Genomic DNA, 255,322 nt, shown 5'->3' with positions numbered 1-255,322 from the left:
CCTGGACTCTCTTTGTAGACCTGGCTGGCCTCGAACTCACAGCGATTCCACTGCCTCTGCCTTCTGAGTGCTGGGATTAAAGGCATGCGCCACACTTGGCAATAATTTATTTTTTTGAGACAGGGTTTCTCGGTGTATCCTTGGGTGCCCCGGAACTCAATCTGTGGACCAGGCTGGCCTTGAACTCAGAGATACACTTGCTTCTGCCTCCTGAGTGCTGAGATTAAAGTTGTGTGCTACTTTGCCTGGTGCAACAAAATAATTTTATGCTTGGGTGAGGGTCACCAAAACATGAGGCACTGTGTTAAAGGGTGGTAGCATTAGGAAGGTTGAGAGCCACCGCTCCAAAAGATAGTGGAGGTTGGTAATATCATTTAAAAAATATGTATTTATTTATTTTACTTTGTGTATGTGTGTGGAGCTCAAAGAGGTCGGAAGAGGACGCTGAATCCCCTGGAACTGAGGTTACAGACAATTGTGAGCTGCCAATAGGTGTTGGAACCTGAACTTGGGTCTTCCCTAAGAGCAGCAAGTGCCCTTAACTGCTGAGCCAACTCTAGCCCCAATATAATCTTTTAAGTTTAAAAATTTAGGATTCTGCCATATGTAGTGCATGTCTTTAACCCCAACACTGGGAGGCTGAGGCAGGTGGATCTCTATGGTTTAGAGTCTAGCATGGTCTACAGAGTGAGTTCCAGGACAGCCAAGACTACCTAGGGAGTCCTTGTCTCCCATCTCCCATATATAGCGTTCTTTTCTTTCCTTCTTTTTCTTTTGTTTCTTTTTTCTTTTCTTTTTCTTTTTTTGGAGACAGGGTTTCTCTGTGTAGCCTTGGTTGGTCTAGACTCTCTTTGTAGACCAGGCTGGTCTCAAACTCACAGAGATCCCCCTACCTCTGCCTTCCGAGTGCTGGGATTAAAGGCATGCACCACCACAGCCCGGCATATATAGCATTCTTAAGGCCAGAGAGCTGGCTTGGTGGGTAAAGGGCCTTTCTGCTGAGGTTGACAACCTGCGTTCTATCCCAAGGTCCACATGATGGAAGGAGAGAACGGACTGACCCCCACTCATACACACCTCCTCACACACAAAGATGAAAAACGTAATTTAAAAGTTTAAAAAAATATGTAGTATCAGCCAGGCGTGGTGGCGCACACCTTTAATCCCAGCACTCGGGAGGCAGAGGCGGACGGATCACTGTGAGTTCGAGGCCAGCCTGGTCTACAAAGTGGGTCCAGGACAGCCAAGGCTAACACAGAGAGACCCTGTCTCAAAAAACAAAAAAACAAAACAAAAGAACAAAAAAAAAAAATGTAGTATCAGGCTGGAGAGATGGCACAGAGGTTAAGAGCACTGGCTGTTTTTCCAAAGGTCCTGAGTTCAGTTCCCATCAACCACATGGTGGCTCACAACCATCTACAATGAGATATAGTGCCCTCTTCTGGTGTGCAGGTGTATATGTGGTAGAACGTTGTATACTTAATAAATAAATAAATCTTAAAAAAAATATATCCTCGGCTCAGCCTGGAGCTCCATTGATGGAGTGTTTGCCTAGCATGCACAAGGCACTGGGTTCAATCCCCAGCATTGAATTTCCTGGGTGGCCTCTAATTCCTGCACTAGGAAGTAGAGGTGGAAGAATCAGAAGTCAGTCATCTTTGGTTACATGCCCAGTTCAGGCACAGCTTAGGCTAAATGAGAATTTGCCTCAAAAAGGAGGAGGAAGAAGAGGAGGAGGAAAGAAAAAAAAAAAAAAAAAAAAAAGACAATTGTAGCATTGTTTGTTTGACCAGATCTTTTACAGATCATCTGCCAGTTAAAGTTTAAGCCTTGTTTTATACCATTGCAACATTGTATCAAAGCTGGAGACACAAATATATTAAGTATTGCATCAGTTACTTTTCTCTTTGCCAGGAGGAAATACCTAACAAAAGTAATCTAAGGAAGAAAGGGTTTTGTTTATTGTTTGTTTGTTTTCAGCTCCTGGGTTTTGTTTGTTTGTTTGTTTGTTTTTAAAGACAGGGTGTCTCTGTGTAGCCTAGGATGTCCTGGACTCACTTTGTAGACCAGGCTGGCCTTGAACTCACAGCGGTCCACCTGCCTCTGCCTCTGGAGTGCTGGGATTAAAGGCCTGTGTGCCTTGGAGGATAAGACTTCCCTTCCCTGTTCAACACCCAAGAAGTAAGCTTTCATGGCTACTCTGAAGTTTGATTATGAAAATTAACTGCAGAGCCACTAGTGTCTTTATTGATTTGCAGCTATTATGCAAAAATGAAACTTAAAAAGCTCATGAAGTCTTTTGTTGGGGTCAGGGGTGTGGTTAAGACAGGGTCTCCCTATGTAATAATCTTGGCTGGCCTGGAACTCACTAAGTAGACCAAGCTGGCCTTGAACTCGTAGAGATTTGCCTCCCTCAGCCTCCAAAGTGCTGGGATAAAAGGTGTGTACTGCCACACTTAGAACTTCATGACTTCTTTGTTGAAACTCTAGCCCTGAAAATTGATATACCAAGGCGGTGGGTGTAGCTTAGTTGCAGAACACTTTTCTACATTCTGAGAGGCTCCGGCTTCAAGCTCGAGTATGGAAAAAGAAAGAAATGGAGGGCTGGAGGGATGGCTCAGAGGTTAAGAGCACTGTCTGTTCTTCCAGAGGTCCTGAGTTCAATTCCCAGCAACCACATGGAGGCTTACAGTCATCTATAATGAGATCTGGGTGCCTTCTTCTGACGTGCAGGTGTACATACAGGCGGAGCACTGGATACATAGTAAATAAATAAATAAATAAATCTTTAAAAAAAAAAAAAAAAAAGAAAGAAATGGAAAAGAAATTGTGACTCAATCACTGCTGCTATTTTTTAAGAGACACAAGTTTCATCTTCATGATCACAGAGGAGCTAGACAGGTCAGCTCTGGTGCCATGGCTCAAGCAGGTCAACGCACGTGGTGCACACAGCTAGCCAGGAACATGATCCTTCAGCCTGCTCCGAGTATGTCATCTGAACCCAGGCCATGGCATTTGAAAGTATGCGTCATGCAGCAAGCTACCTACTCAAGCAGGGGAGCTGCCATTTAAAAGCTAGCACTTGGTGTGTGTGTTGGGGGGTGGGGGGAGAGGAGCGGGGTGAGGCTTGAGAGATACCTTCTCCATTAGGAGCATTGGCTGTTCTTCCAGAGAATTAGGGTTCAATTCTCAGCACCCACATGGTGGCTCAGAGCCATCCGTAACTCCACAGTTCTGGGGGATCTGATGCTATAGATAGGTTTTGTCAGGATATTTTCATCACGGCAACAGAAAGGAAACTAAGATAGTGAAAGTGCTAGAAGCATCCTGGGCTGGGCTCCTTCTCAAATATGTCCATGCTTTGGCCAGAGGCATGCCTACTGCCAGAAGCTAAAGTCACCTCCTATTGGTAAAATGTTCCACCAAGGTGAACATGTGTGTTCACTCACAGCCACCGTAACTCCAGTTCCAGAGGACATGCCATCCTCCTCTGGTCCCCCAAGGGCACCGTGTGCACATGGTCCACAAACATGCCAACAAACATTCATACACATCAAATGAAAATAAATAGAAAATTGAGAGAGAGAGAGAGAGAGAGAGAGAGAGAGAGAGAGAGAGAGAGAGAGAGAGAGAAGCATCTACTGAGAGGGTATGAGAAGAAGGGACTGCTGTTAGCGTCAGCCATGGTCACAGTGAAGCCGAGGAATGGGCCCAGGTACAGGCATTGGGGGGTAGGATGGGGCATGTGTGTGCTTGTGTGTTCTGCTGTATAACAAAGGTAAGAGGGCTGCCCGCTAAGCCTGATGGCCTGAGTTCTATCCCGAGACCCTTACAGAGGAGAGAACCGACTCCTACAGTTGCCCTTCACGTTCAAAGACAGCAGCGTTAAGATGGTACATACCTGTAATCCCAGCATTTGGGTGGTGGAGATAGGAAGATCAAGAGTTCAAGGTTGCTGGGTCGTGGCGGATGCCTTTAATCCCAGCACTCGGGAGGCAGAGGCAGGTGGATCGGATGGCTGTGAGTTCGAGGCCAGCCTAGTCTACAAAGCGAGTCCAGGACAGTCAAGACTATACAGAGAAACCCTATCTCAAAACTGCCCCCCCCCCAAAAAAAGGAGTTCAAGGTCATCCTTGGCTACATAGCAAGTATGAGAGCAAATTGAGTTATGTCAGATCCTGTCTCTAAACAAACAAACAACAAAGCAAAAACAACAAAAATGCAGATAGTGGTGAAATACTTTCTGTAGTCACCACCTCTCGACCTCTCAATGATAGGTACAGCTATGTTTACACTGGACCAACCCAAATAGTCCCTGTCTCTTTTTGTTGTTTTGTTTTCTTTTTTGAGACACACAGAGGGTCTCTCTGTGTTAGCCTTGGCTGTTCTAGACTCACTTTGTAGACCAGGCTGGCCTCAGAACTCACAGTGATCCACCTGCCTCTGCCTCCCAAGTGCTGGGATTAAAGGCGTGCGCCACCACACCCTGAGATAGTCCCTATATAGGGATCCTGAAAAGTAACATGGTCATAGGATGCTCCAGATTCTTTTAGGGGGAGGGACACTCATTAGCCAGCCCCTCCCCCACTGTTCACATAGACTCTTTCACTCCATCTTCTCTCAACCTGGCCCTGGCTTTGTCCCTCCTTTGTCTTAGGTGGCTTACCTGGCTTCCTGTTTCACAAACAAAGTAACAGAAACAAAAAGGAATGCCTGGAGCCAGTAACCCTCTGTCCCCCAATGCCAGCACCTGGGCCCGTTTCCTTGACTTCACTGTGAGCCTGGCTGATAGCGGTTCCTTATTCCTAGACACTCTCAGTAAATGCATCTCTCTCTCATTTTCTGTGTACGAATGTTTGCCTGCATGTCTGTGGACCATGTGCACACAGTGCCCTTGGAGACCAGAAGAGGGTGGCATATCCCCTGGAGCTAGAGTTACAGAAGGCTGTGAGGCACCATAAGGGTGTGCTGGGCTTTGCACTTGAGTCCTCGGCATGAGCAGCCCCTCCTCTTACCTGTTGAGCCATTCCGTCAGCTGGTGGCATCTCTCTTAAGCCAGACATATTGATTTGATGCCTCTGCCTTCCTACCTTCAGCATCACGTCTCCCTGTCTACTCATGGACACAATGACCTTTTTGTCCCCTTTGCATAAGAACACCCCATCTCTCACCAGAAAAATAGGAAACAACAGTAGTTGGGATATGTGGAGAGAGTGAAAGCCTGCGCCCTGTGGGTGGGCCGTGAGATGGTGCAGCTGCAGGCGCAGATGGTGTAGAAGTCCCTCAGAAAGCTAAACATGTGTAACAAACCCTGGATTCTGCCTAAGGCCCTGAAAATAAACCAAACACAGATCAATCACATGACTCAGAAATTGCCCTTCCTGGTATCCACCCAATAGCACTGCAATTACACACCTGAATTGAACACTGCTTCTTACTGCAGCACTGGCCACAAGAATCTAGAGATGGAAGCAAGGGGAATATACCAGTGACAGATAAAGGCAAAATGTGGACCACACGTGCAATGGGAGTATTCTCCCTTAACAAGGAAAATGGCATCCTGCTCTTGGAGAGAACCCTAGTTCAATTCCCAGAATCCCCATGATCAATCACACCAGATGGATCACAGCCGTCTATTCCTACATCCCAGCTCCAGGGGATGCAACACCTCTAGTCGCCATGGGTACCTGCATTCACATGCACATAACCATATACTTAACTTAAAATAATACAAATTGCTAGCCGGTGGTGGCGCACTTGGGAGGCAGAGGCAGGCGGATCTCTGTGAGTTCGAGGCCAGCCTGGTCTATAGAGTGAGTTCCAGGACAGCCAAGGCTACATGGAGAAGCCCTGTTTTGAAACAAACAAACAAACAAACAAATAATAATAATAATAAAAATCAGACCCAGGCATGGTGGCATATGCCTTTGATGTCAACACTTGAGAGGCAGGGGTAGAGTTTGAGGCCAGCTTGGTCTATGCAGTGAGTTCAAGGCCAGACAGAATTACATGGTGGGATCTTGTCTCAAAAAAGAAATATACTTTAATACCAGCACTCAGGGGGCAGAGGCAGGCGAATCGCTGTGAGTTCAAGGCCAGCTTGCTCTACAAAGTGAGTCTAAGACAACCAAGGCTACACAGAGAAACCTTGCCTCAAAAAACCAAACCAAACCAAAAACAAAAAACAAAAAACAAAAACAAAAACAAAAAAGAAATACAAAGCCAGGCACAGTAGCACACACCTGTAATCCCAGCACTCAGGGAAGCAGAGGCAGGCGGAGCTCTGTGAGTTGGAGGCCAGCCTGGTCTACAAAGCGAGTCCAGGACAGCCAAGGGTACACAAAGAAATCCTATCTCTAAAAAACAAAACAAAACCAACAAATAAACAAAGCCACAGTGAGATCTTGTCTCAAAAAAAGAGAAGGAAATGTATATTTGTGTGTATGTTAGAATAAAATCTCAAAAAAAAAAAAAATAGAGAAAGTGATAGAGAAAGGCAGGTGATGTCAAACCCTGCCTTCCACATACACATGAGCATGTACACACACACACACACACACACACACACACACTGCACAGCCACCTACCAACATCTTATACACACACTTAAATAAAAATACAAAATAGGGGGCTGGAGAGATGGCTCAGGGGTTAAGGGAAGTGGCTTGTATTCTCTCCTCCTTATGTACCCTCTGGTAGCTTCCGGCTGTCAATAACAGGCATAGGGGCTACCTTCCCCATGTGTGTTTGACAAAAGCCTACACACATACCTGGATCCTGACTCACACCAAAGGAAATAATTTCCGGGATGGCTAGATGGCTCAGCAGGGAAAGGTGCTTGTCACCAAGCCTCACAACTTGAATTTGCTCCTTAGAACTCTTCTGGCTCCCTACCATATGCGAACTACCATAAGTTGTTCTCTGCACACCTTTAATCCCAGTACTCAGGAGGCACAGGTAGGTAGATCGCTGTGAGTTCAAGGTCAGCCTGGTCTACAAAGTGAGTCCAGGACAGCCAAGAGTACACAGAGAGACCCTGTCTCAAAAAACCAAAAAAAAAAAAGAGTACTTGCAGAAGATCCAAGTTCAGTTACCAGCACCCACATCGGGAAGCTTACAACCACTTGTAACTCCGGTGTCAGGGGATTCAATACCTTCTACACACACACACACACACACACACACACACACACACACACACACACACATAAATGTCTTTATTAAAAAAAAGAATTTCAGAATGAGTTAGTAATAAACAAAATTGGGATTTATTTCTTTTATTAGGTTTCTGATCCTCCTGCCTGCAGCTCTGGAGTGTAGGATTACAGGTATGTACCACCATGTTAGATTTATACTGGGGAATCAAATCCAGGGCTTTCATGCTAGAAAAGTGTCCTCCCAGCTGAGATACACCCCTGCAAAGACAGAGTTTCACTCCGTAGCTCAGGCTGAACTAGGACTCACTGTATAGCCCAGGCTGACCCCTACCTCCACCTCCTTAGTCCAGTGATTGCAGCCAGGGACTGGCACATGTGTTCCCCCCCCCCCCCCTTTTGGTTTTTCAAGACAGGTTTTCTCTGTATAGCTTTGGCTATCCTGGACTCACTTTGTAGACCAGGTTGGCCTCAAACTCACAGTGATCCGCCTGCCTCTGCCTCCCTAGTGCTGGGATTAAAGGCGTGTGCCACCACTGCCGGCTATGTGTTGTTTTTAAATTACATTTTACCTATTCATGGGGGTGGTACAAACATGCCACAGGATGAATGTGGATTGTTATGGGACAAATTTAGGGACCTGGTTCTCTCCTTTCACCATTGAACTCAGGGGTCAGGCTAGGTGGTGGCCTCCTTTGCTTGCTGAGCTGCCTGTCCAGGCCCAGATTGAGGAGTCTATTAAGCATATACTCTAAAGAGGTAAATCCAAAGCCAGGTGTGGTGGCGCACGCCTTTAATCCCAGCACTCGGGAGGCAGAGGCAGGTGGATTGCTGTGAGTTCGAGGCCAGCCTGGTCTACAAAGTGAGTCTAGGACAGCCAAGGTTACACAGAGAAACACTGTCTCGAAAAACCAAAAAAAAAAAAAAAAAAAAAAAAAAAACAAGAGGCAAATCCAGAGCACAGGAGTTCTGAAAGAGTTGCCCTTAATTGCCATAGCAATATGTGTGTGTGTGTGTGTGTGTGTGTGTTGTATGTGTGTGTGTGAATGTGTGTGAGTGTGTGGTGTGTGTGTGTGTGTGGTGTGCGTGTGTGTGTGCGTGTGTGTGCATGTGTGCGTGTGTGTGCATATGTGTGTGTGTGATTTTGGCATTTCCGAAGTCACATTGTTCATATTGTTCAAAGGATATAATTTCTAGTCAGATTCAAAGACTAAGCAGGGTGTGAAAATTCAGTTGAAACGTAAGAGCTGCCTTACTTACATCTCTTATTGTGTAGAGTTTCTTTGAGTTACAGGATGGTTATGAGGCTTGGTGCTGCAGTTTAAGGGTGAGAGAGGAGTACCGATAAGGTTAAACTCAAAGGTCACACACATTTTGGCTCGCAGTATAGATCGTAAAGTGTTTGCACACCCTTGTCAAGATAGTACAGGTGGTCCTCATAGGGTGTGTGTGTGTGTGTGTGTGCGCGCGCGCATGCGCGCATGCAGTACAGAGGCCAGAGGAAGATACTGGGCTCCCTGCTCTCTCACTTCCCTTACTCTCCACTTTGAGACAGAGTCCGTCTCCTGGAGGCAGGCTGGCAGCCAGCAAGCCAGCAAGTCTCATGTCATTGTTCCCCTCCCTGGCGGCACTAGGGTTACAAGCGTGAAAGTGGCCCCATCGGACTTTTTACATGGATTCTGGGGATTTGAACTTGCGTCTTCATGTTCACACAGCAAGTTCTACTGAGCCATCTCTCAATACCCTCTAGGGGGTATTGACCGCTGCATTGAAATCCTTGATTCTCAGCGGGTAAGAAATGCAAACCAGATCCTCGGGTGAGGGCCTCCGTCCAGTCCCGTTTCCACACTTCTTTAGTTTTTCATCCTGCTACTTCCCTTACAGTGGTGGTTCTCACCCTTCCTAACACTGCGACCCTTTAATACAGTTCCTCGTGTCGTGGTGACCAACAACCATGCAGTTATTTCTTTTTTCTTTTTTTTTTTTCTTTTTTTGGTTTTTCGAGACAGGGTCTCTCTGTGTTAGCCTTGGCTGTCCTGGACTCACTTTGTAGACCAGGCTGGCCTCGAACTCACAGCGATCTGCCTGCCTCTGCCTCCCGAGTGCTGGGATTAAAGGCGTGCGCCACCACCGCCCGGCCCATGCAGTTATTTCATTGCTGTTTCATAGCTTTAATTTGGCTACTGTTATTTATAAATCATAACATAACCCCCAAAGGGGTCTCGACCCACAGGTTGAGAACCGCTGCTTTATACCTACAGCTACCAACCCTGCTCAGCCTCTGCCTCTCCCTCGACTCTAATGACTTCCATCTGGCTTACGGTTTTCTGGGTATGGATGGTTAGTTAGCTCTGTGGTCTCTCCTTGATGGACTGTCCTCAGCAAAGACCACTCATGGCCCCAGGGTTCCCACGCTGTCGGTTTCCGGGTGGCCTCGACGGCAAACCACTCATCGCACACCTCCTAAATAGCCACCTGAGATTCTGGGGTCATGTGTGTTGTATGACACCATTCCTAGGGAGATGTGAATGACTGTCTACTCATGCCATGTAGTGAAGGTAAGGGTGCTATCTTTCCAGCTTGGGGAACCAATGTAGTTATTGGGGGGGTTACGGGAGTGTGGGTGAGAGGGTCTTATAGGAGCAGAGATGACTCAAAGGCAGCTGTCTCTCCCAGGCAGCTCAGCACTCCGTGTGTCGCTCAGCAGGCCTTACTGCTTATAACAACACGGAGTGTGGTACTGTGACTGAGGAATGTCTCCCATAGGCTGAGGTATTTGATCACTTGGTTTCTGGTTGGGGGAGCTCTTAGGGGAGGGTGTAGAAGCTGTAGGAGGCGGAGCCTTACTGGAGGAATTACATCATTGGGAGAGGTTTCTGAGAGGCCATAGCCTTGCCCTACTTGCAGTTTGCTCTCTGCTTCCCGTGTGCAGTTAGTTGAAGATGTGATTGCTTAGCTTCTCCTTAGGCTCTCTGTGGCCATGGCCTCCCACATCATTACCGAGCCTCCTTCTGGAAACATAAGCCCAAATAAACTCTTTCTTCTCTAAGTTGCTTTTGGTCATGACCTTTGATTACAGTATCAGAAAGCAACTAATACAGGAAGGGAGGGAGGGACTAGTGCATCCAGTCAGTCTCAGGGACTTCCTGAAGCTTCTGAGTTGTTTACCTTCTGAGTTTTAGCTAGCTTCAAAGGGCATTGCTAGACAACAGCCCTGTTCTAATTTTTGAACCTCTGTAGAAAGGGCTTAATACCATCCCTGGCCCCCTTGATACACACTGATGTGTAAAGAAATGAGCTTAGAGTTGAGGACGTGGTGAAGTTCATGGACCGCTTCAAGCCTGGGTCTGATCCCTAGAACCACATAACCAGGCGTGGTGCACCCCTGTGATCCTAGCACGGGGGAGAGCAGACATTCAAGGTCATTCTTGGCTACATAGTGAGTTTGAGGGCAGCCTGGGGTACTTGAGACACAGAGCGAGAGAGCAAGAGAGCTAGAGAGCGAGAGCAAGAGCGAGAGAGTGAGAGAGCAAGAGAGAGAGAGAACCAAGTAGCTTCTTTCACTACTGGGCATTGAACATAAGACTATGGATGGAGCCTCAAGGGCCTAGCTATGACTCACACCATCAAAGCGATGCTTGAAGCATTGGATAATTATTGGATAATTAAGTACAAGAAGGTACAAATTTGGAGCAACTGAGGCAGCCACCTGACCAAAGCCACCAGCGCAGAGCAGGTGCATCCCCTGGTTGATTGCTTTCTTCACAGCAGAGCAAGCAGTCTGACTAAGGCGGAGAGGGAGTGTCTGCTTGCTCTTCGGTTTTTGTAGTTCATCCCATTGCTTCTTGGGACATGCCTGATGCAGCAGCAGCTGCCAGAACCTGTGTCCTCGAAGCCGACCTTCCATGGAGTGCTTCTTGGCAATTCCACTTACTTCCTGTCTGTGCCACTATCTCAGGCAGTGATACCGGGTCTCACTTTCCAGAAAATGGAATTAAGAAAGTACCTCTCGGGCCAAATCCCAGCTCTTGGGTGACAGAGGCCAGCCTGGTCTACAAAGTGAGCCTAGGACAGGCAAGGCTACACAGAGAAACCCTGTCTCGAGAAACTAAAAAAAAAAAAAAAGAAAAAGAACGAAAAAGAAAAGAGAAAAAAAAGAAAAAAAAAAAAAAGAAAAAAGAAATACCTCCCTCAGAGGGATGGCTTCAATTCCTACCTGTAGAATGCTTAAGACAGTACCTGGCCCACAGTAAGTGCTTAGTTTAGACCGGAAAAGCAACTGAGGACAGCGTGGTCTCTTCCAAGAGAGCTATGGTCAAAAACACACGGGGCGAGGGGGAGGGGCGGGGGGAGGAGCGGGGGGGCGGAGAAACACAAAATGAGGCAAAGTGAGTGGCCAAGGGCACTGGGTGAAGGTGGGTGGGACACCTGAGGGTTGGTGCTTTAGTGAGGCGACCTAGCTCTGAAAGTGGAGGGGGCAGGAGTGGGGGTGGGGCGGCGCGATTTAGACAGAGCTGAAGTTGGGGAGGGTGGCCTTGGAAGCTCCGAACAGGAAGTCAAGTTTTACTTTCAGATGACACGGGAGCGTGGGAACCATTCTAAGCATGGCCTGATCTTAGAGTTGGGAAATCAGGCTTGCGTAACTTCGTCTGGAAGACTGTTCAGAGGAGGACCGGGAGGTCTGGCTGGTGGGGCTGGTCAGGCCTGGCGCTTATCTCAGCGTGGGCGGGGTGCTTGTAGCAGGCTGGGATTGTAGCCGATAGCTTTTCTAGAATTGCATAAGGAAGCCAGTGAAGCCTGGGGTGCCAAGGCTTCACCCTAGGGCCTTGACTTCGTGGTGGTCAGAAATCAGCACCAGAGGTGCATTCAGAAAGCGGGGAAGCCAGGCTGAGCCTAAAGAGGGTCTAAACTAAAGGTGGCTGTGCCCCAGAGCCACCGTGACTTGTCCTGACAAGGTGGAATGGCCCGTGCTCTCCAGGACTCAGAACCTTCCTCTGACCCCAAGGGCTATTCTCTGCCATTTGTCTCTTTCCATGTCCCTGGGGTGACAGTGACACCCCTCCTTGGGCTGGCTACGTTTTCTCTGTAGGCTCTGGCCCCGGGCTTCTAAATACCATAACTGGCAAGCACAGATGCATCTGAGCATCAGAAATGGGTCCAACCTGAGACTGTAAACTAAGAGGCAGTTTGAGAATCTGTATATGGAGGACACAGTTCTCCAGGCACGAGCGTATGCGACGCGATCACGTGTACATCCCGGGTCAGTTTTATGCTACTTACAGGTCGGAATTATGTTTTGGCTGAATTGGAGGCCAATACAAATTTTAACATGAATTTCATGTGTTTCATTCTGATTTGGCTACTTGGCAATTTAAAACCATCCCTGCAGCTTGAGACCCTGTCTCTTTGACAGCGACAGCATTGTTTCAGAAGGTTAAAAAGCATTCAAGATGCTAGGAGGTACACATGCCTTTAATCCTAGCACTCTGGAGGCAGAGGCGAGCGGATCTGTGAGTTCAAGGCCAACCTGGTCTAGATGGAGTTCTGGGAGAGGCAGAGCTACATAATTCTCTCTCTCTCTCTCTCTCTCTCTCTCTCTCTCTCTCTCTCTCTCTCTTACACACACACACATACCCACCACCACCACCACCACCACACAGACACACACACAAATTTATAGGGGCAAGGACTGAGGGCACAAAGACTTTTTAAAATCCATGTTACATTGTGCATGACAAGTCTTGCCTGCATGGACGTATGTGCGTCATGTGTGCTTGCCTGGTGGCCTCAGAGATCAGAAGAGGGCATCAGCTCCCCCTGGAGCCAGAGTTACAATGTTTATTTATTTCCTTTAATGGGCACATGCTAATCAAGAACTCTCCCAGTGAGCCCCTACCGGAGTCCCCACAGCTGCATTTATATGAATGTTCCCCAGAGAGAGCCACATCCGTGCTGATGGACCTAGCCTTTGAGGCTGAAGAGCTCCCTCCCTTCTGTATTCCAGCTGAAGAATCCCAGCTTCTCTTCCCACATCTTGCCTGCTGAGAGGGACCAGGCTTTGAGATGCTAAGAGGGGCATCTTACCTCCCTGGGAACCCAGGCCTCACTTAGAAGTGACTCGGCTTTCAGTCACCTGCATCAGGGCAGCATTACAAGGCTGGATAATTACTAAGGAGAACGTGTTGCTACAGCCTTGCAGTTCACCTTCCTGTGTCTTCCCGTGACTGTTTGTAAGCCTTAGATGCCACTCTTGCTCTTTTGGGGGTAATGGAAGAGTGACATGTTCGTTCATTCGTTCGTTCATTCATTCATTCATTCTGTATTAGTTACCTTTTCTTGTCACTGTGGCCAAATACCCGACAAGCAGAATGTCCAGTGAGGAAGGGTTACTTTGGGCCCCCCCCCTTTTGGGGGTGCAGTTCCTCATGGTGGAGAAAACATGGCAGTAGGGGAGCTTGGGCTACATCATCGACTCTATGGCAATAACCAGGGAGCAGAGAAAGAGGACTCTTGCTGCTCAGCTCTCTTTTTCCTTTTTAACTTTTTAAACTTAATTTTTATTTACAGGCATGTATATGTACTGGTTTGTTTGTACGTGCGCCATGTGAAAACAGTGCCCTTAGAGGCCAGAAAATGGTGTCGGATCCTGTGGCACCGGAGTCACAGGTGGCCTTGAGAATTAAGCCCTGATCCTCTGCAAGAGTGGCAAGCGATTCTACCCACTGAGCTGCTGTCCGTCTGCTGCTTTTCTCCTTTTGATTCCGTCTGAGGCACCAGCTCCTTCACACTCATCTTCTATTAGTGCTGTCTGGAAAAGCCCTCAAAGGCATGTCTCATTAATGCCCTAGGTGTTCACTAGTCCAATACAGAATACATTTGAGAATTTCCCTCCCCTCCCCTCCCCTCCCTTTCCTTTCTTTCCCCTTCTTTTTCCCTCCCCTCTCCTTCCCTTCCCCTCCCTTCTCTTCCCTCTTCTTTTCTTCTCCCTCCTCTCCTCCCTCCCCTTCCCTTCCCCTCCCTCCCCTCTCCTTCCCCTCCCCACCTTTCCCTCTCCTCCCTTTCCTCTCCCTTCCCTTCCCCTCCCCTCCCCCCTTTCCCTCCCCTCCCCTTCCCTTCCATTCCCTTCCGTTCCCTTCCCTTCCCTTCCCTTCCCTCCCTTTCCCTCCCCTCCCTTCCCTTCCTTTCCGTTCCCTTCCCTTTCATTCCCTTCCCTTCCCTTCTCCTCCCCTCCTTTTCCCTCCCCTCCCCTTCCCTTCCCTCCCCTCCCCTCCCTTTCCTCTCCCTTCCCTTTCCTCTCCCTCTCCTCCCCTCCCTTTCCTCTCCCTTCCCTCTCCTCCCTTTCTTCTCCCTCCCCTTTCCTTCCCGTCCCCTCCCCTCCCCTCCCTTCCCTTCCCCTCCCCGCCTCTCCCTTTTCCTCCCCTCCCCTCCCCTCCCCTTCCTTTCCCTTCCCTCCTGGTTGGGTCTCATGTAGTACAGGCTGGTCTCAAATGGGCTATATAGGTGAGGAAAGTCTTGAACTCCTGCCTCCTCTGCCTCCACCTCTCAAGAGCTGGGATTGCAAGTGTGTGCCACCACCTGGAGCTCAGACAGATCTGTGAAAAGATGTAGCATCTGCTTTAAAGTAACGTCATGGTTAGGAGAGAGAATGCAGGAACAGCCAAGTCCACAGATGATCTCAAGTAGTATTAGGCTCTGTGAAGAGCTAGGCATGGTGGCGCACATGGCAACTCCAGTGCTCAGAGGTGGAGGCAGAAGAGCCAGGGGTTGGAGAAGAGTTTTAGCTACATAGGGAATTTCAGGCCAGCTTGGACAAACAAACAAACAAACAAGGTCTATGAAGAAATACAGCACCTGGAGACATGGTTCAGTGTCGCGCGCACCTTTCGCCGATAAAGGAGACGCGGCAACTCAGGATTCTTCTGGCAGCGATTTTTATTGTTACAGCTCTTCTTGATAGCAGATGGGGAAGGACCCTCTCCCCGTAAAATCCCCGGCTTATATAGGAACTATGGAGGCGTGGAGGGACGTGTCTTCTCGTGATTGGTGCTCTAGAGAATACCTAATTAGCATACCGCCTGCGTAACGTGCTTGCGCATGCGCACTGGCCATAAGGGCTTTTGTGAAGAATGGCGGAGCGGCTCCCGACATCTCCCCCTTAATTTTCAAATTAAAATGCCAAACTGAAGCCATGAATTGACCGATCCAGCTCTCCACTTCATCAGTAGGGAGCGATCAAGGTGGGCACATGGACGGAGACCCTGTACACCTGAAGTCCCGTGCAATGGGAACTCGAGCCCTGGGAGGTGTACAGGTCTATCCTGTAGCATCCTGGTGCAATGGGAACCTGTGCCCGTCAGGAATGCCAGAACCAAGATAGTGTCTCAGTGTTTGAGCATATTAAGCCAAATCTGGGGAGATGCCCCTTGTTTTACAGCAAGCATAGCCTGCGCAAGCACAACTCTGTCACGTTGTTGTTGTTTTCTAAATTTGCAGAGCAACCAAAGACAGAAAACTAGTCCCGCCGCCAACATAAGGCCAAATGACCCCATCCCCATCCATTCTTTAACAAAAGATACAGCTCTATTCAACCAAGAAGAAAGATTATTGGCTAGTGAAGGGTCTATGCGGGTGGAATTGACATGAATTATGGAAAGTCTCAAATTTCTCATAATTGTATCAAATTGGGATTAAAGAAGGTTTCCATTCTCACTGGCAACGGTACGGGAAAGACTGACAAGATTTTCCATCGGATCTCCTGTGTCTTCAACACCGGGCTCAGTATCAGCAGATTCAGAAGAACCAGCAGCGGGGTAACCATGGTTGGACTTATAGTAGTGTCTAAAAAGTTTTCTAATTTACCTTCTTGCACCTTTTCTGGGGCTATATGCAGCCCTCTATTTCTGAGGGACTCCGTTAAGAAGACGAAGGCTTGCTGTATAAGCTCCTTATCGGAATGACATAATAAGATGTCATCCATATAATGACAAATTCTTAAGCTTTTGAACTTATCCCTCACAGGTTGAATAGCATTAGCAACATACATTTGACATATGGTGGGGCTATTGGCCATCCCTTGAGGAAGGACTTTCCATTGAAATCGTTGATCAGGTTCTTCATGATTAATACTCGGTAAGGTAAAAGCGAATCTCCTCTTATCCTGCTCATGTAAGGGTATAGAAAAGAAACAATCCTTGATACCTATAATGATAAGTTTCCAATTTTTTGGTAAAGCTGACAGTAAGGGCAATCCCCTTTGAATGGGTCCCATAATTTGCATTTGTGCATTGATGGCTCTTAAATCGTGAAGTAGTCTCCATTTCCCTGATTTTTTCTTAATAACAAAAATAGGAGTATTCCATGGTGAAGTTGATTTCTCTAAATGTCCAGCATTTAATTGTTCTTGAACCAGCTCTCGCGCGGCCAGGAGCTTCTCAGAGGGAAGTGGCCATTGAGGAACCCACACTGGCCCCTCTGATTGCCAAGGTATGGGAATTGTCTCCAAAATGGCCCTTAGGAAAAACCCAGGCCGGTTCTATCTTGTTTTGGAAATACTGATATTGGACTAGTTCTGTCCTGTAATGATTTCCCTAACCCTTTTTTAGGAACACAGCCCCTATTTTTCATCATCTCTTGACTATTAGAAGAGTAATCATTGGTAAGTCTAAAATCCATTTGGCCCAATATATCTCTACCCCATAGGTTAATAGGGAGATCTAGGACATAAGGGACTACAGTGCCTGTTTTACCTTCAAAATCCTCCCAATGCAGGACTCTAGCACTGACATTGGGTGAAGCTTCATACCCTAATCCTTGTAAAGACTGTGAGGACTGGTTAACAGGCCATTCTGGGGGCCACCACTTGGTGGACATAATAGTGGTATCTGCCCCCGTGTCTAGAAGGCCCTTAAATCTTTTTCCCTGAATCTTTAACTCCATAGTGGGTCTACCATCTAATTGTAGGGATAAGAATGCATGTTGTCCTCCGGAAGATCCAAAGCCAGAGGTTCCTCTACTCTGTTCCCTACTTGGGAACATCTGGTGTAAGCTTGGCAACACAAGAAGCTGAGCTATTTTATCCCCCGGGGCCACGGCGCTGATCCCTCTAGGAGATGAGCACATAACCTTAATTTGTCCCATATAGTCCTGATCTACCACTCCTGGATGTACTATCAAACCCTGCAAGGTTGTAGAAGACCTTCCAATTACCAGGCCTACTGAGTCCTCAGGCAAAGGCCCATAAAGATCTGAAGATATAGGTTGGCATCCCATGACAGGGGTTAATACTGCTCTGGTGGCGGCACACAAATCCAATCCTGCGGATCTGGATGTTGCCCTCCTGACTGTTTTGTTCTCACAAACTCTCTGGATTTGTTCTGAGGTCTCTCTCTCTCTCTCTCTATTGCCCCATACATTTGAGGGCCCTGGGGACGGGGGCCCCTTTGTCCGTTTTTTGGATGATAATCATTAATTGGTCGGCCCTGAATGTCTTTTACGGACCTACATTCATTTGCCCAGTGCTTTCCTTTTTTGCACTTTGGGCATAACCCTGGTTGCCGGGTGCCTACTCTTTTATCGGCAAGGTTTTGTGAGCGACATTGTTTCTGGATATGACCTGGCTTTCCACATCTAAAACATCTCAAACTCGCAGCCTTTTGAGCGGATAAGACTGCTGCAGCTAAACCTGCATTAGTCAAAGGTCCTCCTATTTCCCTGCATGCTTTCATCCAGGCATTAAGCCCTTTTCCTTTCCAGGGTGTTATTGCATTTCTACATTCTCGGGTACATTGTTCAAAAATTAACTGTTCTATTAAAGGCATGGCAGTATCCGGGTCTCCAAAAATTCTTCCTGCAGCTTCTATCATCCTGGCTACAAAATCTGAAAATGGCTCATTGGATCCTTGAATAACCTTTGTCAAATTTCCTGTAACTTGTCCTTTATTAGGTAAACTCTTCTATGCCTTAACCGCTGCCTTATTAATTTGACCATAGACTTCCACTGGATACATGGTTTGATTAGCTACCCATTGTCCTTGTCCAGTAAGCATATCAAAATTCCATTGCGGATGTTGATTAGCTAGATTTTGGCGAGCTTGGGTTGCACAGAGGTCATGAAAAATAGATTTCTAGTCTAAGTATTGTCCCATAGTGAGACATGCTTTGACTGTATTATACCAGTCTTGTGGAGTCATGGCCTGATCTGTTAGCCTGTCCACCAATGCCTGAGTATAGGAAGCATTAATGCCATAAGTTTGAACTGCTTCTGCCAAGGCTTTTAGCTGTTTTAACTCTAATTGAGAATATTGTCGTTGCTGTTGTGCATCTTCCCACACGGGAAAAGCTGCTCTAATCTTTTGTCTTTCTTTCTTTGGAATTAAGGAGCTAGCCGTCTTAAGTCTTGTCGCCATCCTTTTGTTTTTTGCCGAGGTTGCCTCCTCTAGAGGAGGCGCTGAGGGTCTACACCTAGGGGCGAATGGCGGATCAACCCCATATCTCTCTGACTCATATTTAGCAGCTTCCTCATCCAGTTCTATTTGTTCCTCAGGATCTAACTCGTCCTCCTCTGAGGCAGATCCCAAGTCCCCGTCCTCTGAAGACGTCTCCTCAGAGGCGGAAGATTCTACTTTAAGATTTTTAAATTCATCTAAGACGGGATACAGCCCACTGGCTTTCTCTTTCTCTCCCTCCTTCAGTTTCCCTTTTAATTCGAATCTTTTTGATTGAGGTTTTTTTCTTTTCTTTAAACATCTTTCCTTTTCTGCTTCTGATAGACTATCTTGGTGGTCGGCCAAAGCCTTTTGCCCCTTGCTAACTGTCTTTCTGTATCTTTTATCTTCTATAAGACAAAGGCAACACAGCAAGACGATAACAAAAGCAACCAGCAAGAGCGGACCGTACCACACAAAAGAAATCATACCTTGCAGAAAAGTGCCTAGGCTTCTCACGCCGTCAGTTCTGAATCCTCTTCCGACGAGCAGTCGGGGGTCCTTCAAGTCGTTCCTTCACCCAGGGGTCGGCAGGTCCCGGGTTTCGGCACCACTTGTCGCGCGCACCTTTCGCCGATAAAGGAGACGCGGCAACTCAGGATTCTTCTGGCAGTGATTTTTATTGTTACAGCTCTTCTTGATAGCAGATGGGGAAGGACCCTCTCCCCGTAAAATCCCCGGCTTATATAGGAACTATGGAGGCGTGGAGGGACGTGTCTTCTCGTGATTGGTGCTCTAGAGAATACCTAATTAGCATACCGCCTGCGTAACGTGCTTGCGCATGCGCACTGGCCATAAGGGCTTTTGTGAAGAATGGCGGAGCGGCTCCCGACAGTTCAGTGCTTGGGAACACTTAGCTGCTCTTGCAAAGGAGTTTGGTGCCCAGCACCCACACAATCGCCTGTAATTCCAGCCTCAGAGGAATCCAATGCCCCTGGCCTTCAAGGGCACCTGCACTCAGGTCCACACACCTGCATACAGCCATATGTGTGTGTGTAAAAATAATATAATATACATACATACATATATATAAGATTACAAATAAAAATATAAGTTAAAAAATACAACAGGGTAATGAGAGAATGTCAAATGGGGGAGGGGATACAAGCCCTATGACGTGGGGTGTGTGGTGTGGAAAGGAGCAGTCCTGGCTGTCCCAATAGTCACTTCCAATTGCTCACTGAGTACTCAAAGTCACTGGATTGTCCTGAGAAATGATTCAGGATAAAATATTCCTAGATTTCAGAAAACCTATAGGAAAACAGTGCTAATCTATCTTTTATTTTTATTTTTAAATTTTGTGTGCATTGGTGTTTTGCCTGCATGAATGTCTGTGTGAGAGTGTCAGATCTTGGAGTTACAGACAGTTGTGAGCTGCCATGTGGGTGCTGGGAATTGAACCCGGGTCCTTCAGAAGAGCAATCAGTGCTCTTAACCACTGAGCCATCTCTCCAGCCCCTACTGGTAATCTATCTTATTAACCACTTTTTTTTTCCTGCCAGGTGTAATGGCACAAACCTGTAACATCAACACTTAGAAGGCCAAGGCTGGAGGAGGATCTTGAGTTTGAGCCAGCCTGAGCTACATGCTGAGACTTCTGTCTCAGAAATCAGCTCACACAAGTTTACTTTGCTGTTGGCTATATGTTGTTATAAGAATATTTTGGATACATTAGATTGAATAAATTACTAAACAATTTTCTCTTGCTCTCTCTCTCCCCCCCTTACTGCCCCCTCACCCCCCCGCCCCCGCCCTCCTCCTCTCTCTTACTGTCTTTGGTCCTAGGGACTGATCCAGCACTATGTATGTTCTACCACTGAGCCACCCCCGATCACAAATGAACTTTCGTGGCTGCATTGTACTTCTTTTGGAAAGCACTGATCTAGGAGAAAGGCGCTTTAAGTAGAGAGAATGACAGACGTAAAGGGTCAGAGGCAGGAACTGAAGCATGCTGGGGCTTAAGTGGACCAGAGAAAGAGTCTTAGGAAGGGGGCAAATCCAGTAAGATCTTAGTGTGGCACAGCATGGAGCTAGTTTTTCGGTTTTTGTTTTTCTTTTTTTGTCTTTGGTTTTGGTTTTTCAAGACAGGGTTTCTCTGTGTAGCCTTGGCTGTCCTGGACTCGCTTTGTAGATCGGGCTGGCCTCGAACTCACAGAGATCTGCCTTCCTCTGGCTCAGGAGTGCTGGGATTAAAGGTCTGCACCACCACGCCCGGCTTGTTTTTGTTTTTGAGACAGTCTCATGTAACCCTGGTTGGCCTCTAGTTCACTATGTACCTTAGAACGACTTCAAACACCTGTTCTTCCTTTCTCTCCTTCCTGGGCTCCGGGATTACAAGCATGTGCCACCATGCCTGGTTTTATGTGGTGCTGAGGATCAAATCCAGGGCACTGTGGATACTTCTCAAGAACTGTACCATTTGAAAAATAGCCTCAGCTTCAGGAAGGTGTGTGTGTGTGTGTGTGTGTGTGTGTGTGTGTGTGTGTGTGTGTGTGTGTTGGGGATGGAAGGGTGAGAGAGTGGGGTTTGAGCAGGATATAGATGAACCCACTATGTAGCCCAAGTTGGCTTCAAACTATCAATCCGCCTGAGTGCTCAGAAGGAGGTAAATTTTTTTTTTTTTTTTTTTTTTTTTGGATTTTCGAGACAGAGTTTCTCTGTGTAGCCTTGGCCATCCTGGACTCACTTTGTAGACCAGGCTGGCCTCGAACTCACAGCGATCCGCCTGCCTCTGCCTCCCGATTGCTGGGATTAAAGGCGTGCGCCACCACGCCCGGCTGAGGTAAATATTTTTTAATTTAAAAAATTTGCACTTATTTATTTTGTGTGTATGTGTGGGCAGGCAGGCACACGGAGGTCAGGGATCAGCTTGTAGGAATCAGTTCTCTCCTTCCACCATGTAGGTGCTGGGAATTGGACTCATGTCATCTGGTTTGGCTGCAAGCTTCCTATATAGGCTGAGCCAACTTGCTGGCCCAGGAGGTGAGTTTTAATAAAAGTATCGTGGGGAGGGCGTCGTTTGAATTACAGACTTCAGTGGCAGTCAAGGAGTCACTGTGGATGCGGTGAGATGGAAAGATGGGTGGAAAGCAGGGCGTTTTTGGAGGCATAGTACTGTTTGAACTACGTTCATTTATATCTCTACCCGCTCCTGAGTCTCAGTTTACCTGTAAAATGGGACTAACTGGATTGCCGCGGCTCATTAAGGCCCCAGGCACCCGCGTCTTTACAGGAGCGGCCGTCGACGCTAGGGGGCGCCCCATCGATGACTCGGTGCTCGGCTGGCCAGGCTCAGGCCATAGCAGCTCTATTGGTCGGGTCTAGCGCCCCAGCTACCGCCATTGAGGAGTGGCGGAGAGGAAGCGTCTCACAGAACCGGGCTGGGGCGGCAGCGACAGTGATAGCCACAGCTACACAGCGACAGGTAGGGGGGAGCGGCGAGCCAGGCTGAGGACCTCACGGGCAGTGCCCACGCGATCGCCCCGGCTGTGTTCAGACGGCCCGGCTCTGGGTCCGCGGCAGCCGGCCTCTCCCGGAGCCCGGGCTTCCTCGCGGGGACTCCGGAGCCCGAGTGTCGCTGGCACCTCAGGCCCAGGCTCGGGGCACACCGGTCCCTGCAGCCTGGTGACACCCCTGGATTTTGAGTATCACTTCTCCTAAGGCCTGATCCCAGGGAGCGAGTGTCCCTTCAGCACGCCCCTGGCGGGGCGGCGTCCCTTCCCTCAGTGCTTTCATCCCCTCTGGGGGTCACCTCTGGGTGGGGACATCATGCCTGGTCCCCGAGGTCCCTCTCCTCCCCCTCTCCTCCTCTAGGTAGGGGACCCATCTCTTACCCCTAGAGAGCCGTCTTCTCTAGGCTTGGTGGCTCTGTCCCCTGTTGCAAGCTAGGCTTGGGGTTCTGACAGCAGCCCGGAGGTACGGGAAGGCAAGGGAAGCTTCGCGTTCCTGTGGGGTCCCCGGCCTGACACCTGCTGGGAGTTGACACCCCCCTCCCCCCACCCCGCGCCCCTCTAAGCAGAACTCCTGGAATCTCTCAGCGCTCCTCTCTAGCTGCCTTGCAGAGGGACTCTCCGGGTGCAACAGCCAATGCTTCCCGTTCCCGGGTCTGGCCTTCTTTCGGGAGGGGCCTGGCTCAAGGTCATGCCCGGCTGTCTGCCCAGGCTGTGGACTGAGCCCAGATCCTCAGTGTCACCTGGCACACCGACTAGGAGAAGCCAGGTGGGGGTTATTGCCGGGCAGCTGCCTAGAAGTCCCGATGGACCCGAAGCATATAAACAAACACTCCTGGGATTCTGGCCAGTCTGGCGGCCCTTCCTGAAACCGGATTCCTTAAGGGGATCCTTGAAGTGGCCTCAAGCCTCCTTTAGATGTTTAGCAGAGCTAATGGATGCTTTCTGGCTTGGGCCTCAATTTACTGAGGAGAAGAGCATCTTAGGGCGCTAACCATCCATGTCATTTTAACGTGTACTTTGTGTTCTTGCACATTGAGGGCCTGAACGTCGGTACAAAATGACAGTGGTTTCTTGAGAAAGTAAATTACTTTACAGTGTGTGTGTGTGTGTGTGTGTGTGTGTGTGTGTGTGTGTGTTTTCAGAGGGCAGACAGACAACCTGTGGGAGTCTGTTCTCTCATCTCACCTTCTGAGTTCTGGGGATTCAACTCAGGATTTCAGTCTTGGTAGCAAGTGCTTTCACACTCTGAGACATCATGCTGGCTTGACTGTGGTTTCTCTTTACTGTGAAAACATCTGGACTTGGCACTTTAGGGGAGAGTTGACTTTTAGGGCTGAAATGAATGGAAATAACAAAAATATAAAGTACTCCAGCCTTGGCTGGGTGCCCAGGACTGTTTGAGCCTCACGTAGGAAAACAGGGTAGTCAGCTTCACACTGTGTTTTAATAGATTTACTTTGTTGAAATGACAATAGAGAAATGTTTCTTTTACTTGCACCGTGAAACACTTTTGATTAAGAAGAATAATTTGTTATTGTGATCTTTCTAAAACAAACACCGCAGAGTCTCCCCCAGATTCTTGATTTTGTGTCCGAAGCATCACCAACAAAACAAAACAAAACAAACAAACAAAAAACCAAACCAAGAAAAGCTTTTGAAAGAAATAAGGCAAGTGTTCTGCAAAATGCTTTTGTGTTTATTATTAAGACAGACAGGGTCTAAATATGTAGCCCTGGGCTGGCCTGGAACTCCCTGTGTAGACCAGATTGGCCTTAAACTCATGCCTGCCTCTGCCCCCTTTGTGCTGGGAGTAAAAGTGATCAGGTAGTTACTTTTTTTTTTTTTTTTTTTTTTGGTTTTTTGAGACAGGATTTCTCTGTGTAGCCTTGGCTGTCCTGGACTCACTTGTAGAACAGGCTGGCCTCAAACTCACATCGATCCACGGCCTCTGCCTCCCAAGTGCTGGCATTAAAAGCATGTGCCACCACGCCCGGCTACGTGGTTCCTTTTTAACTGTCCCTGATAACAGTAAGTCTTGCATGGCAGTGCTAGATACTGCTGACTTGAAAACACCAGTCTCCCCCCGAGGCTGGGTCAAATCTTAGGGGGCTTTTGCTTTGGCTCTGCTTTGTGTTGTTAGCCTGTTCTTTGGGATGAGCGTATCTCCTGGCACGAAGGTAAGTCACTAATCATGGGGCAAAGTCCTTGGAAAGGATCCTCAAAACAGTCTGCTTCCAAGTGGGACACATGCCACAGGAAATCTGGAATGTCTGGTGTGGTGGCTGGGGACCAGCATGAATGGCCTCGAGCAGCATTTACAGCTCAGAGTTCTAATTGGAATCCACTCGCCCAGTGAGCTGAGAACCCATCTAAACTTTGTTTTTGTTTGTTTGTTTCGAAATAGGGGTTGTAGCCCCTGACTGTTCTGGGACTGCTATGTAGACCAGGCTGGTCTCAAACTCAGAGATCTACCTGCCTCTGTCTCCCAGTGCTGAGATTAAAGGCCTGTGCCACCATTCTTGGCTCCTACTTAAACTTAAACTTTTTTTTTCCTTTTTCTTTCTTTCTTTTTCTTTTCTTTTCTTTTCTTTTTTTTTTTTTTGAGACAAGGTTTCTCTGTGTAACAGTCTTGCCTGTGCTGGACTCACTTTGTAGACCAGGCTGGTCTCGAACTCACAGTGATCCACCTGCCTCTGCCTCCCGAGTGCTGGGCTTAAAGGCGTGAGCCACCACGCCCGGCCTGCTAGTCAGTATTTTGATAAGCTTTAGAGTGTTTGTTTGTTTTTAAAAATTTTTTATTAATTTATTCTTGTTATATCTCAATGGTTATCCCATCCCTTGTATCCTCCCATTTTTTAGAGTGTTTGTTATGTATGCATTTAAAAGGTAATCTATTTTTTTTTTTTTATAATACCGGTAGGCACAGTATTATATTACTTTTTGTAACAAGCAATTGTGATTCAGTCGTGAATCTAAACACTGAACCCCTATCCAGAGGATTTGTGGTGCTTGCCTTTGCTGACTAAAACAGTTCACTAGGTCAGCATCATCCTGGGCATGGAAGATAGTGATAGGGCCGGAGATGTAGTTGGTAGGGTGCTCAAAGGGTTAGGGTCAATTCCCAGCACTACATAAACCAGATGTGCTGGTGCACACTTGTAATCCCAGCACCTCTTCACCTCACTTCCAAGGGAGGTGAAGACAAGACAGTCAGAAGGTCAAGGCTACATCCTCAGCTATATGGTGAGTTCAAGACCAGCCTTGGGTACATGAGACCCTGGTTGATGGTTGTATGAACAAAGCCTGATGAATACATTTACACATTTTAATTGGGACACTTTAACTAGTGTTGTAGAGTGAATGTCATTCACATAGTCTGTTGGACATTTGTACTTTGATCTAGGCTCATGTTTCTTGGCCTTTAGTCTTTAGTCTTCACTGTGTGGGATTGTCATGGGTATTTTAAGAGGTTTACAGCTTCTACAGGCTCTCCTCACAAGGTAGCCTCAGCATCATCTGATGTAGGAATAATTAAAACATCTTCTCAGAGCTGGAGTGAATTCTAATTCTTGCAGAGGATTTGGGTTGGGTTCCCAGCACCCATATGAAGCTTTATCACCTCCTGTGACTCCAGTTCCAGGTGACCTTACACCCTCTTCTGGTCCCCACAGGCTTCTGCATGTGTATGGTGCACACACATATAAATAAGTTGAAAATAAAAAGAAATGTCTCCAGATGTTGCCAGGTTGCCCCTGTGGAAACAAGGGCAGTGTGATCCCAAGCCTAGTCCCCAAAGGAAGGATTTCAGAGAACAGTTCATTTAAAAGGCATGGCTTCAAATTGCAGGTGGTTTTCAGTAAGTTTCAGAGTGACTGTCCTTATAGCTGCAGACAAGTGTGGGTGAGCGTGGGTGCTGGTCTCACATTCTTCCCGAATCTCTATAAGCCTGCCCCTTGCATTCTCCCACCTCCAGGCGGGCAGAACAGAGAGGCAACATAGAAATGCATCCAGGTTCTGTTTTGTTGTTGTTGTTTTTGAGACAGGGACTCATTATTTATTTCTGGGTGGCCTAGAGGTCTAGACCAGGCAGGTCTGGGACTCACAGAGGTCAGCCTGTTTCTACTCCACAAATGTTGGGACTAAAGGCTGTGTCACCACACCCGGCCGTGCTGTTGTTAAGTTTCCGTTTTCTTCTTTTCTAGATTCTGTGACCATGAGAAAGAGAAATAAAGACTGATCCATGATTTCTAAGCACCTGTTTCTGAGAAAATAGTCATGTTGGAAGGTCTCGTGGCCTGGGTTCTCAATACCTATTTAGGGAAATATGTCAATAACCTGAACACTGACCAGCTTTCTGTTGCACTTCTCAAAGGTGAGCTCACTCAATTCTCTTCCGTAAAGTATGGTGTTTCTTTCTTTAAAAAAAAAAACCAAAACTAATTAATTAAATTTAAAATGTACATTTATTTATTTACTTGTTTGTATGTGGAAAGGGGTGATACATGTGCCATGGGGCCTGTGTGGAGGTCAGAGGACAACTTGTGCAAGTTGGTTGGTTCTTCCCTTCTACCATATGGATTGGCAGGGTGTGTGTCAGACTCACGATAGCAGTCTTCCTGCACCTGCCCTCACCTGAGTCACTTCTCCTGCCCTAATTTACCTGTGGATTTGTGTGTGGTTAGAAGCATGTTTGTGTGCAGGTGAGAGCCCATGGATATGTTCAGAGGCCAGAAGTCAACTTTGGGTGTCTTTCTCTGTCATTTTTCCATCTCATTTTTTTTTTTTTAATATTTTATTTAATTTTAATTTATGTGCATTGGTGTAGAGGTGTCAGATCTTGGAGTTACAGACAGTTGTGAGCTGCCATGTGGGTGCTGGGAATTGAACCCAGGTCCTTTGGAAGAGCAGGCGGTGCTCTTAACCACTGAGCCATCTCTCCAGCCCCCCATCTCATTTTTTGAGATAGGGTCTCACTGTGTGATCCTGGCTGGCTGGCTAGAAACTGACGACGAAGACAGACTAGTTTCCAACTCAGAGGTCTGTTTGTCTCTGCTTCCTGAGTGCTGAGATTAAAAGTGTGCACCACCATGCCCAGCTTAAAAACCTTTTTTTTTTTTTTTAAAAAGCAAAATAAGCCATATTGCTGGTGATGGTCTTACTCCAGTTAGGTTTTAGCTTTCTGAAGCTTTATGGAGGCAGCTGCTATGTCATGACAGTGGCATTGAGTTTGGCTTCAAATGCAGTTACTTATTAGCTTATTAGTAACTTATTAGTAATATTGAAATTCTGAGCCACAATCTCTTTAGAAAGAGAGGGTAAGATTCCTCCTATGGTGGTTGTAAGAATCACACAGAAAAACTCCTGGCTTGCTTTCCCATTTACATGACATAGACACCCACTGGAAAATTTAAAGTACCTTACTGTAAGGTCTTTGACAGAAGTTTTGAGAACTTGTTTTGCCTAATAGTTTCTTCTTTTCTTTTTACGTTTACTTCAGTTCTGGGAATTGACCACAGGGCCCTATGGATGCCAGGCTAGTGCTCTACTGCCGGAGCTGTGTCCCCAAGCTGTTGTTTTTCTTAGGATGAAGCACTCAAGGCTTGGGGCATGGTAGCCTTTGCTGGCCTGCCCTTGGTGCACTATGATTTGATGTGGGAATTGGAAAGCAGCGTCTTTTTTCCTTTTTTCCTTTTTAAAAATTTAAATTCTCTTTGCCCTGCTCAAAGTGGAACTGTTTCGTGCAGCTGTTCTCAACTCATGAGTTGTGACCCCTTTGGGGGGTCAAACGACCCTTTCACAGGGGTGGCATCAGATACTTACATTATGATTCATAACAGTAGCAAAATCAACAGTTATGAAGTAGCAACATGTAAAGGAATTTTAATTCAGAACATGGCTGCTCTGGCAAGAGATCACATCCTTCTAGGTCTGTATGATCTGGCTGGAATATAACCACACCTTTAATCCAGGAGATAGAGGCAAACAGATCTGAGTTCAAGGCCAGCCTGGTCTAGAGCAAGTTTTAGGTAAAGAAAACCTTAGATCCAGGCGTGGTGGTACACTCCTTTAATCCCAAACAATGAAGGTAAAATTAGTTTGTAGAAAGAGGCAGCCATGTTTGAAAGTGATGTCTTTAAAAAAAAAAAAAAAGCGATGTCTAATTGAGTGACAGAAGAGGCTACACCCAAGAGAGGGGGAAAGGAAGCTACTTAAGGGGCAATGAAGAGGGAGGGCAAGGGTGGGAGGGAGAGGGATGGGGGGGCGAAGAGGGGAGAGAAGAGAGAGTGAAGACAGATTGAGCCAGAGAATGAGAAGGAGCCAGGATATTAGAACAGATTGCTGGAGTTAGTTTGAAACGAAGCAGAGCAATTCAGGAGCCGAGAGAAAAGCTAGATTGAATAAATCAGCTGGGAGAGGAGTTTGAGCTAGAACAGCTGAGTTGAGCCAGCCAGCCCAGAGCTCAGTGAGAACAAGTAAGGGTGAGCTCATTCAGCAGTAAGTCTCAGAGGCTGAAAACATCGTAGGACTCAGTTAGATTGTATGGAGGCTAGAAGCTTCCAGGACTAGGCCTAGGTTAGCAGAAGGAGGCAGTAAACCTCCCAGACAACAATTGAAAAAGTCGAATAAAAGTTACTTTTGCATTCTTCCCTGTCCCACTTTCCCTTCTGTTCTTCCAAGGAAGCTAGTGGGGAGCAAAAGGGAAGAGTTTGTGGTAGTGTCAAGTTCTCACTCTGAGGCTTGTTGCTGTGCCTGGGTGGTTCCCCCGAGGCTGCAGGTACTGGGCCTGGAGACCCCTGCAGACTCAGCTTCCCTAACTAAGAGCTGCTGTCTCCAGAGTGAGCTGGTGGCGTATTGTTTGCAGACCCTGAGATGATCACATGGAGCCTTGAGGCATGTGATGTATCTCTGGATCTACTAGTGGTGATTTCTAATTTTAGCACTTCTAGGCAGAGTATGTCTTTAAAAAAAATTTAATTACAGTGTCAGGTGTGGTGATGCATCCTTTTAATCACACTTGGTAGGCAGAGGCAGGTGCATCTCTGTGAGTTTGAGGCCTGCCGGGTCTACATAGTGAGTCCAGGACAGCCAAGGCTACGCAGAGAAACCCTTTCTCAGAAAAAAGAAAAAAGATTAAAGTTACATTTATTTTTTTAATTTTTTTTGTATTTTTTTTTTTATTAATTTATTCTTGTTACATCTCAATGTTTATCCCATCCCTTGTATCCTCCCATTCTTCCCTCCCTCCCATTTTCCCATTATTCCCCTCCCCTATGACTGTTCCTGGGAGATGCTTCTCTCTGTCCACCATGTGTGTTCTAAGGACCATACTCAGCCTGGGCAGGAAGCACCTTTACCCTCTGAGTCATCTCCCTGGCCCTTCCCGATGTCTTCCATTCACTCTGTAGCCCTGGCTGACCCTGACACTTACTATGAAGCCTCTGACAGCTTCAAACTGGTGGTGCTCCTCCTGTCTCTGCTTCCCAAGTGCTGGGATTGCAAGCATGTGCCACCACACACAGCTTAGAGTATGTTATGTGACAACTGTATGCGTTCTTCTGGTGCTTTAGGGTAAGTTCTCTTACATCCTGTTTAAGGACTATTATTGTCTCTGGCTTTTAAGTCTATGGAATGAACGTGGATGCAGTGAGGCACGCTTTTAGTCCCAGCACTTGGGAGGCAGAGCCAGGCAGATATCTGTGTGTTCGAGGCCAGACTCTACATAGTGAGTTCCAGGATGGCCATGACTAGACAGACCCTGTCTCCAAAGGGTTGGGGGCGGGGTAAATCTGTGGCATGAAACCTTGAGCAGTGTTTTTCTTTCATAACTGGTATTAGTTTTGATTTCTTTATGTAAGGAATTCAAAGCACGCCACAGTGCGCAGGAGCATCACTGTGAGCTGAGAGACTGGCTGTGGAAAGGAGCTGACAGTATTATTGATCTTGACATAGCTGAGTAGTGAGGGGATAGAGTACTAGGCAGGAAGTAGAATGTTATTCTGGTCTACTATCGAGTACTTACTGTTGTAAATGTGTGGAAGGATACAAAGGAGACAGTGCTCAAGTGGCTGGACTGCCTGGAAGGGGCAAAAAGGAGAAAAAAAGAAAAGACTAACTTTTTTACACCAGACTGAATTTGTGTCCAGTTGTAACATTTACCAGCAACTTGGGTGTATTACTCAATTTCTGCATGTAAGAAATTATTAGCCATTCCATAGGGTTCTGAGGACCAAGTAGGTTAGTGTGGGTCAAAGAGCTTAGAGCTGTTCTTGGCATGTAGTGGGCTCCCAGTGCAGGTTAGTGCTCCTCTTCTGTAGTCAGGATGGCCAGCACAGGATTGGCTGGTGGGTCGGACTTCAGCGGTGGGTTCTGCCCATGGACTTAAGAAGTTAAAATACCAAACACTGCGTGAGTAGTCACCTCATGAGGACCGAGGTCCTACTAGGTCAACACTTAGCACTTGCTATGGGACAGGCTCTGGGCTTGGGACTGTTCCCAAAAGATGAGGCAGGAAAAGCACCCTGGAGCTCAGGCTCTAGCACTGACACCGCTTTCGCCATCTACAAGCTCCCGTGACTGGTGGTCCTCTTCACCCTCGCTCTCTTTCCACCCCAGGGCAGACAGACCTCCTATGACGTCTGATGCTACCACTGAGGGGTCTAAGCAAGCTGCTTGTCTGCTAAGCCTCATTTTCTCATCTCAAAGTTGAGAGATTGATATACGGGCTGAACTTCTCTAGTCTCCAATGTTCTGAAACATGGAGCATTCTCGTATTGACCGAGCAAAAAAAAAACCCATCATGTCAGGGCATCGTGGTTGAATTTTGAATATTTTTTTTTAAATTTTGAATATTTTTAAAAATTAGTTTTCCAGGCTTGGAGAGATGGCTCAGAGGTGAAGAGCACTGGCTGTTCTTCCAAAGGTCCTAAGTTCAATTCCCAGCAACCACATGGTGGCTTAGAACCATCTATAATGAGATCTGGTGCTCTCTGCTGATGTGCAGGTGTATATGCAGGTAGAGCACTGTATACATAATCATAAATAAATCTTTACAAAAAAATTAGTTTTCCAGCCGATACTGATGCACACCTTTAATACTAGCACGTGGGAGGCAGAAACAGGTAGATCTCTGTGAGTTCCAGGCCAGCCTGGTCTACAAAGTGAGTTCCAAAACAGTCAGGGCTACACAAAGAAACCTTGTTTCGAAAAACAAAAACAAAAACAAAACAAAACAAAACAAAATTTAGTATTTTCTTCACTTTTCCTCCCTTGCTTTTTCCCCCTTTTCCCGCCTTTCATTATATTGATATATTGATTAGGTGTGTGTGTGTGTGTGTGTGTGTGTGTGTGTGTATGTATGTAATAGATGGAGGCCAGAAGTAGCTTGTGAGAGTTGGTTACCTCCTCCCACAGTGTGGTCCAGGCTCAGGCCCAGGCTGTTACTCCTGGTGGCACTTCACGCTGCCCTCTCTTGCCGTCTCAGAGAGCTCCTTGGGTTCTTCTTGTAGCCCAGGCTGACCTCAGACTTGCTATGTAGCTGAGGATGACTTTGAATTTTTGCTCTTCTGCCTCCACATCCCAAGTGCTGGGCTTACAGGTGTGCACGGTCCAGGCTACAGTGGTGGGGTGGAACCCATGCCTCCAAGCATACAAGGGAAAGGACTCTACCTACTGAACTGCAGCCCCACAGCCCTCAAGTTTTGATTTTTGTTTGGGAATGCTCAATCAGTAAAATCTATTAGAATCAGAAAATCCCCCAAACCTAAAGTACTTAAAATCACAAGTATTTCAGACGGGGAACACTCAACTTGTAGCAGTCCTTTGCCTTGTTATGAAGATTGACTGCAGTAATGCATGGGCTGAAGAGATGGCTCAGCAGTTCAGAGCAGTTAAGATTGCTCTCCCAAAGGACCTGAGTTCAATTCCCAGCACTCACTTGGCAGCTCACAACTGTATGTAACCCCAGTTCCAGGGGATTTGATGCCCTCTTCAGGCCTCTATATGCATAAGGCACAGAAGTGGCACACAGACATCCATGCACATCAAAGGAAAAATTAGAGAGCATTGTCTTAGTTACTCTTCTATTGCTCTGAGGAGGCACCATGACCAAGATAACTTATAAAAGAAAGCATTTAATCAAGGGCTTGCTGACCTTCAGAGGATTAGTCCATATCATCGTGGTGTGGAGCATAGGAGCAGGCAGGCAGGCAGGCAGGCAGGCAGGCATGGCGCTGTAGCTAGAGCAGAGAGCGCATATCTGATCTGCCAGTTGCAGGCAGAGAGCCACTTGGGCCTGGTTTAGGCTTTTGAAACCTCAAAGCCCACTCCCAGTGACACACCTCCTCCAACAAGGCCACACCTTCCAGTCCTTCCTAAACAGTCCACCAACTAGGGAACCAGACATTCAAATATGTGATCCTATGCGGCCCATTTTCATTTAATGACCACATGCATTAAATATATGAAATATTTCTTTTACCTTTTTGATATTATAATTATATCATTTACCCCTTTCCTTCTTCTAAACCCCTCCTATATACTGCCTCCCTTTGCTCTCTTTCAAATTCATGGTAAATATTATATTTTTTAGTTCAAGGCCTCGATTATATCTTGGTGGTAGAACATTGGCTTTGTACAAGTGGGTGGGAGATTAGGAGGGCCTGAGTTTGAGGCCCAGGAAGAGGGATAATGAGGAAGTGCTTGGCATACAGTAGGACCTCAGTAAGTGGTGGGTACTGTTTCTGTCAGTGTAAAGTTCCTGCCCACAAGGCAGCCATCAATCAATAGTTGCACTTGAACTAGAGGCAGCAGCTGGATGTGATGGCTTGCTCCTGTAATTCCAGCGCTGGAGAGGATGAGGCAAGAAGGATTGCTCTGAGTTGGAGGCCTATCTGGGATATATAGTAATTTTCAGCTAGTCTGGGTGACACTGTGAGACTCTGCTTTAATTACAAAAATTACATTATGCATTTGAGCGCACAGTGCCTTCTGTAGGAGTTTGTCTGTAGGGTCTGGGAAGCTGGGGTGGCTTTTGAGTGTGCTGATCCAGGTGGGGTGGGCCCCAGGAGCAGGGCCGGGAGCTCAAAGGCACAGGGAGATGCTTTGCAGCCAGAGTGTAGAGGCTCTGCTGGGCAAGGCCTGCATACTCCGCCCCCTTGTTCTCTGAGCCCCATCCAGCCTGGTCCTATAAATAACCTGGAGCAGAGTGAAGAGAGTCTGGTCCTCAGTAGAGATGGCTGGGGAGTGCCTGCCTTTCCCACAGTGTTAGCGAACAGATAGGAATTTTAGTGTGAGGCATCCATGAATAAGCCTGGAAATCAAGGAGGGGCATTCTGGCTTTGAAAGTTCCTATTTCCTTTGGGTGCTTTGCTGCCTGACTCTCAGGAGCAACCCTTCCCAGCAGAGCAGGCCATGGGCACACTTTTGAGTGTGCATGCATGTGTGTGTGCGCACGTGTGTGAGTGTGTGTGCATGTGACTGTGTGTGTGTGTGTGAGTGCGTGTGTGTACACTAGTATGTCTTCCATCTTGAACCATTGCTGTGGTTTTTTTGCTGCTCCTTAGTTGTTGGCTTGTTTGCGGCTTCTGTTTTTTCCCTTTCCTTTCTAAACCTTCTCCTGTGCTGTCTCTACTTAACCTTCTTTAATGCTTTATGGTTTGAGTTCCTTCCACTTCTGAGCAGTGCAGCAGCCAGGGAAACCCAGGGGCCACCTGCCTTCGTGACAGGTTAGCACATGGAAAAATAGGACCAATCTCAGTGCAAATGAGAAGGCAGCCCAGGGCATGGCTCCACTGGAGCACTTATTTCACATGCGCAAGAACCCACCTTCCAAAAACAAAAAGTCTGCAGTTATCCCTCTGAAAGTCATTTGTACATAAGGAAAAGGTTTTCTGATTTCTTCTCCTTAAAAAAAAAAAAATTAATTAATTTTATTTTGTGTGTATTGGTGTAAGGGTGTCAGATTCCCTGGAACTGGAGTTACAGACAGGTGTAAGCTGCCATGTGGTTGTTAGGAATCGAACCCAGGTCCTTTGGAAAAGCAGACAGTGCTTAACCACTGAGCCATCTCTTCATCCCCTGATTTCTTTTCCTTTGTGATAATTTTCTCCCCAACTGTGGATACAGGTTTAGTTTGCTTTTAGTTTTATTCAATGTGGAACCCCATGTGGGCATGTGTCCCCCCACCCCCACCCCCACCCCCCCCAAAAAACCCAAGAGACCACACTTAGAATCTGCCAGTTCCTAGGTTTGACCTTTTCTAGAGTTTGCATAGTAATTTACGGGGTGGGGGGTCGGGGGAAGAAGCGTTCGTTTTTACATCATTACGTGTTTGCAGTGAGCCTTGGCTGCCCTGTTCCTGGGCCTTCCTATACACTGTTCTCAAAAATGCCCATCCCACACAGATACAAGATCAGAAAGAGTTTGTGTTGTGCAAACAGTTTTATAACAGGAAGGCTCTCGCCTCAGCAGCCTGTGGCTGGAGAGTGTGGTCTCTCATGCCTTGTGGCCAGCATCAAGTAGAGCTTGGTTCTGTGTGTGCAGACGAACGGCTTGCACAGTTAGATGAGCATGGTTGTGTCAGGCTTCCTGTACTGTGATAAAATACCTGAGACAATCAACTTAAAAAGAGGAAAGGTTAGCCAAGCGTAGTGGCGCATGCAGCCTTTAATCCTAGCACTGCAGAGGTAGAGGCAGGCAGATCTCTGTGAGCTGGAGGCCAGCCTGGCCTACAAAGCAAGTTCTGGGACAGCCAGGGCTGTTAGACAGAGAAACTGTGTCTTGAAAAACAAAACAGCAACAACAACAACAACAAAGGAGGAAAGGTTATTTTGATTCACAGTTTTGGTTCACATAGGTTGCTTGGCTGCATTGCCTCCAGCCCTGCTTAAGTAACAGGAGCGCCTGGTAGAGTGGCCTGCTTGCCTTATGGTAGATGGGAAGCAGAGTTTGGAAGGGCGCCAGTCTCAGCATCCTTCTTGTGGGCATGTCCTCAACAATGTAACTTCTACCATGTAGACCCACTCACATAAAGGTTCCACTACCTGCCAGTAGTATTATGGGCAAGAGATAATCCTTTAACTTATGGGCTTTTGGGAGACATTTGAATCTAAATGAGACAGAGGTGGATCTGGCTGCCATATCTTTACACACTTGGGTTGGAGTCATCATGCAGGCCGACCCGGTTCTTCCTGTGCCTTGTGACTAGTTATTATGGCTCAAGAGAGGTTCAGCGAGCCAGAAGAGTCGCAGGCCTTTGTATGACTGGCTCGCTCTATCTGTCTGTCTGTCTATCTATCTATCTATCTATCTATCTATCTATCTATCTATCTATCTATCCATCTATCTATGCTTTACGTTTTGAAACAAGGTCTACATTGCTCTGGCCATCCTAGAACTCACTGTATAGCCAGGTTGGCCTCATAGAGATCCGTCTGCCTTGGTGTCCCAAGAGCTGGAATTAAAGGTATATGCTACTGTGCCTGCCTTTAGTTTTATCAACTAAACCATGGCCTCTCAAGTGTTCTGTGACCTATGATCAGGGAAAGGACGTTACTGAGGGCTGGGTCTGCTTGTTAAAAAAATACAGCAGATTCTTGTGTTTTAACCTCAGGGATTCTGATTTGGGAATGTTGGGGAGGGCCCAGGAACCTGCATTTCGCCTTAAGAGATGATGTCAATCTTGTGGGAACTGTTAGCCTACGCTGAGGGTCTACCAACTAATCAGCAGGCCAGATCCAGTGTGCTAGCTCACGATGGCTTTCACTAATTAATTAATTAAGAGTGTTAAGTGCTTCTGCACATGAATAAAAGTACAGGTGGTCAGAGGACAACTCTTGGGAGTCTGTTTCCTCCTTGCACTATGGGCCCTGGCAATTGAACTTAGGTCTTCAGCTTGGCATCAACTGCCTTGAGCTATCTTGCTGTCTCTATTTATTTATTTTTGAGACAGGGTCTTGTAAACAGGCTAGCCCAGAATTTGCTATGCAGTCTAGAATTATCTTAAATTCCTGGTCCTTCTGCCTCTACCTTCCAAGTGCTGAGATTGTGTCTTTTTTTTTTTTTTTGAGACCAAGTCACTAGCCCATGCTTGTCTTTAATTCACTATGTAGCTGAGAATGACTTTGAACTTCGCGTCCTCCTGTCCCTACCTCTGAGTTGTGGGATTGTAGGAGTGTACCACTATGGTGTGTTTGCTTTGATGAGGATCAAACTCAGGGGTTGTGCAGAGTTTTATCCCTGGAACCTACATGGTGGAAGGAGAGATTGACTCCTGCAAGTTGTTCTTTGATCCCCCCCCCCCACATGTCTATCTGTCTGTCTGTCTGTCTGTCTGTCTCTCTCTCTCTGTCTCTCTCTCACTCACACACAAATGTAATAACAACTTTGAAAAAGGAAGAAATAAAAAAATGCAGTTGACATGATATAAAGGTTATTCTTCTCTGGCCATTATAGAAATAGACAGGCTCTTGCCTAAGCTCTTTAGGCTGTTGCACACCAGCTGTCGTGTGTGCTAAAGTGTGGGTGGTCAGGTCAGTACCACAGACAGAGCCCTCAGGGTCGTGGTGGCATCTCCATGGCCATCACCCTTCAGCGCTCTGTGCACAGCCGGCAGCTCAGTCTTCGTTGGATGAACACTTATTTCATGGGGTTTTGTTTTTAGGTGCTGTTGAATTAGAAAACCTCCCGTTAAAGAAGGGTGCCCTGAAAGAACTGGAATTGCCGTTTGAAGTCAAAGCTGGTAAGTGGAACCGAAGGAGGGAGGAAGGTTTGGAGATCAAGTTGTTTGGGACAGGAGTGTCAGAAGCCCTGGAGTTTGTGTCTGCTTGGCCAGGAAGTAGACAGGGAGTGTGAGAGTTGAGAGCAGTTTACATCAGTTTCACCTGAGTGCAGTGGATCCATGAGATAGAGGCCAACTTGATCTATATAGCAGGTTCCAGGACACCAGGACTATGCAGTGAGACCCTGTCCCAAACAAGGAAGCAAGCAAGCAAGCAAACAAAACCTGCCTCAGCAAAGTCAGGGACTAGGGCCAGGGGTGTAGTTCAGTGTAGAGCACTTGTCTGGCATGCACAGGGTCTGGATGGGACTCTACCCCTAGCATCACACATACACACACACACAGACACACACAGACACAGATACACACTCACACACACTCACACACACACACAGACACACACAGACACACACACACACACACTCACACACACTCAGACACACACACACAGACACACACACACATACACACACACAGAGACACACAGACAGACACACAGACACACAGACACACACAGACACAGGTACACACTCACACACACACACAGACACAGACACACAGACACACACAGACACACAGACACACACAGACACACACAAACACAGACACACACACACACACACACACACACACACACACACACACACAGAGACACACAGACAGACACACACACACACAGACACACACAGACACAGATACACACTCACACACACTCACACACACTCACACACACACACACAGACACAGACACACAGCCAGACACACAGACACACACACACACAGACACACACAGACACACACACAGACACACACACACACACTCACACACACTCAGACACACACACAGACACACAGACAGATATACACATTCACACAGATACACACACAGACACATAAACAGAGACACACACATACTCAGACACACACACTCAGACAGACAGACATACAGACAGATATACACATACGCACAGATACCTACACAGGCACACACACAGACACACACACACACACACAGACACAGACACATATACCGACAGTTACACACACATACATAGACACACACACACACACACACACACACACACACACACACACACACACACCCAGACACAGAGAAAACCAGAAGATCATAATACCATCTACATATCTTGTATTTTTAAAATTTTATTTGTAAAACCGCACAGACTTTCTGTGTCTGCCCCAGCTCTGAATAATGACTTGGAAACTTATATTTATTTATAACAGCTTTAGGCCTTAGCTTACTATTGTGCCCAACTAGCTCTTATAACATATGTTTAATCTATGTTCCGCCATATGGTTCTTCACTGTGCCTCAGTTTCATATGTCCGACTTCCTCCATGTCTTGTAGGCAGATCCTTTTGAGCCTCTTTCTCAGAGTTCCTATCTCTCTGAAGCCCCACCTGTCCTCTCCTGCCTTTGTTTTGCTATTGGCTGTTCAGCTCTTTATTCAACCAATCAGAAGGGGATGGAGAACAATGTTTATAAAATATGTGGCGGGTGATGCTTAACAACACCAAAGTCTAGTCATAGACTCAGCTCTCTGCGGGTGCAGGAGTCAGCAATTGAGAAAACAAGGACAGCCTTTTCATAAAACATCACTCCAACATATCTGTGTGCGTGTGCGTGCATGCATAGGACCAGCAAAGACGCTGACAGATTGGAATCGCAAAGCTTTAAGAATGCTAACATTAAGCCGGGCGTGGCGGCGCACGCCTTTAATCCCAGCACTCGGGAGGTAGAGGCAGGCGGATCGCTGTGAGTTCGAGGCCAGCCTGGTCTACAAAGTGAGTCCAGGACAGCCACGGCTACACAGAGAAACCCTGTCTCAAAAAACCAACCCCCCCCCCCAAAAAAAAAGAATGCTAACATTAGTTACTTGCAGAAGAAAAGTCTTCAAATATTGAAGGATTAAGAGAAACTTTTTGGAGCCAGGTGTGGTGGCACACGTCTGTAATCCCAGCACTCGAGAGGCAGAGGCAGGCGGGTCGCTGTGAGTTCGAGGCCAGCCTGGTCTACAGAGTGACTCTAGGACAGCCAAGGCTAACATAGAGAGACCTTATCTTGGAAAAAAAAAAAAAAGAGAGAGAAACTTTTTGGACAAAATTGATGGTTTTCTAATATTTGTAGAAAGCCTGTTCTGTTCTTCACGCCTTTTATATTAATAAACTTGACCTTATTTCTTACAAAAAATAAATAAGATGTATCAAATTTTATTTTGCTGTCAAATGCTTTATATCCTCTTGCAGACTCATTCAGTGCTGCCACTGTGGCCTGGCATGGCAGAGCATGCCTGTAACCCAACATTTAGGAGGGAGAATGAAGGTCAGGCGCTTTAAGACCAATATAGGCTGTGTGCAGCCCTGTCTCAAGCCAAACAAACAGATAAGTGCCACTGTGCCTAACTCAAATTGGCATATAATCTTAGTTGTAAATCTTATTTTTCTAGAGAAAACTCATTTTTCATTTCTATTTTTATAAACTATCTCCCTGACCCCATGGTGCTGAATGTTGACCCTCGGGCCTGGTACCTGCAGAGCAAGCATTGCATCGCTGAGCTGCAGTCCCAGTGCCTGTATTCTAATTTGCTGTTGGAGTTGATGGTCAGTCATTGGCTACATCATTAGAAATGCCACTGTGAGGACTGGGGCTGTGGCTAAGTGTGGAGCCCTGCTGAGCAAGCACGGGGCCCTTGAGCCACACACAAAGGAAATACCATTCTCAATGCTCCACTGCTACCTTACTTTTTGAGACAGAGTCTCACTATGTAGGCCTGGCTGGCCTGGAGCTCACTATGTAGAGCAGGCCGGCCTGCAACTCACTATGTTACCAGCTGCCTTCAAACTCACAGAGATTGTCCTATCTCTGCCTCCCAAGAGCTGGGACCAAAGGTGTGCACCATGCCCTGTGACCTGTCTTTTACTATGTTAATTTAAAGGCTTGGCTGAGATGGAGGGCGCTGAAAAAAATTCTTCAGGCCAGGTAGCTCTGAGGCCACGTTCTGAGCATCTGTTTTCTTTATCCTTACGCTGTGTTGTCTGTTTTAGTTTACAGTGTATGTCCAAGGCTAGATTTTAAGCATGACAGTTATTAACAGGAGGTGAGCTCTGTGACCAGGGCCTGTGCAGGGTGGGTACCATGGGAAGGAATTCAAGGTTCACTCCAGTCAGAAGAGCGCTTCCACAGGAGACAATCTGCATTTGTCATGAAAGAGACTCACTGGGCATTTTCCAGCTTAATTCATTGTAGCTGGTTCTTCTAAACTGATTAGTTTAAGTGGCACTTACAGATCCTACCCTCACACTGCCTTCACATATGTTGAGACCTGATTGGCTAGCCTTCAATTCACTTTGTGACCTAGGGTGGCTTTGAACTTGCCATCCCCCTGCCTTAGTCACCAGAGTGCTGGCGTGCTGGCGTTATAGGCATGTCTCGCCACCCCTGGACTGCTGTTTGTTTTCATGATTTTTGACTATTTTTTTCTTGTGGTGCTGGCAGTGGAGTGCAGGGCCTTGTGCTTCCTAGGCACTTGCTCCACCAGAGCTAACTCCCCACCCCGAGGTATCCCCCTGCTGCTCTTGTCCCCTGCGTCTGCCTCCTCAGCGTTTCTTAAATGCACCACCACAGTTGTCAGGGCTTTTTTAAAAAATAAAATAAATACTCTTAAAAGTAATCTATATGCCTTAAAGGGAGCGAGAAATATTTTAAGAACCTTGAGAAATGTGCAGGTGTCTGATGATGCAGTCTTTTTCCTTTCAGGCTTGATTGGGAAAGTGACCCTCCAGATCCCCTTTTACCGCCCGCATGTGGACCCTTGGGTGATCTCCATTTCCGGCCTCCACTTAATTGGCGCACCTGAGCAGATCCAGGACTTCAACGATGAGAAGGAGAAGCTATTGGAGAGGGAGCGGAAGAAGGCGCTGCTGCAGGCCCTGGAGGAGAGATGGAAGGCAAGGCTCAGGCCTGCACTCCAGGGGCGCCTGTGACTCCCAACAGCAGAGTGCTGGCTCTGCTGACACTGGCTCTTTCCCTTGCAGAGTGAGCGGCAGCAGAAGGGAGAACCCTACTGGTATTCGGTCACCGCCTCAGTTGTCACGAGGATTGTGGAGAACATTGAGGTGAGTCCTGTCACCTTTATGAGGACACATGCAGGGTTTCTGAGACTTAGATGTGTCTTCGCTTCTGAGTTGCTCGTTCCCTGTGGGTCTGGCTGGTGCACTGTGGCGGGGGTGGGGGGGCGGTGGCTGCTCAGGTGTGCCATTTGGAGGCTGTGCCAAAGGGAGAGCCTGAAGAGCAAGCCTACGATGTGAGGCAGACACAGGTCCTTCCTGCTTTAGCTGCCGTGACTGTTTGTTTCCGTTCACTTGCCCTCCCCCTCCACACCTTCATTTTGAATGTTGGAATCTACTTGCTAAAGGACTTCTCACCTCAGGAGCCAGGTTATTTAGGCCTCCATGACTGCTTTCGGGGCAAGGCGTCTAACTTCTCTGGTCAGATTTTTCATCTGCAGAATGGTGGAGTCCGCCTTGCCTACTGTGCTGTGAGCTGTGACTGGCGCAAACTGATGGACCTTACTGAGTGTTGATGGGCCAACGTGCAGGGGCTACTGTCTGATCATTAGGAATGGGACCAGGGCATGAAACCTCATTAAATGTCACAGCGCAGCTCGTACTTACAGTCTCTAGGGTTCTCTTGCAGTGTCCAGCCACCCAGGCCGAATGTGTTAGTGTGTGTTGTGCTCCTCAAAAGTAAGACCTGAGATTGCTGGCTTCATAATTTGGATGGAAAGGTTGATGCACTTGGAGGTACTGATTAAAAGAAGGTTATAATAGTAATAATAATAATAATAATAATAATAATAATAATAATAATAATAATAATAATTTATAATAATATGTGTGTGTGTTTATATGCAGGTGTGTGTGCATATTTTCTATAACAAAGGAATATATTTTTCTCATAAAACTTTTTTTTGCATTTATTTATTTACATGGCACCTTGTGGCAGTTGGTTCTCTCCTACCATGCAGGTCCCTTGGATCAAACTCAAAGGGTACTTGGTGGCAAGTACCCTTACCTGCCTAGCTTTCCGCTGGCTCTGCAATGTCCTTCTCAGGGGCCAGAGGCTGCTTCTCTGCAGACACAGGAATGTCAGGCCTCTGCCTCGAGGTGTCGCTGGCCATGTGCAGGTCCATGTAGAGAAGCTCACTGCAGTGGTTTATGAATGGAGCAAAAGGGACACGCCCACTAGGTGCACTGCCGCACTCCTCCACTCCTCATCTTCCAGGCTACATCTTTTCTGTCTCTTCTTTCTTGATGTTCCCTGAGCCTTGGAGGGGGTGATGGACCTGTGCCATTTAGGGCTGAGCACCCTACTATAACTTTCACTTTTATTTTTATTTTTATTTTTATTTATTTTTATTTTTTTTGGTTTTTCAAGACAGGGTTTCTCTGTGCAGCCCTGGCTATCCTGGACTCACTTTGTAGACCAGGCTGTCCTGGAACTCACAGAGATCTACCTGCTGCTGCCTCCCCAGTGCTGGGATTACAGGGGTGCGCCACCTCTCCTGGCCCCACCATCAGTTTTTGTAGAATTTTATTTACGTGTGTGTGTGTGTGTGTGTGTGTGTGTGTGTGTGTGTGTGAAGACAGCTTGCCGAGTTTGGTTTTCTTCTACCGCATGGGTCCTGGGGATGGATCTCAGGTCACCAGCCTTGGTTGCAAGTCCCTTTACCCACTGGGCCACCTCACTGGCACATATTCTGATTTCTCCATCAGTATTAAGCATCGGTTTCTCTATGTTGGCCTCAACACCATGATTGTAATCATATTCATAGGGCACAGTGATGGCTTACTGCTGTTTGGCTTTCTTTTATTTTCCTTCTCTGTGGTACGTTTGGTATGAGCGATTTGTGTTTGTTAGGCACACACATAGATTTGCGGGTGGTAGTGCTCTTGTGTTCATGGATGTGAAGGCCCGAGCAGGATATCAGGTGTCTCCCTCTGTTGCTTCTGCCTTGCTGTCCTGAGACAGGGTCTCTCCTCAGCTACAAGCTTACCGTTTGACTAGGCTGATCTGGTCATCACCAAGGTCCTGGGACCTGTCTGTCTCTGCCCCCTCAATGCTGATGTTATAGGCAACTGTAGTTATGCTTGACTTTCTGTGAGAGTGCTGCTGGGGATTTGAACTCAGATCCTCATGCTTGCAAAACAAGCATTCTTACCTAGTGAGTCATCTTCCCAGCCGAGTTTGTATTTTTATGATGGCTAATGATGCTGAGCACTCTCCTTGGCTACATGTGTATTTTTAAAATTTTTTAACGTTTATTAAATATTTTACTTAAATACTTATATTATTGCAGTGTGTTTTTTTCCTTCCTTTTTGCAGTGCCGAGGACTGAACCAAGGCCCTTGTACATGATTAATACACTTTTTTGAGCTACTCACGGGCCTCCATTACTGTTTCTTAGTTCACTGAAGCTGACTGAGTAATTCCTCTCGCTCACTGGAGCAAGAGCAAATAAACATGTGCAGATTCACACAGACCTTTATGTGCTTTGCAGGTTATTCTGGGCTCAAGTTCCTAGAGAGACAAGAGTGGTATACCCAATTATTTGGCGTCAATGATGTTGTTCTCTTTCTTTCTCCTCTTTAAAAGTTATTATTATTATTATTATTATTATTATTATTATTATTATTATTATTATTATTATTGTCGTTGTTGTTATAAGTGTGTGTAGGTATGTATGTGGAGGTCAGAGCACAACTTTCTGGTGTCTGTTCATTCTTTTCATCTTTATAAGGGTTCTGGGCATTGGATTCATGTTGCTAGGGCTGCATGGCTGCTGAGCCATCTATCTGGCCCCTGATATTGCCGTGTTTAAATATTTACGTTGTCTTCTGGAGTGACTTGATGGGAGCATTGCCGCCTTCCTGAGATAACATTCACACAGTGAGCTGTCATTTTTTGAGTGGTTTCTGATCACGTCCCTTGAGACTTTGAGCACGTGCACATGGGATACCCGTGCGTACATGCCCTCTGTGGTTGCCCTCCACTTAAAGATCTACCAGTAGCAGCTACTGAATGTGTTTTCTCTTTCTCTCCCCTTTGCAGTTAAAAATTCAAGATGTCCATCTGCGTTTTGAAGACGGTATTACCAATCCCTCCCATCCTTTTGCATTTGGCATCTGCATTAAGAATGTGTCCATGCAGAATGCTGCAAATGAGCCTGTAAGTATGAGGTCTGACCACAGACCGACAATAAAACTCCATGCTAGGAGCCCTGGGCCTCTGCCCGCTGTCCTCCAGTGTTCTATAACCACAGTCCTGCTACTTTGCCTACTCTGTGTGTGTCTTTTTTTTTTTTTTCATCTAATATTCGCTTTTTCTGTGTGTGTCCTGTATGTAGGCAACTAAAGTTAATTTTCTGGGGGAGGGGAAGCAATTACTCTTCACTGATGTATTACATCACTTTGGTTTTATACACAAAGAGGCTGAAGTGCAAAGGATTCTTGTCACCAGGAAACTTACTCTGCTCATAGCTCCACCCAGTGTCTGGAGATGTCTGTGATGGTTTTCACAGTCTCTTTTTTATAAAGCTATTCTGTGACATTCTGTGGTGTTTCAGACTTGCCTGTTAAAACACCGATTCTCCACACCCTTGTATACCCTTGGGGGTTTGTTTTTGAGTGAGGGCTTTTCATACCTACCAGCAGGATGGCAGGCCTGTATCACCTGACAACCATCTTAATTGATTGTATTTTCTATTCTAGAGTCAGATCATACCCTTCTCCATGAAATAGACTACATTTTCTTTCTTTTTTTCTTTTTCAAGATAGGATTTCTCTGTGTAGTCCTGGCTGTCCTGAAACTCACTCTGTAGACCAGGCTGGCCTTAACTCAGAGACCCACTTGCCTCTGCCTCTGAGTTCTGGGATTAAAACCATCATTGCCTGGCTAGCAGAAGTGCTCTGTTGGGCAAGACATAGGAGGCTGATGTTGTCAACAGATAGAATAAAAGTTGACAGATCGAGCCGGGTGTGGTGGCGCACGCCTTTAATCCCAGCACTCGGGAGGCAGAGGCAGGCGGATCGCTGTGAGTTCGCAGGCCAGCCTGGTCTACAAAGTGAATCCAGGATGGCCAAGGCTACACAGAGAAACCCTGTCTCGAAACAAACAAACAAACAAACAAACAAACAAACAAAACAAAACAAAACAAAAAAAGTTGACAGATCATTTCAAAGTTTGAGATGGCCTCATGGGCTTAGGCCAACCCTGAACTGGATTCGTAATTTACTGCATATCCAATGTCTCTTTAGACTTCTGGCCCTCCCGTATTCACTTTCCAAGCACTGGGTGGGAATTACGTGCGTGCACCACCATACCTGGCTCAGAAGCCTATAATTTTTATTTACTAGGACAGTGGTTTATATCTGTTGAGCCTTTGTGTGCTTGTGGATCCAGAACCCCTTCCTAGCCCCCGAAGGCACTGGGTACATATAATGTTCAGACGTTCATTCAGGCAGAATCTCCATACACATAAAATAAAATCAGTGGGACGTGGTGGTATACACCTTTAATCCCAGCACCCAGGGGGCAGAGGCAGCCATATCTTTGAGTTCAAGAGTAGTCCGGGCTATATAGTGAGTTCTTCTAGTGTAGCCAAGGGCTACATACTGAGACCCTGTCTCAGAGCAAAACAAAACAAAAACAAAGGTAAAAACAAAAAAGCTACAGCAATTTATTCTCTAGCTTTGGAAACTAGAAATGTGAAACTAAGGAATCAGAAAGGCTGCTGCAACCCTGAGGGTCGGTGTGTCCACACCTCCCAGTGTCTGATGGGTACTGGAAGCCCTGGGTCCTGTAGACGTGACAACTTGGTCTCTGTGGCAGGGCTTACAGGGCCTTGTCTCCTTTGTCTCTCTCTGTCTTGGTTTCTCTCTCTCTTTTTTTCTTCTTACAAGGACCCCATTCATTAGCTTTGTTCCTACACTCATCCAGCATGGCTTCATTGTAACCTGATTCTGTCCCCACATTTGGCATTTACAAATAAGGACGTATTCACACTTATGGGTGAACTCGACTTCTTGGGAGAGAGCACTGTCCAAACTGATACCCTCATAATATCCCAAGATACTGTTTCGATACTTAGCTGACTTCCCACTTCAACTACGTGTTCATGTACACGCACCCATACTTTTTCTCTTCCATTCAGAGTTCGAGTTAAGAAATATAATCAGACTAGTGGTGGTGCATGCCTTTGGTCCCAGCATTCTGGAGGCGGCAGAGGCAGGCGAATCTCTGTGAGTTCGAGGCCAGCTTGGACTACAAAGTGAGTTCCAGGACAGCCAAGGCTACACAGAGAGACCCTGTCTCAAAAAACAAAACAAAACAACAACAACAGAAATGTCATAACTGTCCCCTGAAGACAGCAGGCCTTTTGTGCTGGTTTACAGCTATCTTGACACTCATTTGTCCAGTGATATTCTCTGTCTGCTTACTCATAGCATCTTAGATATTTTTCCACTGCTTCTTCTGTGTAATTTAAAATATTCATACATGTTGGAGTTGCTTGTCTGGTTGGATTTTGCTTGTCTCTTTTTTTATTTATGTACTCATTTTTAGGGTCTTATGTACCTCTGCCTGTCCTGGAACTCACAGAGATCCACCTCTCTTTGCCTCCTGAGTGTTGGGATCAAAGGTGTAAGCCACCAGGCCTTGCATGGATGGAGTTTAAGCTGTATGAGAGTAAACTGTTTCCTTTGCTCTTGCATCCTTGCACCTTGCAAAGTACCTTATGTGTGATGTTTCACACATGGTTTATTGAGTAAACAACAATTATATGTGAAATTAAAGGCGGCCATCCTGTTTTCTCCTCCTTCTTCCCTCAGGTACAGAAACTAATGCGAAAAAAGCGATTAGATGTGGCTGAGTTTAGTGTCTACTGGGATGTCGATTGCACTTTATTGGGGGACTTGCCTCAGGCTGAGTTGCAGGTATGTTCCCGCATGGGGTTTTAGTGTGAGATGATATCAAGGCATGTGGTGCAGGGCCTTCTCTGATTTGTAGGCTGTGCCCCATCTACAAGCATCTTGGGTCTAAACTCTGCCTGATATGCTTCCTGTGTCTTCACAGTGGCTTGTGTATTCTAACATGGATCATGCTACTTGGTGAACTTTTCTTATTGTGTGCATCTTTTTCATGTAAAGTTGTTTTTAATTAATGAATTGATTAGTTAATTTTGAGGCTTTTAGAGCTCACAGAGATCCCAGTACCTCTGTCTCCTAAGTGCTTTGATTAAAGATGTGTGCTACCACACCCAGCTAAAGCTCTGTCTTTAAGATGTGTCTGATTCCTTGCTTCTCACTGCTGTGAGCCTGTGGCACACTGTGGCTTCTCACTGCTGTGAGCCTGTGGCACACTGTGGCTTCTCACTGCTGTGAGCCTGTGGCACACTGTGGCTTCTCACTGCTGTGTGCCTGTGGCACACTGTGACTTCTCACTGCTGTGAGCCTGTGGCACACTGTGGCTTCTCACTGCTGTGAGCCTATGGCACACTGTGGCTTCTCACTGCTGTGTGCCTGTGGCACACTGTGACTTCTCACTGCTGTGTGCCTGTGGCACACTGTGACTTCTCACTGCTGTGTGCCTGTGGCACACTGTGGCCTCTCACTGCTATGTGCCTGTGGCACACTGTGGCTTCTCACTGCAGAGAGCCTGTGGCACACTGTGGCTTCTCATTGCTGTGTGCCTGTGGCAACTGTGGCTTCTCACTGCTGTGAGCCTGTGGCACACTGTGGCTTCTCACTGCTGTGTGCCTGTGGCAACTGTGGCTTCTCACTGCTATGTGCCTGTGGCACACTGTGGCTTCTCACTGCTGTGTGCCTGTGCCAACTGTGGCTTCTCACTGCTGTGAGCCTGTGGCACACTGTGGCCTCTCACTGCTATGTGCCTGTGGCACACTGTGGCTTCTCACTGCAGAGAGCCTATGGCACACTGTGGCTTCTCACTGCTGTGTGCCTGTGGCAACTGTGGCTTCTCACTGCTGTGAGCCTGTGGCACACTGTGGCTTCTCACTGCTGTGAGCCTGTGGCACACTGTGGCTTCTCACTGCTATGAGCCTGTGGCACACTGTGGCTTCTCACTGCTGTGAACCTGTGACAAACTGTAGACAGCATTTTGTTGCTCAGTAGGAAGTTTTGAGTGAACAGAGCAGCAGATCAGCTTTGTAGAGAGGCCCAGCCTGCTCGGGTTTCTCCTTGAACATCGCCATGGGGACGGACCTTTAAGTCACGTATATGAATAGGCAGTGTCACTGTTTGGGAAGGACTGAGGAAAAGCTTAGCTTAGTCTTCTTGTGAAGACATTGTAGGCACTTTAGTGAAGCGGAGAGAAGCAGTTCATTTTCCCACCTCCAGGTGACATAAGGTGGATTAGGTAACATTGATGCTATGCACAGCCCTTAGCTTAAATTCCCAATATTGTAGAAGGTAGCAGCCAGAAGGAGGGTTGGACTGTACAGAGCCAGTGTTTTTATGACATAGGAGGCCATGGCCAGAAGCATGGAGAGCCGCAGTCACCACTACGTCCTGGAGCCTGTGTGCGCATCCGCCCTCTTGAGAAGAAACTGCTCCAAGGAGCCTCTGAGGTCACGGCACAGCCCGAGGATCGAGTGTGACATTCAGCTGGAGACCATTCCCTTGAAGCTGTCTCAGGTACAGGGCTCTTCCCAGAGGCTCAGAGCCACTGCCCAGCGGAGCAAAGGGAAGCCGCCCTGGCGCAGTGTCCTCAGCACTGTCACTCCAGGCCCGTGTGAATCCCTGTGGCATCACATGGTGAAACTGGGCTCATGTCCACTTAGTTTTTTTTTTTTAAAGATTTATTTATTATTAAGGATACAGTGTTCTGCCTGTAGGCCTGCAGGCCAGAAGAGGGCACTAGATCACATTATAGATGATTGTGAGCCACCATGTAGTTGCTGGGAATTGAACTCTGGACCTCTGAAGGAGTAGTCAGTGCTCTTAACCTCTGAGCCATCTCATTAGCCCTCAGTTTCGGTTTGGATTGGGAGTTTTTGGGTGCTCAGCAAAGAGGGTGGGAGAACTAAGCGACTGTCAGAACATGCCTCATGCTGATGTTTCGGCCACTAGTTAAGCAGTGAGTTGTTCTTGCTAGAAGAACCGCTTCTATCCTAATGTAGTATCTCTTCCTCTGACAAAGCTGCAGTACCGGCAGATCATGGGATTCCTCAAGGAGCTGGAGCGGAAGGAGAGGCAGGTGAAATTCCGGAAGTGGAAACCAAAAGTGCCTGTGTCCAAGAAGTAAGGGTACCTCTCTGTCACCCACAAAGTGTGTCTTACAGCAGCATGCTCGCCTGTCCCCATCCTGTGCATGTGATCGCAGAAAAAAGGGCAGGTGGTTTAATTTGGGTAGTTAGCTAGGTTTTTCAAGGACGAGTGTATTACCCGTGAGGGAAAAGAAATAACGTTTAGGGCAAAGGGACATGAAGTGTCTATTGTCACCATTGATTTTCCTGTCATCTCTGTTGAGGTAAGATCCGTTCTGAGGCTGGACGCGGTGAAACTCAGCAGATCCTTGGTGTCACTTATAAGCAGAGTGCTGTTGCTTGCTGACGTTTGGTGTGTGGTTACTCTCTGCCGCACCCTGCAGACCTCCTTTTTTCAGTCTGTTTGGCCACATTATGTAGGTTGTGCTCTCTGGCTTCCAGAGCAAAAATCAATTCTCTTTCTTAAAAATAGTTTTTAATTTAAATTTGTGTGTGTGTGTGTGTGTGTGTGTGTGTGTGTGTGTGTGTGTGTGTGGCGGGGGTGGGGGGGGGGGGGGGGGGAGAGAGAGAATGCAATTAAAGGTAGTTGTGAGCAGCCTGATGTGGTTGCTGGGAACCGAACTCTGGTTCCCTATAAGAACAGCATGTTTTTTTTTTTTTTTTTTTTTTTTTTTTTGAGACAGGGTTTCTCTGTGAAGCCCTGGCTGTCCTGAATTAACTTGTAGACCAGGCTGGCCTCGAACTCACAGAGATCTGCCTGCCTCTGCCTCCGGAGTGCTGGGATTAAAGGCGTGCGCCACCACCACCCAGCATGACAGAGTCTTTTTATGTAGCCCCGGATGTATTGGAACTCCCCGTGAGGATCAGGCTGTCTTAGACCTTCCTGCTTTTGCCTTCCTGAGTGCTGGGATCAAAGCTATGTAGCACCATGCCCAGCCTCAGTTCCTTGACTGCTGTCCTATCTCCTGCCCTCCTCTCTTCATTTACAGTGATAAATGAGACCAGTCTGACATATTAAAACCTTTGTAAAGATCTGATGTGTTTTTGTGTATGTCCTTAGAAACTCAGTTGAAAATCTGTAGCAGTCAAGTCTGTGGTGACCGTCTCATGATGGCGCTTGCCTTGCTGCCAGCAGTGATCTCCTCTCTGGGGAGGGTCTGCTCTGGGTGAGGCGTGCTGCTTACATGCTGGATGTTATTGACACGCAGTATAATTCCATGTTCTTTGGCAGCGGATTCTGCATATTCAGTTTAGCTTAATGTTAAAACTGGCCCAAGATAGAAGCTAGGGGCTGATATGAGAAATGTCTCAGGTCGGAGTGAGCAGTGTTCCAGGCTTGTCCTGGACCAAGAGCGTTGCGGTGGTCTTCACCGGGAGGACTAACACATTGTCACGATTGTCGCAGCTGCCGAGAGTGGTGGTATTTCGCCTTGAACGCTAACTTGTATGAGATCAGAGAGCAGAGGAAGTGTTTGACGTGGAAGTTCTTGTTGCATCGTGCCCGAGATGCCGTGTTTTACACAGACAGATATTTCACCAAGTTAAAAGGAGGCATGCTGTCTGCAGAGGACAAGGTGAGTGGACTGCTTGCTTATTAGTTTTCTCAATTTCTTTGTTTGGTTTTGAAACAGCAACACGTGGAGCCCAGGCTGTCCTCAGATTCTATGTGGCTGAGGCTGGTTTTGAACTCCTTATCCTCCTGCTTCTCCTTCCATAGTCCTAGGATTACAGGCCCGAGCCCCCACACTTAGCTAAGAATATTCTCTCACTGGCTGAAACAAAGGCCGAGTCTGTGAAGGTTCAATGTGCCTTGCTGGAGGCACAGTTTTATAGGCTAGTGTTAGGCTCAGTAGCATGGGGATTCTTGGGAGTTTCTGAGCCTTATCTTGGCCAGAAGTGGATTCCACTCCTGCTCCCTGAGAAGAGCTGTAGGTAGGAAGAAGCAGAGACGGCTGTGACCCTGCCAGGCCCCTCCTGCAGTGCGCAGTTCTGTGGTGCAGATCAGGGAGACTTTCCTGGACTTAGCAGTATCTCTTCTGGTCCTGAGCATAGTCTGACTGTTAGTCTGTTACTCATTTCTGTGGATTTTGGTCTCCATTTCCTATAATCCTAGTTGACTTGATTGACCTTGGACTTTGTTATGGTAGAGGTGAAGCCAAGGCAGGTGACACAGGTGAGAAGGCAAGCCTTATTTGAATTATGTGTGGGCTAGATGCCCTAGGACCAGCGCTGCCAGAGTTCTGTCTTGGCTCACCCCTTCCTGGGTCTGTCTTCCTTCTCCCAGCAAAAGGGAAGTCTGATGTACTCCACCAGGATGCTTGCTTCTTAATTGTTTTGCTTTTGCGAATGGCTCAGACCATTCTCTAAATATTTTGGCTCAGGATATTTTCTAGGATTGTTCCTCTAGTTGACCTTTATAAACAAAAAGGGGCACCTCTTCACTGAATGGTCCCCAGCAGTCTCGCTGAACTGAATTCTCACCATCCTGCCAGCATGCTGAGACCATGGCCCCCACTTGCCTATTGCTGTCTTCATGGCTGACATGGCTACTGACAATGGGTACCTTGTGAAAAGGGTGGACATCAGTCATTGTGTGATAGATGGCTTTCTTTCTTTCTTTCTTTTCTTTTTCATTTTTGGTTTTTCAAGACAGAGTTTCTCTGTGTTAGCCTTGGCTGTGCTGTCCTGGACTCACTTTGTTGACCAGGCTGGCCTCGAACTCACAGGGATCCACCAGTCTCTGCCTCCCGAGTGCTGGGATTAAAGGTGTGCGCCACCACACCCAGCTCTAGGTGGCTTTCTTGAAGGCAAAGGCAGGGTGCCGTGAGGAAGAACCTGAATTAGTGCTGAGGTGGCCGAGTCACAGCAGCTCTGTGGGCTGAGCTGTGGACCATACCGCCAATGTGTCCTTTTAATGTGAGAAAAGAAGAAGGGTAATTTTGCTTTTTTAAAAAAGAGTGATATACCAGGACACGGGGTACACGCCTTTAATCTCAGCACTCAGAGAGGCAGAAGCCCTTGGATCTCTTTTAGGCCAGCCGGGTCTACAGGACAGCCAAGGCTATACAAAGAAACCCTTTCTCAAAAAAGCAAAAAGAAAAGAAAAGAAAAGAAAAGAAAAAGTGATACAATAGTTTTGTTTTTTTAAAGATTTATTTACTATTATGTATACAGTGCTCTGCCTGTGTGTACACCTGCAGGCCAGAAGAGGGCATCAGATCACATTATAGATGGTTGTGAGCCACCATGTGGTTGTTGAGGAATTGAACTCAGGACCTCTGGAAGAGCAGATAGGGCTCTTAACCTCTGAGCCGTCTCTCCAGCCCCAGTACAATAGTTTTGCTACTGCTCTTTAGTAACTAGTATTGAACTCTTGGAAATGGCCACGTTCTTATTACTTGTGACTATGAAAGATCTGGGGTCAGTATGCATGCTGTTTGAGCTTGGCCCTCAGCTTCCTTTGGAAGGTGGGAAGAATTATAACTTTGCTTTCTTTAGCTGGTCATGGTAGCACACGCCTTTAATCCTAGTGCTCAGGAGGCAGAGGCAGGAGGATCTCTGTGAGTTCGAGGCCAGCCTGGTTCACAAAGGGAGTCCAGGACAGCCTCTGCTTCCTTTAATGTCCTAGGCTAATGTGTAAAGCAGCTTGTGACCCGAGTCAGTGCTGTGCAGAGCTGGATTGCTCAGCAGCTGCCCACCAAAGCAAAGCACGGTCTCGTTGCTCCATCTGCCTCTACTAGTTCTGGTGCAGTTTTTGAGATCGAGTATCAAAGTGCTGGATTGTAGGAAAACCCTGCTTGTGCCAGAGGCAGCTCTCATGGCATTTGTCAATGTCTCATTTCTCAGCCTCCAGGGAGGCTGGTGGGGCCAGTTTATTGATGCTCACTTTCTCTAGCACTGCAGCGTCTCGGTTTCATTTGTCCCAAACAGGAGGAGGTGTGTCGGATTGAGGAGGAACAGAGCTTTGAGGAATTGAAGATTCTGCGTGAACTGGTTCATGATCGATTTTATAAGCAAGAGGAGCTAGCAGAGGTGAGAAATGTGTTTAGGAAAGGTCGTTTGGTCCCAGAGCACCCTGGTCCCTTCAGTGTCAAGTATGCCTTGTGCTCCGTCAGGACATGGGACAACCAGTGGCATATCACAGTTCTCAGCTGTATGTCTGTTTGTGATCACACAGAGTCTGCGAGAGCCTCAATTTGACTCTCCTGGAGCCTCGCCTAGTGAGTCAGATGCCAGCGGAGGCAGCGGGACGCTGCAGTACCTGCAGTCCTGGTTTCCAGGCTGGGGCGGCTGGTATGGACAGCAGAGCCCTGAAGGGAAAGTGATGGAAGGATTGGCAGCCGAGTCCCATGAACACTGGACCCCTGAGGAGATCTTGGGTATGCCGTGAGCCTGTCTGCACCCGTGCTCTCAGTTGGAATGAAGGGTTTTGTGCAGTAGCTTGAGAGGTCATTTCTAGACTTAACCAAAGGAGACATTTGGAAAGCAGTTTGTTTCACAGTGGTAGAGGGAAGACACATTCTGGAAGAGACTCTATGGCTATGGTCATTTGTACATTATTAGACAGATCTGAGTGGCAGCCATTGTCAGAGAACTAAATCTGAGCTTGTTCACAAACTCTGAGGCTTGATGGCAGCCCTGAGGAGGCCCTCTGTAGACCTGTGCCATCAGTGTGAGGCCACAGCATGATGGACTAGTTAAGTTAAATTGCACTAGCCACATCAGCCACATGTGGCATGCTGCCTGGGAACCACGTGTAGGTAGTAGCCGTGGTCCTTTAGTCACCTATGTCTTCGGGTTCTTGCCTAAAGAAGGGAAATGTGGTTCAACAGCATTGTCAGTCAGGGTACCTGGTCTTGCTGTCTTCCTGTTTTCTCTTAAGCCTGCTTGTTCTCCCTTACCATGTAGGCACCGAGGAGTTCTTTGACCCCACCGCAGATGCCTCGTGTATGAACACTTACACAAAGCGAGATCACGTCTTTGCCAAGCTGAACGTGCAGCTACAGCGGGGCACGGTGACGCTCCTGCACAAGGAGCAGGGTGCTGCTCATGCCAACGAGAGCGCGTTTATGCAGCTCGAGTTCTCAGGTACTGCTCGGGCCAGCTCTGCACGCCTCTAGTGCCAACACCCTGTTTTCCTCATCTGTGGTTGTTAGAGTCGTGAGAAGGTAGGGTCTGGAGAGAAGCCTCCGAGTTAAGAGTGCAGACTGCTCTTGCAGAGGACCTGAGTCTGGGCCCCAGTATCCACGCCATGAGGGTAACAGCTGCCCGAAACTTCAGCATCAGGGGATTTGCCGAGTTAGGTTTCTATTGCTGTGATGAGACACCATGACCACAAGCAGCTAGGGGAGGACAGGGCTTATTTGCTTTGCCCATCTTCATCATCAGAGGAACTCAAGGCAGGACCCTGGGGCAGACACTGAAGCTGAGGCCACGGAGGATGCTGTTTGCTGACTTCTCTTTCCCTCCCTCCCTCCCTCCCTTTTTCTTTCCTGTTTTGTTTTTGTTGTTGTTGTTTTTTGTTTTTTTGTTTTTTTTGAGACTGAATTTCTCTGTGTTGTCCTGGCTGTCTTGAAACTTTATTATTATTATTATTATTATTATTTTTAAATTATTTATTTATTTATTTATTTTTATTATTCTTTTTTAAGATTTATTTACTATGTGTACAGTGCTCTGCCTCCGTGTACACCCGCAGGCCAGAAAAGGGCATCAGACCTCATTGTAGATGGCTGTGAGCCACCATGTGGTTGCTAGGAATTGAACTCAGGACCTACCAGAAGAGCAGTCAGTGCTCTTATCCTCTGAGCCATCTCTCCAGCCCACTTTTTTTTTTTTTTTTTTGATTTTTGAAACAAGATCTCTCTGTGTTAGCCTTGGCTGTCCTGGAGTCACTTTGTAGACCAGGCTGGCCTCAAACTCACAGCAATCCACCTGCCTCTGCCTCCTGAGTGCTGGGATTAAAGGCATGCACCATTAAACTTGAACACATGGGTGAAGGCTCTGCTTAAAATTCATTGTGATGCCAGGCATGTGGTGTGCACCTTTAATCCCAGCACCCAAGAGGCAGAGGCAGGTAGATGGATCTCCTGACTTTGAGGTTCTACATAGAGTTCTAGGCCAGGCAGGACTACATAGAGACAGCCTGTCTCAAAACAAAATACAAAGCACTTCACTCTATTGAGAAACCTCCCAACAGTCTTTGTATGCTTATATAGACAGACAGATGTGTGTGTGTGTGTGTGTGTGTGTGTGTGTGCGCGCGTGTGTGTGTGCGTGCGCATATGTGTTCAGATTTCATGGAAAAGTACTTCCTAGTTTCAGATAGTTCTCTGTAAAATATATGCATTATTTTTAGGTATAAAGCACATTAGGCCTTAGAACATAGTGCCATCCCTTACGCTTATCTTTTATAGATGTAAAACTTCTAGCAGAGTCCCTTCCGCGAAGAAACTCCTCCTTGCTTTTAGTCCGATTGGGTGGACTGTTTCTCCGAGACCTGGCTACGGAAGGAACCATGTTTCCTCTCTTGGTCTTCCCCAATCCGGTATGTACTGCAGTGGCATGGCTAGCACACGTGGGTGACAGTGTGTACTGCAGTGGCATGGGTAGCACACGTGAGTGTCAGTGTGTACTGCAGTGGCATGGGTAGCACACGTGGGTGTCAGTGTGTACTGCAGTGGCATGGGTAGCACACATGGGTGTCAGTGTGTACTGCAGTGGCATGGGTAGCACTCGTGGCTGACAGTGTGTACTGCAGTGGCATGGCTAGCACACGTGAGTGTCAGTGTGTACTGCAGTGGCATGGCTAGCACATGTGGGTGTCAGTGTGTACTGCAGTGGCATGGCTAGCACACGTGGGTGACAGTGTATACTGCAGTGCTGTGGCTAGCACACGTGGGTGTCAGTGTGTACTGCAGTGGCATGGCTAGCACTCGTGGCTGACAGTGTGTACTGCAGTGGCACCACTGCTTTCGGCACTTCAGGGTTAACACTTGAACCTCTCCCATGTCTCACAGCTCCCTGCCCACGACCTATTGTCATTAATGTCAATCTCATCTTTCCAGGATTCCAAAAGAGAACTACTTCTAGTCCTTTAATATGTTCAATTTTACATGTAATATCCTTTACCAACTGTGCATCTTTGGTCTTATTAACAAAGACATAGTTTAAATAGTGGAATATTTATGCATTTACTCTGTCTAGACTTCTTTTTGGATGTTCGTAGAGTATGTGGGAGAGTGGACTTAAAATTTGAAAAGTTTTAAATATTTAATATCCATTTGGCAATTTATTAGATGCGTTAGGTACCACATAGCATATTGTCTGTTCCAGGAGATGGCACAGTAGTGCACAGATGTGGTAATGCAGTGAGAAGGGGTTTGAGTCATGTGTGCAGAGAGGGAGCAATGTGCAAGGTAAAGGGGGTGGTGCGCTGTGCCACTTTCCACTCAAGCATTTTGTGTATGTGTTTAATAGCAGAAAGAAGTCGGCAGAGTCTCACAGTCTTTTGGTCTCCAGACTGCATCAGCAGACAGGAGTGATCAATACCCTGGTAATTTTTCATATGTTCTTAAAACAAATCCTTTAAAAAAAAAACGTTATTGCTGATTGGTAGACTTTGATTTCTGTTCTGTGCATAGTGGTTTGTCACGTGGACCCATGTGCCCTGAGGCAGCCTTGCACTCCCTGGGTGGGACTCAGTTTCCCTGCTGTCACTAGGGTAGCTTTGCAAGGCCTCTGGGCCTTACTTTGCATTATGGGAACAAGTACACTAGCCTAGCTGTCATGGTTCCTTTTAAAAATTAGAGTCAGGCCTTATTAGGCTTTATTTTACAAATCTGCATAATTGTGAACCGATTAGAAAAGATTTTAGAAAGATGTCTTTTTTTCCGGCATGCTTTGCAGACCTGTGTGGGTACAGTTTTGGTTGTGTTTCACCTCTCTGTTTTCTTTAGCTGCAGACCCAGACAGTCCGGTCTTTGAGATGCTTTATGAGCGAAACCCAGCACACAGCCACTTTGAGAGGCGTTTGCATGTCAGCACGAGGCCCTTGAATATCATCTACAACCCACAGGCTATTAAAAAAGTGGCAGACTTTTTCTACAAGGGAAAGGTTCATACCTCAGGTTAACTTTTTTTGTTTGTTTGATCCTATGTTACCTTTGAAAAAAAAAATCTTTTGGGTCATTGCTGGTGCTCTGGACAAGGTTGTCACGCATTTGGATGCCCTGATAGTGTGGCCAGAGCCTGCAGAGCAAGTGGCAGGATTGTGTGTGGCCACTGAATCAATGTCCTTGGCCAGTTGTCCTTCCCATGTTCCTTTAGGATTTTTTTTTTTTAATCTTTCATCCTGCCAGTTTCTTTGGCCAGCTAAGATGGTTTTAGCTTGTTGGACTAAGGTAGGATGTTCCAGAATTTCCTTGTAGATGGCAGTATCTGTAGCTTTGTTGATGCTCTTATGATCTTCTTTATTCCCCAAGGAGACTGAGGTAGTTAGAGACGTGCTTTCATGCCCAGCGAGGCCTGTGAAACAGTAAAATAACATTTACTTTGTGTGCACCCTTCCTCCTTGCTCACTCTGAAGCTTCTGACAGTTGTGAGGCTTTTCATATAAACAGTAACTGTGAGTGACCTGGCTGACATTTTGCCTTCAATACAATAGTTTGCTTTGTAATGATTTTGAAGTACAGTACTTTGGAGTTTTCAGAAATGGTTCTAGGGATTCTAATAAGTCAGGCACCTTTTCCTTGTGTGCCTCAATGCCCTCAAGGCTGTCACCACTCCCTCTTGCCCTGATAAGGAGCTGCTTTGTTGCTTATCCCCCTTCCTCCCTTTGGTGGATCTTCTGGGTGAGAGCAGAAGTGACAGTCACTTGTGAGCCCTGATGTCTTGTGCCTTTCCAATCTTGCAGGTTTTGGTTATCAGTCTGAGCTTGAGGTGAGGGTTGCTGAAGCAGCTCGAAGGCAATATAACAAGCTGAAGATGCAGACCAAGGCTGAGATCCGACAGACTCTGGACCGCTTGCTTGTGGGAGAGTTCATTGTAAGTGGCCTTTTGAGATTGTGTTTGGGATGGCAAAGGCAAGCGTGTGTTCTGACAAGTAGACAGGCTTTTCCTCGTCTCTTATGCCAACTAGGTGGGCAGGGGGAATGAGAGAGAGAGAGAGAGAGAGAGAGAGAGAGAGAGAGAGAGAGAGAGAGAGAGAGAGAGAGAGAGAAGAAGAAGGAGGAGGGAGGAGGAGAGGAAGAAGAGGAGTAGATCTGCTATCTACGGCTAGATTTTAAACCTCGTCTTTTCTTTCCATTAATGGTTTGATAAAAGATAGTGAATGATGCCGACAAGATCATGTTTTTATTGCTCTGAGCTTTCTTTCTTTCTTTCCTTTTTTCTTTCTTTCCCTTCCTTCCTTTCTCTTTTGTTTTGTTTTTTTGAGACAGGGTTTCTCTGTGTAGCCCTGACTGTTCTGGAACTCTCTTTGTAGACTAGGCTGACCTCAAACTCACGGAGATCCACCTGCCTTTGCCTCCGGAATGCTGGCATTAAAGGAGTGTGCCACCATGCTGTGCACCGAGGGAACTTTTGAAACTTGCCTGTGTCCCTCTCCAGACTTAATTAGCAAGTAGTTCACAGAAGAATCTTCCTCTTGCTGTTATCTAAAGATATTTAGCTAGAACAATGCTAGAGCTGTGGTGGTGACTTTGTGGTGCTGTGTGCCCAGCTGATTGAAGGGCACCTGAGATAGTGAGAGCCAAGAAGCAGCTTCATTGTCCAGAAAGGCAGTTTCTGGTGGTGCACTGCCCTGGCATGGCTGTAGATGGTGCTTTTGAACTCCATAGGACCAGCTGTGTATGGAAGGGTGGCAGAGGTACTCCAAGTCAAATGCCTAAGGACTTCTCAGCTCTGCGCTTCTGTCTGTTTCGAACCTGTGCAGGCCTTGTGGGTGCTGTCACAGTCTCTGTTGTGTCTGCCAGTTGTGTTGTGCCTGGAGGACTTTGTTTCCTTGGAGTTGTCCAACAGTGTTTCTTTTTTTTTTTTTTTTTTTTCAAGACAAGGTTTCTCTGTGTTACCTTGGCTCTCCTGGACTCACTGTGTAGACCAGGCAGGCCTTGAACTCACAGTGATCCACCTGCCTCTGTCTCCCAAGTGCTGGGGTTAAAGGCGTGCACCACCACTGCCCAGCTAGTATGTCTTCTCTTACAGTATTTCTTCTGCCTTCTTTCCTGCATAGATCCCAGAGTCTTGGGGGTGGGGTGGGATGCTAAAGACATCTCTAGGGTGGGGTGCTCAGAGATTCTCACTTTTGCACACTGTCACAAAAAGAAGCTTCGCAGATGATGGCTGAGTGATGCACTGTTCTGTGGGTACAGCAGTATGTCACTAGGCGTCATTTGATTGCAGAATAGTAGTAGGGTTTCCCCTAGGTCACATGACCTACGTCTCTAGTCTCAGGTTCTTGGTCATGTTAGCAGTGCAAGATGTGGGTTTCCTGATTATTTTTGTATAAACTAGCCTTTACTACATGTAATTGAGGCCAATTTTAATCAGAAAGAACTATGCCAATTCATGACTTGCCTAATTACTAATATTACAAATATTAGAATTTCCCTCAAGATATTTTGGCATAAAAATTTATGATTACTAGTGTCTATGAATAAATAAAAGTATTTGGATTTCAATGTTGATTTGTATTTCATGGCTTCTGTGAAGGCTACTTCAAAGTAGCTTTGTAGATCAGGCTGGCTTCGAACTCACAGTGATCTACATTCCTCTGCCTCCTCTTAATCCATGGACCGTCAGTACAAACAACTCCTCAAATTAGTAATTTGCTAAATTTTCCTCTCTACTTAAACATCAGCCCGTGGTAATGTCTCTAGCCAGCAAGTAATGAGTGTCTTGTGTTGCAGTTCCAAGGACTAGCGTCCTGGCTGGTGTTTCAGGAATGCTTGAACACCTCTCTAGAGCTCCTCAGCAGTCACAGGTGGCAGTGTAGCCCAGGCTAGCCTTGAACTTGTCTCCTCTTGCTTCTTGAGTTCTGGGGTTACAGCAGGCTTGCAAGTGAGTTTGATTTTTCCCTTGCAGGAGGAAAGTAAGCGGTGGACTGTTCGACTGGACATTTCGGCCCCTCAGGTGATATTTCCTGATGATTTCACCTTCACGAATCCTGTGCTGGTGGTTTTGGATCTTGGACGAATGCTTCTTACCAACTCTGCCCAAGGTAGAGTGTCAGTGTCAAGAGACAAAAGCTTGTCTGCGTCACTGTAACGCTGGTCAGGAGAGGTTCATAACATTTTAGAACTCCCACATTTGGGGTCTGGGAGGTGGTTCAGTGGTTAAGAGCACATGCTGCCTTTGCAGAAGTCCTGGGTTCAGTTCCCAGCACCCACATGGTGACTCACAGCCATCCTTAATTCCAGTTTTAGGGGATCTGACACTCTCTTCTGACCTCTGCAGGTAGGTACCAGGCGTATGTGTGGTGCACATACATGTATGCAGGCAAATGCATTGGGAGAAAAAAAAAATAAAGACCCTCTAAAATTCACCTGCTGCCCCTTTAATACTAACATGAGGTACAATTCACATTTCGGAATGTCCAGTTGAGCCAGGCTGAATGTGCACCCACTGCCAGTCTCTAACCCTCTTCCTTCTTCTTAGGCAACCAACATAAATCCTTCTTTGTCTCCACTTTGTGTATTCTAACCATTTCATGCTTATGGGGTATTTGAACATGTTGCTTTTCATATCTGCCTTTTTAATTTAAAGTTCTTCCAAGGTTCATCAGTGTTGTAGTGTGTGTGTGTGTGTGTGTGTGTGTGTGTGTGTGTGTGTGTGTGTGTGTGTGGTAGTAGTACATTCCTTTTTATGGCTTTTACTAGTCCCTTTATGGATATGTCAGGTTTTATTTATCTGTTCTTTGGTTAGTAAACATTTGCAACTCCACTCCCACCTCCCTCACCTCACTGTTTGAATAATACCTCTGTCACTAGCCCAAGGGGCATGTCCCATGAAAGTCTTTACTTACCAGGAAAGTGGGTGAGAGGGGAAGAAATCCTATTGGGATTTTAGGTGAGAGAAGCATGGGAGAATAGAGAAATAGAAGGATCCAGAGGGTCCTAGAAACCTACAAGAAGAACATTATGAAAAAAAAAAAAAAGAAGAAGAACATTATGATGGGCAGATCTAGGGCCAGGGGTCCTGCTCAAACTATGACACCAGCCAAGGACAATACGGGCAATAAGCTACCCAGATCTAGCCAATGCACAGGACATTCTCCACCATTGAGTAGAGAGTGGGGTCTGACTTTCACATGAACTCTGGTGCCCCATATTTGACCACGTCCCCTGGATGGGGAGGAGGCCTGGCGGCATTCAGAGGAAGGATAGCAGGTTATGAAGAAGAGACTTGATACCCTATGAGCATATACAGGGAGATGAGGTCCTCCTCAGTCACAGACATAGGGGAGGGGAGTAGGAGGAAAGCAGGAGGGAGGGAAGAATGGGAGGATACAAGGGATGGGATAACAATTGAGATGTAATATGAATAAATTAATAAAATAAAAAAATACCTCTGTCAGGGGTGGGGTGCTGGGTCAAGTGGTAGCCTTCTCTTTAACATTTTTGGGACTACCAGATTACTTTCCCACTGGTTGGGGAAGATTCTAGTTTCCCCACATCCTTATTAGTTGTAATCTGCCCTTTTTGATTGCAGCCATCTTGGGATTGTGGGGGAGTCTCTCACTGGGCTTTCTTTGTCTTTTGTGTGACACTGATTTTTAATAAACATTTTCTAATACTCAATGCTAGAGATTGGAAGTTAGCTTTTTATTTTTAAAATTTTATTTATTTATTATTATGATACATGTGTGGTGGCATGTGTGTCATTGCATGTGTATGCCAGTTACAGACAACTTTGTGTTGTTGTTTTTCTACCTTTATGTACCAGATAAGGATATTGTATAGAGCAAGAATATTCTAGAAGGGAAACAAAGTGAATACTACAAGAAAGGGAGAAATGTGTAAGTTTGGAGAGTGCCCTAGGAGAGATGTGTCAGCCGCCCTGTCAGTGACAAGGCACAAGATGTTGGCAGTTGTTGGTGACCTCAGCACCCCAGCATGAGCCTGGGGGGATTCTCACAGTCCTTTATTCTTGTTCTTTGAATAGAAGATACACAATGTTATATCCGCCATATTTTTATCCACTTAAAAAACCATCAGCTTGGTGGAAGCTCTCCTCCTCCTCCTCTTCCTCCTCCTCTTCTTCTTCTCCCTTATTCCTTCTCCTCTTCCTCCTCCTCTTTCATCATCATCATCATTTGAGGCAGGGTCTCACAATGTAGGCCTGGCAGGCTTGGAACTTACTACGTAAGACCAGGCTGGCCTCAGATTTAGAGTGATCTACCTGCCTCTGCCGCTGAAGTGATGAAATATTTCTTATAATAGAAGTCTCAAGGTTTTATATCTATGTCTATGACTTGGTAGGATTTGAGATTCTTTTTAAAAATTTATTTTTTAATGTGAATTTGTATGAGTTTATGTGTACTACACGTGCAGGAGCCTGATGAGGCCAAAAGAGGGCATCTGAGTCCCTGGAACGGGAGTTACAGGCAATCAGTGAGCTGCCGTGTGGGTGCTGGGAACCCAGCATGGATCCTTTGCAAGAGCCCAAAGTGCTCCTAAGCATTGAGCTGTCTCTCCAGCCTTCCTCATTATCTAATAAGGATGGATGGATGGAGGGAGGGAGGGAGGGAGGAAGTGGGAGACACGTCACTTACAGCCTTTTCATTTATTTTCCCTTGTAGAAGACGCTAGGAGGAAAAGTGGGGGTGGGTCAGCCTCTGAAGAGAGTCAGGTCAGTGACGATGAGTATAAGACCCCTCTGGCCACACCTCCCAGCACCCCACCTCCAGAGCCCAGCAGCAGCAACGGGGAGAAAACACCACCCTTTTCTGGAGTGGAGTTCAGCGAGGAGCAGCTTCAGGCTCATCTAATGAGCACTCAGATGTACGAGAGGTACTCCTTGACGTTCATGGACCTCCAGGTCATGGTCGGGCGTGTCAGAGACAACTGGAAACGTGTGCAGGACATCGACGTGGGGCCGACACACGTAGTTGAGAAGTTCAATGTTCACCTACAGTTAGAACGTCGGCTGATTTATACGTCAGACCCCAAGTACCCTGGGGCTGTGCTCTCAGGCAACTTACCCGACTTAAAAATCCACATCAACGAAGACAAGATATCGGCTCTGAAGAACTGCTTTGCTCTTCTCACCACGCCGGAAGTGAAGCTTTCTGACACCCAGATCAGAGAGAAGATTTTCCCCCAGGAAGGACCTCGGGGAAGCTTGCAGGATTCAGTAATGAACTTGACCCAGAGCATTGTGATGCTGGAGCAGCACACGCGGGAGGTGCTGGTGGAGTCACAGCTCCTCCTAGCGGAATTCAAAGTGAACTGCATGCAGCTTGGTGTTGAGAGCAGTGGCCGCTACATCTCAGTGCTGAAGGTGTTCGGCACCAATGCTCACTTTGTGAAGAGGCCATACGATGCTGAAGTCTCCCTGACTGTTCATGGGCTGCTCCTGGTGGACACTATGCAGACTTATGGTGCTGACTTTGACCTTTTGATGGCTTCTCATAAGAACCTGAGTTTTGATATTCCCACAGGAAGCCTCCGGGATAGCAGGGCACAGTCTCCTGTCTCTGGACCTAATGTGGCCTTCCTAACTGATGTGGCCACCCTCAGTGACCAGCCGGCCACTGGTGTTTCCCTGGAAACAGTTCTCACCAAAGAGCAAGAGTCCCTCATTAAACTGGAGTATCAGTTTGTGAGTTCAGAGTGCCCGTCCATGAACTTGGACAGCACACTGCAGGTCATTTCCCTTCAGGTGAATAACTTGGACATCATCCTAAACCCAGAGACGATGGTGGAGCTCATTGGCTTTCTTCAAAAATCCTTCCCTAAGGAAAAGGATGATGTGAGCCCTCAGCCTCTGATGACTGACCTTGAAAGAAGCATTAGAGAACAGGGCACAGTTCAGTCGACTTATGAGCAGAACACCGAGGTCGCTGTGGAGATCCACAGGCTCAACCTCCTGCTGCTTCGGACAGTGGGGATGGCTGATGGGGAGAGACATGGCAGGAAGATCGCAACGGCCAGTATCGGAGGCACCAAAGTGAACGTGTCGATGGGCAGCTCGTTCGACATGAATGGCTCCCTGGGCTGTTTGCAGCTCATGGATCTGACCCAAGAGAATGTGAAGAACCAGTATGTTGTCAGCATCGGCAGTTCCGTAGGCTACGAGAACATAGTCAGCGACATTGGCTATTTTGAAAGCGTGTTTGTCAGAATGGAAGACGCAGCCCTGAGCGAAGCTTTGAGTTTCACGTTTGTTGAGAAATCCAAACAGGAGTGCTTTCTCAGCCTGAAGATGGCATCCCTGCATTATAACCACTCTGCTAAGTTCTTGAAGGAGTTGACGCTATCCATGGATGAGCTGGAAGAAAACTTTCGCAGTATGTTGAAAAGCGCAGCTACCAAAGTTACCACAGTCTTAGCCACCAAGACTGCTGAGTACAGTGAGATGGTGTCACTCTTTGAAACCCCAAAGAAGGCCCGGGAACCCTTTGTCTTGGAGGAGAATGAAATCTATGGGTTTGGCCTTCCTTCCCCTCGGTCAGACACGGTGAAGCTCATCTTGAACATAAACATCGAGTCTCCGGTCGTTTCTATCCCTCGGAGGCCGGGGAGTCCTGAGCTGCTGGTGGGACACTTGGGACAGATATTCATCCAGAATTTTGTGGCAGGAGACGATGAATCCAGAAGTGACCGCCTGCAGGTGGAAATCAAAGACATTAAACTCTACTCTTTGAATTGCACTCAGCTGGCAGGAAGAGATGCTGCCGGACCTGACGTCAGTCGGATGTTTTGCCCATCCTCTGGGTCTACCAGTGTCAACAGTCAGGAAGAGGCTCACTTCACACGACACGATTTCTTTGAGTCTTTGCATAGAGGCCAAGGTGAGAAGCAGGAACATGGCCTGAGTGTGTGTAAAGTCCTAAACCCAGCTCCTGTGTGTGTGTCCCTGGAAATAACACAGCCTTCCTTTGACGGTTATTTCTGATTAATGTGTGAAAAATCATAGTGGTGTTTTTAATGGCTTTGTGTAGAGGGCTGGCATGGTTTTACTTTCTTTCTCTCTTTGGACAAAATAAGAATGTACTTTGAGCCGGGCATGGTGGTGCACACATTTAATCCCAGCGCTCAGGAGGCAGAGATGGGTGGATCTCTGTGAGTCTGAGGCCAGCCTAGTCCACAGGGTGAGGATAGTCAGGGTTACACACACAGAGAGAGAAACAAAACAACAACAACAAAAAAGAAACAACAACAACAACAACAACAAAAACCCAACCAACCAACCAACAAAAGACTGTACTTGGAAGTGTTGCTCTTTGAAGTTGGGTGAGTGCTCCTTCACAGAAAGGCTTGAGTGGATGGATAGCATGGCCTCATTTTGTGCAATACTTCTATTCTTTTCTTCTGAGCTGTACATTTTTCCTACTGCAGCTTAAGGTAGTGCGAGAGGTGACTGTAAGTAGAAGAGGAAACTTGGTCTCTGGCTGTTATGCTTTTTTAGTGCTCTCAGTCTTCTAAGTGGGTCTGTGCAGGGTACAAGGAGGGGCGTTTCACATTCGTGTTCTGGATGCAGACACTCAGACCCAAGCAGCTACAGGATCAGGGACATTCTAGAGACTGTTCATTGGTGAAGAAACTAATGCCTTTGAAAACATCTATGGTTCTCAGAAAGTCCTTCACAGATCCATTGGAGGTTTGGAGACCAGCTGCTGGCCTCGCATGCTAGGTGTGCACTCGACCACTGGGTTGCATCATTGCTATGCTTAGAAAACAGTTATTTTCTCTGTGTGGAATAAATGCTCAGCTAGAATGCTGTTTGAGGCCTAGTAAAGCTGGGCCTGCTTCTGAAAGCTATGGAAGGGACAGTCCAGTTTAGAAAACTAGCTTTCACGGCTAAGAGAATGTAAGGTAGTCCACGGACTGACTTAGTGTTTACCATATCATATACATTTTAAATTATATTTATCTCTTGTGTGTGTGTGTGCCCACATGCATGCATGTCACCCGGCTGTGTGGGGAGGTCAGAGGACAACCTGTGGGAGTTGGCTTTCTGCTTCAGCCATGTGGGTTCCAGAGATAGAATTCAGGTTGTCAGGCTGAGCAGCAAGTGCCTTTATTTACCCTTTGAGCCATCTTTTCAGCCTTACAATTTCCTGTTCTGAAGCTGTCAAGCAGATCATGGCGTCAAAATCCGTCCTCTCCCCATTGTCCCTGTGGTGACCTTGTCTTGTGGTTCTGTTTGCTGCACATTTTGGTCTCAGACTCGGTTGCCAAGCCAACCTGCCATCAAATAACCACTGGGCTTTATTTTGTATTCAGGACACTCGCTCATCAATACCAAAGCAGATCTAGTGTTCATGCTCCGTCGTTTCTGCTCTCTTTGCCAGCCTTTCATATCTTAAACAACACCACCATCCAATTTAAGCTGGAGAAGATCCCTATCGAGAGAGAGTCTGAGCTGACTTTCTCCCTCAGTCCAGATGACCTGGGGGCATCCAGCATCATGAAGATTGAAGGGAAGTTTGTCAACCCAGTTCAGGTAAACAAACACGGCACTGATGTTCAGGCCTGGGCAGTCATTGTTCCCTGTTGGGATGTGGGAGGCCAGACGCATTTTAGGCTTTGGAACTTTGAGTCCTTGGGACATTTGCAAACCTCCGTGGTTGAGCATCTCTGTCTCTAATTGAAGTCTGAAATGCCCTTAAGTTGGGAACCTTTTAAACTAGACTTAAGAATGATTGTGAGCTACTGTGTGGGTTAGGGGAATTGAACCCGAGTCCTCTGCAACAGCAGCAAGTGCTCCTAATCACTGGGCCATCTCTTTGGCCTCATCTGTATTCATTTTATATTTATATTATATATGGCACTCAGATTATAATGGTATATATTTATGTATATTAAGTGTTGGAAGGGAAATATGTAAGTTCCAGGAGCTATCATCAATACATGTTCATGTTGTTGATAACTTGTCTAATAAACATGGGACCTGTCTAGCTCTGTAGCCCAGGCTGACTTTGAACTCATGGTCCTCCTGGTTCAAGCCTCCCTGAGTGCTGGGATTATGTGTACTCCACTGCTCTCAGCAACATAGGGTCCTTGTGCCATTTTGTCCCTGGGCGATGGCCTTCTCCCTGTGGCTCAAAGGAGAGTGGACTCTAGTCCCATTCCGCAGTGGGCATGGGGAGTTACTGCTTAAACGGCCAATAGCTCTTTCCCAGGAGGATGTAATTCTCGTCCTACTTTGGACACACTTGGCCTGGACTATACAACAATGTGATTGTTCAGCCATTGACAGATCTTTCAACAGAGTTAGGCTTGCTCTCTCTGAATTGAATTGGGCCAGATAGGGCATGCGTGCGTGCGTGCGTGCGTGCGTGCGTGCGTGCGTGCGTGCGTGCGTGTGTGTGTGTGTGTGTGTACTGCGTATGTATTGTATGTATGTATCCTTTCTCCTTCACAAGTGGTTTCACTGGAAAAGAGGAAAGAGTAAGGTTATAAAAGACTGCAGTAAGGATCAGAGGACAGTGGCCCCTCTGTCAGGCTGTAGTAGTTATGGGTTTGTCTAGCAGTTGCTCTGAGGTAACCCTGGAACATGTCTCTGTTGGTATCAGTGGCTCCCAGGTGTCAACCTTTGGGTGAGCAGCCCACTCCCAGCTCTCTCTCTTTTCTTTTTTTAAATTATTTTTTCTTAATTTTTTATGTATGGGTGTTTTATTTGCATGTTTGTCTGTGCACCACATGTGTGCCTAGTGCCCACAGAGGCCAGAGGGAGCCATCAAATCCCTTGGGACTGGAGTTATGAAGGTTGAGAGTGTGGGTGCTGGGAGTTGAACTTGGTTTCTCTGTAAGAGTATCCAGTGCTCTTAACCGCAGGGACGTCTCTCCAGGCCCCCTTACTCATGTAGCCCAGGTTGGCCTCTGCCTTGCTGTGTTGCTGAGGATGACCTTGAATATTTGATTCTCTTGTTTATACTTTTCAGTATGAGGCTCATTTTTTTCCTTCTTTGAAATATTTTAAGGCAGGAGGCAGGTGAAATGATTTAGCAGGTAAAGTGTTTGCTGTGAAAGCTCAAAAACCCAGGTTCCATCTCCGGAACCTACATAAGGTAGAAGGAGAAAATCAACTCCACAAAATTGTGCTGTGACTTCTGCATACGCTGTGGCACATACGTGCACTACACATGTGCGCACACATGTACCACACACACGAGGATAATAAACAATTAAAAAACCACCTTAAGGCAAATTGAAGGCTTTATTTCACTCCATCTTGTGTATTTGGGATGTGTCTCTGAACTGGGTGTGTTCTTATGTATTGTGATGGCGTTCGGTTTTCAAGAATGTCTTGGCTCTGGTTTGTTTGCATCGGGGTCCAAGCAGGGTCTGCAGATTGCAGTTAGGCACAGTATGTTTTAGGTCTCTTTGGATCTGCCCTGCCCCATCTGCCATGCCATGATTCCGTGTGGAAACTGGTCAGCTGCCTACAGCGTGGCCCACGTGGTATATCTGCTGTTGTTTGTATCTGTCTGAAGCACACAGGCTTCCCTGCAGTCTGGGTCTTTCTTAGCTCTGCTTCTCTTTTGGCTAGGACATCACAGGTGCTGTCATGCACCTGCGGTTACATTATACCTGTCACACAATGTCTGCACTTGATGAAGGTGTGTAGGTGGCAGAGCCAGATCTCTCGCTTGTAAAATTCCCCATCAGTCATTTCTGTTGCTGCATTCCACTAATGAACTCTGTGGGGATGAAGATTAAATTAGGGGTTATGGAACGGTCACTTTCCAAGTCTGTCAAAATTTCTGTATATATGACTTGGGATCCCTGTGTTAATTGCCCTTAATTAGTAAAAGAAAATGTACTTGAAAATATTTTTAAATAAGAAATTCTAACGAAAAGAAAGTAGAAAGAAGCTGGGGTGCAGTTCCATGACAGTGTTTGCCTGTTGTGCACAGAGCTCCGGGTTCCATACCAGCCCCAACAATGGAAACTGTAAGAGACCAAAAAAAAAGAAAAGGATACAATTGCAGATCATCATTATTGTTTGAAAAGTACTAAGCACTGTTTGTCCTGCTGGCTGCTGATCTGTGGTGGTTTTACAGTCTTGTTTCTCAGGCCCACGCTGTGCCCACATTAGACCTTTAGAAGTCTCATCCTGTTTTCTGCAGTTATTTTGTGTTGTTAGAAAGAGTAGCTTTGCTGACTGAGCACAGGAGCACACGCTGTACATCGATTTGCATAGATTATTCTGCGAGTAGCCAGGGAGAGCCTTGTGAATAGAAGTGGGCAGAAAGAAGAAAGGACAGAAAAGAAAGGATGGTTTTGATGCCAACTAGCTTAAAGCCTCTTGGTAAACATAGAAATGCCACCTGGAGGGTTGGAGAGATGGCTCAGTGGTTAAGAGCACCACCTGTTCTTCCAGAGGTCCTGAGTTCAATTCTCAGCGACCACATGGTGGCTCACAGCCATCTATAATGTGACAATAAATAAATCTTTAAAAAAAAAAAAAAAAAAAAAGAAATACCACCTGGGAATTGAGGTTCTGTGTGATAATAATAGTGTTGGAGGGGACTGGAGAGATGGCCAAGGGACTAAGGCCACTATTGCTCTTCCAGAAGACCCGAGTTAGGTTTCCAGCACCCATGTTGGGCAACTGCCTGTGGCCTGTAACTTCAGCTCCTGGGAGTGGGCGGGGGGTGTCTGCTTCTTCCCACCTCCATGGGCGCCTGCACCCATGTGTACCCCTCACCCATCCCCCTGCTCCCCCCCATTCCCATACACAAAACTCCAAATACCTTTTAAGTGGCTCTGGAGTAACTGGGCTGCTCCCTTTGAATGCAGGTGGTATTAGCCAAGCACGTGTACGAGCAGGTTCTGCAGACGCTGGACAACCTTGTGTACAGTGAAGATCTCAATAAGCTTGCAGCCAGTGGCCCGTCCTCCCCCTGCCCGTCCTCCCCGCAGGCCCCCCTCCGTGCCTGCGGAGAACCTTCTGTGGAGAGGAAGGAGAACGGATTGTTCAGTCACTCCAGCTTCTCTAGCACCTCTCAGAAGTCCCTGTCTGTGAAGGAAGCCAAAGCCTTCACTCAGATCCAAGCCAACTTCTGTATATCGGAGCTGCAGGTTCAGCTGAGTGGTGACCTGACTCTGGGCGCCCAAGGGCTTGTGAGCTTAAAGTTTCAGGATTTTGAAGTGGAGTTCAGTAAAGACCATCCACAGACCTTATCCATCCAGATTGCCCTGCGCTCGCTCCTCATGGAAGATCTACTGGAGAAGAGTCCAGACTCCAAGTATAAGAGCCTGATGGTGTCTCGGGGGGCTCCCAAGCCATCTAGCTTAGCCCAGAAGGAGTACCTCTCCCAGTCCTGCCCTTCGGTGTCCAGTGTGGAGTATCCCGACATGCCCCGGTCTCTCCCTTCCCACATGGAGGAGGCACCGAATGTCTTCCAGTTGTATCAAAGACCCATTTCCACAGCTCGGAAAAAGCAAAAGGAGGCGCAGGACAAGAGCTGCCCCCAGACCCCACCTCCTTCCCCCTCAGTGGACGAACCCAAGGCGCTCGCTGGGAAGAGCGAATTTGACGATTCCTTGGTCCACATCAATATATTCTTGGTGGATAGAAAGCACCCAGGGTTCTCTTCCAGCTACGGTCGGATTAACCGCAGCATCGACGTTGACTTTAACTGCTTGGATGTGCTGATCACCCTGCAAACCTGGGTGGTGATCCTGGACTTTTTTGGGATTGGCTCCACTGCAGACAACCACGCCATGAAGGCGCCACCCGAGGGCCTTCCCCAGAACGTGAAGGTGGAGTCCAGCACGGCCATGGAGTCTGAGCTCCAGGAGCCAATGAACTCCAGGCTGGATGTCAAGGTACTGCTACTCTGAGGGTGTGGTTGGATGGTATCTGAATGTGGCTATCTGTACGCAGCACTGCAGGGAGCATTGACTGGCTGGACACAGGCCCACCTGCCTGCTGCCCGGCTGCTGAGAAGCACAGGCAGGCTTTAGTGACATCCGTGTTTTAGAAAGGGTTCTGTTGTAAAACGCATCTGGAGGCAGCGAGGATATGTAGTTTAAGCACGTGCCTTTCCCTCGAGCCATATGAGTCCAGGGAATCATTTTTGCTTCTCTAGCCTGTTTCGTCATCATCCATCTTCTATGATGGTGTGAGGCAGTAGGTGCAAAACACCCAGCTAAGTGTCTGTTGCATGGTAGCAGCTTCTGTGCCAGGCTTTTTTCCTTAGCTCCCCAGCCCTTCACAGCACTGTTGGCTTTCGTTGGGCTCACTGTGGCGGCCGCAGAATGCAGTATGCAGAGTTAGCTTACCTGTTGGAATCCCGGTCCTTGCACTGTAACCTGGGTGAGTCAGGGAACCTCTTGCCCTGGGTAGTGTGCCTCAGTGCCTGTATAGAGGGAGCCCCAAGCATTATTAGATACAGTAATGTGAGGCCCTCCACATGGCTCATGGCACATAGCAAGCGTCCTGTGAGTGGTTGCTATTACAGTTTTTATTATGATATGGATTGTCATGCTTGTAACTTAACCTTGATATTCATATTATAAATATTTAAAAACAAATCACATAAGGTAGTATGTAAGGTTGGGTTTAAGGCAGCCTGCCATTTACGGTGGAACAGCAGGCAGGTACATGGAGTTGACCATTTTGAGCTATACAGGCCTGTTGCAACTAGCACTCATCAGAGTGCCGGCACCTATGCAGCAGCAGCCGGTCACATCTGTGTGCACATAGCCTTGCACTCACTGCTGGGAGCAGCCAGGAAGGGGCTCTACCACCCCATGCTGGGGTTGTCTTGCTTTTCTATGCCACAGCCTGGGGAATCGGGAGGGAGAGATGGGGGAAAAGCCAGTTCTGCCTCTTGTGCAGTGGGCAGTAAATACACTACTTGGCTGTGCACTGAGGTTCTGGGGCATCGGGCCTAGCAAGCTGACCGGAAGTGGCAGTGTTCAGTCATTCTTTGATTGGATTTAATATGTGTAAAGGTGACTTCGTTTTCCTTGTGCCTGTGGAGATCTGCCTGAGGAAGCCTTCTCTGCTATGGGAAGGTGTGGCGTGCTCCTAGGGGCTTTGCATAGAGTGCTGTGGGAGAACAGGGCTAGATAGAGGCTTCTCGGCTGTGTAGTTCTTGAAACAAGAAAATTTGAACATTATTATTATGGTGGATTCCTAATGAGTCATGAACCTCCATATTCCCAACACTATAACTCGTCATATCACCTTTATTTCTTTTCTTCACTGAGGTCTTTTAAAGCAAAGTCTAGGGTTGCTCATTCAGATGGTTCCCAAGTGCTGAGATTAAAGGCGTGCACCACCGCTGCCCAGCTCCAGGTGCACTTCTTGGAGAGGAGACAGCATTCCAGTGGCAAGTGCTTCTTGTCACTGAGGCAGGAGGCTGAGATCAGGTGGGCCTTTCCAGCAATGTGAAGGTGCCATGCTGCAACACCTGGGTTCTTTCCAATAAAGCAGTTTTTAGACCCAGGGTGTGTAATCCTTGGAGACTCAGTGCCAAAGAGTTTTATTTTACCTTTTTCTGGGACCTTGATGTCTTGAGATCCTTCTGTGGTACCCGGCAGAGCAGTCAGAGCATCTCTGTCTGCCTATGGTTGCTGCTGGGACGACCGTGCTCTGTCTACTTTCTTGCCTTCCATAGGGACTTTTCCTTCCTTCTGCCATCATCTTTTGCTTTCTCTTTGAGTTACTTACCCACCTGGCAAATCCTGAGCCCCTACTCCGTGAAGGCTTCGAGGACAAAGAAGTGTATGGCACATATGTTCTTCCATCTCCTGCTCCTTCCTTCTTTTCCGTCAGTGCCTGGTCCCTAAGGCAGAAGAGTTGGGGGCCGGCCCAAAATTCTGAAAAAACATTTTCTGTGGTTGGGATTCCTTTAGTGTAATGAAGCCTCTGTCCACCTGAAGTCTAGTGCTGAGCAGAGACCTCTGCTAAGTATGGGTTCAAAGCATTAGACATGATTCCGTTTTCATCATTTGCCTACGTAGACTTTCCAGGTCTGTGAGTCATTACAGAACTGTGCAGTGCTAACAAAGAGTGCTAAGATGGGAAACCTTGTTTTATACTGCGTAACATTTTACCACCTACAGATCGGATGTAGAGGAGAGGCCACAGGGTCTGAAGTTAGAATTCCTCCTCAGTGCTCCATCAACTCTGCACAAATGAAACTGGCATCATGTCAGGTTTGGGCTGGCGAGGTGGCTCAGCAGGTGTAGTGCCTGCTACCCAGCCTGACAGGATGAGTTGATTCCCAGAACCTGTGCAGTGGAAGGGGAAAAGGAGAGAACACTCATCCCCACAGGTTTCCCTCTGACCTCCACAGACATGTACAAGCCCAGATACACTTGCACACGTGTGGACACACACACACAAACACATACCACACCACACTGAATAAATAAATAAATGTTTACCTTCACCTTTCTTTTCTTTTCTTTCTTTTTTGTTTTTGGTTTTTCGAGACAGAGTTTCTCTGTGTTAGGCTTGCCTGTCCTGGACTCACTTTGTAGACCAGGCTGGCCTCGAACTCACAGCGATCTGCCTGCCTCTGCCACCTGAGTGCTAGGATTAAAGGTGTGCGCTACCATGCCCGGCCTACCTTCACCTTTCTAAGCCTGTCCTTGTTCTGCTCCATTCTGCTTTGCCATTTCCTGTTCCCCTCAGTAACTTGCTTTTTGCTTTGTATCTTGTGTCCTAGGTTCATTCGCTTTCTCTTGTGCTGAGCAAGGCCACCAGCGAGCTTGCTAAAGCAAATGTGTCCAAATTAGTAGCACATGTGGAGATGATCGGTAAGTGGCATGGTCCTGTAAGTATCTCAACACCCAGCACAAGGCTAGCTGTCCTCACCCGCCAAGGAAGGTGCACAACTGTGGCTTGGCTGTGGGAACTGCCATGGCCATCCTCACGGTGGTGGCGGCTCCCAGTCCTGGCTTTGGAATCAGTATTGTCGGGAGCATCCTCCCTGCTCATCTCCTGCCTCACCCCAAAAGTCTTATTCTGAAGATTGGATGGGCCCCTGGCATCTTTCTGTGCAGATAATGTCTGGTTCAAATTGTGATAGGCTTTTAGTTTTTTGTTTTTTGAGACAGGGTTTCTCTGTGTAGCCTTGGCTGTCCTGGACTCACTTTGTAGACCAGCCTGGCCTCAAACTCACAGAGATCCGCCTGCCTCTGCCTTCCGAGTGCTGGGATTAAAGGCATGCACCACCATGCCCAGCTCAAATTGTGATAGTTTTGAGAGTGAAGAGCTATTAATAATTAGGTCTGGAAGACAGGCAGGTCAAAGGGTTGCCTATGGGAAAATGGGACGAGCACTTTCTGTTTGTACTCTTAGGGTAGGGGTGCCCCCAGGAGAGGGTGTAGCGTGCTGCAGCAGGGTGTTGTAGCAACCTGGCTCCTTTCTGGTGGGCTTTTGCAGGTTGGAATTCTTTTTTGGTCTTTGTTTGTTGGTTTGTTTTTGAGACAGGGGTTCTCTGTGTAGCCCTGGCTATCCTCAAACTCACTCTGTAGACCAGGCTGGCTTTGAACTCAGAGATCTACCTACCTCTCTCTCTCTCAAGTGCTGGGATCAAAGGCGTGCACCATGACTGCCCTGCCCTTGCAGGTTGGAATTCTTACGAGAGCACAATTGCAATTACCTGTCACGTTCTAAGTGGTAGGGTTTATAAAGCACAAAGCTCAAGCGCTGCTGTCTCTTTAAGGAACATGTAATGCAGCAGTGAAGAGAAGATGCTGGTGCCGTCATGAAGTCAGCAATATTGTTTGGAGAAGAAATGAACTGAGGTAGAGATCTCGCGCCTGGCATTATTTTAGAAAAGCATCCCAGAAGAATGGTCTTTCATCTGGAGAAGCATGGAATTTTTTTGTTAGAGGATATTAGGAATTGAAAAATAAATATATGCTTTTGAGTCACTAGAGAGCTGAGCTGGTCTGCCAGAGGGCTTTATATCCCTTGGTGATCACAGTGACAGTGTGTAAAGTTATGATGGTTTTGTCCTGTGCAAGTAGTAGTTCAGTGGCTGCTCTGGAACATGCGTGCAGTCCAGGCTGTCTCCAACTCCAGGGAGCCACTGTACCTCTCAGGAAAAATCATTTTATGCTCACGTTCCAGTAGCATGTGCCCCAGAACCCAGCTGCGCTCTCTCACCCCAGGGCTGTGCTCCTGTCAGCACTCATTTCCAGTCAGTGTCAGCACCGTCTATCCCCACGCACCAGCTGACTTTCTTCCCTTCTTACCAAGTCACTCCAGGCCCACTCCGTGTTGCTTGAGCAGCCGACACAGACACTTCCTCCTTTATTCTTCTGCAGATGGTTCTCTCTCTTCTAGGCAGTGCTCTGGTCTCAGAGAACCCTGCTCTTGTCCGCAGCTGCCAGCGTTTGTCCTTGAAGTTGGCAGTGCTTTTAGTGGGACCCCTTCCCCTATGCAGTGTTGCTGGCGTGTGCAGACTTGTTTAACTCCTTTAGACTCTGGAATTGACACCCTTAGATATAACGTGTCAAATGGTTTTCTGGTGTCTTGGCATCCGAAAATTTACCTCTGACATTTAGTTTGATTAAGAAGTGGAAGTTGGAGTCATGTACATGTCAGTTTTAACTCAGCCATATTAAATGATTTCAGAAAAGGTCTGTAATAACATGTTCTAATTTTAACACATGTAGAGGGAGACCTGGCCTTGCAGGGAAGCATCGGGAGCTTGTCTCTTAGTGACCTCACGCCACATGGAGACTTCTACAGAGAACGCTTCACCACAAGTGGAGAAGAGGCTCTCATCTTCCAGACTTTCAAGTAAAGCATGCACATCTGCCCTAGCTGTGTGTCCTGATCACTGCTGCACAGCGTGCGTGTCTTCCCTAGCTGTGTGTCCTGATCACTGCTGCACAGCGTGCGTGTCTTCCCTAGCTGTGTGTCCTGATCACTGCTGCACAGCGTGCGTGTCTTCCCTAGCTGTGTGTCCTGATCACTGCTGCACAGCGTGCGTGTCTTCCCTAGCTGTGTGTCCTGATCACTGCTGCACAGCGTGCGTGTCTTCCCTAGCTGTGTGTCCTGATCACTGCTGCACAGCGTGCGTGTCTTCCCTAGCTGTGTGTCCTGATCACTGCTGCACAGCGTGTGTGTCTTTCTTAGCTGTGTGTCGTGATTACTGCTATTTGGAGTTTTTTAAACATTGTTTTATGTTTGTTTATTTTCTTTTTTTTAAAAAGATGTATTTATTTATTTTTTTGTATACGAGTGCTCTGTCTTCATGCACAACAGAAGAGGGATTCAGATTCCATTACAGATGGTTGTGAGCCACCATGTGGTTGCTGGGAATTGAACTCAAGACCTCCGGAAGAACAGCCAGTACTTTTAACTGCTGAACCATCTCTCCAGCTACATTTGTTTATTTTCCGTGTGTCTCCCACGGTATATGGAGGTTAGAGAACAGCTTGGAGAGCTGGTTCTCTGCTACACCATGTGGGTTCTGGGGATTGAACCCAGGTCTCAAAGCTTGGCAGCAAGTGCTTTTATCCATTGAGCTGTCTTGCCAGCTCACTGTTTAAAATTGTCATTGATTAAGCAATGAAAATATTTTACTTTTTAAAGTAAAATTGAAAAGATCTAGCTTGTGAGGAGTCCTGATTTATATTGAATCATATTAAAGATTTGTGTTGGAGATTAGTTGGCTGGAGCTTACTTAGTGCTATCAGAATGGGATGGGATTGAAATAATCCCAATTATCAGACTTCCCAGACCCTATCCGCTAATATCAACTTGCTGTGTGACCCGGGGCAAGCCACTTAATCTCTGTGTGCCGCTTTTCCTCTGTCTGTAGTGGAGCTTAGCACCCTCCAAGCTTCCAGGTAGCACTGAGAGTTCTTGCACAATTTCAGTCTGAGCGCACTGCTCCTGCTCCTGAGAGTGCTGGCTTCACTGATGACCGTGACTAGGAGGGAATTCCCAGCTGGACTGTAGAAGGCATCTCTGGGCCTGTCTGCTTACTTTAAGGAATGGTTTTCCTGGATGAGGTTTCCAGCTTTCTTGAGTGTTATTAGAAAGCGTGGATGTCCAGTACATAAGGTCCAGGCTCCTGTTCAGCCCCCTCCCTACTTTTAGTGTGCTGAGGTTCTGTTAGTGCTGAGAAAAGCAGTATCCCTGAACGTCTGTGGGCTGAGCATGTAGCTGAGTGGTAGAGTGCTGGCTCACATGAGCAAAGGCTGGGGTTTAGTCGCCCTGACCTCCCTCTCCCTCCAGTCTCAGAACTCCTCATGTGAGGTTACCGTACTCTACTGAGGATTTGGACTTGAGAGTTTAGATTGATTTGCTTCTTTTAGATACCACAATGTGTGGTTTCACAATAGATGACATGATAAATGTGAACTCCTTAATTCTCTGCTTGGCACAAACGTGCCTTCCTTATTAATTATGAATCCCTCCCCCACTAACTGCATCCTGTGTAGTCATTTCTTACTGTGGCATCATGGACCATCAGATTCTGCGTGATGTAAAAGTCCTCTGTTCATTTTTAAATCCACAGTCTGCATTTTACTGACAAAAAGGCAACTTCTGAAGCTGGGCTCACCTTTAATCCCAGCACTTGGGAGGCAGAGGCAGGTGGATCTTTGTGAGTTGGAGGCCAGCCTGGTCTATGGAGTAAGTCCAGGACAGCCAAGGCCACACAGAGAAACCCTGTCTGAAAAACCAAATAAATAAAGAAAGAAAGAAAAGAAAAAAGAAAAAGAAAAGTATTAATGGGCTTGACTTGGGGTTTTTCCATTTTAATAGTTAAAGCTTTTTGGAGGGGAAGCCCTTAAATCAACTTTAGTTTTCTTTTAATACTCAAATCTTGCTGTTATCTGAGTTCTGTTTTTGTCCCAATTTCCAGATATGGGCAGCCAGACCCTCTGCTCCAGAGAGAGCATGACATTCGTGTGAGCCTCCAGATGGCCTCTGTTCAGTATGTGCACACGCAGCGCTTTCAGGCCGAGGTGGTGGCCTTCATTCAGCACTTCACTCAGCTGCAAGATGTGTTAGGGCGCCAGCGAGCTGCTATCGAGGGTCAGACGGTGGGTAGCATCATGTCTCCAAGTTGCCTTTTCAATTGGGCTGATCCATGGTGGGGGGTGGAGGGGGATTGGAGAGAGAGAGGTGTGTTTGCTTATGTGGACACACGTGCGGATCAGAGATTGACATGGGGCATTTTACTCAATCACTTCTCTATACGTTTTTGAGACAGGGTGTCTCACTGAACCTGAAGCTTGCTGTTTCAGTTAACATGGCTGGCCAGCAAGTCACTGGGGTCCTCCTGTCTCCGCTCCCTAGCACTGCAGTTACAGTCCTATGTTGCCATGCCTGACTTTTACAACGTGTTCTAGTTTCATTTTTGTTGCTTGACAAAATACCCCAACAAAAAGCAGCTTAGCGAAGAAAGAGTTTATTTTGCATATACCTCGAAGTTCAGGCCATCATAAAAGGGAAGTCATAGTGGCTGGAGCTTTTAGCAACTGGTCACATCCCAGCTGCAGTCCAGAGCAGAGAGAGATGCATGCATGTATGCTTGCTTGCTTGCTCGCTCAGCTCCTCTTCCCCGTGCTTAAACAGCTCAGAACCCTCTGCCCAGGTGATACTGGGCTGGGCCATCTCATATGAGTTTAGATGTTCCCTGCCACCCCAGACACTCCCACAGGCCTACCCAGTGCAAGCATCCCTCACCGAGACTCTGTGCTTCTAGGCTGTATCAGGTTTATGATGAGATCTGGTGAGCACATGTGGCTTCTGCAGCTCTAAGTTCCTGTCCTCATGTCTACATAGCTAACATAGTACCCATTAGGCTAGTTCACAGCCCCGATCAATAGAACTTTAAAAGTTAGTTATGATTTTTAGTTATGTGAATGGGAGTGCCTCTGTATGTGAGTATGTGCACATGAATGTATGTGCCATAAGAAAATGGAGGCATCTGTTCCTTTGGAGCTGCCTGGTGTGTGTGCTGGGAAAGGCACTCAGGTCTTGTGGAAGAGCAGTACGTGCTCTCATCTGCTGAGCCATCTCTCTAGTCCGTGGCCAATAGAACTTTTGAGCCTCCAGAGATGAATCTATAACATTTCACTGAGGGAAGGAGAGGTATTTTCTGTTTACCAGTGTGTGCTCTGTGTGGCAGGTTGATTCCTCATCTTTACGTCACACCTTAAGTTCCTTTGAAGGTTAGCTTTAGGTCTCTGCAAAAATAATTGAAGAGGTTTCTGTGACACTTTGAGGACTTTAGTAGGGTCACTTCTGGAAACTGTTGGACGACTTTCCCAATGGGTGAAACCTTCCTGGACATGTCAGCTCCTGGCACCTTTAGTGCCTTAGTCATTTCTCCTACTTTGTGCTGGAGGTGGACTGCAGGGCCTGGCGCTGAGCACCGGCTGTCCTGCCATTGAACTACAACCCCCAGACCTTGCTTTGTGAGGCAGTGTCTTACTGTGTAAGCCATGCTCGTTTTTAACTCACTGTGCAGATTAGGGAGGCCTTAGACTTGTGGTCCATCTGCTGTAGCTCGACTGCTGGAATTACAGGCAAGTGTTACCTTGCCTAGATAGTCTTCCCATTCATTCATTTATTTATTTATTTATTTATTTATTTATTTATGTATTATGTATTTATTTATTTATATATGTATTATGTATTTATTTATTTAATAGTATGATTATTTTATTTTTAATATAGTTTATTAATTTATTCATATTACATCTCAATTCCTATTTATTTTTTAATTTTTCAAAAGTTATTTTATGTTTTTCCTTTGAGAATTTTATACATGTATACAATGTATTTTTATTATAAATACCCCTACTTCTCCCCTCAAGCTCCTCTCAGAAGTCTAAAAAGTTACACTTCCACCTTTATGTCTTCTTTCTCTTTTGTGTTGAATAATCCATTGAGTCCAGTTAGCTGTGCATGGGCAGCCCACCAGTGGCTACAGTCCGAAGAAAAATGAGTCTCCCAGGGTAAATTAACTGGATGATAGCAACAAGGAAACACGCTAATGAGTTACGGTGCTACCTAGTGAGATAGTGTGGACAAGCACGGAAAATGTCAACTCAGCATTTAAAGGCGCTTGCACAGAAGCCTGGTATCCTGAGTTTGATCCATCGACTCCATGTAAAGGCGGAAGGCGAGAACTAACACCACAGAGTTATCCTTTGACCTCTGCACATGTGCCACAGAATGCACCCCCTCTCACCCCCATGGGACGCACCCCCCACCATATTAAATAAATTAAAAAGTTTAAAGAGTCTTTTCATGGGTATAGCTCAGTAACAGAGCCTAAGTTTCAATTCTCAGAATGCATTCCCCTCCCCCAACCCCTTTGTATTACAAAGTTGTATTTTTCTCTTTAAAAAGTAGCACAGATGGTTAAGAGCACTGGCTGCTCTTGCAGAGGACCCAGTTTCTGTTCCCAGCATTCGCAAGGTAGCTCACAACTGCCTGTAACTCCATCTCCAGGGAATCTGATGCCCTCTTCTACCTTCCTGTGCACATACATACATTTAAGAAAACACATATAGCCGGTCGTGGTGGCGCACGCCTTTAATCCCAGCACTCGGGAGGCAGAGGCAGGCGGATCGCTGTGAGTTCAAGGCCAGCCTGGTCTACAAAGTGAATCCAGGATGGCCAAGGCTACACAGAGAAACCCTGTCTCGGAAGAAAAAAAAAAAAAAAAAAAAGAAAACACACATATGCATAAAACAGATTGTTTGCTAGACATGGCGTCATATGCTTTTAATTCCAACACTTGAGAGGCAGGTGGATCTCTGTGTTCAAGGCCAGCCTGGTCTACAGAGCGAATTCTGTGACAGCCAGGGAAGGCTACACAGGGACCTGTCTTGAAAAAACACAAAACAAAAACCAAAAACAAAACCAACCAACCAACAACAACAACAAAAAAATATATATATATATATAAAAATAAAAAAGAAAGAAAGAAAGGCTGGGGAGGCAGCGCAGGCCTGAAGAGCCACTAAGATGGACAGAGAACTTGTTACATGGCTCACACGTGTCCTGTAGTGTAATGTGTTTTCTCCATCCTTGTGAGATAGTTTCCAATGCCACTTATGATTTGTTCTCTAATCTGTAGGTTATTGAGAAGTATGAATTTTAATTTCCAAATATTTGGGGACTTGGCATTATCGGTTTATTTCTGATTGTAATTTTCTGTGGTGGCCACAAATAAGCCCCTGTGGGTATGTTTCTGAAAGTGTCTGGGCTCTGTGGCGGTCTGATGATAAAGCTGGAGCCTTACCTGAGCCCTGGCATACTTCCTTTCCCACCAGGTGAGGGACCAGGCGCAGCGCTGCTCGCGGGTTCTTCTGGATATCGAGGCCGGTGCCCCTGTGCTTCTCATCCCAGAAAGTTCCAGATCAAATAACCTGATAGTAGCAAATCTGGGCAAGTTGAAAGTGAAGAACAAGTTTCTGTTTGCTGGTTTTCCTGGGACCTTCTCCGTACAGGATAAGGTGAGCCAGCAGCGTCTGGGGCTGTCCAGTTTAATTCTCATTTGAATATGAGCTGAAAACTCCCCAAGTCCACAGCTTAGGGGCTGCTGTTATTTCTTTAACATTTTATTGACATTTCAACTAACCCTATAACTGTAATAGTGTTAAGTTGTAATCCTCATTAAGTGTAATTAACTTGTTCCAGCCAACAACCCGAGGGACCGGCCTTCCGTATCTTAACAGTGCTCTACATGCATTAAAGTGTTGCTGGGTGGTGAGAAAAAAAGTGGGTAAAAGCTCCTGCCACCAAGCCTGACCACCTGAATTCAATCCCTGGAACCACAATGGAAGGAGAGAACAGATCCCCCCCTCCCAAAAGTTATTTTCTAATGGGCACATGTACCCATGCCCTGTTTCTTCCTAGCACCTCTGACAGCAGCGGTGTGGGGCCTTTCCTACAGCCTTCACTTCCTGTCTGTAGAAACCTGCTGTGAGTCCCTCTAGTGGTACAGCTACCTGAAGTTAGCCAGCTTGGGCCCACTTTGGACACCAACCAGAGGCCCAGATGTCTTTTGCTTTTGACTAACCAGCCACAGATTAGGAGTTCCCACAATCCTTCCTCAGGTCCAAGAGGTTGCTGTAACAGCCCACAGAGCTCAGGGAAGCGCTTTGCTAGCTGCTTACAGAGTGTGGAAGACTAGGCACAGCTTAAGAGCTGGATACATAAGTGTACAGGGCAAGGGGTGGCAGGGTTCCGGGCACGGGACCTCTGTGACATGCATTAGGGACCTCTGTGACATGCATTAGAGCGTGTGTAGGTGTGTCTACCACCTCGGTAGTGGTGAGTCCAGGCGCGGGCTTTCATTGATGAGCTATTTAGTTCTTGGTGGCTGCATTCTGTCTCTAGCCCCTCTGCCTCTCTGGAGGTCCAGGGAGTGCGACAGAAGGTCACATAGTGAGTTCTTTGGAGTGTGTTTGTGATACCTCTTTATTTTGAGGCAGAGGTCGTCTGTCGTCAGAAATGGTGGTCTAGTTCCACAGTGGTGCTTAGCTCTTCCGCCTTCCAGGAAACGGGGTGGGCTCAGCTTCTGTGTCAGCTGTGTCTGTATATGGGCTGACAAGTGTGCTCTAAAGTTAGCCGAGGATGAAGAACTGCCAAACTGCTTCAAGATGTTTTTACAAAAAGATTTCAGTTTTTGTTAAGCCAAATAACAGCACAAATTATATCATTTTAATGACAAAATCTTGCCTCTCTTTATTTTTGAGGATTTGATTTTAGGTGGCAGTACCTACAAAGATTGCCTTTTCTTCAAGGTATAATGTGGCTCCTTTCTTTCTTTCTTTCTTTTTTTCTTTCTTTCTTTCGCTTCTTGGTTAGTCTGGAAAAAACAAGCAACCTTATGGGATTCAGCAGTCAGTTCACACTCAGATCCTTAAAACAAAACAAATCAAAGCTCCCAATTGCTGACCCTGTGAAATGCTTCACTGCAGGGTGGGGTGGGGGGAGTGGAGCCTGCTTTATTACTCCTTGTGCGGCTGCTTTGGGGAGTTACTTGTCGCCTTTCTTAAGGCCCGTATTAAGAGACTTGTCTTAGCCGTGGGTAGTATTTCCTGAATGACCTCATTTTATATCCAGAAACCCCAGGAAAGCTGCTGTGTTACACACTGGTGGTTGTTCAGTGGAATTCCATAAGGCTGTGTGGAGCGTGTCGTTTGTCCAGATCCCTGAGATCTGCTGCACTTAGCTGTGCACTTCAGCTCTCCTCATAGGAGCTCAGCGCTGACTGTGTTGACACTTTCCTCTCATCCACTTTGCATTTGTGCTTGCCTGTTGGTGCTTTTGCTCATGTCAGGTGTGTCTAATACAGTGTCCAGTGGCCCAAGAACAGCAATGACTCCTGACGCAGTGCCTGTAGCTCGCTTGAGCACTTGTGCCCTGTGCCCCCAGGTTTATGACTCCTGCATGTGGGACAGTTTCCTGTAAAACCCCATCTTACTGAGAACATGTTTGGATTTTTTGGATTTTTTGGAGTATGCTTCCCCCTCCCCCAAACCATAGCTTGTGCTTAAACCATAATTTTAAGTCAGAGTCATTCAAAAGCTTTGGGTTGATCTCCTCAAGCCATTGATCTATTTAAACTTGCTGCAGAGAGGAAGTGTAGAGGTAAATGCAGTGAGAGAGCAACAGACACTGTGCAGTTGAAGTAAGCAGAGTAGGAGGGCAGTCTTAATGTGGAAACATTTAAACAACAGCGTTACATTGTGATTACCGCTCAGGAAGTGGAGATTGTGGGGTTTTCACCTTTTTTCCAAAGCCAGGAGTCAGCCTTGCAGAAGTACCAGACAACCGTGCTTCTCATGCTCCCAGAGAGGGTGCCTGCGACAGGGCCGAGAAGGAGCTGTCCCGTGATGCACACAGGCAGGACTCTGAGGGGTCCTGAGGGAATTGAAAATTCCAGTGACCGGCTCACTCTGTGGAATCAGCTCTGCCATTACAATCAGCTAAAGGCACTCGGCAGGGAGAGAGCCGTGTGCTTTCAGGAGAACCGGCCGTGGTTTTGCTCTGTGTGAGCAGAACCTGGCATGGGTGTCTCACCTCCTTTGTTTGCCTTTTGGTTCAGTTCTGTGGTTACTTAGCTGGGGATGTAAATGCACGCGGGGAGACTAAGATGCACAGACCTTCCTGGGGCCCAGTGCTATTGCAGTCATATTGCCTTTAGATACTTTTTGATGTGTAGCTGAGGATAGCCTCCAACTCTGGGATCCTGGGGTTACAGGCTTGTTTACCCATATCAGTGTATGTGGTATGGGCATTGGATCCAGGGCTTCTTGCAGGCTAGGGAAGTACTCTCGTACCTGAGGCACGTCTTCAGTCCCCTAGACACATTTTTTTTTTTTTTTTTTAAATTACAGTAAGCCCTTTTCTCCCCTAGAGCAGTAAATATATTGTATAGCTAGAGATTTGCTTTGGTTGAATTTGACTGAAATTGGTATTTGTTCTTGAGCCAAAGACTGTCTCCTTGCAATACCGCTGTAGTTCTCAGCAGGTATGGAATCTTGGGTGACATTTTTGCAGATAGTTGTGTGTGGTGTCATGACCCTCCCTTTCTTGTCTCTTGGGTCTGAGGGCGATGTATCTACTACAGAGTCTTTGAGAACCTAGGGACTGGGGTATAATTTCCAAGCTAGTGAAAGGCATTGTTACCCCCTCATCTCTGCATTCTAGTTTTCTTTTGTTCCTCCTAGGAATCTGTGCCTTCAGCTTCTCCAACAGGTACACCCAAACACGGTGTGAAGAAGATGACAAGTGCAGAGGACCCCAAGGGCCCCCAGGGACAGGGGCTGTTCATGAATCCTCCTGCCGGAATGGGAGTGGGGCTTGGTAGTCTGAAGAGTGAGTTTGTGCCCAGTGCCTCCATCAAGCAGCGTGGGCAGCAGGCCATGCCAGCTGTCAGCCAAAGTTCCAGCAGTCCAGGTAAGAGGTGGGCCAAGGGTTGCGTAGTGAAGGTGGGGACTATCCTGAGGCCCTTCCAGGGAGACTGGAAGCTGACAGGAGACAGCATCTGTATGACAAAGGCTTCAGGCTGTTTCTGAGTCTTAGGCGGGTGTAGTCTCTCGCAACTTCTAAAGTAGATTCAATTACAAGATGCAATAGACATAAAGAAGGGTTCTGTTGTCTGTGGGACTTGTACACATCCAGATGGCTCCCAGGGGATGGCGATAGCCAAACTGGTCCTGTGCCCTCATAAACTGCTACCCAGGCCCTGTCCTTGAAGGCCACCATTTAATTGCCCCAAATGAGACACTAAAGTTAGTTTCAGTAATGACTCTCAGAGTCATCCTGGTATAGGCATTCTTGTTTTGGTTCCTTTTTTTCTTTGGGCTTTTTGGGACAGGGCTCTGTATGTACTCTAGGCTAGCTTGAGTGTTGGTGTTGTGTCTGTGCCCCTCTTGTGAATGGAGCAATCAATCATTTTGAGCTTTGGCTCAATCTGGGCTCTGGAGTTTTCAGCATGTTATGGACAGATGCCATGTTGGAACATGAGATGCTGCTCTCCGGACCTGGGCTGGGAGGGTGCCAAGTATAAGGGGCAGCAGAGATGAGCTCAGTGTGGGTGTAGTTTGGGGAGTGAAGGGTGGCAGCTGGTTTTTGCTAGATAGACCTGAGGACTGGTGGACTCCCTGTAGGACCTCACAGTCCTAGAGGAGAGAGTAAGGAGACTAAAGGCTATGCTGGTAAGAGATAATTTTGTTCATAATTGTGGCATTTTCTTGAACACACCAACAAACCAGATGCATTAGTATTTATTGTATGGATTTACCTTTGTGGCACCCTACTCAGGGTTTATCTCCCCTTCAAAGAGGGAGGAACAAAGGCTTAAAGAGGTGACATAACTTGGCTTGTCACGTGTCAAGCAAGTGGTAGAACTGGACAGTGAGTTTTGGAAGAAGACAGTTGGCCCATGGTGTGTGACTCTGTCCCTGAGCTCTGATGGGTGCCGTGGTAGCTGGAGGGGTGCTGTGAGTGACTCTGAATGGTTCAGATGGAGGCGATCAGACGTGCAGCCAGCCTGACGTATAGGTGGATGCCTCTAAAAAGAGACTTGGAGGGGGTTGGGAGATGGCTCAGTCAGTGAAGTACTTGGGCAGAAGCATGAGCAATCCCATGTTAAACAATAACAATACAAAACAAATACAATAATAAAATATGTAAAAAATAACAAAATAAACAAAAACAATAACAGCAAAACTGGGCAAAGTGGCATATGTCTGTAATACCAGCGCAGTGAAGGTGGAGACAAAGAGATCCCTGGGCTTGTGGGCCAGCCAGTCTAGCTGAATTGGCAACCTCCAGATTGAATGAGAGACTTTGCTCAAAAAAAAAATACGGTGTCAAACAATTGAGGAAGACACAAGACATTGACCTCTGACCTCCATACATGGGTGAATGTGCATACACAAAGAGATTTGGAATGTCTTGCAGGAAGATGTCTCTTCCAGCATCATTTCCTCTACCCAGTAGATGTGTTTTACTAAAATTTGCTCATCAGTGGTACCTGGCCTCAGATGAAGGCTGTGGTTTTTCACAGCTCTTCCCAAGGGTCTCTCTGAGGCCATGGCATTACCATTCTACACCTCTCTCCCGGATCAGCCCTGCTCTGACAGGTTTCACATAATTGTTAGTGCAACTGTCCTTTTGAGAACTGTTTACTAAGCTCCTGCTTAATGCCAGGTGTTAAATGCTGTCTCCAGTACATTAGCATCCCCTGGAGAGGATTCCTCCCAGTGTGGCATTTACAGGAGAAAGGTATTAGATGAGCATTAAGTACTGATAGATTGTAGCACATGACATGGGAGAGACAGACGAAAACTGAAGACCCAGTGTAGATCAAGGTGGGAAGGTGACGGTACTGATAAGGCTGCCCAAGAAGCAAAGAGCGTGGCCTTTTGGGAGATGCAAAGGCCTGGAGGCCTGAGGTCGGAGAGCAAATGGAAGAATGGCTAGAGATGAGGTCAGAAAAGCAGGCTGTGGGTTTATGTAGCGCCTCGTAGGCATTTTCACCACTGAAGTTTCCAAAGGAAGAGAATGTTTCAGTCTGGTTTTTTTTGTTTTTGTTTTTGTTTTCCGTGCAGGCAGTTTGTGGAAAGAATGGTTCTATGAGGGCCACAGTTATGGCGGTACACTGGAGGATAGTTTGTGGATGTGTAGGCGAGGGGGGGGGGTGGTGGTTGGGCTTGAGCAGTGGTAGTAGAGACAGAGTATGTGTTTGAAAAAGGAATTCTGCTGCTGGAACTGGGCAGCAGGATGTGGTGGACACAGCTGTGACACCATGTGTAGCGGGCTCCTGACGCCAGAGTTGGGGCCCCTGAGTGGAGGGTGGGCAGCAGGATGTGGTGGACACAACTCTGACACCATGCGTAGTGGGCTCCTGAGGCCATAGTTGGGGCCCCTGAAAGCTGGGTTTCTGAGCATGCAGAACAGAGGCAATGGCTGGTTCTTATTTTCAAAGACAGATTGGACTGACTTTGTGCTTTAGTTCGCGCAGGCCCGGCCGGCCCTTTCTGCATGCTGCTCTTGTCCTCACCTCTCTTTTTCCTCGGGTCCTTGTAGAAGACCACGTCTGCCTGCTGGACTGCATTGTCGTGGATCTGCAGGACATGAACATCTTTGCTGCAGAGAGACACCCCAGAGAGAGCTCGAAAGCCTCAGAAAACAGCAGTGGGGACCTGATCTTCCCTTCCTACTTTGTGCGACAAACAGGAGGAAGTCTCTTAACTGAGCCATGTAGGCTGAAATTGCAGGTGGAGAGGAATTTGGACAAGTGAGTGTCTTATCCGAACACGATGTAAGTAGAATCTTAGCAGCTCGGGACTCAGTGCTGTAAGGTCAGTCAGGAGAAGCACACTCCTTAGCTGAGTCCTTACCATGTGCTAGCCAGTCACACGGGCTTCTGTGATGGCAGAGAAGATGCTGCTGCCACAAGGCTTAAGGCTTGTTGAGGGACATAGGAAGGTGGGTAGATGGCTCTTACTTAGTGTTTGATTTGGGGACTGTGTTGCAAGATGACACACCCCTGCCTTGGAGACACAGAGGAAAGTGTTGGAGTTTAGCATGGATTTGAGTGGTGATAGGGAGGTGGAGGGCAGGCAAGACATCTGGAGAAGATGGGCATTTGGAGTACACATGCCGACTGTAATGGACTCTGCACCTGCTGCTGCTCACCCCTGGTGTCCATTTACTTTGCATAACTGTCCAGGTGCAGTTTTGCCTTGCCACACCCGAAGTCCATCAAAAGTGCTCTGGAAAGACTAAGGGGCCTGCTTGGGTTTACTTTGTAGTTAGGCTCCTGTGCAGGACACTTGTGTCTGTGGTTAGAGCAGTCATTGATTCAGTTTTCATTGGGTCCATAACATCCTGGGAAACTTTATGATCCGAGACCAGCAGAGTCAGGCTCAGGGCCAAAGGTTGGGTGTGGCCTAGGGAGTGCTCCTGCTTCCCTGCCTGTTCCCAGCCCATGCATGTGGACTGGAAGCACGGTTTACAGCATGGCACGTCTTTCACTATGGTGCTTTGGCTTGGGAAAAAGAAAGCAGCATCTTAACTCCAGGGAAAGGTAGAAAGTGGCTTAGATAGCAATGAAAGAGATTTGCTGAGGCTGGAGATGGCTCAGTGGTTAGAGGCCTTGCTGCTCTTCCGGAGGACCCAAGTTTGTTCTTATCATCCGTGCCAGGCAGCTCACAGCAGGCTGTAACTCCAACTCTGTGGGGTCTGAGGCCCTCTTCTGGCTTCCATGAACACCTGCACATACGCACACACATACACACATGCACATGTACAAATGAAAGTATATAAACAAATCCCAAACGAAGATTTGCCGCATTACCTGGCTGGAGCTTGCTAGCCCCTGCCCAGTCCCCAGGTGTGGGGGCTCACTGCATGCCAGTTTTCATTTCTCTTCGGATGACTGCTACACTTCAGCTCACTGGGGTGTTTCTCTCACTGGAACTTGTTATTCCAGAGCTCCCTGGCTGGTGCCCAGTTATGGTTGGCATGGGCTCTATTTGACTAGCCTGGCTCGGCCATCCTAAGAATTTCTTATTTAGAAACTGAGCTCTTGGTTTTCTTTGCAAGCAATGGTGTTTAAGAAGTGCTCTTCTCCTCCACTTCTGTCAGCTTCGCCTACTGTCTTCGGTGCTGTGTGGGGCAGCAAGGCTCTGTAGCCCAGTGAGCGTGCAGTGGCGATGTGCTTTTGCTTCCACCCAGACGCACCCCACTTGGTAGTGCTTTTCCCTGTTATTTGTTGATTGCATTGTCACTGGGTATTCTGTTTTGTTTTTGTCTGTTTTTTGTTTTTGTTGTTTTGTTTTTAGTTTTTCAGGACAGGGTTTCACTGTGTAGCTTCAGCCGCTCTGGACTCTTTGTAGATCAGGCTGGCCTTGAACTCACAGAAATCTGCCTGTCTCTGCCTTTCTAAGTGCTGGGATTAAAGGTGTGTGCTAGCGGGCCTTTTTTTTTTTTTAAGTACAGCTTTGCACATCTTCTGTTTTAAATCCCAGCCCTTGAGTTCATGTGTGGGGGACTCATGATGCCTGTTGCATCCATGGGAGGCAGAGAGAGCTCTGAAGTGCAAGCATGAGCATGTGTGTCCCAGCAGCCCTGGGCATCTTTCAGTCTCCAGCTCTTTCTGGTAATGAGTGGCATCACCCCACCCCCTCCCCGGAGGGCTCAGGAGGAAAGGCTTATTTTTGTTCCATCTACCTTGAGAACTGGAGTTAAGAGCTGGGTGTCTGGCCATTACTACTTTCCCAACTGGTATGTTTCAGCTATTTGAGTCTTGTGAGATTTTTTCTTTCTTTTCTTTTTTTTTTTTTTTTTTGTTTTTTTTTGTTTTTTTTTTTTTTCGAGACAGGGTTTCTCTGTGTAGCCTTGGCCATCCTGGACTCACTTTGTAGACCAGGCTGGCCTCGAACTCACAGCGATCCGCCTGCCTCTGCCTCCCGAGTGCTGGGATTAAAGGCGTGCGCCACCACGCCCAGCCTTCTTTTCTTTTCTTTTTGGTTTTTCGAGACAGGGTTTCTCTGTGTAGACTTGACTGCCCTGGACTCACTTTGTGCACCAGGCTGGCCTTGAACGAGATTTTTCTTATTCCTAGGCTAAGGCCTGTTATAACTTATGCTTGTAGTCCCAATATTTAGGAGGCTGAGGCAGGAGGATTGCTATGAGTTCCAGGTTAGTGTGGGCCACAGTGTCAGTGTCTCAAAAAACAAAAAATGAAACAACAAAAATAAACCAGAAACTGAAAACCAAATCAAAACTTAGAACTAGGAAGATGGTTTTGCTGTTACGAGCACTGGTTGCTCGTGTAGAGGCCCCATGCTCAATTCCCAGGACCCACACAGCATCTGAAAACCACCTATCACTCCAGATCCAGGAGGTGCAGTCCCTTCTTCTGGCACTGCACACATGTGGTGTACAGACACACATGCAGGTGTAAAATAAAAAGTTATTCAGCTTGTATGTATTAGTTTGTATACGTTTGTATTTGTGTGTGTACACTTGTTTGGCAAGCTCAGACTGGAACCCTGGACCCATGTATGCTAGACGAGGTCCTCTCCTGAGCCACATACCAGCTCATTAGAGCTGGGGATTTCTTATATACATTTGGGAGCTAAAAGCCTCTCTCTAGTTAAAGGGTGGCAGTCACAGTGTCTTGCTCAGCAGGAGATACATGCTTTTTCTTTTGCCATTGGAAGCTAGAGAGTAAATGGCTGATAATGTAGATAGCCACATGGTAGCCTTGCATTTGGCTGTGCACTTACTGGCTTGTTTCTGAGTGTAGCCTCTTCTCCTTCTCAGAGAAATAAGCCATACTGTTGCAGACGTAAGTGTCCATGGCAGTCTGTCCTCCGTGCACTGCTCCCTGGATCTGTGTAAATACAAACTGATCCGAGGCTTACTAGAGAACAACCTGGGGGAGCCCATAGAAGACTTCATGCGGCCATACGACCTGCAGGACCCAAGGATTCACGTGAGTGGGGCCGGCTGTGTGCTCTTCCATAACTCGCAGTCTCAGATGATGGTCACCTATGTGGCTAGTCCTCCAAGAATGCAGGGAGCAGAAGGGGGAAGTGGGTGGGACAGCAGGGGGATTAGATTTCTTTACCTTTGAGCTCACTTTCTGGTAGACCTCGTTGCCTGAGGGTTGACTAGCCTTTTCCTTTCACAGACTGTGCTGAGTGGAGAAGTGTATACTTGCATGTGCTTCCTCATCGACATGGTGAACGTGAGTCTGGAGCTTAAGGACCCGAAAGGAAAGGAAGGCTCTGGCTCCCTAGCTAGGTAAGGCTTTGATGAACTGGCTTTAAAAATTTTATTATTTATTTATTTATTTTTCTGACACAGGGTTTCTCTGATAGTCCTGGCTGTCCTGGACTCACTTTGTAGACCTGGCTGGCCTCGAACTCACAGAGATCTGCCTGCCTCCGCCTCCCAAGTGCTGAGATTACAGGCATATGCCACCACACCCGGCAGTTTTGATTAACTTTTGTGATTTTACTGTTAGTAAGAACCATGTGAGAATGAGCCCATTTCACATTAGCAGAGCGCAGAGGGTGCAAGGGTGGTTTGTGGCTGATGAAGCATCTAAGTGCTGTGTGAATGTAATATGTATGTGTGTGAGCATGTTTGTATGTGCATGCAGGGGTGTGTGTGTGTTGCTGATGATCAGGCACCACAGAACCCTACCTCTGGCCCCAGAGAGTTGTATTAAAAATTTTAATTTGGTTGTCCTATCAGCCATGTCAGGTTAGCTTATGCTTTTTTCATGGCCAGCCCCAAATACTGGAGACTTAAAGCTCTGAAGGTATAGTTTCCCTCTAGCTAGGATGCTGTGGGCGATGGGCTCTCTAATGACAGAAAGAACATTTGCTTTGGGTATTATTTTGGTTTTGAGGTGTAGTCTTGCTGTGTTGTCTAGGTTCACTTTCAACTCCAAGGTCCTGGCATCAGCTTCCTTGAGCATCTGGGACATTGGTGTGCCACTGTACCCCATGTACAGGGCAGATGGAAAATAAAGAGCTCTGGAATAGCCTCGGGTGGCACTTCAGTGCTCTGGTACACTTCATGGTCCCGCTAGTGGGGGTGGGGCACCTTGTCCTGTGTCTATGCAGTTCTGGGCAGAGTGCCACTGGGTCAGTGCTTTAAAATCAAGAGAATTCCAGACCGATAAAGATGTAGACAGACAGACAGACACTACGAATGAGAACTGGTTTGAAAAGTGGCAGCACTGGGCTGAATTCCCTACTTGGAAACCTCTAGAAGCAACATAGCTGCTGCTCCGTTTATGGGCATGTGCTGGCTTGGTAGTTAGCTGCTGTCACTTGTTTGTTAGGGCAGATGTGGGAATCTGGTGCGTAGGAGTCTGGAGTGGGATTTTGAAGAGCATATTGTATTTTTATCCTGAAAGCCCTCCCTTGTCCTCTAAGTGGGGCAGAGCTGAGCTCCAGTTTTCTAGATAGATCGCTGTTGTTTGTTTGTTCGTTCGTTTGTTTATTTATTTATTTATGGATTTTCGAGACAGGGTTTCTCTGTTTTAGCCCTGGCTGTCCTGAAACTCATTCTGTAGACCGCCGCCGCTACCACCACCACCACCACCACCACCACCACCACCACCACCACCTGCCTGGATGTTGATTTATTTTACTTTTTGTCTTTTTATTTTACTAGCCCAAGGTTATATGGCTGGAAAGTTTGTTCACATTTGAAAATGTGGCATTAAGGCTAGTAATGTCTGTCTCAATCACTCTGACTTCTAGCTTGTCTTTCTGCTCAAAGCCTGTATAGCCTGCTCTCTGCTCAGCTGAGGGGAGCTGTGTCGTGGGGAACCTGCACTGTGGGGGCCAGCCACTCTTTTGATGCCTGGCTGTACCTTTAGGTTGTCAATGCCAAATGATTCCGTGTGCACCATAATGGTACTGAGCAACTACTAGTCACTCTTTGCAGCTTCTCTTTTTCTGAAAAGAGAGTGGGTTTGGATGCACTTCTGTTGAGGGTCAGTTGACTTACTTCCCTTATTCAGAATAGGGTGTGTTTGGGTTGCTTCTAGTGAGCTGTAGTGGTCTCACACAGATGTGCAGGCTGGCCCTGGAGAGAGAGGCCTTAGGCAAGCTATAATTTCACAGATGAAGGTCAAAAGAGACCCGGGCTGCCCACTGGGGATTAGGATTTAACACATGGCTTTCTTAGCTGGGATGGGACATGGTGGTAAATCATTGAGGATGTGATAGACTGGGTGTATTGCTAGTTCTCATTCATTCCTGTGGGTAGGATCTCCTCTCTGCAGCTGGGAACGGGTAAAGGCACGGTACCACTGTTGCATTTTGAGTGGCCTTGCAGATGGAAAGACACTCTGATGCATTGATGACATCATTCCTGTTGCACACGTGAACTGGTTTTATATGGCAGGATTGTGTTTAACTTCTCATTTGCTTTCTTCCTTTTCAGATTTGACTTTAAGAAATGTAAGCTGCTCTATGAGAGTTTTTCCAACCAGACCAAGTCTATTAACTTGGTTTCCCACTCCATGATGGCATTTGACACGCGCTATGCTGGGCAGAAGCCCAGCCCTGGCATGACCAATGTCTTCAACTGTATCTTTCAGCCCTCCAAGAGCAGCAGTGCCACCCAGGGCTCCATCCAGATTGAGCTGCACCTCAGGTAGTGGGCTGACAGTCTGCTCTGCTTCCACTCTCTGTCCTCTTGTCCCCTGTGTACTCTTTGCCCCCAAATAGGTCTCACTGTGTAACCCAGGCGTTCCTTGAAGTCAGCATCTTCGTGCCTCCACTTTCCCAGTACTGGGATAACAGGCATGTACTCCCACACTTGGCCTCCCCAACTCTGCCTTTCTTTATGGAAATATTTCCTTTCAAGTCCATGTGGCTTTAGATAATCAGAGAAACTGTAAGGATAGGCAGTTGGATGCTCACCAGCACACACCAGCACTCAATCAGAACACACCAACACTCAACAGCACACACTAGCTCTCACCAGCATACACTAGCACTCACCAGCACTCACTCACTTACTAGTACTCACCAGCACACTAGCTCTCTCCACAACTCTTCAGTATTCATCAGCACTCACTCACCAACACACACCAACACTCACCAGTACTTACTAGCACACACCAGCACTCACTCACCAGCACATATCAGCACTCAGCATCACACACTAGCACTCACCAGCTCCACACACCAGCACTCACCAGCACTGTGCTGTGTTAATAGCTCCTGCTCCCTTGCAATATCATGAATTCACCAAAAGATGTCTCTGTTGCTCTAAAAACAGAAAAAAAAAAAAAAAAAAAAAAAAGAAAAGAAAAGAAAAGAAAAGTAGTTTGGCACTGAGCCCATCCTCAAACTCAACCTCCTTGTAAGCTTTAATTTGTAAAGTGACTTGGGGAAGGAAGAAATTATGTGAGTTTAAGGGAAAAACCCAAGCCAAAAGCCTTTTGGTCTACATGAAAGGAGAGGCGGTTTTGACCTGAACAATTATTTATTCAAGTCTCTTCGACTCTGGCTTTATGGGAGGTGGTGGGGAAGGGAGGGGAGGGGCAGGGAGGGGAGGGAGGATGGTCTAGGATCCGACAGACCTCAGCTCCAAGACTTAGTCTCCCTCTGAATGGCTATGTATCATTGGTGAGACTCTCTTTCCTCCTTTATGGAATGAACCAAAGTTCAAACAAAGCCCTCCTTTCGTGGACAGCGGTAAGAGCTGTGTCACTCTGGCGAGGTGCTTGGCACCCGAGGCCCCTGCTGTTGTTATTGCTGTCATGAGAGTCTTATGGCTGTGCTCTGCTTGTACGTGGATGGCTGGTGTTTCAGTGTACCTTTGAAGGGAGGAGATCTTGCTCTCCATCTACCTCTGGGAGGCCTAACGAAGGAGACATTTTAGCCCTTGTGTGAGCATCGGGAACCTAAGAATGGCAGTGCTAGTGGCTTCCTGCTGCTCCCTGCCTTGACCAGGCACCTGGAGAAGGTCCAGGTGAATCTTGGAAGGTTCCAGCAGTCACGAGTTAGAGCTGGGCCTCTGATATCACAGCTGAGTCCCACTAACTCTTCAGGCCTCAGGCCTCTGCACTGGCTGAGTGCAGCATGGGGTATGATGGGTGTGTTTGGCAGCCCCTTTGAAGAGTTCCTCAGAACCTAGTCTTCCTGTATTTGGCCCTCCTGCAGAAGGGGGCCTTGGTATTAGCTTTATTGTGACTGATCTTGACTTCCTAGGTAGTCAGCTCTTTGACCCTCCCCACCATAGCTCTAGTATACAGGAGGCCTGAAGCTTTATTCTGCTTATATAGTAAAGGCATATAATTTCATGGAGCCAAACAATTGATTCTTACCTTGGCTCTTGCTAACAGAAGTGCCCTTGTTAGCGAGAGGAGTGAACTGCTTCAGGAAGAATTGCTCTTCTGTTGGGATTTTTGCATGTCAAATATAAATCACTCCACAGTGTTTAAAGGCTGAAATGTTTTCCAGAAACAGGGCCTGACACACTGACTTTCCAGCTAGTACTGGGTCTGACAGTCTCTGCTCAAAATGGGCTGGAAAAGTTTTTACTGAAGGCAACATTTTTTGTTCATTACAAAAGGGTAGAGTGTTTCTGTGACAAATGGTGTGTGTGAGAAGGAGTTGCGCCTTGCCATGCCCTTTAACTAGAGGCACTGAGCCAGGTTTAGCCAAAATGAGACTGGAGAAACCAGCCTTAGGCACATCCCCAAGTCAGCCTTTCCCAAACAGGCCGGGGAGTCAGTAAATGTACAGCCAGAGCCAGGGTCTCTTCACAAAGTCAAGTTCAGTCCCCAGACTCCATGGCCTGTCCCCAGCCTGTCTCTAGCCTTCCTTCCTCTGCCTGCTAGTGTGGTAAGAGAGCTGGCCATTGCCTGAGGACATGTGGCTTCAGGCCAGGCCTGAGTGTCTTTCTTTGGAACATTGAAGACTATAAAACAAGTCCCTGTCCCCTGCCTTTCCCTCTGTCCCATTTCCACTCTAGGGCACTTGCTATCCACCTATGGCCAATGTCCTCTTCTCAGGCTAAAAGAGGTTAGTTGCAGCTAAGGAAGCCAGACAGCACTGGTATGTGAGCGTGGCACTTGTGGAGCAGTCCTGAGCTTCTAAAAGCCTCGTGGCTCCTAGACCTGTTGTCAGGAAAGAAGCTGGTGGCTGGAGAACACCTGCTATGTGCCTCGTGCTTTCTCCTTCAGAGCTAGTGTTTCTCATTTTATATATGAGGAAACAGGGTGGCATAGCCATGAGGAACAGCTTGAGAGTGACACGGTTTTAGTGTGGGTCTCTTGACTTCAAAGGCTCTGCTCTTCTGGCCAGACCAGCACTGCAGGCTCGCCATTCCTTGAAGGAAGTACCTGGGGCCAGAACATCTCAGAGTTTGGATTTTTCCCCCTGTTATTTTGGAGAATTTGCATAGGCGTTGCCAGTCAAATATCCAGGGGCTAAAGAGATGGCTTAGCAGTTTAGGCTGCTTTTGCAAAGGGCCCAAGTTTTATTCCTACAACCCAAATCATGATCACAACTTTTAGTGACTCCTGTCCCAAGCGGCCAAGGCCTTTTTCTGGCCTCCTTGGGTACTGTGGTACAGAGATATACATGCTCCCCCCCCGCCCAGCATCCAAAGGCTCTCAGGTCAGATTTGAGCATTTTGGGTACTTGGATTGGGGTGGTTAGCCTGTGTTTCACACTGTCTGGTGCATTGTGATATGGCTGGAAGCATCCCAGCTCTACCTACCAGGTGACAATTGTGCCCTCTCGATTAATAATAGTATAATTAGTGTTAGAGACAGTCGCAGATGTCTCTAGACACTGCCAAGTGCCTGTTGTGGGACCTGGTTATTTGAGGGCACTGCTATCTTGCCTTCTTAAATAGAGTTCTCCTTGTTTTGTTTTTTAATGAGGGGCTGGAGAGATTAAGATCACTTATTGCTCTTGCAGAAGACCTGGGTTCAATTTCCCAGCACCCACATGGTGGCTTATAACTGTGTATAACTCCAGTTCCAGAGGGTCCAGTCAGATCTTCTGACTTCCATGGGCACCAGGCTTGCACATGGTGCACAGATACACATGCAGGCAAAACACTCATAAACATAATAAATTCGTTAAAACATGTGACTAATCTCCAGAGAGCCTATACTTTGTGTGCTCATAAAGCATTGCTCAGAGTGTTCCCGTGCTCAAAGCTGGCAGTTTAGGAAATGCTGGAGTGGGACATGGCATGGTGCTGTGTACTTGCAGCTTCACAGCAGCCTGAGGCAGGAGGATCGCTGGCTCCTGGCATCTGAGGCCACCTTGGATAATGTAAAATCAGAAGAACAACCTTGAGTGGCTGCTTATTGGGCCAGAGTAAGGCCTTGGCAGTGATCGAAATAATGTGTTTTTCTTTGTGATTTTCTTTCTTATAGATCTACGAAGGATTCCTCCTGTTTCACTGTCGTCCTCAACAATCTCCGTGTGTTTCTAATATTTGACTGGCTGCTGTTGGTTCATGACTTCCTGCATACTCCCAGTGATATTAAGAAACAAAGTGCCACTCCGGCCCGCCACCGCAATGCCAGCAGTGAATCTGCTGTTGTTCCCAAAACTGTTAAGAGTGGAGTAGTCACCAAGCGGTCTTCCCTTCCCGTGTCCAATGAGAGGCACCTGGAGGTCAAGGTCAATGTAACAGGTGATTGTTCAGAGTGCGCTTCACTGATTGTCAGTTTGGATGTTAGTTCAGGCCTGTCTTTAGGACAGCTTCTCTGTGATAGTACACACACACACCTTATTTTTTGATACAGAATCTCACACAAATCAAGCTGGTCACAAACACCGAGATCTACCTGCTTCTGCCTCCTGAGTGCTGGGGATTAAAGCGTCTTCATTCTTTCTTTTTTCCTTTTTTTTTTTTTTTTTTTTTTTTTTTTGAGGTGGGTCTCACTCTATCACCGGCTGGCCTAGAATTTGCCTGCGAAGCTCTGAGATTGTTGGTGCAAACCACTGGACCTAGCATTATACTTTTTAATTAATTAATTCATTCATTCATTTATTTTGATGGAAACCCAGTGAGTAGGAAGCTGTCAGCACTTCCTAACAGCGGCAGTTGGACAGCAATGTGGGCAGCATGAACAGCTGTGCCAACCTGTTGTGATAGCTGTGCTGCCTGACTGACCCATCTGACTCTTCTTCTGTGGATTCTCAGTCCTTTGGAGAAGGGGTGCTTTTTTTCTTTTAATATTTATTTATTCATATATTTTATATATATGAATGCTCTATCTTCGCTCATATATGAAAAAGGAACTAGATCTCATTACAGATGGTTCTAAACCACCATGTGGTTGCTGGGAATTGAACTCAGGACCCCTGGAAGAGCAGGTAGCGCTCTTAACCACTGAGCCACCTCTCCAGCCTACAATGCACTTTTTAACCCCAGGGTATCTTTTAGGCCTCCCACGTGACTGGGATGTCATTTCTCTGTTGGTCTTGAGCATGCAGGTCTAAGAGAGGAGCTACCCTGTGGCCTTTTCTGCTGGACATTGTTCTTTTAGCTCCACTGTACCTTCCAGACCCTGAGTCTGGCATGCCACTGGAGCAGGATGGTGAGAGCCGTCCTGAAGAAGGAACAGTCCCACCTGTGGTTCTCCCCTGGGGCAACTGTGTCACTTGTGTTTGGACAACTGGGTGATGGCAGCTTCCTTGCTTAACTTGACTGATGATGCTCTCCTTTGCAGGCACAGAGTTTGTGGTTGTTGAAGATGTGTCCTGCTTTGATACTAATGCCATTATCCTGAAAGGCACCACAGTGCTCACCTATAAGCCTCGCTTTGTTGATCGTCCCTTTTCAGGAAGTTTGTTTGGCATTGAGGTAAGAAGTCTGTGTTGACCACAGTACTGCATGTTGGGTTCCAGAGAGAAGCATCTGGAAAAGTATTTGCCTCCTGAATGCATGTTTTTCTAGTGCTAGGAATGGAACCGAGGCCCTTGTGAATGCTTAGGCAAACACTTTATCACTAGGCTTCATCCCTACCCTGTCCCTCTTTATGTCAAACTGTTAGGTCCAACCTCTAAAGCTTCTGAGTCAGTAGAACTTGGAAAAGACCCAAAACTGTGTCTGTGTATGTACACTCATATGTAGCTATAAAAACATACATAGTGTGTAATTTATATGTATATTCAGTTATAAAATATATAGCATGCTGTGTTTATAATTTATATATGATATATAGCATATGTAATTTATACATATATACATATATATAGAGGATTATTATATGCACAAATACGGAGTGCGTGTATATGATTTAAACAGTATACATATATATAGTATGTATGTAATGTCTATGTGTGATTTAAATATATATCATATATGTATAATTTATGTATGTGTATTTATATAGTATATGTGACATACACATGTAATATGTATATACTTTATATATATTATACCCACATAGATCATATGTATATAATTGATATGTAAATGGTTATATGGTGTGTACAATGGAGTGTGTGTGTGTGTGTGTGTGTGTGTGTGTGTGTGATACAGCTTTGGATTGAACCCAAGGCCTCGAGCATGCTGGAAAGGCACTCTGTCAGCTGAGGTAGGCTACAGTCCCTGCTCAGCTCAGTCCTTTTCTATGTTGATTGTCTCAGTTGCCTAGGCTAGCCTTGAACTTTTGATTCTTCTGCTTTAGCCTCTGGAGCAGCTGGAACTTCAAATCTATGCCATCACATCTATCATGGCCTCCCGAGCTCTCCTTAGAGAGACTTCGTTCAGTAAAGGTCCTTGTGCTTTTTCCTCCAAACTGGTAGCTTACTTACTCTCTTGTGTTTCCCCATTGTGAGGCTATGAATACCCAGGACAAGGCAAGGAGACCCTTTAGTCCCATTCCCATCAGCACCCTGATGGGCGGTCTAGTTCTGCATGTCTCCTCTCCCCCGAGTCGGGATTATGCAGTATTTCTTACCAGTGCTGAAAAACGTGCACCACGGGGCTTCCTATCACATGCTAAGTTAACATCTTATACTGTGAAGTCTCCCTCATGATCTCTCAAGGAGGATTTAGATGTAAGATCCAGTTAGGGATTGATTAGTGGATCACCAGGTGCAGTTGGATTTTGTGTAGTCTCTGAAGGGAAAAGGAAAATGAATACTTTTTCCTCCAAGGCCTCAGAAAAACTCCATGGTAGGTTTGCACAGTTGAAGCAGTGGCCCTACTTGCTTCAAATCCTCTTCCCTCTCACTGAGGACTGTCCTGTGAAGAGCCAGGGCCCTGGGGTAAGGAAGGCCTGCTTAGAAAAGGCGATGAGGGTTTTATATGGTATCCATCCCTTCAGGAATAGTTGAGCTGTAGTGCACCCTGGAGAGTCATGTGTGACCAAAAGGGTCATGCCTCTGATGTTGGTGTGATTATTATGAAGGAGGTAATTTGTACCTGGGTAGCCTTTGTCACCTGGCTATGTCATATGCAATACTAAACAGCATCCACGCTCTCTTAAGTCTGGAGATAACAGAGGAGACAAGGCAGAAGCCATCTCTATGGGATGCTCTTAACTCACAGATCTCAGCGACTGTTCCTCTCACCATGTGCGGGATGTCTGCGCAGCCTCTCGCCCCTTCTGATGGCTCTTTGCGTCCCTCCCATTACTGTTACTCATTTTCACTGTGAGCCATATGCGTTTCTCCGTGTGGATGTAGCTGGATAAAACTGGGCGGTGGCGGGGGGGGGGGGGGGGCGGTTCTTCTTTCTGACCACTTGCTTCTGTAAGGTGAAGAAAGCTCAACTTGGGACAAGGAGCTGTGTGCTCAGGTATTGGCTGATCCTGGAGTGGCAGACTGTCAGCTTTCCAGGCCATGACAAGGCCAGCTTCGAGTGGGGCATCGTGGTGGCTGATTAAGGAGCTGTTGGGCTTGGTGTAGCTGAAGCCCCCAAAGGAGAAGATGAAATTTCCCTGCTCCAGCAGCTCAGAAAAAGAAGTGACGAGATATTTGAGATGCCCATTTTTTTTTTATTGGCACAACCAGACTTCAGTTTTAGGACCTCTTTGGTAGATCAGGAGACTTGGTGATGCATAATACATCAATCTTGAATATGGTGAAGGACTTTGGGCCTCTATGGCTTCCGTAGTGCTAAGAAAAGCCCCAAGAGGATAGAGGCTGTGTGGGGGTGAGCAGCTTCAAATGAGTGCTCCCTTCTTTCCTCCATGCTCCTTTTGAACACAAAATAATTTGGTCGCAAAGGGGAGCCCCTCCTTGCTTCCTTCAGTCTTCCCTGAAGCATACTTGTTTATTTGTTAGCATTGCAGAATATTTCATGCATACAAAGCTTGAGGTCTAATGTAATGGACTCCTATGTATCTGTCCCTCAGCTTTGGCAATGAGTGCACTTTAAATTAGGAATTCTGAGAGGAGGAGAAATTACCTGTCTTACATATAATTTCTATTGCCATTTTGGTGTGTTCTTTCCTGTCCTTAAAAGAAAGTCAACATTATATTATTGCTATTATTTTGTTCATTTGAAACAGGATCCCAGTATGTAGCCTAGGCTGGCCTTCAATTTACAGTCCTCGTGACTCAGCTTTCCTAGTGTTGAGATTGTAGGCATGAGTCTCCATGCCCAGCTTTGTAATATTTTGGTGGGGCTGTATTTTTACATGGCCTGGGACATGCTCATCTTCGTACAGATTTAAGGCATGCTCCACCACTGCCTTTCAACTGTGTTTTCCCTCCTTCCCTCCTTTCCTGTTGTTTGGTGTTTCTAGATTCAGGGTCTTGTTGTGTAGCCCAGGCTGGCCTTAAACTTGTGGTCCTCCTATGTCAGTCTGTCAAGGGCAGAGGTCAGTGTGTCACTGCTTTTGCTTTTAATTCCCATCTTTAAGTGACTGCAGATGCCTCACCAGTAGATGTTCTGCAACTTCAAGTTAATTCTCTCTCTCTCTCTCTCTCTCTCTCTCTCTCATTAAAAGTTAGCGAACTTTTCTATATTTTGTATTATTTCCTTAGAGTAGGTTCTTAGAAGTGGGATTATTGAATCAAAGGGCAGGAGATCTGTAAGCCATTGTAGATGAACTGGGAACACTTTTCTGCAGGTGACCCACTGCACCAGAGTGGCAGCCGGATCTTCTTAGCTGGTTCTGGCCTGGTGACCACAGGCTGATGGCTCCTGAGACAGCCCACTGGTGCTGCTCAGCGGTGAGGCTCCCAAAGCCGACTGTAATCCTCGCTGTATCACGTTCCCTTTTCAGGTGTTCTCATGCCGACTGGGGAATGAGCAGGACACAGCTCTTTCCATTGTGGATCCAGTGCAAATCCAAGTGGAGCTCGTGGGGAACTCTTCCTACCAGAGTAGCTCTGGGCTGATGGATGCTTTCAACAGTGATGACTTCCCACCCATTCTAGAGGTAATGCTGAGCAGTGTCTAAGCCCCCAGTGCGCCCTTGGTTCCCTGTGCAGACACACATTTGTAGTTACCTCAACAGATGCAAAATAAATGTGGTGTCACCTAGGATCTTGTAGTGTGGACAAGTATAATAGACCTTTTAATAGACTAGTATAATTTTGAACTTCTGTGAAAGTTGATGGAAAGCAGAAGTCAAAAAAACGTAAGAATAGTCCTTGTGGGTAGAGTGCTGCAGGATTGGGGGACCTGAGGGCGGGTAGGGTACAGGCCAGCAGAGGAAAGAGGATAGTCCAGGGCCAGAAGCTGAGCTCAGCAGAAGCAGAAGGTCTCACTGGGACCAGACAAAAGAGGATTAAAACTCTGGTGGTCTTGATATTGATTTCTTTTGAAGATTATATTTCTTTGTATTTGTGTTTGTGTGTGTGTATGTGTGTGTCTGTCTGTCTGTCTGTGTTTGTGAATGCCCACAGAGACCAGAACCACACCACCTAGTGTGGGTGCTGGGAACTGAACACAGGTACTGTGGAAGAGCAGTAAGTGCTCTGAACGGCTGAGCCATTTCTGTAAGCCAGGCGTTCTTTTATTGTTGTTGTTTGTTTGTTTTGATAAGAAGGCAATGATTAATCAGTCCATTTGGATTATGGAGACCCAAAAGAGTAAAGCCGCGTTGCTTTTCAGGTTCAGCAGTACCTCACTGGGAAAAACTGAGTGAGTGAATAAGGCTGTTTCACAAAGCTTTGCACTCTGTGCCTGCTTGTAACATCTGTGCTCCCCTCACCAGTGGAGTATATTGCTCACCTCTAACTAAGAGTGCATTTCAGAAATGATGGTCCCACATGTGGCCAACATAAGGTTATGTTTGAATAAAGAAAAGGTTTTTTATTTTTTATTAACAATAAGGTTGTTATTGTTGTTGTTGTTGTTGTTGTTGTTGTTATTATTATTATTATTATTATTATTATTATTATTATTATTATTGTCTTGTGTCACTTAGGCTGTTCTGGAACTCCTGATTCTCCTACTTCTGTCTCTGAGTACTAGCAGTATAGGGGGCAAAAAGATCCATTTTTGTTGGTGTTTTAGTTTCAGTTCTGTTGCTGTGATAAAATATCCTGATGAAAACAACTGAGGGGAGAAAAGGGTTTAGGATATGGGTTCAACATTGTAACAAGGTCTAGGCAAAACTTTAAACAGCTAGTCACATCATATCCACAGTCAAGAGCAGAGAGAAGTGAGTGCATACGTGATTGCTTTTTAGCTTGTACTCAACTTGATTTCTCTCACACACTTCTGCACCTCCTTCCTAGGGAATGGTGCCACCCACAGTAGGCTGGGTTAGTTAACTTAAGACACACCTCTGGAGGCAGGGGCAGGTGGACAAAGCAAGTCCAGGACAGGACAGCCAAGGCTACACAGAGAGACCCTGTCTCGAAAAACCAAAAAAAAAAAAAAAAAAAAAGGACGCACCTCCGCAGCCTGTCCAAAGGCCAACTCAATAGTTAGTCCCCTATTGAGACTCTCTTCCAGGTAATTATAGGCTACCCATTACAGTTGATCAGTTTATTGGGTCTATGTAAAATCGATTAACAAAATTACCAACAGATGATCCGCACCCTCAGCTATTTTCCTACCTTATGTGATATTAATTGCTCTAGTAATTATCCAAGTTTAGTGTTGTTATTTTTCCCATTCAGTTTTGTGACTCTTATCTGATGGCTGAGACATATGACCTTGTCATCATTTGCTTAATTTCAAGATCTTTGAAATCTTTTAAATGAGAAGGTTGTAGTGATATCTGGACTTCTGGGACATGGAGTAGGAATTATGTTGGAGTGAGGTGTAGGCGCAAAGCCAAGAGTAACTTTGAAACGACCGCCGCCTTTTCCATCCCATTAGATTCAGTTACACGCCCTGGATATCAGGCTCTCCTATAACGATGTTCAGCTGTTTCTTGCCATCGCGAAATCCATCCCAGCGCAAGCCAGTGCTGCAGCACCAGACACGGCAGCCATGGAGGCAGAGTCTGTCAGCAGTTGCCTCCCAGGGGCCTCTCGAATTGGAGAGGATGTCAGAGAAGGGTCAAGGCACACCTTAGATCCTGTCTTGGGTAGGTGTCTAATTGGAAACCCAATCAATCTTCTTAAAAACATTTTTTCTCCTCCTCCTCCTCCTCCTCTCTCTCTCTCTCTCTCTCTCTCACTTTTCCTCTATATCTTTGCTATGTCATAAATTATCCATGCTGTTCTCATATTTACACCAATCCTTCTGCCTCAGCCTCCTTATTGATGGAATTATCCACCATACTGGTAACACCTCCGCCCCCCCTTTACCTTTTTCAATTTTCTTATGCACAGTTGAATTGTTCATATTCTAATTGTCATAAGTATGACTGTAAATCATAAGTGTGAACCCCCCCTTTTTTTTAAATTTAAAAACAAAGACCCTACAGTGACTGCTCCAGCTTGCAGCTTGGTTTCCTCCCAGAATTCCTTGTAGAGCTGTATGGCTCATCTTCAAGTTTAGTTTAAAAAATTGAGACTTTCGGGCTGGAGAGATAGCTCCGAGGTTAAGAGCACCATCTGTTCTTAAAGGTCCCGAGTTCAATTCCCAGCAACCACATGGTGGCTCACAACCACCTGTAATGAGATCTGGTGCCTTCTTGTGGTGGGCAGGCACATGTGTGGGCAGAGTACTGTATAAATAATAAATACATCTTTAAAAAAAAATCGAGACTTTCCTCTGAAAATGTGGAAGTAGTACTGCTCACACTAAGTGCCAGTTTTCCACTTCTAAAGACACACGTAAGGGAGTGACGAGAAAGCCCGGACACGCGGGATAGAGGTTTACACTAGGAGGTCAGTGTGAGGTGGTGTTACTCACCCTTTCGTCAGACTATGGAGTAATGCGTATGAACTTGCCTCCTAGAGCTACAGCTGGCGAGACTGCAGGAGCTGGGCTTCAGCATGGACGACTGTCGCAAGGCTCTTCTGGTGTGCCAAGGTAATTTGAATGTGGTTTCCGTTATCTGCTGTTTGTCTTGACACATACTTCCTTCTCATTTCCGCCTCAGTTCCATCAGAGGAAGAGGGAGAGAGAGGAAGAGGGAGAATATGAATATTCAAGGATTCCTATGTATCCTGGTGCCGAGGGTGGGGGTAGATCGGGGGGGGGGGGGGCGGCTGTGCATCATTCTGGTTTGGCCATAGTTGTGATTTGACACGAAGAGTTTCCTCTGATCAGGAGGTTGGCTCTGGAGCTGGCTTCTGTGGGCCAGATTCTTCCTCTGCCCCACATCAGCTGCTCTTAAAGGACCCTGGGCAAGTCACGGAGCCTCTTAGCGCTAGCTCTTCCTTCCCTGTGAAGCTCTGGAAGGCGGCCCTGGCTGTGGGCAAGAGCCTGGGCCCTTTGAAGTAGCTGCTGGTTGTGGTTACTGGTGGTGGAGGTGATGGCAGTGGCGATGGTAGTCATGACCACGATCATGTGCTGGGCTCTTAGAACTCTCTCTCTGTTTTTTAAGCAAGCCAACAAAGAAACAAATCTGGTCTTCTATGCAAATACACACCTATTACATTTATTTATTTGTGTGCATGTATGTTTGTGGTACACACGTGACACTGTGTGCGGAAGTCAGAGGACAACTTGGAGTTAGTTGTCTCCTTCCACGATGTGGGCCCTGGGGATTGAGCTCAAGTTGTCACACTTAGCAGCAAGTGCCTTTACCTGCTGAGCCATCTGCCTAGGCTCATCTTTGTTTTATTTAGTGTTAGAGCTTCGTGTAGTCCTGGCCAGCCTTGAACCTGTCATATGGCCTAGGGTGTTCTTGAACTCCTGATTCGCCCATCTCTACCTCCCCAGCACTAGGTGTGAGCCACTTTGCCTGGCTGTCTGTATGCCATGCTGGAGCAGGAACCCAGTAGGCAGCACTGTGAGCTCTGACCCTGTCCCCAGCCTGGCTCTGCGTTTTTTGCAGAGTCTCCTTGCTCTTGGAAATAGCCATTACTGTCTGTTCTTCAGATGAGGAACTGGCTTAGGCAGTTCCTAAGTAAGCTTGCCTGAGTTTATCCATTGTGTTGGCCTAATGTGCACCAAAGAGAGGTCTGTCTGTCTGCCCTTTCTACGATGGCACACTACACATTCTGTCCTTCCACCATGGCGCACCACACTTGACCCTTGTTATTCTTAAGAAAAAGCAATATAGTTGAAGTTGTTTTTCCTTCTAGCCTTTTACACTTGTGTGCATTCTCTACTTTTCTAGGTGCTATATGTGCATAGTGTGTGGGCACATGCAGACACACACAAGTACACACACACACACACACACACACACACACACACACACACACACACACACACACACACAGAGTTTGTTTTTTCTTTCTGAAGTGCTAGAGATTAAACCCCTGGTCTGAAAAAATTAAATTGGAAGTCCTACAGATAATTTATGAATTTTAAGTCTCATATCATCCTGAGTAGTCTGGTGAACTGGCTGTCTGTCCTGCCTGGGCCGTGAGTCATCCTTTGGCTGACTGTCTCCGTATGTATGTGCTAATTTCTCAGTAGTTACACCTGCCTCCATGCAGCAGAGCTTGTGTTTGTGTAAGCCTTTTATAACTTAACAAAGGCCCCAAAGCGGAGAATAGTGCCCTGGGATTCAGAGATGCCCAAGAGAAGCTGCAGAGTGCTTCCTTTAAGGGCTAGTGAAAGTTTTTAGCAAGGAAAGAAGTAGCCAGGCAATCCCTATCTGAGGCTGCTGAGCTCCATAGTCAGAACAAACCTTCTACCTGTAGGTTTGAAGGAGAAGTGATGCTAGTTTTGCCCAGAGCTTTAGCCACAGTAAGTACAGAAAGGTGCTGAGGTACAGGCACTGGGAGTCTCATGCATAAGTGGGTGGGGACTGTGATAGTGCAAATACGCTTTGTGATTTTGTGTATCTTACGCAATCTAGGATCCACAAATGGGAGAAATCATATGACACTTGCCTTTCTGGGCCTCAGTAATTTCACTTCATATAATGGTCTGCAGTTGTGTTCACTTTCCCCTCAAACTACACCACTCTTCTCTGTGCCTGAATTAGTGCACTGTGCACGTGAACCCCATATTCTGTTGCCACTCACACTGGACACCTAGGCTGACTCGGTACATTGGCTCTCTAATAAACAAGGATATGCGCCTATCTGTGGTGTCGTCACAGCTCTTTGCTCTTTTCTAGAATGCTATGCTCAGGCCACACGGGCCAATTTTGTATAGAGATGCTCATTACATGACCTAAAGCACCTTTACTCCTGAAAACAGTGAAGCTTTTGATTTAACTTTATACCTCATAATATCTAATGTTAAATTATTATTTTTATTCTCCCTTTAGCCATTCAAACATATTTTCTTCCATGTTCTAAGAACCTTTTAGATTTTCTTGTTATTGAACTAAAGCCACTTAGTCCTATTACTCAAAAATATGAAAATAACAGCTACGTGGAGCCAGGATCAGGACCAGGCTCTGCTCTGAGCACTTACTTCCTCTAATGCTGCAGAGCACAGAGAGTCAACAGCTTGTCCAGTACTCATAGCTGGGGAGTGAAGAGCCACTCTAGAGCCACTCACCTTGCTCAGAGCCTCAAGCAGGCAAATTGCCTCACATTCTGAGTTCTGGGTGTAGGGTGACATTGCCTTCCCCAACTCCCTCCCTTCTCCTGTTCCTCCAGTATCTCATCTCTGCCCTTTCATTCTTTTTTTTCTTTTTTTTGGGAGGAAGAGGGTGTTAGCATTCTGGTTGTTATTCAGGCAGGTGGTATCAACAGTTCTCTCTCTCTCTCTCTCTCTCTCTCTCTCTCTCTCTCTCTCTCTCACACACACACACACACACACACACACACACGTCTTTGCATTCATGAGCATGCATACGTCTCATTTTGTTCTCTGCTCTCAGGGAGTTTGTGATTGAGAAAACAAACTATGCACAGAGTTAGGCACTTGAGGACACTTAACATCCGTATATGCAGAACTAGAGTAGAGATGAAACTTGCATACCAAGTAGCCTTGAGACTCTGGGCACCTCTACTCCTGCCCCCACCTTTGTCCCCTAGTGATCTGTTCACAGATGGCACAGGAGGGGCTCTTGGGAGTCAGAGCAGGAAAGGTGTTATTAACTTGAGTAGAAGGTGTGCAACAACCAGGAGCTAACTCTGTGTGCTTGAGAGCAGAATTCCTATTATACGTGCCCCCCACCACTACCACCTTACCTCAGCATAAGGGTCCTTCTGCACTGCAGCCCTCTTGGGCTGCTCACAGATCCCTATGAAGCTTAGGGAACTGCTCACCTTCTGATTTTCTTGAAGGCCAGCTGAAGAAGGCAGCAAGTTGGCTGTTTAAGAATGCGGAGCCCCTGAAGTCCTTGTCCCTGGCCTCCAGCAGCAGAGACAACCCAGGGGCCATCCCGGCTCCACACATCTCTGGAGTGGAGGTCAAGGCTGAGAGCGTGTGCATCTGCTTCATCGATGACTGCATGGACTGTGATGTGCCCCTGGCGGAGCTTACCTTCTCCCGTGAGTGTGCCTGGCTTGTGAGCTCGTCCAGCAGCCCAGTGCTGGTCAGTTTGTAGGGCCTGCCTCTGACGTTTTCCATGCATTCTTGTTACCCTCTACTTCATGGTGTAGGTAAAACTTAGTAGCTTAACATGGTTTTCAGGGTTTTTGTTTTCTGAGACAGTTTCTCTATGTAGCCCTGGCCATCCTGGAACTCACTCTGTAGACCAGGCTGGCCTTGAACTCAGAAATATGCCTGCCTCTGTCTCCTGAGTACTGGGATTAAAGGCATGTGCCAGTTGAGGTTTAGTAAAGATAATTTAGTATGGACTTAAGCAGGAGGGTTATGAGAGAGAGAGGGGTGCACTCAAGAAGAAAATGAGCCACATGTGAGGGCATGGGTTCTCAAGGGATAGCCAAGGAAAGTAGGACATGCTCAAGTGTGTACAAGGAAGGAATGCCCAAGATTTTTAATTTATTTCCCATATGTGGCTTCAGCTAATAGCTCAGGAATAGTAGAAACTGACACTGATAAAATTTCCATCACATCAAGAGTTTCAGCCGAGTTATTCTGTCTGTACCTTCTACGTATCTTCTCCCACACAGAAACATGGTGGTGAATAGAGTCACAAAAGCTGGGAGCAGAGCGCTTCTGCCTGCTTCTCTCTTGAAAATCAAACAGGGTCCTATTAGAAGGCTCACGTGGCATCTCCTGCAGTGAGCCACGTGTGAGGTGACCCTACTTACCTGTTTTTGGTGGCCTGGGACCCAGGCAGGAGGGTTCTTTCCTCAGTGCCCTCTCTTGCATATGCTAGGATTCTGAGGGGGAAATGGTGAAATATCACCTGTCACTTGCCAGGCCATGGTGGCACACACTTTTAACCCCAGCACTCAGGAGTTCAAGGACAGTCAGGTCTATACAGAGAAACCCAGAGAGAGAGAGAGAGAGAGAGAAAGAGAGAGAGAGAGAGAGAGAGAGAGAGAGAGAGAGAGAGAGAGAGAGAAAATATGAATATGACTATGACTTATGACTATGAATATGGATGAGTCACCTCTCACTTCTGTGGTTTCCAGCTTGCCAGCCTTTTCTTCCTCGTGAAGTTTGGTTCTGGGGATTTGAAGTCAGTCAGCCTTTGCCCATCCTAGACTTGTTCCTTCTCTGTGCTTTTTAGGGCTACACAATTAAAAGCCACTGGGGTTTTGACTGATGGCATGCATGGCTTCTCTGTAGAGAATAATTATTTAACCACTTATGACTGCTATGGTAATCTTATAATTTTGAGCTAATATGGAGTAAGAAGAGGTTCATGAGCCCCCACACCTATCTGAGGAACTGTGGACAACTGATGGTTTATAGGAAACACAGAGCCAGTTTTCTTTAAGGGTGTGGCTCCTGGTAGGTCAACCACACTGCAGTGGATGGCTCCACACCCAGGAGTATGTGGGCAGCTCAAACTGAAGTTGATGGGTTTAAAAAGAAAGGAAGCTACAGTGTTGCCTGCTGGTGGAGATGAGGTACAGCAGTCAGGGTGGATCTGGGAGGGGTAGGGAGAGGAACTGGGCATAAATATGATCAAAATGTGTGAAATTCTTAAAAGAATTAAGAAATACACTAAAAGCAATTTAAGCTAATGTTTGGCAGCACATGCCTTTCTTATTATTGCCCTCTTTCCATGCATTCATGGAGAAATACCTTTTTATGTTACTAAGGCTTTGGCTATACCTGTGTGCTGGGGATGGGGGCAGAGGGAGTGACACCATGTTTTAGGTACAGTGCTTAAAGGAGTGCCAAATCCTCACAAATTAAGATAATACCTTCTGTTGCAGGTCTGAACTTTCTTCAGCACATAAGAGCTAGCCCTGAAGGCTACGCACACTTCACCCTTTCTGGAGATTATTATAATCGCGCTCTTTCAGGTCAGTACAAAGCACATATTATTGTAGGATTTAAAGAATAAACTGAAATGTTTACTAGGGTCCCTTTGTAAAAGTAACTTTTAGTCTCCTGGATCAATTGTTGTCTGGGAGGCTTACTACTGCCTTTTGCTGGCCTAGGCCTCATCCTGGCTAGAGCCTCTGTATAATCTACCCTAGGCCTAGAATGTTTTCAAACTCTGAGACTTACTGCTTCATAAGCTCATCATTACTTGCTCTTTCTGAGCTCTGGGCTGGCTGGTTCAACTTAGCTGTTCTGGCCCAAACTCTTCTCCCAGCTGACTTATTTAATCTGGCTTCTCTCTTGGCCCAGAATTACTCTACTTGGCCTCAAACTAACTCAGCAATCTGCTCTAATCTTCTGGCTTCTTTTCATTTTCTGGCTCATTTCATCTTTACATGAGTTCTCTCTCTGCAACCCATTTCTCTGTTACTGCCCTGGTAAAACTGCCTCCTTTCTCTGTAAAACTGTCTCTTAAGTAGCTTTCCTTTCTACTGTTTTTCATGAGACTTGGGCATATCCTATTCTGTCAAATCTTCTCTGATTTGTCACCTTTTATGCCACTCAATTAGACATCCCTTTCAAACATGGGTGCTTTCTACTACAAATTAATTTCACTTTTATTTGGGATTAAAGGCATGTATCAGTACGCCTAGATCTAAGCTTTTCTTTACCTAATATAAGGCTGGCCTTGAACTCAAATCTGCTTGCCTGTTTCCTGGATTAAAGGCATGCTTGTATCCAGCTGGATCACACAGACCTAGGAGACCTTTTGCAGCCGGGTCACATAGACCTAAAAGATCTTTGGAAGTGATCTCTTGCCAGACAGATCACATAGACCTAGAAGGTCTTTGGATATGATCTCTTGCCAGAACAGCTATGTTCTGAATTAACATTCCTCTACACCTGTTGCTGCATACGTTTGACATGAGAAAAAGGATGGGGTGGGATGAAACTAAGAAACATGTGAGCTGGGCGTGGTGGCGCATGCCTTTAATCCCAGCACTTGGGAGGCAGAGGCAAGTGGATTGCTGGGAGTTCGAGGCCAGCCTGGTCTACAAAGGACAGCCAAGGCTACACAGAGAAACCCTGTCTTGAAAAACAAAAAACAACAAACAAACAAAGAAACAACAAGGGGCACACAAGCACAAATTTCCTTTTTTTGATTTTGTTTTTTTTGTTTTTGTTTTTGTTTTTCGAGACAGGGTTTCTCTGTGTAGCCTTAGCTGTCCTGAACTCACTTGTAGACCAGGCTGGCCTCGAACTCATAGCGATCCACCTGCCTTGCTTTTCTATTTTTTAAAAGTGTATTTTTGATATGTTGTTATTATACTTACAAGTCTTTCAAAAGTTAGTGAACTAGTCTTGAAGAGTTAAGTATCTCTGGTTTTGTGATTTTTTTTTTGTTCTTTTGTTGAGACAAAATCTCACTCTGTAGCTCAGGCTACTCTGTGACTTACTGAGTTGAGGTTGGCTTGGAACTCATGGAAATCCTCCTGACTCAGCCCCCTGAATACTGAGATTATAGGCCTGCATCACAACATTTGGTCCAAAATAGATTTTTTTTTTTTTTTTGAGATAAGATTTCTCCTTGTACCCTTGACTGTCCTGGAACTCACTCTGTAGGCCATGCTGGCCTGGAACTCACAGATATCCGCCTGCCTCTGTCTCCCAAGTTCAGGAATTAAAGGCGAGCACCACCACTGCCCGGCCAAAATAGAATTTCTTATACCCAATAGTCAGGCAGAGGTGAAATGTGACAGTACTACATACTGAGGTGCAAATGAGACACAGTTTCTTTAAATAAAATTACAATTCATGTAGTTTGGACCTAATGAAGTTGAACACAAGCATATTAACAGCTGATCTGCATGTAAAATCTTCCTAGTTGCAACGAAACTAGACTTCAGTAAACATCTTTGAGGAGTAAGATGGGTAAATTAGGTATTCACTGGTGAGCCGGGCGTGGTGGCGCACACCTTTAATCCCAGCACTTGGGAGGCAGAGGCAGGCGGATCGCTGTGAGTTCGAGGCCAGCCTGGTCTACAAAGTGAGTCCAGGATGGTCAAGGCTACACAGAGGAACCCTGTCTCGAAAAAACCAAAAAAAAAAAAAAAAAAAAAAAAAAAAAAAAATCAGGGATCACTGGTGGATTGCTGCTCATTGGTATAAAAACAGGAACCCAGTCAGCTTCATCAATACGTTGCAACAATGTGCTTAACAATGTGGTCAAACGTTTTAGGGCCAGAGAAGCTTTGAAAAGAATACATATGGGCCTGGGCAAGAAGCCGTGGCCCAGAAGGCAGCACCTCCTCCTAAAAGTCAGAAAGGGAGAAGACTCCAACCCAGAAAGCATCTGCTCCAAAGGCAGCTGGCAAGAAAGCATGAGGCTATACAAGGAACAAGGCTTCTTTTTGACACATTGGCTGGGGGAAAAAATAAAAGATTCCATTTATGTATCCATCTACTCAAAGATAAAGCAAACCAACCTGTTCTTGTTTTCTATTTCTCCTCTTCCTCCTCCTCCTCTTCCTCCTCACCCTACCCCCCTTCCTCTCTTCTCTCTCTCCTGGAGCTTATGTTCACTAGGCTGGCCTGGAGCTCTTCAGAACTCTACCTGCTTCTGCTTCCCAAGATCTGGAATTAAGATGTATGCCACCAGGCCCAGCCTGATTTTCTGTTTCTCAAGTTAAACAATTACACAAGTGCCTGTGGTACTATCTCCTTTAAATTGTATGTACATTATACATCTTGCTTAAATTTCTTTTATACATGTGGCATGTTTTAAGATGAAAAAACCAAAACCAAAACCAAAATAAACTGAGAAAGTTAGGCTAATGAGCCTCTAAATTTGGCCTTGATCCAGCCTGTGGTCCCCTATGATCAGGGTGGATGTTGGAGCTCTTTGCTAAAGCCACTGGTCTTCTGTTCTAACCTAAGTCTGCAGTTCTTCTTCCTGTCTTGATCAAAGAAGAGGGGTCCTAACTTTAATGAAACTGAACGTGTGTTCTCCCAGCCCTGCTTCCTACCACCTCGAGAAGAGCATGGTGGGGAGTGTTTATGCTCCTCCAGGCAGGTGCCCCGGACAGCAGGCATCTATCCGTAGGATGACCTGTAGCAAAAGGTGGTGCTTTCATTGTGAGATTGAATTGAAGCCATTAAACTGTAGTCTGTCCTTGCTAAGCATTCATGAGCAGTATTCTCCTATAAACCCTGGGTATCTGCTGAACAGATGTTTTATTTCCTGCATTCTTGTAGGCTGGGAGCCATTTATTGAGCCTTGGCCATGCTCTGTATCCTGGCAACAACAGGCAGCTAGTCGTCTCCATCCTCCTCGACTGAAACTGGAGGCCAAGGCCAAACCCCGCCTGGATATCAACATCACTTCTGTACTGATTGGTGAGTGGATGCTGCCTGTTTTAGGCTAGCGTCTTCTCTGTAGCCTGAATCCCTAGCCTACAGATAAGGATGCCTGGTGGGCAAATGCTTGGCCCTGTGCCTGTCATGGCTGCTTTTCTAGTGAACCCTAGTGTTGGGCCCCAAGTTAACGCTCTCAGTGGCCAAGCAAGATCTGAGGCTTCTTAGGGACTGCAAAGGGTCCTGGAGAACTTTCTTCTCATAATGCTTGTCAATGAGGTTCACTAAATATCCTAAAGGTGAGGTTAGATTTGCTTCTGTTAGACACAGGAATTTTTGTGTTTTTGAAACAAAGTTTTGTGATATAGGCCAGGCTAGTCTCAAATTCACATTTCTCCTGCCACCGACTTCTAAGTGACTGGAATTACAGGTATACACCACAATGCCCAGTTATAAAGTGGTTCCCTAAGGTATGACTTGAGCAGAATAAGTTCGTTCCCTGTGCTAGTCCCTGTCAGTTGTCACACTGACTTAACTCTGAAAATGGCTTGCTTAAAGAATTGCCAAGCCAATGGTATGCATTCTCAAAGTTTCTTTGGTGACCCTGAAATGTCCCTCCTGCATAATGTACACTGAAGATACAGCCTCACAGTCAGCACTCCCAAGTCTCCCATATACTTTAATGTCTTTGAGTCTTTGTACCTTCTAGTCCCTTTGCCTAGAATGCCACTCTGCTCTCAGTCTCATTGAATCTCTGTTCACTTTTTCACCGACCCGAACAAAGGTCTCCACCTCTCGGAAGACTTCCCTGGACTTTGCTATACACCTTATCACCACCCACTGTTGCCAAAGCAGAGTCAGTCTGCCCTTCTCTGCCCCCAGCATGGTATTTCTTTCTTTGCTTTAGTCTGCTATGTCTTGGGAGGCTTCATGGAAGTAGTCCCTCTGCTGGCTCTCATCCCTTCCGTGTGGAGTTGCTGTCTCAGGCGCCAGCCCTTTCAGCTTCTTGCATAGGCCCAGCATGGAGGGAGGCACTCAGTAAGAGCTTGTTTTGCTGAATTGAAACTATTTGATGTGAACCTTTCCCCTTTTCCCATCTTCCCTCTTAATGTCTTTATGGATTTCTTCCTAGATCAGTATGTAAGTACCAAGGAATCTTGGTTGGCGGATTACTGTAAAGAAGACAAGGAACCAGAGTCAGCCAAGTCAGAAGACTGGATGGGCTCCTCTGTGGACCCGCCGTGCTTTGGACAAAGTAAGCTTCTTCGATGTGCATGTTTGCCTGTGTCAGTGTTAATCTGCAGAACAGTGCTTCACAGAGAGTCAGATAGAGTGCTCATTCTCTGAGGAGAACTCCATAGGAAGTTCTGTCGGGCCTCTGTTGTTCGTTTTCGTCTTTGTAAAAGACAGTTTTCTGGCACAAACTACTGAACTGTTAATGTGGGCTCTAATTCCATCGACGTGGGGGAGAAGGGATCTGCAAAGCATTACTCTTGATTTCTAGCGACACTGAGGATGAGCTGAGAGAGCGTGTCAGGACACGCCATTGGTTGCTTTATTTTTACTTGGGTGAAAACAGTTGCTTTTGCAATCGACAGGATTTTTTTTTTAAAACTGGGTTATAAAAACATCTAAAGTTAGTGCTAGAGGGTTTGTATGTATTCTTGGAAAGAGAGAGGGCAAGATCCTAAGGGAAAAACACATTTTGTGTGTGTGTGGGGGCTGTACTGTTCATGGAGCATAAAGGGATTGAATACTGGCCTCTTGCAGAAGGTCAGTGTGTTCTCTGTTGATGATGTTCTCTGTCCTGATGAATTGCCTCAGCGTAGAGCTGTTTGCCTCTGAGCTGGGGCGATGGTGACAGACACCACGGTCCTGGTTGTTCCAGAAGCCATTGTCATCCAAATTCAGCTCAGCCCCCAACTCTTTCAGTGTGGTTTCTTTGGGGAATTTTGGAGGGACTTCACATAGCTCATGAATACTTAAATATTCCATCTGGTCTGCAAACTGTCCCAGGAAGATGGGCTTTCTTAGCATAGGAAGCTTCTAGAAGGAAAGACAAAGATGCTTCGCTGTGCTTGTCCTCCGTTGTCAGGCTTAGTGCTTCTGAGTCCAAGGAGCCAGAGCTTCCCCGTGTCTCCAGCTTCAGCTCCCCCAACCCTCCTAATTTGTGTGGCAAAAAAAGTAACCTCGCCTTTTCTGGACACTCTTAAGTAATCTTTGTAGGATGCCCAAGACAGCATGGTTCTGAAGGTAGCTCTGTACTGGGGACCTGAGATCTAGCCAGTGCCAGCTCCAGGAAGGCTTGATGCACTGGAAGCCCCGCTCTCTCTTTTTCTTATACTTTCTCTTCTCTCTATTATTAATAAGTCACCCTATCTATATTAAAGCTTGATTTTTATGGTTAGTGAGGCAGATGTGATGTACTGTTTTAGCCGCCTGAAGCTGATACACCTAAATAGCAAACGTCTGTTTATTGGGAATCCCTGAGAGCCCTCTAAGACGCCGCCCATGGTATGTGTAGCATTGGCTCTCAGGTTGGTAGCTTCCAATAATGTTGAACTGACTACCAATTTTCAGATCTTATTTGAGAACTTTAGCCACGTTTCTCCCAAAAGTTAGGCTTTTTACCGAGGCCAGCCATAAAACAGGCTCCTGGATTAGCCCTTCCTGTACAACCCAGCCTAAGAAACTGTGGACTCGTTGCTGTTCCCCTGAGCGTTAGCAGGGTGGAGAGCGCATTAGTCTTGTGTTGCCTTTGTTGTGGGCCTTGCAGTAAGGGCTGATTCCACAGGCAGACCTCTGTGGCAGGACTCCATTGGCTGGCTAGTCTACTCAAAGTTCAAGCCTTTTTAATATGCTTGTGTTGGGTTTAGAATTTAGCACTGTGAGATAAACTCTTGCCCAGGTAGTTGAGGTGCCCAGTGACCAACATTCTACCATTCCTAGTGCTCGGCATATCTCCCCTGAAATCCATACTGGTTAGTTTCTGTTACTTTTCTGGGCCAGTCCATAACATGCTTTAAATTAAAACTTTCCCAGAGGCTTGTTGTTTTCTCCAAGGGGATATTCAGCACATGTATTGTCGCCTAATTAGAAAAAGAGGACACAGTCGCACCACCAAAGCTGTGCACAAAAATGCTGGCTTTGCCAAGGACCTTCTTGGTTCTTAGCAGTCAGGAAGAACACTTGCATAGCTGCACGATGCATGCCATTTGTAATTTCCCTACTTGTGCTTGCTGGAGGTGCGTCTTGTTCACCACACCGACTCTTACCTTCTAACTTTGTCTCTCCTGTCCACCAGGCCTCCCTCTTGTCTACCTTAGAACTAGGAGTACAGCCAGTCTGACTAACCTAGAGCACCAGATCTATGCTCGAGGTACAGTACAGCCAGAGGGCTTGCATGATTTTCCTGTTTCAACAGCTGCCTTCCTGTGTACACCGTGTGTGTGTGTGTGTGTGTGTGTGTGTGTGTGTGTGTGTGTGATGTTAATCGGAGTTGAATGGGGCTGTGCTCAGTTGTAAGTACTTTGCTTCGATAACCAGAGAGTGTCTGCAGAGGATGAGCAGAGCAGTGCCTCGTCATGGCAATGGCAGCAAGCATGACTGTGACCGCCTCCTCACCACTGGCTCAGTACACAATACCGAAAAGCCAAAGGCATGGAGGCTCTTACAAGGAAGAGGCAGAGGATGGAGGAACGCTGTCTTTCGCAGGCAGCACCACATGGCTTCGCCTACAGAGCTCTCAGTGAGCAATTATTCTCACGGGCATGCATGGGGCTCTGTGAGGTAGGAGCAGTAATTGATAGTCATGGAGCCAAGAGAGTGCTTCCCAGCAGATTACTTGGATACAAACTTTAGTTTCTTTACCTCGGAATTTATGTAACTAGGAGATAGAAAAGAGAATGTTCCTGGAGAAGTGACCGCTGAGTGAGACAGGAAGAAGCACCTCATGGTGGACCGCTAGGCTTCCTCTCTTCCTTTGTGTTAATGAGCGCTGCTCATTAGTTGCTAACCCAACTAATTCATGTTTGTAACTAATTCCAGATCGTGGGTCTTGTTATATCTTATTGTAAAAGGCATTTGACCTGGGTTTGGTGGTCCACGGCAGTAATCCCAGCACTTGGGAAGTTGTGGCAGTAAGGTCATAAGTTCCAGGCTAGCCATGGCTACAAAGGAAGACTCTGTCAAAAGAAAATGAAAGATAACCCAAAAGGCATTTGAGTGTCTTTTACTGAGAATACTGAACTGTATATTTTGTTTTTAGAAGGCTCAACTGGGATAAGTCTTTGAGAGAGGGCCTCCGTCTTTATTTCCTGTGAACTCACACTGCTAAGCTTTCCAATATGATTTCCTTGTTCAGGCAAAGCTAAGCATTATTCCCCTGTAGCCAGTGTGACAGACTCTGGTGGGCAGCATAGGAATTTACCATCACTTCTGTGACTAGCAAACATCAGACTTGGAGCTTCCATGACTTTGTTACGACCCACTAACCAGGTCCTTTCTGATAGCCCAAGCTACTATATAGCATGAAACCCCCACTCCTGAGAATGGCTGATGACTCCGGGAAAGGCGCACAGAGGGGTAGGAATTTCCTCAGCTGGCTTCATTTGATGCTGAACTTGGACGTGGGGAGCGTGAGGCTTTTTCAACCCCTGAAGCAATTGGATTCGCTCACTGGAGGCAGATTTTTTGAGGTCATCAGGAAGTAGTGGTCTCTTTGATGGAGTTGGGAGTTTTCTCTCTGGTATTGTGCCAAAGACAAGGACACCGTCGAGTTGGATGCTGATGCAGTGCTGGGATCTGTGTGTTCTCTGTGGTGTTTTAGCCTCTCTTACTAGGTTTGATCAGCACAGGAAACCTGGGGTCATTCTCACTGTGCCTTCCATGTTATCTAATCTCACAGCAGTAGACACGTGGATCTCTTTGTATGGATTTCTAGTATTTGAGCCTGTATTTCAAAGTGGTCAAAGCCATCTGTCACCTGCTATTTCAAAGCATGATTTGCAGATGGAAACTGTCAGCCTGGTTTACAGTGGATGGGAAGGTCCATCTGGTCCTTTTCCTCTTGGCCCTTGTCTACTGTAATGAAGGTGCTCTCCTTGCTCATATGGAAAGTGCCTCCGCCCAGAGCACACGAGCACCGTTTACCCTTCGGAAGGCTCTTGCTGCAGCATCTCAGCTTCAACTTTTACTCGGGGGGCACCTAGCGAACCAGTGGAAGCCACTGGAATGGAAGTGGGCACAGTTGTAGGCAGACATTATCCTTAGCAGTGGGGAGCGGACTTTCCCTAGTTGAATGATTCTCAACCTTCCTAATGCTGAGACCCTTTAATACAGTTCCTCATGTTGTGACCTCCCAACCATAAAATTACATCTTTGTTACCTCAAAACTGTGATTTTGCTAGTTATGAATTGTAATGTAACCATCTGATATTTGGGGTATCTGATATTTGACCCCCAAAGGGGTCATGACCTACAGGTTGAGAACCACTGCTCTAGACTGTTCCTGTCCTCAGCAGGTGGCTGTTACATAGGCTTTGCTGAATTACTGCTGTCCAGAGAGAACTTGTCTTAGCCGGAAGTTGTCTTTTTGGCAGTCATCTTGTTCCTGCCATTTGAAAAGTTGTGAAAATACAAACACCAGGGAAAGTGATGGCTTCTTTAAAGGCCGATGATTGGCCTTTGGCTGGACAGACCATAATTTATCTTCTCGTCTTGGCCGTGGAGGCTTGTGGCCCTGGGAAGGGAATTCAGTCTCACCGGTGCTCTCCACTGCCAGCATTTGCTGTCCCTTGAGATGTGCGGTGCTGCTGCTCTTCCTCTTCCCACTCACTGATGTTGTGGTTTGTTTCAGGCTCTTTTTGTCCTCTTAGGATAAATATAGAAAGTGACGGCTGGACCCTGGGGCCTGCTGCGGTCATCAGTGACTCTGTCCTACGCTCCCCAGCCAGGTGCCTCCTAGCCTGAATTGTCACTGCTTGGTGGTACCTGCCACCACCTCCCACTTACTTTGTCTGGTTATTGGAAGTGACAGGCCCGTGGTCAGAGCAGGCTGCAGAAGGGTCCTGAGGACACTGGAATGTCTTCTGCCTTCTGACAGCTCTCAGTGTTGATATCACTTCACCTCTGCCTAGAATTTGGTTATATCCTTTTTGGGTAGTTGTTTCTCTGCAGGTTCCCAGTCAGAGGCTGTTTGGTGAAACAGCTATGTGGAATGTTGCTTTTGCAGCCTCCTTGGTCCCTTCATTATAGTAGTGGGTGGGGAGGGAGGGCTTGGGCCTCAGTAGGGTGCATTGTCTGTGTTAAAAAGCAAACTATTGGGGAGATGGCTCTGTTGGTAAATTGCCTTCTGTGCAAGCACAAGGACCTGAGTTTGTATTTGGACCCCATGTGGAAAAGCTGGGTAGAGTAGCATATGTCTGTAATCCTAGTGTGAGTGTGGGAGGGGGACTGAGGCCGGTAGATCTCTGAGTTTGGTAGTCGGTTAGTGACCTCAGATTCATGTGTCACCCCATTTCAAAATAAGTAAGTAAATAAATAGATAAAATGAAGAAAGATAGAGGAAGACAATGGCAACTGTATACATGCCTCCACACACACATGCATACTGCCTACATGCCTCCACACACGTGCACACTGAATACATGTCTATAAACACATATACACTGCATACATGCCTACATACATGTGCACACCACATACATGCCTACATACACATGCACATACACACATGCACACACACACAGTACCCACTAAAAATAAGAGAGGATAAAAATTTCATTTAAAAGCTTTCAGATAGCATGACCTGGTTCCCGAGTGAGAGAGAGAAAAAGCACTAGAAGAAAACCAGGGTTTTAATTTTGTTACGAATGTACATCCTATGGCTCAGCGGGGCTTCCATCAGGGTTAGCACTGAGAGGAGTAGCCTATGTCAATCTTTTTCTTGATTTTTAACTATGTTAGGTTTTGATGCCCTGTTCTGAGCAGTAAGACTCATGAGAGTTCTAGGGACTGTGTGTGTGTGTGTGTGTGTGTGCGCATACATGTGCATGTGTGTGAGAGATACACACACACAAGCCAATCACACAGAAACCAGCAAATCCACGAAGCATCTGTTTGTCATGTCAGCAAGCCTGCAATTCCTTTTTCCTTGCCTCTGTCTTCACACAGAAGACAGCTATGGGTGCTGTCTCCAGGTATAGAACCGTTTGCCATGGAGACAGTGAAATTAATAGCCTTTGTTTGTTTGTCACAGCAGAGGTGAAAACCCCTAAGCGTCGGCAGCCATTTGTTCCCTTTGCTCTGCGTAACCACACGGGATGCACGCTGTGGTTTGCCACCCTCACCACCACACCCACCAGGTAAGGAAGGCTGGCCCCTGCTCAGGGCCCCAGGCTTATAACTGATCAGTAACTCATGCCCTGAGGTTGATGGTGGCAGGTCTGGTTGTGCAGAGGACCACTGGGAAGGGGTTCCCAGGGTGCAGTAGTGGAGCTGTGCTCATACTGACCTGGTGTGTGCTGTGCTCATGGTCAGAGGGTGAGAGAAGAGTCATTCCGTCTCTCCTTTGGCTCCACACTTTTGAAAGAAGCTGCTCACACAACTAAGTATTTAGCATTTTCCTTCTGCTTGTGCCTTGGAAAGGCCCTCCACTCCCAACTCCTGAACACTTGCTTTTGTCTCTAAAACACACTTTGGCCCAGATATCATAGGGTGGAATTGGGAGGGCTGTGGGAACTTGCCTAAACTAAATGCAAACCTTGACTAACGACTTTGCCGGCTCTTAGATGTTGGCTCAGTGTTCTAAATACGTGGGCTGGGGGTGGGCGTGGGGAGTGGGGCTTTCCAGCTTCATGAAGGGCAGAGCTGAGTAACTGTCAGCTGATTTGAAACTACATTCTTCTGCTTCCATTAGCCACGAGGGCACCCCAGCCAAGACTTAGCTCTTTACTAGGTCACGTCTGCTAAATTCTTGCTGGTCACCAGAATGCTCCCTTAGAAAGTCCTGCCTTGGTCACATGATCCAGACTCTGCTGGAGTAGGTGACTGCGTACTGATGTCTTTCAGGAGTTGCTCTCTCTTCTTTTTGATGTGTGTGAGTGTGTGCAAATGTGGCTGTGGGTGACTGTGTGTGTGAGTGTGTGCATGAATGTGGCTATGGGTGACTGTGTGTGTGAGTGTGTGCATGAATGTGGCTGTGGGTGACTGTGTGTGTGTGAGTGTGTGCATGAATGTGGCTGTGGGTGACTGTGTGTGTAAGTGTGTGCACGAATGTGGCTGTGGGTGACTGTGTGTGTGTGAGTGTGTGCATGAATGTGGCTGTGGGTGACTGTGTGTGTGAGTGTGTGCATGAATGTGGCCGTGGGTGACTGTGTGTGTGAGTGTGTGCAAATGTGGCCGTGGGTGACTGTGTGTGTGTGAGTGTGTGCATGAATGTGGCTGTGGGTGACTGTGTGTGTGAGTGTGTGCATGAATGTGGCTGTGGGTGACTGTGTTGTATGCTGAGACCAGAGACCAGCCTTGGATATCATCCTCAGGAAGGTTGTCTACCCCCCTTAACAAAGGGTCTCTCATTGGCTTGGAGCTTTTTGAGTAGGCCCTGAGCACTCAGCTCCAAGGATCCTGTCTCCCCTTCCTCAGCACTAGGATGCATGCACCACCACACCCAGCATTCTTACATGGCCTCTGGTGATTCAACTCCTGTGCTCCTGAGTTCGATCAGGCAAGCACTCTAATGCCTGACGTGTAGGACTAGGAAGACAGCTCCGTCAGTGAAGTTCTTATGTGTAAGCATGGGATGGGAGCGTGGATCCCCAGCAGCCTTGTAAAACGTTGGAGATGATAGCGTGTGCCTGTTGTCCCAACACTCAGAAGTGAAGACAGCAGGGCCCCTGGAGCTCACTGGACATCCAGGCTAGCCAGTTGATGAGCTCCACCTTCAATAAGAGACCCTGTCTCAATCAGGTGGAGAGTGAGGAAGACACCTGATGCTGACCTCTGGCTTCCACATGCACATATGTGCAACACACACACACACACACACACACACACACACACACACACATTCCTTAAAAGTCAGTGTTTGAAACAGGGCCTCACTCTAGCCCAGGCTGGCCTAATGCATGCCATATAGCACAGACTGGCTTTCCGCCCCCCTCACTCCTCACCATTACTTCAGTCTGTTTCTAAACATCCAAAGAACTTGTGACTGAGCCTGAAAGTAGCTGAAGTCACTGTCCATTCAGGGCTCTCCTGGGGTCACAAAGAACAACCAGGCTATGTCATGCTCCTGCAGTCAGTCACTCAGTCCCAGGAGGGTGGGGCTCCTCGGTGGTATGGAACTCCTGAGGAGACAGACAGCAGGGAGAGCAAGGCCGAAGGAAAAACCTGTGGTGTGATTGGCTTCCAGGGCTGCACTGTCTCACAGTGGGAGTCCCGGGGTGGTTCCAGAAGGGAATGGAGCATTTCTGGATGATGCCCACAATGTCAGCGAGTGGCGAGAAGTCCTCACAGGTGAAGAAATCCCCTTTGAATTTGAAGCCAGAGGAAAGTTAAGACACAGGTAAAATATGATTGTTTATCCTTTCGTGAAAGATGTGACATGGGTGTAAATGTTTGTCCCCGGGGTTTTGTTCCTCACTGACTCATGATTTGAATGTCTTATTGTTCAAAGACACCTAGAAAGTCACTATTTCCTCTTAAAATATAGACTGTCATGCTGTCTCAGATAGTGTTTCTTTTTATTTCCATTTACTCAATGTGTGAGGAGGTAACTACATATTTCAGATTCTGAGCAAAGGCTAGTACCTGCTAACACTCAGGTCCATTGCATCCTGGTCAGATTTCCATGTGCGGGGTGATTTGATATTCTGGAAAGGTTCTCAAAGCCTGGTGATCTCAGTCTTAAAATACACTTACGCCACAACGTTTCTATAAGCAGGTAGGCTGGGCCCAGAGCCAGTGATAGGAAGGCAGGCATCTGAAGCACTGTATGACTAACTCTTCAAGGGGTACTGCTGGCCTGGTCACTCCTGAAGCAGCCAGCCAGGGGCCTTGGGACAAACATGAAGGCTTTAAGTTTGTTTCCTGAAAGATAGTAGAACATCCAATAAGACGTTATCTCACTATTTGCAAATGCTTTGAAATGCAAAGGCTGTTGTAGGTGTGACTAGGTGAAGACTTAGTCTTTGGGCCTTGGACTGAGTTCAGGGCAAGCTGATGCAGAGGAGATTGGCTTCAGGCCTGGGCCACACGCTGGGCCCATGTGCAAACCTTGCTCACGTCAAAGCTCTTCTTCCTCTGGTTCTGATTCTCACCTACGGTTCTGATTCTCACCTGCCCGGCTTAGTCCTGACTGGCAAGGGGTTTGAATATGTGGGTCTGGGTCTCTGGGAGTTTTATGGGGGTGGGGGTTGAATCTATGCTGGACGGATTTCCAGGGTGTCCTGTCCTTCCTGTCCTTCACGAGGCTCTTGCTAATGGTGCCTTTGAATAAACCCTGCCTCTTGCATCAGAGAGGGCTTTACCTTGGTGTCATTCCTGGCTTAATCTCCATGTTCTGTAACCCACTGTACTGCTTAAACTCATCAAAATAAATGCCTTTTTTTTTTTTTTTTTTTTTTGGCATTTTCCCCTTGGCACACTGTACCCCATACTGCCCTCCTCCCTTCCTGTCAACCTCAAGTTCAGCTCCCCATTTCAGCCTTCTGGCTTGAATTAAGCAAAATCTAAAATAGAATTAAACGTGCAATTTCCTCCCATTCCTTCTGTTCTGCCCACTGCCTTCTGCTCCAATTTCAGCTGAGCACTTGCTCTAACTCCAAGAGCTCTGTCTCCCAGGCCTGTCTGTGGTCACGTAGGGCCCGTGCCAAACAACTGGATCCGTTCCTGAGAAGAACAGAATTTCCAACAAAGGAACCACAAAAAGAAAGCTTATGTATCCCCAAGAGCATGGTTACGTGATTCAATGGCTAGTACATTTTGGCCATCCCACTCAACTGATTCCCACTGACATCATTATTTCATGAGGGTTAGCTAGGTGCTGCTGGGAGAGGCCTGGCAAGCAGTCAGGACTTCATGGTGTGTATGAGAAGAGGGCAGATGCCCTTGGTCCAAGCCCTTCACGTCTCACCACTTGCTGCCAGCATAAAAGCCCATCACACTGTCATCTTGGCTTCTCTCACTAGGTAATGCTGAGAAGGCTTAGCTGGCTGGCTTCTACATCGTTATACAATAAATCAGACTGCTCCTACTTTCTTTCCTTTTTGAGACTGAGCCCTTTCTGTTCTGCTTGACAGACATACCCATGACCTGCGCATCCATCAGCTGCAAGTTCGAGTGAATGGCTGGGAGCAAGTGAGTCCAGTGTCTGTGGATAAGGTTGGCACCTTCTTCCGATACGCAGCACCAGACAAAAATTCCTCTTCCTCTACGGTGAGTGGCTGCTGTGTGGTGTCTTGCTACCCCCTGCCAGGCCAGGCAGGCACACAGGGAAGAAGACGACATCAGATGTAGGTGCTAGGAATCAACATGCAGATCAGCTGGGTAATGTTTGATGTCAGTAGAAAGCAAGGCGGAAACACAGCAGCAGCATGTTGTCTTATGTCTTGGCTGCTCACAGTCTGGGGAACTTGAGTCCAGTCATCTGTCAATGTCTGTGGGAGAATGGGTTTCAAGACTTGACCCACTCTGCCCCACACCCAAATCTTAGGTGCTCAAGCCCCTTATGATATAGTGCTCGCGCACAGTTCATGCATATCTTCCACGGAACTTGAAATCCTCTCTAACTGTTTACAGTACCTAACACCACAAGTGCTGTGACAGTGGTTGTTAATACTGTCTTTTTTAGTGGGTAGAGACAAGGAAAGAGTTTGTACATGCAACCATTGTAGGCCTAACTACATAGCACATGATCTGGGCTTAGTTGAGACTGAGGAAATAAGACCTGTGTACATAAAGGGCCAACTATCTCCACTGTCTTTGATGTATTATAATTCTTTATAATGCTTTATAATTTACGTACACTTTATATTATGTTATACTGCTCTTCCACGGTCCTGTTAGCTCTATGTCTCCAAGTTCTGTGTAACACAGAGGTACAGGAATGGCCATTGCCATCCATTGTCTGATCACCCATCAGCTCACATGCCCTCTCCCTAGTTATGCCCTGGCCTGTCATCCTGGGGCTGCCGGGCAGTGTGGAGGGATCCCCCAGCTGCTGGCATAGGCATTTACCAGTGTCCTGGTGATGCTCTTGGGAGTTGACATGTTTATGGACACCTGTGATGAAGTAGAAATTGCAGACACTTGCTTTTCTCATGAGAGATACTTTTGGAGAATACTATTTCACATGTTTTCTTCTCTCTCTCTCTCTTTCTCTCTCTCTCTCTTGTACCCTACCAATCTTCAGGGGGAGAAAACAATCCCCCCTTCCTCTCATCAGATTATTTTTCTTCCAAAATTCATGTCAGGCAGTGAAAGGACCAGCTCTTCCCATACATACCTTCCCATTGCATTGACGGGTCCTGGAGAAACCTCCCACCCATGAGATGATTGTAGACTGAATCTTATTTTCTCCCTACTGCTCAAAACATGGTATATTGTCTTTAGACATTCTGTACCTGAAAGTAGTTTGAAACAGTGCTCTTGCAAGGCAGTTCATCATCACTGAGTTTAGCTGTGCCTGCGACTGTGGGTCTGTGCTGATGCTCTGACCTTGCGGCTCTCTCGTAGATTGGCAGCCCAAGCAGCAGAACGAACATCATTCATCCCCAGGTTTATGTAAGTATGATTGTCTCACTGAGCGTGCGCACTGCACTGTGGCTGTGTGTTTCACGACTGTCAAAGGACTTTGTGGCCTGTATGTGACTGACACACTTATCCTGCCCTTTTGTTTTAGTGCTCCCCTAAATTAGTGCACATAACAGGATTACAGTGCCTCCAGGGGCCCCCTTTTCTTTCTCAGCCCAACTATCAGTTTCCCCTGGTTCAGTTGTATATTTCATATTCTTGGTCCAAAGGCTGTGCAAGGAAAATATAAGCACAGTTAGATCACTCCCCACTGGTGCTTGAAATACCATCGCTATGTGACATGAACAACATAGCCTAAGCATTCCTTCCTAATTCCTTGTGCCTAAGGAGCATAGGCACTGAAGCTCCGGGTGGGTCTCAAGATGCAGTGTGTGGTTCTTGGGGGCTGGGCCAGTATACAATATAGCCTTGACCTATGGCTGTTTGTGCCTAGAATGTGCTCCCTAAAAACACTACAGAAAGGGGGCACCATGTCTGGCAGCTCCTAGCTGTCTGTAACTCCGGCTCTGAGGGATGGCCTCCATGGACCCTCGCGCATAGCGTCACTCATACAGTCATTCACCAGCCACATAGATAAAACAATAGCAGCGACAACCAAACCAAAACCGCTCCAGAAAGGATGGTTGAAGTGTTGAGTTGCACATCCCGGTTCTCTGGTTTGGAAGCAAAGCACTTTGTTGTGTTGCTCAGTAGGCTTCTCACACAGTCCGTTCTCATCACAGCAGTGCTGGCAGAGGAAGCACTAGGGAAGCGTCTAAAAGTAGTGCTTTCCGAACCTCTGCTGTGTCTCACATGGACTTCATTCTTCCATAAATAGTTCTGTATGGTAGTTGCACAAAGAGTGTGTTACACGTGAGTGAACATTCAGGAACTTAACATAGCAACTGTAACCCAACAGCAGTGACGAGCCATTTCCTTCTGTTATATTAAGTGTCGGAACCTGACGTCCTGTTTATAAAGCTTGTACAGCGCTGGCAGCCTGAGCACTTGGGAGGCAGAGTCAGGGAGCGGGTCAGGAACTCAAGGTCATCCTCAGCTACATACCGAGTTAAGAGTCAGCCGGGCGACGTGAAAAACAAAACAAAAGCAAACCATAATTCTGGGGCAGAACTTTGAGGGTTTTGATTAAGGGAGAAGTTTATTTTTAAAGCTCTCGAAAGCACATAATAGTTTTTGGTTGGCATGTTAGGTCTTCAAAGGTAAATTGAGTCACACTGAGAGACAAAAAGTCATTTGCTCCCTAGGAACATCCCACAAACAGTCAAGGCTTTTCCTGCACTCTGCTTTCCACAGACAGGTCTGAACCACTGCAGGCGTCCTTCTGTCTTCCTGTGTATGTCTGGGCAGGGCCCAGCCCATTGTTAGTGCTCAAGGAATGCTTTCTCAGCTTAATTTGGAAGGACGATGCCATGTGAGGGAAACCAGTTAGTGCCTTGCAAGGTCCTACTTCAGTGTCGCTAATTTTAGCTGTTTCAGATAAATGTTCTTTTATTTCCTCAGAAGAGTTGAAAACAAGTTTTGTCTATGGTTTCTTCATTAGGGCTGATGGTGTGGTTTTGTTTTTGTTTTTACCAAATCACAGGAAATTTAGAAGGTTTAATAGATCATTACCAGCCTGTAGTTAAGTTCTCTGTAGTATATCTGGAGGCCTGGGGATAACCCTTCCTCCCGGCTTCTATTTGCAGAACTGAGGATTGAACTCAAGGCCTCCCGCAAGCTACACAAATACCCCACCACCACCACCACACACACACAACTGGGCTATATCTCCAGCCCCAGTGGTTTCTTTGGGACATACTTTGTCTTGTTATATCTGAGTATATTATTTTATAGATTTTAAAAAAGATTTATTTATTACATATTACATATACAATGTTCAGCCTACATGTAGGCCTGCATACCAGAAGAGGACACCAGATCTCATTATAGATGGTTGTGAGCTACCGTGTGGTTGCTGGGAATTGAACTTAGGACCTTTGGAAGAACAGACAGTGCTCTTAACCTCTGAGCCATCTCTTTAGCCTCCTATTTTATAGATGTTTTTAAAGCTGCATCTTTTTTATTTACGATTTTATGTGTGTTTTCCAGCATGTATATAAATGTGCCATATGTGTCTCTTGTTTCAGGAAGATCCCCTGGAACAGGAGCTATGGATGGTTGTGAGCGCCATGTGGGTGTTAGGACTTGAACCCAGGTCCTCTGGATACTAGTGGGCAGTGATCTCAACTACTGAGGCATCTCTCTAGTCCTGTCTCTTTGTTGTTGTTGATTTGAGATAGGTTGTTATGATGATAGAGCTCTGGCTGTTTGAAATCATTATGTAGACCTAGGCTGGCCTCGAACTCAGAAATCTGCTTACCTCTACCTCCTGAGTGCTGGGATTAAAGGCATGTGCCACCATGCCCAGCAGTCCTGTCTTGGCGCTCTCTCTCTCTCCTCCCCCACTTCCTCCTCCTCCTTCTCTCTCCCTTCCTAACAATATTCATGTTTAGCGGTATTTATTGCCTGCTTGCTTACTTTTGAGCTGAAAATTGGTTTAGGTAGGTAATAATTTACTGAAGAGCTATGGTGACAACAGAGTTCTTGACATTGTTTTTCCAGATATATCGTTTTCTTTCTCTCTCACAGTTCTCTTCACTTCCACCTGTGCGGGTGGTGTTTGCAGTCACAATGGAAGGCAGTGCTCGGAAAGTAATCACTGTCCGGTCGGCCCTCATTGTGAAGAACAGACTGGAGACACCCATGGAGCTACGCTTGGACAGCCCTTCGGCTCCTGACAGTACGTTCAGATGGTGTAGAGCTAAGTGCTATGTACTGTTACTGTGGCTCTCTGTCTCCATGCACTCCATATGCATAGTGTGTCTGGCCTCTGTCCTGAGGTAATGAGCCTTGGACTGGGGACTGTCTCCTGCAAGTACTAATTCTTTATTTCTGTGGCAGAGCCGGTGGTTCTTCCTGCCGTCATGCCAGGGGACTCATTTGCTGTGCCTCTACACCTCACCTCTTGGCGGCTGCAGGCCCGACCCAAAGGACTGGGTGTGTTTTTCTGTAAGGCTCCTATTCATTGGACCAACGTAGTGAAGACTGCAGAGGTCAGCAGCAGCAAACGGGAGTGCCATTCTATGGACACAGAGAAAAGCCGCTTCTTCAGGTGTGTGTGTGCTGGGACGGGCGCTTGGGCGTGGGCTTCCCCCTCCAGGGCCTCCACAGACTCTTAGCAAGTTCTCTGCGTTTGTCGGAAACTCTTTTTGAGTTAATGTTCATGGGAGGAACAACCCACAAAGGCAGTAGCCACCTGAGATAAGGCACCATCAGTGCGCTTCTGCTCAGAGAGAGGGAAGAGAACACCCAAATCAAACTCTCCAGCCCCTGGGTAGCCATGTCCCGGGGCTGGGGTGTCTTCCAAGGAATAATTTTAAAGGATCTTAGGTAAAGACTCAGATTCACACACTCGACGCCGACTTCCTTGAATATGCTGACAAAACTGCCTCACCTCTGTAAGGGAATCTTCTGGGGACCGTGTTTGAAGAGATATGGATTGCTGCCTTTGGGCTTTCAGGGGCAAGGCTTTAAGCCCTGTTTAGACCTGCTTTACTTTTCATATAGTGGAAATAGGCCTTTGTTGACTTCAGACTTACAAAGTAAGAACAGGCACAGTACGGTGCGTTCTAGCACACCCTTGCCTACAGCTGAATGGAGACTAGAGAGAGATAGGTGAATGAGCATGGAACCACAGTTGGCAAAGTAATAAAGATATCAAAGACTTCAGCCATGCTATGAACTCTTAACCCTGAGATTCAATGGGGGGGGGGGGGCGGGGGAAGCAAAACAATTCCACCATTTTGGGCCAAATTTAAAGCAAGCTTTATTAAATATTAAGTATTGAACAAGAGATGGGCTTTGGTCAGGACCATTCCCTGGAATTTCTCAGCTGAAAATGGCCCTAAGGCATATGCTACAGGGATTTATAAGGGCAAACCTTTAAGCCACCATACTTTCCCATGAGGCTTTTTATTTTCTAAGAACTACAACTCCCAACATTCCAGGAAGTTACCTGATCCTTGGGCAGGTGGGGCTTAAAGGTTAATTTTGGGCATTACATGACCCAGTTGTTTTAGTTAGCATATGCACAGAAAATGCTTTTGCCCAGTAATTCCAGATTGAATATTATTTTCAAGTATGTGTGGAACATTCTTCAAGAGACGCCATCTCTTGGGTCATAAAATTAAGATAAATAAATATTTAAAAATTGAAATATTACAGAAAACATGCCGGTCAGTGGTGGCACACGCTTTTAGTCCCAGCACTTGGGAGGCAGAGGCAGGCGGATCTCTGTAAATTTGAGGTCAGCCTGGTCTACAAAGTGAGTCCAGGACAACCAAGGCTACACAGAGAAAATTGTCTGGGGGGGTGGGGGGGAGGGAGAAAGAAAGAAATATTACAGAATACATGTCCTGACCGGACAAGATCAACAGCATAAGACGCCTAGACAATCCCTGAGTATTTGCGAATCAAACAATGTACTTCTAAGTAACCTTTGGGTCAAAGGAGAAATTATAAAGGAAAGTAGAAAATGTTTTGAATTGAACAATAATAAAAACAGTAATAAAGCCGGGCGTGGTGGCGCACGCCTTTAATCCCAGCACTTGGGAGGCAGAGGCAGGCAGATCGCTGTGAGTTCGAGGCCAGCCTGGTCTACAAAGTGAGTCCAGGATGGCCAAGGCTACACAGAGAAACCCTGTCTCGAAAAACCAAAAAAAAAAAAAAAAAAAAAACAAACAAACCAGTAATAATACAGACATATCAAAAATAGTGAATACTGTAAGAGCATTTCCTATGGGAAAACTATAGTTTTTAATGTTCTATGAGTAAGCAAAAATATGTAAAATTACCCAGTTAGCCTTGAGAAGCTATTAAAAGAATGAAAGAAAGCTAGTAAAGCCTGGCATAGAGATATGCATCTGCTGTAGGTGGTGGTTTTCCTTCTGTCCCTTAGCTCTGGGAATAACAGCTTATGAAACTCATCAAATATTATACAGATACCTAGATTATACAGCTAGGCTCTTCTCTGACTAGCTTATAACTTAAAATAACCCATTATTCTAATTTACACTCTGCCACATGTCTGGTTACCTGAGTTCAGGCACCATGCATGTCCATCTTCTTCACTTCTTGGTGGCTTACTCTTGCACACTTCGCTCTATCCCAGAATCCTCTCTGCCTGCCAGAAGTCTCCCTTATTTCCTGCCTAAGCTATAGACCATAGGTTTTTTAATTGACAGGTGTTGCGTCATACACTACACATGGGATTCTTTCTAAACAGATCTATACTCCTAGCCGTCAGGACAGGGAGGCAGGAGGGTCAAGAGATCAAGGCCATCCTCGTCTATATCGGGAGCTTGAGGCTTGCTTGGGCATTCTGAGACCCTGTTTCATCCAGAACCAGAACCAGCACCAGAGCCAGAAACACACACAGACACACACACACACACACACACACACACACACACACAGACACACACACACACACACACATACACACACTCTAAAAAAGACAAATGGAAAAAGAGAACAAATTAATGTCAAAATTAGATTTCAGAATGATTCCTAAGTTAGATAACCTTCTAGCAAGACTGGCCAGGGCAAAAAGAAAGAGAGAGAAAAAAATAAAAGAAAAGTAATGTTAAACTGGGCATGGCAGCTCAAACCTGTAATCCTAGTACTCAGGAGGCTGATGAAGGAAAATTTGAGTATTTTGAGTTTGGAGCTTGCCTGGGCTACATAGCTAGTTTAAAAAATGGAGACAGACTGACCAACTACTCCCTCATGCCAAACAAATGAGACATTATTACCTGTCCTACAGATGTGAAACAAATGAAAAAGGAAGAAATGTTGCTTTTATGCATTTGTATTTATGACTGACGTATCCACTTGGGGTTAGATAACCTATCAGGGCATATGACCCTGAGGAGGGCTGATTTTTCCTTTATCAATAGCCATTGATTGTGTAGAGCTCTTCATCTAGGTGTGAGGCCTCCTTTGAGTTCCTCCGTCCACACTGGCATGTCACTTGGTGTCATGATTTTTCAGGTTTTGTGTAAGCATGAATTTCCTCTTATTGAGAGGGCCTTAAGTCCAAATAGGTGGTTGTTGGGTACCCTCGGGATGTGGGTGCACCTTTTGGAGTATCTTGACATTTTGGTCATGTTGTGGTTTGCAGCTTTACAGCTGAACAGAGCTGTCAATTACTTTTCTCCCTTGGCAGCCTGCATGGCTGTTTTTTTCAGGTACTGTGAGGTCCAGTCCTCATGGAGGTCACTTCCAGTTCTATTCCCCTATTCCTTTACCTGAAGGAAGTGTGTGTGTGTCAACAGTAGGGGCTGCCTTCATTTTGTGCAAGGCAAACAAGGGCCACAGTAGTGACCTATATTGTTTTGGAAGTGCCTTGGACTCCCGTGACTAGTAACTCAAAGGAGCTTTTCCAAGCCTACCACAGGGGTTGTTGTTGTTGTTATGAAATAGACTGTGATTCTTGGGAGAAGCATTATCACCCCTAGTAGCATAACTTCATTTAAAGCATGCGCGCGCGCGCACACACACACACACACACACACACATACACAATCACACTCTATATGTAGTTTTAAGTATGACTATAGCATGACAGTATGATTTCCTATGACTTTCAAACGTCTTTACTGTATTTGTCTCTCTTCCTTAATTGTTAGTTCAGTATAGCTTGGACTCATCTTAGTGGAGAGTTTGAATTAAGGAATTGCCTAGATCAGATTGGCTTGTGGGCATGTCTACGGGTTTGTCCTAATTATTAACTGATGAAGGCCCAGCCCACTGTGAGTGGCACCACCCCCAGGCAGGCAGGCAGTCCTGGGCTGTGTAAGAAAGTAAGGTACCCATGAGTCACAGAGTGAGCCGCGCAGAAATATTCCTCCATGGTTCCTGCCTTTGTGTTCCTGCTTGAGTTCCTGTCCTGACTTCTCTTAATGGTGTTTTGTGACCTGGGAGTGTAAGCTCTTTTCTCCTCTAAAGTGCTCTTGGTCAGAGTGTCTTACCATAGCAACAGGGTGAACCCACAACAGCGTGTATGAATTTTGTTAAACAAGAAAAAAGCCCAACACAGGGTAATATATACCATGTGACCCCATTTGTGTGTAGTTTATGAGCAGGCATGTCTGATAAAAGGGGCTGCTCAGATGACTGGGAGAACACACCGGTTGGAAAGTTAGTGAAGGAGTGTTGTGGGTAAAGTAGTCTTTAACTTCTTTTGAGTGATGGTTACACAGGAACACGTAATGGCCAATGCCCATCAAACCCTAGTATTCAAAACCTATCTATTTTACCATGTGCTACGTCTCAGTAGATATGTTTTCATCAAAGGTTGCAGCTATCTGACATGAACCATTTAAAAAATTTTTTTTTTAAGTTATTCAGCTCAGAAGAAACAAATTCCAGTTCTTAATTCAGGCTGATGGTTTTCATACGGTTTATCTTTCCAGGTTTTGTGTGGCCATAAAGAAAGAGAATTATCCTGATTACATGCCGTCAAACATATTTTCTGACAGTGCAAAACAGATTTTCAGACAGCCTGGACATACTATCTATCTCCTGCCAACAGTGGTCATCTGCAATTTGCTGCCTTGCGAACTGGACTTCTATGTGAAGGGAATGCCAATTAATGGAACCCTGAAACCTGGCAAAGAGGCAGCCCTCCCGACAGCGGATACGTCCCAGAACATTGAACTGGGTAAGGCTGCCTATGAGAAATACCAGGAAGTATTTTGTGAGTGTTCTGAACCCCTTGCAGAAACCAAGTTGCATACACTACCTCAGTGTACCAACTCAGAGCCAAGGACTTAGCCAGGCAGCAGTCAACAGAGCCCTTTTTCTTATGTGTGAGTATAGGGAGTGATTCCATCTTTTCACACCATGTAAATTCCCAATGGGAAGAGGCAAACTTTTGTGTGCACTCAGCCCTTCAGGCAGGTGTAACCCTTATAGCAGTGCTTATTTGACCTGTGTTACTGATGCAGAGATGGAGGCTGCGATGTTTATCACATCGAGTAAGTTTTTTTTTTGTAAGGGTCAGGGTGGAGAATAGACAAGTGAGCGTCACTAACCATAACTTAATTGAGGCCTTTAAGGAACTCTGGGAATAGAACAGTTAACCTAAGTAGTGGGCTGAATCGTATCTTCATTGCTGGATGTGATGGCGCACACCCTTAACCTCAGCACTTGAGAGACAGAAGCAGGCAGATCTCCACAGCAAGATCCAGGACATCCAAGGCCATACAGAGAGAAACCCTGTCTCAAAACAAAACAAAAGAAAACCACATCTGTTTATCATGCTATGTAGACTTCTTAATGTGACTCTTGGTCTCTGGTTTGCTTCATATTTGTTCCTGTCCAACAAGATGAATGTGGATCCTTAGTGATTTCCCTAAAAGAGCTGCAGTTTAGTTTTTGGTTAAAGATTATTCTTGACAAGTTTAAGTGCAAGTCCAGAACAATATCTTGTTCCTTTAGGGGTGTCACTGGAAAACTTTCCACTCTGTAAAGAGTTGCTCATTCCGCCTGGGACCCAGAACTACATGGTCAGAATGCGACTCTATGACGTCAACCGGCGGCAGCTCAACCTCACCATCCGCATCGCATGTCGTGCAGAAGGATCCTTAAAGATCTTCATTTCTGCACCGTACTGGCTAATCAACAAAACAGGTACACACAGAGACCATTCAAGCAGCCCTTTGACGTGGGGATTTGGATGCTTGTGCTCAGCTGACTAAACTGAGCCAGTGCAGACAGATCACTCCAGGTGTCTGATCTGCTCAGTCTCCTCTGCTGTGTCAAGCTGCCGTTATGTGTTCTTCAGACAGTAGGCTGAGCCCACTGATACACTCCCTTCTCCTGCTTCCCCGAAGTGATTTCCCCCTTTGCTGTTTGAGTGTTTGATGGGCAGACTGGGTGGGAATGATATAAACTTTTCCCTCCTTCCTAAAGGGTTACCACTGATCTTCAGACAGGACAATGCAAAGACAGATGCTGCAGGCCAGTTTGAGGAGCATGAGTTGGCCCGGAGCCTGAGCCCTCTCCTGTTCTGCTATGCTGACAAAGAGCAGCCAAACCTGTGAGTGTGGCTACCTATGGGGTCGGCAGTGAGCTGGTGGGGGTGGGTTGGGGTGGGAAATCAGCAAGGCCAGAAGCCACCTGTGTAAGTAGAACTGTCCTGTAGGCCACAGGCCTGACTTGGTGGCAGTGGAGCCCTGACTTAATGGGCTCTTCTTTTTAACCTAAGTTACATGTTATTTGATGCTGAGAACACTGAAAGGCAGTTCTATTTTATTGAAGTAGGACTCTGATTTGTAACTCTGCCAGGGAAGAGAAGCTGGGTATCACTCCCTCTTCCTGTCTCCCTTCTGCTATCAGCTTTGAGCCCTGGAGAGGAGTGGCATTAGGGAGGAGACAGGCTGTCCTTGGTGAAGGCTTCGGGCCATGAATGTAGCCGAGGCTGTTTGTAGGAGGGTTTGAAATCCCAAATGTGCTGTTGCACCATCTAAAATTCATGGAAGTCTGGGGTGGGAGCAACACTTGCGAGGTTAAACGAGGTGTCATTTTAAGACACTTTGCAGCGACATTAGCTCACTTTTGTTAGTTTTGGCATTCTGTGTTCCTCAGGAGTTTACAGCCCCAATCTAAAAACAACTGGGTGTGTCCCGTGTCTCTCACCTTTATCGTAGGGCACTGCTGAAGCCTCACAGGAAGGTCCCCAGTGCACTCCAGTGGACGCAGATGTGCGTGACATGCCAGCCTGAGACTGGAGAAGGCCTACAGTTAGTCAGATTCTGGCTGTTGGGGAGACACACCTGGATACATGACACACCCAGCGTCTCTCTCATGGCAGTCTGAGGTCTAAAATTGGCGTTTGTCACAGTTTGGTTTACCAATGGGAAGTCACACTTCCCGATGTGCTTCTGAGAGGGCCTCTCATTGCTTTCTCCTCAGCCTCCAGGGTTTAGGAAGGGCAGGAGATACTACTGAGGAAACTGAGGCACAGAGGAGTTACCTGCCCAAGGCCACATTGTTAGCTCAGTGCTAGAGCACATATTCTGGAGTTGGTTCTGCCAGTGGGATCACACTGGTTCTTAGAAAGACACCACACCAGTTGCCTTGCTGCTTTACAGTGTTTTTTCAAAGGTCTTTAAAATTTAAGGAAGGATTTTAGCATGTGATGGGGTTATGGAGAGTACTGGCGTTTTCTCCCAAAGGGCTTAGTTGAAGTTCATTGTCTCCCACACACTGCTGTGCTCTGGCTGCCTCTGGAGTTAACATGTCTCTCTGTGCTTGGGCTTGACAGGAGGTAAGGTTGAGAGTCGGTGTGAGAGACCTGAGTGGGTAGCAGCCACGGGATCCTTATTCAGAATCTGTTGTGGATGGGTGTGAATGTGTTTGCTCTTCTGCCCACCACAGCTGCACCATGCGAATCGGAAGAGGCATTCATCCAGAAGGCATGCCTGGCTGGTGTCAGGGCTTCTCCCTGGATGGTGGTAGTGGTGTCCGAGCTTTGAAAGTCATCCAGCAAGGAAACCGCCCAGGGCTCATCTACAACATCGGTGGGTTATGTTTAGGGCTGAGGGAGGGTTGGGGCCATTGGCCAAAGATCCTAGGCTTGCACGGGTAAACCAACCATGCATGTTGGCCTGGCAGCATGCTAGGTTGGTATCTGTGTAGATGTGGTCTCTGAAATACCTTCTTTTTCCCCCAGAGGAATAATAGAAATATTTAAAACACTTTCATCCCCTAGTGTTCCCACACTTTAATTCAAACTTAGAAACTCTGAGCAGGTGCGGAGTGTTCACCTGGGATTGAAGTGCAGAGCTTGAGTGACAGTCCAGATGTGGAGAAGCAGAAAAGTCCAGAAGCAGAGGGACAGTGTGTGTGAATTTACAATAAAATGTAGCCAGGGATGTCATCATCAGAAAATTTATTTTATTTTATTTTATTTTATTTGTATGAGTGTTTCACATGCCTTTTAGCATGTGTACCGTGTGCAGGCAGTGCCCTCTGAGGCCAGATGAGGTCTAGACAGTCACACAGGAAGACGATCCAAGATGGTTCAGTTTACCCTGAATCCTAAGAGAAGGTGGTAGGTTAAGCTTGTTTTTTAATTTTAAAATAATTTATTTGTTTGTTTAGTGTGTGTGTGTGTGTGTGTGTGTGAGAGAGAGAGAGAGAGAGAGAGAGAGAGAGAGAGAGAGAGAGAGAGAGAGAGAGAGAGAGTGTTATGCATTGTGCACAGGCACATGCATGTAGAAGAAGGCCAGCACCTTTAGCTGCTGAGCCATCCTGACTGCCCTACTTTATGATTTCTTAAGAGAAGAATTGTCCAGGTGTAATTTCCTGTTCCGGTTACTTCACCTGGCCTTGTAGCCATGCTCCCATTCAAGCTGCCTCCTTCCAGTGGACACACAGAGTTTTAAAGAAAGTAAAGTTGCTGGCGCCAAAGAGAGCACTCCTCTCACATTTGTCGCTCCAACCCTTGAGTTGGCAGAGGCTGTCTCCTGCTGGGCTGGCTTTCTGTTGCCTGTCTTGCCCTTAATTTGTTTTCCAAAGCAAGCTCCCCAGGTTGGCTGGAAGCTATATCAGGACAGATTTGGGAACGGAGAGCAATGAAAGTTACTCCTTTTTAACACAGCTCTCGCTGAGAGCCGCAGGGTTGTGCCCGATGAGTGGAGCAGTGAGCACATGTGTAAGTGTGCATACATGTGTAACGGCGTCTGCAGGTGTAACCTTGCAGAATCTGTTAACGTGTGTGCTAGGAGAGTGTTCCTCACAGGCCTGTCATCTGAGTCCTGCCCTTCCAAATGAAGGGGCAGAAGTAGGGCCAAGATAGAATTGTAAAAGTCCCCAGGTTTGTGACATGTGTATGTGCTGGCAAGGCAGTCTGTGAACTCTCCTAGTGTGTATAGCCAGCTTCCTCTCTGGAATGTTTACAGAACCATCCCAAGCAGAAAAGCTGGGGACATGTACCTTGAAAGAAGGATTTTTTGTATATTTTGATCTCAGCTCGATTTATTGGGGGTCTGCCAGGGTAAACTAGGATGGAAGGGAAACACAAAGCCCACCTTTTCCCAAAATAGAGTGTCTGCAGCTCTGGGCGACTCTTTGTACTTGCAAATTAAGCACAGCTTTTGAAGTGGCTTTCCTATGGGCTAAGATCTGCTGATTCTAAAGCAACTAAAACTTTTCTTGTCCCAGAAGAGTGGGGGGTGTGTCCCGTCACCATAGAGCTATGTGGTATTTCTTAAGTAAGGGGTCAAAAGACGCTCTCTAGAGCCTGCTCAGTCTCTAGAAACCAGCTGACTTCTCAAGCCAGTTCAGGCAGTAGGTTGTGGTACCTGTGACTGGGAGGGGTGCTGGCAGTGCCTGCGCTGAATCCCCAGCCTTGCATGCACCCCCAGTCTACAGCTGCATGATCTAGAGCAGTGATTCCACTTTCATGCCTCAGTTTCCCCAGCTGTACAGTGGAAGTGATTGGCTAACACCCTTATTCCTGAGGGCTGTTTTAAGAATTAAGTGTACAGCCACGGAGAGGGCCTAACATGTATGAAGGGGACGGTAAGGATCACGATCATTACTTTTGCTACTTTGGGTATAAATATTAATTATTGTATAGCTGGAACTCAGTACAATGCTTTGGATTTATTTCCTGTGTTTATTGTCATTGCGAATGAGTGAGTCATCCCACCGAGTGTTGTATTTTTAGATTGTCATCAGATTTTACAAGGTAACTCTGTGACTTCATTTTTCTTTATGTTAAACTTGTAGTTTTGAGACTTCTTTCTCACTGGATGTTTTATGCAATAAATTTCAGTTTGTAGTAAGTAGGAAAGACCTGTTTTGTTTTTTTTTAACAAGTAAGTAAACCCCAGCATCGTGTGTGAGTTGGATTATTGGACAGTGGGCTGACATGACTAGAGAACATTCTAGCTGAGAGTGCTCAACTGAGTTCAGGTCGCTACAGAATCTAAGTACTCTGAGATTTCTACTCTAGTTTTGAACAAAGGCAGGTTCTCTGGGGGGATGTTTGTGTCCCAAGTGTAAGCATCATTGCAGCACATGGAAGTGTCTGAGGGCTCGGGTTCATAAACAGGAAGCTGAGCTGTGTGTGACCACACACCTGCATATCTTAGCTGCTATGTAATGGTATATACAGGGTGAAGAGACTAGGAAGTAAAGGGATATTGACACTGCCTTTGAGATTTTTTTAAACATTTGTTTATTTATTTTGTGTGTGCACAGACATATGCCATGGTGCATGTCCAAAGGATGAGTTGTTCGTTCTCTCCTTCTACAATGGGTTCTGGGGATCGAACTCACGTTGTTAGACTTGGTGGCAAGCACTATTAGCCACTGGACCATTTCTCCAGCTCCCCACACCAAGATGTCCTAAAGCCTAAATGGGAATAATACATTGTGAGCAACTGATAGCTCCATTCCGCTCTTGGAAGGCTTCATACTCTCTCTAGGTGACATAGTTGTTTGCTTAGAGTAACTAAGGAACTATGAAGGCTACATATTATTTCTGTCAAGCCAGGAATTTTCTGTCGTGATTAATCAAAGAAATGGTTCTTGTCATTTGTAGGTATTGATGTCAAGAAAGGCCGAGGTCGCTATATTGACACTTGTATGGTCATCTTTGCCCCCCGTTACCTGTTAGATAATAAATCATCTCACAAGCTTGCATTTGCACAAAGGGAATTTGCCCGGGGACAGGTAAGCAGTTTGCAGTGGCTAGAACTTGTTCAGTAACATGGAGTTTACTGTCAAGGCTTGCTTCTCATCAACTCTGTATGTTTTGTGTTGTAAGTGACCCAATAGCTCCTGTGTAGGATAAGGCTCAGAGTAGGGTCTCAGCAGGAACTGTATGTCACTTGGCCAGGTATCAAGTGGACTCATTAAAGCCTGTGACCTGTGTGTTTTAGGGGACAGCCAATCCCAATGGCTACATTTCCACCTTGCCTGGATCTAGCGTGGTGTTCCACTGGCCGCGCAATGACTATGACCAGCTGTTGTGTGTCAGGCTGATGGACGTTCCCAACTGCATTTGGTCTGGAGGCTTTGAAGTCAACAAGAATAATTCCTTCCATATCAACATGAGGTGAGTCTGAAGCTTGAAAGAGACAAATGTAGCTTTGTTTGAGGCATATTAATGACATGGTATATACCTATATAACAATATTTAACATATAACAAATATATACTGTTTCGCTGTTTGTGAAGTGGACTTGTGAATTTATGGCTCAAATAGGGCTCTTAGAACTTGTAAAATTCCAGGGAAGTTTGAGCATTTGGTGGGGTGTGTTATAGAAGATGTTAGCAGCTTGCAGTGGTGAATATAGTTCTGTGAGCTTAGGATGTGCAAAGTCCAGAGTGACTGCCTGTAACTCGAAGTTGCTGTCTGTGCTTAGTTGGTACCACTGATGGAACCCGTCATTGTTTGCACTTGAATGTTCTTCTCTCATCTGATTTTGCTCTAGGAAAGTATCCGGCCTTCTGTTCTTGCTTCATTTCTGTTACTATGATAAAATACCCTAACCAAAAAATCAAACGGAAGAAGAAGGGGGCTTATTTCAGTTTGCACTTCTAGGTCACAGTCCAACATAGTAGGGGAAGTCAAAGCTAGGACTGCAAGCAGCTAGTCACATCACACCCACAGTCAAGAATAGAGGGAAATGAGTGTATGCATGCTCACTTGCTTACTACGCGTGCTCAGCTCCATTTCCGACTGTCGTATAGTTCAGGACCCTCTCCCTACGGAATGATGCTACCACCATGGGGTAGGTCTTTTCATATTGATTAAATTAAGACAGTTCCTAACAGATACAGCCACAGGCCAACCCAATGTGAGACCATCCCTCAAACAGATTTCTTTCCAGGTGAGTTTTGGTTGTGTCAAGCTGTCAAAGTCAAACATCCCATCTTCTTTGCTCACCCTAGTGAGCCTTAGGTCCTTGTTAGAAAAATCAACCAAATTCAGTTAGCTCAGGATGGCTTAATTTCGTTCCTGTTTCATCAAATGCATTATTGTTGTTGTTGTCTTTTTTGCAATTAAATCTACCCCATTGTACATGCTAGGCAAGCACTCTGCCACTGAGCATGTTCCTAGCCCCATCAAACAATAACCCATTTCCTTTGCCCCAGCCCTTGGCAGTCCCCATTCTATATGGCATATCTAGAAAACTGACCACCCAAGAACATTTATAAGTGGAATTTATCTTTTTGTGGCTGTCTTATTTTACTTTGGATAATATCCTTTAAGGTTCATCTATGTGGCATGGGTCAGCATTTTCTTCCTTTTAAAGCCTAAACAGCACCCTGCCATGTGTCTCTTCCGTGTTTTGTTTATCTATTTTCTGGTGCCTCTACTTTTTTTGGTTTCTACTATTAACACAGGTGTGCACATGTACACTCCAGATCCCAGTTTCAGTTGTTTTGTGTCTAGATCCAGGAATATAATCATTGGATCATATGATTGTTTTGTTTGTTTTTTGACATAGAATTCTCACTCTGTAGCCTTGCTGGAATTTGCTATATAGACCAAGCTGGCCTTGAACTCATAGATCTGCTTGACGCTCTGCCTTCTGAGTTCTGGGATTAAAGGTGGATGCTGTCATGCCCAGCTGTTCCATTTTTCATTTTTTCTTTAATGCAGGTCTTACTGTGTTGCCCAGAATAGTCTTGAAATAGTAGCTCCAACAGTCTCCCACCTCAGCCTCCTGAGTGGCCAGGATTGCAGGCATAGGCCACTGGCTCCATCATCTTTAATCTGTCAAGGACGTGAAGCGCTGTGTTTTGTCAGGATTATAACACTTTATTTAACTGTGAACTGTGGCCAGGGGCTCCAGTTTCTCCACAGCTTTACCAATTCTTACCACTTCCTGTTGGGGATATTCTAGTGGCTTTCCTAATAGCAGTGAGTGGGGATCTCCCCGAGGGTTCTTGATGCTGGCCTACTGAGCCAGCCCCCCACCCCCACCCCCGCCTTCACTCTGGCTCTGGTTCACATTTCTCTAGTGGTCATTGTCTTCACTGGATTCATTGCCCACGTTTGAACTGGTTGTTGTTTTTTTGGTGTTAGCCCTGACCAGGCCCGTGACTTGCAGTCTCCTAGTCTGCCTGTTTACGCTGCTGCTTGTCTTCTGGGATGTTGTGGAATCCATTTATAGATACTTTGGTTGCTTCTGACAGCACATCTCAGGGCAGTTGTCAAAGCCAGTGTGCCATGAGGCCATTCTCCTTTGTTTGCCTAAGGGTTTTATGGTCTTAGCTCTTCTGGTCAGGTCTGCTTTGAGTTAACCCTTGTGTGTGGTAACTGTGAGGGGCCGCTTACTGCTTAGAGGATGTATGTTCAGCTTCTCCAGCAGCATTGGCAATCGGCAGGCGTTTGGCCCTGCACACAGGGCCTTGTTTCTGGGCTTCCCGTTCATTCACTGGCCTGTCTGTGTGCCAGCACTAGTGCTGACTTCTTTAGCTTCATGCTACCCTTTGAGGCAGCAGGAGACCTTCAGCTTGGCTTTGGTGGCTCTTTTGTTCAGAATTCCTGAGATTTATAGGAATTTTGTGATTTTTTTTTTTTTTTTCTTTTCTATTTCTGCTAAGAACATGCTGTTGGGAGCCACTCATTGGACTGAGGTTAAGCATGCTTACTTTAAAAAGGTGATGGCTGTGTGACTAGTGTCAGTCCTTTAAAACGGCTTCAGTAAAGTGGATTCAGAGTGACCGTTGCCATCCATTTCTTCTCCTTTCCCCAGCTTCTCACTGGGAAGCAATTTGAATGAGAAGCTACAGGGGCAGCACATCTTCCATCTCCCGCCTCCACTGATGTCAGCATTTTGCTAAGTCCTACTTGTGCCCGCTCCTCCCCCATCTTCCACACCTGCTCCATGGGTGTTGAGCATATGTGAACACACTTTGCTGAACCATTGGAAAGTATAAAATGCAGCACCTACCACAAATAATGATATGATACATGTCTAGGGACATAGCTTTGTTTTTATGACAAATATTAATACTGTGACCATGATACCATTAATACATATGCAAGGAATTTAGTTCTGGCACAAAGCTTTCTAATAAATAATCTTGCAGACTGACTGAGTGGGCAGGTTTTTCTTCCCTGCAGCCACTCTCTGATCTGGGGTCCGGTCAGTGGTCATTTGTCTGATGCACCTGTAGGCGGTCTTACCTCCTGTAGCAGAAAGCTGGCCACCTCTCCCTTTTTGTCTGGGGGCCAGTGGTGGTGTTTGCCCGTTGCTTCTCTGGCACTGGCTTGTGGGATACGCTCTCATCTGTATTTGGATGCTCATGTGGGATACGCTCTCATCTGTATTTGGATGCTCGTGTCCTCTGCATAGATCAGCTCAGCCCCTTGTGTGGTCAGTGCGAGCGTAAGTGATGTGTGCTTCCCTGAGTCATATATCAGAAGCCCTGTGACACATTGAGATCTCGTTACTGGTGTGATTCCATCATCACTTGGTTATCGTGGTGCCCACCAAGGTTGCCCACTTGCTCCCTCCTCTGTGAAGTCACCCTTCCATCTTTGTAAAGACTAACCTGTTGAGGGATCATTGGCAGCCCAGTGCTGTTTCCTCAAACTTTTATACAGCTAGGATTATCTATTATGTCAGAGATTGGAAATGATGGACTTTCTAGTTTCTTCATTTGTTAATTAATATTCTTCTGTAAAAGCAAGGTTTTTCTTTCCTCTAGAAATATATCTAAATCAGTGTACACACACACACACACACACACACACACACACACACACACACACACACACACACAAAATGAAGCATGCCTGCTTCTTCCCTCAGGGTCCCATGCTGCTCTGCTGGGCCTTGAACTCACCGTGTAACTGAGACTGACCCTGACTGTCTGAACTACTCTCTGTGGGTCTTCTTCATAGAAGAAATCAGCCGAAGAGATGATTAGGAAACCATCACTTTTTGCCATGTTCTCGGTTTCTGCTTTCTAAGTTTTAAAAACGTCATTTCTAATTATACACAGCACACGAGTCTCTGTGTGGGTGTGTGTGGTGTGGCTGCAGGTGTCTGAGGAGGCCTCTCGATGTGGGTATTGGTCCTTTGCAAGATCCGTGTGGGCTTCTCCAGCCTTTCCACTTTCTAAATTTGATCAGAAACCACACAGTGGGCTACAGTTGCCAGCATCCATGGAGGCCCCAAGTGTGACTGAGGAGTGAAGGGGCTGCAGCCTGTCTCCTCCTCCTCCTCCTCCTCCTTTTCCTTTTTTTTTTTTTTTTTTTTTTTTAAGATTTATTTTTATGTTATGTACATGAGTACTTGTGTGGATCTATGTGCATCGTGTGCGTTCCTGGTTCTCTCAGAGCTCAGAAGACATCAGCCGCTCTGGAATGAGAGTGGCTGCTCTGCCCACTGAGCCATCCCTCCAGCCGGTCTCCTCTCAACCTCACTTCCGCTTCTTGTTCTTCAGAGACACCCTGGGAAAATGCTTCTTCCTACGAGTGGAAATTACTCTCCGAGGAGCTACATACAGGATCTCCTTTAGTGACACAGACCAGCTTCCGCCCCCTTTCAGAGTTGACAACTTTTCCAAGGTACCCAGTGCTGATGAGGGCTGGCTTCTTACGTGGGGCAGGTTGGAAGATTATGGTGCCATGCATGTGACACTCACTAAAGCTCTACGGTCCTGAAACCCCCACTCTAAGAGATGGTTTTAGCTGGTATTGTTATTATTTTATATTTTTTATTTTTATAGTTCATATGCTCAAAAGTAGCAGTCATGGTGTAAGTGTAATAGATTTTGTCTGCGTGTGTGTGCATGTGTGTGCGTGTGTGTGTGTGTGTGTGTGTGTGTGTGTGTGTGTGTGTGTGTACCATGTATGCCTGGTGTCTTCAGAGATCAGAGGAGGCCATTAGATCCCCTGGAACTGGAGTTATGCATGATTGTGAGTCACCATGTGAGTGCTGGGAATTGAACCCAGGTCCTCTGGAAGAATGATTGCTTTTAACCACTGAGCCATCTCTCCAACCACTTCTGCTATTATTTTAATGGCTGGGCTGCCTTCAAATTGAAGTTATCTTTCTGCCTCCCGAACGTATTTTGACTAAGAATTTGGTTGACGTGCTGTGCAGGCAGAGAAAGGGGTCTGATTGCCTAGAAGCCGCTGAGTGGGCACACTGCTGTTGCTCAATTACAGTGAGCAAAGTTAGAATCCTGAGTGGTAAATGGAAATCAAGACGTTCTGTTTTTTACTTTAATTTGTGTTTGGGTGTGTGAGTGCCATAGAGGACACACTAAGGACAAAGGACAACTTTCAGGAGTTGGTTGCCTTCTACAGTGTGGCTCTTGGAGGATTGAACTTGGGTCATCGGGCTTAACAACATGTGCCCTTATCTGCTGAGCTATCTCCTGGCCCATAAAATTCCATTTAAAATTATTCCTTCAAATTAATGTCTTAGAGCATGAGAATTTCTGTAGCAAGTGTCCACACCCCTATCCCTTCATGCTTAGACAGTCTCAGGGGCTAGGAGCAGCAAGGACATTGTAGGAAGGATGGAATTGCTTCCCGTCATGTTTTGGCAGATCCACTTTAAAATTTTCTTTGTAAGATTTGTTATGTTTACATTGTTATTTACGTGTGCACTACATATGGGAACCTACAAAGGTTCGCATGTTGTATTTCCTGGAGCCTCTGGCCATGGGTGCTGGGAAACGAACTCTGGTCCTCAGCAAGAGCACTAGGCACTCCACTCTGGCCTCTTGGTGAGGCATCTTAAGTGCTGTTTCCAGTTGCCTGTTGTCCTTGTCTTTCAGCAGTGGGCCTTTGGGAATTCCTGCGATGGTTACAAAGCATTATTTCCTTGCTGGTGGTTATGCCCTGAGTAGTCATTTGGGAAGACGGGAGCGTCCACCTCAGGCCAGCTGGCTCCCTTTTCAGGAACACTGCCCTGAATGAAGTCCTCTGCCCTCTAGGTTCCCGTTGTCTTCACTCAGCATGGAGTAGCTGAACCCAGGCTGCGGACTGAAGTGAAGCCCATGACGTCGCTGGATTACGCCTGGGATGAGCCCACCCTCCCACCGTTCATCACACTGACCGTTAAGGGGGCAGGCTCATCGGAGATCAGCTGCAACATGAACGACTTCCAGAATAACCGGCAGCTGTACTACGAAAACTTCATTTACATTGCTGCCACATACACATTCTCCGGGTAATTCTGGACGTAATCACTGCTCGTGTGAAGCAGAATAGTCTAACCAGGCACTGGCTTTAAACTGTAAGCAGTTTCTAAGGAGACAAGTGGCAGCTGATCCTTTCTTTCTTTACCAAACCCCAGACTTGAGAGCCGAGGCCACATCCTCATCTGTAGTAGCTTGATGTCCCAGAGCTTAGACTTTTCTTTCTTTACGATCTTCCCCAGGGACGGAGCCTAGCATTAAACAACACTGAGCAGTCTTCCTGGATCTTGAATTGCTGCAGTGTTTGTCAACATACTGGGCTGCTGGTGTTTGTTTGTGGGTTGTTTCTATGGCACTGACAGACGGGACCTACTTATGGCCTAGTGCCTGAGAAACCAGTTCTGTCTGGTTGCAGGTCCCACTCTTTCCTTGTTTTCTGTAAGTTGTGGCAGCCAGTGAGCGCCTTAAAGGGAGAGTACTACTGGAGACCATGAGCTCAGTGCAAAGACCAGGGAGGGGGAGAAGCTCCCAGAAACCCTGGCACAGAGTGAGACAGAATCTGGACCCTGTTGGGGTGTTAGGGGTTGGAGCCAGTTTTTGGCATTATACCTGATGCTGTCGGTGTGCATTCTTGGAAGAATTAGTAACGGAGAAGAAAGTTTATTTTTATTGAGAGTCAGATTCACATAACAGAAAGCTAACCGTTTCAGACTGAACAGTTGGTTGTATTTAGTACATTTTTTGGTGCTGCTGACTGTCATTTTGCTAATTTCACCAAAAAAAATTTTGTCGTCCCTAAAAGAACCTCCATTGGCACTCGCACTTACTCCTCACTCTGCCCTCCTCCCAGACCTCAGCAACCACTAATCTGCTTCCTGTTCCTGTGGGCTTGGCTAGCTGGGTAGTCCCCCAGTTGGGATCACCTCAGCGACCTTCTGGGGCTGGCAGTGTAAGGCTTTGAGTCCAGCCATATCTCAGCTTGTGACTCTGCTCTCATGAAATGTGTTCAGTCTGTGTGAGCCTGAGAAATGCTCTGTGCTGTGTCCCTGCCTGCCTGTCCATCTGTGGGCAGGCGTCTCAGCTGCTCGTCCAACTTTCTGCAGACTTTGTTCTCCAATGCTGTGTGTAGATTGTCTTTTTCTTTTTTTGATGGTACCATTTAAAGAACAAAAGTTTTCCATTTCAATGAAATCTAATTTGTTGAATTTCATTATGCTTTTGATGTCCAGATGACTAATTTTTAACTGAGCTCATCAGTACATTTTTGTAATAGTAAGGCTTGATGGGAACAGGCAAGTGAACTAAATTAAACACCATTCAAGAACTGTGTGTGTACTACGGGGTGAGAGGCTGGAGGGTGCGTGCCTCAGTGGCATAGTACTTTATTATCAAGCCTTAAATTCCCAGGTTCAGATCCCAGTTCTTATATGGAAAGCTAAGTGCGATGCGCAGTGATTGTAAGCCAGCATTGTGGGCAGAGATGGGCAGACCCAGGGTCTTGCTGGCCAGCAAACCTAAGCTGAGACAGTAAGCCCCAGGTCCAGTACGAGAGCGCATCTCAAAATCAGGTTGAGGGTGATAAAGGCAGACTCCCAGTGTGGACCTCTGGCCTCCAGTGCACACACAGGTGAGTTTATCCACCCATCACAGACATCCCCCAACACCCTACACAAAGGACAGTAATAAAAAAACACCCCACGCTGAACCAGGCAGCAACATTCCATAAAGCTTGGGATTTTTAAGCCGTTGGGAAGCACCACAGGCTTGAGCTGGGGAAGGTGGCTGTTGGCCCATCGGATTCTTTTCACCCTAAAAGGACTTCCATTTTCCTGAGGAGACTTGGGAGTGTGATGCTGCCGATGTTCTACCTGACAGCAGAGCAGAGCTGTTCTCTTGGGACATCTGCTTGCTTTTGCCACACCCCCTTAAAGACTTATGGCTAGTGGTATCTTGTCTTAGTTTTGTGCCACTGAAATTATGAGGAAAAGGAAAATGTCAGAGTTTTGTGTTCTCACAAAACAGTCTTGAGCTGTGCAGGGGGAAAGGCGGCTCTCTGCCTGTGTCCTTTCTGGTTTTGCTTCTGTATTTCTTGTTTTTTGTTTGTCTGTTTGTTTTGTTTGTCTATTTGTAGCCTGGGTTCTCTTCCTACTTTAGTTCCTGGGTGCTGCGACTACATCGCGGGCCCAATTTTCTTGTTCTTTAATAGAGACTTATGCTTTGCTCTATGTGTGTACTTGTGTGTGTGCGTGTGCACTCATTTATTTCATCTTAGTTTGCAGGAGGGAAAAGGAAGGCCTGTGACTTCCCACAAAGCAGTCACTTGTGCAGAACTTGTCTTGGATGTGTCCCCAAAGACGCAGAGAGTCATCCTAAAAAAGAAGGTAAGCGCCCAGAGGCTCAGCTAGTCCTGCATCTGACAGTCTAGGTAGTGGGCTGGGAGCCCTGGAGGCTCTGGGTCCATGTTCCCACCGTGCTCAGCATGCTGGCTGCTGACTCCCAAGCCTGCTCACTCCCGACTCCTTCTGGAGAGAAGATAGCCCTGAAGCCATGGTCTGTGGGTTTGGTTATTTTGTTGTTCTCTTCTATCATGTCTCTTATCCCCTCAAATTAAGCTAAATGAAAATGTCACACTGACAGGGCCCCCTTCCATGTTCTCTGAGTTAGCATGAGAAGAACAAGGCACACCTGTGAGTATCGGGAAACATTTCTGTTAGCCAGTCTAGATTTGGAGGGAAAAGCAGCAAAATTTGGTCCAAGAGCTTGTAAATGACAGGAAGAGTGGTGATAGGATAAATAGTTGAAGTGAAGGACTGCAGAGGTAAGGGACAGAGATGCTGCAGCTGACATTCTCAGGGGAGGAAGACACTGAGTCGGTGTAGTTCAAAGGCTACAGTTCAAGGAGCCCTGATGGAGGGCTGGGTTTGCGCTAACATGTCCCCACATGTACGGTGAGCTAGCTTGTTTGTAATGGGTTTCATGTTGAGGCTATGCAGATCCGGATAGACTTCTAATAGTCATGGGCCACTCTAGACACATTCAGCCCCGTGGACTTCTTCCTCCCTTCCTCAGTCTCACCTAAAGGTTTAGGGAAGAGGAAGAGGAAGAAGGCACCCCAGGAATGATGATACATCTCCTCCTCCCTTTTTTGTTTTTCTGTTTTTTTGGTTTTTTTTTTTTTTTTTTTTTTTTTTGGAGACAGGGTTTCTCTGTGTAGCCTTGGCTGTCCTGGACTTGCTTTGTAGACCAGGCTGGCCTCGAACTCACAGATACCTACCTGCCTCTGCCTCCCTGAGTGTTGTGTGCCACTGTGCCAGCAGTGTCTCCAATTTCTGATTGTTTCTAGCTTGGGATAGGTATGCCTACGTGGGCCAGCTTCTTTCCCTGGTCTACGAGGCCTTGCCTTAGCCTGTGGCATCTGAAGTGCTTCCTGTGTTGGCTGGTGCTGTGGGCAGATGTGAACACAGGCAAGGCTGTGGGAGCTACCTGTGGAGACTGAGGCTGACTTTGATCTCACGGGTGTGGCAGCAGCTCCAGCAGCAGGACTGGGTGCTGGTCTCAGTTTGGGGCTGGTTTTCCCACTCCTCCTGAGCCACAATTCCTTACTGACTTCCTGGGGGTTGTAAAGGAAGTGAAGCATCTAAGACAATGTACATGGGCGTTGTGTCAGCAGTGGGGGTGGGTGTAACAGCATAGCACACAGTTATGAAGCCACAGCTGAGCCAGGTCACACTGAGCACTTGTGTTTATTACATTTGCCACAGAGCTGAAGAGGTAGTTTAGTTTGCCTCTTTGACAGGTCAGGAAGCAGGCTCTGAGAGCGTTTGCTCCTCTGTGTGCCTGGGCCTAAAACCCTGGCATTTTGACTCTGATATTCACATAACCTCTAGCTGTAGCTATAGCTGTAGAGCACTGCCCAGGTGAGGATTATAAATGCAAAAACTACCTTTCCGACATGTGAGCCTGGGAGTGAGTTAGGAGGAGCCAGGACTGTCCACTGCTATGGTGTTAAGAGTGTGTGACCTGAGAGTTGCAGCGTGGGGAGAGGGGTCTCTGCAATGGGGTGTGTGGGCTGTGGTGGGGAGGCAGCAGTACAGAACAGTTCAGTGCGCTGTGGAATTGGACAGGTCCAATTGGTCCCACTGCTCACTGGTTCTGACAGCATGGGGAAATGGCTGCTTCTCCCCAAGCTATAACTTCCTCACCTTTAAGGACAGTGACAGCATGTACCTCATTGGGTTGTTTTCAGAGTTGGATGAGTTACTGTACCTAAGTCCCTTAGACCAAGGCCTGACCTGCAGCAGATTCTCAATAAGTGTTAATACCTATAATATACAGCGGTTTAAATAAAGTCCTTTGACTGACTGGAAGCCTGACTACACTATTTATATAGTCTAGCAAAGAAGATGCATTGAAAAGTAGAAACAAACAGCCAAAAATAACCTTTAAAAACATCCAAGTTAATCCTTGGTTATAATCAACTTGTTAACTGTTGAGACCACGGCACTGAAAGGAGTGAGGGCTGCTGCTGTCCCTGCTTTAGCAAGTTACAGGAATGCCAGAGACAGGTGCTGCTTTGCGTGTATTCTTGGTATAATTAGACTTTCCTCTGGACTAAAGACATCTGAAGTCACCACACAGAACAGTGGAAGTCATGGCAGTATAGCTAGGTAGGAGATTGCCCAGTCATTGGCTGATGATTTTTTTTTTTAAGGGAAAATACTAGGTGTATAAATTATAAATTTTTCTTTAAATTGTTTGTACATGTGCATGTCTGTGTATATATGTCATATATACGCACTTATCAGTATATTGCCCATGGAATCTAGAAAAGCTCATCACATTACCACCGGGAGCTGGCGTCACAAGCAGTTGTGGGTCACTGCCTGGTGAGGGTGCAGGAGGTAAACTTGGGTCCCCTGCTAGAGCACATGGGCTCTTAGCCATGAAGCCGTCTCTCCAGCCCCTGCTTCGGGACTTCGGTGTATGGGCCTGAGATTGCGTCCCAGGTGTCATTGTGGAAGGCAAGAACTAACTCCTGAGAATTGTCCTTAGACTTCCACACAGTGTGCGCCAACATGCACATGCTGGCACCCCACACATCTCATACACATATACATATAGCCAAATAAGATTTAAAAAAATGAAAAAAGTACACATGCTTGACCTAAGTAGAAATTCACAATAACGAGCTCTCTAGTTAAGTCTTTCTATGACGTGGGAAACATCTAAGTCCAGCTGCACCTGGAGAACCTCCTTGGCCCTTAGGAAGCTTGTGAGGGACAGAACTGGCTGTGGCCTCATCTTTGTGTATCTGCCCATCAGGAACCAGGAAAGCGCTCTCAGCTCTGGAGGATGACGGGGGCAGGAATGCTGGCCCATGAGGGCTCTGCGGTTCCCCACAACCCCAACAAGCCCTCAGCCACACGCTCCATCGAGGGGTCTGCCATCCTGGATATTGCTGGCCTGGCCGCGGTGACAGACAACAGGTAATTTGCTGGGTAACTTCTGAGCTATGTTCGTTGCCTTCAAATTCAGACTGAAGCCGGGCACGGTGGCACATGCCTTTAATCCTAGCACTCAGGAGGCAGAGGCAGGCGGATTGCTGTGAGTTCGAGGCCAGCCTGGTCTACAAAGTGAGTCCAGGACAGCCAGCCAGAATTACAAGAGAAACCCTGTCTCGAAAAACCAAAAAAAGAAAATAATAATAATAATAATAATAATAATAATAATAATAATAATAATTCAGACTCAAGAAATTTGCCCCTCAAAACAAGAGTTCTGTAAACCATTATGAGAATTCATATTTTATTTTATATTTTTTTCCTTAATGGCTGATGCCTATCATTTAATTTTAAAATGTATTGTGACAGTACCCATGCACATGTTAAGAAAGATGAGAAAATAGGATCCTTTATAAAAAACGAACACCTGTTTTGCTGAAAAGCTCAGTCTACCCTTACCCTCTAGAAGTGAGCAGTCTACCTTCTGAAGCTTTCTGAGTCTTTCAGGAAGAACTGAATTAGCAGCACTGTTCAGACCTGGTTTTGACCAGTAACTCTGGACAGTTTACATGAGTTACATTAGCTTCCGTAAGTCACTTTGTTTACCTATGTATTAGTTTCTCCACACAATCAGTATTTGTTTTCAATTGGTACCTTATTTATTTCCAAAACTGTGTAAGTTAAGACAGAGAGTACAGTATTTAGAAATGGAACAGGAGAGACTGTTGAGAAGATTTTCACCCTTCAGCAGATAGCCCCTCCCAGACGGCAAGATGGCGTCCTGCGAGACTGCAACAGATGGGCTTTGTTGCTTTGACTTGCTCATGCCAAGGCTCATCTATGATGGCCATCACATTGCAGGGCGGGGGTGCTGGAAGGCGGAGGGACAGAACCTCAGGTTCTCCTGAGGCATTTCCCAGAGGTCTCACTGTGTGTCTCTGTCCAGATATGAGCCTCTGATGCTGAGAAAGCCAGACCGCAGGCGCAGCACAACACAGACCTGGAGCTTCCGCGAAGGAAAATTGACCTGTGGCTTGCACGGGCTGGTTGTTCAGGTCAGTTGCTTTGACACCCTCAGTTGCAGCTCCCAGGGTCAAAACAAAGCCTCACCGAGGTTGTGCATGATGAAATATTTGATGGGAAAAATTAATCAGGGAACAGTCCTGTCTAGTCACTCCATTTTGTTAAAGGTAGTCAAGAAACTTCTGCTGTGCATCTGTCTTTCTACGTGGGCAATGCTGTTTTCTTTCTTTCTTTCTTTCTTTTTTTGAGATGTATTTTAGTTTAAAATACGTTCTTTTTTTTTTTTTTTTTTTTTTTTTTGGTTTTTTCGAGACAGGGTTTCTCTGTGTAGCCTTGGCTATCCTGGACTCACTTTGTAGACCAGGCTGGCCTCGAACTCACAGCGATCCGCCTGCCTCTGCCTCCTGAGTGCTGGGATTAAAGGCGTGCGCCACCACGCCCGGCTTTTAAAATACGTTCTTTTTTTTTTTTTTTTAATAATTTTTTTTTAATTAATTTATTCTTGTTACATCTCAATGTTTATCCCATCCCTTGTATCCTCCCATTCCTCCCCCCCCCCCATTTTCTCATTATTGCCCTCCCCTATGACTGTTCCTGAGGGGGATTACCTCCCCCTATATATTCTCATAGGGTATCAAGTCTCTTCTTGGCTACTTGCTGTCCTGCCTCTGAGTGCCACCAGGTCTCCCCCTCCAGCGGACATGGTCAAATGTGAGGCACCAGAGTACGTGAGAAAGTCGTATCACACTCTCCACTCAACTGTGGAGAATATTCTGACCATTGGCTAGATCTGGGAAGGGGTTTAAAGTTTACCTCCTGTATTGTCCTTGGCTGGTGCCTTAGTTTGAGCGGGACCCCTGGGCCCAAATCTGCCTATCATATTGTTCTACTTGTAGATTTCTAGGACCCTCTGTATCCTTTTATTTTGCTGTTCTCCCATGCGTCTCTCATTTAGAGTCCCAATAGGATGCCTTCCCCTCTGTCCCAGTTTCCTGGTAAGTGGGGATTAAAGACCTCAACATAAAACCAGAGACACTAAGCCACTTAGAAGAAAAAGTGGGAAAGAGCCTGGAACATATTGGCACAGGAGACAACTTCCTGAACAGAACACCAACGGCCCAGGCCTTAATGTCAACCATTAATAAATGGGACCTCATGAGGTTGAGAAGCTTCTGTAAGGCAGGAGACATTGTCAAGAGAACAAAGCGACAGCCTACAGACTGGGAAAAAATCTTCACCAACCCTACATCTGACAAAGGTCTAATATCCAAAATATATAAAGAACTCAAGAAATTAAACACCACCAAACCGAATAACCCAATTGAGAAATGGGGCTTGGAACTAAACAGAGAATTCTCAACAGAGGAGTATCAAATGGCTGAGAAACACTTAAAGAAATGCTCAACCTCCTTAGTCATCAGGGAAATGCAAATCAAAACAACTCTGAGATTCCATCTTACACCCATCAGAATGGCTAAGATCAAAAATTCAAGCGACACCACATGCTGGCGAGGATGTGGGGAGAGAGGAACACTCCTTCATTGCTGGTGGGAATGCAAACTAGTACAGCCACTTTGGAAATCTATCTGGTGCTATCTCAGAAAACTGGGAATAGGACTTCCTCAAGACCCAGCTATCCACTCCTTGGAATATACCCAGAAGATGCTCCAGCACACAACAAGAAAATTTGCTCAACCATGTTCATAGCAGCCTTATTCATAATAGCCAGAACATGGAAACAGCCTAAGTGTCCCTCAGTAGAAGAATGGATAAAGAAACTGTGGTACATATACACTATGGAATACTACTCAGCTATTAAAATACGTTCTTAATTGAAATAGAATTACATCACTTTCCCCCTTCGCTCTCCTGCCTCCAGCCCCTCCTAGAGGCCCTTCAGTCCCTTCCCATGCTCCCCCAACCTTCAAGTTGATAGCCTCTTTTTCTTAGATTATTATCATTACATGCATATATACATATGTATGCACAAGCGTATATAAATGGAACCTGCTGAGTCTATTTTGGGTTTTTTGTGTTTGTACTTTAAGGGGTGACCACTCTGCACTGAATAACTGATATACATGACATCACTGGGAGAGGCCAATTCTCTTTCTCCCTGCAGTCATTAGTTGCCTGTAATTCTTTGTCTACAGATGGGACCCCACAACACTTTGCCCTTCCGTGTTGACAAGTTCATTGATATTGCCGTTGTTCCCATCCTGTTTATGCAGCCATTTCTAGAGAGACTGTTTCTTAGCACGATTCGTGATATTTTGGCATTTATAAATTTTTCTACTCCCACAGTTCCTGCATGTATGACTCAAAATTGATTTTATTTTATTTATGTATATATTTGTGCAACTGTGTGTGGGTATGTGTACAGGAGAGTGCAGGTACCTGCAGAGTCCAGAAGAGGGTGCCATACTCTTTAGAGCTGGAGCTATAGATCGTTGTATGCTACTTGATGTGGTGCTGGGAATGGAACTTGGGTCCCCTGCAAGAGCAGCATGCACTCTTAACCACCCAACCATTTCTCCAGCTCCGTAGGATGTGTTCTTGAAGGTGACAGATCAACTGTTATAAGTAGATGTCCTGATTGATGGCTTTTTTCTTCTCTTCTTGGTTTCTCTGAAAAATTTCCCCTGATGACATACATTACCTCTGTACTTTTTAAAAGAAGGAAAAAAAAGTATCCTTTAAAAGCCTAACACTGAGATAGGTAGGTTAGTTTGAGATCCTGAAAGCTACAATAGTCTTTTGTAAAGTGTTGGAGCAGGTCGGTGTTGTACACTGACGCCCTTGTCATCGTTATCACTTTCTTCCTCTTCCTCCACCTTCTCCTTCTTGTACCCTTCTCTTTCTATTTAACTTTGAGATTATATTGTAATTACATCGCTTTTCCCTTTCAACTTTTCAAACCCTCCCATAACCTCCTCACTTGCTTTTTTAAATTCATGCCTTTTTTTTTTTTTTTTTAATTGTTAAATAAGTTTTCTTTTTGTTATTTGTAAGAAAATGTTTTCAGGACTGACCGTTTGGTATTATATAGCCAATGTTTTTGATTTTGCTTATTGCTACATTCTTAATGGTATCAAAATTAGCATTTTTGTTGTAGCAAATGTGACCGTCAAGACTGCTAGACAGTTTTTCTTTGTCTTCAACTCAACTGGTCTGTGACACAATAAATTTCCATAAGAAAATATGTATTTGAGAAACTGTCAGGTTTTTGGGTTTCTGCCCTTTCTTTCTTCAGGCTAGGTGTGGGCCCCTGCCTCTGAGGTGAGCAGGTGGGAGGGTAGCTTGGAGGACTAAGCACACAGTAGAGCACCACAGTGACTACCCACCATGGCACTGATGCAGAGCTCAGCAGTCCAGCGTCAGGCCCTCCCTGGTGGAGTCAGGCTGTCTTCTCATGGTGGTGTGTATAGCCGTGAGAAGCCTCTTCTGTTCGGTGAGATTTATTTTCTTTACCTCTGTGGCCCTGAGCTTTTCTCTTCAAAGGCCAGCTGCTTACTTATGCGCAGCTCACATCTGGAGTGGATTTGGATTTTCAATTAGCAATACAATTCAGACTTCTAGAGGCAAAAGAAGGCTTGTTATAATTGGTGGGTTCCGGGTCTGACCCTGACTTTACTTCTAGTTTTTTTTTAAAAAGCCCATGTAATTCCAATTTTCGTGGAGCATTTTCCTCCCTCCCAAACCCCTTTTCAGTATTTGTAGTTTCCTGTATTGTCCACCACTTCTTTGCTGTGAGTGTGTTTTGGTTAGGGACTTGGGCTTGTTTCGTTCCTATGCTGGCTACAGCAATAGAAGGAAGGCTCACAAATGCTTCTGACCTGCCCTTTCCAGGTTATGTATATGCTTTCTAAACTTCGCTTTATGAAAGGCTTTCCTTGTATTAAAACCTGTCCCGTATGGCTTTTCATCACTCAGCATTTAAAATGAATGAAGATGGGTGGGCATGGTGGTGCATACCTACAATTCCACCAGGAGACGATACGTTTGAAGTTGCCCAGGCAACAGAGCAAGGCCCTGTCCTGAAAACCAAGACGAAGAAAAATGACTGAAATTTTCATTCTTTTTCATCTATGGTGTGTCCCCTTGGGACTTGCTCTGTAGACTTGCTCTTCATGTGAGGAACGCAGCAGGACTATGACATTTTCCAAAGGCTTGTCAAACTGTGTCCCATCACTGTGTTACAGTTCAGAAGTGGCACGACTGGGGACTACTTAGTTGTTTTGCTGTCTGAGTAAGGGAAGCTTTTGCCCTGGGACTGGCTTTTTAATTGGAAAGCTGAGTGAATTAATGATCAGTTCTATAATATTTGAGTTTGTTAGGCAAACCCCAAAGAAACAAAGCCGGCTTTGGCTACATAATAAACTTATTTTCAGTGATTGAAGTTTATTATAAGGTGGAGTAAAACCAATCCACTATGTTTGGGGGGTTACCTCTTACTGTGTGTGCATGTAACGTTCATGTTAATGAAGTAAACTTACCTTGCTGTTATACACAGTCCTAACCTCCTTCTTCTTTTTTTTAATCTACAAGACTAACAAATTGTGACTTCCCAAAGGAGGAGTTTAACTCATTTGTCTCCCAGGTGGCATGTTGAGTTGTCTAAGTCTGTGCTTTGACCTTTTCTTGTATATCTTTACTTTGGTGTCGTTTAGGCCAAAGGAGGGCTTTCTGGCTTGTTTGATGGAGCTGAAGTTGTTCTCGGTCCCGACTCATCAGTAGAGCTGTTGGGGCCAGTTCCACCCGAACAACAGTTTATTAACCAAAAAATGAGGCCTGGTTCTGGAATGTTGTCCATCAGAGTCATCCCAGATGGACCAACGCGAGCACTCCAGGTAAGAATCTAAAGGGCTGACACACCCCAAGCCCTTCGCTTCCCACCCGCATGGTCAGCCATTTAACACATATTTATTTTAATATAGTCACATGCTGCATGTGGACTGTGCTGTCCTCATTTGTAAGAAAGGGCTGAGCCTCCATTACAAACTTGTGTGGGAGCTAGAGTGGGAGTGGGTATAAATATAAAGATAAGCAAAACCTAGGGCCTGGAGAGGTGGCTCAGCGGTTAAGAGCACTGGCTGTTCTTGCAGAGGACCCGGGTTCAATTCCCAGCAACCACATGGTAGCTCATGCCTGTCTGTAACCCCAGTTCCTGGGGATCTGACACACACAGACAACATGAAGGTACAACACCAACGCACATAGAATAAAAATAAATAAATCATTAAAAAAAAACAAACAAACCGATAAGCAAAGTCTAAAACTGCTTAGGAATTAACCAGGCATGGAGGTGGCTGCTCATACTCAGCATTCAGGAGGCTGAGGCTACGCCAGAAGGCCCTTCTCTCCAATGTATGAGAATTTAAAAAGATAAGACTAATGCGTACTGGTATTCTCAGCACAGTTGACTATAATACTCATTTTTAAAAATGATTGATGTACAGCCACTCATGAGAAGAGGGGGGCTTATTTAGCCAGACAAGTGCTGTGTCATGAAGGGAGAGTGAGGGTGGACAGAGGGACTATGCTCTGAGGCCAAGGGAGCTTCCTACAAGACATGATGCTCGAGCCAGCACTAAGTTAGCAAGAAGAGTGAACCTAGCAGAGAGGGAAAGGCCCAGGGGCCTTGGCTTCTTGGTCTTGCTCACACAGAGGTCATTTACTGAGCAGCCATTAGGCACAGGCAGCCTTTCAGTTACTAAGCATGTGACAATGGGCTGACAGTCTGAAATTCGTTTTCAGTTTATCTTAGGGACATAGAGAGCTGATGAGTGATAAGCATAGTAAGTTATTGAATTGGGGTTCACTAGAGGAACAGAACTTCTAAAATGAATATAGGTGTGGATATTAAAAGGGGGTTTATTGGAGTGGCCCATAGGCTGTGGCCCAGCTAGTCTAGCAGTGGCTGTTAAGCCACAAGGCTGATGCCTCAGCTGGTCAGTATACACTGGAATCCTGAAGAAGCAGGTTCTAACACCATGAAGGAGCGCCTCAGCAGCAGGCTAGATGAACTGGCCAGAGTGAGAGCCCGCAAGTGGAAAGCCAAAGCTTCCTTCTTCCGTGTCCTTTCATATAGGCTGCCACTGGCAATGGCCCAGACTCAGGATGAAGAGAGCCTTTACAGGTGTGCCCAGCTGCTTGCGTTTTAGTTAATTTTAGATATAGTCCAGTTGACAACCAGTTGAAACTAGCTATCATAGAAGCTGACTAGTGGAGAGGCTGGCACATGGCATATGGTAAAAAATAAGACCAGGGAAAGGACTGGGGCCCAGGACTGATTCATACCAATGGTAGAGTGTTTTGTCCACAGCAGGCAGGAGTCAGGGGTTGGCATGATAAGGGTTTATCTGAGATAACTAACTCATTGGTGCAATGTTGAATGGACTAGATGCAGAGCAAGCCCAGCTAAGAGGCCCTGGCATGATGATCAGAGATGGCAGCTTAGAGCAAAGTGCAGGGAGAGTGGGAGGGCGCAGAGAAGCTAATGCAAAGGAAGCTGATTGAGTGGTCAGCAACTGAGTGTGGAATAAGGCCTAAGGCAAAGGGACCCCAGAAATCTGTTCTAGGCCACGGGGGTGGAGGTGAGGATGACAAGGGGCCACATCCCTAAGCAAAAAGCAGAGCTGACTTGAGGGAACCAGAAGCTATGTTGGCTTTTGCTGAGCTAAGCTGGTCTCATGGTTCTCCGTGATGGTGTCCAAGAGCCACTGTGACTTCTGGTCTGGGGCTCAAGGCGAGATGTGCGCTGGAGGTGCAGAATCGCCAGTCATAGCGTGATAGGGAGCGGAGGGAAACAGGGCAGTGGAGGGCTTATTTACTCGTGTGAGCATCCTGATGCGGCAACGTCATGCTGCACACCATGCTCTGCAGCACGGCTTCACAGAGCCATCTGTTCATGGCAGAAGCGAGTGCACTGCGGAGGCCTGCCCATAGTGTTCAGCTGGCTAGAGGGCTGTGTCTAGATGCATGGGCACACCTGCTTCACCGTAGCCTGGCTCTTGCCCTAGCAGGCTGGGAAGCCACTAGCCTGCATGGGTTTCCTGGCCACACAGTGACTCTTGACCAACAGTTTGCGTGAAGTGGGAGCCCTTCTTTTGTTCTGTTTTGACCTCAGATAATGGACTTCTGCCAGAGGAAAAGTGAGTGTTCATCATACGAAGTGGAAGAACTTCCAGTTACAGAGCAGGAGCTGCAGAAACTGAGGAATCCAGACACACAGCAGGAGCTGGAAGTAAGTGTACCACTTTATTTATACATGTGGACATGTGTGTGGGCGTGGTACCATAGCATGTGTGAGGTCAGAGGGGAACTTGCAAGAGTCAGTTATCTCCTTCAATCTTTACCCTCTGAGCCATCTTGCTAGCCCTACACAGTAAGTTTTTTAATGCTGCAAATTAATTTTCTTGGTCACCAGTTGCTGGAGAATTTTCTCTGTGATTGTGTGAACTCTGAATGTGGGGTGCTGTTTCACTGTGTTTACTGTTACTACATGTGTGTTTATGTCATTTGAGTGATGTCTGGAGCTTAGGTAGAATCACAGAATAACATGTTGCTCTAGTGAGATGACGAAAAGGAAACTAAATGATCCAAAATTTAATAATATTTAGAGAATAAAAAAAAAAATTGATTTTTTTCCCTCCATCTGACTCAAATCCTTCCTTCTTTCTCTTTGTTTGGGCTTTGGGAAGAGAATGACAAGTTTGAGATCAGCCTAGGGAAGCATGCCTGTCAGATCTTGTTGAATGGTATTTAATCAGCTGCCCGTGTAGAGCCCTGTCAGATGCTGTGGAAGTGCACAGAATAATCTTGTGGAAGCTCACGTCCCAAACACGGAGAGAGATTCTAGAACAACCTCTCTCCTGTGCTGTGCCGCACCCTTGTGTGTTAGGTGAGGTGTCCTCCTGTCTGCTGGCAGCACTTGCGGGCTGAGGGGAAGGCTTGGCCTCCAGGGAGATGAGAACATTTGAGCCGGAAAGGTGACAGGAGAGACTTTGCCGGAGTTTTATACTCTTCCGAGTGGAGGCATCGAAAACCATCACATCTGTGAACTCCTCTGGCTACTATGAGCTCTGTTGCAAACAGTTAATGGACGGTGTTTTGTTTCCTTTCAGGTGCTTGTCCGGTTAGAAGGTGGGATTGGAGTCTCTCTAATTAACAAAGTCCCGGAAGAATTGGCCTTTGCAAGCCTCACAGGCATCAACGTCCACTACACCCAGCTGGCAGCCAGCCACATGCTGGAGCTCAGCATACAGGATGTGCAGGTACCAGGACCAGAGTGTTGTCCTAATGCTCTACATCCTCCCACATCGAGCACTTGCTGTCTAAGCACACTTTCATGTTTGGGGGAAATGTGTGTGTGTGTGTGTGTGTGTGTGTGTGTGTGTGTGTACACATGAGTGTCAGTGCCAAGGGAAGACAGAGCTGTCCTCCTGGATCCGGAGTTAGCAGTTGTGAGCCACTCACCATGGGTGCTGGAAACTATACCCAGGTCCTTTGTGAGAGCCAAAAGAGCTCTTAGCTCTTGAGCCATCTCTCCAGCCCCTGGAGGGAATATCTGACCTTCAAAAGAACCATCCTGTAAAGAGCTTCCACCCCAGTGTGTCCCATGAATTCTCTTTGTTTTTGAGACGGGGTATCACTTTGTAGCTCTGGCTGACCTATAACTTACTATATAGGACCAGACTGGCCCGGAACTCACAGAGCTCTCCTGCCTCTGCCTCTTGAGAGCTGTCATCAAAGGCATGGCCATTATGCCTGGCAATAGGCATAAAGATGAATCCCAGATACTCTAGCTGACGTAGAAGTAGTCTAGACAGCTAGTGGGGTGGCGGCTAGTGCACGCACAGTGTACGTGTGGAGGTCAGGGGGTTTATTCTCAAAGACCACAGCTCCTTAACAGCATCAGAGAACATTACCCAGCAGACAGAGAACGGTGCTGATAGAATTGCAGTCAACACAAAGTAGAGGAGAAAACCTGAAATGAAGACACGAAAAATGTGCAAGACTAGGCTTCTTAAGTAGTCTCCCAAGGAGGTAATGGTTGCTTAGACAGGCGTGACAGGACTGCACTGCGCTCTCTGTGCCACATATGAAAGTAAAACAAATAACAATGGTGTGAAGTCCGCAGGGGAGAAATGGAAGTACAGCACTGTAATTTCGTACATGACATGGTATGATGTCATTTAATGGTAGACGAACACATTGAGTTAAAAACTGTAACCCCCCCCCCAAATGATAATAGTTGTAGGTAATTAATAATGTGGAAATATATGTGCTTGATGAATCCAAGAGAAGGCAGAAAATGGGAAAGGCAACATATGGGGCACATAGCAAGATGGCAGACAAAAACTTAATGGTGCCAATTAATTGTCAGTGTGATCAGCATAGAGATGGTCAGATTGCATAAAAATGCAAGCCCTTATTGCCACCCGAAGGCACACACGTTAGTAAGGCCTGTAGTCAGCATGGAGACTGGAGGAGCATGTGCTCAGACTCAGCATGAGGTACACAGTGAGACTCTGTCTCCAGCCCCCACCATACCCCCACTTGGTAGCTAGAAAGACACAAATAGGTTAAAAGGGCCTAATGGGGGGGGGGGAACACTACACTTTAACTAGTCATGAGGAAGGAAGTAGGAGTCACATTGATTAATGTCAGAACAAAGAATATTAGCAGAGATAAAGAAGGTAATTTCCTAATGATAGGAGAATTAATTAATCAAGAGGACATGACACATGTGAACACTGATATGCCTAATCACAGACTCTAGCCTTCTGACATTGTGACACTGTGTCATCTCCAGAAGCCTCACTTGAGAACTGCGCAATTGAATTACAAAGAAAGAAACCGCAAAAAGAAAAAAGGAAAAGTCTCAGAATGTTTTAATAAGTTTACGATATCGTGTTGTGCTGCATTTGTAGCTGTCCTGGCTGCACATGGCTCAGAGCCTGAGGGTTAGACACACCTGATTAGAAGAGAGCTGGTGGTGAGATGGCTCAGTCAGTTAAGGAGCTTACGCTCAGGTCTGATGAGAGCTGGCTCCCACAGATGCTCCCTGACCTCCACGTGCAAACACCAACTACTTTTGTGCGTAGCCTGATGTATAAAGTCATAAACAAGAGACATGTCTCAAACAAGGCAAAGACTGACACCCAAGGTTGTCTCTGACCTCCACATATATGACCATGTGAGCACACGTCATATCCACCTGCGTGCATACACAGGCACAAAGGGTTAAACACAGAAAACTAGAAAGAACAAAAGAAAAACTAAACGCCTGAAATCCATCAACTAGAGTCTATAATTGCAGCAGCAAAAAAAAAAAAAAAAAAGTCAGTGAAATCAAAAGCTGTCTTTGGGGGCTGGAGAGACAGCTCAGCCTTCAGAGCTCGCAGCTGGCCAAGGTCTCTGTTCTCTCTTGTCTTGGAATGAGGGAGAAGCAGCACAGCCGTAAGAACACTGGCCTTGGCGGGGCAGGCCTATATGCACCCAGCTCTCACTGTGCAAGGGTTGTTCCACAGTTCTCCATCTGTCCACTAGGGACGCTGTGCTAAGCCTTGTGCAAGCCTCACCTCGTGCTAGGTGCTGCAGGTTGTGATCTGTGATGAGCAGCGTTTGGCACCACAGCTCTACTCACTTGATGTTTTAAGGTTTTTTTTTTTTTTTTTTTTTTTTTTTTTCAATATTTAAATTACTTTTTAGTTGGCAAATAATTATATCTATTTATTGTGCCAAAAATGAGGTTTAAATATGTATATTCTGTTGAGTGGCTATATCCACGGTGGATTGGATTATCATTAGGCTAACTTCTTAGTCATCACTAAGAGAAGTCAGCACTCATCTTAAAAAAAATCTAACTTCCCTTGTTATTTCTATTACTATGTTGTTATTGTCAGTACTATTTTTAGTTACTTTGTGCATTTATATGTGTGCGTATAGCAGATGTGCATGTGGAGGTCAGGGGGCAACTCGGGAGAATCAATTCTCTCCTTCTACCACATGGATCCTGAAGACTAAACTCAAGTCTGCAAGTGTGGCAGCAGATGCCAGTACCTGCTGAGCCATCTTGCTGGCCCTGTTGTTATTTTTGAGACAGGGACTCACTGTGTAGTGCTTTCTGGCCTTAAGTGCTCAGTTTTCCTGCTTCCACTTTCCAAGTGCTGGGATTACTGGTATGCACCAGGTTGCCCACTACTGTCACCACCACTGGTCTTGGATGAGAGTGTGCATATGCGTGTGCATGTGTGTGCACATGCCACCCTAGCTGTGAAGTGGCAGAATGGCCAGGGGACTCTGAGAGGCCTGCATAATATGAAGCACCAAAAGCAAAAAATGCTGGCTAAGCAGCTTGCCTTGTTTCTGTTGTGTTGGCCTTTCCTCCCCAGGTGGACAATCAGCTCATTGGTACCACTCAGCCCTTCCTGCTCTATGTGACGCCCCTGAGCAATGAGAACGAGGTGATTGAGACAGGCCCTGCTGTGCAAGTCAATGCGGTGAAGTTCCCCAGTAAGAGCGCGCTCACCAACATCTACAAGGTGGGCTGGTGGGGAGGCTGGGGGCGATGGCATGTAGGAGGCACACTTGCTCTCTCACGGCCTGATCACAGAGTGAGCAGCAGCACAGTGTGCGCACAGTGGTGGCTCTCAGGGCCGAGCCACACGTGGCTTTTGTTTGACATTCAGGGAAATGTTCAGAGGACCTTTTCTTGGCACCTTGTATCCTTAGTTGTGTTTTCAGTGACCTTGGTAGCACTGACCCATGGAGGCCCGAATCTTTGTTCCTGGGTGAAGCTGTATCTTGTGGGTGCTCTGGTCTATTACTAAAGGTTGAGTAGTCCAGAGAGAATTCTGGAGAACTGTGAGGAGTCTGTCCTTGGAACAGGCAGTGTGCAGTGTAATCTGCCATGCATGTACGAACAGCTGAGAGTTATGAGTGAGAAAGCTCTCTGATCTGTAGGTGCCCCCAGGTAGATGCCAGCTAGGATAGCAGCAAGCTGCAGAAGTGGGAGCTGACAGGGACCAGGCCTACCCTTGGCCCTCCCCCCACAGGCCCTACCCTCATGTAGCTTCTGTTTGCTGTTAAGGCCCCGGGATCAAGCAGAAAGGTAGCAAAGTATCCGCTGAACACATCAAGTTCCATTCACCTCTCCGGCAGAGAGAAGTGAGCCATAAATTGTCAATCATCTTATCACACAGGTAGAGAAACCCTGAGACAGGGCTTTGCTGTGTTCCCTGGGCTGCTCTGGAACTCCTGCCTCAGCCTCCTGTAGTAGCTGAACTATAGTGTCACCATGCCTGCCTACCTCACTGGGACTGGCACAAATAAAAACTGCTTTGGTTGCTTGCCTGTAAACCAAACTTCCTTTCTCTCTAGCATCTGATGGTCACGGCTCAGAAGTTCACAGTACAAATTGAGGAGAAACTGCTGCTCAAGCTACTAAGTTTCTTTGGCTACGATCAGGCAGAATCAGGTAAAGCTGATCCCTCTACACTTCTGCCTGGGGTTGGCCCACAGTCTGTTTGTAAAACCCAGGTAGTCCCTAGACAACACCAGCCTGGCTGGCTGCCTCCTAGCCTGAGCTAGCAGGCTCAGATTTGCACTTTAGCAGCTCCCTTTCCAAAATGGTTTGTTGTCTGAGTTATGTCCAGCAACGGGGCAGCCCTGATAGGGCCGTGGCATCTGCGAGTGTCCAACAACTGGCCGCTAGGAAGCAGTCCATCCTCCTCTGCGCTTTGCAGTCCTGTCTCTCTGCTCTCACGTAACAGAATGATGACAGTCATTTAGCAGACCACTTTGTTTCTGAAACCAGCTCAGGGCCAGGAGTCAGCAGTGCCTTTTTGGCAGTTGCTTTGGTTTAGTTTGAAAAACAAAAACCAGCTAACCTCAATTACTGACTTTTGACATCGGCAGCCTTGTGTCTTAATGCTATTACAAAGTTTCTCGTTGCCGGCCTCTGGAGAGGGAGTCAGATCACTATCAGAAAGCCTACATTTCTTGCAGAGCTGGAGGGACAGTTCAACTGTTGTCACTTTAGCTTTGTCATCGCAGCCCCTTCTCCTGCTGTCAGTTGACTACTCAGGGCTACAACTAAGAAGTCAGTGATGCGCAGCCCTCTTGGAAATCTCTTACAGCCTTGCACAGAGGACTTGGGCTTCTGGAAAGACCTCGTCTGCTTGTCATTGTCCTTCCTCCACTCCAGTAGCCACTTCTGTCTCCTGAGTATGGAAGGCAGGTCTCCCGTAGAGCATCCGATAGCAGCTTTGACTGGGAATGTGCTGACGTGGCTGTGAGCATCCTAATTGGTTTTCCTTCAGAGACACAGGAAGCCAGGGGGAGTCTGCTACCTGGATGGATGTGTGTGTCCTCCCGTGCAAAAAGAGTGCATTGCTGTTGTAGCCAGTGCTCCTTGTGAGTTGGCAAATAAAAACTCTGCCTTGATATCCCTGCTTCTGAGACTTGCCCTGTTCAGGGAGGATGCTGCTGGGTAGTAGGTGGGCCAGCACTTTATCAGGATCTGTATTATTCACAGCATTGTTTGTGTTGAGTGAGTCCCTTTTGGATCACAACACAGTGCTTTGGTGCGCTGTAGATTCCTTTGACCTGGACCTAGGTACTAGTGATGACAGCATTAGTTCTGGAAAGTTTGTGGCCTCTGGCTTTTCAAGGTGCTGTCTGCTGTGGGGCACAGAGTCTTGGGTAAGAACATGAAGCTAAGCTACCTTTGGATAATCGATGCAAAAGTCTGCTTTTATAGAGAAATGGCCTCTGCATGCTGTATGCATTGCTGAGCCCACCAAAAAAAAAAAAAAAAAAACTGAAAAAGCAAGATGACTACATTTTGTTTGTGTAGGTTTTTATGTGAGGTCACACATGTTTGAATCATGATGCCAACAGCTTTTGGTTTTGCTTTTTTACTTCTGTCTTTGGATCAGAAGTGGAAAAATATGATGAAAACCTCCATGAAAAGACAGCCGAGCAGGGGGGTACACCAACTCGCTACTACTTTGAGAACCTCAAGATCAGCATCCCCCAGATCAAGCTGAGTGTGTTCACCTCCAACAAGCTGCCACTGGACCTCAAGGTGAGCTGACAGCTGGCACACTGTCCTCGGGGGTGCGCGTGAGTGTTCACTTTCTCTGTCTTTCTCACGGCTTTCACTTCGTACTTCTCCTTTTATAGCTGCTCATTAGTGCATGTAATACTCTTTTTGCCTGATGTTTGGGCATAGCTTTGCTGAGGATCAAGACCTTATTTAAAAGGATAAAGCGGAATGCTGTAACACTCATCTGCTCTTTGGGTGGCTCTAGAGTTAGCGCAGAGTAGCAGAAACCTCTTCCCTGGGCTCGATCCTAATCTTTTGACCCACTGCCCAGATCTCTCTTTTCTTTTCTAAGCATGTATTTATTGTATTGACTGTCACTAGGAAGGTCTGCCACCTTTGAGGGAGACTCGGCTAAAAGCTTGCTGGGATGTGGCCTTGTACAGCTTTAGGACATATCCTTCCTATTAACCGTCTTGGTCCATAGGTGACCAGGACACCCAAGTACCATTTTCACTGTTAGTAACAAGGCATACATTAAAGAGGGGAGAGAGCTGCCATTGCAATCTGAGTCTGCCGTGTCTGGGTTCTCCACTGTGCTGTGCTGCCCTCTGGCACATAGGAGAGGAGGCTGTTAGACTGCCCCTCCTCAGTGCTGCCCTTGCTTGCTGGGTGGGGAGCTGCTGTTCATTGTTTTGTTTCTTCAGCCTGTTTAGTAGCAAAGCGGATGCTGGGAGCAGGAGTAGGGAAGGTGACTGTTGACTCTAATTCTGCCTCCTCAGACTGGCAGCCGTTGCTTCTGGTTCTTCCTTGGGCTGCGCTTGAAGACAGTTGTCTGACGACTGGCTTCCCTCCGCCCACTCTCTTTCCCCACTGGCCCATTCAGCTTGCTCTCAGAAGATCCAGGATGGCCACTCTCTCTCCGCATAGGGACATCTAGATAGCTGAAATGAGACGTGAGCCTGCTGCAGAGCTGGCTTCAGATGCCCGTGCAGGTTAGGCTGCAGGGTCGGCCTGGTGCTACCCAGGACCTTTAGCACAGCTGCATGACCCCACTGCAGTCCATTGCAGTGGTTGGGGGAGTGTGAGCTCAGTACTGCCAAATCTTCAGGTTTTCAAAGAAAAGCCTGAAGTCTGCATTTTTATGTGGAATCTCCTGGTTTTTAAATGTTGGCAACCAATTTACATTTAAAACAAAACAAAAGAAAACCCAACAAAAAACCAGCCTTGTGGGCTTGACAGAACACATGTGTGGGCCTCATGTGCCACAGCCTGCCAACTCCCAGCTTCTAAAATAGGCCGGCAGGTGATGAGAGCCTCCTGTTCTACAGAAGGCTGGGGCAGGGGTGATGGCTTCAGTGAGACAAGGGAGGGCAGCTGCATGGGGCCAGTGTCCTGAGACCAGTGGCCCAGTGCTCTCCTCTCCACCCTGCTGCTTAATCTGCCCTAATGCTGTAGTTCCCAGGAGGCTGGAGTTGCTTGTAATTAGCCTGGGAGTGAGGGGAAACCCATGGGAAAACTACTGTCTTGCTAATATCCACAAGTATCCACTTGACTTATGTGACCTTGGGATGGGTTTGTTTGATAAAGTCTGTTCCCCCAGAACACTTGGCTCTCACCCAGCAAGCCAATGCTAAGCAGTTCCTGCAAGTGGAGACTTCTTTATTTAAAATCATCCTGTTAACGAGCACAGACCCCCGCATTTCCCTCAGTGCTCCTAGCAGAAGCTCCTGGTCCCAAGTCCCATGTACAGATGCCATGCCATGTGTCCTCTGCCGTCCCAATGGTACTGACACCATATGTCCTCTGCAGTCCTGTGGTCCTGACACCATGTGTCCTCTGCAGTCCCAGTAGTACCAACACCATGTGTCCTCTGCAGTCCTGTAGTACTGACACCATGTGTCCTCTGCAGTCCTGTGGTACTGATGCCATGTGTCCTCTGCAGTCCTGTGGTACTGATGATGTGTGTACTGCAGCTCTACTGGTGCGGTGTGTACTGAAATGAAAGCTGTCCTTCATGTTGACTGTCTGCCTGGCACTCTGTTGAGGGAACATTTTTAGAGCACTGTTAAGCAGATGTCATGGCATCCCTGTGTTTTGTGCGGGATCTTGGGATTTGGACTTCTGAGTTGAGCTCTGGGCCTATGGAAGTCTCCATGTTACCATACCTTGGGTGTTCCTCCTGGAGTCTGGGATTCATAATATTCAGAGTTTCTTAACAGAGTAACAGCCCTTTACTAGGAGCTTTCAGGAAGGGCAATATGCTCTTTCTGATGAATATGGAATCACTAAAAATATGTGCTTAGGAAATGGAGCCCTCTCCCAGACCAGCAGCCATGGAAGTCTGGCTGAAAGGTAACCCTGCCTTAGTATTGAAGGAACAATTGCCTCCATTCTCTGGATTGCCCGACAGGAAAGGCTGTCAGAAATCTTGGTGGGGGTGGGGGTGGGGGTGGGGGGAGGGGCGGGGGGGGGCGGTAGGAGGATTATTCAGGTTTACACTGAGGTATAATGTAGCAGGTACAGTATCTGATGACTCCAAGGCACCCACCCTGTCCAGGTGACTCAAAGGCAGCTACATTTGCTATCTCACTGGGTTCATGAGTGACAGAAGGAAGGGCGCTAGTATTCCATTCACAGACACCGCTGCCCCTCCCTTTTCTTCCTGTTCTGCATGGAGTTTGCGTGTTAGAGATGCCATGGTCCTGTTGAAAAGCCAGGTAGCTTTCTATATGGGGTTTCTTCCAACTCCTTTAAAGATCAAGAGATAGAAGAGGGGGTCTTTAAAAGGTTTCAAAGGTGGCCCACAGCAGGCCTTTTCTCATTTAGAGCGTTGGGGCATAACAAAAGAAGGGCCTTAATTGAGCAATCTAGTTTGGAAGAAAACCCACACTTTAATGGTCAGAGTAGGAGGGTGGGGGGAAGGGGGGATTTCAAACAAAGACACTATTTAAAAAGCCTAAAACTGTCTTCTCAAAGGCTTGAAATAATTTGTTGGGAAACTTCAGACCCTTTACTTTTTCCCTCCCCTCCCTAAATAAAAACCAGATTTGTTAAAAGGAAAAAAGATCCAGTATTGTTAATTGTGTTTCAGAAAGTGCCAGAGAGGGAAGTAGCCCCATAGCTTTAAACACTGTCCCCAAAGGGAAATAGGCGAATACCCTGCCTCACATAAACAGCCTCTATGTGCCATAAATAAACCTTTAGAGAATGAATTCCAGACAGTTTTGTTTAGTGTGGGATAAACTAAGAGAGGAAAGGACCTAGCTGTGATCCGAGGCCTCCTAGACAGGTATTTCTCTTTTACCTCGATGCCGTCCCTGGGAGGTAGCAGCCCTTTCTTCTGGGAGGTGGGAGTGGATAGTTTGCTGTTTTATTAAGATCTTCTGAGTGCAGGGTTGCTTTCTGCAGAATCCATTTTACAACGGGAAACTGCTACTTGAGTAAATGGGTGTCAGTGCTGTGTCCTACTGTATGCAACTAGTCACCGAGTTCATGGGGGGCAGCCATTCCCTTTGGCTTCTTTCCCTCCTGTGCTTCTTCCACTGATTGGATCAGCCTGAAGGTGGCAGAGTAATTCATACCAACAGGCTGGCCCCATGCCTTTGCAAATAAGGGACCCCGACAGTAAATGACTAGGTGAAGACAGTTTCACTCCAGGGATGGTACTTCCTTGGTTCCAGGCTGGATGGTGTCTGTTGTGAGAGCTTGGCAGCTTGGTAGAGGTCAAAGGTCCCTGCAGCAGTTTACTGATCTTAATGTTTGGTTGCAAGGAGGAAGTTGTCTTTTGGTGGGTTTTTGTTGTTGTTGTGTTTTGTTTTAAAAGCTTTTTGGCTTAAGCATTTATCGTGCTTTCTCTTCTCTGAACTTTGGAGTTGCGTTGGTAAGACCATGTGCCCACGCTTCAGCCCCCTTCACAGCAGGCGCGGCCTTTGGCTTACTGAGGAGTTAAGCTGGCTGACTATCAGTTTCCCTGTCAGTGAGATGGGGGAAACTTGGGCATGCTCTCTGATTTCATGCCCGTGGAGACTTTGGTGGGAGGCACGGCTGAATGAACGGCAGAGGGTTTTAAGGAGAAACAGTGGACCCCTCTGGCTTGTGTGCTTTCTACCAAAGGGATAGTTGCTGTTATAAACACAGCACATTCAAGTCTGGGATCTGCTCCCGGCTAGTCATGTGACTTTAGTTACACACTTAGCATATTTTCTGTCTGGGTGGGAGGGTCGGGGGAGGCTGGCCCTGAACTCAGTCTGTTTCCCAGACTAGTTTTGAACTTAGCAATCTTCCTGCCTCAGCCTCTTAAGCACTAGAATTAGAGGGTATGGCACCCCACTGGCAAGCTAAGGATGGTCTTAGCCCCTAAAATTCTTTCTTCTGATTTTATCAGTGACATCCCAAAGCACCAGGCCGTGCTCCTTCCGCATCCTCGTCTCTCTGTGTGACTGTGTGTCATGCCATGACTCTTCTAGCCCTCCTCTACTGTTGCTTCTTGGTCTTTTTTCATGGTTCATTTCGTTCTTCTTGTGTTAAATGCCAGGTTTCGCTTCTATGAACTGTCTGGTCCTAGCACTAGGCCAGGGTTCTATCAGGTGATTGGTATTCATCTCTTCTCAGTTTACAAACTCTTTATAAAAGTCTCGTCCTTGATAGAAGTAACAAGTGTTTTTCAGGGCTTTTTGCCGTGTGTGTGTGTGTGTGTGTGTGTGTGTGTGTGTGTGTGTGTGTGTGTGTGTGTGTTTGGAACAACCTTGGGTGTTGTTCCCCAAGAGCGGTTCACCTTGTGTTATGAGATAAGGTCTCACTGACCTGGACCTTGCCAGTTAGGGTAGACTGGCTGGCTAGCAGGTTTCAGATATCTGCCTGTCTGTGCCTCCCAAGTGCTGAAATTACAAGCACAAACCACTGTGCCTGGTGTGTGTGTGTGTGTGTGTGTCAGAGACAGAGACAGAAAGCACCAAACATGATGGGAGCCTTAATCGGATGGCAAGGCTTTTTAAATTAAATAATAATTACATATCATTTCCCCCTTTTCCCACCCCAACTCTTCCCATGCACCCCATGCACCATCTATCAAATTCATGTATTTCTTTGTTGATGAGACATCGTGGTAATAGCATCTCTGATCTTTCTAGGAGATGAAATCTCACAACAAACTCCCTGTTCTCTCACAGGTCAGATGGATGGGAACCTTTCTAGTAAGCCCATATCTTTTTAGTTTTTTGAGACAGGGTCTCTGCTGTGTAACTTTGGCTGTCCCGGACTCTGTAGACCAGGCTGGCCTTGAACTCAGAGATCCACCTGCCTCTGCCTCCCAAGTGTTGGCCTTAAAGGTGTGTGCCACCACGCCCAGCTCATGAGCCCATATCTTTAAGGAAGGTAATTTCAGCTTTCTCACACAGTGGAGGCATCAGAAACAGCAGCGTAGAGGCCTGAGGGTCTCTCAAGTCTGAGGCTCACTGAATGCATGGCCTTACTTCTGAAGCAAATGCCAACAGTTAGTAAAGATTCTGGTGAAGGGAAAAAAACCCGAAATATATGTCCATAGAGGATGCAAATCATTTTAGCCTACCATGGGTGCCTAGGGACACACTGAACAGAATGTGCACGAGGTGTTCACATAGGGAAAAGGAACATTGTTGGAGATGTTAAAGGCCTGACCAAATTAGGGACTAGATTAGGGACAAGCCCTGTTACCACAGTGGAATGCTGGATAATGTGAAGCCGCCCTTTTCCTCAGTTGACCTGTGGGTCATAACCCTGAGAATAATTCCAGGATTTTGTTGAAGAGCTTCTTTCCAACATTCAGAGTGGAGAATACCCACGGTACCCCCTCAAGATCAGAGTGAAGCCAGAGCACTCACAATTCATAACAGCACCACAGCAGCTAAAATGGCAGCACTGTGGCGAGCAGGAACAGTCCCATGGCTGTCACTGCCTGCAGTAGAACGAGGCCGTGTGCTCAGTAGTGCTTAGGCAGATACTGTCTGAAAAGGTGTGCATGGATCTCAGGTCACATGAGAACCAAGCACGAGGTGTCATGCTGTGAGTGTGAGGCTTTGTGACCTTAGTAATGAGGACACAGAGAGCCCCAGTCATAGTAAGCTTGTCTCATAATTGAAAGACACCATTTAAAGACCAGATATGGGGTGAGAGACACATAGATAACTCACTAGGGACATGTTGAAGACTCAGATAAGCACATCATAGAAACAGTGTCGAGGAACCAGCAGGTTGTTAAATGTGCACAGCCTCGTTAGTTCATGAAAACTCACTGGGGTGCCAGTGTGAATGTCTGCTTCATAAGGTGCTAAGATCTGCGGGTGTGGCTCAGAGGCAGAATGCTTGCCTAGCATGCATGAGGCCCTGGGTTCAGTTCTACCAGACAAAGACAAATCAACAAAAAAACCAAGAGGGCTATTTCTTCCCATTACTGATAAGAACACAGAGCTACGGGCTTTTCTAGATCCTGGAAGAAGTATGCGCTTTCCTGGCTCTGCTGTGAAACTGCTGAGCAGTATATTCAGGTTCAACATGCTCACTCTTTATGAGCCAGCAGCTCGGCTCCCCCTAGACACGCACCAAACCAACCAACAACCAACCAAACAAAAAAAACCATGCGGATTCATCCAAAAGATATGTCTACAAACAGCACAGCTACTTCATTCATGACAGCAAAAGATTTCCAATGGCTAGGTGTAGCAGTGCACCCCTATGATCCTAGCACTCTGGAGGCAGAGACAGGATGCTCTCTGTGAGTCTGAGGCCAGCTTGCTCTACATACAAGCTCCAGGCCAGCCAGGAGAACCCTGTCTCAGAACAACAGCCAACTTTCCACCAACACTAATGGTTACGTGGGATTTTAGTTGTGTGAAGTAACAAATAGAAATGAAGATTGATGAGATATAGTCATATTCAACAGTTTAGTAATTAACATCCATTTATGTGACATGCAAATCAGAAAAACACAATCTATAGAGGGAGGAAACAGTCTGTGCAGAGGGCAGGGCTGCTTTGGGACCGGAGAGAGAGCCTAGTGGGTAAAGCTTGCCACTGTAAGCAGGAGGATAGGAGTGATGGTTGCCAGAACCCCATATAAAATAAAATGCTGACTGGGCATGCTGTCCCTGCTGCAGGTCCAGTCTTGGAAGGCAGGGAGGAGATCCCTGGAGCAACCTGCCCAGTACGACTGGCTGTCGGGGAGCTCTGGGGTTCATGGAGATCCCCTACCTCAAAAGAACAAGTGAAAGAGAGTCAAAGACCACTCAGACCTCTGCTTTGCCTTTCAACACATGCATGAGTACACAAGCGCACATACACACACACACACACACACACACACACACATACAAGAATATGAAAGTGAAGATAAAAGACAGAAACAATCAGAGAAAAGGGAACACCAAGAGTTGTGTGTGATGGCGGCTCTGTTCTTGTGCAGTGTGCATTAGTCAGAAAGGAGAGCGTGGCGAGCACGGGTTCTGGAACAGACCAGAAGGAGTTCTGCCGTGAGGCTGCCATGTTTCCTGCTGACATGCTCAGATGTGTGTGACTTTGGCTAATAGATATGTCTTTCTTTTTTTTCGTGATATGCTTTTGCACTTATAGAAGAAAATCCTTATGTCTAACTTACAGTTTTTCTTTTCTTTTTTTCTTTTTGGTTTTCCAAAACAGGGTTTATCTGAGTAGCCCTGGCTGTCCTAGACTCACTTTGTAGAGCAGGCTGGCCTCAAGCTCACAGTGATCTGTGAGTTTCTGGTTCTGCTTCCCAAGTGCTGGGATTAAAGGCGTGTGCCACCACGCCCAGCTTAACTCATAGTTTTTCATGGATTCTAGAATTATGAGTACCCCAGAAAATCATCCTGAGGCTGAAGTCCATAGTTTTCCTTTCTTCCCAAACTAGGCCCTGAAAAGCACTCTGGGATTCCCATTGATTCGATTTGAAGATGCTGTGATCAATCTGGACCCATTCACTCGGGTACATCCCTATGAGACCAAGGAGTTCATCATCAATGACATCCTCAAGCACTTCCAAGAGGTGTGTGTGTAGACAGGGAGGGGTGGGGTGGGGTCATTTGAGGGCATGGGGTCATGTGGGGGCAGCCAGGGCCAAGCAACTTTGTTTTGAGTGTTGGGAATCTGTTTCTACGATTCATTACCAGGACATGTCACATGTCTTTGAGGGTCAGGGGACACACACACACACACACACACACACACACACACACACACACACACACACACACACACACAGATACCCTGAGAATCCCAAGATTGACTTAAGAGCTGTTTGTCTTGCCCCTGAGAGTCAGTCCCAGGGGCTTCCCTAGGTTAGTCACAGCTCTTGGTGGTTTAGTTGATGCTTCAGTGACAACACAGAGAACTGTGAACTCTTTATGTGCCAAGCATGGGCAGCTTTCAACAACCACACCTCTGTTCTTAGCGCCTCTGAGACATTGACCTTGAGTTGAACTTGACTTGGTTTTTTTTTGAAACCATATTGGACATTTTCCATTTTGTATGTTTAATCTAGACTGCATAGCCCCAAATATAGAGCCTTCAATGGATCATCAGATCATATAGAATTTGTTAGTTTTCACAGTCAAAGCTTATCTCATCTTGCCTCTTTTTTGGCCTCCCTTGTTTCCTTCCCTAACAAGAGCTATTTCTCCAGCTGCCTCTAAGGAGGTGCATAGGCAGGTACTCCTGATTAGGGGTCAGGCAGGCAAAGGCCTGCACCCTCTCTTCTGCATGTTCCAGCTGAGTAGAGACTCCAGAGCTACCCCTCCTTGCTCCTGCCTGATTCTCCTGCAGGGATCATGGGAAGGGGAGAATGATGCTCGTTCATAAAAATCCCCAGAGAGTCTTTCCAGCCTCACAGCTGCTTTTATTCTTCTAACTAGCCTTGAAGCATATTTTAAGTGTATTAAAAACAGTCCCCAGTGTGGTGTTGGGTGAAGTTAGGGGCATCCATGAGAGCACAGGAGGTCACTGGCGGGTGACGACTGAAAAAGTCATTGTTGACAGTAATGGAGGATGAGATAGATGCCTAACCTCTTCTCGGAGACACTGGCACTGACGTGGCTTCCCTCCCCCATTCCATCCCACAGGAACTCCTCAGCCAGGCAGCTAGGATCCTAGGATCAGTCGACTTCCTCGGCAATCCCATGGGCCTTTTGAATGATGTTTTCTGAAGGCGTGACTGGACTGATAAAGCATGGAAATGTCGGGGGCCTTATAAGAAATGTCACCCATGGAGTATCTAATTCTGCCGCCAAGGTAAGAAAATGTTGGTGACATCCTGTGATGAGCCTCAAAGGGCCTCTGTGTCACGGGAGTCTCACTAGTGGTTATAGCTGGCCTGGAGAAGCTGCAGTCACAACCTTGGCTTCCTCATTGTAATGGTTTGCCTTCTCTCTGCTGTGGAAGTCCACCCAAAGGGCCAGTGCGCATGCTCCAAGCCATGGTCCTTCCCTAAGCCAGCTCTGCAGCTTGCCTGCTCACTACAGTAGCCTCCTGACCCTGGGCTTCCTATAGCTCTCCCAGCACCATGAGAATGAGCTGGCTTTTTGTGAACATGAAACGGAGGGGTTGGGGTATAGCTCAGTGTTAGGACACTTACCTGGCATGCCCAAGGCCTTGGGCACCATCCTTAGTGCAAAGTAAAACCCCCAAACCAAACAGTATAAAACTGGACTGCCTGAGACCTACCGGCTGTCTCCACAACTGCATGGAAAGTCTGAACTAAACAGGCTCCTCTAGTTCAGTGGCCTTGCAAGCCACGGGAACCCAGCTGTGGGAGGACAATGGGGCTGTTCTCCTGAGTCTTGCAGCCCAGTGACTTCTTGGTTCCCTGGCATCCTGCTTGGTGGGCGTTTTGATGGTCTGCTCTTGGTACCCAGCAGCTATGTGGAAGCGGGGGCAGTAAAGGTGGCCGAGGGCAGCTGCTGGTCCACACCATATGCATTGTCTGAGAGCCCATCTTGTTCCTGGAGAGGCTGTCTCCTTCCCATCTGCTCTACCATCTGTCCATGTGGACACTGCCTGTCATTTATGAAAGAGCCCTGAGGAAGCACTTGTGGGTACTTGTTGCTCCTCCCTGTGCGCTCCTCTGAGGCTCAGGTGATATTCCACCATGGGCTGCTGAGAGGGACAGTGGCTCTGGCAGGATACCCTGTCCCTCTTTTCACCCCTTGCTGTAGAACAGGTGGGGGGTGCAGCTGATACTCTTTTGTGTTGTGTGTGTCCTTGTTCATAAGGCGTGTGGGCAGGGAAGGGTACCTGGGAGGACCGTCCCCTTGGATCAGTCTCTAGGCTGTGGTGTTATTTGGTCAGCAGAAGTGCTTACTCGGTGGTTCAGCGCAGGGAGAGGAAAGGGCATGCTCTAAAAGACAGTGCCCCATCTCTGCTGGGTCTTTCTCACACTGGCCTCGGTCCTGTACAGGGCAGTGCAGCTCAGCTCCCAAGTGCTTCATTTAGCTCTGGACTCCAAGCCAGCCAATGCCCTACAACATTCCGTTGTAAACACCCCCACTTAAAGCTTTTGTTAAATTTTACTGGATATCGTACTTTATATTGTTATTGCTCTTGCATAAGGGGCTTTCCAGGGCTTGCCTGCCAACCTTGTTCACTGTATGTTTAGTCGGCATATTTCATGGGTTCTTCTTCTTTTCAGTAAGCTGAGCAGTTTGTCACAGGCTGCTACTGAGGGAAATTGCTTTCTAGTTTATTTTGGTGAACCTTGGATTTGCTACTACAAAATTAAGTCCATCTAGCTGCAAGACGAAAGCTCACGCTTCACACAGCCAGGTCTGTCTGTCGCCACCAGGCCAGCCCATCTTTGATGCTGCCCCTATGGCCGGCCTAAAGCTCTCCATTTTCCTGTAGTGCTTGGGGTTGAAAGCAGACCCTCAGCATTGCCTCGTCTCACTGTTATATTTGCTTCTCTGAGTTCATGAGGGAGTTTAAGGAAATGCAGATGGCACAAGAATCAAGCCTGGGTGTAGGGGGAATATTTAGAGATGCAGAGTGCCTGTGAGGAAGAGGGCAGAAGGTGGCCCTGCCCCTCACGGAGCCACTGTCAGCCACCCTGCTTTGCTGTGGTGTTGAGGTCTGTTTGATGTGATGGGGACAGAGCACTGGCTGTTCTGTGGCATTCCTGGTGCCAACTGCATTAACAGGGAAAAGTGCTGGGTCAGTGCAGGGCAGAGCACTGCCGCATGGCGCACTCTCTACCTTGCAAACCCTTAGGAAGGCCTGTGTGGACAGGCCCTTGCCACACACTTCTTGGAGTTAATCTCTGCCCTGCAAATCAGGAAGTGAGGCTTAAAGGGCTTGGAAACATTTTCAAGGTCAAGTAACTAAAAATAACAGGGTGGACTTGATCTAAGCCCAGCTCCCCACTCCTCCCCTGGATCCCCTGTGTGTCTGAGGTCCTTTCTAGGCACTTTAGAAAAGCTGCTGCTGTCCTGTCCTTTTGTTCTCTTGCAAGCAGGCCTGGGGGGTGAGAGGTGGTCTCCCTCTCCACAGGCAGTCAGTGCTTGGTGCTTGCAAATGTGGCCCTGGTCTGGTGACATTTGGCTATCTAGTCTCAGTGAGTCAGTGAAGAGGGCGCTAAGGGCTGACTTCAGTCTACAATCACTGTAGAAAGCTTTACCCTTCCAGGATCCCCCCCCCTTTTTTTAAATTTCCTACATTGCTACAATATATTTTGATCATGTCCACCTACCACTTTCTCTTCCCACCTCCCCTAGTGGCCCCACTTTGTCTCCCTCCCATTCCCCCTAATTATGCATAACCTCCTGAGTCTAATTAGTATTGCTCCTATTTGCATGGGTGTGGAGTCATCCACTGTGGCATGGGCAATTTACCAGCAGCCATGTTTCCAAAAAAAAGTACCTCTTCCTCCCTCAGCCACCAACTGCCAGGAGCCCCTTCACCAAGGCCCCCTCCCCACTGACTCACACTTCTACATGTGATCGCCAACTGTAAGGTTATGGCAGACATGCCCCTGCATGCTAAAAAATAAAGCAATAAGGTAAAGAGTAAACAAGAGAAAATGCCATAGTCAGGAGTGGGGACACATGCCCTCAGAGTCTAGCACTCAGGGGCCTGAGGCAGGAGGATCATGAGTTTGAGGCCAGCAGAGGCTCCTGACAACAAACCAGACAAAGGCCCTACCTGTTCTCAGTATGACCTGTCAGGGTTTTAGCAACACTGAAGATAATATGGGCAGGTAGAAGATGAGGCTGGCCTTGAGTGACGTCTGCAGAGTCCAGCTGGGCCCTCAGATGACGCTTTCTCTCACTTTTTTGCTCCTTGTTCTGGGCAGCATTGTGCAGTTGAGCATTTCCCCTCTGCTGGCCCTTTGTCCTAGGAAACCAGATCTGGGACATCTCATTGATCAGGGGACACGGACTTTCCTCTTCCAGAGACTGATAGGCCCTGCCCGGTGTCTGCCTCATGTGTTTTTGCTGCTGTGGTCTTGCAGCAGGCCGGACAGCCCAGCTGCCTTTTGTTTGGGAACTAGCATTTGTTTGTGTTTGTTTTGCAGGCAGTATATTTATAGGGCTCAGACGAGACTAAGGCACTGTTTATTCAAAGAGAAAGTTAGATCTTCACACAAAAGAATGTTCTGTGTGGATTCTGAAAGGGAACGGCCATTTATGGCTTATGTCTGTTTTTGTCATTACGTGTGACTGTTCCATTTTATTGTTGAGCTGATTATCCCCATAATAGCTTTTCCATGTACCTATAAGCGAGAAATAGGTGGATGGCTTCTCGTAAGCATTGGGTTTTACTGTGTTTGAGTTGGCATGGCTTTAAGTTGAGTGAAATTTGCTTCAGACAGTGATCTACCCCATAGAGAATGTAGGGTTTTTTTGTTTTCAAAATCCCTTTGATCCCAAGTCACCTGAGGAGTTCCTTTTCCGCCTCAGATGAGGTATGTTCAGATTGTCACATCTGGGAAAATGACGCACGTGTTTGGCACCAGAGTTCTTGTTTAATTTTTCTCTAATAACCTTGAAGGCTAAAAGGATTTCCTTGCTTTTAATTCTGTGTAGTTAGAGAGAGGCAGTTTTCTGATGCTGACTGACCCATCCTAGCTCAGAGCGAATCTCAAACATCTGGGTGGTCAGAAGCGTGTTTGGCACAGGGGAGTGGTGTGGTGGCATGGGAATTCCAAGGGACTGAGGTTCCCAAGACCAGCTTTAGCATTCATCTCCTTCGCCGAGCAGGCAGCTCTGCAGCCTGGTGGAAAGTAGATGACAGCCCTTCGTTTCCTACTGTCATTCAGTTCAGAGCCTGAGGTTGTCACTCTAGCAGTGAGCAGTGCACACTTCAAATGGCTTCACCTCCTCACCCAGAGCACAGCTGTGTGTGCAAGGATGCAAAGCTGGAGAGACCAAAAGAAAAAGCCGTGTTCCCCTTGGTTCAGTGGCTTTCCTGTCTGAGTACCAAGATGGCCGCTAAAAGAAATTTAATGTAATCAAGCTTAGTAATGCTCTTTCATGTCCTTCATATCAGTGTCTGATCTTCCCTAAGTATTATGCTCTGCAGATTGACATAAACTATACTCAAATTTTACAAAGATCTGAAGGACACATCAACTAATTTTTGACAGTTGAAGATCAAGATCACTGTGTCTGGAAGATTCTATTTCCCTTATGTTTTTTCACCTTTATACCTGCTATCTCTAAAAGTTTCTACCTGCTTGTAAGAAGTCTTTTTTAGGAGGGGCAACATCATATTTAAAAAATCACAATGTGTAACCTGACTCTGGTCTTCAGACTCCTTTCCTGGTGCTCTCTTCCCTGCAGTGGATAATTTCTTTGTGCTACTTCACTACTTTAAACATTTCTAGGCAACTGTAATGTAATTTTAAAGTACTAATATAAGAGCTGGAGAAATGACTCAGCAGTTCAGAGCACTTACTGCTCTCGCAGAGGGCTTGATTCAATTCCCAGCACCCACATGGTACCTCACAACCATCTATAATTCCAGCTTCAGGGGGTCTGCCGCCCTTTGTGTGACCTCTATGGACAGTTGCACTCTCGTGTGTGTGTGTGTGTGTGTGTGTGTGTGTGTGTGTGTGTGTGTGTGTGTGTGTTCGCATGGTAAAACAATCCAAGAAACTAATATTTCACTTCAGCTCAGAATAATGCCTGAAACTAGAGAACATTCTATTTCCCTACTGTCATTAACGGCAGAACATTAATTTGTTTTTCTCAGTAGACCTTTTTCCTTCACTCTTCCCTCCCCTGGTCTCTCCCATAGCTTTTTAAACTCGGTAGAGATATCTTCTGAGTTCTGTACGCACATGGCTCTCTGATGCTTAGCAATTGAGTTTAAAAGCCAGGAGGAGAACGCTGGGGACAGTGTGTCATTCTGAGTTTGTGCTTAGTTCTGTTGGCCTGTTCTGTAGTTTGCTTCTTGGAAGAGAGTAAAAATCGTGTCCACTCATTGGCCCTTTACCATTTCTCCCTAGTCTCTGTTTTAGTCCTGACATTGGTGACATCTGTAGGTTGGGAGATGTTGCCACTACTACCTTACAGGTGAGGAAGCAGAGACCCAGAAGGAACTCAGGCAAGATGGTCATTTAGCTTCTAGAACTTTGCTGGACATTGTTCCTTGAGTTTTCCCTTGTACTACAGAAGTAGACATGATCCTGTAGTGCAGGTTTCTTCCATCAGTGCTCTCTGGGAGCCTTGCTAGCACGCCCTCCATTTAGAGTGGTATTCAGAGGCAGGAGACAAAGGAAAATGACTTTTTCTCTTGGAGGCTTGAGAATCACACATTGACCGTGATGTGAGATATTTGAGGATTCATAAAAAGTAAGGTGAGGTAAAAACAGACTGGAGCAGAGTCTTTGTAGACAGAGAGGCCGGAAGAACTGGAGCTTCGGTCAAGGCATTGCGTTAAGTGTTTGGAAGAAGGACTGTGCGAGAAAAAGCTACTTCTAGAAGACGGGCCTTTTCTTTGCCTTGCCTCATAGCCAAATGCTAACATGCTCAGGCCTAGCGCGTAGGGAACTAAGGGTATCCCAACATGGCCACAGGAGAGCACAGTTGTTCAGTGTAGAAAAACAGAAGGACGCCACTCACTGCAGCAGGCATGTGGGGAATGTGATGGTGTCCTCCCTTTTTCTGGTCAGCTCCAGTGGGGAAGCCCTCCTGTGCCTTTCTAAGAAGGAAATGTCTAATTGATGGCCATAAGCCTGACACTAGGAAGCTCCTGGAGAGTCAAGTAAAGGCAGGAAGACAACTGAGCTGGCTGTCCTGATTGCTCCTCCGTCTACTGTTCTTGTTCTTCCTCTCAGCATTTGGCCTTTGTCTGTGGTGCCCATCCCACACCTCAAGCCAGAGGCTCTGTAATTCTCTCCTTCCTTCCTTCCTTCCTTCCTTCCTTCCTTCCTTCCTTCCTTCCTTCCTTCCTTTCTTTTTATCTTTTTAGTGATTCTTTGTGAGTTTCACATCATGCTCCCAAGTCCCACTCATCTCCCTGTCCCCTCCTGTTCACTCTTCACCCTTGCAACCTCCCCCCCACAATAAAAAACACACAAGCAAACAACAATAGCAAAAAAATCATAGAAAACATCTCATCATGGAAGCTGTGTCACAGTGTGCCCCACAACATATCCCTCTGTCCAGGCATCTTCACTTACAAATGTTCACTGCAGTGAGTCATTGGTCTGGTTCAAGATCTCTGGCTTCTATGACATCATCAATTTTGGATCCTCATCGTGACTCCTCCCAGTTATCCTATTATTGTCCTGTGTCATGGAGATCCTGCAGCTTCGGAACAGCAAGACTGGCCTTTTCACGTGTCCCAACCATTTGCAAATGATAAAGATTTTGGTATTGGCCAAATCAGAGCCCTGGATCTGGGTGAGCTCTCCAGCACTGCTCTAGCTAGGCCACTCAATGCCACCATCAGCAGGAGCCAGGGCCAGCTCCACTGTGCTGCCCAGGTTTGGGTCCCACTCTCCCAAGTGCTGCAGCCTGGGCCAGCTCTCCTTCTCTCACACCCTTGGAGCCAGCTCTCCCCACTGTCTCAGGTGGCAAGGGGAGGGGAAAGGCATTACCCCTGCACCCACACCACTTCATAGCACTTCAAGTGGAGGGGCCAGCTCACCTGCACCCCCCCACACACACACACCAGGGTCAGCTCTGCTGTGCTATTTAGGCGAGGTTCAGGGCCCCCCAAGTGCTGCAGCTGGTGAGGTGCAGGGTTAGCTCTCTCATGCTCGTGACCCATGGGTAGCTTTCCAACTGCCAGAAGTGGCAAGGGGCAGGATGGGGCATCATCGCTGTGCCTGTGCCACCCCACATCATCGCTATGCCTGTGCCACCCCACATCAGATGAGTAATGGGCTCAGCTCTCCCACATTCATGCCCTCAGGGCCCGCTCACTCACACCCCTGCCATCAGGGCGAGCTCTACTGTGCTGCCTGGGCGAGGTGAAGGCCCAATCTCCTGAGTGCTGCCAGTGGTGAGAGATGGGGGCAGCTCTCCAGAGGGTGGCATTCAGTGAGGGGTGGGGTCAGTCTCTGGCAGCTGCCCTGCCCATGACATCCCTATATACTCTAACAGTAGTGTGAGCCACAGACATCAACACTGACCCCATACCACTGCATGGCCACAGATTTAGGCATGGCCTCGGTGGCAGCCTGGCCTGGGACCTCGCCATGGCCCCAGGTGGCAGGGTTTGTCACCATGCTCCCAGGTGACTCCCAACAGGCTACTCCTTGAATCTCCAGTTCCATCTTTCTTCACAATGCTCAAGCTGCTGCGCTTGTCTTTCTCTCTCATCTGACCCCACAATACTCGCACACTGCTTCCTCCAGCTGCAGGCTGGCCACATGGCTGGCAGGCCCCTGGGTGACATCCTCCATACTTGCTGCATGGCTTGTTGGCAAGCCAGTGTCTATGGCCCGCTGTGACATGCACTGGAAGGCAGGTCTGTGAGTTTGATGGTGGTCCACAGGTCTCTGTTTTCCTCCTTCCACACTGCACTGCCTGAATTTGATTTGATTTGATTTTTATGACCTAGGCATAAAACAGCTTTGGCAATGAAGCCAAGCATCAAGCTAAGAGGAACAAAGGACTGCTATCTCTCTGCCCCTGAGTGTTATAAGAATACCACCACCACCAAGGTGTCTCTTTGCCCATTGCCAGGGAGCAAGGCTCTGTAGTTATAAGGTCCAGCCCGAATGCCATCAAGAACGTGCTCCTTCTGCACTCTGAGTTTCCATGGCACTTGGTGCTTCTGTTATAGCAGCGAGCGCGCTTCTTCCGGTTATAAACATTGGTGTATATTCTTCCAGCACCTATCAGCAGACACTCGGCATTTAGTTCATGCAGATGCCGTGGAAGATACTGAGAGAGAGAGAGAGAGAGAGAGAGAGAGAGAGAGAGAGAGAGAGAGAGAGAGAGAGAGAGAGAGAGAGAGAGAGAGAGAGAGAGAGAGAGAGAATATGAGAAAGAATGCATACATGTGGAGTAGGGCTCCATGCAGAGGGGTGAGGATTGCAGTGGGGTCTGTGCAGACTGGGAGCGGACACATAGGAAAGTGCTATGGGGACCATAAGGCAAGAACACCCTGTTCTTCCTCAAGGATGGTCTGGGGCCTAAGGAAATGTGGAATGTAGATGTCTGCTTGTTGCTTGCATCCTTGAGTGATCTTAAAGCTGCCCAAGGGCAAGATTTTATCTGACAACATTTTTGGCCAATATTCCTTGTGACCAGCCATAAATATTTGCTGTAGGAAAAATGGAAGAGAGCCAGGTTTCACTGTATGGGGTGTCTTTTACTTGGCTTGGCATTTTTTTTTTTTTTTTGCATTCTGTATGTTCAGCAAAGTTATGAAATAAAACACCGGCCTGCTTTTTATTATCTGTTGTTTAGTTTTTAATGTGAAATAAACAGAAACTGTAGAACTGTTGATTTAAAAGTGTGCCCCAATCATATCTGGAGCCTGCAGCTAACCAAAATAGAAACAGGGCACTCATGGGTTTCAGGACCACAGTTTAAGGCCATCCTAGGAGACATAGTGAGGCTCTATCTCAGAGACATTGAATTGGAAGATGTGCCCTCTCACCAGCCCCATCGCCCTTCAGTTCTTATATAGCGTAGCCCACAGTGAAGACACATCACATAGGGTTCCAGCAGGCCCTGGCTCTGCCCAACACTGCAGGAAAGAAAGGGAAACAAACCTAGGTCCTCTTGATCTGGTAACAAAAAGTGGGGGTGGGAAAGAGTTGTTTGCTTTCTGAGTGGGGAAATACTTAGATAAATTAAATTTATGCAATAAAAGCTTAGTTTGGAGGCATTAAACTTCTAGTGTTTGCGGAAGTGAATGTTAAGCAGAATATGCTGTCAAAACCAAACCATTGTTTCAGTTCTGTTTCCTTTGTGATGTTCAAAGCTGGGCATTATAGCCAGTGGAGTGATTTCCTCTTTATTGGTAACTGGGAAATGGGCAAGGATTATGGCAAAGTCACAAAAGGAGGTGCAGTGGCTCCGTGAAGTTTTTATAGGCATTTAACCTTTGTAGCATGCTCCTGTCACCATCTGATCTTCACACACTTAGACATTAAAGGTCAAGGGTTATCCCCATTTGACAGATGAAAACGTTGAGTCATGGTATAGGTAATTAGCTTCTGGAGGGTCAAATGGAGCTTGCAGAAAAGGACAGGACCCTGGGCTCCTCTGCAGCCTCAGGCTGTTTTCCGTAGCAGGCACTGCTGCTTCCTCCTCAGGAGCATGTCTGTTGGCTAACTAGGCTTGCAACATCCCTGTGGGGCCAGCGGGCAAGGCTATCATCACTTTCCTCTGAGTGATGGGAAAGTAAGTCAGCAGTGTGAAATGGGGTTAGGCTGCCAACCCCTTTCTGCCCTCTGGACTGAGCTACCCCAGGGAGCTTAGAGACTGTCCTCCATGAGCACCCCTAGCTCCCAGGCCTTTGCCTCTTCACAGCCATGCTGTGAAGGGGGCTCTAAAATCCCAGGTGGGTACACAGGGCTGCGGCCACACAGTCAGAGAGAAACAAAGGCAGGTAGAGTCTAACCGCCTACTTCTAGTGACATTAGTGACTGTGACTCCATGTCCCACAGCCTGAGCAAGTGAAGATTTTAGACTGCTGCAGAATAGTTGCCAAGAGAGACCAATTGAGTCAAATTAATCAGTGGACAAGGTGAATTGCCAAGTCTCTGGATAAATGATAAAGGTTCTTGGTACAAAACACAGGAAGAATTTGTCATCTGTTTCTCTGTGGAGAAAGTATAATTATGTACATGATATAATATGATTAATATTAAATAATAGTGGGAGTCCTATCAACTTAGTGTCACAAGCACAGATTGAGGTCCATGCAAAGCCCTGCTGTGAAAACACCATACACATTAGCAGACTGGGGTGTCTACCTTCCCAAGAAGTCTCATTCTACTGGATGTAGACGGAGGCCCAGCCTCCGAGGATAGCAGACGTGGCAAAGAACGTCAGAATTGGCACTGAGCCCTCACAGGTCATTGAGGAGAAACCCTGTGAGGGTTCGCAGCTAGTCAGCCCCAGGGCCAGCTTTCAGATGCAGGCCTTGACCTTGTGGCTGGGTGGGCAGCTTCTGGCCACCCGTGTCTTGTCTTTTCAAAGGCAAGAAAAGAAAAGTAGGGAATCAGAGCCTTGGAGTTACAGATATTTGTTTGGCATCCCTTGTAAAAATATTTTTTTAATGTTAAGTGGTGTGTGTGTGTGTGTGTTTGTGTGTGTGTGTGATGCACCTGTGTGTACACATGTGTGCTGCCTATGCAGAGGCCAAAGGTTGACATCAAGTATCTTTATTGCTCTTTGCCTTGTGTATTTGTTTGTTTATTTTTAGACAAAGTCTCTCACTGAACTTAGAACTCATCTGCTTAGGCTAGACTGGCAGGCCAGAAACCCCAAGCTCTGTCTGTCCTCCCACCCCCAGCAGTAGGATACAGGCGTGCTGTGCCCAGCTCTGAACTCGGGTCCTTATGCTTGCACAGCAGGCACCTCGTTTAGCATTCTCTCTATGGATATTATGTATCTCCCTGACTGTTGTCCACCACAGACTACGGAGGACACGGATCTTGTGCTGTTGGGACTGTGCTGTGTACTATGTGGTAAATGTCCTCAGGTTGTTGCTCTGACACATCTGCTCACCTGTGTGGGGAGGGAGGCGGGGCTGCTTTCAAGCACCTCACCTAGCTAGTCTTTCAACAGGATCTCATCCAGCAAGTAGACGCAGGCAAAACTGCACCTCTCCACAAACAAAGCCAAGTAGGAAGCCCTTTCGTAACCAGGCTTAGAGGACAGCTGCTGAGATGAGACAGAGATGAACTTTAATAGGCACAGAGTCTTTGGAGCCCCAAATAATCCTCCAGGTTCTCAAAATGTTCATCCACGTCTCACTATTAACAGTTTTTGTCACCAGTTTGTGTTCTAAAGTCTACATAAAAAGAGAACCTGGGAGTAGTCTGCCGTGAGTAGAAGCTGTACCTGTCTCCTTTTGGGTGTGCAGCAAGCCCAGGGAATGTAAAGGTTGTGTGCTCAGAGAGGCTATGGCTATCTGAGCCACCAGCCTTTGCTGAGTCAGTCTGCCTCCCTCTGACATGAGCTCCCTGTGCTGCCAGAAGCAATGTTTCGGGTTCTTATTGGGTCTCTTCTTTTGGCACAGGAGGCTCTGGATGGCTCTCCTATGTCTTCATCGGTGCCAGGAGCTGGGGCAAAGCAAACCAGGGTGGTCTGGATACATCCGTGTCCTGTATTTCATGGTTTCAGCCTTGGGCCAGAGCTGTTACTGTCAGGCCACTCCCATCCACAGAGTCCTCACTGAAGTCAGTGCATGAACCCTTAACATTTTGTCCTTTTACCTTAGTCCAGAACACTCTGCCAAACCAGCAGACCGAATGGTGACTGAATCCTGTCCCCTGGGACAGATGAGCTCTTTTCCTGCTTGTGCTGTTTCTGTCTCTGTGTTCTTGTTTTGATTCAGACCTGCATGCCCCCACCATCCGGAGTCTCTTCACAGCTGAGGTGTTTTGTCAGAGCAAGATTGCAAAGAGTTAACACTTTTGCTTTTTCCGCAAAGTTATCTGTGAAGAGTATTAGTTGTTTAATAAAGCGTGCCTGCCCTCCGGATGAACCCGCCAGTGACTCTGCAGCTGGGGTCATTCCAAGTTCACGCGGTGGACTTTTGACTGCCTCTGTGTCTGTGAAAACAGTCGGCAGCTCCTGCGGGGGATCATTCATTCAGGCCTGTAACACAACACTATTGCCAATGGGCACCTGCTGGGCCAGCTTCCCAGGAGGGCGGAGAGAGAAGATACCAAGCTCCTCAGGCATCTGTGGAGATAAGAGCCACAGGGGCTCAAGGGACCTCTAATCAGACCTGCCAGGGATCCACTGTGGGCCAGTAGGCCAGTGTCAGGGAGTGTTTGGGTAGCAAGGAGGCTAATAAAGGCTTTGACTCGGGGAGCAGGGGGCAGCGGGGAAAAGAAGGGAGGGTAAGAAGGAGAAGGGGGGTAGTGCAGAAGAAGGAGGGAAGATTCAGAGAACATTCCCCAAATTTCCAGTACATTCTTAATTCCTCAAAACAAGAAAACAGAGTCAGTCCATGGGTCTAAACATTTCTAATCTAAAACCGCTCACTCTGCCTGGAACTGTATTTATTGGTTCCAACTGCTCTTTCCATGGAATTCATGTGAGAGCACATCTCAGTGTAATTGACCCTGTCCTTGAAAACCTGCTGGCCAATAGCTTGAGTCTCATACATATCCAGCAATAAATGTGTACATGGTGTATTATCCAGAGATAAAAAATCCACCTGTCAGGCCAGGTGTTGGTGGCACACACCTTTAATCCCAACCCTGGGGAGGCAGAAGCAGGTGGATTGCTTTGAGTTCAAGGCCAGCCTGGTCTACAAAGTGAGTCTAGGACCGCCAAGGCTACACAGAGAGACCCTGTGAAAAACAAAAACAAAAACAAACAAACAAACAAAAAAATCCACCTGCCTGCCAGAGAAGACATTGCTGGGAGCCCTGAGTACCTAACTCCACACATGCTCTCCCATGTTAGCTGCAGAGACACAGCAGTGTGGTGGTGGTGGTGGTGGTGGAGGGGCTGAGTGTCAGAGTGTACAGTCTGCAGAGTACTAGGCAGTTCTAACATAGTGCACATGCCCAACACACCCTGCTTCAGAAAACACAAGTCCCCTGCAAATGTTTGATTTACTCGATCATCTGTGTATTCACTTTGCCTGCATTTTCTGGTCATTTCCAGTGAACAGTTAACTGGATTTATAGGCCCGTGTTACCCTAAACTGCCCTGCGATGATACACTTTTTAAAAGCAGTTTTGTTCTCAGAGAAGCCTTTCTTTTTTGTGTCTGATCCATAACTTTGTGCAAAGAAACATTTCACTTAGCTCTGCACTACTGATAACAGTCACAGGAAATTCCGGGCAAAGCCAGAAGCGCCTTTTCTTCATCAGGGACTGTGGCCACATCTGGCTCTGGATGTGCTGATAAGGAGGACAACAATGTTAATTTTGTGTTTCCTCACCCTTTGCCTCTCATAATTTGTTGCCAAAATGAGTAGGCAGCTTGTCCACCTGCATGCTGTTTGTGGACTGTGTGGTCACAGTGCAGAAAAGAGGCAGACCACATGGAATGCTGTCATCTGTGAATTGCGTTTCCCTTTCTCCCTTAGTGTTGCTCTACAGGAGAGGTGAGGGTAGCCACCAGCACACACTGTGCCATTGTATGTAGCTTCACGTTTAACTGAGCAGCTGAATGAGCATCTCTCAAACAGAATAGGCCGAGCTGGGGGTGTAGCTCAGTGGTCAGCGTTATCTGGCATGTGCGAAGCCTGGGGTTCAGTCCTAACCACTGTTGTTCTGTCTTAAGGTAGCAGCTAACATTTATTGTCTACTTTGTCCTGGGCACAGTGAAGATGGCGTTCACACAAACTGAGTTGGTTTTAAAAACTATTTCTTGTTGTGGGTGCACATGAGCATGCATGCCACAGCACATGCGTGGAGGGCACAGGGCACTCTCATAACACCCTGAGTTCTGAGGATTGCTTCCTTCCTGATAAGCTACCTCAGCAGCCCCAGTCTAGTGTGCCTAATCTTTAGCACCATAGTCCCAACTGCTCCCTTTTACAAAAGACTCACTGAGATATGAGTTAAAATGCTCGCAAATAGAAGAAGAGAGGCCAGGAAGCGATGCTCGTGGGCCGGGCTGTAGATGGCGTACTGTCAGCGGCTTCCCTGCTCGGCCCCCTCAAGTACCTTATTTGGGGGAGTTAACCCTGGTAGGCACTAGGCTTGAGAGGTCATTTCCTGCCGTCTCTTCTTGCTCTATCCAGAATGAAGCATGCAACCCAGAACCCAAGACCCCCAGTTTAAAGCTCTGCACACAGACCTAACTAAATATAGAGTTGTGCAAAAATCTGTTAGACACATATCAACAGGTTTGGTATTTTTATACCTTTCCTTTAGTTCACAGCTCTCTGTAGATGGCTAGAAACACCAGGGTCTGTGCTACATACCAAGGAAACATTAGTGGAGGAAGCCAAGTCTTTGCCCCTCGAGGGCACCATGATACAGCCAAGAAGAGAGTAAGGACCATGTGTTTAGAGAGCGTCCAGGTGCTGGGGCAGGGAGGGCTACACAGAAGAAGATGGAGATGGGGGCCACACAGGCAATAGGTTGCAGACAGGAAGAGGTCAAAGAAGGGAGGGAGTATGTGTGTGAAGCACAGGACTATGGCGGTGGGGTCGGGGCGGGGCCACAGCCTGGGGGTGGGCCAGTTGGGCTAGTTAGGAGACTGACCCACGGTTTGCCTCTGACCTCATGAGAAATGAAAATGAAAGAGACTCAAGTATCCGGCATTGGGAGCCTGTTGTCCTATACCTGTGCCCTACACAGAGAGGAGCTTTTGTTCTGCTATTGCATTGCCAATATGAGGAGACAGAGTCACACGTTTTACAGTCAACACAAACCAAACTGACAGCCTCCCAAACCTGAGGGTGGGAGACCTGACTCACTTTTAAAAAATGTTTATTTACTTATTCACTTAATGCGTGTGTTCTCATATGGAGATCAGAGGACAACTTGAAGGAGTCCGTCCTCTCCTTGTGGGATCTAGGGATTGACCTCAGGGTCATCAGGCTTGGGGGCACCAGTAAGCCATCTTGGTGCCCCACTTCGTATGTAGCCAGAGCTCACAGCAAAAGGAACTGTGTCTGCTCGCTTGCTGCAGTGGCTTGTAGATGCACCAGGCTGCTCTTCAGCACCTCCGCACTTCTCATTAACCAAGTACTCCACTTGCTTAATTTCATGAGGGCAGAAAGTTGCCCTCCCGAAGCTAGAGGCGGCAGATTAAACAGCCTGAGTAAAGGGGCCTTCGGACGAGGCGTGAAGCAGCTGGGGCACAGGAGGAAGAGAGGGAGTGGGTGTGTCTGTACTGTTCTCCCCATGGGAAGCTCAGCAGGTATAGTGTGTTCCATTGACCCCTCCCCCTCCCCAACTACACGTGAGAAATCGTTGGCCTTATTTAACTAGCGCATTAACTAGACCTTATTTTTAGCATATGGGTAAACTAGACGTGGCCTGAAATTGAGAGAGAAGAACATGTTTCTTGTGGGAGCATGTTTCATGCCTCCTGTCCCAAGCCCTGGTCTCACCTGTTTTGATCTATAGAATCGTTTCTGAACATCCTTCCTTTCATGTTTCTACTCACTGCAGCTAAGAGGTTGGCTGGGATTTTCCTTTTTCACATATGGATTAAAAGAGGGCATTTATTTTGAGGTACCTGTGACCCCTCCTTTTCTGCAACTCTCTAGAATAAGGTGAAGTAACTTCCTGATGACTCCTGGGAACCTTTGGTGCAGTGTTTTCCAGTGCTAGGAGTCATAACACTGGGGTCATTTGCCCAGCAGTTGGCCTGGGAGGCAGGCTGGGCCTTTTGACACAGAGTTGGAGTTGGGCTCTTTAGTATATATAGTCAAGAAAGAGTCCCTGGCGCAAACCTGTTAAGATTGTCAGGATGGAATCCCTGACCTTGGCTTTCTCAGCATGCCCTGTGTGCCACCTCCATCACCCAAAATTTGAAACTTTATAGCTGGCCAACTGTGTCCTGCGCTTGAATAGAATGAGTCACCATTAGAAGACTTGGAGAAATTTGCATATGCTAAGGATTGACTGTTCCTGCACCCACCCCCACCCCAACTCCATCATGTGTGTGGTTCCTCACCACGAGGTGATATTATTAACATGGGAGTATTTGAGGGTGATCAGGTCATGAAGGTGGAGCCCTCATGGCTGGGATTAATACCTTACTTTGAGATGAGGTCCTGGACTGATGGTCAGGCTAGTTCATAACTCATGCACTTAAAGTGTTCCCTCTGCCTCAGCCTCCCAAGTAGCTGGGATTACAAGCACGTGCAGCCACATCTGGCTGGATCAGTACTCTTTTATTTTTGAAATCATTATTATTAGTGGTTTTGTTGTTTTTAGGTAGTCTTGCTATTTAATCCAGACTGGCCTCAGACTTACGGTCCTTGTGTCTCCATCATTTTAGTACAGGGTTTACAAGCTTGCATCGCTATGCCCAGCACATGAGTGCCCTTTCAAAGCACGGCGGTTCCCCCTTCCCACCGTGTGAGGTCACAGATGGATATCTAGGAAGCAGGCCCTCTGAGACTCCAAGTCCTAGGCAAAGCCAGGATTTTTCATGCTGTTCATAGGGAATACCTAAGCTGAGTTTGGTTTTATCTTAGCTCACCTGCAGGGTGGGGACATTTGGTTACACCTTCCCTTGTCTGGGATCCAGATTCTTAAAGAAGTAGACGACTCAGTTCAGTACCTTAGGGCTTCACGCACCCCCCTCCCCACTCAACTTTCTAAAGGACAGATGAAACTTCCTTGCTCTTCAGATGCTAAAGACAGTTTTCAGTGGGCATTCATGCCTAGGTAATCACACTCATGAGTCTCACGAGTCACTTTCCCGGACACTGCCTGAAATGAACTGTAGTGAGAATTTGTTTTTTGTGTTTTTTTCTTTTGTTTTTGTTTGTTTGTTTGTTTGTTTTTGAGACAGGGTTTCTCTGTGTAGCTTTGGCTATCCTGAAACTCACTCGGTAGACTACTCTGGCCTGGAACCCACAGAGACCTTCCAAGTGTTGAGATTAAAGATGTGCACCACCACTGCCCTACTGGATTTTGGTTAAACAACCCAGTGATGTTGTGTGAATGTGCTTTTGTTTTAATCTCATGTGTGGGGTGCAGGGCTGCTTCAGATCATCCACAGCAGCTAACTGTAATCTCCATAATCTCTGGCAGGGTCATGATTTGTGCCAGCTGCAGATAGTTTAATTATGTGAACCCTTGAGAAGGTATAAATAGGAGAGCCCCGAGAGAGCCTGTGGTGGCTACTGATCCCTAATTTTGTTGATTCCTGCTCCTGTGTTTGCTATTGCTGGATTACTGTATTGCTTTATTGTTGGTTTACTATTACTGGATTGCTAGTTTGCTGGATTGCTGTATCTTTGGATATTCTGATGACAAAGAAGATTGAACTTTCCCCTAGGAACCCAATGACCTAGATCAGCAGGAAGTAGTCTAAAAAGATTTACGTCCCCCTTTCCCCCTAACCTTTTTTCTCACCTACCTAGTGTTGAGGGTTGGAAGGGATTGGGGTGGAGAAGGGTGGTATATATAAGAACGCACACACACACATGTACAGAGTAAACAGTGGCTCTGTGGATGGCATTCCCAAAATGTAGCCTCTGTCCCAAAATGTCATCCCCAAATAGCTTAATATGGTCTCAGGAAATGCTTACTTTTCCTGGGAATATCTGTTGTTCTTAATGAGTCAAGAGTTCTGGGAAGACAAGAGAACCTGCGAGCGTGGGGAGAGGGCAGAAGTGAGCCTGGATGGATTTTAACCCCAGGAGTTCCATTGGAGTTTGCTAGCTTCACTTCTCCAAGAGGAAAGGTTTGTACCTTGAGTCTCTGTGTGAGCTTCCTGGCATTCTGGAAGGCATTTTCCTACAGAGGTAAAAGTGACCCTCCAGCTGACTTCCCTCTAGTTTGGGGAGGCAGCACATAGCACACCGTGGTTCCAATGTTCACCCTCCTCCTGGTTTCTTCTGGGAAGCGGGGACTGTAGCTGTCTTTCTGTTGTGAGGACTGAACTAGCTAAGTGACTTTCCTTGAAGAAACTGGGAACTGTTCTCTTCCTACAGCCCTTAGACCCATCTGGGTTCGCAACAGGATCTCTGCCTGGTCTCAGGTGGGTCTTAGTCACACTGTCACCCCCTCATTTCTTGCCAGGCTTTGGTATTGGCATCTGAGACTGATGGTAACCTCTCGAGCAGGAGTCCTTGTTCATTGGTGGTGGTGGTAGAGGAGTGGGTGGGGACAGTTTGTTTCTTTTCTGTTGAGGAATGCCCCATTCAGTTTCTAAAGTCCTGTACATTAAGATTTTGGTCAGCTTATAAGTGGCATGTTTGTCTTTCATTCTTAAAGAGAAAGTTCTTAAAAAGAGGTTTTCAGTTCACCTAGTCAATGCTAGTGGCAAAGGTGGCCATTGGTCTCCTTTTCAAAGTTACTGTGCCTAGGCTGGAGAGATAGCTCAGCAGGTAAAAAGCATTAGCTGCTCTTGCAGAGGAGCTGGGTTCTATAGCGTGGCACTCACATGACGCCTCACAACCACCTGTAACCCCAGTTCCAGGAGACCCAATACCCTCTTCTGATCTCTTTGGGAACTGCATGCACATGATATACAGACATACAGGCAAAAACACCCATATACATTAAAAAAAAAAAAAAAAAAGTTGGAGTCCATGGGCCTTCCGAGAGTGGAACTAATTCAGCCACCTGCAAAGACCATGATTTAACCACTACAGAGGGCATTTCTTCTCATAATCTAGCTCAGTACTTGAGCAAAAGCCTTTGGTTGCAAATCATATTAAGATGGCACAGCTTTTCAGAGCCGCCTGCAGCTTTCCTCTATGTGTGTCATAGAAGTCACAGCAGTGGGTTTGTGGGAGCACCATCAACACAGCTATTAATCATCTGCCAAGGCCAAGTTACACAACTGCCTTTAAAGAGGCACCTTGGGCTGGTGAGATGGCTCAGAGAGTAAAGGCAATTGCTGCCAAGTCTGGTGACCTGAGTTTGAGACCCTGATACCCACGTAGTGGAAGGGGAGAACTGACTCCCAACAAATTGTTCTCTGAGCTCTGCACACTAGCACATATATAACTCCCTAGTAAATCAATCAATGAATGTAGTTTGTTGTTGTTGGTTTTTTGTTATTGTTGTTGGCTTTTTTGGTTGTTGTTGTTTTGTTTTGTTTTTTGTTTTTAGACAGGGTGTCTCTACACAGTTCTGTCAGTCCTGGAACTCATTATGTAGATTAGGCGTCTCCGAGATCCACCTGCCTCTGTCTCCCCGAGTGCTGGGGATTAAAGATATGCACTTCCATGCCAGGCAAGCAATATAATTTTTAAATTAAAATAGAAAGAACAAAGAAGCACCTTGCCTACACAATTCTGGGGAAAACCTCAGGACTTGACTGAGCTCGTCTTCTGGTCTGTTGAGGTCACTCTTCTAAGCCTGCCTCCGTTCTGCTGTCTCTGTGTTTTCAGTCTTGCAGCAAACTCCACCAGTCCTTCTGAGAGAAAAAGCCAAATCCTATTATGGAAGTGCTTCAAACCCCTCTGAGCTTCCGGATTAATCTGAAACAACATCTGAGTTCATAACTGGGTCACAGTTGCAGAACAGCAGAGAGGCTTGCCAGTAGAGCTGGCGTGTGCCTCGGGCCAGTTACGACCCCAGCAGTCTCCAGGCTGGACCTTACTGGATGCCTTTAGACCTTGTGTGCTGAGATAATCGGGTGCCTGTGGATAACTTTGTTTCTTAATGAGAAGGAGTGGCCTGTCTTGATAAGTGTTTGTCCATGAAATGGCTACATAGGAGACATCCCGGGGCTGGAGGGCCTCAGGATTCCAGAGCTGAGGAAGGAAAAGCAAGGTCACGGGCCTGGAGATGCTGCTGACACAGAATGAGCGTCCAGCCCAGCCTTCAGATGCCTTACTATTCTCAAGGCTCCCATGCTGGGTCTGCGTCCTCAGGACCACATAAAATCAAACCAAGCACAGTAGAAACAGCCTGCTCTGTGTCCTGTAGAAATCAGGGGCTCCTAAATGCCCGTTTTTCATCAAACCCAATTTGTTCCTCTCCTCTCCCCCCCCCCGCACCCCCCCCCCCCCACATCCCAATGTGCGTCCACATTTGTTCCACCCCTTACCCTTGGCCAAATGGCAGGAAGTGGTTTGACAATGACAGTTAGTTACTGGAGGGGAGGGTGGATCGTTATTGCCTCTAACTTTCCTGTTCTAAGCTTTACAGAAAGGTTCAATGTCAAGACCAAATTCACAGAATAACATTTTGAAGGCTTTCTCTACCCCCAGCCCCTTTTTTTCTATTTGTGTGTGGTGCTGGGGATCGAACATAGGCAAGTGCTCTATCACTGAGCTACATTCTCAGCTCCAGGACAGTTTTTGGGTTTGTTTTTTTGTTTGTTTGTTTGTTTTCTGCAGCTATTTTAATGATAGCAAGCAGAAGGAATGGGTTACGACCCTAGTTTTGGAGTGATTTTAGGTCTCAGCTGACTTGAAGGAGGTTTTCTTGCTAGCTACCAGCAGAATTGAAAATGAGTCTGGAGTTTAAAGCCCCAGACTATTTCTGAGAAACTTGGTAAAATTGATGGGCAGACCTGGGCTCAGCACTCTGATTTCATTACTTCTGTAGCCCCTCAAAGCAGACCTTGGGAGCAGAAACTGACAGGTGGATAAACAGGTCCAGATGAGCTAGGTGACTCTCATTGTGATGGGCTGTTAGTGACAGGCAAATGCCATGGCTCTGTTTCAGCATGCTGGCCTCCTTGGCAGCTCCACACAGAACCCCTGCTAGCCTGTGGCACAGCATGGCAATGGCCATTTTGATGGTGTGGCCTGGGCACTGCTGAGTCAACTTGGAGCTGTGCTCCTCAGCCTATAGCTGTGCAGCTCTGCCATTGGATGAAAAGGGAACCTCTCCCCCATGCCACCGAGTCCTGCTACTTCCTTCTCTTTTCCTGTGAGACGCAGTCACCACCTGCTCTGGTGACAAGATACTGTCACCAGCAGTTTGCAAGGATCTTTAGGAGGAACTTTCCATTAGGTAAATAACTGTGAAAGAAGAGCCCCAGAGAACAGGGAGAAACTGAAGCCTAGGCTCCTGTTACAGTGGCCAAACACCGCTGGCAAACACGCTTGCTGAGTATCATGCAAGGGTCAGGGAACTAAGGGACAGTGTGAGTTTTCTCCTTCATGCCATTCCACTACCACTTACATTTCTGAAGTCAGCGGTTCAGAGCCAGGTCTCAAGCCCAGACTAGTTAACAGTGTCTCAGTGTGTATGGGCAACAGGATTATTTTGGAAGGAGGAGTGTTGGTGCACAGTGTGTGTTAGCATTCAGGAGACTGGGCATCTTGAAGTAGTTCTGAGGTTTTTTTTTTTTACTCTTGTGCAGAAAACACTGCTTTATAGAAATTAATGACTTTGGACTGTGGCCAAAATGCACAAGCGTGGCGGGTGCTGACACTTCCCTCAGCCATAGAAGGGAACCTATTTTAAGTGTGTGAGCAGGGTTCTGAAGGACGTTCTGTTCCTCAGCACCTTTCACCTTAGCTAGGGTAATGTTCACTTGAAGCTTTAAGTGTTTTTATAGGCTCAAACTTTGTTGTTTTTTGTTTGTTTGTTTGTTTTGTTTTTTTAAGAGCTAGATTGACTTAGCTCTGTAAATCCCCTCTGCCATGGAGATGTTGATTCTAACCCCCAGAGTGGTACCTTAACAGATGACCTCCCTGATGCCAGTAGCTTTCCCATTGGTAGCCCAGTGCACAGTGCATGCTCTGCTCCAGAGCTAGCAAGACCCTCTGCAGACAGTATGCACCACAGTGGCGGATCCTACGTCATGCCATGGCGGCTCTGTAGAATGCGTTTGCCATTTTACTGAGCTCAGCACTGTCTTATTGAGTATCCCTTGTGTATCTCTCCTGTGGTAAGCGCTGTGCGCCTTATTGTCCAGCCTCGTCACATCTTCAAAGTGGTATTTTTATGCCCGTTTGGGGGCTAAGAGTTAAGCCACTGCTCACAATCCCTCTGCTATTAAGTGTCACAGTCAGAATTTGAACTCAGATGTGACTGTCTTTCTGTTACCACGCACACACCCCTGGGCTGAAGTCTTGAAGGCAAGAGACAGACACACATCTGACTGTGAGTCCCAGCCTCTAGGTGGCCCCAGTAACTCTCACCATCTTGGATTGGCCACATATCTGAGCTAAAGTTGCTCTCATCCTAAAGACTGATTCTTTCCCCTAGAAAATCTCCCTTGTGCACTCTGGATGCCAGATTCCAGCATTCATTTATCTCAAGACATTGAGACAAGGAGTGAGGTGACTGTGTTCTGCGTCAGTCAGATCACTCAAGTGCTGACATTGTACAGTTCGACGGTCACCTTCAAAGCTGAGGGCATGTGGGGGAGTGTTTTCCAGCCACAGCAAAGACAAGGCTGTGGGCACAGAGAGGAGTGAACCTAGAGTCCCCTTCCCCCACTACATATCAGCATGCTGTCTGTGAGGGAGAGACAGTGGTGTGTTTTATCTACCCACTTGGGTAGGAATAAGAATTTAAAGGTGGCCATGCAAGTGTCCTCAAGGTGATAGGAGGCTACTATTTTGATCACTGTGCCCACCATCTGTCTGGCTTTGCTTTTCTCCCCTGTAAAGTGTGAGAACTGACCAATCTCCAATCAGTACAAATCAGTTAGGTCAGAGACTTCAACGTCTTCCCTTTTTCTAGTCTCAGAGCTGCTTTCGGCTGGGCAAGGTACGACATACCTGTTATCCCAGCATTTGAGAGTGGAGGCAGGAGGATTAGGAGTTCTATAGCAGCATAGGCTTACTCAGGATGATCTCAAAACCAAACTGAAGGGCTCCTTTCTAGGAGGTTAGACTGTTAGAATAGTAGCCTGTGAATATCTCTTCATGCTTTCAACTGACAAGTGACAAATGGAAAGTCTAGATGGCTTGCACAAATAGTTTTTATAGCAGGAAAGTGAGAATAGTAAATTATCCTAGCCAGATAGGGTATTCTATGCTTATAGACTATGGCAGGAGAATCATCAGCTTAGGCACACAGAGAGACCCGTCTCAAAAACAAAACAAAAAGTGAGGCATTGGAGAAGCATCTGGAAGAATCTGTCATTTGGAACAGAGAGTGCTCTCTCTCGGGGGCCTGATGGTGCTGGTCGCAGGGCAGCTGGGGCAGGACCAGATGGCAGTAATGCCTTTGTCATAGGCTCCCTCCTGAACTTCAGGTGTCTAACTGGTTTCCTGGAGGGTATCTGGAAAGAGATGGGGTCATGTTAGGCATCCTTCCTAGATGATTTCCCATACTCTCTCAGAGAAAGAAAAGATGGTCGTTATCTTCATCCTCATCAGCTGTTATAAAAGATGAAGCGCCCTTCACTACACTTTCTTCCCAGTACTTCCCTGTTCTCCACTGAGCAAGAGCCTGAAGGTGGCCTGGGAACTCCAGGGCATCCTGCAGACAGTCACTGACACTCTCCACATGGCTGTCACCTCACCACCTCTGCAGCTTTGGCACAGAGGTGTTTCTGTCTAGACTGCGTTAATGCTGATATCCCAGGTCTGCGGTGCTGGCTGGTGCATCTCGGTCATCACTGTCATTGCAGTGAGACCTGTGGCTGCAGGACAGTCTCAAAGCTGGTGCTGGTTTCTCCAGTGGAAGGCCCATACAGGTCCAGGCTCAGTGCTTTGTAAAGACGTGCTGTGTAGATTGCTTATAGGCAGAGCAAGAAAGGTTTTGGAACCCATCCATTAAGCACTCTAACGTTATAGGTGGTCCCACTCTGAAAACTTGGTTTGGGACCTTGTGTTTATCTGCTGTGGAGTGTGGAGTGTTAAAGTTAAACCCTAGTGTAGCTGGCCACAGTTCTAACCCTTGAAAGGGTGGTTGTCCATGGACTAGCAGCTGGGTAATGATGGTAAGAATGCTAGCCAGACACCAGGTCTCAAGTTGCTCTTGCTGATCTTGCCAGCCACATGGTGAAGTAAGGGCCATTGCTGTGCCCCAGTGCAAATGGAAGCTTAGAGCACAAAGCATCCACAGTGCTCCAGAGGGCCTGCCATCTTTCTCAGGCTCATGTGCAGGTTCCTGGCCTTCTGTCCTGTGGTGGCTCTCCAAGGACCAAGTTTGTGTGCCATGATCCACAGCGATGGCTTTGTAACCACCCATGGTGCCTCCCATTGCCCCAAAGGAAGCTATAAGATTAACTTACGTTAACTTTATTTCTGTAACTAACTGTACAGTGATGGAGAAGGTGAAACCAAAAAGCAAACTATAATGAGGATCAAGTTTCCAGGAAGGTGTGCCATTGATGCCCTAGCCCACATCAACACTGGGGTGAGGTTGGGTTGGTAGGAGGAGCTTTCCCATAGTTGGCGCCAGAAAGCACTTGCTGTTCCTCCCCCTGTGTCCAGAGCTCACCTGCCACTCATGTCAAGAAGCCTCAGGATTGATGGTTTCCAGAGCAGGTCTGATCTGTGTTACCCACACCCAGAAGCCCTCCATCCTCACCCCACCCCCACCCAATCAGAATGAAGTTGGCCCCCAGATGGCTCCCCAGTGTCCTGGGTCCTCCAGGCGGCTGCTGGCCTGTCGTCTTCCCATTGAGCTGGATATCTAAATAACACTCCTGTGAGTTGCTAAGAGGTTAGTCCTGGGTCATTGGCACTTAAACCAGTTGTTTTGGTAGATCCTTCCTGAGAAGGTTAATTATATATTTGATACCCTTCTCTGTTTATGCCTGAATGATGAGGATAAGTACCCTGTGGTTTATTAACTGTCACAGTAAACCTTTTCAAATTGTCTGGTGACAAAACAGAGTTTTACGTCCTTTTTATCCAGCTTTGATGGATGAGACAGTTTCTCTGGGTAAAGTATGCCAGGGTAAATAAAATTCTCTGATTTGTGGGGAATGACAGGTTTGCACTTGAAGTCATGGGTTCAAGTCTGCTGTTAATCTTTTCACCCATTCCTTTTCTTCCTTTGATAAATGGGGCTGGGCACCTGGTGGGCACTTGCTGCCTGCTGGCTAGGGTAAAGAAGGTGTAGCTGTAGGGGAATTCATCTCACCTTTTCGTTCCCCCATCCCACCCCATGTTCAGTGCGTGCCAGGTAAGCACCCACCAAGCTGCACCCTTACCCACCTCTGCAGAGACTTTGACACGAAACCCAAGACTGATAATCCAAAGTCTGCTGCCTTGAAGCACACCGATTCTTACAACAAAGGGCTGTGTCCTTCACATCAAAGGATGTAAGGACTCTCGCCTCCTTCCCCTACCCTGGCCATTCTGGATGAGTCATTAACTTCATTTTTAAAAATTCTGTGTCTATGTGTGTGAGTGTATGTTAGTGGTGTATGCACATATGTGTGCTTGTGTCTTGTTCTATCAGCCTCTACCTTATTTTCTTGAGACAGGGTCCCTCAGTAAGCCTGGAGATAGGCTGGTGGTCAACAAGCCCCAGCAACCCTGCTGTGTCTGCCCAAAGTGTGCCTGGGTAAATAGCAGCAGCCTCTGATTTGTGGAAGAGGATGGATTTTCACTTGAAGTTATGGGTTCAAGTCTACTGTTAACCTTTTTGTTTGTTTGGTTGGTTGGTTGGTTTGGTTTGGTTTTCGAGACAGCGTTTCTCTCAAAGTCCTGGCTATCCTGGAACCCTCTTTGTAGACCAGGCTAGTCTCGAACTCACAGAGATCTGCCTGCTTCTGCCTCCTGAGTTCTGGGGCTACAGGGGTGTGCCACCACCTCCCAGTTCTATTGTCAACCTCCTTAACCACTGCCACAGTACTAGGGTTCCAGGCACCTGTACAGCAGTGACTGACTTTTTACATGGACAGTAGGAATTTGAACTCTGGTCCTTGTGCTTGCTTGGCAAGTGCTTTAATCTGCTAAGCCATCTCTCCAGCCCTTACACTTTTAATAAGTTTTCAGGGATGCAGGTAAAGTAGCTCATACCCAAAGTACTTGGGCCTCCAAGTCTTTAAGATTTCTGGGTTTTTCAGCTTTAGGACTATTTACATGTGAGATTCCCTGCAGAGGAGACCCAAGTTTAGATGTGACATTCACCCAGGTTTCATACACACCTCACACCTCACACACACACAGTGTGAAGGTGACTATAGTGGCTTTGCTGCAGTGGCCACACACACACACACAGTGTGAAGGTGACTATAGTGGCTTTGCTGCAGTGGCGCTATGGCTTACAATCCTTCACATGGAGCAAGGTGTGGAACTTTCGACTTGTAATGCTATGTCAGTGCTCCAAAAGTTTCAGGTTCTAGAATAGTTTGCGTGCAGAGGGGATTTGGGCTGCGCAGCCTGTATTGTGGAACACATGTGTAGATGCTTTGAGGGGATTCTTGCAGCAGCTCTGCCTCTTGCTTGCTGGTGCATGCCACCTAGAGTTTGAGAGCCACTCTGCTGGGCCAGGCTGTGTATATGACTCAGCAGTTAATCTTTCTGTGTAATCACAATTTACTGACTCCTAGGTAAGAGCAAAATTACTAGCAAAAATAAAACTGAAGCTTTAAAACTCCTCCCTGTTTTTTAATTTGTTCTAGTTTGCAGGGACGTTATCAGATGGCCTGGGGAAGACGATGGACAATCGGCACCAGTCAGAGCGAGAGTACATCAGATACCATGCAGCCACCAGTGGGGAGCACCTCGTGGCTGGCATCCATGGCCTGGCTCATGGTGAGTCTCTTGCAGTTAGGCTAAGGAAGAATATCCCTCCTGCCATGGGCCCTCATAAGTGCCTTTATATACGCATCTCAGTGCAAGTGGGGGGAAAAGCCGGCAGCGGTGGAGTCCCCCACCTGCTCTTTCCTTGAAATCTTTGTCCCTCTTCAGGATGCTGTGCACATCAATTGCTCTTCCTCCCAGTTCTCCAGCTTCCACTTGCAAGGGCAATGCACCAGTCTCCTCTTAGGATCTGGCCCTTCTGCTTTAAGAGCGCCCTCAGTGGGCTGAGGAAATGGCCCAGTTGATGAAGTACTGGCAGGGCAAGCACAGGGCCTGACTGTAATCCCCAGCCCTCACATCAGAAGCCAGACGTGGTAGATCCAGCCAGCCAAGTGAAAGACACACTCAACAACGGCAAGCAAACAACTCCTGAGGGATGACACCTGAGTTTGACCTCTGACCTCTGTATGCATGCACCCATACACATGACTGCCTGATGCTTGCCACTTGTTCCTTCAAAAGGAACTGAAATGTAAAAGTGGCTGCTGGGCATATGGCCTTGGTATTTCTGCATCTCTATGACGCAGGGTTACAAAGCATGTAATTGCAAAGCAGGTGATGGCAGACATGTGTCATCTCTGCATTTCTTTCAGCTCTCCCTCATTTCCTCTTACTGCATTTTTTTCTCAGCAAATTCTAAATGTGGCATTCAAAGCCTTTGGAAGTAAAGCCCAGTCAGCTTTTCTACCAGTATCTCCCAGTTACTTGGTTCTTCAGCCACACAGAGCTAAGTGCTGTCTCCATACATGCTCTCAGTACTCCCTGCTCATAGTCCTGCAGGTACCTATGGTGGTACTTTCATAGTACCTGCAAGGACATATGGCATTGGCCATATGGCCAGTGGTGTGTGGCTCACTGTCTGGTGGACCGAGGGCCATCAAGAGTCCCTTGGGCTAGGCACATGTTCAGCGATGGCTAGCAGGTTTGACCAGATCCTAGGAATCATCGACACCATGACAGTCCCCTAGACACTCTAGACAATCAGTCACAACTGTGTGTATTTGAAAGAAGGGGAGATAATATTTTATGACGTTATAAGCACAACTGATCCTAAGCTTAGGGTGCAGTGTTTCTTGCCGTGAGAGATTTGGGAGATGTCTTTGGCTCATCAGTTGTAAAGGGGGGCGAGTGACTCCCAAGCATCAGGCCGGATGTAGAGCTGGGCCAAATTAGTCTGTTTATAGACTTTAAAAGAGGAGTTTGGGGGCTGGAGAGATGGCTCAGAGGCTAAGAACACTCTGACTGCTCTTCCAGAGGTCCTGAGTTCAATTCCCAGCAACCACATGGTGGCTCACAACCATCTATAATGAAATCTGACGTCCTCTTCTGGTGGGCAGGCACACATGCAGGTAGAACTTTGCATACATAATAAATAAATAAATAAATAGTTTAAAAAATTTTTTTTTAAAAGAGGAGTTTGGAATGATCCATCAGGAGTAAAGATTTAATCATCTTTATTAGCCGTAATGGTAATGTAGTAACTATTACAGGACGGTTTTAATCAATGTGAAACTCTTTGCCGTATGTAGTTGCCATCCTCTCTCCAGAGAGAGGTGGCTGGCCTCACTTTTTGCATGAACACAACCATGTCCTAAGAATCTGGGTGATTTGTTCAGAGCTGCAGAGTCACCTCCAATCACGGAGTGTCCCGATGCAACATGCAGCCCCTCCAGAAGCCACTTAAGCCAATCTGAGCCCAGAACCAGTGCCCACCTCATCCAAGAGGTCACGTGGAGCACTGGGCAGTATGGAAGGGGTGACTCTTTTAGGAGGAAAAGACTCACATGATAATAAGACCAGAACCCATCCAGTGTCCTTCCTTTAAAGCTGAAGTCCTGGGGTAGATCAGATGGCTCAGCGGATGAATGTTTGCAGCCAGACCTAATGAGCTAAAGTTCAATAGCCATGACCCACATGGGAGAAGGGGAGAACTGACACCTGCAAAGTGTCTACACACACACACACACACACACACACACACACACACACACACACTCTAAATGAATAAAAAACTGGAGTCCTACTTGACCTGGGTCCATTGAAGTCTACCTCTTAAGTCCTAGTTGTTTGTCCAGGAATGCTGTTTGAAGGTTAGGCTAGGGTTGTTGCCTCACTAGAGCAAAAGGATCCTGAATCTGAAAGAAACAGCTATGAATTCTTAGTACATTCTCTCCCAACTGGTTTCCCTTACCAATTTGTCTCACTAGAGCTGAAGAGTGCAGAGAGCTTCCTCACACCCCAACTGTCAGAGGGTAAACATACTGTGAGTGTCCCTGGCCCAAGTCCTGGAAATGCTCACTACACAGGCCCGCCTCTTCCCTGCAATGCCTGCGGCCTCGCTAGCCTTTGCCAGCTTGTGGCCACTTCTGGGCCTGCTTCAACCATTGCAGTCAGCTTTTCAAATGTTTGAATGCCCTTTTCACTTAGATTGGTCTTTTAAGCTTGACACAACTCCCAGGGTCCTGCTTAGCCCTGGCAGCTATTTAGGGTGCCTTAATGAATTCTTCATCATTTACCCTAATGGTCTCAGCAAAGCATGCAGTATTACACAAACCATGACAAACATTTGGTGGTATTGGCTGATCTCACTGTATTCATGGAAAACTGAACCGTGTGGGTAGCTATCCTTACATTCAGAGGATCTCAAACTCTCTTTATTGCCCTATGCTGCTAAAAACTTAGAATAGGAAAAAAAGGGGGGCCACCGTTAATTTCCCACTAATGGATTGATGATTTCTTACTCATTTGTTAGTTAGTTAGTTAGTTAGTTTGTTTGTTTGTTTATAGGCAAGGTCTCATTTATTCCAGGCTGGCCTTGGACTTAATATGTAGCTGAATTTAAGATGACTTTGTACCAGGCAGTGGTGGTACATGCCTTTAATCCCAGCACTCAGGAAGCAAGTCCAGAACAGCCAGGGCTAAAACAGAGAACCCCTGTCTTGAACAACCATAAAAAAGATGACCTTGCATTTCTGGTCCTCTTGTCTCCACCTCCCTAGTGCTAGGATTACAAGTGTGTGCTACTGTGCCTGGCCTTATATAGGGTGGGGACTGAGCCCAGGCTTTGTGCATGAGGTAGGTACTCTAGTCACCAAGCTCTTGATCCCCAGCCCGATGTTTTGTTTTTTGTTTTTAAATTATCCAGGACACATGTTCCTTCGAACTCACAGTCTGATACGATGTCCACTGATACCGGACTTTTCTAGACAAGTCCCCCTGGATCCCTTGACTGTGGCCTGTTTAGAAATCAACAGACCTTTATCATTCTAGATGCACAAACTGGGAATTTGGTTTGAAATACTTTTGGTTTTATCCTTCGCCAGGTGACTGAGATCCTGTTTGATTTTGTTGGTTTGTATTTCTCACTAGGTATCATTGGTGGATTGACCAGTGTTATAACCTCAACAGTGGAAGGTGTGAAAACAGAAGGAGGTGTTAGCGGCTTCATATCTGGCCTTGGCAAGGGACTTGTGGGCACTGTGACCAAGCCAGTGGCAGGTGCCCTGGATTTTGCATCTGAAACAGCCCAGGCGGTGAGAGACACAGCCACACTCAGTGGTCCCAGGTCAGTGTCATGGTTCAGGTCTGAGGCTTCTCTAGACCATAGAGCTGTGTTTAATGATACACTGTTTGACTTAGTTCTATGCTGTTTAACGCACATACACATAGCAAAAATGTCTGACTTGTACAGTAAAAAAATATATATGAAAAGGAGGCACATCGTGGCATGAAGGTGGGATAGCATATGTCTGAAATTCCAGACTAGGGAAGTAAACTCAGAAGAACCAAAGGTTCAAGATCACAGGAAGTTCAAGGCCAGCCTGGGCTGCATGAATCCTGCTTTCCTTCCACCTACCTACACAAAAAGTGGCATGGTTTTTTTTTTTTTTTTTTTTTTTTTTCATAAATAGATAAGATAGTACTGCATTGGATGTAGATAGAGAGGTCAAGTCTAGGATTTTGTCATCATAAGGTTCCCTCATGCCCATAGGCTCACTGAAGGCGGGTGGTCCTTGCTGCTAGACCCGAGGCAGTTCTAGGATACATGCAGTTGCAGGTCACCACATGGGTTGTTCCTTCTTAGGTTTCCTTCTAGTCAAAAAAATGCCAGCCAGCCCTCCAGCCTTGGGAAAAGGAGCGTCCCCACTCCTACAAGCAGCTTGGTGGTTCTGCTGCAGGATGCTGTCTGCCTCGACCCCAGCTAGGACTGGGAATCAGAGATGGCCCATGTGCTGCCAGATCCCACAGAACCCAGCCACTTGGGCTTAGGTATTTGGCTAATGGTCTGTTTTAGCTTCCCTTCTCCAAAAAGACAAAGAGGATTGCTGTGCCCATTGGGCTCCGCTGCGCCCGAGGGACTTCACTGCAGCCTGCATAGCTGATGCTCTCCAGGTGAAGCACTTGACCCGATCAGAAGCTGGGTGGGCCGGGTCCACACTTGCTGCTTCTTCAGTGAGATTCGAAGTGAAATCAACCCCAATTAAAAGGAATGCCATCATCAGAGACATACTGATGCAGTTGGGGAAGTGCTTGCCAGAATGTCTTCTCTCTGGAAGCAGCTGCTGGGGAGAGGGGTGGAAAGTAAGGGGGTGAGGCCTACAGCGTTTACTTTAAAGGTTAAGCAACACTCTATTCTCAGATTCAAAGCTAAAACAGCCCTAGGGCCTATTTTGAGGCATGTGTGTAATAGTGACGATGGGCAGACAGTTGAGAGACCTCCAAAGTATTTCCAGCTAGTTCTTTATTCCTGCTCAAAGCCCAAGAAGTCTCCTGCAGCATACAGTGTAAATATAACTGAAGACCCCCAAGCATTCTCAAAGAACTATTCTTTATTTGTTAAAATACCAAATATCAAGGGATTGGTATGTTTACTCAAAAAAAAAATTTTTTTAAGGTGTTGGAAAAGTGGCTCAGTGGGTAAAAGCCATGCACTGCCCTTGCAAAGAACCTGAGTTCACTTCCCAGCACCCATGTTAGATGGCTTACAGCCACCTGTAACTCCAGCTCTGGGGTGTGCCCTTCTGGACTCCTTAAGTACTTGAGCTCATACGTGCACAGACACCCTCTCCTCACATATACACATGATTAAACATTGAAATCTTTAAAAGATGGTTTCTATGCTGCAAAGGTTTAGAGTGTTGACTAAAAAGAAATGGTTTGACCTTTGCACAGCATCGGTTTGCAAGCCTCTGGGACACTTTGTATTCTTTCTAGGAGTACAGATCCTGTCACCACGGTTGCTATAGGAATAGAAATATTATTGTCCTTTTTACAAGTCATCCAACATTTCCACAGAAAGTTTGACTTAGTGCCATCCAGTGTCTGTCATACACTCATTCATTTCCAGTCAATAAATGTTGATTGAAATTTTCCTATGAACTCTAGACCGGGAATACAGCAGGAAATGCAGCTACCCCTAGCTTTGGAACACTTAGGATTAATCTGGGCAACAGACACAAACAACACTATAAATCATTATTTTCAGAATGATGCTTGGTGGCCTGGAAGCGATGTAGGGATGGTGTGGTGATGGGACTGAGCAAGAAGTGAGAGTGCAAGGCGGAGGGATGGCTGGTCCAGGGCCTGAGGAGTCGGGATGTAATTTTTTTCCTACACATTGACCAGGCAAAGGGAAGAAATCCCAAAAGGGAACCTGGCAGAGCAGACCAACTAGAATGAGCTTCTTACAGAGTTCCAAGCATTATCTAGAGGCCTCCACCTGGCCAGTCTCACTCAGCTTTGAGCTTTACTTACAGAGAATTCAGAAAGCCTTGCAGTTTGTTCACAGCCACACAACTGGCTAGAGACGGTAGAGCCAGACTCAGGCAGCTTAGCCCCTGACCCCAGCCCAGCCCCTGCAGTGGAGTACCCTGCTTGGACACTCTCTCCGCCTAGAAACAAACCAGAGAACTAAGTGAAGGGCCTGTGGACATAGGCCACTCAAAGCAGGAGTTATCCACTTGAATCAGTCCTCTCTGTTCCTGGAAGCCTGTGACTAGGAAGTCACAGCAGCCATGCCCACAGGCCAGCAGCTCAGTCTACTGTACTGAGAAGGTGGAGTAGTGTCTTCTGAAGGGCAAGCAGTAGCCTGGCCTCCAGGCTCCCTCTGCGTGTCTGTCTAGGTCCAGGTTATTAATGAGCAGCCATGTGTTGCAGAGAGCAGAGCACTTGACCCAGAAAACAGCAGGGTAGAGTCCCAACCCCACTGCTTACTAACCCTGACTTGTTGGTTTGATCTCTAGCCTGTCCACACCTCGGCATTTTCCATCTATAAATCAGAGATTAGGTTATACCTGTCTATTAAGTCTCCCTCCCAAGGGTGTGAAGCCCAACCAGGGTTACTTTAACATAGAAGCCATGAAGAGCTACAGTAAGGCTGGACAATGTCATCTTCAGGTCATGCGCAGAGCTCCCTGCAGGTGGAGAAATGTGTCCTTGTCTCTGGGCTTTGCTCTGATGATGCCGACGTCTCTCCAGAACATCCTGACACTACCCAAGGGATAAATCACCCGGGCTTCTTGGAAGTGAGGTGGAACCATCTCCAGCCATCCCCGTTGATTGAACAGGATCCAGGGGTGTTACTCAGGGTTTCCCCCACTGTTTAGACAACAGGGACTAACAAATGATTTGAAGGGATTAAAAGTGAGATTCTGACCGAAAACTGACCTGAGCCCAGAGAGCTCGCCAGGAACAGAACCCAAGAGTCCAAGAGTTCTGCCTGAGTCTGCACTTGGAAAAGACTCTCTGCTTCCTTTGCCATATTTCATCCCATTGAAGGCTTAGATCTCAGCCGTCTACATTTTAAATGACCCAACTTTTGAACAAATGATAGCAAAGTAAGTCATAAAACTGTGAAAGAATACTCCTTCCAGTAATCCATCTGCATAGTAGCTTTACAGGAACACTGGCTCTTCCTCATGTTTATTTGAGCATGATTTTATTTATAGGGAACCCCCTCCTTATGTCCTTTTAGATGAAAATAGTTCCAAGTTCCTATTGTTGGGCATTCCAAAAAGACAGCCACCTAACTTTCTTCCAGTGTTCCCCTGCACTCTTAACGGCCCTTAGGAAGGCAGGTGGGGGAGGGGGCGAAGAGGGCTGAGGACAGCAGTGCCTCTGGCTCTGCATCCATGTTACAGACCAATATCCCCTGCTGCATTTGTTAACTCTGCAAGTATGTGTGGTTTGGAACCGAAACAGGAAGCTTATTCCAAGGCAGTGTTCTGCTGGCTCAGGGTGCGTCTTCTAGTCTACGTGGAGTGGGCCACATTTGTCTGTTCTCAAGTAAAGTTTATGAAAATGGCACAGATGCTTGCAGTGCCATTGATGCCACATGAGATGCCACTGGCTCTCTTTAAGCAGAGGAGGCTAAGCAGGCCAGCTGGCCATCTGCATGCCTGGTTCTCTGCCTGAATGCCCCGGCACTGAGGGGGATGTCTGGACCCACACTTCTCTGTGTTGTGGACTCTTGGCAGCACAGTATGCTGGGAAAGTAGCAGACAGAGATTTATGAAGCTAGGCGCTGAGGTTTCCTCCAAAATATCTCTTCACCTTTTTACTCAAGACCCCAAAAGGCAGGAGAAAGGGAGTTTGGCAGAACTTGAAATATTTAAACCCATTTAGCAAAGCCCAGGAGTGTTGGGCTTATCTGGTTATTTAAGTGAGACGAGTAGGAAGGGGAGTCTGAAAGATGATGATTGATCAGTGTTTAAGAATATAGCCATCAGGCCTGGTGCTCAGGGATCTCAGGACCTGCACCAAGCCCAGGGATAGAGCCCAGTCGCTGCAAAGCTTGTGAATAAGCCCAGGTTAGTTTTGCAGGGAGGGTTTGTATGGGGTGTCTGTGACTTTTTCAGTAAAGACACTCCCAAGACACTGCCCAAAATGTATGAATGACACTATAAATGGCCTGTTGGTGGGAAACCAAGCGGCCTTTCCTAAGCTAGAACCCTTTCTATACAGTGTTGCGCTTCCCTCTGGCTTTCAGGAGTGGGGAGGAACTGCTTCCAGCACTTTCCTCGCTGTAATAGTCCTGCCTTGTACTTGGTATCACACTGAGACGTGCAGCAGGCTTGGTTTGACCTGAGCCTCTAGGGACTTCCCAGACAGCAAAGCCTAACAGAGTGAAGGTGTCCACGAAAAACACACAAGGACTCTCACTTTCCCCAGTTCTTGTTTGGTCTTTAGGCTGTGGGTGTATTTTATGCATTTACGTGTTTGTTTTAAGAAGGAAGTATTTTCACTTGCTACCCAGGAAAGTTATCGCTCCTGTGGATGCACTGGGTTACTCTGCATCCCACCCTCAGTTGTTTAAGTTCAAGCATGTACCTTCCAGATGAGCCCTGTAAGCTGGGTTGCAGATGTGGATATTAACAGAGCGCTGAAGCTCTCTGTGTGTTTGGCTGTGAGGTACTGTGCTCTGGCTTAAGTGGTTCTGTGGGTCAGCCTAATACCCGTCTGCTGCAGTGGGGCGTGATTACAGTATGACTGGGACCTCATTTCTGTGGAGCCAGAACATCATTACCATATCCAAACAAAGGGAGGGCACTGTCCGGCCTCTCCTCTGCTGCCCATGAGGCACAGTGGACATTATGGGCGCCACTTCATCTGTCTACTGTTCATGGCTGCAAAGTGAGAGCCATGGCCCCTCACTTCCTCATCTTTCTAGAGCCGGTCTCTCAGGAGCAGGGATGGAAGCGGCCAGGTCATTTTCTCATCCCTCTGTCTTCCCATGCTACCCTAGAAGTGATGCCAGGAGCTGTGTTAATGACAGTGGCTGCCTCACTCCGGTCTGAACTTAGGCTGAGGGAATTACAGGAGAAGATATTTTTAAGAAACATCTTAACAGGCCTTCATGCCTTATAAGTTAAAATTCTCTCGCAGGAACACAAGTAGAGAAATCTTATTTTCTGAGACAGACTTCTTCCCTCTTGCTGAACTCTAAATCCTCCACTCCCCTTCACTCAAAAGGCCCCAGACAATGCCATCCTCATTATAGCATGACTTATGGAAAGCTCAGCGCTACTGCTGCGAGAGAAAGGCAAGGTGTGTGTGTTCGTGCTCACACGTATTTGAGAAAAGCCTTCCATTTCTGAAATCCCATGACTCATTTTTATGCAAGATTATCTGTTAGGAGAAAAAAACCACTTTTTTGGTCATGGTACATTATAATCGTTTCTAGAAAGGAGAGCATCTAATTTTTGCCATTTTTGGCATGCCAGGATGACTGACTTCATGGAAACAGCACGCTCCTGCCCCCAAAGCAAAAACCAACTGAACTCGGGAAAGAGAGAAGACTTCCAGGCTTGGGCCCTGAGTCGCACCATGTATAACCTGTACAGAGGAAACTGTGCTGGTTTTCAGGCTGGGACAGTCTGCCGTCTGAGAATTAACAATCTGGCCACTGTGGTCCAGCTCGCCAGTGTCCAGTGAGTTCTCAGGGCTCACAGTCTTCAGTGTGAGCTTCCTGTCAGGCAATGCCCATAGTTTCTCCAGAGAGAGGTCTTGCTTTGTGCCTAAAGCAGGGCGGGCGGGGAGCCGCTGACTGCCTGTGCAAGTCCGCTGCCAAGGCCTGGGAGACACTGCTTTTAGGTTCTGATGCCTGTCCTGCGCCTTGAGTTCTGACTAAGGCAGCATCTTTGCCTGGGGTGAGACTGGAATCTTCCTTAAGGAGTGGCTCAAGGTGGCGCTGGAAGCCTCTCTCCTGAGAGCTGCAGACTCTGAACTAGGAAGACTAAATCTCAGCTGCAGACCAGCAGAGTGGAGATTGGCTATGTGGTAGGAGAGGTGAAGGGCTAGAAGCTTGTGGTGGGTTTGGGCATTGCAGTTTGCCTTCCTACCTCTCCCAGAACACCTTCCAGAGACACAGTCTTGACAAATTTCTCACTAATCTAGATTATGAGAGAATAAAAATCAGATCAGGTCCGCATTTTCGGTGGCAGTATACGCTGGGAGAAGCTGTCTGCCCACAGAGGACTTATATAATCGGACCAGTTGACAGTGTTCCCAGTCAGCATCCTGAGTGGACTAGATGCAGAGTGGGAAATGCTTCAATTAGTACAGGTTTGAGCATAAAGGGGGTCTTTCAGAGTGGGGACCACTGGGGAGCCCCAGCTCTATAACAGCCCTGTTCACATATTTATGTTCTTCTATATGAACTATAGGTACACAATAGCTTTATACTGGTAATCGCCAATGAGTATACAGTGGCGTTTTCCAGAACCCCCAACAGAGTGCACATGGGAGCAACATAGACTACAGCTGTTTTCAATTAAGCAAAGCTCCTGGGGATTTGGAAAAATGTACAGCAATTCCTTTTACCTCCCCTTTGGTGACTCTGCAAACATTTTCCTGGTGTCAGGTACACCTGTACCTGGTTAATTTCCTTGGCAAATACAGCAGTGATCGTCCTCTTGCTAATGAACAGCGCATCTCAGTGATGGCGGATTATTTATCTGGAAGAGGCGAGGGCAGCAAAGGTAATGCAATGCTCTACTTTGGACTCCTGCCAACCATTGACAGCCCTCCTGGCTTGCTCCTTAATTTTACCAGGTTTCTCAAAGTAATGATTGGGAAGATTGTATCTTGTACCAAAGACCTCTTAAAATAATTTACCCAATTTTGTCCTTCACCTTAACCTGCCCAATGCCATTCTGGCCGCATAAGTGCTGAGCAGAGAGCCCAGGTCCATCCTGTCAGAAGGCGACCGGATTGGGTTAGCAGAGCTCCAACTGTTTTCAGGGTGATGGAGGGACCATGTCTCCATTGCAGAGTTTACTTGTCCATGCCATAGCTTCCTACCCTACTGAAGCTGGTGGAGCAGGGCCAGCCCACAGCATTTGGATAAGCCCTTTGAACTCCTGGAGGAAGGCTGTTTTTATGAGGCTGTTGCTCTCTGTTCACACTGGAGTCAGCTCTTGGTACATTTTCCCCAAACAGACTTCAAACATGGATAATAGCAGGGGCGACCCAGGTCATATCATAAAATCCCAGCAACCACAGAAAACTTCAAAGAGGCAGAACAGAGCCCCACCTCTTCTCATGAAGAGCCTGGGTCCTGAGGATACTGGCTAGAATCCAGCTAGCCTTGCCCAGTAAAGCAGAATGGCCAGGGCAGGGCTCATGGTTTCCCCAGATTTCACCAGTTGACCCCGGAGGCACAATTTGGGTGGGAATTAGCTGACACCTGTCCATCTCCTACTGCGGAACTAACCAACCTGTCAGTGTGCTTTTCTATCCCTTAGACTGGTGGCTCTCAACCTGGTGGTGTTGACTCTGTCATATATCAGAGATCTACATTATAATTAATAACAGTAGCAACTTTACAGTTATGAAGTAGCAGTGAAATAATTTTGTGATTGGGGTCACCACAGCATGAGGAAGTATATTAAGGGGTGCAGCATTGGAAGGGTGAACACGCTGCTTAGAAAGAAGATTGGAACCTCGCTGTCTTTTTGTGGCTGTTTGAACTGTTGGGGACCCCGTTAATTCAGGTTCACCAGTTCTTGATTTTCCAGATACAGTTGCTTAGTAATATTGCCAATTGGCAATAGACATTAACTATTGAACTCTTCTTTCTATGCATGCATTAAGTGAGATTAGCTGAACAATTGGGGCCAAACTGCTCTAAAAAGTCTTTCAGGAGAGCATCACCAAACCCCTTAGCTTGTGTGGTAATGCTATTATCTGTCTGTCTGTCTGTCTGTTTTACATGTGTGGATGTTTTGCTTGTATGTATGTCTGTGTACTTCATGCATGCCTGGTGCCTACAGATGACAGAAGAGGCCACTGGAGCCTCTGGAACTAGAATTACAGACAGTTGTAAGATGCTGTGTGGGCGCAGGGAATCAAAGCCGATTCTTCTAGAATAATTGGTGCTCTTGACCACTGAGCCATCTCCAGCACCCTGTAGATACTCTTAAATCCGTCTGACATGTTCACCAAAGTAAGTGCCAGGTGCCTAAAATATACTTGTTAGTGATTGGACGGCAGCCAGGGGCAGGTGTAGGTGTCTCCCCCACCTCCTTTATTTCCAGGTTTTCAGCAGCACTTTCAAAACAAATAGTTTAGCCACTGTCTTTAAAGTTAACATGATTCTTTGATATTTCGGTTATTTGTATCATGTTTGCTAAGTAAATACTATCTGCTTTGCAGTTGTTAAGAACAGTATTTGAATCCTATGATTTATAAGTGTGTTTTCTTATAACACATTTCTTAAGGAAGTGTGTTTGGGATGAGGGGGTCTTGAGGCAGGGTCTCATTCATTTCAGGCTGCCCGCACATTCACTCTTTACCAGAGGCTAGCCTGAAACTCCAGGTTCTTCTGCCTCTGTCTCCCAAAGATTGGGATTACTAGCAGTGCCACCACAGACTTAAGCATTTTAGCTTTTTCTTTTTTAAGCCAAAAAAAAAAAAAAAGCTTTCTAATGTCCCCGTAGCTCACCCTGCAGTTTTCCGCACACCTTTCCCTGTTTATGATTTCTGGTTCTCAAGAGGCAGCTTCCCTGTTGCGTCAACTCCCTCCTTGGAGAGGTGCAAACAAATGTCCACCCCCTCCTTCTAGGATGCCAACAGCACAGCACAGTGTGAGTCCACTAAAGTCCGAGTTGGACTTTACTGGGCTTGCAGAGCATGGGTGGCGAGTCACTTACAGGAGGGGCATGGGTGACCCTACACCATCAGAAAGGCACATGGAAGGACCGAATGATGATATTTCCCAGAGCTGCATAGATCAAGTGCCCCTTTGGTGCCCTCAACAGTCGATATGTTCTAGCACCTCTGAGACTCAGAGGCTTCGTGCCACTGGGGCAGAAGTACATGCAGTTAGCTGGGAAGCAGAGGAGCATGGCTAGGATGAGGTGAGGGTCCATCGACCCACCCCATATGCTTCCTATGAGGGAATAGTACACTCAACAAGCCTCATCTCAAAGGTCTTCTGGGAGTAGTTGCAGCTTCTCTGATGAAGATGGAGGATGTTTTACACAGAGATTGCCCTCTGCAACACCCTCTTGGCATTTTTATGGTTTCTTCAATTTGGAGGCATCTGTCTCTGTAATTCTAAAATAAACGAATTGGGCTGTCTATTGAGATACACATATTCTTTCTTATTTTCCACATAATTCTCTCACTCTGTTCTGATAAATCAATGTTCAGTTTTTACATTATGACTATGTAAATGGTGTTCCCAGGGATGCCACATACTAAACCATTACTGTTCCCTTTTTAGGTTGTTTGGTTTGTTGTGGTCCCCAACTCCCTCCTCCACTGCCCCTAAGTCTGTAGCTGCCTTTAGTATTGCCGTTTGTTTAGTTTTCTGTCTGCATCTTTTGGATACATCCTTACATGTATGTTCTATATTTTAATTCTCATCTGCCTATTGCTAATTTACCCACAAACTCTTCTCTGTGCATTTGAAAACAACTTAGATGGTTATCAGATTCATTCATTCTAGTGGGAAATTCCCTAGACCTAGCTCCTTATCCTCCTTATGGAGTGGTCTTTCCTATGGAGTGGCCCTCCTTATGCAGTGGTCCTCCCTATGGCTGCTCTTCCCTATGGAGTGGCCCTCCTTATGCAGTGGTCCTCCCTATGGCTGCTCCTCCCTATGGAGTGGCCCTCCTTATGCAGTGGTCCTCCCTATGGCTGCTCCTCCCTATGGAGTGGCCCTCCCTATGGCTGCTCCTCCCTATGGAGTGGCCCTCCTTATGGAGTGGTCCTCCTGTGGCTGCTCTTCCCTATGGAGTGGTCCTCCCTATGGAGTGGCCCTCCCTATGGCTGCTCCTCCCTATGGAGTGGTCCTCCCTATGGAGTGGCCCTCCCTATGGCTGCTCCTCCCTATGGCTGCTCCTCCCTATGGAGTGGCCCTCCCTATGGCTGCTCCTCCCTATGGAGTGATCCTCCCTATGGACTGCCTATTCTCTCCATCATTCCCAGAACTCCTGCCCTACCCCTGCTCTGAGCTTTTTCCTTCTGTTTGTATTTGTTTATGTCTTGTTCGTTTCTGAATAAACAATCATTAGATGTTGGTGATTATCCACCCTCTGTCTAAGGCTGAACAGGGCTCTGGAGTGTCATGTGATGATGATCTGGTGGAACCCATCAGCTAAGCTCTACCACTGAGGAGGGACAGGCCAGGATGTGTCCATCCAACTCTTCCTCATAAGCCTTTGGCCCAGTCCTCCTCCTTTCACCACCTCACACACACACCTCCCTGATCCTCCTTTACACCCAGGCCTTCAGGCCTCCTTAGGGCCTTCATCTTTCTGAAATCTAGAAAGTTCTGCCATACTAATTAACTCACTGCTTTGTGGCCTCTCCTCCTTTGGGCTTACATTCCATCACCAGGTGTCCATCTGCTTTTTGGCTTCTAAAACTTGTCGACACCTTCCCTTTATCCATTTGGGTGTGTGCCGTGTGCAACCTCTTCCTTTTGCCTTTGAAGGGGGTCTGTGACTAGAGCTGCCATGTATCATCAGAAGTTGTATAATGCAGACTTGATGCTAACTAATCTATTCATCCTTAGTGCTGTCCTTTCCTAGTAGCTCTGGCATGACGTGGTTTCCTGAAACCCAAAACATTATCTCCGCTCACATTGCCATTACTCATTTGATGTGTTAATGCTTAATGACATTGCTAGTTTTTGTAAACTTTGCCAGCAACCCAGGCCCAGTTCTCTGTGGTTTACATGGATTATCTGAGATCACCATCACAGCGACTTTGGGACATCTCTGAAGGCAGCCCATGGCCCTTTTCTCCAAATGATCGTTGCCAGTCTGACCCCAGCTTTGAGTCTGGTATTGCTCTTTAATCTTTCTTTCTGTGTGTTGTAAAGAAACAGGTTGTAGAAGGCTCTTGTCAAATCCAAGAAACATGAAAGAAATAGCACACCCGATGGTAGTGACATGGCCCTGTCACCACCCTTCCTTGAACCATAAAAGCTATTCAGAGGGCTTGGCAGCTGGCGAGTGACTTAGTTAGATCCTGGGTGCTGATGGGCGTGTTGTAGTTTGCAAGGGAAGTTGCTGAAAGTTTTCTTATCTTGACACTCGGAGGGCAAGAGGTCTTTCTTCAAAGAGAAGGGCTTGTCTCAGAAGGAGATGTGGGAAGCACATAAAACCACAGGTTCTTCCTGGGGCCGGACAGAAATGTATCAGCCAGTGAGAAAGGAGAACAGGCTCCAGGCCCTGGTGCTTTCCAGACGTCGGTGGCCAAGGCCCTGCGGAGAGCCCATGACTGAATCAGTGTCCTGTTCCTACTCTCACTTAATCAAAGGTGAGATTGCTTTGACTCAAAACGATGAGGAATAATAATACCCACCTCAGTGCGTGGTGATGGGGATTGAATTATATAGCGTATGTAAACCACCCAGCCCAGCATGTCCCTCACAGTTATGGCTCAAGCAATGGCATTTCCTTCAGTGGCCTTTCCTGACTGTGGAAGATGGAGCAGAGGTGAAGGAACAGAGTGTGGGTCTGAAATCTGCCTGACTCTGCTGTGAAGCTTAGGAGGAAGTTCTGTCATGCTTGGGTTTTGTCCTTCTTGTTCTTGTCCCATAAAATCAATAGTTGAATCAGGCCTGGGAATGTGGTGGGTACTGCTGACTGGCCGGTCCCACCTGGGCTCTCAGCCCAACTTGGAGAAGGTGTGCAGAGGCCACGGACTTGCCCTGAAGCCACTTGGGATGAGCAGGTGACCCCCAAACTGTTGCTAGTGTGTGCTGTAAATGAGATGTTTTTGGGTTCCAGAAGAGTTCAGCCAAAGCCCCACATGACATGGAAATCTGCCCTGGGGCCAGGCTCGTCGGGTAAAAGTTCTGTGGCAAATGTCTCCAAACACTGGCATCTGTTGTCTGCTGGGGGCAGGGCAACCGAGAATGATTGAGTGCTTATGGATATGTGGGCAGGGCATGCGACCTGTGACAGCTGGCAGACTGTTTTCGGTCACTGTTGCATATCCAGCTCTTGGGATAAGCAGCTTTAAAAGCATTACATGGTTAGGAAGGCATTCTTCAAAAATGGTTATATTTTCCAGACGCATGGCAATCTACAGCTCAGTGTTGTGTAAGGGTTTTTAATTGTACAACCAGATTCCCCTCCAGCAGGGCCTGTGCGTCTGAATCTGTCTGGACGCTCTCCCAACTGCGCTGTCTTGTCTCTTGGGGTCCCTTATACCTGTTTAAAAACAAAGCAAAACAGCATACCTCAAGTTCCGGGTTAAGTGTTTCAGAGGGAAGACTTTTATTTTTACTTCAGTGTGTTTAGCTCCTTAAAAACATTCCTGTCTTGTCCCCTGTTCATAATTTTTGCAGAATGGAGATGGCGGACAGCTTCTTCTAAGGCTTTGAGCTCTTGAAGATGTCTTTCTCTAAACCACAAATGTTCATTCCCAATTCATTGTAAACTTCATCTTCCCACTTGGCTTATTCCCAGAAATTGAACCTGTCACCTCTTGAGCCACCTAGGGAATTCTGAATGACATTAGGCAAGGGAGGCGGCTCTTGGGACAGGGCATTCAGGCTAGGCATTTTTTTTTTTTCTGGACCATGCAGTAAATACAAAGTGTTCTATCTGATGACAATTTGAAGACAAAAATGGTTTATCAAAGTCAAATATACCACAGATTTTGTTAAGTTTCAGGGACGGGTTCGTAGGGTTGCTATTCCCAAATTACAGTGGGAGAGCTGACAGGATAGCTTGGAACATCATGCTGATTTATTGTGTTAAAGTGACAGCAGTTCATACTCTTAATCTGTGTAGGCCCGAGTCCCCCTTGACTCAGATCTTTGTAATCAAAATAGCCTATGTGGACGTTCCTACTGGGTGTCGGCTGCACGTAGGGCTCTGGCTATGACAACAGGGTTGCAGATCCTGAGATCCAAATCTCAGCTCCAGTCTTTGTTTGCAGGCGTGTACAGTTAGCTTTTGACTACTCCAACCCCCTTCTCTCCAGTGGCAAAGGGCAGAGCGTCATCTGTGTCCTTGTCATGTGTGTGTGTGGCATAGTAAACACCTATTGAGTTCCCTGGAGGAACGTCAGAGAGAGGGTTTCTTCCAGGAGCTGGTTCTCTGGATATTGGGAAGAAAGTCCATGCAAGACATAAAAGTTCAGTATCGTTCTGTTAAAAGCAAAGGCATTAAGTCAGTCTGCGCTGCAGGGTACTTAAAGCATTCCTCAGCAGCTGTGGCTCTAGTCCTGTCCCCAGCTGGACTGACCTCCCCGTAAGCTGGTTATTTATAATCACCCAGAAGAGTTGAGTCATTGGCCCAGCCTGCCATTCACTGCTTCAGCCCTCCCTCAGAGTTCACCTCTGGGAAGTTTGCAGGCACACCAGGGTAGCTCAGACCAGTGGAGTGGGTCACTGCAGCCCACATAAGATGTAGACCTAGAAGCCTGCTATAAATAGACCACTTCCCACGTGCTCCTTCCTTGAAGAGGTGCTTAAAGGAGTTTTTAATTTTTTTTTTTAAGCTGTCGGTCAATAGGTCAATATCAAAACAAAAGAAAGACCTTGAGAGTCATCTTCAGCAAGAATGGATGTGTGTGTTTTGGAAAACAAATCGCAAATCTGTTTCCTTCTGGTCCCCAAAACCAAATCATAGCAGTGCCTCTTATCCTAACCATGTAGGTGATATAAGTAGCTACATTAAGGAGCTGGTAGAATAGGGAACCCACACACGACCAGGAGAGACAGGTGGACAGTGGTGAGTCTGCAGGAGGGGCTCATGCCATTTGGATCAGCTGCTATGCTGCTATATAAGCAATGTATACTTATGCATTTTCAGAGTCTGGTCTCCTTGTTTGGTTTTGATTAGATGTCCCTGGAATATTGTCATAAAACTGATCTTAGAATAGAAATGATCCAACAGGAAGTGGAGACATTGAGTCCACTGCTTATAAGTTCTCCAGGTCAGTGCTGACTGATGATGGGCTAATTCTCAGTGATAGGCCCAATTTCACACATTTTAATGCTCCACAGACTCTTGATGCATGGAGTCTCACTGTGGGCCCAGTCAGGTCTCCAGGGAACTTTATATTACCTAATGATATCTAAAGGAGGCTGAATTCACTCAACTGTATTGACATGACCCACGTGACGATGTAGGGCAAGTGCTCCATGGACTACCCTTGGAGACCTGAGGTGTCCTTGTGGCTGCGGGTAACTGGACCACTTATATAAGCAAGTGGAGGCAAGTCCCACAGAGTACCTATTTCTCTTGAGAATTTTCTTGATAAGCCTATCTTTTTGTTGCTTCTTGATTTCTGGCTCACATGATTCTTAGTAACATGTTTAATGAACCAGAATAAAGAATATGTAAAAGAGTTGCCCCAGACAAGTGGGACTGTAAAGAGCAAGAGACAGATTTCTGTGATCCAGGCACGGCCCGTGGACCCCTGAAAAGGTGCTTTGGGCTTTGGAATGACAGGTTCACTGGCTTGTCAATCTCTCAGTATTGGGACATGGGCAAAGAAGCCTTTGAGGGCAATCTAGAGTGTCCCTCAGAAATATGAGGCTTGCTTGGAATGAGGGAGCCAGCAGCTTCAGCTTAAGCAAAGTCCTGGCTTCAGTAGCCTCCTCTGAGGAGTCTTACCCCAATCTAGAGTTAAAACATGCCTGTGGGCATGCTGTTACTGGTATGGGGTCTGTTTTTTTCTTTTCAGATGATTTAGGCTTTGTAAAGGTTTGTCTACTCAGTAGTATCTTCTCAAAGGTTTCCTGCCTGGTCTTGTGCTGTCTTTGGTTAATCTTGACATTAGATTTTTTTTCCCACCTCTGTGTGCCTCCTGCTCCTCTCTCTCTTATGCTTGGACCCTGATTAGAAAAGGTCAAGTAACCATTGCCGACCTCCAGAATTCAACCTGGCAGTCTCATCACACAGGACAGCAGATGTGCAAGGAGCCCAGGTTCCCAGCGAACTGTGAGAGAACTGGGATGGACTTATGGGCACAGCTTTCCTTTTCAGTCTGTGTGCATTCTCCATCACTGCTGAGCCAGGCAAGGAGGGCTTTCCTCATGGGTAGACCCTTAACACACACACACACAGACACACACACACACATACACACACATCCCACTTTCATAGTCAAGCCCTGAGAACTAAGTTTGTTTTTTAGTATTAAAAGTACGATCAGCAAGTAGTCAGCATTTGTGTTCCTGTCTCCTATGGAACCAAGAAACTAGAAGATGGCTGTAGATAGACTATGCCCCCTCGTGATGGCCTAGCTGAGTTCAAGTGGAGGTTCAAATGCATGACGACTTGGTGGCTGTTTTACAGGAAGTTTGCCAGGGATCGGACTGAAGATTTTGCTTTTGTGAGAACAAAGTGAAGTCGTGCATTGAAGAGCAGTTCGGGGCCTATATATAGGGGCCCAGGGCCTGCTGGGACGGGGTTTACACTCGGGCTGTCCTTTTGCCCTTCCACTGAACTCTCTTCATTTCAGTCATGAGCAAACAGTCAGGGCCTGAACTAACAACCCTGTAGTCCTCCGAAGCACGGCTCGCTTACAGTACCGAACAAAGGGAGGGAGGGCCGCGTGGGCCGGCCCGGGCCGAGGAATGCAGCTTCAGGGTTCTGCTCCATAAATCTAACCAGCACGACGAAAAGGAGATAATATGAGCCTTCGTGATGATCTGAAAGGGGGAGGCTCTGTGTCCCATTGATTGCGGTCTGGCCTGTTGCCAGGCCCAAGCCTGACCGACAGTTGAACCATATCGTTAAGGCGTGTAATACAGCTCGAGTCTTGTACTGCCGCCAATGAGTACATATCCACAGGGCAAAAGTTTATAAAGAGTTGAGGCTGTCCTGCTTAACCCTCTCACACGGCATGTAATAGGCCCAGCTGCCATTCAGAGCCTGCCCATCCGAGGTCACACAGGGAAGCCCACATGCTGCCTTTCTTCAAACAGCATTTCAGGTCTGAGGAGAGGGAAGGAGAGCCACTTTGAGGGGGTCACAGTACCAGAATGTTCCCCTCTGGAGCAGCTAGGCAGTCTGCCTCCATCCCTCCCCCGGCCCCCAGCCCAGAAATGGGATACCACGGTGCTTTCTTCGGAGCAGCTCTCTGTTTGCAGTATAATGTTGCTGAAGGAAACGGGGCTGACACAACAGGAAACCTAGCCGTCTCCTAGGAGGCTGTGCTGGTGGCAGAGTGGTTGATGCCTGGATGCTGTATCTTTTCATAGCACGGCCGAGCCTCAGGATGGTTCTAGCTCCCCTCCCAGCTGCCCCACTGCTCAGGGCAGGGAGTAACCTTGCTCTCCTGGCTCTTTGAGGCCAAGCCCCCGTGCTGATCAGGGCAGGTGGAAGGCTGCCCTGTGGAACGACCTACTGTTCCAGGTGGCCTCAAAGGAACTCTATCCCCTCACCAGGAGGGGCGTGGGGAAGTAGATATCCCAGCAAGGCCACAGTCTGAGTTCTTAGAATGAACCGTGAATTGAACAGATGTGCAGACAGACGAGGATTTGATTAATGTGGCCAGAAAGGAAGGGCTACCTGTGTTCAGAGGCCCTAGGAGAGAAAGTAGATTGGAATAGTCTCATCCTGTTTGTCAGCCCAGCCCAGCCCTTAGCCAGAGTGAGGACCTTGCTGGTGCTTTGTGTCTCTGTCATTTCCAGAGCAGAGGGACACTGCCTTTTGTGAGATCAGGTGGCCACGCTCTGGCCGTGCTTCTGCTCTGCCTTCTAGAGCATCATCTTTATCTGCTCATCACCTGGGAGTTCCAGCTGTTACACAGCTGGCACAGGAAGCCTCTGCATAGGGTGCCAGGTCAGACATGCTCAGCATGCTGTGATCTCTCTGGGAGGCCGGGGATGGGGTGGGGGTAGGCTCTATTTATTTTGGTGCTGTGGGCCTGAGTGAAAAAGGTAGAAGAAACACAGGGGTCAGCAAGCCTGAGGCTTCTGGGTCCTTCGTTAGTCATGCTCCACTGTCAGGGTGCTCTGAAGGCCTTAAGAGACTCGGTGGTGACTCCAGCATGGAGGGTATTGTCATCTGGAGTCCATTACACAATTGCTAAACTCAAACTACATGTGTCTCTTCAGCATGCAAGTGAGGCCAAATTGTATGAAGAAATTCTGCTGCTCTTTGGATCTCTTTGGTTCTGTTTACTAATCACTGGAGATGCCGTGAGTTAGCCAGATGTTAACTAGGTCTTATAGATATTCTTATCTGCAAAAATCTGCAGTCAGAATACCAGAAAGCTCTCAGTGGTTTATGTGACACACAGAGGGAAGCGTAGTCCCTGCTCCCTGGTCTGGGCAATGGTTTGGAAAGGGAGCATTGAAGAGCTACGACTGAAGAGCCACTTCTAGCCTCCGGTGTGACTCACCCTTTGTCAGTGTCATAGCTGCTCTAGGCTTGCTTGTGCCCCTCCCTCCCCAAGGAACTTGGTCATTAGACAGCCACGTGCTTGCCTTTAGTGTCTGCTCTCTGTCTGGGTCCAGAAGTAAAAAGAAACCCTCAGTTTCGGGGAGAGGTGGGACATAGCTTTTGTGACCCTGCTTAGGTATCAGAGGAAGTGTGGCTGCACCTGCTGCTCTCTGAGCTACAGGGAGGCCTGGGCAGGAGGGCAGGGTCTACTGCTGACCTCACTGTCTTGCTCACAAGCCTGTGTGTGTGCCCATGCACAGGGAACCAATTAGAAAGGCACATGCTGGGTGTGAGCAGTGGTTGGCACCAGATCTGGGAGGTTTTGCTTACTGCCCCATCTGTCTGGCAGGGTCTAGCATCTTGCCCCTGTGTCTCCGCCTCTTAAGACATTTCTAACATAATTTGCATGTGTGTTTTCCCCCCAGGGCCTGTTGAGACAAACCCCTCCCCTTCCCCAGGCCAACAATCCAAAAGAATTCAGTCTCCTAAGAAGACAGGTGCTGGGAAGGTTTGGTATCCACTCTGACCCAGGATACATCTGATCTCTATGAAACCTCAAAATACACCTGAGAGGACCTGAGCCTTTATCTTTCATTTTTGATCTCTTTCCACCTGGACAATTAATTCTTCTTTCAAAGGAGATCGGGGGAGTGAAGAGCATTTCAAAGCAAGGTTGACTTGGTCTCTGAACCAGCTTGTCTGCTGGCTTGTGCTTTGCCCTGATGAGAATCAGAAGGGACAGCCATAAGCCCCTTCAGCCTCGTGGATCTGCAGCTGGAGAGCCTCAAAACCAGTTCCAGATGTCACTTCTCCCTTTGCTGATAGGTTGGGCCTGGGGCATGCTGGGAGGCAAGCTGCATGTGCTCTTGCCTATTCTTATAGTGTGCATTTGCAATGTATGCCTTCCCTGTGGGACCCCTCAAAGACTGTACCATGGATGCCCGGGTCCCTGTTGGGCCTGCCAGCACCTCCAGCTCCCCTGTCAGAATACATCATCCTGAGCTGGTTGGCTCCCATAGGAGGAACACACGCTTTCCTGCCATTCAGGGTCAGAAAGTGTGACGGCGCAGTAAGAGTAAGTTCTTGGGCCAGAGAGGAACTGCAGCTTGGCACAGTCACATCCATGGCCCTCCTCACTGTGTCCAGGGGAAGGCAGGGCCTGGCTAGGCTGTGGGAGAAGATATAGGTAGTGATGATCACTCCCCTCTGATTGTCCAGAGGAAAGCCAGTGAGCCGCTCTTTCCCCCAAGTCACGTAGTCCATGTGCTGTACAATGAAACCCTGGACTCATCTGTGGTTTCATTGTGAGTGTACTTTAGACTTGTCTCTGTTTGAGCTCAACTGCTTCCTGAATCATCATGGTTTCTAAAAAGCATGCGGTGTATTTACTTGAAGCTTGGGGCACTGTTGGTTATTAGCACTTTAATCTCTGCAGCAAACCATGCAGATAGGTGCTGCTATTCTCTCCTCTCCTCCTTGTCTCAGGAGAGAGAATAGAACTTAGTGTAACCAATTGTTAATAATCACCAGGAGTTACTAGTCTAACCCAGCAGACTCCTCCCTGCATGTCTGACACATGCATAGACATTCAAATACGTGCATGTATATGAGTGTTGCATAAATAGGTGCATGTGTAAATGTGTGTGTGTGTGTGTGTGCGCGCGCGGGTGGGTGGGTGGGTGGGTGGTGGTGGTGGTGGTGGTGGTGGTGGTGGTGGAGGCTGCTCAGGCATCCTAACCAAACCTAGCTCTGCTATCAAGCTGCACTTGTAGCCCCAAGTACAAACTTTGACATGTCACCTTAAAGCACCTTTTCATTCCAAAACCGAATTATTTTGCACATTTATGTAATATGTAATGCCTCGCCCATTACAGTTGCTCACAGCTTTTCACATTCCAAGCATCCTCTGTAACTTTCCTCTCCTAGCCCCCAAACACTGTCCTCAGAGTCAGTTTCTAAAAGTTGGATTGCTGGGTTGATGTGTTGTGTGTTTTCTATAGCAACACATTACATATCTGTTCCTAGGAAGGTGGGGCAGTTTGTGCTTGACCTGCATGGCTCAGGTGGAGCCTTTCTCCCCAGTCCGCCTGCTCATTCATTCAGAGCAGGAGTCACGGCTTTGGGGGTAGCTGCTGTGCCAGACACCATAGTAAGCAGCAGGCTTTGTCTTCTAAGCCTGCCGCTAGAGCAGGTGTCTCAGCAGGGTTGCTGCTCACACTTGTCTCTGAGTTAGCAGTGTTGAGTCTTCTCCTGTGTCTCTGTTGGCTGTCTCCATGTCTCCATCTGTGAGTTATTTTTCATGTATTTTGTCCTTATGATCTTAAAACCCCTTGGAGAGGTCAGTAGAATGCTTACCTGATCTACACAAAGCCTCAGGTTTGAGACCCAGCACTGCAGAAGTCAGGCCTGCTGCCCATCTATAATTCCAGGAGGTAGAGGCAGGAGGATCAGAAACCAAAGGCCACCTTCTGCAACACAGCAAGTTTGAGGCCAACATGGCCTTCAAGGTCTATGAGACCTTGTCTCAAAGAAAAGGGCAGAGGGTGGATATTTGAGAGATGTTTAAAGGAACTGTTAGAATGAACTAGTATTTTTATTTTTAAGAAAAGAGAAGAAAAATAAAACGCCTTGAAGCCAAGTATACCTTCCTTCATCATTAGTGTGCTTGCTGTGCCTTTCTGCACCCTCCCCACAGTAGCCATGCAGTCAGCCAGTCCCTTGTCTGTGCCCTCTTTCTAGGTGTTGATAAGATACAGCTTTGCTCCTGGTAGGCTCTGTCTGTGTGCCTTGGAGTCTCTGTCAAGACCGTGAAAGCTTATTGTCACTGCCTGCTGGGATGGCAGTTGCTGCAACTCTAAGAATGAGTGCTGGCAGATGTTTTGATTGTGTGGGGTGGGACCTGTTGACTGCTTTTTGTTTTTGTTTTGTTTTGGTTTGGTTTTGGTTTTTTGAGATGGTTTCTCTGTGCTGCCTTGGTTGACTGGAATCACTTTGTAGACCAGGCTACCCTTGAACTCAACCTGCCTCTGCCTCCCGAGTGCTGGGCTTAAAGGCGTGCGCCACTGAGCCCAGTTTGTTGACTTGTTTTTTATCTTGTTATTTCTTGCCATCTATTCTGAAGTATCTATTTACAACCTGTTTCTTCTGGCCTTACAGCAGGCCCCTGCTTGATGCCAGGCCTTCCCAAAAAGCTATAGCATGCTATTCCAGGCCTCCATGCATAGCACTCCCACTTAGCTGTTGCACTTACTCGTATGATACAAGGTCTGGGCTTCTGTAGTCATCAAGAATGTAGACTGTGGGGTGCTATGTGACAGGCTTTTCCTGGGGAAACACAACACACACATCTACTCACCTCAGATGGGGAGCCCACAACAGACCAGTGAGTTTTATTGGGGTTACTTACAGGAATATGGGTGAGTGGTTAATTACATAAGCAGAAAAGGCTCAAAGATAACTGTGTCACCCAAATCCAGCCCTGCACTAAAGCTGGGGACCTGGAGTGTGCTATACCCCTTACAAGCAGCTCAGTGGGTTGGAGGGTGTCCTTTCCAGGTAGTTCAATAGGCTTAAGCCTCTTCCAGGCACCTTGGCTGGGTCTTTCAGACAACTAGGCTGGCCTCAGAGGCTTCTTTGCAGCTTAGATTGTCTAAGCTTGACTCTCAGCAGTCTTTACTGTTTGTTTTTGGGGAGGGAGGGACTTAGTGACTCTGGTTACTTCCAGGGACTTCCTGAAGCTATTTTGAATTGTTTACTTTCTATCTTATGGAGCTTCCCTTTAAGATGGACTGTTTCAGCCTCAGAGGAAACTGCTACACAACACGGGGCTAGAGAGCACTTGCTGCTCTTGCAGAGGACCTGGGTTTAGTTCCTAGCACCTAAATGGTTATGCCTTACAACTATCATGACTCCAGTTCTAGCATCTGGCACCCTTTTCTGACTTCTGTGGGTACCAGGCATCCATCAGTGTACAGACATGCAGGCAAAAATATTCACACATATAAAGTAAATAAATATTAAAAATAATATAGACGCTGGGCACTGGGAAGATGGATCTGTGCTTGGGGACCTGAGTTCAGATCCCCAAGACCCATGTGAAAGGTGCGTGCAACATCTTGCATGTGTAATCCAGACTGGGAGTAGGGGTTGGAGGAGACAGGTGAATTTCTAAAGCCTGTTGGCTAGCCAAGTTCATGAACTCCAGGTTCAGCGAGAGACTCTGCCTCAAATTTTAAATGGAGAACAACAGAAGACATCCAACATCAACTTCTGATCTCCTTATGTATGTGTGTGTGCACACACATATACATAACACACACACACACCACACACACACACACACACACACACACACACACACACACACACGACAAGAACGTAGACTATACCTTCCTGACTGTTTTTGTCTCAGAATTGGCTTCTTTGGTATCCCTTCATGGCATCCAGATGCCTAACAGCGATGGACTCTGTGTGTTAGAGTCTCCTCAGCAAATGTGATATCCAGTAAAGTTTACTGAGCTCAAGGGACTCAGAAAAACCCTTAGTCAAGTTTGCCTCTTCCATCTTCTTCACCTTAAAGTGCAACAGCATGAGGCTAATGGGTCCAGAGATCTAGTCAAAACATTCGTCTCTGCAGCCACGTGCCTACCCAGAATGCCAGCTGCCCAGCCCCTACCTGATGTCTTATGGTCTAAAGGTGATGGGAAATGCATGTGCAAGAGCTAGGGCCATAACCATACATGATGCAGGGGCCTTTTCACGGAGCCTTGGGGGCGTGCACACACCCCTCCGTTGTGTTTGCGTCATCCATAGGCCAGCACAATGCCACAGTTTAAAACATGCTCCTGTTGTTCTCTCGTGCTCCGCCATTTTCTCAAGAGAGAATGTGTGTCATGAGTCTCTGTGTAGAGGGATCAGCCACACCCAACACAGCAACTATCATCTCCAGGAGCCTCTAAGCAACTCGCCAAGTGTGCTGTAAATGCTTTCCTTCTCTTCTGTTTTTTATTTGTAGTGATTTTAATATATGGAGAGTCAACCTTTCAAATGAGTCACCTTGTCATGAAACCCTGTTATTTACTTCAACCACCAAGGACTGAAGAAAGGCCTGAGCGATCATTTCCCCGTGACCTGCCAGTTTGCACCATACACAAACCAGACAGGGGCAGGCTGGAGAGCCGAGTGTGCAGAGCGAGCTGGGCATCTCTTCTTGCTGATGCCGCCCTCCACCCTCCTTGCTTGTGTGCAGTGCCCTTCAGCGTATAGCATAAGAGCCCTTCTGGCCTGCGTCAACCCCAGGGTCCTGACTGGACAGAATTTAGCAGATCTATTGAGTGCGTGTTTAATGTGACACAGATGGGGGACATCCCACAGACCTTTCTGCTTTACAAATTTTCAGCTTTTTGCATTTCATCAGCATTGCTTATTGTTTACAGACTGTAACCTGAAACAGCAGAACAGACTGTAATTTTTAAAAGGTTGTGTGTGTGTGTGTGTGTGTGTGTGTGTGTGTCAGGGCCGCAGGGGATCTGGGAGAGAAAAAAAATCCAGTAGTGTGGAATGTTGTTTGCCATCCAGACCAAACAAACCAGTTTGCCAAGGGTTGATGGACTATGACAGTCAGCCCGGCTCGTGTTAACACTGGGCAGCATGTAATTAACAGACAGTTTGACCGTTTTGTCACCAAATAAAGGACACTCTCTGTCACAGGTGGGACATCCTGGTCCCAAGCAGAAATGAGCCTGTCATAGGGGCCAAGGGGTGTGGCCAAGATGCCAGCATTGTCTTGTTCCTTTCTGTCTCGGAAGGACACTGCTTACCCAGTTCCCATTCAGATGTGCAGCTGCTCTCCCTCGCCCCTTCCTGCAGGAGCTATGCCTGGCCCTGCGGCCAGGGCCAAAACAAAGAAAGGGGTCTTTTTTTGGTATGAAAAACTAGGACAGTCTTGAGGGCATTGGACTGATGGACCAGAGCCAGACAGACACAAGGTCCATGACAGTGCCATCTCTGATTTTAGATGGGTCGACCGGCTGGAGGTAGCCTTGGCTTCTGAGAGAGCTCAGCCATAGCTTAAGCCTCAGGACCAATAGCAAGAAGCCCAGCTGGTGAGAAGAGACTGGGGGAGTGGACGTGACTGGTTGTCTCTAAGATCAAAGGGACTTAAAGCTTGGGCTGATAATGAGCTGTGTAAGGATTGACTCTGAGGAGGCTTTTCCTTGTGTGTGAATGAGTCAGTCTTGATTACTGGATCAGGTGGGTCTGAGCCGCTGGCCAGCTGAGTGTCAAGATGCTGGTGACTCCCCATGAAGAGCTGGACCCAGAGTGGCTGCCAGGCTTCCGAGCGTCCCCTTTTTTTTCCTCAGAAAAGTGCAGATAGTCATGGTCTCCCCCCGCCCCCCCAAAGCTGCCAGTTACCCTTTGGGAGAGTGACCTGGGCCAGGAGGTTCCTTGTGCCCCGCTAGGTAGAATGTCCAGTATTCCTGTGCTACAGGGGTTCCTGGGTCATTACCAGCTCCCAGCCTTTCCCTCAGTCAGGTTCCAGCTCACTGAAGGCCCTGCCGCCAGCCAGCTTTCCCTACACCCAGCCCTCCTGTTTAGCTCACTGCAGGCCCTGCCACCAGCCAGCTTTCCCTACACCCAGCCCTCCTGTTCAGCTCCCACAGTTTCATCTCAGGTATGCTTGGGCCGGAAGGAGGCATACCTGTCCTGGAACCTTCTCTCCCTGCAGTTCAGCTGCAAGGCCTGAACTCTGAGGCACAGGTACCTGCACGGCTTTCACTCCTTAAGTTCTCTTTCTTTTCCCACTGTCCCTTCTCTTTTCCTACCTTCCCTGTCTTCCGCCCTCTTCCCTCTGTGTGAGAATCCCTGAGGCTGAGTAGGCAGTCCTGAAGCAGCAAGCAAGCCCCTAAGCTGCAGCACCTCCAGGCCTGCCTGGCATTGGCTCTGAAGGAGACCCTGAGGCAGGGGTCTTCATAACAGCAGTGAATGTACAGGAGAGATGATTTTACAAACTACATTTAGAGGAAGTGTTTTGCCAGTGGTGTGTGTGGGGTGTGTGTGTGTGGGGTGTGTGTGTGTGTGTGTGTGTGTGTGTGTGTGTGTGTGTGTGTGGGGTGTGTGTGTGTGTGTGTGATATCAGCCTTGGCTATGGTTTATTTTCCTAAAGGCAGTAGGTACCCTGAGATTATTCCAGCTCTAAGAATTTTATGTTTGTTGTGATTTATTGAATGCTAGCTGGTTAGCACTGCTACTTTCCAAACGTTATTTCAGGAAATTAATATCTGAATAGAGCAGGAAACATGCTCTTATGTTCAGCATCTGACATGCTCCTTAGGGTCACTCTTACTGGGAGTCATGTCACACACACACACAGGCGCCCGCGCGCGCACACACACACACACACACACACACACAGACACACACACACCCGTATTAGTGGTTGTGAAGCGCTCCTTTCCTGTAATGACCCTGAAAGTAAAGCAGCCTTAGAATGCAGCAGATTTCTGACACTTTGGGAACCTTTCCCAAGGCCCACAGCTGGGCTGAGTCATTATAAAGTGAGTCTTCTTAGCCCTGTGAACCCAGCTGAAGTACACAGGTACTCTCACCCCGGATGCAGCTGACCAAGAGGAAAGTCTGGAGTATCTTTGTTCTCAAGTTGAAGTCCCAGCAGCACATCTATTGGCATTAGTCCTACCAGCTGTCATGGTCATAGTGTCATGGGGTCCCCAAATGCATGAGATTACAAAGAGTCGTGACCCCTATAAACAAGTCAGGTGTGAATCCCACTGATGGGTGCAAACCCAGCCCAGGAAATGGTTCCCGCTGGACTGCTAAAACCTAGCAATATAAATAGGATTTTTATGATTCCTTGAGTCAACATCTCCCCTCATTTTCAGTGGCAATAGTATGGTGTGGGTTCCAGGAGAAGGGGGGGTGGTGTCAACAGGAAAGAGAATGGGAAGCACTTCCGTGGCAAGCTGTGAGCCTCTCCAGGCCCGTCTGTCTGGGCTAGGGCTCCTCCTCTGTGCCTTGGGTGCCGTTCTGGGGACTGAATTGTATAGACCAGCCCCCATTCTAAGCACTGTATGTTTAGGGACTTAGTTACTTCCAGTAACAATCCTATTATTAGCTTCATTTTAATTTTTATATTATATTTATAATAATTAAATATATTTATAATAATTTACATGTATTAATTTGTGTGTGTGCATGCAAGCATGCTCACGCATGTATGTGGTAAAAGAGTGCATATACTATGGTGGAGTATGGAATTTGGTTCTCACCTTCCACATGTGGGTCCTGGGGGATTGAACTCAGGTCTTCAAGCCTAGTGGTGAATGCCTTTTCCTACTGAGCCATCCTGCCAGTCATCAGCTTGTACATAATGGGACTGCCCTTCAAACCCAAGCCTCCTGGCCTGGTGAAATAGAGAATCAGAGACAGGCATGGCTATTCTCAGGCCTCAGAGCAAATTTGTTTTTCTTGCTACCTTACTCATTAGTCCCAGAAAGAATGACCCAGTTTCTTTCTGTGTCCAAAATACATCTTATCCCAGCAAATATTTGAAATCACTTTCTCATTTCAAGATTCAACATACCAAAGCTTGGTTGCTGTCTGTGAGTAGCCTCCAAAAGGTGGTGTTATGTCAGTATTTAACCATTGCCTGGGCATTTACTCAGGGAAAACAGCCAGACTTGCGAGCTCTTCACCCTCATGTAGTGCCATCTGTCACCACGCCATGCACTTGGTGGAATGAAGCCTTTTGTCCAGGAGAAGCACTTTCTTCATCATCTTTGGAAATTGATTCATGGGGCAAAGAGGAGAGAACTGCAGGTCAGAGGTCATTTGGGCCTCAGACACTACACTGCAGTAGGCATGAGAGGGCACAGTAACCACATCAGGCTTGCCATTGAGGGCCATGCCATTGGGTGGACTATTTGGTTCCATTCAGAGCAATGACAAATGTTTGATGGTGCCGTTCAGCCCAGACCCCTGATACCTTGTAGTGTTACCAGTGGATAGTCAGTGTTTGAGAGCCTGGGCCAACCTTCCATTTTCAGTCTAATTATTTGTGCTTGGTTGAGCACACTGCATATCAGTAAAACAGTGAAAACAAAAGTCTTGGGCCCGTATATAAAATAAATGCAAGCATCATCCATCACTCCACAGAGATCAGCATGTACAACCCTCAGTAAGATGACAACCCTCCTTTGAATGAACAGCTACTGTGTTCTGCACACATGGTCTACTCATTTACTGACGGTGTGTGGATAGCACTTGGTTGATAGACGCTGACCACAACAGACTTCTCAACTATCTATCAGCTTGCACTGTGTTGGCATATGGACATGCACAAGCATCTGTCTCCAGCTAACAGACCTGTGACACAGCACTCATCATATAAGCAAAAAAAACAAGTCATGCCCTGGCCAACTGCTGACCTCTGGCTGAGAGGCAAGGTCTACCAAGCAGAGTTGGCTAGAGCTGCCTGCCACCTTGTTCAGAATCGCTGTTGCTTCACGACTGTGACACAGGTTGTTTTCATTGCTCTGTGACTTGGTTTGGGGGCCTCTGGTGTCTGCACATAGCCCCCGCTAGATGAAGCGAGTCTTCATGGACAGCTCCCCCTGGGTGGGTATCTGCAGCGTATCAGCCACTGTGTGCATAGCCCTTCCCTGGGGGAAGAGGCTTCCATGGTGTATCACTGCCTCCTGACATTTTCATGGAGTTCAAAGCTCAAGTTCATTTGGTGCTGACATCTTGGATTAGCTGGTTGACTGAAAAGGCTGCTTCTCCCTATATGCTGTGAAATTTATAAGCCACAGCAGCTGAGGGCTTAAAATGGCCGACAGCCCCCAGCTGGCAGCAATTAAGTGCACCGCAGACCTTTGGCTAAACAAAGGCTTGTGGAGGCAGTGACGCTGCACACACTGAGCACACTGTTAACCAGGGAGAGGTGAGTGAGGGTTTTTCCCCCCATTTCCTGTTTTGTGTGGTACCAGGCAGTGCCCAAGTGGCTACCTGTCATGACAGGAGCAGACCTTCATGCCCCAACACCAAAGACAGGAGTCCCAGTTACTGCCCTATGGATACATTAGTCAGGATTCTTCAAAGCAGCACAAATGGTGGAACAAATGCACAGATACAAAGGGGAGCTAGCAGACTAGCTTCCTGGCTGGGACCAGGCAGTCCAGCAGTGGCTGTTTCACAATACAGAGGCTGAGAATCTGATAGCTGTTCAGCCCAAGATGCTAGATGTCTTGGCTGTTCAAATCCAGAGGATTCCTGGAGAGCTGCTGGTCTTCAGATGCATTAGAATGGGCCTCAGTAGGATAGATGAACTTGCCAGAGAGATTGGAACAAGCAGGCAAACTACCAAGCTTCCTCCATCCTTAGCCTTTGAAGTGGGCTGCCACCATAAGGTGTGGCCCAGACTCAGGGTGGCTCTTCCTTAGTCAATAATCAGCTGAAGAAAATCCCTCCCAGGATTGCCCAGCAGCTTGAGCTTTAGTTGATTCTCAGAATTAGTCAGCTCCACGGCCGAGGTCAGCCATCACAGAACACCACTGTCCTCTCACTCATACCCACTTAAGCAACGGGCTGAAGATGCTAGACCCAGCTGCTGAGGCGGCTTAGCAAGTAGAGCCTTTGCTGCCTAAGCCCGACCCGGCCTTGGTTTCTAGAACCCACAGTGAGAGACTCCCAGTAGTTGTCCTCTGACCTCCTCACATGTGCTGTGGCATGCACACACCCCTCCTCAATAGATAGATGCTAGGTAGGCACATAGATAGGTGCTATATAGATGGATAGATTTAAATCACATCCAGCTCAGTATTCTCTAAGATACAACGTAAGTATAAACCAATTGAATTTTTGTTTTGTTTAGATCTTTTAAGACAGGGTCTCATGTAGTCCAGACTCATCGTTAACTTGCTTTTGACTGAGACTTGCCTTGAATTACTTGTCTTCCTGCCTCTGCTTCCTGATGTCAGAGATCATAGCACACTCCTGACTTTCCTTTCCGTTGTTTGCTTCTAGACAGCTTATCACGTGGACGTAAGCTTAAAGTTTAGTACTTTTGTTACGCTGCCCCATCCCACGTGCTGAGTAGCCATGGCCAGCATCGACATATTACACAGTGCTGTCCGAGACCATACCAAGCATTGGAAGGGGCATAGGTAGCTAGTGTCTCCTACCTGCGTTGTGGCAGGAGTGTAACATGGTTTTTACCTCATTAAAAGTAGCTCCAATTCTCTTCCTTAGCAAACTTATGTATCCTAAAGTCTAGCAGAAAGTGTGCGTGCATGCCTGTGTGTATATTTGAATCCGAAGGTCACCAGGAGACATGCACAAGAATGTCCGTGGCCACATCACTCACAATAGCAAGACCTCAGCCAGGGCTCAGATACTTATACCATGTGGTATTAGTAAGCAGATACACATGAATTCCACCTGCCCAAGAGAATGGCCGGACCCTCTCAATAGAGAGCGGCATCTGCTTTCCAACGCCCAACGAGATTAGAAACTATAGACGACACTGGTGCACCAGAGCACGCGTTGAAGTGTGGGAAGACTGCCTACGAAAGAAAAGCATGGGCAATAGATTCAGAATCTGCTGTGCCAGAAGAGGAGGAATAGGAGTCTGGATGCAGAAGCCCCAGGCTGTGGACAGCAATAGGGCTGTGTATTGTATTTGTTCAGATTAAAAAAAAAAAAAAAAAGGCAGGCCCTGAGCAGAGTACGAGGAAGCCATCCTAATGTCCTCTTCTTGCTGCCGGCTCACTGAGACACGAGATAGTAACTTAACAGCCAGTCTCCTATCCCTGAGTCACGGAGCAAGATTGCTGTTTCTGTAGATACACTAGTTTGTAAGCATGACTATTTGAATTCATGGTGTACATGCATGTGTGCCTGATCGCACACACATGCACACACATGCACACACATGTGCATATACATTTATACATATGTGTGATGTATATGTTCAGGACACTGTTATGCAATGACAAGTCTGACTCTACTAGTATTTATTTTCTTGTTGTTGTTCATGCTTGGGTGGTTTTGGTTTTAGTGTTATTTTTTGAGGTGATGTCTCTCTGAGTGGGCCTGGCTGGCTTCAGTCTTGCAGCTGTCTTCATGTCTGCATCCCAAATACTATGATTACAAGTATGTGTCACCATACATGTGACTGTGAGAACAGTTGTACCACACAGTGACTCCTTTTCCCTGGTGAAGGTCACTTTCTAACCTTTCTGCCAGTTCCTGTGTTTGGTTGGGTTTGGGTTTTGTTTTTAACTCTAGGTCTGGGTCCAGATTTGTTCTCACAGTGACTTTAAACACCATCCCCCAAACCCTGCTCATGGCCTACCAACTTGGGCATGAGGATCACTTGAAATTTTAGTTGTGTTTTAGGGAAGAAAAACCAGCTTTAGTCACGGACACAACTTTGTAGAAGAATGAGGAAGAACACCTTTAATCCGCCTTTTTGCCTCTCTAAAGAATACTCACAAATCACCCCTCTGTGGGGAACCCCTCATTTGCAGAGCTTTGTCCTGTCTTTAAGATAGGGCTATAATGAGAGGCTGTATTTTTCTCTATACATCTCATATTGACATGAAAATGAGCTTTGAACATTGCAGTGAGCTCCTGCAGGCCCCGACACTATATCCCAAGGCCAGCTTGGCTAAGAGAGGACATTGAAAATGAGGAGTAGCTTTCTGTCTATGGGAGGCCAGGGAGGAAATAACCCTAACACATGGGAAAGGCGTGCCTGCAAGGTAGCTGCTTTCCCTGCTCATTCTGGATGGCTCTGTGGGGTTGGAGTTTGCAGGCTAGAAGATAACAAATAAATTGTGAATGGAGATAAAGTTTGAGGCCACTGAGTCAAGCAGTTACTGCGAAGGAATAAAGTTTTTGGTGACATGGAACACCTTTTCATCCCATCTGACTTGACCCACAGTTGGTGTGAGATCTGGTTTCCAGGAGCTCAGGAGCAGGAGTCTGCCACCTTTCACTGGCTTGCCTACTTCTTTTGGCCCCTTCAGAGGGATGCAGAGTTCATAATGGGTTCCCCCCTCACCCTACTGTTAAGCACTAAGGAAAAGCTGGTCTCTTGTAAGGAATAGGCACATGGCCACAAAGGTTTCAGGTTCACATCTGGCCTTTGCTTTCCTTAGTGGACCCAGAGCCCCCTGGATCTGTGTCTTACAAAGATGATTCTGCCGTTCTCCACCTGTGCCTCGTGCCCTGTTGACTTTGCAGCCTCAGAGTCTCTTCTTTGTGGCTCAGTGAAGGCCTCAATCTGCTCTCCACTCACAAAGCCTTCGCCATTCTGCTGCCTCTCTGCAGGCAGCCAGGTGCTGCGGGGGCCAAACGCTTCTTCTTGTGGTGTCTGCTGTTTGAATGGAGGCAATAAATAGACACATCTGAGCGAGGTGATGTGCTTTGGACAGGTGACTGGCTTGCTCTAAGTTGTTTTTCCAGAAGGACCATTTGCACTGAAGTAGGGGATTGGCACTCGCGAGGCTAAGGTAGAGCAGCCAGTTCAAGGCCAGCCAGAGCTATATATAAGTTCAGGCCCCGCATGGGCTACAACATTGTGAGACCCAGGCTCGAAGCAAATAAACCCAAAAGGCCATTTGTTAAATCTGTAGAGAGGTGGGACTAGTTAATGTAACGTGTATGTTGTAGGTAAGTCCTCGGCGTCTCTGCAAGTGGGGAAGTACTATTAGGGAAGAGTCAAGCCTCCAAAGGAGGTAGCAGAGTAGCCTCACCATCTCCATCTTGGAGGGATCTTTAAGCTTCTGTGTGGCAACCAGTGGCCCTATCAGGAGCCTCTTAGGCAAAAGAACTGTGGGAAAGCCTTGGGGAAGACCTGCTAATGATCTGTCTAGACAGTGAAATGACAGCGATCACTTTGCCAGGCCAGGAGACTAGAACTACCACTTGGAATGGGAAAAGTCCACCCAGCACCTTCCTGGGGGGCCCTTGCCTGTGGTAGTCTGCTAGCACAGATGAGCAGGTAGGACGTTCCTCTCATAGTGTCTGCCTACACCACTGTCCCTGCTTTCAGAGAGAACTCTGGGCTGAGAGCCATTAGTAAGCCTAACCCTTGAAGGAGGGACTGCGATGAAGCACAGCGGGATATGTGTCCATATGTAAATGAGGCCGACCATGGCCCGGTCCCTTGGGAAGTCACTGCATCCTCCCTATCATTCCTGAAAAACAAGAGGACCCGAGACCCCCTCATACCTAAGTATTTGAGAATTATCTAGGGGTGAGAGACCCTCGGCTTCCTTACAACTCTCAGACACCACCTCCCCCCCCCCCCCACCATGGCACCTTCCAGATCCATGACCTGGTGCACTCAGCCTGACCCTAGGTTCAGAAACACGTGCAGTGATCTTAGCTCCGCAGATAGACTGGGGCACGTTTCAGGCTGCCGCTTCCGGGGCCCTACCCCGCCCTACCCTGCAGAGCACTTCTTCCCAGTCAGTCCACGTACCCCCAGTCCGTGGTTCTGGAGTGCTGATTCAGGGTGGCTGCCTGTTCCTCTCCTTGAGGCATGTCTAGAGAGGGATGTTTTGCTTCAGTGGGTTCCAGGAACAAATAATAAAAAGTACAGCAAGTACAAGGCTAAGGACAGACCCAGTACACTCTTATCAGTCATCTGAAGTGTGCACTGTCTTTCCAAGACAAATACGGACTCCTGTTTCTAGGAAAACACCAAAAAGTATTTATCAATTACCTTGTCTATGGTTTGTGGAAAAAGACAACAGCAGCCGACCCTGAAAGCCATAGCAAAGCAGATTCCTCTGGACAACCAACAGCCAAGTGGCATGAGTTAGGGCTGCTGCCATGGCCTGGGACTGGTCCCCTCACGTGGGCACTGCATTCCTTACCCTTTAACCAGGAGACTCGGCTCACCCCCCAGGAGCCTGGCAGCAGAGCAGGTTCACAGTAAGCATTGTAAAGAGCCACAGAGACGGGTGTGCTCTCTAGCACAAGCCTGATGGGCACTTTTTTATTTGAGTTTCCAGCCGAGAGGCAGGTTGTGTCATCCCATTACACCAAAAGTGAGATGGAGAGCTAAGGAAGTCAGCTGAGTGAGCCAGTAACCGGGGAGCCAAAGGACTGTGAGGCCCAGTCTGAGTTCACAGTGGGAGTGTCATGGACCACACAGGCCTGCAGCGGCTCACTCCTGTCTGTTAAGCGGTACCTTTTCAAACGAGAAAGGAAAGTCATTTTAACCTTGACACCTAACCTCTTCCTGTCCATTTGCCCCTCTAGGACCCAAGCCCAGAGGGTTCGGAAACCACGCTGCTGTACTGGCCCCCAGGGGCTGCTTCCTCGCTATTCTGAGAGCCAAGCAGAAGGACAGGAGCAGCTCTTCAAGCTAACAGACAACATTCAAGATGAGTTGTAAGTGAAGACTGGAGGAATAGCCTGTTGGTCTACCATGTTGCCTTGTCTGTCTGAGAGTCTGAGAAATTTCCCCGTGACCAGGGGCTTCATGCTGATGCAGCCCTTAGAAGAGGCTGATGGACTGCTTGTCCCAAATGTCTGATGGGTGTCACTATGACTACTTGTAAATGGCCATTACTGGAGGGAGTGGCTCCCAGCCTGCTCCAGAGCGGACTTGGCTGTGTTGTGTCTGCAGCGTGCGTCTCTCTGTAGTCAGTTCAAACAGGCCAGTGTATGGGATTTCTGTCCCACAGAGCTTTTCTTTTTTTATTTTTTATTTTTTTGGTTTTTCGAGATAGGGTTTCTCTGTATAACCTTGGCCATCCTGGACTCACTTTGTAGACCAGGCTGGCCTCGAACTCACAGCGATCCGCCTGCCTCTGCCTCCCGAGTACTGGGATTAAAGGCGTGCGCCACCACGCCTGGCTCACAGAGCTTTTCTTAAACTTTGATACCCAGTGTTTGTTAGGGAATGCTGGCAAACTGAAACACAGGGAGCAAATTATTACCCATCGGATATTCTAAAAATGCAGTTTTCTTGATGTTTTATTGCTCTTTCAGTAGCCCAGGATCTTGCCACATTTTCAGTTGGTGAGATTATTCTTAGCTGACGAGGTAACCATGGCAGTCCTTGGCATAGTATGCCATGGAAACCCTCAGAATGTAAATGCTCTGCAACATGACCAAATGTGAGAGGACTGAATTTGGGGCGTAGAGATGTGCTAGTGTGAGTTGTGTCCTCCAAGGTGAAATGAGCTAGGGATGATCTGACACTGTGAGTGTTGTTGGCTGTTGGGGTGGTCTTTAGTGTCATTGGTGGAGGCAGTACCAGAGAGGCCTCAACTCACATTTCGTATCTTGTTTGAACAGGAGCATAGAAATGGAGTCTGTGATTTAGGAGATGGCATATAACATCTTCCTAGATGTGTCCTGCCGTGGTATCGCTGGAGCATCTCTAGATAATGCTGTGTATTCCTGCCCTTGAGCCTGTTATGCTGCCTAACAACATGCTGTGGCCTGCCTGAGTGGCTCCAACAACACAAACGCAAATCTCCGTTTCTGAAGGCTGAGAGGGCTCAGCCATCCTCTATACCACATTATTGATGGAACTCTGGGCCTCAAAGGCCTAAAGAGTCATTTTTCAGCCAAGCAGGACATGGGATCGACTCTACTAGGGTGGCAGTCAAGGAGGCTAGTGTGCTGCACTCACTGGAGACCCTCTGAACCTAGAACAGTGCCTGAGAGTCAGATCACTCCATAGACTCAGCTGGAGAGCTGCAGTTCAACATTCGTGCTAACACATGTCCCACTTCTCAAACAGTGTTAAGTTAGAGGTGAGGGATACAGCTAAGCTTGGTAGAGCACTTGCCGAGCATGCACAGGGCCCTGGGTTCCACCCCCAGCACTGCATAAACCAAGAGCAGTGCTATTTGCACTCAAGATGGGAGGCAGGAGGGTCAGCCTCAGCCACCTCCCATAGTCAGCCTGCTGTAGGAATCCCTGTCTCAAAAAGGAGGGTGGGCTAAGTAAAAGTATAGATTGTTGTGTGTTGTGTTTTAAATGCTTTGCTGACCCACCTCTGTGCTATCCAAACCATCCCTGGTCCTTTGCAACAAGAGTCATCTGTAGTAGAATGACACAAGACTCGAAAACACTAGAGGAAAGTTGTATAGTCCAGGCACAGTGGAGCTATGGCTCACGTGGTGCACACCCTAGAAGCAGGCCAGCAAGCTGCTATCTGGAGTCAGGAAATCAGTTTCATGAAGCACTTGAAGCTCATGTGACAGGGCACAGTTACTAGCTGAATGGATTTGGACTTTGAAGATGGAACCCTGTATCCCCATCCAAGCTGAGGGTGGAGCCTGGACAGAGGGTGGTGAGGGAGGCATGTGACCTCAGTCTTCCTGGGCATGCTGGAGAGGTCACCAGGGGCTCCGGCAGATATGGCTTGGAGTATCCTCTGTTATCAGCCTGTACTCAGGCCCATGTGAGTGGTCCAGTCCTCTCCCTGCAAGAAAAACACAGGTGCCCACTCCTACCTCTGACTTTTGTCCTAGATTTGTAATTAAAAACATATTTAAGGACCTAATTATTTGCATATTCCCCTCAGAGTTAACCCATTAAAAGAGTCTTTAATACCTTGCTCTACTGTTCTAACTGTTTCCACATTTTTTTCCAGTTAGACTCACTGTTTCACTTCTGGAAAATATTGTGTAATTACTTCCTGATGGAGCGAAAACCCCCCCAAGTCCCCAGCACCACAGCAGCATCAACTTTGATCTCCCACATCAAGTTGCATTTAGTTTTGTGGGGTTTTTTTTCCATTTAATTAAACAGTATTGAACAGATTGCCGCTGACATCCGGTTTTAGCTTTACTCAGGCTTCGTGGCAGGCTCGGCAGGCTTCGTGGCAGGCTCGGCAGGCTTCGTGGCAGGCTCGGCAGGCTTCGTGGCAGGCTCGGCAGTGCGCACTGCGCTGCTACTTCACGTTCTTCTCAGTTTTAACCCAGAGTCCTGGGTGAGGATATTAAAATAACACTTTCCTGAGCGATGCCTCGTATGTGGCCAGCCGTCACGTTTTAGTTGTTTTTTTGTTTGGTTGTGTTTTTTTGTGAAGTACCTACTTCCTCCCTCTCTAGTATTTCGTCAAGTTTGCCCTCTCAGATTGCAAGCTAAGGGCGACTCCTAATCTTTACACAGCCTTGGCACTCCAGAAGCTGCTGGGTTTAGCGGTGTGGTGCTCGCCTTTTCTCATCTTTTAGAAAGAAAGTAGTATTTAGAAGTTGCTAGTGGAGTTTTTTGTTTGTTTGCTTGTTTGTTTTGCTTGTTTTAATATAGAAAAGAACATAGAAAGAAAGCAAGACAGATTTGTAAGCCGCAGGTTTTTCTCATTAGGTGCCTGTCTTCTAGAGGCTGGGGAGGGAGGGGTTTTGAGGAAGAGGACCCTGACCAAAGTACAGTGCTAAAAATCCCACCTTTCTCTTCTAATGAAACCTGTTCACGTACATGGTTAGGAAAATCAAAAGGAATTCTGGAAATGAATAATAGGGAAATCCCCTTTGTCCCCTCCCTTCCTCCTTTCTTTGCAGGGCCTTACGTGGCTAGGTGCACCATTTCTCTCAGCCACAGCCTAGCTGCAGCTTACACTTTCTAAGGCAGGAGCTAACCCATCAGAAACATTTCATTCCTGAGCCTGTGTCAGGCAGCTTACACAGCTGCTCAAATAAAAGTCAATGGCTTGCTGGAAGTTCTGAGGGATGCGCAGCCCCCTGGCATCTCACACCCAGTGTTGTGCCCATGTGCAGTCAAATTCTCCTCCTAGTGTCCTTTCTCTGTCATCTGCTGAATCCTTGCCCAACACACTGAGTCTCACTATGTGCCAGGCCAGATACAACCTTGTGGTGTTCTTCAGCAAGTTCACAGTCTAGTAAGTCAAATAGACTTAACTGGGGAAGGGGGCGGGCATTTAATAGCAAAGGGGATAAACTGAGAGACTTCACTGTTATTTCACTTATTGCCCACTGCCTAACAGAAGTCCAAGCCACTTGTCATGGCAGCTCTGGTAGTTGGTTTTACAGAGATGGCCTCTTGGTCTTCTTCCAGAAAGACAGCTTATCCTGGTGCCTGTGTGTGTTTGTCATCTTCCTTCTGCCCTCACAGGACAGATGGAGTGTCCCTCCTCTGTCACTTGTGAGGCTTTCCATCAGCCCATCTGTGGGCAGGCAGCAGTGGAGAGCGGCTGTAGGTGGGGAGTGGAAAGCCCGAGGCCAGGTGTCATGGTATGGCATTCAGCCATGGCCTCCGCTGTGCCGTTGGCTGCAGGATGCAGAGCCTATAGCAAGCTGGACTGCAGGTGGGCAGCCACAGAGAAAGGAGGCGGGAAGGATATGTCAGTAGAGCCAAGAGCCAAGAAGACTCTGCTTTAGCCCTGAGTGGACCGCTCACAGAGTGACAAATTCAGGGTCCAGATCAACAGACGAAGGGTCTGCTCTTTGTGCCTTTGTGCTCTTTAATGGTTCTTTGATGTGGTTCCAGGTTTGGTGTGTGTGTGTGTGTATGTGTGTGTGTGTGTGTGTGTTGGGGGTGTGTATCGAGCATAATGGCAGCAGTGGTGTTGAGACTCAAAGCCTTGACCTTGGGTACTGGGTTGCAGGGGACATTTCAGGGAGGATGAGGAGACAGCCATTGGCTCCCCAGGCTCTGGGTCATTGCCCTGCTCTCTCCTCTCTCCACCCTGTCATTGGTTCTGATCTGCTTTTGGTGAAAGCTTTAGAACTGTGAGTGTTACTAGCAGCCGCCCCTCAGGGCATGAGCAGGGCTCCTGGGCCCAGAGTGGCAGTGTGGGCCATCAGGGATGCTGTGCTGCACTTTTTCTGTCCCAACATGGAGCCCCTCCATCTTGTTAGCCGAGGAGCTGGTAGGCAGCACCATCTATCTGCCTCAGAGATGGAGGTGAGTCACCAAAACGCAAGCCACCTGGCCAGAGCCCCAAGCTTGTGGGCCCCTCTTGCCTGCCTAGCCCAGGTTTTCTTTACCATGTCATCTGCCTTTTAGGAGCACCCCTGGCTCAGAGCCACAGTCCCTCCTTCTGTTTCCTGACCTATAAGGACTCGAGCCATTGGCGGCCTCCTAGAAGGCTCAGGGCCAACGCCTGTGCCTGTGGTGTGAAGGCATCTTTCTGGATGTCACTAAGTCCTCCAGAGGAGGATGGAACGCTAACGAGAGGCTAGAGATCCAGTTTCAGGTAGATGTTGTGATGCCCGTGCTTGCTGTCACCAGCCGCCTGGTCCACCCGTGCTGCAGACCAGAGCCGGGTCTGTGTGTTCAGCTCTCTCTCCATCCGGTTCCAGCTGGCCCCAAGCTGCTCCCATTTTTTCCGTCTTTCCTAGTTCCTCCCCTGCTCCCTTCTCCTCAGCAGCAGCACTGCCCCTGAGTCTCTGGGTGAGGGATGGGAGGAGGCTGTGCCAAGCCTGCTGATCACCGAGGGCCGCTGGGCACTTTCAATTTTGGCGGTGAGACTTTGCAAGTCTGCATGCTCGGACATGCCCCAGTTTTTTTCCTGGGAGCCATAATTAAAATGACGACTGGAACAGCGTGGATACTTAGCAAGTCCTCACGGGTGGCTGACTGGGTGGTGCATACTCAGGAAGTCAGGTGGGTACACAGTGGGCCACACCGGAAAGTCCTGTGGGCATACAGGGCACACCAGGGGCTTAGAGTACTGCTGTGAGCCTGGATGCTTAGCCAGGAAGCTTTGGCAGGCTAAGGTGTTGAAATGTTAGCAGTCACGGGCTTGGGCGTTTAGGAAAGCCTTGAACATAAGGATGGCAACTTAGGGTTGGGGAGTAGGAAGGAGAGCGAAGGGCAGCTGGTGCTCTCCTGTAGAGGAGGGTGAGGGCCAGTCACACTGGGGTCTGACAGAACATTGCTGGCTGCAAGCAAGCAGGCCATCTCCTACCTTCAATGACTGCCATCTCTGAGGATTTTTGCCGTGTGACCCAGGACCCAGGCTACCTTGGACCTGGACCCATGCGTAGACAGAGTGTTAGCTCTGAGCAAATACAATTTAAAATCCCCTAGGTTCACAGCCAGCCTGTTATGAGTCAGCTCTTAGTATGCTTGCCATCACCCAGTGTGTCCTTGCTGCTCCTGGCCACCAAGCTGGGAAAGCTGTCACTGGCTTCCAGGTGACTCTAGGCCCGGCAGCTGAGCAGAGAAGTGTGTCCTGCGTGCATTGCCATATCAGTGTGCGAGCTCTGCCTAAGGCGCCCACGCTCAGTCTTTCTTCTTTTCAAGGATAAGCTGTTTCTGAGTGTCCTGGGAGCTCTCAGAAGTGCTGACTACAGTTCTGAGCATGAATTGGTATCACAAGTCCCATGTTCTGGCCATGCTGAACAGGAGTCAGGTGACCTCTCCTCGGGGCTGACTGAGGGAAGAAGTTAAACACAGGGGTGCAGATGCTAAGGTTTGCAGTCTGGCAGCCTGAGCCTTCCCCACCATCTACCCTCTACCATCCCTCTCATGGTCTCCCTGGTCTGTAACGTGTCCTGTCAGCAAAGCATTGTTTCCATTTTCTCTAACTTATAAACTATCCAAAAGTTCACTGAGCACCCCATGGCGCCCATTTCAGAGCAGGACTTTGTTTCTGTGTTTGAAACTCTTGGCTAACATACGTGTTATACTGTTCACAAGCACCCTGCAGCAGGGGGCTGTGAGCCACGAACACAGGCCTCACAACAGCTCACGAGGCCAAGTCCTTTCTAATACAAACTTAGAAATGAGGAAACTGAGTGCCAGAGCAATGAAGCCGTGCACGTGCACACTGAGAGGGGCTAATTGGGAAGCCTGGGAAGCCTAGGCTCAGACCCCAGCCTCAGGGCCGCTGCCCCTTTAAGCACCAAGGGACAACCTGGCGGGACACGGAGCAGCTCAGCCTCACACACCCCTCTCTCTCCCCCCATGCAGCTTCATAGCAGTGGAGAACATCGATAGCTACTGCGTGCTCATCTCCTCCAAGGCCGTGTACTTCCTAAAGAGCGGGGACTACATAGACCGAGAGGCCATTTTCCTTGAGGTCAAATACGATGACCTCTACCACTGCCTTGTCTCCAAAGACCACGGAAAGGTGTATGTGCAGGTGACCAAGAAAGCTGCCAACTCCAGCAGTGGCGTGTCCATCCCAGGCCCATCCCACCAGAAGCCAATGGTGAGCCAAGCACTGCTTGTCACTCACGTGAACAAGCCCCACCCTCCCTTCTGCCCTACTCTGAGGACTCAGTGGGAGGCGGGACCCACACTGTGTGTTCTGTGCTCTGCTTCCACTCTGCTGGAAGCCCTGGGTGTGCTCTTTTGCATTTTTTGCCTCAGCTACCCATCAACACAGGCTGGTAATGTGATCCTTAGAATTTGGTGTTTCCCAAAACATGGTACTAAGTGCTGATGCCTTGGGTCCAGGAGGGCGGCAGAGCACATACTGTATTGTTTTTCTGCTATCAGAATGTCACAACCTTTTGATCTGTGCACAGAAGTGATGTGAAGTGTATTGAGTAGATATTTTTATAAATAGAAATGGGAGGTGTTGCGTCAGAACTTCCAGGTGAAGGTGGTCCCGTTGCCCTCCAGGACTTCCCACTCTTCCCTCGGTGCAGGAGTCAGGGCTCTGGCACCAGCTGGGCCTCAGACTCAGGTGGCTCTGGTGTCTGGTCCAAAGAGCTCTTTGCCTTGCTAAGCTGGACCAGCGAGCCCGCAGCAGAGCAGGCTGTGGAAGCAGCTCCATCTCTAGCTGCAGGCCCAGGTGTTGGTTCTGCTGCATTCCCAAAGTTGTGCCCTCCTGGGCATCCATGCTCATCTCTGCTCTGTCTATAGACCAGAGAAGCCATCTTGCTGGGGCTATCTGCAGGAGCCTTCCCCATTCTCTCAGGAATGAACAGCAATGGGCTTGAGTTTGTCAGCCCCACCTGGGGTCACTGGCTTCAATTAGAGCTGGCTAACGTCAAGTTAATGCCTCAAGTGTGTATTTTCCACTCGCCCCTATCTCCCCCTTTCAAGGCAGGCTAGTGGTGAAGCATTCTGGGTAAGAAAGGCTTTAGGCATTTGCTGGATGATTCTTTCTGTGCCCAGCTACCACTAAGCTTTGGACTTGGATAAGGGGCTGAGTCCATTGCTCCTGCCTTGCCTCTGAATGGAATCTCATCAGTTATGATCCCAAATGCTGGTGTCAGCTGGGAATGAATCTTGGATGCTCAGAGGGGAACTGCTTTTGGGTGGCCGTACTCTGCCCATGCCCACTGGTTGTGCTTGGTGCCTCACCTCAGGCCAGTGTGCTCACTCATCTTGTCTCCTCCCTAGGTGCATGTGAAATCTGAGGTCCTTGCTGTCAAGTTATCACAAGAAATAAACTATGCAAAGAGCCTCTACTATGAACAGCAGCTTATGTTAAGACTCAGCGAGAACCAAGAGCAATTGGAGCTGGACTCCTGAGGACGCCGGCTGCTGGAGAGCAGTGCTCCAGACAAGCCCAGCCAGGAGGACCGAGGCCCAGGCTCGGCTCATGTCACAAGCGGTGTTGGGAGAAGATGTCAAGGAACAAGGGAAAAGAAATTCTCACTGGGAAAAATGTAAACAGAGACCATATTAGTTTGTGGGGCAGGGAGTTACTTTAGATTATGGGGAAATAATTTTTAAAAGTATTGGTGGAATAACGTTTAAAAATGTATTAAGATGGATCTAATTTTTAGAACGCCCTGTATTTTGTTAACATGTATATATGTACAACTATGTGTTTGTAAATATATCGATGCTTCCAAGCAGGGCTGTGCTGTGTGTGAAGGTGTGTTACCTGTACAGTAATGTAAAGTTGGACTGGATCTTCTGTCGCACTAATTCTACACAACTCCTGCAGGGTAGGCCCCATGGGAAGATGCTTATGGAAGTTGAAAAATGCATTGTGGTCAGTGTTCCACGGTGAGTCTTCAGTCACCTAGGTGGGAGCAGTGACAGAGCCGCCATGGAAAACACTAGAGAGCAGCATGGCGCCCGTCTCTGTTCTCCCCCGTGTCACAGTGTTTAAATCTCTCAGGCAAGTCTCTAATTTCTATCTGTTTGGCTTTCTCCCACCACTCCACCCAAGTGGGAAGTGAACCAGTCATTGCTGAGTGTGTGCCCACACATAGCAACCATCCAGGTTTTCTCACACTGTTTGTGATTATGGAAATGTGACGCATCCATGGGTTCTTGTGACATAAATGAGAAAAAACAAAAGCCAAAAAAACCTCCCACTTCCCACTGTGTTCTTAATAAAAGCACATGCTGATGCCGCAGCACCATGGCCCCCTGGGACCAGGATGAGGAGGGAGAGTTACCAAAAAGAGTGTGAACTGAAAGGGCGTGCATGGGGCCTTGGCACCAGGATTTAGCCAAGGCCTGTCTTGTCCTTGGTTCTAGCCTGAAGCCTGGCCTGGGAGCTAGGGACTTCCTGGGTTTTACTTTGGGTGTTTTCCTTTTGTAGGAGTAAGCAAATAGGAGGCGGAGGGTGGGCCTTACCTCACACTACAATCAAAACTTACAGTTTCTATTTTAAAAAAATAAATAAAGCTAGCCAATTTCTACAATCGTGTCACACATGGACCTGAGATCCGGGGTGACCCCATGGATGTGTAGAGGTTTTGGGTATTTATAATTCTAATCCTTCCAAGACACACAAAAAGCTAATCTGTTCTCCAACCCCTCCCCCAAATCCCTTTGTGTGTGTGTGTGTGTGTGTGCGCGCGCGTGCGTGCATGTGTGTGTGTGTGTGTGTGTGTACCACAGCATCAGGTAAGGGCAATTCTAAAGGAGCACTTTAGCCAAGTAGTATTTTCAAGGATCTGTCTTTTTGATCTCCAAGTTTGCCACTTCCCTGAACTTTTGTGGGTTGGGTCTTTGATTGCTCCCTGAGGAGGGCGGGGTGGCAGCAGTGCCCTTGTTGGATACTCACAGCCAAGGGGGAGGAGTTAGGTGCTCACAGCCTTCCTCACCAGCCTGCTCCCCTATATTCACACCCCAAGTCTGGCCTCTGGTCTTATTATCAGTAACCCACTGCCTGAGATCTCTGTCTCTTAACAGAGGAGGCTCCAAAAGTGTCCCTTCTGTGTGTCCCTTGCCACTTATTGGGGCAGTCACTTTAAATATCCCAATCATTAGAAGGATCAAGCGTTGCTCGGGGGAAGTCCACCTTGTCTCGGGCTCCTTAAACTGGGTTTCTCAGTCTGCAGCTGGTGCTTCCAGAGAAGCCAGGTTTCCCTGGCTCCTTTCTAATGTAATCAGCTCTTTAAACAACTGCCCATCTCCCATGACACGGAACAACCCATCCCTCTGATATTTAGCCTTAGAAGGAGCAGGTGTTACAATGGCATTTGGAAACCACATGGGGTGAAGCTGCGGGGTGAAGGGAGACCAATTCTGAGCTCTAGCTCTCCTGGCCCCAAGGCTCTCATGCCAGGCCTGGGAAATATTCCAGAGGCTTTCACCATTGGTTCCTGGCTTGCCAGAACAGAGTTCAAGGCTCCTGAAGACACAGTCCCCGCCCGCCACAGCTCCTGTGTCCTCCGCCCATGGTGACAGGGACTTTGCTGGGACAATTTCTTACTGCCTCAAATACAGCTCTTCTGGGAGAAGGCAGCAGATGAGGGGAAGTTAGATAAAGATGTCAGAAGCCACCCCAGTTTCTAGATCACATCAGAAAGCCAGCGGGAAAGTGTCCCCACCCCAGGCCTACATGGAGGAGGCAAAGAGCCACTTGTGCCAGGCCCCCAACTGTTTGGTGGGGCGCTCATCCCAGCCCAGTGTTCAAGGGGATGCAGGCCCACTTTGTGTTCAAGTGTCATTTGTGCCTCAAACAGACAAAAAAACATAAAGAGTGTCAGAGCTGCTCAGTGAAACGGAAAATAAAGAACCTGGTTCTCCCCTATGTAAACACAAGAGTGTGCAACCTCCATACCCCAGAGTTGGCACTGTTTTCCTGTGAAATAAAACACGTTATTGGTTTCCCACACCTCTTCGTTTTCTTCCTCCTCCTTTTCTGTGTTGCTAGGACTCTAGAATTATCACCAGTGTCAGACATCAGCACGTAGTACGGCCGGTTGTAGAACTGTGTGCTATGCTATTACCCCCTACATCTCTGACACAGCACCCATGTACATTGTCTTAGATGCTTCCCTTACAAGCCCCAGGAAGTCAGTAAGGAATTGTGGCTCAGGAGGAGTGGGAAAACCAGCCCCAACTGAGACCAGCACCCAGTCCTGCTGCTGGAGCTGCTGCCACACCCGTGAGATCAAAGTCATCCTCGGTCTCCACAGGTAGCTCCCACAGCCTTACCTGTGTTCACATCTGCCCACAGCACCAGCCAACACAGGAAGCACTTGAGATGCCACAGGCTAAGGCAAGGCCTCGTAGCCCAGGGAGGGAAGCTGGCCCACATAGACTTCCCTATCCCAAGCTGGAAACAACCAGAAGTTCCTCTTAAAAATATGGATGTGCCGTGAGCACGCCTATAATCCCAGCACTTGGGAGGCAGAGGCAGGTGGATCTCTGAGTTCGAGGCCAGCCTGGTCTACAAAGCCAGGCCAGCCAAGGCTACACAGAAAAACCCTGTCTCAAAACAAAACAAAACAAAACAAAAATCACTGTACAGCCTTAGTCAGGTGCTGCCTCTGCACTTCATCCAGGGACCCATCATAGACCTGACACATCTGGAGTAAGATGTGGCTATGCCCTCCAGTGGCTGTGCGGTCTGGACCACTGCCAGGGCTGTTGGGCTGAGCCTGAAGGGTAGAGGTCAGGCAGGCAAGGAGGAGGCCACACAGGCCCATTTAGAGGCAGGTGTTGATCTGTGACGGTTTGAGCCACATAGGTTTCCGAGTTGTGCTAACAAACGCATCTGGATAAACCAGTGGGACCACATTCATGATCCAGAATCAGGAGCAGCAGAGATGTTGCTCCAAGCACTTTTGGTGGGGGGCTGGAACTGAAAGATGGGTAAGAGGGAGGAGGGTTGAGCAAAAATGGAAGGAAAGAAGCTGCACACACCACATACTGGCACCCCTAGAGTATATGGCCATGGGTACAAGGTGGCCAGTACCGGGTGCCTGGGGAGGGAAGAGTGGCGAGGGGCAGTGGCTCACACCTGTATTCCCAGCTACTCAGGCTGGGGCCGGAGGGTCCCTGGAGCCCAGGCATTTCTAGACCAGCAACATAGCAAGGAAAAAAAAATAGGGTAAGTGTGGTCATATGTGATAGAAGATGGGCGGGCTGACCGGGATATGGGTGGACATTTAACTGCTTCTATGTTCTAGGGACATGAGCTAATTATGAGAGGGCAGGAAGTAATGGAGATACGGAAAGATGTGACATCACCCCACAGGACAGTAGACAGTGGCAGGCCAGGGAAACCATTAGTCTGTTGATATTGTAATTGATACGCTTAGATTACAGCAAGTGCTTTCAGCATCATGTTTATGGCCATATTGGTTTTGTTTTTTTTTTTGTTGTTGTTGTTGTTGTTTTGTTTTTTGGTTTTTTTTTTTTTTTTTTTTTTTAGTTGTTCAAGACAAGGTTTCTCTGTGTAGCCCTGGCTGTCCTGGAGTCACTTTGTAGACCAGGCTGCCCTCAAACTCACAGCGATCTGCCTGCCTTTGCCTCCCAAGTGCTGGGATTACAGGCGTGTGCCACCATGCCTGGCGGCCATATTGGTTTTATTCCTTTAAGTTTTTTATTTTTATTTACTTACATTGAATTACATGTATTTATTGTGTGTGTACGGATTTTTTCATGTGTAGGAAAGAGAAAGAAAGAGGGGATGGGGGAGAGAGAGGCGGCAGGGAGAGCTTATTGGTACCATCGCATGTGTGTAGAGGTCAGACAACTTTCAAGGGTTGGTTCTCTCCTTCCTCCATGTGGGTACTGGGGATTGAATTCAAGTCGTCAGACGTGGCTGCAAGCGCCATCTTGGCAGCTCCCTTTTCATTCTTTAAACTCAGTACACTGTGTGAATGGATTTCCTGACACAGACCACCCTTAATCTCTGGAGTGAATCTCATCTCCACAGTATGTGCTAACTTGTTAGTCTTTTGATATGTCTCGTTCCTTTTGCTACTGTTTTGAGTCTTTGTGTCTTTAAAGTTTAAAAAAAAAAAAAACTTTGGTTTTCTTAAATGGATCAGAGAGCTTTCCATATTCTTCTGGTCTGTACTACTTAAATTACAGTAGGGTTTTCTGTTCTGGCTTTTGAACGTTAGATGAGAGGGCGTATTTTACATTAGTTCCTTTAATCAGTATCCCACTGTCTGCCAATGGGGGTATTTCAGATTTTCCCCTTCTTAGGTCAGCTTTGGCGACATTTAATTTTTTTTTTTTTTTTAAACATGATTTAGCTCTCTTAAGCCTTTTTGTTATCATACAGTTGTGAGGGTTCTTTTTAAATTATCTTAATGCCTTCTGTGTTGTTGTTGTTTTTTTTTTTTTGGTTTTTTTTTTTTTTTTTTTTCATTCCAAATCCTACAGATGTCCACAGCTTGGTTTTAGGTCTATTATCCTTTTTAAATAACTACTCCAAAAGTTCCTTTTCTTTGCTGCTTTGTTTTTACTACTCTTGATTCGTTTGTCTTTAATGGTTTATTTTCTCTGTCTGCTTTATTTTGACCTTGCTACTCCTTCTTGCTTTCTGAGTTAGTCTCAGTCACCCCATGGTATCCATGGAGACTGCATCTAGGACAAACATCCCCATCCTCTGTGGACTCCAAAACCTTGGATGCTCAAGTCCCTGAAGGTCCTTGTGTTTGCGCATTGAGACGGTTAAAGCCCATTGTCAGCTTGTATGGATTTGCAGCAGCCACACTTCTCTGCATGCCTGTGAGGGTGCGGGCAGTTTAACCAAGGAGGGAAGAACGCTGCTAGTCCCAGCCCATGGGCTTGGAATCCCAGACAGAATTTAGGAAGGGAAAGAGAGGAAGCCCACTGTGCACCGGCGTTCATCTTTCTCTGTTTTCCGGTTATGGATGCAAGGAAACCTGCTGCCTTGTGATCCTGCCACCATACCTACCCCACCACAGTGGACTGGGCCTTTAGACCACGAGTGTAAATAAACCCTTCCTAAGTTGCCTTTGTGTTGGTGTTTTGTTGTAGCAATGAGGAAAGTCACTAGCACAGAAAATTCATCCTAGCCGCATGGCTGCTGCTATGTGGTTCTAAGGCATTTAGAACTGGTTTGTGGGAGGGGTGTGCAAGAAGGGTTTGGAGCTTCGGGCCAGAGAAATCCTATGATCCTATAAGCAGAACTTAATGGAACATTCTGGGGTGGGAGTCCAAAAGGCCAAAGCGCTAATGGGCATGTGGACCGTGGAGGCCCAACTCATGAGGTCTCAGAATGGAACACGGACTCTGTTGAGAGCTGGACCAGAAGCATTCATGTCACATTCTGCCTAAGGGTCTGGCTGTACTCTGCCCACCTCATGGGGATTGGAGAGAGGCTGAATACAGGCCTAATGGACTAATTTGCTTCTCAGAGGAAGTCTCAAGGCAGCTGGCATCCTGGCTGTGGTGTCTGCTCCTGCTCCTCTCCAGGTTTCTACTGGCAGAAAACAGTGGAGCAGAAAGATAGAAACAATGTTCAGTTTTGTGATAAGGAGGTATCTCTGTTACTATTCTGTTACTATAAATAGACACATGACCAAGGTGACTTAGAAAGGAGACCCTGGCCATCATGGCGGGAAGCAGGCAGCCGTGGGCTGGAGCAGTATCTGAGAGTTCACATCTTGATCATTGGCCCAAGGCAGAGAGAAAGGCTGACTGGGCCTGGTGTGCACCATCCCAGTGACACACCTCCTCCAACAAAGCCACACCTCC

General features: G+C 47.1%; 1 protein-coding gene and 1 non-coding gene across 2 annotated transcripts; one reads left to right on the top strand and one right to left on the bottom strand.

The window, feature by feature from the left end:
* The first annotated feature begins 21,912 nt into the window (after positions 1-21,912).
* Positions 21,913-249,806, top strand: Vps13d (vacuolar protein sorting 13 homolog D). The gene is given in 71 exon segments (XM_051171302.1): positions 21,913-22,061; positions 26,292-26,461; positions 36,749-36,826; positions 40,643-40,833; positions 40,921-41,001; positions 43,997-44,113; positions 46,774-46,878; positions 48,427-48,597; positions 49,103-49,203; positions 50,575-50,743; positions 53,100-53,201; positions 53,347-53,548; positions 54,078-54,257; positions 55,586-55,716; positions 56,649-56,724; positions 57,128-57,298; positions 58,084-58,214; positions 60,252-60,387; positions 62,968-65,181; positions 66,685-66,836; positions 70,139-71,170; positions 74,026-74,116; positions 75,986-76,112; positions 78,190-78,370; positions 81,620-81,802; positions 85,028-85,256; positions 87,894-88,104; positions 91,140-91,311; positions 91,510-91,622; positions 93,786-93,998; positions 97,750-98,012; positions 99,055-99,188; positions 102,568-102,723; positions 104,619-104,829; positions 105,648-105,722; positions 109,055-109,261; positions 111,068-111,157; positions 114,435-114,575; positions 115,666-115,788; positions 117,838-117,912; positions 121,792-121,897; positions 123,946-124,098; positions 125,834-125,969; positions 127,269-127,316; positions 129,975-130,125; positions 130,287-130,497; positions 134,861-135,108; positions 135,888-136,079; positions 136,362-136,488; positions 137,829-137,971; positions 141,004-141,134; positions 141,344-141,519; positions 145,872-145,995; positions 147,375-147,610; positions 149,851-149,959; positions 152,901-153,064; positions 154,026-154,134; positions 158,773-158,952; positions 161,232-161,348; positions 162,229-162,378; positions 165,502-165,651; positions 166,490-166,586; positions 168,049-168,197; positions 176,056-176,190; positions 177,263-177,340; positions 177,342-177,431; positions 203,933-204,065; positions 207,483-207,678; positions 240,770-240,901; positions 247,409-247,649; positions 248,792-249,806. Coding segments are annotated over 70 exon segments (13,176 nt in total). The 5' UTR covers positions 21,913-22,061; positions 26,292-26,364; the 3' UTR covers positions 248,924-249,806.
* On the bottom strand, positions 185,192-185,335 carry LOC127212093 (small nucleolar RNA SNORA48). The gene has a single exon (XR_007833478.1). It is a non-coding gene; the product is annotated as a small nucleolar RNA SNORA48 (small nucleolar RNA).
* Positions 249,807-255,322: the final 5,516 nt, after the last annotated feature.

Source organism: Acomys russatus, chromosome 29 (genome assembly GCF_903995435.1).
Source record: "Acomys russatus chromosome 29, mAcoRus1.1, whole genome shotgun sequence".
NCBI lineage: Eukaryota > Metazoa > Chordata > Mammalia > Rodentia > Muridae > Acomys > Acomys russatus.
This window is presented reverse-complemented; position numbering and strand designations above follow the sequence as displayed.